This window comes from Petromyzon marinus, chromosome 36 (genome assembly GCF_048934315.1).
Source record: "Petromyzon marinus isolate PM22_M1 ecotype Great Lakes invasive population chromosome 36, UKy_Petmar_22M1.pri1.0, whole genome shotgun sequence".
In the NCBI taxonomy this organism is placed as follows: domain Eukaryota; kingdom Metazoa; phylum Chordata; class Hyperoartia; order Petromyzontiformes; family Petromyzontidae; genus Petromyzon; species Petromyzon marinus.
This window is the reverse complement of record NC_133702.1, coordinates 9,928,024-10,152,500: the sequence shown is the minus strand read 5'-3', so window position 1 is coordinate 10,152,500 and position 224,477 is coordinate 9,928,024. Positions and strand designations below refer to the sequence as shown.

At 51.7% G+C, this 224,477-nt stretch overlaps 4 protein-coding genes across 5 annotated transcripts in view; all 4 read left to right on the top strand.

Moving 5' to 3' along the window:
- Positions 1 to 19,966, top strand: part of LOC116949303 (laminin subunit beta-2-like) — a 71,676-nt gene extending 51,710 nt beyond the window's left edge. Inside the window, exons 22-36 of one of the 2 annotated variants that reach the window (XM_032966443.2) lie at positions 1,931 to 2,094; positions 3,169 to 3,393; positions 5,095 to 5,315; positions 5,694 to 5,790; positions 6,575 to 6,801; positions 7,164 to 7,300; positions 7,975 to 8,159; positions 8,458 to 8,714; positions 9,140 to 9,343; positions 10,360 to 10,504; positions 12,211 to 12,418; positions 12,962 to 13,103; positions 13,673 to 13,849; positions 14,141 to 14,297; positions 15,528 to 19,966. In XM_032966443.2, the coding sequence (XP_032822334.2) occupies positions 1,931 to 2,094; positions 3,169 to 3,393; positions 5,095 to 5,315; positions 5,694 to 5,790; positions 6,575 to 6,801; positions 7,164 to 7,300; positions 7,975 to 8,159; positions 8,458 to 8,714; positions 9,140 to 9,343; positions 10,360 to 10,504; positions 12,211 to 12,418; positions 12,962 to 13,103; positions 13,673 to 13,849; positions 14,141 to 14,297; positions 15,528 to 15,667 (2,686 nt within the window). In that variant the 3' untranslated portion in view covers positions 15,668 to 19,966. Of the gene's footprint in view, positions 1 to 1,930; positions 2,095 to 3,168; positions 3,394 to 5,094; positions 5,316 to 5,693; positions 5,791 to 6,574; positions 6,802 to 7,163; positions 7,301 to 7,974; positions 8,160 to 8,457; positions 8,715 to 9,139; positions 9,344 to 10,359; positions 10,505 to 12,210; positions 12,419 to 12,961; positions 13,104 to 13,672; positions 13,850 to 14,140; positions 14,298 to 15,527 lie in introns of those variants that run through there. The other variant, XM_076072106.1, reaches the window with a different exon arrangement.
- Positions 19,967 to 24,111: 4,145 nt separating this feature from the next.
- LOC116949304 (selenide, water dikinase 1) lies at positions 24,112 to 36,729 on the top strand. The gene is made up of 8 exons (XM_032966444.2): positions 24,112 to 24,863; positions 28,532 to 28,635; positions 29,789 to 29,896; positions 30,368 to 30,522; positions 30,903 to 30,993; positions 31,641 to 31,740; positions 33,220 to 33,432; positions 36,091 to 36,729. The coding sequence occupies exons 1-8, from the start codon at positions 24,665 to 24,667 to the stop codon at positions 36,318 to 36,320; spliced, it is 1,200 nt and encodes a 399-aa protein (XP_032822335.1). The 5' UTR covers positions 24,112 to 24,664; the 3' UTR covers positions 36,321 to 36,729.
- A 17,931-nt stretch (positions 36,730 to 54,660) lies between these two features.
- LOC116949305 (calcium-dependent secretion activator 1-like) lies at positions 54,661 to 175,466 on the top strand. The gene is made up of 29 exons (XM_076072105.1): positions 54,661 to 55,870; positions 78,340 to 78,453; positions 95,853 to 96,212; positions 105,905 to 105,985; positions 107,375 to 107,614; positions 110,828 to 110,949; positions 112,388 to 112,499; positions 112,982 to 113,121; positions 120,520 to 120,586; positions 121,862 to 121,970; positions 123,199 to 123,408; positions 127,983 to 128,119; positions 129,293 to 129,480; positions 132,871 to 132,972; positions 138,708 to 138,771; positions 139,269 to 139,392; positions 140,441 to 140,458; positions 142,320 to 142,420; positions 144,319 to 144,475; positions 145,258 to 145,399; positions 148,591 to 148,707; positions 149,102 to 149,257; positions 149,899 to 150,049; positions 154,784 to 154,852; positions 155,982 to 156,065; positions 157,457 to 157,489; positions 157,997 to 158,104; positions 167,389 to 167,493; positions 168,676 to 175,466. Exons 1-29 carry the CDS (start codon positions 55,247 to 55,249, stop codon positions 168,847 to 168,849), a joined length of 4,209 nt encoding a protein of 1,402 aa, XP_075928220.1. The 5' UTR covers positions 54,661 to 55,246; the 3' UTR covers positions 168,850 to 175,466.
- Positions 175,467 to 182,766: 7,300 nt separating this feature from the next.
- LOC116949468 (uncharacterized) lies at positions 182,767 to 209,964 on the top strand. The gene is made up of 7 exons (XM_076072103.1): positions 182,767 to 183,269; positions 194,906 to 196,043; positions 196,654 to 196,724; positions 199,910 to 200,041; positions 200,564 to 200,698; positions 202,333 to 202,465; positions 204,110 to 209,964. Exons 2-7 carry the CDS (start codon positions 195,503 to 195,505, stop codon positions 204,964 to 204,966), a joined length of 1,869 nt encoding a protein of 622 aa, XP_075928218.1. The 5' UTR covers positions 182,767 to 183,269; positions 194,906 to 195,502; the 3' UTR covers positions 204,967 to 209,964.
- Positions 209,965 to 224,477: the final 14,513 nt, after the last annotated feature.

Genomic DNA, 224,477 nt, shown 5'->3' with positions numbered 1-224,477 from the left:
CCGACGTGTTGAACTCCTTAGAACCCCACCCCCCGTCAGTCGATCACGCAGCATCTTGCCGCAGTGGCGAGACGTCATCCCCCTCGCTTGGTATGCAGGAGGTCGTGGGTGATGTTACCTGCCTCGCCTGGTATGCAGGAGGTCGTGGGAGATGTTACTTGCCTCGCCTGGTATGCAGGAGGTCGTGGGTTAGATCTCGACCCTGACGCTTGCATATTTGGATCTTGGGGTGACAGGATGGGGGTGTGATTTAAGCAGTACTTTGCCGTGCTGGTCAGTGCGTGTTGGTTAAGGTGGACACAAGTGTGGGGCCATAGAAGCGTGTGGATATTTCCGCGAGTTTTTTCCCTCCACGTTTATGAACGCGCGTTTAGAGTACTCGGCCGCGATAAATTTCCACGTGACGAGAAGCCATCTCGTTGAGCTGTCATTTGTGGCCAGGTCACTTCTGAAGAAGAGCTACGTAGCTCAGTGGGGCCCTGCCTGGTCAATAAAATGGGAACTTAAAAGAGAAGGACGCGGTGCGCATTCGTACGGCGGTGGCTAAACGCGACCGCAGGCCCAGACGCAGAACAGGAAAAAGTGGGAATATTTTTTTTTTTTACGGAGAAAGGAAGTTGGTGCTAGGCAGAGGAGAAGGTCGAAGGTCGTGAACAGAGGCAGAGAGTCGACAGCCCCGGACGGCTGGGGGAAATGAGTTCCGGACTGTGGGGGCAGCAGAGGAGAATGAGCGACCTCCCACTGAGCGTTGGAAAGGCTTCGTTGCTAGGGTGGAGAGTGCGCGGAGGCGAGTCGAGTGACATGAAATGAGAGAGAGGTGGGCATGGGGTGAGGGCAGCATAATTGTGAACCGACACGAGGCTTTGCACTGTGCGGTGTGAGAACTACAAATGGAAACGGCGTCATCTCATGGCAAGACATTGCAGTATTCTTCTTCTTTCGTATGGCTGATGTAGATGCAGAGCAAGAACTACAATTTCACATTCAGAATCAGAATATGTATTTATACTGCAGGAATCTGATTTGATATTAAGATCTTTTTGACAGCTGTCCAGTAGTTTTCACAGATGTCCAGATGGTCAAGCCGGACAAGCACGTCAGGTGCAGCAGAGTAGTTTATCGCTGTGATGTCTCGTTCCTATTTGTGTATTGGGGCATTGCCTCATTATATGTTATTCGGTCTGTTCTGGATGACCACAGTCACAGTCTCCTGGAGAGTTTTTAATATTCCATTTGTGCATCAGCTATCCGCATCTACTGCCACGGTTCATGCAGTGGATGCGATTTAGGGTGGACCATGAGCTTCGTGGAAGAACAAACCCATTGATCTTCTGTGTTGGGTCTTTCACAACGTGTTTGTTTGTGAGTTCTTTTCAACTCCATTCAGCTCTCTAAGCTCCACATTGTTTAAGGTTAAGCGCATGAGTCCAAAAGGGCTTGCATGACTTCAAGCGATGAAGAGGAATGTTATTGAGTTCCTGATGAATGGGAAGGCGACCGTTTCCCTCGATTCGCAAGGCTTCCCGGAGGGTTGCAGCGTTGCGGCGAATTGGTGGGAGAGAGAGATTCGTGACAGCACTGGCAGCCAGGGTGTTGGGATCGACTTGAGGGTTCCAGTAATACACCACATTGCGGTGTTCAATTGGACATCAACAAGTCGAGTGCGACTACTTCTTGGTCCACACTGGTGCACAGTACTCGGCTACAGGGTCCACAAGGGCCATCGTTGATGTCCGTAGCACTGGGTGTTGATGCCCCACTGACTGTGCTTGCCAGTTTTTGGACCATGTTGACTCTTGTTGGAAGGTTGTTCGCGAAGTGGAAAGCCAAAATCGTTAAAAGTGTGAAGGAAGGGAGCGCAATCGCAAGACGACACCTTGTCATCTTCCCCCTCCCCTCCCCTCCTCGCTACCCCCCCCCTCCGCCGCAGGTGCGAGCCCGGTTACTACGGCGACCCGCGCCTGGGCTCCGGCGGGCGTTGCCGGCCGTGCCAGTGCCCCGGCGAGCCGGGCAGTGGCCGCTTCTTCGCGACGACGTGCAGCACGGACCCCGCGACGCGCGGCGCGGTGTGCCAGTGCCTCCCGGGGTACACGGGTGAGCACGGCGCCATGGCGACGGCGGTCGTGACCCCCCCCTACCGGTGGTGGAGAGAAGCGAGATTGTAGTGACTCTACGCACTCCTGCTCTGCTCCTATGTTGCAATGGGCCCGGCTGTCCGGGTCGCACCCCTCCACTTCTGGTTGCGGGGGTCCTTCCCCCTGCGCCCCTCCCACCACTCTACACCTTCATGTCACCTCTTCGTGTTCCCCTTCCACCTCATCTTCGCTGCCTCTCCTCCCTCCACTCTCCGCGTTGAACACTCTGACCGTGATGCTTCCCTCCTCGCTGTGCACGACACGGACGCGCCGTGGTCGCACTTCCCTCGCTTGGTCGGCACGACCTCCTGCTAACTCCGCACACCGCTGTGACTGTATGCGTAGCGCCGTGTGTTCTCCCGAGGCGATGCGATTGATGCCAACGGAATGGGCAGGCCTTCATCCTGCAGGCGGATATTTCTGTTCCGTTCTTGATGAATGACCAATAGCGACGTCTGCTCGCCACGAGGAATATTTTGATGTTTTTTTCCTGGATTTTCTGTTTGCACAGTCACATAGTCACTTTTAAGATGTTTTCTTGTTCATGTTTTTGTTTTTTGTTTGTTGCGGTTGCACCCGATTCAAGAGCCGAATGGCTCACAGGGCTATACCAAATAAATGGAACTGAACTGAACTGAACTGGGAGGGCTTCAGGAGAGAGCTCGTGAAGTCTTGCTATCCCCTCCTCCGCTGAAGGAGCGCACGCTGCAATGGTTTACTGCTTGGTTCACAGTTCGGGTTGCGTGGCCACAATCGCGCTCCTGTTGCGTGCATCGGCCCATTGATGTTCTGATGCAATTGATGAGGAGGACTGCCGAAGCCCGGATGCGGGCGATGTTTGGGTCTCGCACGAGATGTTTATCCGGATAAATCGCAAGCGATGAAGGTGATGACGACGACGACGACGACGACGACAAATCTTTTGTTGCGCATAACCGACGAGGTCCTGTCGTCACCTCTGAGCTGTCGAGTGTGCTTGTGACGGCGGCCCGACGGTGGAGTAAACGGCCAGCGCTTGTTGCGGCGCGCACAGGGACGCGGTGCGAGGCCTGCGCCCCGGGCTTCAGCGGCGACCCGTCCGTGGCCGGGCGGCCGTGCTCGTCGTGCGACTGCAGTGGCAACGTGGACCCGCGCGACCCCAAGGCCTGCGACCCCGTGAGCGGCCGCTGCCAGCGCTGCCTGCACAACACGCACGGCGAGCGCTGCGAGAAGTGCCGCACCGGCTTCTACGGCGACGCCTTGCGGCAGGACTGCAAACGTGAGCGGCTCCCCCCACGCGTGCGCCCTCCCGGTTTGCCGCGCAACGCTGGGCCGATGTTGGCGATGTCGTCGGAACTGTTAGCCGCAACGTTGGCACCAACTTTAGCTCCGACGTTGGCCCTGACGTTGGCGCCAACGTTGCTCTGATGTTGGCTCAACGTTGCCCCAATGTTGGGTCCAACGTTGCTCCAATGTTGGCTCAACGTTGCTCCAATGTTGCCTCAATGTTGCCCCAATGTTGCCTCATCGTTGCCCCAATGTTGGGTCCAACTTTTCCCCAATGTTGGGTAACAACGTTGCCGCAATGTTGGGTCCAACGTTGACTCAATCTTGCCTCAACGTTGCCCCAATGTTGGCTCCGACGTTGGCTCCGACGTTGCCCCAACATTTGCCCAACGTTGCCACAAAATAGGCCCGACATTCCGTATATATTGGGCTCTTGCTCCTCCCGCCAGGCCTTGCAGTGTGCCCGATGGAGACCAGTTGTGTATTGTAGATGCGAATGATGAGTCGTAGGTGTACAGAAATTGCGTATTTTATTTCCGTGTGTAAATTTAATTTCTGCGCATCTTTGCGGTCGGGGTCGTCCCATCTGAATCGTGATGATAAACCGAGCGTGAGCGACGGCCGTAATCCCTAACCCAGATGCTAACACAGTATCCATTATACTGGGCAAGGTCACCGCATTCATGCCATCGGTAATTCTTATCCCAGACCCTAAAACAAGCGCAAAAAATAAAGGCAACGCTAACCGCGATGTGAACACCTTATAATATCTTTAATCATAATCTTAACTTTGAACCCACCAGCCATAACCAGAGCCTGAGCTCTAACATTGAGTGTATCCTTATTCCCAACCCTAGTCTAATCATATTCTCACCCTGAAAGCAAAATCCTAATCCTAATATGACTGAGAAAAATTACCTAAATTGTACAGCTCAGGCAAACAATATCTAAATATCCTCATAGATAATAATGTCCATAACCCGAATAATTATCCAAACACTATAACCCAAAGCTGTCTTTGCGGTGCAGCCTTGACCAGGTGCTCACTAATAGTGCATGCCCGCCAACCCTCCATTACGGTTGCTGTCTCTGAATTACAAAAGAAAAAAACCCCGGGACATGTCAGGGGAAGAGAAATATCTCACGCCCCGTGAGAGGGGGAGAACGACATGTCGTCTTGAGCGGTGTATCGTAGTTATTATTACGCACCTGAAAATAAATAATACGGAATTTTTGATGTCCGGGGAAAATCGACAGGTTTCTCAGGACGGCAGACGGGTTTGCCACCTGTCCTGGGAAAACCAGGGGCAGGTGGTAAGATGTTAACTACCTCGCCTGGTATACAGGAGGTCGTGGGTTCTATCCCGACCCTGACGTCTGTTTATTTTGAGTTTTGCGTGTCTCTCTCCCCGTGGACACGTGGATTTTTGTCCGGGTCTTCCAGGTTTTCCCATCCACACTTAGAATCAACATGCATTTAGAGTATTTGGCTGCTATAAATTTCCACATGATGATAAGCCACTTCGTTGAGCTATCATTTGTGGCCAGGTCGCTTCTGAAAAAAGATGTACATAGCTCCGTGGGCCTCACCTGCTAAAGCAATAGTTTAGTTCGTCTGTGCCGGACCCTACGCGTGCGTGACCGTTGCCGCTTGGCCCGTACCCTAACCCCGCGCACGTTTGACTCTGCTCAGCCTGCAGCTGTATTGAGGCCGGCACGGAGCCCGCCAGCTGCCCTGACGGTGCGCAGCCGTGCCGCTGCGACGCTCGCACCGGGCAGTGCCGGTGCCGGGCCGGCGTTGAGGGCAGCTCGTGTGACCGCTGCGCGCTGGGACACTGGGGCCTGGGGGGCAGCGGTGGCTGCCAACCGTGCGCCTGCAACCCGGCGAGGGCTCGCGGCCAGACCTGCGACCCGGTGAGGTGACCACGCCTGGGCCCACAGGACTCTTGAGCGCTGATCGGCATGCCACGGGAATGCCTATTTTCCGTCACTTGTTACGGGCCGTCTACAGAGACGAGCGTTTCCACATTGCTCGTTGAAGCAGGGAAACACAGCAGCCGTGAGGGAATGAACGAGCGATTGAGTGATTGCGTGAGTGATCGAGTGAGTGGTTGAATTGGTGAGTGATTGAGTAAGCGATTGCACGAGCGAATTCGTGAGCGAACGGGGTGAGTGACTGAATTTGAGCGAGCCATTGAACAAGTGAGTGAATGTCTGAGCGATTGAGCGAATGAGGTGCACGCGTAACTCACACCAAGTGGCCCCCCCATGTGTCCCTCCTCCCCGTCCCAGGTGACCGGGCAGTGTGAGTGTCGCCCAGGGTTTGGAGGTCGCACGTGCGACGATTGTGGCCCCAACCACTGGGGGTCTCCCGACAAGGGATGCAAGCGTGAGTATCGGGGCCGCACAACCGGCTCCTCCCTCCCTCCCCCCACCCCCCTATCCTCCTCCCTCCCTCTTCGTTCCCCTTGTCCGTAACCTGTTAAGGCCGTGACGCACTCGGGTAGTACTATCGTGTTTTTCTATATTTTGAAGAGCTAAAGTCACACTGGGAATTCACCAATGCCTCTTCGACTATTAAGCACTGAGCGATTTCAAATTTGCGGCACTGCAAATTATTTTAGAAAATTATTCGCAGTGCCGCCGTGGAATGTGTGAAAGGCTCTCTGCACCATTCATTCTATAACTTTATTCGAGAAAAAGAGGAAGCCATATATGCCAGCGTTATGGTCCGAATTTTTCATAATTACCAAAGCATTTAAGTGCCCTATGCATGCAAATGCATGATATAAGAAGGGGACTGAATGCCGGTGATCGAGCGAGAGTGACTGTAGTGAGTGCTGGTTCGTCGCTTCTATCAAGTATCCGTCCATGCGTTTGTGCAGGGTGTGACATTGGGGAGCGGTAGTCTAGCCGAGTTTGATTGCTGCTCATGGCCACCAACACCAGTGACGATTATCTGAACCGGTTCTGGGCCTCTCCTCGGAGGTCGACTTGGCCTCCAATGGGTGGTAGAGTGTGTAAACATCAGGAGACGAAGGCGGCCGAGTGTGGTGCTGGCCACACAGCCCCCCTCGTGTGCCGTCTCGGCCTTCATGCGCGCTCGCTTAACAGCACCTGCGCCGACAGTCCGTTAAAGGCTAGACGGGTGATCTTCATCTTTGCCTTTGCAGCGTGCGACTGCCACCCCCAGGGCGGCACGTGCGACGCCACGAGTGGGCGCTGCGTGTGCCGCGACGGCGTGACTGGCGCGCGCTGCGACGCGTGCTCCCGTGGCGCGGCCGGCGACTTCCCGGCCTGCAAGCCGTGCCACGCGTGCTTCTCGTGGTGGGCGCGCAAGATCGAGGCCCTCTGCGCCCGCGCCACCGCCCTGCGGGACCGCGCCGAGAAGCTCGCCGACGTGAGAGCTTCCCACCCCTGCCCTCCACACGTCAAAACCAACCACCGATAAAACGTCGCGTGGAGACGTATATTAAGAGACGGAATGGCAACAACAACAAGATTTCCGGCTGCAAGGAGAAATGAGACGGTGCTTAGCTCCCATTTACAATACTGAACAATTTGGGGAAATTCAACATTCCCATGACAGGGTCGGTTACGGGCATAGGACAACCACTGTTGACTTCCCCCACAAAATGGTTTTTCATTTTATTGACCCCGGAGAGGTGATGGGCTGAGTCAATTCTGAAGCCAAGATTTGAATTCGCGTCCATCGCGCGTCTCACCCTCCCCCCCCCACAACCCCCTCCTGCCATGGACCAGACGGGGATCTCCGGCGCCTACGACGGCCGATTTGAGGAGCTGGAGAAGAAGCTGAAGGAGGCGCAGGACATCATCGCCAAGGGCAACGAGCGGCCCAGCGACGTGGCGCGCCTCGAGATGTTGCGCGACAACATCAGGTCAGAGGTTGCGCATAAGAGGCGTGGCGCGCGGGGGAGCCGCTGGGCGAAAACCAGCGGCTCCTCCGAATTAGCACCGTTAGCTACGTACGGTCCAAAAGAAGTTTAACATACATACGTAGCTATCGAGTTTGCAGGTGGTGCAACTGCACCGGAGCACCATGGGGCCGGAAGAGGAGCCCAGGTTCCGCGGTGCGAAGAAGGGGGAAGGGAATTTGGACAGGAGGAGGGGTGGCTTAATTTAGTTACTTACGCCAGGGCCCATGCTACTGTGTTAATTGTGATTTACTCGGCTATTTAGGGCTCAGTGTTTATTAAAGAAGCTACAGAGTGGGCAGGCAGTGCACCTGTACTGGGGCACCATGGGGCCAAAGAGGACCAGGTGCTTGCCTGTGGCAAGTGGGGGAGACATTGGACCTGGGGGTATTGGGTTTGCACCTCACAGCCACCCCACCCACATGTCTCCTCTCCTCGTCTGTCTGTCTTCTCATGTCCTCCTCTCCTCCGCCTTCCCATCTCCTCTTCCGTCCTCCTCTCCCCATCTCCTCCTCCTCTCCTCGCCTTATCTCTCCCATCTCTTCCACTCCCCTGTTTTCTTATCTCTCCGCCTCCCTGCCTCCGTGTCTACTCCTCTGCGCATCTCCCCGTCTCATCTCAACCGTCCCCCTGCGCAGGCGGCAGCTGGATCGTCTAACGCAACTCGTCTCGGTGGCCGAGGCGACCGTGAAGTCTCTTCAGAGTCAGCGCGACCGCACCGACCTCGACCTGGACGCTCTGGAGCGCGACGCCCTGCGGCTGAACGCGTCGGCTGCCCTGGCCTACTCCAGGCTGCAGGGCATCCTCAACTCTGACTTCAGCGGTGCGCAAAGGGGCTCCTGCACCTCGCTCTGGCTCACACAAGCACACACGCACATACGCACACTTGCAAAGATAGAGATTCCCGCATCGTTAATCGAACACAAGGCTCGATATTTTAAACGAGCGACGAAATCCCAATACCTTTGGTGGGGGGGTGGGGAGATGGGGTGGGCACACCGGGACAGCCTTTCTCAAACTGCCCGGACTGTCCTGGCCAAACTGGGATGTTTGGTGGCTTTGCCCGCCACGCTGCGCAAGCCCCTCCGGTCCTTGCCTCCGCCCCGTCCGCCGTCGCGCAGGCGCCTTCGACAGCATCCAGCGCTCGTGGCAAGACTCGCGCAACGCCCAAAAGCAGGCGGAGACGGCGACCGGGGGACCGTCGGGGCCCGTGCGCGCCTCCCAGAAGGCCCGGCGGCGCGCGGAGGACCTGATGCGGCACGGCGGCGGCGCCCCTGGCGACCCGTCGCTGGCCGAGCGTCTCGCCAACAGCAAGAAGAGCCTGGACGAGCTGGACCGCGAGGTGGCGGCGCTGAGCGTCAAGCGCATCAACGAGAAGGTGTGGAGTGCCAGAGGGGACCTGCCGGCGTGGATAGCATTGTTGCTCTGTTATTGTTGCTACGACAGTGATTGATCATTCAAGTGCTTCCTTGCCACTCGATCTGTCAAGCTCTTGTCACTTTTATTGCTGCCACTGCTCTGATTCCCGTCTGCAGCAATGGATGTTGTTGCTCTGCCCTTTGCTACCCACTGTGTAGGCCCTCGGCCAATAATACCTCTCACGCAAAGTAGTATTCAGGCTCAACCTTGCTCATCTTCCCAGATGGGTGATTTTTATCAGAGGCCATGTACGGACTTTATGTGGTCCTCCACGTGCATAGTCACCGGTGCTTGTGCAGGTTGTGGGAGCTGTTTGATCATACTTCACCACGCTGGTCATGACGATCTCCCTCAACCGAATCGTCTCTCCCCGGCGCCCCACAGACGTGCGGCGCCCCCGGCGACCTGCCGTGCTCCGAGTCGCGCTGCGGGGGCGGTGGCTGCCGGGACAACGCTGGCCGGCCGGCGTGCGGTGGCCCCGGCTGTGGCGGGTCCCTGACGCTGGCGCAGGACTCGCTGGCGCGCGCCCGCAACGCCGAGCTCGAGGTCGAGAGGGCGTCGGCAGAGCTCGACAAGATGGCCGCTAAGGTGAGGCCCGTCAACTCCGGGGGGACCCTGGTGCCCTTGTGTTTCCGGCGAATGTTTCCGTTTCCAGTTATATTTTTTTCCGCATGTTTTTGTTTGTTTTGCTGTCGACGTCTCGCTGCATGACGAACAATCCATTCGGATCTGTCGCAGAGCGGCGCGGCCTTTCGTGTCGGGGAACGGCGGAAGGAGTTGCACTGCCCTGCGAGAGTTCCGAGTTGATAATTCGTGTCGTGACCTGCAGCTGACGGGCACGATCAGGAAGAAATTGGTGCGGGGAGGGGGTGTTACAGTCTTTTATTTTATTTTATTCTCAATCAGCCCTCAGAACTAAACACGAAGGGAATTTGGTCCTGGGGCGGCGTGGCCCCGCTGTTTGTGAGTGGCACACATGAGCAAACTAGACTCTTGCCCTAACCCTAACCTGGTGTAACCAGTCAACCAGCCTGCTACACTCTCCCTGACCTGAACGAAATGATCAACCAGCGCCGAGTATCAACCGTTGTTTACCTTCTTGCTGGGCACCGTACTCACTTGTATAAGTCACAGATGATAACACTTGGGACGGTCCGTGACAATGACAACTACTTGATAGAGAAACCCTGGAGGTACATCAACAACACAGCGCAGCCTTGTTGTCGTTCTCACCGCGACTCCGTGCCAAACATCGTCCCCAAAAACGCGGGAATGTACCTCCATGCTCCCGAACACGACTCGCGCCGTGTACGTGTTTCTACACACGAGTCACCAAGGCCTTTGCACTACCTCCTGGCAGGCATCCTGATCGCGTGGCGCTGGCCCCACCACACCTCCGTGTGCAGTGCTGGCCTCCAATAGTTGCCCCGCTAACAGCACTCGCCCGATCCCTGCGTCGGGGATGAAGGTGACCGTCTCCCTCTCTTGCTCTCTCTCCATCTCTGATTAGCACGGTGGGCTACGTACGGTGCAAAAGAAGTTCAACATACATCCAGTACATCTCTCTTTCTGCGCGTGTCTGTGCCCACCCGCGTGGGGGGCAGGTGGCCGAAGTGAAGCGCGCGGCGAGCGACATGCGCGACAAGGCGCAGCGCTCGCTCGACCGGGCGCAGCAGAGCAAAGCCGGGATGGAGCACGCCGTGGCCGAGCTGCGGGACCTCATCGCCCGGATCAAGGAGTTCCTCAACGGTGGGCATCGCCCACAATCCACCCCCACCCACCATCCCCAACTCTTCTCCCCCGCCCCCCGATGCACTGAGACTTGGCCCAGCTCACACCACTCTGCTACAGAGCCAATATTTATCACCAAATCACCTGAATTGCCTCCAATTTGTATATACTGTCTCTTGAACTATTTTCGCACCGCACGTAGCCAACCGTGCTAATTGGAGGTGCGGGGAAGGACAACAAATTAAACGCAAAATTCAGTTCTAAACAAATTAGTTTTCCATTTAGATTTAAAAGTGCATAGCTCCAGTGGCTTCCTAATATCGGAAGAAAGAGCATTCCAGATTGCTGCATTGCACGTGTAGTGGAGTAACGCACGCTGGAGTTTGCAAACTTTGTGCACGCATGTGTGAGCTGCGGCCAGTGAGGTCACGCCAGGGCGAACAGGTGCAGAGAGGGAGAGCAACCGGAGAGAGGCGACCAATTAAGATGCATAGCGGTGATTGGCTGGCTGCAAATGGAAACGCGGAGTAGGCGCCACGAAGGCGAGAGATAGTGGCGATGAGGGGGAGAACACGTCCGAGAGGCGTCGGGATGAGGCAGGCTTAATGAGGGCCATTTAATGAGGAGGATGATGAAAGGGGAACTTGTGAGGCAGAGGAGTTGAGTTAGTTGGAGTGAAGACAAGAGAGAGTTACAAGAGAATTCACGGGCCCCGCTCTCCACACCTCGTCCTCTCCAGCGGTGTTGGCTGTTCCCCCGCTGGAGGCACGGGCGAGGTTGGATGAGTGAGGGTAGTCAGGCTAGCAGTGGAGAGGCTAGTGGAATCTTAAGTGTGAGTGTGATAAGACTAGCAGTAGAGAAGCTAGTAGAGTGTACAGTAAGAGGCTAGCAGTTGAGAAGCTAGCAGAGGGTATAGTAAGATGCGAACAGTAGAGAAGCTAGCAGAGTGTATAGTAAGAGGCTAGCAGTGGAGAAGCTAGCAGAGTGCAACATAGCAGGCTAGTGGAGCGAGCGGAACGCAGAAGACGAGCAGGACAAGAGGAAGAGTTGCGACGGAGACGCGTGGTGTTGAACGCGGGGAGTTCTGTACGAATAAAGGCACACAGGAGAAAAAGAAGTCGTCGGTGTGAAATAACACCACTACACACGCATCTGAATGCGCGCAATGCGGTAACCGTCTTTGTTCGATGGCTAGTCAAAAGCCGCTGCTGCGAGGATGACTGGAGTTCCCGTGATGGTTTATGCTTCTTGACGAGATAGCAAGGTATTGTGGCTCATTTATGGCAAGCACTTTTGCGTGTAATGAGTGCGCGATGTTGCTTGGATGGGCGACCCGCGGCAAGTGGCATCGGCCCTGTCAGCCAGTGGAGCACACCCAGCTGAACGCTTTGGAGGGAACAGATCGTGTTGGGAGATAAAATGTATTGCATATAGAATACGTGTCGTTATGTCATATTAAATGAATGTAAACTGAAACAAACGTCATTAAGTATCAATCACTTGCTCCCAAATTAATTTCTGAAAGTCTCAAAAATGGTCCATGATGTTCTCCAGCCATGACAAAAAAAAGAATCCAAAGTGCCATGAATTAAATGGAACTTGCTGTCCCAATTTTCCACCCTCATCGCCAACGAATCGTGGGCCTCGGTCCAATTGCACCGCCTGCACACTGAATAGCAATGTCACTAACGGGGGTGGGGTGGCGGTGTTTTACGGTTGCGCAGAGGAGGGCGCGGACCCAGAGAGCATCATGTTGGTGGCAAACAACGTCCTCAAGCTAGGGCTGCCCGTGACGCCCGGGGAGGCCGAGGCGCTGGCTCAGCAGATTCGCGACAGCGTGGCACGCCTCTCCGACGTCGACGCCATCCTGGCGCAGACGGCCAAAAACATGACCCTTGCCCAGCGCCTGCTCGCCGACGCCAAAAAAGCCAAGTAAGACGCGTGATCTAACGTCGGTGGTGATTTTTTTTTTCAATCTAAATCAAGTCCTGGGCCACCCCCCCCCCCCCCAAGTCCACTCGAGCACCTAGTCCAGTGTGTAAACATCACTACTGGGGAGGCAAAGGCAGCTGGACGCGGTGTCTGGCGCCACCACCCCATCGAGCTCCATGGCAGCTTTAATGGCTGATCGCTAACAGCACTTGATTCGACAGCCTGCGGAGGCTATGAAGGGATCTTTGTATTTGGGGTGGGGGAGCGTAGTGGTTAGCGCACTGTGCTACGAAGCTGGGTGACCCCAGTTCCATTTCCTCCATCGGGCTAAGATCAGTGGCAATTATCTGAACAGGTCCTGGGCCTCCCCTATGTTGACTCAGCCCCAATAACGAGTAACTAATGCAAATAAATCTACATTGGGGAGTCAAAGACAGCTGGTTCTAGCCACATATCCACATCTTGCTTGCGCACAGCAATTACCCCAACAGCCTATAGAGGCTACACGGAGCGGGATCGTTCTTTGTCTCTGTGCTTGCACAGGGCGGATGCTGAGGCGGTGAAGCAGAAGACCGAGGAAGTCGTGCAAGCACTGCAGGAGGCCAACGACGCTCAGAGCGCGGCTCGCAAGGCCATCAACAACGCCCAACGCGATATTGACTCGGCAAAGGACCGCATCGATGAGGTAACGGGGGGGAGCGGAGAGGGGGAAGTGGGTGGGGGAGGGAGGCACGGCATAGCACGTGGTACTTGGCCACGATTGATTCAGCCTAGTGACCACCTTCAGCTGGTGTCGGCTGTTCCAAGGCCAAATGTCAGTGGCATAAAAATGTCTTGAGTGTAATGTAAGTTGGCGTGAAGTACAGGGATATTTCACTTCAGGAGTGTTATGCAACTGGCCTTTGACACTCACGGTAGACATTTAATTTGTGCAGTGTTCGGTTTATTTTAAACCCCGAATGTGATACTGCCGAAGGCTCATCCTCCCTACTAACTACTTCCAGTCTTTTCTATTATAGCTTCAAAAGTGCTGCTTGTTGCTGGCTGCTTGACAGTTTGGGCCTGTGCTCAGCAACCGTGACATTCAACAAAACCCTTCCACGGGCCGTTCTCTAGAGCGGGGTGATGCAGCGCTTTGCGAGAGTAGCGGCCACCTCCACGCGACTTGAACAGTCGCTTCCGACGTCGTCGTCGTCGTCGTCGTCATTGTTATTGCTGAACAACGATGACCGAGGGCGGCCATGTCCCTCGCAGGCAGGCAAGAAGGCTGGGGACGCGGGAGCGATATTGATGGATGCCATGGATCGTCTCACCAAGATGGCCGCCGACGTCCAAGCGCTCAAGGAGAAGGCCGCAGCCAATCAGCTGGCGGCCAAGGATGCCGCGACGCAGGCCGCCCGGGCGCGCGACAACGCCGACGTCGCCGCAGATGTACGTGACGAACGCGCAAACTGAGTTCCCACGGACGAAGTTAAAAAAAAAAGTGTTGGGACGGTGTATTGCATAATGACTGGTGTGAGAGCTGGAGCGAAATGCACGATAGGCAAACGCAGATCGTGTGTGGCTACTCGTTCTGTTCAGCGTTTCACTCGTGTTGCTCTGCTGCAGAGCAGCAACCTCGCCTCGTGATGAACCACAGCCATAGAACCGGTATCACCTCGCATCCCCGGTAATGCCCTGCTCATCGCCACTGTGCGTGCGTGCATGCGTGCGTGTGTGCAGGAGCTGCAAGAAGTGAAGGATAAATTTAAAGACATGCAAGGGCTGATGGATTCGCGGTACAATGGCAGCGACAAGGCCAGGGAGCGCGCCGAAAAGCTGCGCGACCAGGCATCTCAGCTGCTCCAGGACGTGCAGGACAAGATGAAGCGGCTTAATGGTAAACACACGAGTACAGTCACACAAAGGCAAAGATCCCTCGTATATCCTTTATAAAACTGTTGAGGCAAGTTGCACACGATGGGGTGGGTGGCCAGCACCATGCCCGGTGACCTTTGTTTCCCTCGTGGCAATGTTTTTCCACATCTTACAACGTGCTCAATTGAGGTTGAGTCGACCTAAATAAGGCACAGGACACTGGTGTTGGTCATGAGCGGGAATTGAAGTTGGTTCGCCGAGTTCGTCGCGGAGAGCGCTAACCATTACACTACCGCTCCCCACACCATCACCATGACAACCAATGTGACTACAACCACACCAACAACAACGACCGTCGTATGCCACTAAGTGGTGGTGGCATCACCACAACGCCAGTGCCAGGCCAGGTGTATTTTGAGGCCATGTGAAGTGTCAAAGGCTTCCTGACAGGTCATGGGACAGATCCAGATATCATGGGTTGACTGACTGAGATGACTGGCAGATGCACCACCGGTGCTCCCTTCCGCATTTTAGCCGCCTGGCGCTCCACTCGCTGTTGTGAGCGTCGCTCCTCTACCATCTATTGTTGTTAGAGGGCGACTGCTTCCAACTGCCCAGTAGCGTCCTTCACTTTCCTCTTCCATGGAGGCCGATTTTGACACCACTTGTACCAGTCTTTGGTAGCCTATGCAGCGCCCATTTAGCCCCCTCTGTCCAGTCAAACAGAAGCTGCTTGCATGGCTGGACATGCACGCTACATGACCCAGCCAACGCAGCTTTGCCTGCCAGAGGAGCTCGCCGATGGGACTGTGTCCAGATCTTTCCAGGATCTGTGAGCTCCTCTCACAATCCAGCCTGGCTAAACTCAGGATGGGTCATAGGTAAGCCAGCTTGATCGTGTCACAGATGTTCCATTACAGGGGTCGATGTTTCGCAAGTGTATAGAAGGAAGGGAATAATTTTGGCCAAGACCCAAGACGTCGTGTGGAGCGACAGGCCAGGTAGCTTCCACACCTCGGAGCTGAATAAAATATATTGCTGCTCGACTGATTCAGAGTGAAACCTCTTCTGCCAACCTGGATCTGGCCATAGTACACTGCGCAGGTATGGAAACATCTCCACTCTTTCCACAACTGCCCCATCTGCGTCATGGGATTTGGCCAGTGGATGCAATAGATGGCCTGTCCCCCCGAGAAGCAGCAAATGCACACTCATGCCCTCATCTCACTCCGTGCCCTCCCTCTCTCTGCAGACTTGGAGAAGCTGCTGGAATCGCAGGCAGACAAACTGGTGGATGCCACCGGCAAGCTGGATGGCCTGGAGGAAAGGGCCTCCAAACTGCAGATGGAAATCAGCAAAAGGGTGCAGCACTACTTTGCGTGCCAGAACTGAGTGCGCAAGTCCAATGACAACGACATCATCACCCCTGGCTCTCTCAAAGTAAGGGAGACAGGACAGAGGAACCGCCCCCCACCCCTCCTTCAGCTGTGCGTGTCACGCCATGAGGCCCGTGGGCTTGCAAAATTACATTCAGCACTTAGGTCGGAGTTTGGACTCTTCCATCCTTTCAACACCCAAAGAGAGTGGTGTAGTGTGGTTGGCATAGGCCGATTCAAGGAATGAAATGGACTCACTCCCGTCTGTAAAATTTTTACCCCCCTCTGTTCATAACCCGGCAACTGGGCCTCTCTGGCCCGTGAATCCTGGTGCTCTTGCACCATCTGCACACTCGATAGCTAGAACCGCTAGTCTCTGGGTCTCCACGTAAATATTTGGGTCTCTGTGTAATCTGTGGATTTATCTGTGAGTCGGTGATGGCTGAGCTGAGACCATTAACTCGCAATGCCTGAGAATATGGTTTAATCAGAACTCAAGCTATGCGTGTCTGTGGATGTCCGTACGAGTCTCTATGACAGTGCAATGAATTAAAAGGTGGGCGCTGCCCCACCTGGCAAATTGCCACCTGTCTCTTAACCTGGGCTCCATTTGGTCTGTTGGCATGACGCAGCTGCACCGCCTGTGCACTCTGTAGCTAAGCCATAGACCCACGATGTATATCTCCGCTACTGTTTGTTTAGTTTTGCCTTATCGCTGTGATACAGTTTCCAGGTTTCCAATTCCATTTTTTCTTCTTAGAATAAGTGTCAATTGTTATTCTCAGAAAGGTTGTTTGGAAAATCGATACGGTGAATACAAATGTACACGTCCTTCCCAAACATCTATCCTACTCACATACGGGGGGAATTATGTACACGTAACTGATATTTTTTTTCACAAACGCATTTAGGATGCATTCAATGAGTGTTGTGGTGCACTCCAGGTGATTTGGCCCACGGAATTCATAATATAATAATGGTAATACACACTGAGTAACCAATTTAACAAGAAAACAATTCACATTTTAAGCCACTTCATCATAAATGCATTTATTCAAATATGCTTTATTTTCATATATATCTGTGTTAATATATGTTTCAAACAACATGTAAAAACGTGTAAAAAAATAACTTGGCCCTAAGACAAGAGGACCACAATGCAGTCACTCAGGAACTGATGACGGATTTTGCATGATGCACAAAAGCGGAGTTCTTTTTCTAATCGTTGCTGTGCGTTGTTTGAAACTCATGATTTTCCATCCGATACTATTTTTATGTTATGATGGGTTTCTCATCATTTACAGATTTGGTTAATCTCTACGCTCATCTTCAGTGGGATATTTTTTTGAGGAGGACAATAATAATACCCAAGAAGTATTCATTGAGTATCAAGACTCTTTTCCGTAAGAGTCCTGCATGGGGATGTTTGACCGATACAATTGTTAATGTTTGGCCATTATCATGATTACAAAAAAGTATCTGACATGTGTGAGAAAACGTATCAATTTTCCTGACTATTTATACTGAAATAAAGAGCACTTATCTGAACAAGAAATTCAAATGAAGACCCAGTGATAGCCATGCTGTCGTCCGCTTTTGGATATCTTGCCACTTTTTCAATCGTGTTTGTTAACCTGACATTTGGAAGTACCTAAAGTTCACTCTCAATTATCCGTGGGCAGATTATCCAGGTTGAGGTTTTAAGCTTGCTATTTTCAATTACACTCTGGTTTAAGTATTAACTGCCCCCTCACTCATCCCAGGGTCAGTGACTAAGTGCCCAATTGTGACCGCAAAAATGTTGCCAAGTAAACTACTGACTTTAAGATGCAATAAAAACAGAGGACACTTAGCACTCCTTCACCCCTATCTTGCATATGGCCCAGCCATCGCGCGGTCGCCGTTTGTTGCAGAGGTTTAAGGTTCGAATCCAGCGGCCGCCCTGATTATTACTGCGTTGGGTAATGACGATAATAATACTACGCGCCGTCTGCTTCGCTCGCAGTGCATGTTAAAGATCACCCAACGTCATTAGCAAGAGTAGGCCATTGTGTAGACTGCTGTGTGCTGCCAAACATGGCATTTTAAACAAATGACAAGTTTCTTAAATCCCCCTCTTCCCACCTCGGTTCACCCAACAGTATAAATTGGTTCACGACAATTAGTTTATCGGCAGATCACATGCGGTGGGGCAAAGTGTGTGGGTACGTCCGCCTCTCCCAAAACATCTGGAGAGCATGGAAAAGTAGGCCAAGTACCACCTAGAGGGGCACTCTGGAGCTCTCTCTAGAGGAGGCCCTTCCGCCAGCTGTGGCATGAGCAAACAATTGCAGGGATACACCTTTTAAAATCCCTTCCTCCTATTACCCCGGATAATCGAGAGTTAACTCTACAGAACGTCAGAGTTAAGATGAAAGCTTTCCGCCAGACCCACTTTCCCAGGAACTTTGTGACCAGTGGTGCTGAATTTGTAATGGAGCTTACGATCTTCCTTGGTGCTCCCATAAACACGGTCCTCCCAATAAACATGCAACTTTGAGCCAACGTTTGCATGTTTACTGGGCTGTATGCTTAAGTACAGAAATGCATAGGAAGTTAGTACACTTTCCTAACATTGTTACTTCATTAGAGTTAAATATGCAATAAGGGCTATTTCAGGGGATATTTCCATCTTATGAGTGCGTTTTCTACCGGTAAGGCAATTTGTCATTCCCGCAATGGATCAGGCCTTGCTGTTAAGGCTGTATATGTGCACTAAACTTTGCAATTGTGTAAAATTCACTACGTGTCAGGAATATGACGTCAAAATCCACTGGGTCTCACTTTGAATTGTGGAATGTGAGGCCAAGACACGGCTTGCCCAGATGTTGCCCAATGTCAGGTCCTGTAATATTACTGTTTTGTAAGCAGTAATACAGAAGACCTGTAAAACCATGTATCCAATTTCTTATGATTGAAAACAAGTATTGGGAGACTAATTGGTCTAAAACTGAATTGTTACTTTTTCAAAATATTTAGCCGAGTCTTAACACCATTTTTCACAAGAGTCCTGCTACATTGGAGTGGTTGACCCATTATATTAAAAATGTTTGCCTTTGTGTGCGAGGAAACCAACGAAAACCCAGAGAAAACCCATGTATACTAGAGATTGACACGCAATGCTGCCTTTTTTTGCCACCTCGCAGCCCCATCTCTACAACAGCTGGCAAGCACTGATGTCACTCATCCATGCATCCAAAATCTGACATGAACTGGCACATTTAGGGTGATTTGGTCTTCGGCAACCACACTAGAGTACTTGGGCATAATCTGCAACTGCTGAGAAATGACCTTTGTTTTTAAATGACTGTACCCTACCGTGATAGAATAACTACGTCTATGGAGCCAAAACCATTTAAAAAGTGACCCTGTACCACCAAGTTTCCGAGATTCCACTGGACATCTGTGAAAAGGAGCTTTATAGCTCATCGGATTCTTCCAGTATAAATAAATATGATTCCTCCTGACCCACTACATTTGTTTAATCTTCTGCATTCAAATTAAGTCGTTACTCACTGCAAGCACCTGCTTGTTTGTAAACATGTTCCACATAACGTAGAGAGTGCTGATTAAAATCCAGATAATTTCTCATTAATAATTATTCACATCCTTTTATCAATCTTCGGCTGGATGAACGGTTCCCCATGCCATGTTGGTCATGGAGGTTTTTTGTTATTAAATACTAAACTCCACCAGGCTGGTCGTCGCGGGTTTGTGAAGGTGGGTGCCCAGTACCGATTTGAATAACAATGGCCAGCGCTGTTAGTCATGGCCAGAAATCAAACTCAGGTCGTCTGGTTCACAGCGCAGTGCGTTAAATTCTGAAATACCCCCCCCTCTCACCCAATGAAGATGGATGATATTAATTTGAATCGGTGGTTTCTACTCGTTTACCAGCGAAATGCGTTTCCCAATCATCAGGTACATGCAGCGTGAAACAGTTTGTGTTGAAGCAGAGCACATTGGATTTTGAGTTGGGGGGGGGGAAGCTGCCTTATTTTTAGCTCGTCAGAATGACTGCTTTTGAACGTTTCTGGTGATTCTGAAAATGACTGAAGTGCAGTAGTTGTTTTTGTTTGACCCGACGAGAAGTACACACAAGTATCTGCAATGCGCAGGTGGGTGTCCATGGTGACGGTACTAATGTATGTATGTATGCATCAACCCTCGCACTGTGTGGCGTTATTGGTGATATATAGCACTGGGATTACAGTCTGTTATAAAGGCTAAAGTTGAATAAATGTAATAAAACTTTTTTTTTATGTTTCATAAAAGACTTCATGTGCGGGTGATGCTTTTATATGTTTTGGAATTGTGTGCATCTTGGATGAGTTGAGGAAAATGTCAATTGTAGAGATTTTGTGCACCATAAACCTACCATCATATCACACACCCACGGTCAATCCACTGCTGGATGAAGTCCTTGCCAAACAAGCCACCATCTCTTGTGATCCTGCGATTTTTAATAATTGATATTCTGCTCATGAGCTGATTTCATCGCTCCATCTCTTCAGTGGACATTCTCTCGGATGAATTCCTCTCGTTCGCCAGCATCCGCTGGGTCATTAGTCTTGACCATCAGCCACCATCGATTCAAGCGATGCGTCCCACCCAAGCCCCCAACATACGTTTCTTTACAGTCAATAGAAGTTCTTAAATTGTATATATAATGTGCATGCCATTAGAACATCCTATTATCCATGCCCAGCCGCAAAAAAATATACTGATATCCATTCAGTTATTCCATGGATCGATGCGAATGATGAATTTGCCTGCCACGTCCGGGTCACTCATGATATTTTGGAGGGGGGAAAAACATAATAATCCATCGGTGTACCGAGTTTTTCGCAGATTAGGGCCATGGAAAATTTGAGACGTGGATAGGCACCCACGAACAATTCGAGTTTCACTCCCGATAACTACAGTACTCATGAAGCCAAGCCAGATGTTAACTTTTGGAATGACTGGATAAGTATCCCAGGAAGCATGCAACTTTGACCCAACGTTGGTCTAACGCTCAACCAACATTTGCCCCATGTCCAAACAAACATTGGCTCAACGACTGCATGTTTCCTGGAGTCTTGTCAACTCGGGACATGACAATGCACATTGTACTACTTCAAGTGTCTATGAAAAGAGGACTTTAATCCTAAACGGGTCCTCACATGTTCATCATCGTATCTATCATTCGTAGCCATATTCTATCTACTGATGGGTTAAAGTCTACTGTCACCATAACGATACGTATAACGGCATTGTCTGTAAACAATGTAAAACCCAAATGCCTGCGGGTGTTCTTTAAAATGTTTTAAAGCATAACAGGCACGTGGAGTACTGCATTATGAATTACGTAAAGATGCACTTCAGCTTTCGTACGGCTGAGGTAGACGCAGAGCAACACTTACAATATCACATTCAGGTGGTCAAGACAGAGTGCATCGCAGTGATGTCTCCTTCGTTTTTTGTGGATCAGCCAGTCGTTCTGGATGACCACCACAGTCGCACACTCCTGGAGAGTTCTTCTTTGGTTCTTTCGGTAAAGTCACATAGAATGAGAATAAAATAATAAAATAACACAATAAAATTCTCACGACGTTTCGGCCACAACGCAAGCGGCCGTCTTCAGGTGAAAGGAACAGACCTGCCGGGACGACAGAGCTTCAATGAACGATGTTAAGATTCGTAGCGACTTTTAAGCTGGTTGGGAGAAGTGAGGCACCTTGACAAAGGGGGTTTACATATCAAATAGCTGAGGGATTAGCTTGTGACTGGTCACAGAAATGGCTATGTTAAAGTCAAAACCTACACATCCACAGAGGCAACTAGTAATTTAGCATTGAAATAGCTAAGGGATTAGCTTGTGCAAATAGCTGAGTGATTAGCTTGTGACTGGTCACGGAAATGGCTATGTTAAAGTCAAAAACTACACATCCACAGAGGCAACTAGTAATTTAGCATTGAAATAGCTAAGGGATTAGCTTGTGACTGGTCACAGAAATAGATGTTAAAGTAAAGGCCTACACATTCACAGAGCTTCAATGAACGCTGTTAAGATTCGTAGCGACTTTAAGCTGGTTGGGAGAAGTGAGGCACCTTGACAAAGGGGTTTACATATCAAATAGCTGAGGGATTAGCTTGTGACTGGTCACAGAAATGGCTATGTTAAAGTCAAAACCTACACATCCACAGAGGCAACTAGTAATTTAGCATTATTGTGTTACTTTATTATTTTATTCTCATTCTACGTGACTTTACCGAAAGAACCAAAGAAGATGAATCCTTGCAGTCACGAAAGCTTTAAATCCTGGAGAGTTGTTGTTTAAAATTTTTCCATTTGGGACATCCGTCATGGGTTTTTTGCAGATGCGGTTTAAGGTGGACCATGATCTTCGTGAAAGATCAAAGATGCACTCATGTCCTGCAATACTTTCTTTCGTGTTTTAAAGTGGCTACGAATGTTGGGTTCATGGGTCACGCTTTTTTTTAAGTGGCGGTATATTTTTTGGGTGGTAATGTTTCATCTGTATAATCCCAAAGTCGACAATACATTTGGTTGTGTAAATTACAACTTTACCCATTGTTTTTTTTAATCGTCAGCCGCTATTTATCCACTGCTGGATGGCTGCCCCACATTCGCCTTTGCCAGTTTATAAATCCACCGCAATTGGTAACATTCCTATTAACCCATACTACGGTTTACCCCTATTCTTGTACAGGGAAATTGAGTTTTCAGGTCCATACGGCGTACAGCCGTTTCCATACGGGCATAAATATAAAAAATGTTTCTTCCTTGTGATGGGACTTTGTAGGATGAACGTCGAGGGTTATAAGGGGCACGGGGTGACCAATAAGGTCTGAATTGGTCTAATAAGGGCACTGATAAGGGGTTGACAGGAATGTTTTAAAATACGGTGACGTCGCGGGCGAATTATATGCTAGAGGACCAATACCCGAAACGTCGCCTTATATATTTTATGGTATAGTTGCTGGCGTTTTTCTTTAAAATTTGTGGTAAAATATTAAGGTGAATATTTTTTATCCACAAATATGGTGTCTTGGTTGCGCAATGTTATTTATTTTTTCGAGCACGTCATTTGGAGTAATGGGGAGTTTAGACGGCAGGATCTTTAACAATATAATTACTGTACGGCATTGCCGAGGAAGGGGGTGGGGGTGTGGTTGGTGGTGAAGAGGTGCAATTATAATGTAATTAATGTGCAAGGCGCGCGCGTGTGAACGGTGACTTTTTTCATATCGCGGGAAAATTTGTTGTCATTTTATTTCGCTTTATGAGTCGCGAATCTCGCTCGCACAGTGTGGCGGCGGGCGCCTTTAGAGCCCTGCAAAATGGCGGCCTCGCCCCCCCCCTCGCCCACACCCTCGCCCCCCCCTCGCCCACACCCCCCCCCTCGCCCACCCCCCTCGCCCCCGCCACGGCGCTCTGGCGGCAAAATCGCGCCTCGCGGTGCCCGCTAAAGCCACCGGGCCGCCGTCACTAGCGCCTCCACGGCGTGTGCCCCCACGTAATGCGAAAATGTTGCGGCGCGTTGTTCTGCATCGCTCGGAGGCGTCTCTCGCGGGGCGGATATTGGTGTTGTTTTTGTTTGTTTGTCGCACGGACAGCGCGAATCCGCGAGGTCGCCTTTGCGCGGCTTCTCAATTTGGCGGGAAAAGGCGCAAACGATGTGGAGGGGAGGGGTCCCCTTCGGGGGCTTACGGCACCAAAACAAATATATAGCTGGCCCGTGTTCTGCGCATTTAAATACGCCATCAAATTACAAGACGGCCTGCCGCGCCTCAGAAACGTCGGCAATTTATTTCGCATGCCCAACGCGCTCAAATTTGCGTCTCTCCGCCAACGTGACGTGATGAACCATTTAATCGCTTTCCTGCGCAGGCGGCAACGGACACCCCCCCCCCAGTCCCCCACCCCCCCCCAAGCCCCCCACCTCCCCAAGTGCCCCTCCCCCCAAGTCCGCCTCCCCCCAAGTCCCCCCCAAGCCCCCCCCAAGTCCCCCACCCCCCCCCCAAGTCCCCCTCCCCCCCCAGGCCCCCCACCTCCCCCCCAAGTCCCCCACCCCCCCCCAAGTCCCCCCCCCCAAGCCCCCCACCTCCCCCCCACCTCCCCCCCCACCTCCCCCCACCTCCCCCCCACTTCCCCCCCACCTCCCCTCCACTTCCCCCCACCTCCCCCCCACCTCCCCCCCACCTTCCCCCCAACCTCCCCCCCCAACGAAGCCGGGCGCTTTTTTTGCAAATCGTAGCGCCGATGCGCGGGCGCGGGCGCGCGGGCGGGGCCGCTCCCGCGCCTCCCATTGGCGCCCGAGTCGCCGGCGTCCCCGCCAACGGGCGGCCCGCGGAACCCCGAGCGCAAGCGCGCTGGGAAATGCAATCGCGTTTGGCGTCGCGCGCTGGTCGGCGCCGCCATTTTGCTCCTCCGTCTCTTAAGGGGCTCCCGCGTTAAAGACTCCCCTCGTCCTCTCTTCCCTCAGCACCCGGCGCGCCGTCTTTGTCTCGCCGCCCTCGACCTCATCACGCGAGCTCATTTCTCTCCCCCACCCTCACCCCTCGCGCCGCGCTTATTTATAATTTCGTTAAACGTCCAGCGGCGTTTCCGAGTTTGTCGCTCGGCTCGCCTTGCGCTAGAGCGTGGTTGCGAGCGCTCGCTCGTTTTTTCGGCCGGGGCCTTGGGGGTTGCAGACAGGCAAACTCGCTGGCTGCTCGCGGTTGTTGAGTGTTGCAGGGTTATTATAGAACGCCAGCTGTGAAAAGACGCGAATGGTAATTTCGTCGTCTCGAAATTTAAAGTGCGATTTTTTTTGTTAAATTAAAAACTGAGGCGTTGCGTCGCGTCGGCGCTGCTGTATAAAGTAGTTAAGGAGGCGAACCAGCGCGGCGCCGTAGCCTTTACAAGTTCGTCGAGGTGGAGGAGTTGAAGGAGGTGGAGGCGGCGGCGGCGGCGGCAGCAGCAGCCATGTCTGTGCACCGCTACTTCGACCCCGAGGATCATGACCTGGACAAGAGTTTCCGACTGACCAAGTTCTCCGAGCTCAAGGGATGAGGGTGCAAGGTCCCCCAGGAGACATTGCTCAAACTCCTGGAGGGACTGGAGCAGGACGGGCCGTACCAGGACGAACACCAACAGTTCATGGGGGCCGTCATGCCTCGTCTTGGTAAAATGAGCCGCTGATGGTTGAGACGTCAATCACCAATCGCGTTCATCATTCACCTGGCGCTAGCAATGAGAGAGACGGGCCCTCGGCAGGCATATCGCCGCGATCACAATCATCATGGGGAGCAACATCGGGCAACGCTATCACTAACCAGTCGTTGCTATTTCACCTGGTACCATAATTTCGATTACGATTACTTTTTTAAAAAAAATCTTTCATTGTGAAATGCGTTGGTGTCTGCCGGTCGAGTCGCCCTTGGAACAAGAGGTTCTTAGCTCAATGGGCTTTAGTCGGGAAATACACTTCTCATCTCTTGACCATGCATAATCACTAGCCACACTTCACTGTGACCCGGAATCCAGAAACCAGGGGTTATCCATTGAAATATAACTATAAATAGCCTGATAGGGCTCGTTCCGGGTGACGTACAGTATGTATTACAGACCCGCACAAACCGGCGTACAGCACATGCACACCACTCTTGCGAAGCAGGTTTGAATTTGGATAATGCTTGGATGTGCCTTACCTGGTATACCTTTGAAAATGTTTCATTTAATATGGGCGATCACCGTGTTTATAACAGGTATTAAGGGCAGCGAGCCTAAAATGTGGGCACTGCAGAAAAATAAATCAATTGCACTTATTGTGTGGTCACGTCCATGGTCACCGCGTGCACTTACCCGCATTAATCGGGGGTGGTGAAGTATGGACAAATAAATTCCACAAGCGCACGGCGTGGGAGGCCATCCAGCGGTTGACGAATTAAGAGGGCTGTACATGTAAATACGTATTACCAAAAACCACCACCAGTCGCGACAATCGCCAACATGTTCCATCACTATACGGTGTTTTTCGCTAGAATATATTACAGTACTACCAGGCGACTACCATCGCAAGGCACAATCGTCGCCAGATTATCGCGCCAAGAACCGTCAACCACGTGGCTGGCGCTTTCCAACGCTTGCATTCGCATCCTTAAATCGCTTGCCTTCGCTAGTTTGATGGGTTTTACACGTGTGGTGTGCGAGTATGAGCTGGTTTTTCGGTAGACGCTGCAACCAACTAATCGATATTGATTATGTAAGGGAATATATACGTGCGCCTTGCTTTGCATCTTGCTTCGTAGCTTCAGGGATAATACTGTAATGGACCGCGTGTGTTCGTTGTCGAGTGGTGGGAGACCACGTGCGTGGTGGCCGTTTTGTATTGTCATTGTGCGGTGCTACTGTACTCGGAAGGGCGGCCTAGACCTCCCCGTGGTTAATGTGTGCGCATGCACTTGAATTGAATTATACTGTTCGGCTTTTGAGTGGAGTTTAAATGGTGCCTTCGTGAACTGCTGGGTGTGTATACAGTAAATCCTTTTAAAAAAATAAAAGGGGTCACCAGGTAAAAAAAAAACCCCATTGATCCTAAATATCTTATGTAGCCATACCTAGATGCATACATTTGGGGGGGTACACGTATACTCTATATATGAGCGGTTCACGCGCACTCGTCCCCGCCTGTTATCAAGTCACCCGGGATAAAGCAAGTTGACCTATGATGGCACGAGAATGTGACCCACCGTGCACACACAGGTCGCAACAGTGCTTTGCCTGCTACGTGGTAGTGGGCTTTATAGGGCAATGGAGCATCCATTGTTTTCGCTGTACAGTACGTACGGTGTATATAATAATTTACATGTATCAGTAAGGCACCTTCCATGAACACACTGATTGAGTTGTGGTTAAATAGACCCCTCCCCACCACCCTCATCCTGCAGTCGTTCGACAAAATGGACTGTTCACATTGCCTCTGTTTTTGAGTGAATTCTCCCACTGACTGGTGCAAATGATGTGTGTGTGTGCTTTTATATTGTGTATGGTACGGTGTTTTAATGTCCACGAGCTCTATGGTGTTTTAAGGCCCGGACACGGTTTGGTGTACGTCGGTGTACTCTGTGTTTACTGTGTTGTGTGTGCTCCGGTATATTGTATGTTCAGTATACTGTACTGTTATTTATACCTTGGTGAATGTGTTCTGGGGATGGAATGGTGGCGCCTTGGATAGCACACTGTAAACTGAGTCCAATACCCCGCCACGGCTAATATCAGTGGCGATTGATACTAATCCTATGACCCTTTTTCTTGGAGTGGATTGAAAAGGGCTGTTTAGATGGATGTATTCTGGTATGTTAAGTTGTCTATCCCCAGTCTACTGTATTGTGTTTTGTATACGTTTGCGGTGCTGTATGCGCCGCTTGTGTGTGCTGGTTTATTGTATCTGGTTTATTACTGTGAAATATGCGTGCGAGCACATTATGTCTTGTCACCGTGTGATGGTCAAAGATTTTACGAAACGGGGCCATGGACTTCGTAACCTAATTCCAGCTTTATCAGCGCGTGGTGTGTGTGCGGAGTGTGTAACCCCTTGTGTTAGTGCTTTAAGAGGGCCTTTGCGGAGTGTGGGAGCTGCCAGAGCTGATGATGCATTGCAGATGCGGGCGCTATTGCTCTGGTGCTGCTCCGTGAGAGGCCCCTACATCTCAAAAGAACAAATGCTCCCAGGGCAAATAGCTTATTCCCCTAAGGCGCGCTTTAGCAAACAACATTACCCATTTACTGCGTAGAAGTCGCAATAAATTCGCCTAAGCGCATTGCAAAAAACGATTCGGCTATTAGTCGTACAGTTCTCGCACGAAGGATATATGCCAGCAGCCCCTTGGTAGCATATACAGACCTCATCTTGAAGAGGACGTTAAAGATGTAAGTTCATAAACATGAAAAGCTATATAATACTGGCCCTTGAGAGAGTAGCTTGTACAGTCCTCTTTTCAATTCGGTGCTGGATAATGGCCTACCCACATCATGAGGGTTGTTGGAAGTTATTTGACCATATTTCACTATGCTGGTCAGTCAATTTTTGTGATGGCAAAGGAGTAAGGGAGTGCTACAACAATGCATTCTGCTCTACAGCCGTGCTGACCACCACGTAGCAAAGCCTGCAGCCTGCTATATGACAACCTAGTGTGTAAGGTGGTTATGGTCATCGATGGTAGCAATATATAGGCTCGACAACGCTTAGCTTGTGGGATATGACCAGATCACGCACATTTTGTCTGTGATCTAAGGCTTTTGTAATATATATGAAAATATAATTATTCTGGTTGATTTGGTTATATTCAGCTCATATCAACACAATGAGTTCCATATAAACAAGTGCGTATCCTGACTTTTAAAACGCTATCAGTGCAGTTTTAAGCATTTTTTTTTTACCTTTAAATCAAACTGTCAAATTGCCAATGACTCAGCGTTGAGCAAATGTTGGATAAACCAGTAGGACCTGTTGCTGAACTGAGAGATGGCAATGACTTGGTGGAAGCCTTCAGTCAGTCCTGAATTCATCATGGCTGATCAAGAACTATTGACCTTTTTACCAACCACTTCACACAAATTGTTGCTTTTCTGATTTTCAAATCACGTCCTTTACCCACCAAACTTTTGCACTCGTCAAAGGAGCGAATACCTGTAGCTCGCTGTAGCCAAGTCCACCATTTAATATTTCACTTGTTCATCTTGTTTAGTCAGCTGTGCATGTGAGTGAATGTGGTTTTCTTCACAGGAGTGGATTTGGTGGCCGTAGTTACATCGCACTTATATTCCTGTCGTGTATGTGTGTATGGACAGGAATCGGCATGGATGCGTGTGTGATTCCATTGAGGCATGGCGGCCTCTCGCTCGTCCAGACGACGGACTTCTTCTACCCACTTGTGGACGACCCCTACATGATGGTACGACCCTCGCCCCAAGCGCCAGCGCGGTTATATTAACGTACAGTGTAATTATAGCGCTGGCGTAACGTTAATCGATCTTTCTCGCATTGCCCCTGGGGATTATTTTGGCCCCCTGAAAGAACACCACCTAACCTAAGAAAGCATTCAGTGGGGAGCTTTTAGTAATTGAGCGGTCTTGGTCGCTTATCCAGTTCCGTCTTAAACATTGCCACGCGATTGTGTTATCATTAAAATGCATTATTGCGGGGAAAGGTTTTACCCCTTGATGTCACGATTGCATGCGCTGATCTGAGCCATCTAATTTCTGTGTCCTCTTTTCATATGCAAATGTATTTCTATTTATGAGATGGGAACCAATGTTTAGTGCATATGTTGAATGGTTAAGGATTGATGTGTTATTCGATGGGTTTTTTTCTTAAAAAAGGAAGCATGGTGGCCAAGTAATGATTGATGATAATATATTGTCACATGCACTACACTTGCACCTAATGGTACGTGTAAAGTAATTGAAAATGTTAGCACATTGTGCAATGTTACCATGAGGTTAATGGAACGAACAAGACGGGACAAAACGTGAGATGTAATACTAAAAAACCTTGAATTGAATCATCAACCGGAATCGTTATAATCACAGGAATGAGAGTTGGTGACTTGTTGTATGCCTAATAGCTTGTATTATATTTAATGTGCAAGCTGAAACATGTGCAAACACAGAATAGAGGTGCATGCTTTGAAGCACATTGCGAGACAGCAAGGTAAACACATGGATCTGAGAACGTATGCAAAGTTTCCAAACAGCATGTTTGCTATTAAGCAAAACAAGTGGGCTTGGGCAAGACATTCCCAGAGGGGTGATGACCAGTAGTCAATACTAACGATAGTGGCAACCAAAGAAGGGAACATGGAGCAACGAAATCAGTTTGTATGTAGATGCAAGATGGATTGTTATATCTAGGACCATGAGGAATGGCAACAGCTTGGAAGGGTCATCATCCAGCATGGATTGATCATAGCTGATGATGATTGTACACAGTGATATGGTCTGCATATGTATGTTAAATCCTAGATTTTGAGCACTGCTTGCTCGTGATTTAATCAAGTGGTGGCAGAAAACTCATTAACATCATGTGTGTACGTGTGTTTGTGGTAGGGGAAGATCGCTTGCGCTAACGTGCTGAGTGACCTGTACGCCATGGGGGTGACGGAGTGTGACAACATGCTCATGCTGCTCGCCATCAGCCAGAAGTTATCCGAGAAGGTTTGTCCATCCATTACATCTTTTTCGCGTAGATTCAATAAAACTCGTATAACAGACGCACTGGCAGGAGTCTGTGCCAAATGTAAGTGGATGCACAGGGGCTCTGTGGCATAAGTGCAGACTTATTAAACAGGCTTCAAAGCTTAATAGTAATTCTAAATTCTGGGCAAGGCTGCAATTATATTTTCAGTTTCACGTACAAGCAAGAGAGTGTTTTTTATTGTGTTTAAGTCACCCTTATTCATAACTTGTGGATCTTGCCACGTTATTTAATACAAAAATATTCTCAATCTTGAACGTAATTTTCTGCATCTACTTGCAAGCAGTTATTTGCAATAGGCGGATAAAATGCAAAGGTAATGTGAAATATTCATTATCATCATTCAGTGCCAGCGTTGCCCAAGGTCGGTGGCGTTACGGCAGTCATTCCCCTTCAAAGATTTCTGTTGCATTGCGGTGTTCGTGTGTCAGGAGCGAGACAAAGTGATACCGCTCATGATTCGGGGGTTCAAAGACGCAGCGGAGGAGGCGGGAACCACGGTGACAGGAGGGCAGACAGTGGTCAACCCCTGGATCGTCATCGGGGGCGTCGCCACCACCGTGTGTCAACCCAACGAGTTCATCATGTGAGCCACCAGCCCTTGCGTGCGTGTTCGTTATTAGTTGTTTGTGCAAACGGGCGTTGGCTTAGAAGACAATGAGGAATTGATGGAATAGACCTGAGCCTTGGATACTTCTTTTGCTGTTATTGCTTTCGTTGGAAATGAAGTGTGCACAGCTTGTTTAAATTCCTCGGGCACGGCCGTTTTCTGTTTCGCTTCATCAACTTTGTAGTTATTCCTTGCGAAGGCTGTTGTAGGTGTCACTGCAAAGAAATTGGCCTATTCCAATTGATCAATATCTGCACCATATTCACATCGGGCAGAATGCTGTAGTTTTAAGTACGAAAGAGCAATCTGCTTTTGCATCGTGTCATTTGATTTTGTCTGCTGTGGGTGTGCTCAAGGCCCGATAACGCGGTGCCAGGAGATGTGCTCGTGCTGACAAAACCGCTGGGTACCCAGGTGGCCGTCAATGCACATCAATGGCTTGACATGGTAAGTGATGGAAGGCAGCGCTCAAGGGACAGCCCGAGTAACTGGTTGCCAAGTGCTGACCCCTCCTGAATGCTTCATGTTTTTAATGTTATAAGTGGTGTGGTGCCTTGCTGTCAATCATAATGGGGAGTTTCCTGGCTTAAATGTAGACAATCATCTCGGTTGGGAGGGGGAATGGCCAAAACAGGCTTGAATCTCAAATAAGTGGAGATTCACGCCTGTGAGTTGGTATAAATTTAGCATTCATCATTATTAATCCACTTTGGGATGATGGCCTCATTCATGGCTATACATTCCACAGTCTTGCCATGTAATAATCAACCTAGCATTTGCTGTTTCTTCACTCGGGTGTGTTTCTTCCCTTTGCTGTCACTTTGTTAGTCTCGCCCACTGGCCACCATCCCTTCTAGGGACATTTCCTACCCAATCCGCGCTGTGTATTTAACCTGTATATGTTCTCTAATCGTACATTAATATCTGGTGCACTGATAAGCATCAGCACTGGGGAGACAAAGGCAGATGGGTATATTTCTAGCCACACTTCCTCCACTTGTGCCTTGTTGCCCTTAATATGTGTTGGCTAAATTACTTTCCCTAATAGACTAGTAAAGGCGACATGGAGGATATTTTTCTTTCTGTGTGCACAGCCTGAGAAGTGGAATAAAATCAAGCTGGTGGTTACACAAGAGGATGTGGAGTTGGCTTACCAGGAGGCTATGTTCAACATGGCACGCCTCAACCGCACAGGTCAGTAGGAAAAATGCTGCATCTGCCTATGACAAGATTTATGGGTGTGCCTGCTGTGATGCATAAATAATCTGCACTTGTTATTATTTAACATTTGTATTATGTGCACAAGCAGGGCCATAGTTGTGATTTTTATGTCACAAACTTGTTAGCTTGATCATCTTTTAGAGAAATAAATATAACTGGGCGTGGTGGCCCATGCCTGTAATACAGAGGCAAGGATTTGTTCAACTGTAAGTTGAGCTACAATGTGGTTAAGAGCTGGTAGTACAGCAAATTCGTTTGTGAAATTAATGCTGGGATCTTTTTAAGTGTTAAACATGGGTTTTCTCTAAATATTCCAGTTGCCTCCCACATTCCTAAACACTCGCCATGGTGGCGAGATTTTAGCTTCCTCGCCTGGCATGCAGGAGGTCGTCGGTTCAATCTCGACCCTGACACCTGTATATTTGGAGTTTTGCGTGTTCTCCCCATGGTCGCATGGATTGTTCTCCGCGTCCTCCGGTTTTTCCTCTACATTTAGAATCAACATGCATTTAGAGTATTTGGCTGCTATAAATTTACATGTGATTAGCTACTTCATTGATTTATCATTTGAAGCCAGGTCAATTCTGAAAAATAGCTATAAAGCTCAGTGGGCCTTACCTGGTAAAATTTGAAATACATTTTGTTTTGGTTAGAATTGGTAAAATGTCTCAAAGCAGGGACCCTCCTAAAAAGTGGCTTGGGTTTTCTTTGCTTTTCTGGATAAAGAATTATGTTATTGCACTTTTAAGCTGGGATTGTGTATCACACACCGATCATTGTACCCTGTTGTGTTTATACTAACACATTGTTGTATTTCGACGAAACACAATTTGTTGTGTAACTGACAGCATGTGCGTTATAAGTGCCGTCGATTGTCAAGTTGAAATTATTAGACAACTTGAGGCAGGCTTATGTTGAGTGAAATGTAGGTGAAGAACTTTTAGGTCATCTTTAGTCATACTGGTAGTAGAGAAAAGCCTAACACGTAAAATTATATGATTCCAAAGTAATCGTTAAATGATATCACAGTAATCATTGTAATTGTGAATTTTTTTCGATTGCAAAAAATGATATTGCAGTAATGTTGGTAAAAATCATGGTGCCATGGTAACGCATGTGCCCGATAACATGTTTGTTGAACTTCTTTGGCACCGTACGTAGCCATCTGTGCTAACAAGGAGGGTCTAGGTTCAATTCCCTACTTGGATGCCTTTCTGTGTATTCTGGTTCTCACCTTTTTTCACATTGCTCAAAAAACATAGGATGTAACATCATATTGCTGCATAATTACGTGCACATTACTCAACTGGCATTACACATAGCAACATTGCTCGCTTCCTGTGAAATGTTGGCAGTACTCCTGAAAAAGAGTGGTACTTATTGAGGCTTTCCTGGCTAAACAAGCGTAATCAGAAATTAATAATACGCTGATGCCATCTCCAACCCCCACAGCCGCTGGACTGATGCACACGTTCAACGCACATGCGGCAACGGACATCACAGGCTTCGGCATCCTCGGTCACGCGCAGAACCTGGCCAAGCAGCAGCGCAATGAGGTGTCCTTTGTCATCCACAACCTCCCCGTCATCGCCAAGATGGCCGCCATCAGCAAGGCCTGCGGCAATCTCTTCGGCCTCCTACAGGGCACATCTGCCGAGACGTCAGGTAAGTGTCTAGACAGAGCGAGCGCCCAGATGCTGTTACTTTTGTATGTGTTTTTTTTTCTCCTTTACATTTTTGGTTTTTGGTCAGTCGTGATCGTCAGCAACCTGAACTTTAAACTCGGATCTCATCGGTTCAATTCGATCTCCCAGCACGGTAGTTGAACCCACGAACAAGTTACAATTGAAACTACTTCTGACCACCCAGCAGCATAAATGTGTACATCACAGTTTATCGGCAGGTCACTTTTTTGTGGTTAAAGTATCGGTACTCCCACCTCTTCTGAGATGTCTGGCCAGTGTGACAGTAGGCTACATGCGCTCTATCAGGTTTTCTAGCGTTTCCTCTGGTAGAAATCTTTCCATCAGCCACGGCGTGCGAAAGCAATTACAGGGCTACACATTTTACTTCTCATTTGGTGTTAAATGGTTCATACACTGCTATGAACCCGGAGACCTGCATTCCAATCCCAACCATTGGTAACATCACTGAAGAGTGATATCTGAACTGATTGTGGGCCCCTCTTCACCAACCTTGGACATCTATCAAAAAGAGCTTCATATATTCTTTGGTTCTTTCGGTAAAGTCACGTAGATAGAAAAATACTATTAAAAAAGAAAGTGAATAAAACAAATAAAAACAAAAAAACACTAATGTAGAATTTAAGCCTTGTTCTTAATCGGAATGAGTGTACTGGCAATCGATAATATGGACTGTAGCCTGGTTATTAAGTTTGGTTAGTGTACTGGCAGTCTAATATAGACTGTATAGCCTGGTTCTTAACCTCGGTGAGCGAACTTGCAGTCTATAATGTAGACTACATTATTGACTGCCAGTGCGCTCAGACTGGCAGTACGCTCGCTGAGGTTAAGAACCAGGCTACAGTCTACATTATAGACTGCCAGTACACTCACCCAGCTTAACCATTGCTGCAGTCTACATTATAGACTGCCAGTACACTCACCAAACTTAATAACCAGGCTACAGTCCACATTATAGATTGCCAGTACACTCACTCCGATTAAGGACCAGCGGACCGTCTACATTAGTGTTTTTTTTGTGTTTTTTTATTTTACTATTTTTATTCACTTTATTTTGTATAATTTTTCTATCTATATGACTTTACCGAAAGAACCTAAGAATATGAATTCCTGCAGTCACGAAAGTTTTAAGTCAAAATTTAAGAGCTTCATAGCTCATCGGATTCCTCCAATATAAATAAAATATTCGGAACCTTCACTCAACAGTGTGGTGAAGTATGGTCAACCATCCCTCATGACTAACATAGCTTGAGGGAGGCCTTCCTTCAGTAGTGGATTGACAAACTACATTTTTTGTTTGTGCTACTGGCATCATGTCATGAGATTAAATGTTTATTTTAGGCTCTCACAGCTTGTGCACCATCCTATGTTGGGAAAAGACCCCTGAAGGTGGCATCATAGATGCCTTTTGAATTCACTTCAATAAGCTTCCTTATCCAGACGGAACAGCACATGATTTATATTCCGTGCGCAGGGTTGTCCCGTGAAATGCCGATAAAACACATGTTTAATGCTTACGTGAAGCACCTGATTTAATGATTTTTGTGCACAGACAAGCAGGCTGAGTCCATCAGCTCTATGCAATTGAAAACTCGGTTTTATCGTGTATGCGTTTGTATGTTTAAATAAACGCAAGCATATTCTTGGTTCTTTCGGTGAAGTCACGTGACTTTACCGAAAGAACCAAGAATATGAATCCCTGCAGTCACGAAAGCTTTAAATACAAATTTAAGCGCAAGCAGTTTGTAACTTTTCATGAATCAATGAAAAATGTGGTCCAGTGGTAGCTTTGAATTTTTGCGGTCAATAAAATACTTCCAACAAGTATAGGCAATTTAATGAACAAGTGTACAACACATCTGTTCATTTATGTCAGCCAAAGACAATATAAACTACTGAAGATTAATTGAACTGCTTGAAAGAAAAGCACTTTAATCATCCTGAATACAACTGAGCATCCATAGGCCTTTTCTTAATTGCTTTTTGCTTCACAAATGACTTAAGCAGTTTTGAGCTATTTGGTGAAATGCCTATCCTTAGGCACAAGCCGTGAGCATCTTTGGAGGTCCCCTTGACTGACAGTTGATCGAATTTTCATTTAATATAAATGAATGTTGATAATTGTTCATTTTAGACTAAATGTTATTAATGTAGACTTGCTGTACATGGCTTGCTTTGACGTGGTTGCAACAATTTTTGCTTGGATATTGGCTTAAAGTAAAACTATAATTTTACGTCTGATGTGTAAAAATACATTTGGTTTTCAAACTTTAGGTAAATGTAGCAATATAAAAAGGAGACAATACTGAGAGGTGGTCTGAGTGTTCAGCAGAGACATCTAAGATGCAATAAGAAAGCCTTTGGAGATATTGGTCCAGGGCAGAAGCAGTAGAGGGAGACTGGGTGAGATGAAAGGATGTGGAGGACTGGTTGTGACCACAAAGAAGGGTCATAGAATACAAAGTACATCTATGGAAATAAAATGCGAGCTGCCGATCCCATGCAATAATGGAAATTTCCAGCTTAGAAGGAGATGCATAATGCACACATTTTACTTGGTTACATGCTGTGTGTACTTTAGATGCTGACATTGTTCGCTTCCTGTTTTATTGCTCGCCAGGTGGGCTGCTGATTTGCCTGCCACGCGAACAGGCCGCGCGATTCTGTGCCGAAATCAAATCGCCAAAGTACGGCGAGGGTCACCAGGCGTGGATCATCGGCATCGTGGAGAAGGGTGGCCGCACGGCCCGCATAATCGACAAGCCCCGCATCATTGAGGTGGCGCCGCGTGGGGCTAGCCCCACCGGCGTGGCCTCTCCCGACACGCCCACCGGCCCCCCACTCACATAGAGACGCGCGTACGCGGGGATGGGGTGGGGCACATCACCGCACACAGGCACCGCCAACTGACGCACAAGCATCACACGCACGCTCGGCCCTCCTGGGCTCCACGGAGATGGTTTTTCGTGTCTTCGTGGCACAAGCGCGGGGCTGGGTGTCTTGCACTGTCCCGGTTAACAAACAGCAGCTACAGACCCCTGAACGGATGCGTCTTGCTCCGCATGCACTCACGATCGACTGTGCACGCCATCGCACGCTGGGTGCACTCGACGCATCCCACGCTAGCCCGCAGCGCGCCTGGCGTTGTAGCCCGGTGCACGCCGCGCACGCACGCACATATACCTTCACCCCATGACTACCTTGCCGCCTCCCCGCGACACTTGACAGCAACCCCATTGCTGACAGTTCATTTCTCGGCGAAAAGCAAACACTAATGTTCTGCTAGGACAGCATCATTCTGCCGATTTAGGAACGGAGCCTTTGTGGCTGGGCGCAGACAGAAACCCCATCATGTGATTTGTCGGTGCACATAATCTACTTATCAGAATTAAGAATGAATTTTTTAGACGGCTACATCTCTGCCGCAGTGAAAGCGATCTGCCGAAAGATGTAATTGTCCATCAGTGTTGCAATTTGGCCCGTTTTTAACGTCGAGCTGCAGTCTCAAATTGAGGATTAGCCTCGACTATGACCGCGAGAGGTCATGTTTTGCAAAATACTTCCATGGCTTCAGTGGCGGCTTGCTCATCAGACATTATTTTTGTAAGGCACATGCCCTTTAACTGTACCTTAAATTGCCTTGATTTTTCATACGCAAACGTTAACGTTATGATCGATTGCATTGTCCTCGTACGCGTGTAGCTTCTTAACAATAGGGGCCACCAAGGCCACGGCGCGCTGGTGCCTGCCCCCTGCCCAACCTGTGCGCCCGTGAGATTTGAGCAGCTCATGGGAGTGCGGTTGGAGGGAGCAGACTTGAGCTGTCTAAATGTGAAAACCTATTTTCTTTTAGGTGTTTTAACATTTTTACAAGCTCGTCACCACTCGCTGCCGATTGTCCGTTAGCCGGTTTCGCATCCGCCCCCTGAATTTGATGCTCTTCCCTCAAAAGGCGCAAGAGGGTTCTCTGAAGCCCGAGGGAGGGGCGGAATCCTGCCACAGGGGACGGCGGTGCATAACGGGGCTCGGACAATGGGGCCTTATGATCCCTTCATTGGTTGTTTGTGTTCTCCTTGAATTTTTTTTTTTCAAACACTGGTGTTCTGTCTCACTTATGAAATGATACATTGGCGTAGATGTTAACAAATAACGATACTGTAACAGTGACCTTGGTGATTGATTTGGATACACCCTCCTTGTAGTACCGCATACAAACACCAATAAAGTGGAAACACACAACCATGGATTTCTTATACAAGATGTGTTGGGTCTGTTCTTTGCTGTATTTGTGTCCATTAAGTGGTATTTTTTGGGATTACGGTAATAATGGAAAGGGTATATGGAGTGTATCAAATCTAAGACCTACATTTCATTTAATGAACCACATTCAAACAGCATAAAATAGAGTAGTCCTCAGTTATGCCTTTTTGATGTTTGTTGGAGCTAAGTTGGAAGCTGGTCATATTTACTCTTGCCGAGGTCAGGTCTGCATGAGCATTACTGGTGTTTGTAAAATTTGCCGCATCTGGTGTGAATACAACTGCAATAGCAACATTACTTGCTGTGATTACAATTACTCAGCTGTCTCACGGAAGCTACAGTGCAGGTGATGTCTCCTGAATAATATACAATACAGGCGTTTTGCTTCAAGAGTGATGTACCATCTGCGAAAAAGCTGAGACGGTTCAGTCTCAACATTGTCCACTCTTGAACAACTTAAATTCACCACATGATGAACCACGGTGCTTGCAGGTGCCAAGCATGTTATTTTAAGGGTAGATGTTAGTGGGGGCAGCAGCGGTGCCCATGCAGGGGACCTCTGGTTCAAATATCACTTGCCACTGATGTTAGCCGTGGCTTGGAATCGAATCGGGGTTGCTGGGTTCATAGCCACGATGTGGGGATGTGAGATGGAACAAGACTTCCTGTCCTCGGCATCTGCAATTAATTAGCCCCCCACCCATTACAGTGCCACCATAAGGCCCCCTCCCCCACACGACGAAGCACGGCACAGCTGGTGAACAGCTTCCGGCCGCCGTGCACCCACTGCCCTCACGTCAGGACGCACGTTGAAGGATCGGTCTCTGCTCGCTAAGCGAACGTTTTGCTCGTTTTGGGAATAAACTTGTCTCCATTCAAATTGCTCGTTAGAGCGAATTCTTGAATAAAGAACGTTCGTTAATCGAGACTAGCCTGGATTCAGCCAATCATGGCGCGTGGAACATCTCCCAAGATGTGTGCACCTCATTGTAAATGAGCTAAAAACAAGGGGAAGTAACGTTCTATCATCAGGCTACGATACATTACTCCATTTTGGCTTCAAAGCAAGTTGAAGGCAGCATCGTAATTGGGCTGATGTCTTTGAAACAAGCTTTAGATATGCTTTATATATTTTGTGTGGGGAGCGATGGTGTAGCAGTTAGCGCGCTGCGCTATCAACCTGGCGACCCGGGTTTGATTCCCGCTCACGGCTAACACCAGTGACGATTATCTGAACTGGTCCCGGGCCTCCCCTAGGTCGACTCAGCCTCAAATGGGTACCTGGTGCGGTGTGTAAACATTGCCACTAGGGAGACAAAGGCGGTCGGGCGTGGTGCTGGCCACCCACCCCCTCGTGTACCGTTTCGGCCTTCATAGGTACTCGCTAACAGCACTTGCCCCTACAGTCTGTTAAGGTTATATGAGGGATCTTTATATATTTTGTGACCTTCAACATATCTGATGAGGAATGTCAAACTGCACACGTGTCACCCACCGATCCATTTCATTTATTCTTACAGAAAAATATTTTTAATTGCCATTTATTCGAGGGGAAAAATATATAATGTCCTTAATCCAGGAAAGCCTTGCTGAGTTTAAAGATTTTCAGGAGAGTCCTGCAAATGTGTTTTATCCAAATCCATGAACAAGCGTTGGGCATAAATAGCATGTGAAGATTTGCACAAAGGGGTTTATGAACCCGCCTGCTGCACTTCTGTCGCTTGGTTACCTTGTAGGTCAATGGGTTTGGGAGTTTCACCCGTCTGCGTGATTGGCCATCATCCCTTTGCCTCAAAAATGCTGGATCACAGGCGTGCGCTTCCACGCCTGGCTAGACAATGCACAACATTACATGACAGTGGTATCTGATATAGTAGCAACGGCCAAAGGGGAAATTAATAATTTTAACAATTTGTTGTAGTCTGGTGATTCCAAAATCTCATGGCCGGTTCTTTTAAATTGGTATCGTTATCTTCGGTGGAGCGGTGGTTAAGTTGGTTACTCTTTAAATCAATTCAGCAACATGACTTCGATTCCTGACCAACTTCAGTAGCGAGTGATGCCAAGGTCTGGGAAACCCTTCATCCGGGAGTGGATTGGAAAAGGCTGTCTGTACATGATGTTCCTTATCTGATCTAAATGGTCTTATATTAGTAGTCTGGCAGAAGTTCTGGACGAGAGACTTCAATTACTGAAATTATTCCGCTCTTGCACAGTTGCATAGCTATACGTTTATTGAACAAGACACGGGCCTACTGACGGCGTGTCGAATTCTCGGCGACAACCCACAACAGATCGGATGTGGTGATGTCGGTCTCGGGAAAACTGTCGTATTTTCCACTCCGGTGCAGCGAACGCCATCTGTTGAGCAACAACGCGACACGTGAAGTTGCAACAGTCGCTGCAACTTCTTCACACCAGCGGCCGTTGCGACACAGGCTTTCCCAAACTATCGTTCCTCGTGCTCCACCACGCTACGTTCTTCCGCGTTTACCAATTTTAGTCTCGTTCAAATGAACTCGTTGCGCGCTGCACGCGCCCGATGAGCGTTAAACATGTCCCACGTGACGCACTAAGCAATTAACGCGGGCTGCTTCACGTGGAACACGTGCGCACGCGCGCGATACAGATGTAGTGGATTAAATAGGCGCATGGGGGTAATTGGTGAGTTTGCGCGGGAGCAGGACTGTAGGGGGTCATATTGGGACGATTGGGCCAATTAAGCTGGGGAAGCCAAGGACGGCTGTGATTGGCTGGAGTTGTTGTCAGTGCTAGTGGCGTCTTGAAGTCTGGCGAGGTAATAGGCGCACGGGCACGCGGAGCGTCGTTGGGACTGCGGGTTAATTAATTGGGGTGTAATGAGAGCGGGGATAAATTGGGGAGACGTGAGGAGAAACGGGGAGGACGAGGCAAGACGTGGAGCAGCTGAAGCGAGAAGCAGTTAGCAGTGGAGAGAACAGTGATAGCGAAGAGCGGAAGACAGACGAAGCAGTTAGCAGTGGAGAGAGCATAGTGATAGCAGAGAACAGAGACGAAGCAGTTAGCAGTGGAGAGAGCACAGTGATAGCGGAGAGCGGAGAACGGAGACGAAGCAGTTAGCAGTGGAGAGAGCACAGTGATAGCAGAGCGGAGAACAGAGACGAAGCAGTTAGCAGTGGAGAGAGCACAGTGATAGCAGAGCGGAGAACAGAGACGAAGCAGTTAGCAGTGGTGAGAGCGGAGAGCAGAGACGAAGCAGTTAGCAGCGGAGAGTGCATGGTGAGAGCGGAGAGCAGAGACGAAGCAGTTAGCAGTGGAGAGAGCATGGTGAGAGCGGAGAGCAGAGACGAAGCAGTTAACAGTGGAGAGTGCATGGTGAGAGCGGAGAGCAGAGACGAAGCAGTTGGCAGTGGAGAGAGCACGGTGATAGCGGAGAGCGAAGAGCAGGGACGAAGCAGCCGGCAGTGGTGGAAGCACAGAGACATCGGAGCTTACGGAGATTGGAGAGACAAAGGCGGGCAACAAGGGAACTGTGGAGCATTGAGGACATGTGGAGAACTGTAAATAAAGTGGTGTTGGAAGAAAGACAAAAGTTGTCCGAGTGAAATCAACCACTACACAGATGTCATTTTAATCCGAGTCGGCCCCATTAACGCGGACAGCGTTAACTACTGAGCGCGTCACGTGGGACATTTAACAATCATCGGGCGCGTGCGCAGCGTCACACGCGTGAATTTGAATGGGAGCAAATTGGTAAAGACGTTAGCGTGGTGAGTCGCGAGGACTGGAGTTTGGAGAACCCTGCGTCACGGTATCGGCTTTGGGGTGGTGAGGTCGCATAGCGCAATGGGTTTTTGTTGTATAAAAGACGGAGGGAGAGCTGCCAGCTGCCAACCCAATGTGCGCGCAGTCATCGCGATGCCGAACATGATTACACGCGATAAGGGTTATACACACGGACATTGCCGAGCATAACGTTGCCGTAATGAATGTTCGTAATTAGAGCCTCGGTCCAAATTGGGGCTACCCTTTGTTGACACGCGAACCTTGGAAATATAAGGAAAAGGATTTAGCATTTATCTGGCGCTTAAATGCCCCAATATCTAAAAGCACATTACGGAACATCTCGTATTAGTCATTTCAACGGTCAGCTGTAGTATGTCTTTATAGCCTGAGCTGTGTAATTATGTTGGATATGGGAAACCGTTGACATTCTTCTCATGAATATATATGATCAAGATCAAAACTCGCTGTTAGCCAATTTAAAATTAATTATCGGGCCCCCGCGATGTATCGTGCAGTCTCAAACTCCCAATTACTTTCAATCTTTGGCCTCGTTCTTTGTGCGCGATGCAAGAAGGGCCATTGCCCCAAAACGTCGCCTGTTGTACACTCATTTGGAAGGCCACACTATTAATTGACAAACGCGTTGAGTTATTTTGTTTTTTTTGTGCTCGTACACCAATGCCAGCGCAGTGCAGTATCACCAAATAATTAGTTCGCCTCTGACCAAATCGGCCGAAAAGCACCCCGGTCTCGTCAGATCTCGCAACCTCAGCAGGGTTGACAGTAGAGGGCATTGCACACCATAGCGATTGCATGTTGACAACGTAAACAAGGTAACGTCCAAAACTTTAAATATCACTCGCATTTTAAGTTTAACACGTAGGCTTTCGCGACCAATATCCACAATCGTACTCAGATTGTAAATGTTGTGGCGTGGCTCTCCAACACACCGGTGTGCTGTACTCGTGACGAATTGGCCACGTTCTGTTTACGTGACAACCCTTACGAGCTGCCTGTTCGGGTGGTGGCAGGTTTTAACGACACGTGTGTATTTACGCGATCTAACTCCCCAAAAAACTCTAATCACTCGCATTGTCTTGAGCTGTTCAATAATCTCTTGAATCAGCAGTGTACTATTCCCCCACGTCGATCCGTGCTCCCCGCCTTCACCAACCTGCACCGATTTTCACGAAGTATGTTCACATTTTAAAACTTTTTTATTATACCAGGCAAAGTCCACTGAGCTATATAGCTCCTTTTCAGAAGCGATCTGGCCACAAATTATAGCTCTACGAAGTGGCTTATCACGTGGAACTTTACAGCGGCCAAATACTCTAAACGCGTGATGTTGATTCTAAATGTGGAGGGGAAAACCGGAGGACCCGGGGAAACATCGACGCGACCACAATGAGAACATGCAAACTCCAAATATCCAACAGGCGTCTGGGTTGGGATCGGACCCACGATCTCCTGCATACCAGGCGATGTAGTTAACATAGCACTTCCGCGGTGCTGCGAGTAACCCGCATAGCATGGGGAGACCTCCATCCAGTGGTGGAATTGACAAAAGGGGGCTGCGCATGCATGCATACACAATTCTGTGATACCTGTACAATTATTCATACACGTTTATAGACGCTAGCGCCAAATAAATAATTTCCCCCTGATAGCAAAACTTTCAAGAACGACCTGGGACGCCTTCAGCTGATGTGCTGTCCGCTGCCGCTCGTCACTCCAGCCTGGTCCGGCAGCAGCTCGTGCACAACACCTTTGGATGTGCACTTGAATGAATGCGATGTGCATCATAACCAAAATACTGAAACTGAATCCAACCCCCTGGCTCCCTCTTTCACTCTGGCGAACATTCTGGCACCAAATGTCCCCAGAGACGTGCTCACTGCAAATGGGATTTACAAGTTTTCTTGCCACAACAACAACGTACCCATCAAGCAACAATGTACCTCGCCGCTGAATCATCTCCCGATCCCCCTTTTGTCATCGCGCTGCTGTTGCCATCCTAGCATCCAATCCAGATCCGGGAGAAACGCTGGCGAACAGTGTGGAACAGTGCGGACGTCACAAATAATGACCTCGTTCGAGACCCACACACATCGCACCTCCTGGCTTTTTGACATCTCTCGAAGACACTGGCGTAGCCATCAACAAACATCAGAAGATGAGGCCGATGCGCACGTCCCCTTAACGAATGGTAAATTAAAGAAGCGGGCCAAAGTAGTGCGACTGGACGTGAAACCCAAACGTTGGACCACACTGGTCTGCGCTTCTTCATCGGAGGAATGGCAGGGCTACACGCGATCTATTTCTCCCGAAGCCCTCTCGTGGCTATCAGACCTCGACATTGGCATTCAGCTCCGCAACATATTGCCATCGCACGCAAGGAGGAGACACATACGGCTGGCAGGTGCGCGTGAGGCCCGCCTTGCGTTCGCACATCATTACGCCGTTGACAGCTGGGGATGACAAGATGTTTGGTCACACCGGCGTCTCTTTAATAAGCGAGGAATTTTTCCAACAGGCATGCGATGATTCACCGCCACCAAACCCCCTTGCCAGCAATTCCTTGAATTGTCACGATTCAAGGTTGCAATTTGCATGAATTAAATCATCAACTCCCACACGCACGATCTGTGGCAGGTATCGTGACCACAAGATGCAGGTTTTTTTTTCATCCGCGAATCAATTTGTTGTATTTTGGATAGACTCCTCGAGTCATAGCTGATGTGGAATTTCCACCACTGGCTCGCGCGACCGTGAACAAGCTATGATGAGCGCGCGCGCGAGGTCAAGCAAGATAGCGCAAGCAGCTTGAAGGTTCGGAGTACACCGTGGCAGGAGAGTACAGGATTATCGATGCTTTGTGACGTTTTTCACATGCATCGCTGCTCTTGGAATATTGAGAGTTCGTTTTTTTTTGTTTTTGTTTGACCAAATTCGAAGAAAATGGCTCTTCTTGTTATTTTGGTTTGCCTGACCCCTGGGATAGGGTCAGCGACTCCGCAGGGCTGGGAATAGAATGTAGCAGGAGCGTGTCGCGGATGTCATCGGCAATAAGAGAACAAGGAAGGGGGTTGTGATGGGGGGGGGGGCGTGTGCAGGATGGAGGAGGAGAGCAAGTTGTCGAGACGGGCATTGGAGTGCCGCCTTGGGGTCGGCGACCACGGGGAAACCTGGAGCCAGACGGTGATGAGACGAATATTGGTACTTGCAGGACGTCATCCGTGTAACATGATGCACACATGAAACCAGATAGCGGCGATTATCAGACTAACAGGGGTTCTGGGGAGGGCGAGGGTGTCGACTGTGCAACAGCTGCAAAAATCTAGCAGAGGGAAGGAAGCGATGGTTGAGGGGCGGCGGCTTCAGGAGGCATTCGTCACCGAAGTGGACGTTTATTTTGTTTAAATTCGGTGTCGATGCATAACAATTGCTCGAACGCCACCCTGGTTAATCGGCGGGTGTCGTAGCCCACGCATGCGATCCAGTGATTAAGAGGCAAGGGTCGGTTGATCATGAAGCGTTAAAGTATTTTTTTTGTTTCTTGATAACAGAGCCTCCGATTCAGTCGAGTGCGACAGACCGGGGACATACGGCCTTGGGGTACAGCTACAAAATGAGAGCCGATTATTATTATTAACATCATTATATGTTTGCATTATACACTAGCACTGGCCTCGCATTTGCGCCTGATACACGGCTGTGACGTCATTGAATACTCACCTGCCCGCGCGCCAGCCAGCCAGCCAGTAAAACTTTTTTTTAATACTATCCAGTATGATTTGGAACACCTTGGATGCCCGTGCATTTTCAGATTCCTTGACAATGCTCGTTTCGGTCCGCTCGTCAGTGTCTGTGCACGTGGGTCCGCGTCGCTACCGGCGGTGTCTCGTTGCTCCTAACCTCCACATTCCCGGTTTGTGCCCCCCCCCACTCCCCTCGGGATCGCGTGCCCGGTAACAAACTTAAATCCGTTCTTAAATGCGCATCGCACGGGCAATGCACTGTATGCTCTTAACATTCAGGCAACGTCAGAGCGCGCTATAAATCACCCCCTGTGCGCACCCAGCCTCGCGTTCCCTCTTCCGCGGCATTAATTCTGCCTCCACCCCTACATCCCTCAATCCCTACATCTTACAATCTCACTCCCTCTCCCCTTCCCTCTCACCGCCTCTCCCTCTCGGTATCCCTCCATTCCCCCATACATCTCTCCTTTCCTCTCTCTATTATTAATCCCTCCAACCCTTTCTTCGTCTACCCACCCATCATATCCGTCACTTATTAATAATTTTCCTCCTTCTCCACCCATCCCTCCATCCCAATATCCCTCTATCTGTAAGACCCATCACTCCCCATCCCTTCATTCCTCCCATTCTCCATCCCTCTCTCCTATTCATCCCACCTCTTGCCATTCCTCAATCCCTTCATCCATCACCGCTCTCTATCTCCCTCTCATTTCCTAAATTTCTTCCCCTTTCCATATCCAATTCTCTCTCTCTCCATCCGTCTATCCTCGCATCCCACCACAACCATCACGCTCTCTCACCCCTTTTCTGCATCTCTCCTTTCATCTCTCCGTGCCTTCGCCCCCTCGCTCCTCTCTTATTTCCTGCATGAATCCCCCTCTCCATACTCCATCCCTCCCTCGCTCGCCGTTCGTTCACCTCTCGCACTCTGTCATCATCATCCATTCGCGCGGCGAGCCGAGCGAGCGAGCGGGCGTCTGTGCGCCGCTGTGGGCGATGATGCTCTCTGCTGTCTCAGCGTTTCTTAATTTAGCCTCAAAAACAGGGACGGAAAATAGCTCCGTGCTGATCAGCCCCAAGTCCCCCCCCGTCTCCATTCACTTTCACAGCACCCCAACGCCACTCCCCACATCTTCGTATCTCGCCCTACCCTACACCCCACTCCCCTTGACCTCTTGACCCCCTATTATACACATTGCTCGTGGTGTTATGGCTCGCCTCTGACCAAATCACCTGGAATGCATCCGGCCTCGTCAGATCTCAGACGCGGAGCAGGGGCGAACCTGGAGAGTGCTTTCTTGGGACGAATGCCAGGGCTTAATTTCTTACTCGATAAGTTCTGCAACGCTGTTAGGCGGGATTTGAGTAAACATTAACGGCGTAAGGCGCTACCACTAGAGAAGAAGGTAGCCTATGCATAATAATCCTACATTATTGTGCCATATATTCCTGTGATCATATGACCACCGCACTTAAGGTGAGATGGATGGGGCTTGCTGAATTAATGTAACGGTGACCACTACGCGTGAAACATTCTCACAAGTTCCTATAACCTTGCTCAACTCAAGAGACATTAACTCTTCTCGAATGCAAACTTCAAAGGCGTTGTTTGTTGCCGGCCGCTTGGCGTTTTGGGACTGTGCTCAGGATTCGTGATGTTTAAAAAAAAAAAACTCATAAAACAAGTTTCATAGGTTGTTGCGCAACTACTATGGTGCCATGGTGGCGAGAAGTTAACAGTGTCTCCTGGTATACAGGAGGTCGTGGGTTTGAGCCCGACCCTGACGTCTTTATATTTGGAGTTTGCACGTTCGTCCCATGGTCGTGTGGATTTTTATCCTGGTCCTCCGGTTTTCCCCTCCACATTGAGAATCAACATCACGCGTTTAGAGCATTTGGCTGCTATAAGTGTCCACGTGATAAGCCACTTCGTTGAGCTGTCATTTGTGGCCAGGTCGCTTCTGAAAAAGAGCTACATAGCTCAGTGGACCTTACGTGGTAAAATAAAAAATAAAATAGTTTACAATTAGTTTACATATAGTGCTCTAGTTTGCATTGTCAGGAGAGAACAATGCTGCAAAATCAATTGCCTTGGCGTGCTGTGCTCCAACTTCTATGCTCCCCCGCCTTTACAAAACCTGTACGCACCAGCGTGGTGAAGTATGGTCAAATGATTCGTATGACTCGCACGCCACGCAAGACTCTAGTGCAGCAGTGGGTTGACAAAAGACTGCACCTGGACATGTAACGATTCATACCGTGACCTTGAAATCGATAATAATCCACGCAGTTACACCCGTACGTACAAATACAGACACGCGTGCATGCAGTGAATACACCTACAAATACACATTACGCACGTGTACATATACAAAGACAAAAGATCACCTGTATATGAGGCGAGTGCTGTTAGCGAGCACCTATTGAGGCCGGAACGGCACACGAGGGGCGGTGGTGTGGTCAGGATCCACACCTGGCCGCTTTAGTCTCCCCTTGTGGGTCGACACACATCGCTAGGTGCTCGTTCGAGGCTGAGAGGAGACCCAGAACCAGTTACGAGCTCGCTCACTCGCTCGCCACTGATGTTCGCCGTGGCCGGGACTCGTACTCGGGTTGACAGCGCACACACCATTCCCACCCTACACGTTGGTGCACAGCAGACGTGAGCACGAGGTACTGATATGCACGTGAGGCTCCACGTAGAGGCTCTTTAAAACGGGGGTACTGGGGAGGTGTGGGGCAACAGTCCGCGGGCCAAATCCAACCCGATACTTCATTTAATAGGGCCCGCGACCGCATGAGAAATGCGATTCGCAGGCGATATTCCATCATCGCTGCAAGCGTCCTAGCCGCACTAACCGGGCGCTCGAGGCAATAACTTTCGACCCGGTACACAACGCCTACGCCTCTTAAGTTTGGCCACGTGCGCGGTCACTTCTGTCACCGCAAGGGCATCTGGATTCCTCGGTCGGTGCCCGCGTTATTGATCGCGTTATCATTGGATGCCGCTCATGTTTGTGTTCACGTGCAAGTGGGCAGGCTCGCCAAAGGGTTGTTGGAGAGTCCTATTTGGCCCTCGGTAAGGAATACCTTCCACACCCCCTGCTATAAAGGCGCCGGCCTTCATAGACGTTCGCTAACAGCAATGTCCACACAATTCCGTTAAGGCTACACGGGGGTGAGATGTCAACTACCTCGCTTGGTATACAGGATTTCGTGGGTTCGATCTCGACCCTGACGCCTGCTGGATATTTCGAGTTTGTATGTTCTCCCCGTAGTCACCTGGATTTTTCTCTGGGTCTTTCGGTTTTTCACTTCACATTTAGAAACATGTATTTTATAATATTCGGCTGCTATAAATTTACACGTGATAAGCTGCTTCGTTGAGCTATAATTTGTGATCAGGTTTCTTCTGAAAAAGAGCTACATCGCTCAGTGGGCCTTACCTGTTAAAATAAAAACGAGTTTAATAGTTCTAGAAAGCAGAGGTCATTTACTTAAGCCACTGCTGGCAGAAGGGCCATCGTTAGAGGGAGCTCTAGATAGTATTTGGCCTACTCTTCCATGCTTGCCCACCGGACGTTTTGGAGGAGGTGGCAGTACCCGCACTTTACCCCACCACCACACGTGACCTGTCGATCGACTCACCTCAACTGCGGCTGTATCTATTCACGCTGCCGGATCGAGCAGAGGAAGGGGTGGGGAATGCCATTTAACACGCCCCATTGTTCTAACTGCAAACCAGGGATATCGAACCGGCGACACGTGGCTTGCAAGTGCCGACCATTACAAACATCACCGCAGCGTGCGCAGGATTATTACGCTCCAACAGATTGCTGCTGTGATCCCTGCTGTTTGCCTTGCTACGGTTCCGTTCTCGATGATGAACTCACTCACTCGTCCCTCTCCCGCGGGTGTCAGGACCTTGCAGCCTATGCTGGCTGCTCAGGGGAGCTTCCTTATACGTCGCTTCAGGTAAGGTGCGAAATTAATACAGCGATGGCAATGTCTCCTTATTGATGCTGTCTTGGGGGGGGGAGGCGAGGGGTGGTCGAGGGGGAGTTGTGAAGAATGGGGTGGTGAGGCGAGGAGGTATTGGGAGGGATAGGGTGGCGAGGACGGATGGTGTTTAGTGATGAGGTATCGGGAAGGATATGTTTGGTGAAGAGGCATGGGGGAGAGATAAGTGAGGGATGGGATGGCGATGGTGAATAATGCTGAGATATTGAAAGGGACGGTGAGAGATGAGCCGAAATGGGTGAGAAATTTCGACCAATTATAAGAAATGGTGAGAGGTGGGGAGGGATGGGGAGAGATGGGGAGGTGAGGTGGAGGGAGATTGTGGGCTGAGGGGTGAGAGGCGGAGATGAACGGCGAGAGATGGGGAGAAGTGGGTGAGATCTGGGTGAGACGCGGAGGTGGGAGGAGTGGGTGGGTGCGCGCAGCGGTCACGCGCCGGACGAAGCGGAGGAAATCGATGCTCCGTGCGAGAGATGGATCGCTGTGAGTTGCAAGTTCCATAAACACTTGCGTATATTTCCACTCTCTAATTAAAAACAAGCCGAGACGCAGGCGCGCCTCTCCTTCTCCATCGCGCGTGACTCTTCCGGGCATTAATCACCCGGCCTTCTCCAAACCTCGCTTGTTTGTTTTTGCAATGTTGCTATCTTGTGGATTTGCTCATAACGCGTGCACGTGTGCTGCAATTGTGTTTTTGTTGTTGTTGCGGACATCAATTATACACGTCATCCGTCAGCATGTGTGTTTGCACAGCCCAGAGATATTTTTTTATTTGTGTATCGGGCGTGGTGTTGGCCACCCACCCCCTCGTGCGCTCTGCCAGCCTTCATAGGTTTTCGCCAACAGCACTTGCCCCAACAGTCTAAAACAACTCAACTATGTTTTTTTCTCACCAAGTAAGGCTCATTTAGCTATATAGCTCTTGTTCAGAAGCGACCTGGCCACAAATGATAGCTCAACGAAGTGGCTTATTGTGTGGAAACGTATAGCAGCCAAATACTCAAAACGCATGATGTTGATTCTAAATGTAGAAGGAAAACCCGGAGGACCCAGAGAAAAATCCACGCGACCACGTGGAGAACACGCAAACTCCAAATATGCAGGCGTCAGAGTCGGGATCGAACCCACGACCTCCTGTATACCAGGCGAGGTAGTCAACATCTCGCCACTACGGGGAGTATACTCTTTGGTTCTATTCGGTTAAGTCACGTAGGTAAAAAATAAAACAACAAAAATCACGACGTTTCGGCCACAACACAAGCGGCCTTCATCAGGTGAAGGGACCAGGCTGTCTCGAGGACAGCGCTGGAGTGAAACAGAGCCACACTCAGACCACGACCTTTAAGCTGTGTGCGAGGAAACAAGGTGCTTTTACAAAGGAATTAGCATAAAAATTAGCATTTGATTGGCCGACTTAGCATGATGAACGGTGTAGAGGTGGTGTACATGCGGCTGCACATGCCAGTTGGCGCGGGGGGGGGGGGGAAGGGGGAGTTTACCTATTGATGGTGTGAAAAGGGAATTTTTAAGAGCTGCGAAAGTTTGGGGTACCACTACTTGAAAAATATACTGTACCATTGAAAATTAGTTTAATGTTTGGTTCGATTTAGAACATCTTTCCAATGGTTGCTTAATTTGAAACCATCTTCTCGGTTGAAATTGTGTCTGTGTTTGTAGATCTGAATTGCCTCGTGAACAAATCTCTGAAAAACCCGTGGGTTTGCAAAGAACCTTGGTATCGGAGAAAATTATATCGTGATCACCCACTGCTAGCTCCTAGCCACACTGTAGCTGAAATTACAGCTTAACTAATCCTTGCCTCTGTATTACATGCATTGGCCACCACGACCTCCTGTATACCAGGCGAGGTCATTAACCTCGCCACAGTGGCGAAGGGGGATCTTTGTGTGTGAATGTCGGTGTCACGTGTTCATGTACAGCATACGGATGAAGATTGTACCCATGTACATGTGACTTGGGAGAGATATCGCGGTGGTCAGGGTATGGGGCGACAAACCCGGCCACCCAAGTTCGATTTCCGCTCGTAGCCAACATCGGTGACGAAAATCTGAACCGGCCCTGGACCTCCCATAGGTCGATTCAGCCTCATAAGAGTACCTGGTGCAGTGTGTAAATATCGCCACTGGGGAGACAAAGGCGGTCGGGCGTGGTGCTGGCCACCCACCCCCTCGTGCGCCGTCCTGGCCTTCATAAGTGCTCGCTAACAGCACTCGCCCCAACAGTCTGTTAAGGCTATATGGGGGGGTCTGGACCTCCCATTGGTCGACTCAGCCTGAAAAGAATTAATATGCTAACCGTGTGTAAACGTAAACATTGGGGAGACAAAGGCATCCGGACGTGGTGTTGGATACCCAACCCATCGTGTGCCGATGCCGGTCGTAAGAGGTACTCGCTAACAAAGACAAAGATCCCCCGTATAGCCTTAACAGACTGTTGGGGCAAATGCTGTTAACGAGCACCGATGAAGGCCAAAACTGCAGACGAGGGAGTGGGTGGCAAGCACCACGCCCGGCCGCCTTTGTCTCCCTCGTGGAAATGTTTTTTGCACATCGCACTAGGTACTCAATTGAGGCCGAATCGACCTCGGGGAGACCCAGGACCGGTTCAGATAATCGTCACTGGTGTTGACCGTGAGCGGGAATCAAACTCGGGTGGCCGGGTTTGCAGCGCAGCGCTCTAAACCCCTGCACTACCGCTCCCCACCAACAGCACTTGCCTCACAGGCTACACGCGGAATCTTCCTTTGTGTATAAACATGGGTGCATGTGAAATGTGTGAATGAAATATCTTTGGCTTATCTGCGTGTCAGCGTGTGCGTGCGCGAAATACGAAAGGCGGTGCGAAGGCGAGAGGATAGCGGGTGGAGTCACTCACGGGTTGTTCAACGATTGCCGGTAAATCGGTAACCGGTTTTCAGAAAATGACTACCGGTTTCCGTGATCATCGCTCGTGGAAATTGCCTCGTTGCCGTGAATGAATTGATTGGGTTCATAATTATACGGGCAGATATTAACAGTAAAGGCGCGGCCCTGCAATTGCCTTTTTCACGTCACTGCTGGAGGAGGGGGTCTCTACGAGAGAGAACATACTATGAAGGGCATTTGGCCTACTCTTCCCTGCTGATCAACGGTGTTGTAAAGAGGTATATCCACACTTTACCCCACCACCCATCAACTGTGGTGAACCAATTCACGCTGCCGGGTGAACAAGAGGCGGTGTGTTGTGGGGGGGGGGCTCAAACATAAAACATCGCACCACTCTTTCGACTGCCACGCCCGGAGATTGAATCGTTGCCGGCGCTCTGTGGGTTGTGTGTCACGCGTGCTGCCAAACATAGCACCGCGCGGCAACTGCCTTGGTTTCTCAGTTTTTTATTGAAGTAAAAAAAAAGCTGCAATGTTAATTTCTCTTGACATTTCTGTATGTGCGGGAAAAAAAACGCTAAGCGGTCTTTCATGCGGTGACTGGTAACGCAAACGAGAAAACGTACAGTATTGTATGCGGAGTATATTTATGCCAGAAAAGGGTAAAGCTTTATTTATGTTTTTATATATGTATAATCTCGAAACAATGAGTTGCGAACAACCCGAATCCACTCCTTTTTTTATGGCTCTCCGTCCCAACCGTTACCAAAACATCCACTTCGTGCCGAGCTACACACGAGTGCCCATCAGTGGCGGCGATCGGCATAATACAATCACACACGGGCAAAGTAAAAGCGTGGGCCTCAAGTTGCTCAAGGGTCCCCCGGATGCATGGAAACGAGGAATGCACCAAATATTAGCTCCGATTCAAATCCCATGAAACATTGCAAGCATGTTAAAATAACGATCCAATTGACATCGCTCTCATCTCCGTCTTGTCCGCATCTCTATGATCTCACGACATCTCTTGTCGTCTGACGAGGTGTTTCTAGAACTAAGGGGGCCCCCAATGCGGCAGCATCTCCACGACTCCCCATACTTTACCCACCAACCATCTCCACTACCCACAGCGTGCCAGTCATAGTCACAGCCCTCACGGAACCCACCAACCATACATTACCCACCCATACCCACACCGCCACCAGTAAAATAAAATGTCCCCATCCATAGCCAATACATTTTCACTGCCCACACCCCCAATCGTGCCCATATAGCAACCCTCGTGTCTGTGTCACCCTCGTGTCTGTGTCACCCAGGTGTCTGTGTCACTCTGGTGTCTGTGTCACCCTGTGTCTGTGTCACCCTCGTGTCTGTGTCACTCTGGTGTCTGTGTCACTCTGGTGTCTGTGTCACTCTGGTGTCTGTGTCACCCTCGTGTCTGTGTCACCCTGTGTCTGTGTCACTCTGGTGTCTGTGTCACTCTGGTGTCTGTGTCACCCTGTGTCTGTGTCACTTTGGTGTCTGTCACCCTCGTGTCTGTGTCACCCTGTGTCTGTGTCACCCTGGTGTATGTGTCACTGGTGTCTGTGTCACTCTGGTGTCTGTGTCACTGGTGTCTGTGTCACTCTGGTGTCTGTGTCACCCTGTGTCTGTGTCACCCTGGTGTATGTGTCACTGGTGTCTGTGTCACCTTGTGTCTGTGTCACCCTGGTGTCTGTGTCACTCTGGTGTCTGTGTCACCCTGTGTCTGTGTCACCCTCGTGTCTGTGTCACCCTGTGTCTGTGTCACCCTGGTGTCTACGTCACCCTGTGTCTGTGTCACCCTCGTGTCTGTGTCACCCTGTGTCTGTGTCACCCTGGTGTCTGTGTCACTCTGGTGTCTGTGTCACCCTGTGTCTGTGTCACCCTAGTGTCTGTATCACCTTGTGTCTGTGTCACCCTGGTGTCTGTGTCACTCTGGTGTCTGTGTCACCCTCGTGTCTGTGTCACCCTGGTGTCTGTGTCACCTTGTGTCTGTGTCACTCTGGTGTCTGTGTCACCCTGTGTCTGTGTCACCCTAGTGTCTGTATCACCTTGTGTCTGTGTCACCCTGGTGTCTGTGTCACTCTGGTGTCTGTGTCACCCTCGTGTCTGTGTCACCCTGGTGTCTGTGTCACCTTGTGTCTGTGTCACTCTGGTGTCTGTGTCACCCTCGTGTCTGTGTCACCCTCGTCTCTGTGTCACCTTGGTGTCTGTGTCACCCTGGTGTCTGTGTCACCCTGTGTCTGTGTCACCCTGTTGTTTGTGTCACTCTGGTGTCTGTGTCACCCTGTGTCTGTGTCACCCTGTGTCTGTGTCACCCTCGTGTCTGTGTCACTCTGGTGTCTGTGTCACCCTGTGTCTGTGTCACCCTGGTGTCTACGTCACCCTCGTGTCTGTGTCACCCTGGTGTCTGTGTCACTCTAGTGTCTGTGTCACCCTCGTGTCTGTGTCACTCTGGTGTCTGTGTCACCCTCGTGTCTGTGTCACCCTGGTGTCTGTGTCACCTTGTGTCTGTGTCACCCTCGTGTCTGTGTCACCCTGGTGTTTGTGTCACCCTGTGTCTGTGTCACCCTGGTGTCTGTGTCACCCTGGTGTCTGTGTCACTCTGGTGTCTGTGTCACCCTGTGTCTGTGTTACCCTGTGTCTGTGTCACCCTGTGTCTGTGTCACCCTGGTGTCTGTGTCACTCTGGTGTCTGTGTCGAGACGCATCAGTGCGGCTCCCAAGTTGCTCCAACGCAAGGAGCGCACAGATCGAGTCTCGCCACGTGACGGCGCAAAACGTCAGCACCACTCCCTCCTTCCCCCAGCCAACACCCCGATCCTCATTTACAGAAACCACCCACCAGCCCGTCCCCTCCCGCCGTCCACTCCACACGGGGCTGAGCACAAAGCGAGCGGGCCGATCTCCGTCACTTGCGGACGGACGCACTCTCGCATACCCGCGCGCTCCGCTCCGCTCTCGCCGACGGAGGAGAGCAGCGCTTAGAGGAAGGAAGGAAGGGGCGTGCGGAGAGACGGGCAAAGAGCCATCGGGTCGGGCGGAGAGAGGAGAGGAGGCGAGCCATGCTAGACCCGTCTTCGAGCGAGGAAGAAGGGGATGATGTGTGCGAGGAGGAGCATCCAAGAGCCGGCATGCGCGGCGACTCCCGCATCGCCGAGAGCTCCGCGGCCGCTCTCATGCCGCCGGGCGCCTCTCCCGGCTCCGCCATGTCGCCGGGGCTCTCCAAGGCAGCCGTGGCGTCGGCGGCTTCAACAGCAGCGGCGGCGGCGGGAGCGTCGTCGGCAGGAGGAGGAGGAGGTGGTGGAGGTGCTGGTGGAGGTGGTGCTGGTGGTGGTGGTAGTGGGGGCGCCGCGGCGGCGGTCGGTGCGGGTGGCCCGACCGGCGCGGTGAGAGCGCAGGTGGGGCTGGGGTCCGCCTCTGGGTCCGCGTCCTCGGGATCGGTGGCCGGGGCGGGGGCCCTGAGCGCCAGCGTTAGCCTGGCGAGCGTCGGGGTGGGGGCCCCGGCCGCCGGGAGGCCCGGCAGCCCGAGCCCGTCGCTGGGAGGCGAGCGGGACGAGTTGGACCGGCTGCGGCGGGAGGACGACGAGCGCAAGCGGCGGCTGCAGATCTACGTGTTCGTGCTGCGCTGCGTGGCGTACCCGTTCAACGCGAGGCAGCCCACGGACATGGCGAGGAGGCAGGCCAAGGTGAGCGTCTCGTCGCCGCGCGGTCCGCGTGGTTGTGTGTGGGGAGCGGTGGTGCAGCGGTTAGCGTCCTGCGCCGCTTCACACGACGGCGAACCGGGTTCGATTCGCCGCTCACCGCCAACACCGGCGACGATTGTCTGAACCGCTCCTGGGCCTCCCCCAGGTCGACTCGGCCTCAAATTAGTACCCGGCGCGGTGTGTGGTAAACATCGCCACTGGGGAGACAAAGGCGGCCGGGCGTGGTGCTGGCCACCCACCCATCTCGTGTGCCGTGCTAGCCTTAATAGGTGCTCGCTGACAGCACTTGCCCCAGCAGTCTGTTGACGCTATACAGAAGATCTTTGTTTTGTCTGTGTGGTTGTGTATGGGGGGGGTGCAGTGGTTCGCGTCCTGCCCTACCAAACCTGACGGCGACCCAGGGGAAATTCCTGCTCACAACCAATGATAGTAGAGGTTCCAGTCCTCCTCTAAGGTTCGCTCGTCCTAAGTTGAATGCCTAGTGCGGTGTGTGTATACATCAAAGCCGGCGAGACAAAGGCGGTCGGGTGTGCTGCTGGTCATCTATGTACTGTGCTTGCCTTCATATGTGTTCCCTAACAGCACTTGTCCCAACAATCTACAACGCCTACACAGATGTTTGTCCTAAAATGTTTTACGTGTGCTTGTGTGTGCGTGTCTGTTCATCTGTACGTGTGTGTGTGTGTATCTCTATCATTCTGTATCTGTGTGCAAGTGTTGGTGTGTATCTGTGTCCGTGTATCTGGATCGAGTATTTCTGTTTGCAGTCTTGTGTAACTGTGCAGTCTATATCTGTGTGTGTGTGTGCAATGTGTGTATGTCCGCGTGGATCTCCGTATCAAAGTTTGCAGTGTGCCTGCGTATCTCTGTCGGTATACGTGTTTGTATTTCCTGTGTGTCTATGAGTGTGTTTGAGTGTTTGTGTGTGTGTACGTCTGTCTTGTATATGTGTGTATTCGCCAGTGTGCCTGTGTATCTGCATCTCTGTGTGTAGTCTGCTGTGCCAGTACGTCTGTGTACGTGTGTGTCTGTGTGTCCGTATAACCTCTTTGGGGAGCGGCGACCCGAGTTCGATTCCCGCTCACGGCCCAACACCAGTGACGACTATCTGAACCTGGGCCTCCCCTAGATAGACTCGGCCTCAAATAAGTACCTGGCACGGTGTGTAAACGCCGCTACTGGGGAGACAAAGGCGGTCGGGCGTGGTGCCGGTCACCCCACCCTCTCGTATACCATGCCTGCCTTCATAGGTGCTCGTTACCAGCGCTTGCCCCAAAAGTCTGTACAGGCTACACGGGGCATCTTTGTCTGTCTTGTGTAACCTCTACGCGCCTCTGTAGGTTACGGCAAATGCGCTTTGGCGCAGAAGCGGGGGGTCAGTCGCGGTCTTGCGCAGCTCATTGCAATGCGTCCAAGGTGAGCGTAGGGCTGCGAACGAACTCGGACATTCATTCGTTCATTGTGAATGAGTCGCGCCACTCGGTGAGAAGTGTCGTCCAATCATTGTGAGGACCACGGGGCTGTGACGTCAACGCCGCGTGGACATTTGATTTCAAATCGCGTCTCGGGAGAGGTCTACCGATGTTTCGAATCGTGGATTTTTACCGATTGTTGTCGGATCGGTGTACATGCGCGCGCTTCTGTGTGTGTGTATGCACACTTCGCGTGTGGAAGAGTGTACTTTTTATTTATTTATGAAAATTATATGCTGATGTAGCGTCGATGGCCATGGAGCGAACTGAACTTTGCACAAATATCACGATAAAAATTTACAAACGAAGCGATAAGAACGAGAAACATGTAAACAAAACTAAACTATATTTTTATTTGAGTCGCAGGCCTCCCGAAAAAAACGACATTTCGTCGGTTGGTGGAGGGACTTGCTACACATTAGTGTTTGTTTTGCACGTGCCTTTTTCACTTGAGCTCGTTCGCAATCGCTACTACCATATGACGGCTCAATGTGACCACATCTCGGAAAGCGAAGCGTGCTTTCAGCCAGGATATTGTATGGGTGACCACCACCGTGGCTTACCAGGTGTTGTACGCGCCGTGCTGCGAGGTGTGGCCAGCAGATGGCAGTGTGTAGAGTGGCACCCCCTCGCATACAGCGCGGGGCTGGGGTTATTCATTTTCTTGTCGACGTTCCAGTTTCCTCCCAAACACGAAGCCAAACTCCAATTAAAAAAAAAATTGGCCAAACATCCTCATGCAGCACTCTTCTCAAACAGTCTTGACACTCGGCGGAGATGTTTTTCTGCGTGTGTGTGCACCTGTGTCCTATGAACGTCTTTCGCACCGTACTTAGCCAACCGTGCCAATCGGGCGGTAGCGGAGGAAAGACGACAACAGCACCTAAGGACAAAAGGCAGTTCTGCGTGTTTGCTGGACAAGGAGCGTGAGCATCCATGGATTAACACAGCTGCTCAATTCGACCGAACCTCAAAGCGCCGCACCACGGCACTCCGGTGGGGTTGCAGAGGCTGCTGTGAGTGGCGTGTCTGTGATTGTCTTCTCTTCCTGCAAAGCTGATCCGTTGGCGATAATTAATTGTCAAAAGGGCCGTTGATATCGTTGACTTTTGTAATACGGCCCCGTGTACAGTAACGGCGAAGCAACGGGGGGAACACGGTAACACGTGTCGAGGATGTCCGAGGCATCCTCACGCACTCGCACCACACAGACGCGCACAATCTTCGCACTCAACATCGCACACACCAATCGCACGCACGGGAATACCACGAGACGGGGGTCAAGGGTTAAAGAGCACTGACGTCACACGCGCACGGCACGAGAGACGTCGGATTCGGAAGGGGTGCGGAGATCGAAGGCATTGGGAAGTGGCGGCGGAGATGGATTGTTTAAAGGGCGCGGTGAAACGCGTGTTCGAGGTTGGTTTGAGGAGCGAGTGTGGATAAAGGCAGTGCTTAACCAGTCTCCGACTCCTCTTCACACGTGCATCTCATCTGCCTCGGCCTAACGCCACCGCTCGCAATGGGCCCTTGGGCCAACCCCCCCCACAACCCCCCCACAACTCCACCCTCGACGATATCCCCAAGAGATGCGCGCAGGTTTCGGAGATTGCGGCTTCTGTTTTGCTAGGAAGGGCGAGACATTTAATGAGCAAACGCACACTCGCACACCGGGGCCCATTCACTGTGGGGGGTGTGAAACGACCCATCGATTAATCGATACGGATTGAATTGATAGCCGCACAATTTGCGTAATAAAATCGCGCGTGTTCAAGAGTTGATGTCTTTTTCGATCCGTATTTGTTGTGTTTGATGGGGCCACGTTATGGTTGAACAGATGCTCGTGCAACATAAGCCACACTTTGATTTTACATCCACGCTGCACCCACCGTTACCAACACGCACTGATCAGCATGGTGAAGTATTTTGAAATACCTACCCCCCCTCCCCTCCTCCATCACCCATACACGGCATTTGGGAGATGCCTCATCCAGCAGCGGATTGACCAAACGGGCTGTGCGCGTTACATAATGTGCGTGCAATGTCACATAATGAGTAAACATCACCGTTGCAGCCACCAGAGGCGCTACCATTCACCGCTTTGTCATTCAAATGAATGTAATGGAATCTCGAACCCCTCCCCCACCCCGTGTGGCATATAATGGGACGCGATCGAATCGTCGGAGTGGCCGGAGGTCTTTCCCACACCCACGGGTTCGCTCGCTGTATTGCGAAATCAGCACCATGGACAGCTCCGCCCCACAATGCTGTAGCAATGGGACTAGCGGTAGGCAGGGTGGGTAGGGTTTGTCGCAGCGCATGGCTTTGCAATTGGTTCGTACGGTCAAAACACGTGCAATGAGACGTGCCTCTAAGAACCGGTTTACTTTTATGCAAACGATGGGGGGGGGGGGGGGGGCACACTCGGGGGCAAATCTAACAAACGAGGACATTGAAACGTGTGACAGCGCAAACGAGACGGACAGCACAAACGAGACGGACGGCACACACTAGACGCAACATTTGAAACGCCGAATGAGAACGCAAATAACGATCGAGGCAATTAGAAGGATACGAAGAAAGAATGGGATTATTGAATCGAATCTCGATTATTTATCGAATCGCTGAGGGACGGGGCGGGGGGGGGTCTTGCTTGACACCCCTGCTGGGAAGGCAGGGATTCAGGACCACGGACAGCGCCAATGAGACATTGAAGGGGTTCTCGTCCGGCTCGCGGTTCAGTGATTAATCACGATTCAGTGATTGATCACGATTCAATTTTCGAATCTATTGGCCTATTTGTACTTTCTCGCCTGTACTGTGCTTTGTGCACTCCGCATGTGTCTGTGACCTATCTTCTTTTTTCGTACGGCTGATGTTCATGTAGAGCAATGACTATAATTTACCATTGATCTGGCCTCTATACCTGTCTGTTGATGTCGAAGTCGGTCGTGAAAAGTCTTAAGCCGCTGATGAGCTGCAAGCTTTATCGGTCAGAATTCGATCAATACGTAGGCGCGTGTAAATAATAAAGACATCTGTATCAACGTGACAATCTTGTCGGGTGGTGGAGAGTTAATGGCAATGATTCATATTATTTTAAATACATTTGAATAATTATTCATGAATTTTTCAGTACATTTGAATACATTTTAATAATGGATATCTTTGCCATAAAATGACGGCGTGGCCTAACCCAAAATTATATATGGATCAATGTTTTCTCTTTCTGTATCCTGTGTACTCTGTCCCGTTTGTACCGTCTGTTTAGTCTGTACTATACGACACGGCTGTAGTGTCTGTACTTTGTGTACTTTCTGCCTCGCTAGTTCTTACACCCATGTAATTAATATCGGCCCTTGCTACTCTATAATAAAGTCCATTGCCCGAGGCGATCGCCCTGCTGTATATGCTTCTGTAGTCTGTCAGTGATATTGATGAAATTGGGGAGTGTTTTTATGTATTATTTCAGCGATATGTGTTGTTTTGTCATCAAACTGTCTGTGTTTATATCGATGTGCCCATTGGCGTGTCCACATTTGTGCTACTTTTTCAAAGTCAAACTTTGTATTGTTGCCACCAATTATGCGTGCCCAAATTGCCATGTGATGCAATAATATTTTAGATTGGACTTGCATTCGCATACCACGCATCCCGATCGTACACACACACACACCTACCACGCGAATACGGAAGCACCTTATGAACGAAGTGCAATATTTGTTTTTTGTTGTGTGGCATGACAATCTCAGGTCGTGACACAGACTGCATTTTATTAATATGATTACTACCACCACATCCAACAAGTATATGATTGGATTTTCAAGACAATGTTCTGAAGCATGCCATTGTCTGTTATGTCGTGTGTTTGTGTGTGTGTAAGTATAAGGGGAGCGATAGTGTAGTGGTTAGGGCGCTGCGAACCCGAGTTACATTTGTGCTCACGGTCAATAACGATGGCAAATATTTGAACAGGTCCTGGGCCTCTCCTTCGTCGACTCAGCCTTAAATGTGTACCTGGTATTGTGTATAAACATATGCTTTGGGGAGACAAACCCGTTCAGGTGTGGTGTTGGCCATCCACCCACCCCATCGTGAAGATCAGAACAATGACACTCGCTTGCACTTCTATGTATACAAAATATAAAGGTCAACGATCACCCGTAAGGACCTTTAACAGACTGTTGGGGCAAGTGCCCTTAGCGAGCACCGATGACGGCCAGCACCGCAAACGTGCGGAGTGGGTGGTAGTCAACACCGCGCCCGGCGGCCTTTGTCTCCCTGGTGGCGATGTTTACTACACACCGCACCGGCTACACGTACTTATTTACAAGCCCAGTCGACCTTTAGGGAGATCCAGGACGGGTCCAAATATTCACCTCTGTTATTGGTCGTGATTGGGCATTGAACATGGGACGCCGCGTTTGTAGTGCAGTGCGCTAACCGCAATTTCGCAGACGTACACATGCATGCATAATACATGTCCACACATGCATACAAAAACACAAATGTGCACGGTCACATACATGAAAACGCATCGCACGCACAAGCATGTTCACGTACGCGAGTACACAATCTGTCGACATCATCGATGTTAAGGGTGATGTCACCGCGACGGTTGTGCCAGGTTCGGTGCACTTTGAGGCCATCAAGTGAAGTGTAGAATACTCGCTGCTGCCAGGAGGTCACAGGGACAGCCAGAGGTGATCATAAGTTACCTCGGCCGAGATGATGCACCCTTCAATCTGCACACCTGCTCGATGTGGTGAGGCTTGGTGATAACAATCCCTCGATGAATGACACGTCATCGAAGGAGGCCTTTATCTAGCAGTGGATCGAGCTAGGAAGGTTGGGGGCGGGGTGGGGTGGGGGGAGGGGGGCTGCGGGGGAGAGCAGGGCTACGTGATTACTGTGCAATGTGCACACACAATGGGCCACCAAGGAGCGGGCATTGAGCTGCGATGCTGCGGCGCTCGTGAGATAAGCGGAGTGACGCACGGAGAGAGCGAGCGGCCGAGAAAAGACGAACCGAAAAAAGCAACCAATCAGAAAACGAGGTCTCTGGAGATGTGCACCCCAGGCGTAGCAGCAATCACGTGTGCGGGCGCGAGAGAGGGGGGGGGGGAGGAAAGAAGGGACAGGGATACATCGAGGAGTGTGTGTGTGTGTGTGTTTTAAGGGGTGCGGTAGTGTAGTGGCTTAGTATCGCCACGGCGCTACAAACCGGCTGACCCCGGTTCGATTGTCGCTCATGGCCCAACATTGGTGATGAAAATCTGAGCCGGTGCTGGCCATCCTATCGGTTAGCTCCGCTTTAAATGAATATCTGGCGGGGTGTGTAAAACATCAGCACTGGGGAGACAAAGACGGTCGGGCGTGGTCCTGGCCACGCCACAGGATTGGTGTGCCATGTCGACCTCAATAGCTGCTCTCTTCCAGCACTTGCCACCACTAATTCATGTCGGCTGCACGGGGGACCTTTGACTTTGCTGGAGGATGCAATGTTCCGATTCTGCCCGTTCGTGCTGTTGACTCTTGGCACGGGAGTCATGCTTGAGAGCTCCCACCAGTCGCAGCGTGCCAAAAAGTGTGTGCTCACGATAATTACTGGGGGTGTAATGGTGCATCAATTTCATAGATTAATTTCGATTCTCTCAAAGCCCATGATGACAATACGTTAATTTACAGCACCTTTGTCAATCGTCTGCTGGATGAGGGCCACCCAACCACGCCATAGCGGTCACGGTAGGGGGGGGGCGATGGTTTGTTTGGTCACAGGCGACGGTGGCTATACAAGTGGCCTGCAATCCAGCAGTGGAGGCCGCAAGGGTTGATGGACAGGACTAATGTTGTGCAACTCCCTTCCCCGTGGGTGGTGAGAGTGCCATATCCTGGCTCTCCAGCAGAAGGCGATACAGCAAGTGGACTAATTGCCATCACTTTCCATTTTTATGGGGATATAGCGTTGTTGCCTCATCGGGCAAGGCGTGCGTTTTCTCCAGAGGCTCTGATTTCCTCCTCCCACATGGTATAATAAACACAACTCATCATTAATTCGCTGAAAGCATCTTGAAATAAAAGCCAAGGAGTGGCAGGACCCTCCGGAAAAAAGGTCCCATGACTGGATGTGGCTTCCCTGGATAAAATAATGAAATAAGACATCAAATTAAGACAGTAAGAACATACTGGGCAATGTGGGCTGGTGAAGGTGGTTCCGTTAATCTCTTGCTACGGGTGTTAGCCCTAGCTAGGAGTCGAACTCTAATTTACTTGGTTTATAGGGGGCTGCGTTGTTGCCACTGAGCCACCGCTGCACCCCAAGCTCGACGATATGCTCAATAAATCACGCGTGTCATAGTTGACGGTGTTTTCGATTTTTATACAGTATATGTTATTAGGTCATGGAATAAGGGGATAATAATGCCAGTTATTTACACATCAAAGCTTCCCTTGAGTCTCAGATGGGCCCTCAATTTGGGATGTTTTGGCTAATTATGAGTGTTTGACACGTGGGAGGAAACCGGAATACTCGGCGGAAAAAAAATCTCACTACACACGCGAGAGAAAGGCACCCCGAGCTCCTGCTCAGATGGCTTCAATCCACGGGGCCGTCTGTAAATCCAGTGAGTGGACCAAACCGAATTGTGGAATGTGTCCGCGTGCTGGACTGCCATCTGGCGCCTTGAAGCCCTCTCTTGTGACCACAGCATTTGCTAGAGGCCGCATTGTAAAACCAAAAAAAACTGATTCTTGAACTGAATCACGACCCTGAAGCGCGACGGTGAATTGGATCACCTTGCGGAGGTGAATCATTCCACTCCTAATAATAACTTTGGCATCGGGGGAGTTGCAGAGCTGACTCCGCCGAGATCCTGGGATCGAATCCAGGCGGCGGGGGCCACCCTCTGATTAAATTGGGTTCTCAAGTGTCGTGAGGTTGATGGGCTCAGCCCAGTCACCGATGACTGCCACGAAAAAAAACCCCATCAAGTAAACTAGTACCTGCACTTCGTTTGGCTATAAACTCCAGCTCTGAGAATTGAACATATCAGTTCGATTCTCATGCGACGAGCGTTCGCTCTCTGTGGCAGAGTGGCTGGCAAAGTGCTGCCCCTCCCCTCACCACTCCCCCCCCCCCCCCGTGTGGTCCCAGAGGTCACTTGAAGGGAGCTGAGAAGTAGTTCTGGTTTGTCCGCTTCCCTGGGCGCGTTTCGTAACACAGACCGTTGCGCTGCTCTGTGAAATAAAGAAAATAGATTATTCATCTCATGACAAAATCAGAATATTTATTAATTACTGGAGAAATCCGATGAGCTATAAAGCTCTTTTTTCACAGATATCTAGTAGAGGCGGGTCACATATAACCCCGATAGTCCAATCGAGGTAAAACAATGGGGGGGAATAACAAAGCTATATATAAATAATAATCACAGGAAAGACAATTATTCTTGGAAATACTGTGCATAACTTTGCAGTATTGGCCTTAATAAGTGCTCGCTAATAGAACTTACCTCAAAATGCATAAAGTGTGGTCTCTATCTATGGGATCTTTTTGCCAGTATCCAAAAGGATGAAAAACACGAAGATGTTTTTTTCCCTTTCTGGCACGTAGAATCTGCGTGAGCACAAATGCATGACGGGCACGCGGTTGGATTCCACGTCCCCCAAATAAGATGTTCCGAGAATCGTCCTCGTTGTTTGTGTTCAATCCATTTAATTAGTTTTTTTGTGGGGAGCAGCTGTTCGGTCCATTCTGGACAAGGGTTGTGGGTGGTGGGGGTGAGATGGCTTAAGTTCTTGTGTATGGATTTAAGTGTGCGCGTACACATCCCATTACTATTGATTTATGGAGAGACGTCAGTAATTCTGCTTACAACTCGAGAAAACAAAAGTAGAACGGGTGGGGGTGGGGGGTGGGGGTGGGGGGTTGGCAATGGACCAGCGTCCTACGACGTCAACAACAGAAATCCCTTCTCCAAAACGGAGCGGGCGCATATGGTTTTTGTGGAGCAAGGCCTGATGTGCTACAAAGTAGGGCCATTGCCCGAAACGTTGCCTCCTATATAGTTTTTTTTCCTTTTAAGCTGCGCAGTGTTGTTGAAGAATCTATCGGGTTGTATGCTGATGGTGTTGCTTGTGAATGCTAATCGGAGATGCCTAATGGTGATGGATGAGTTACAATAATTTTAAAATAATAATCATCATCATCATGCTGATATTAATTGAAATCGTTTTTCATTATAACCATCGTCATAGTAGTATTCTTCAATCGAAATGTTTGCTTCCGTCATCGTCAGCAGCAGCATTCTCCCGGTCTACAGAAAGATGTCTATTGTTCCGTTTTTTTAACTCGGGAAGACAAAGTAGCGCGAGGATAGTCTGGCTTTACGATTGCCTTTCCGCACTTTGCCCCGTGTAGACCTTAGGAAGCTGCTGCCCTCCAGCCTAACGCTCATCGCACCGGGCCTGCAGTCAAGCTCACCGCCTCGTTCTCCCAGCACGGCAGTTTCCCAAATCCTTCGCGCCGCCTCTGTCCACCCGGCGGTGCAAACGGGCGCAGTCTCGGTCCGACCGGCAGGTTTCTCGCGGTGGGGTAGAGTGCGGGTAACTCCCCCACCTCTTCCCAAGACGTCTCAAAGTAGTAGCTCAAATATCCGCTCGAGCCAGGAGTCTGTGGAGCCCCCCTAGTTGGAGAGGCCCCCTTCTGCCCAGCAGCCGCCGTGAGCCGGGCAAGCCGGCAGGGCTGCGCCTTTTACCTCCCCTTTTTTTATACTCCTGAGACGGGAAGACGAGGTCTGGAGGAAGCGCGGCATTAGCTCCTCGGCAAGGGCACGCTCTGGCACGGCTCGCTCACTCGCTCGCTCGCCCCATCGATCGAGTCGGGGAAGGGGGGGACGTCTCGTTTGAGATGGGGGTCGTCCCAAACACCGTGTGTGTCCTTGAGGTGGGAGTGGGGGAGGCGTGGGGTGCTGGAGATGCCCCTTTGCTGCTGGAATCCCACGCGTTGAACGCCGCTCGGTGCAAAGCCCAGAGGCGTTCCCGAGTGTTCGGGCCCGACCCGCGTCCGACATTAATTCATTCGCGTCCTTTGTTTGACCGTGCGATAGCCCATTAAGATTGATCACCGTCGCCGTCGCCGTCGTCATCACCCCGTTTCGCGCCGCTGATCTGGGCGGCCGTGCGCAGTCACGCGGCGATGATGTCCAACCACGCGAAGGGGGTGGTGGTGAGTTTTGACGTGGGGTCATAATGGTCATTTTTGGTCGTTACTCGGGAGGCAGGTGAGGCTCCGAGTCATCACGCCGAATGTTATCGCACGAGTCTTGATGGCTGCTTTATGGCTGCGGTCACAGTCGACGACAAAGCTGACGAGCAACCAATAAGCTACGGGCGTGGGGGGGGGGGCTGGCAATTTGCAGAGGTAGGGTTAGAAGGTTAGGGGTAGAGTTAGTTCTAGTAACTGGTTAGCTAGTTGGTTAGGATTCATGTTAGTTCTCATACCACTGGGTCGTTCGCTGGTAGGTTAGAGTTACTGGTAGGGTTAATACTCGTGGCTTTCACGACCAATATGAGTACTAATAAAGGTTTTTTTTAGGTTAGATTGCGTGAGTATAAATGTGTCATACGTATACATGTGATGGGTTCAATGATGACGTCATCTTGCTCTATTTAATACCGGAAGCAGGTGCCTTGCTTCACTATTCTGGCAAATCGCCTGATGATGCTAGATGAAATTACCAGCAAAACGTCGTATTCAAATTGTTAATGTTGTGGATTTACTCTCCAATACACTGGTGGGCTGTTGTCGTAACTAATTGGCGGGTTGTTTATGTGACAAACCTTACTGGCTGTGTCGGGTGGTGGAGGGTTACGACACATTTATTTTTTTGCGATCTAAGCCAAAAACCTTTATTAGTGGGTGATAGGGTTCGTATTAGCCGTCGTCTGGCTGGCTCGTTTTATAGGGTTGTGCGTGGACTTGAATAACGCTGGCAGGTCGGCTGGTTTGTGCGGGCGAGGGGTAAGGCTATGTGCTAGTTCCTGGTGGGCTGATTGATCATGGTCGGTGGGAGAGCACATGTGGGAGCATAGAAAGTGCAGTTTAACGGCGGATTTTTGCTCTATCGCCATCACCTGCCCACCGCGTAGCCAGGCCACTGTCCGTGACAGCCTGACGTGCGCGCCACGACACCAGTCGCCCGTCCCCAGCAGCACTATCCAAGCTCCAAAACATGCTTAGCTTCCTAAATTTGGTTAGATCTTTGGGGAGGTGGTGGAGTGGGGGCATTGTGGGTGATTTGGTTATCATTTGTAATTAAGTGCATCGATGCATTGTGGGCTCAGTGCCGCATGGGGTATTAGCTGTGGAGGATGTTTTGGGGGGGGGGCTTTGTGTATGGGGATTAGGGTCGCTGTGTTGCGTTCTGCTGAAGTTGCTCTTTCAAGCGCTGATCGATGTCTGTGCATGCGTTTGTGCGTATGTGTGCATTAACCCCACCCCTCAGTCCTCATTCGTCTGCTGGTGAGCATAATGCAAATTGCCTCTGACCAAATCGCCCTGAATGCACCCGATCTTGTCGCATCAAGGAAGCCGAGTTAGGACTTGGATGAATGGGAGACTGCCCCGAGAATACCAGGCTTGGCTCGCGAAGTGATCTGGTAGGGTCCAGCGCAGAAGTGGGTTCTGGAATCTATCCGAGTGAAGTTTTGTGAGCCTGTCCGGTTTTCTTCCGTGGGGGTGAATACACGTTAATGGGCCCTCCTATGGAAGAATCTTAAGATCCGCAGAGGCTTTTCCACGTAATAAAAAGCCACACGGAGCGGGGCGAGTCTTTGTCCGCATCACCCACAATGCACCTGATCTCGTCACATTTCAGAAGCTAAGCCGGATTCCCACAGGGCGTGCGGGAGTGCCACTGCACGGGTCTTGGACTGTGATGAACTATAAACACACTTTTTTCTATTAAACTATAAAAAAAAAAATATTTTACCAGGTAAGGCCCACTTAGCTAAAAAGCTCTTTTTTTTAAGAATCGACCTGGCCACAAATAATAGCTCATTCAAGTGGCTTATGTGGAAATGTATTGCGGCCAAATACTCTGAACGCATGTTTCTAAATGTGGAGGAAAAAAACCGGAAGACCAAGAGAAAAATCTCCACAATTCTATGCCCCCACTTGTCTGGGTTCACCAGCAAGCACTGAGCAGCGACGTGAAAAACAGCTCAAATGACCCCCCCCCCCACACCAAGATCCGCATGGCGTGAGGAGAAGCCCCCATCATCCAGAGCAGTATATTGCCTCCAGGGTCGTGTGTGTTTATTTTTACCTATAAACGTCATTTTTTGTCTGTCTGTCTGTCTGCGTGTGGACGAAACTTGCGAAGGATTTGGCTCGCGAACCGTGGGGTATACGTTTAAAAACAGTACCCAGGTACCACGCCATAAGCCCCGTGGTGAGCCAGCGCTATTCGAATTTCGCATCCGTCATCTTTAAAGTAGTCAAATGACCAATTTAGTGCTATTATTTCTTATATTACGCCGCTCAGCACGCGCCAAAGCACGCATCTGCGCATGCGCGACGAAGCCGAGCCGTGGTTGCCCCTGGCAACGCGCATGCGTTCGGTGGGAGGGGTCGGGGGGAATTCTCATTTGCGTAAAAAATGCAACAAAAAATACACAACGCTGAGGTAAATTATTCAAAGTGTAATGTCCTCTTCTCTCCCCCCCCCACCACAATGTGTGCACTTACTACTATAGGGTCGGTAGATACTAATATTATAGCGCTTAGATACTATTATTTTAGAGCGGGCGGGGGGATGGTGGGGGGGGGGGGGTAGCAGCCCAGCCCCCAGCCTACCAAGGTGCCACCTGGGCCGGCTGGGCAATCTAGGCAAGGCCGGGGGCCTTTGCACGGGACTAGGCCTCACGACGGCACTCTGTAAAGTTAGTAGTTTGTGCTATGGAGTTGATATATACTGCTATACAGTCAGCATGTACTACTGTAGTGATAGCAGGTACCACCACAGTCAGTATGCACTGCTGTAGTCAAAGCAGGTATCACCACAGTCGGTATGCACTGCTGTAGTGATAGCAGGTACCACCAGAGTCGGTATGCACTGCTACAGTGATAGCAGGTTCCACCACAGTCGGTATGCACCGCTGTAGTGATGATAGATACTGCTATCGAGTTGGTAGATACAAACTATAGCGTTAGTAGATACTAAAGCAGTCATTTTCTTACTGTAGTGATAGTAGATACTGCTATCGAGTTGGCAGATACTACTATAGAGTCAGGAGATAGTACTCCAATCAGTAGATACCATTATGGTCAGTAGATACATGCTACAGTCAGTAGATACATGCTACAGTCAGTAGATACTACTATACAGTCAGTAGATACTGCTATCGAGTCAGTAGATACTGCTATCGAGTCAGTAGATACTACTGTATAGTTAGTAGATACTACTACTCACAGTAGATACTACTATGGTCAGTAAATACTACTAGTCCGTAGAAACTACTATAGCTTCAGTAGTTACTACTGCAGAGTTAGTAACTATAGTCAGTGGATACTACTGTAGAGTCAGTATTTACTAAAATAGAGTCGGTAGATACTACTGCAGTCAGTAGATGCCACTACGGTCAGTAAATACTGCTAAAGTCAGTAGATACTACTATGCAGTCCGTAGATACTACTACTGTCAGTAGAAACTACTGATTGATACTACTATAGCCAGTGGATGCTACTATACTTATTAGATACTCCTATAGAGTCGGTAGATACTTCTATAGAGTCGGTAGATACTCCTATAGAGTCGGTAGATTCCACTACAGTCAGTATTTTCTGCTGCAGAGTCAGTAGATACAACTCACTCTGTTGTATGTAGGGTGTGTAGGTATCTATACCTACGCGGGGGTAAAAATATTTTTTGAGTTGGGGGGTCGATATTTTTGGGAAACCTTTTAGATCAACTATTTACCACCTCACTTTCTATAACTTTTTGGACTTCTGCAAGCCTCTTTTAATTTTGTTGGTAGAGAAATGAATAAACGGCCCACCGGGCTTTCACAATAGCTTAGTATTTGTGTTTTGAATTATATTTTTCGCCCGGGCAATGCCGGGTACTTCCCACTAGTATGTATATTTGTTGAACGTCTTTCGCCCCTTACGTAGCCAACCGTGCGGGTGAAGGATAACGGAACTCAATGGGACTCTGCCACCTGGGTCTGTCCCGTAACCTCCTGGCAGTAAGCCTTCGACACTTCACGGTGGCCTTGAAGTGCACACAGCCTGGCACATGCTGCCGTGGTGACATCACCGCCACTTGGCGGCGAATGGCGGCGGTTTCCGTCATCGTCCTGCCCTGGCACGAACGCCACGTTTGCAAGCGCATGTTCATCTTGCGCTGGGCGCGTTGCGCGCGAATGAGCGTAGCGCGCCGCCTGCCTCCGCAGTTCGGAGTCGCGAGTCCCGGAGCTCGTCTCCCGTGCCGCTCCCGCGCGGCCGCCGCCGATGTCAATGCCGCCCCGTTTGCGATGCGGACGTCTTAATTAATAACCCGCTCCTTATTTTCGAGCCAGTGCCACGTAATTAACTCGAGCAGCCCCCCCCCCCCTCCCTGAACGAAGACACCCGGGCGGCGGGCGCGTGGAGAGACGCAAGACAAAATGAGACGATGACGGTAATTAAAACGGAGGCGGATACCACGGCGCGGTGGAACGCGCTCACGACACGGCACAAGGGTGGGCGCCGCAGCCAAGAAACATGGAGCGAGAGAGGGTGGTGGCGGCGGTGGCGGTGCAGCGGTTAGCGTGCGGCACTGCAAACCCGGCAACCCCTTGTCGATTCCCGCTTGTGACCAATAATAGCGGAAAATATTTCAACTGGCCCTGGGCCTCGCCGAGGTTGGCTCCACCTCAAATGAGTACTTGGTGAAATGTTTAATCATCGCCACTTGGGGATAGAGGCTGGGCGTGGTGCTGGCGACCCACCCACGCGTAAGCCGTGGCAGCCTTCGTAGGTGCTCGCGAACATCACTTTCCCCAACAGTCCATTAAGGCTATACGGGAGGGATATTTGTCTTTGGCGGCGGCAGCAGTGGTGATCCCCGTGGCCCGGCGGAGAGACGCTGAGAAGGCGTGCGGCACGAAGAACAAACGCATGCCACTGGCTCCTGCGCGCTGCTCCTGCTCCCTGTGGGGATTCCTGTGATGTGCTGCAGAAGGGCGTCTTGTTATCCCGAGACCCCCACGGAGCCAGAAGTGTTGGATTAAACGCGATTTAAGATTTCTAAACGACATTTTATTATTTTAGGAGGCGGCCGAGTGCTGATGAAGTCAGGTCGTCGAGCCGGCTGATCACAGACCTCGGGTTTACATCTGGGTTGTGTCTAAACTGGGTTCTCAAGAGCCACAGAGGCTTTCCAGGGTAAATAAGAGCGGTACGTAGAGGCGAGCCTTTGTCTGCCTCGCCCAGAATGGACCCGATCTCATCAGATTTCGGAAGCTAAGCTGGGGTAAGCTTGGATGGTGCTGGAAGGGCACCACGAAGCTCATCGGGTTGGCACGGAGCCTGCGGGACTGGGTTACAACAGCATGGGCTTTGCGGACTGTTGATTTATATTCCTCCACCGCCGAGTGAGTTGAAGGTCTCAGCCTGATAGGCAAAAATCAATTGTATATATAAAAAAAAATCTTGCAGAATTTGCGTTTTCAGCCAAATTTGGGTAAAGAGGATTTAAATGTTTGGTTTTGTTGACTTGCGGCGGACGCTACTTTGCGGGGGCATTAAGATCCGCGGCCTGAGTGTGGGTAAAGAGATCATGAAAGGCAACAAGAGCAGCATACGAATAACCCCAAGAAAGAATGTTTTAATCGGTGTGCATATTTCCGGCACATGACATATGGATATGTACCATGGCAGAAAAAGACATGCAGATAAATATCTGAACAATACATGGAGAGGTCTCATTATCCAAAGTCCCGCTGCCACAGTGCGAGCAGTTTTTTTTGGTAATGTGTTGAGATTTGAAAGCTGCATTCGTTTTTCTTCACGGTATTTAGGAAGGCAGAGCGTTGAGCCAGAACCGTTAACGTCCTGGGTTTGAATTTGGGTTTCGGCCACCTGCGATTAAACGGGGTCCTCAAGTCTGGTCGAGTTCCAGGTCCCAGGCTGGCATAAGGATAGTTGCGCAAAAAAAAAACCCGTCGCATTATCTGCACCCGAATTCGACTCAAGTCCAGGAGATGAGAATTTTAAGTTTTGGTTGTTGTTGATTGGTCACGAGAACTGTTTGCATAGCGACAGAAGGTCGCATGTGTGTACGCGCGCACGTGCACGCGCGCATATAACGATGCCGCGGGAAGCGACTTCAGAAATCATCCTCTGTCGCCGTCGTCTTCCGAGGCCGTTCTCTAAGACGGGGTGATGCACTGCTTACCACGGAGTTCCAAATGGGATATTTCATCTCTTTTTACACGAAAACCAATCGCACAGTTGGAAGAGTGAACAATAGAAATGTTAAGATTTTTGTGTCCGTTGCAATCGTGTATTTTTTTTGTCACCTTAAATAGGGACGTTAACCTTTTGCAATAGTTCGGCGACTTGGCGATCTGAGCGGCGTTTGGAGGACGCCAACGCTCGTCCTCTGAGTTCACTCGGCGTTTATTTTATTTTTTTATGAAAAAAGTTTTTTATTATTACATTTTCATGTCACTCCTTAAATATTCCGCTTAATCATCCGGCGCTGTAACGCGGCCAAGAGCCCGCGGGGGAGTTAATTTTTATTCCGTACGACGTGACAAATGCAGTTAAACAGAACCAGCCATCCACGTTACATTTTTTGTCATTTTTAAAAATAAATTTGTCATTGCACTGCTACAGTAAGGGAAATAAGTATTTGATCCCCTGCTGATCTTGTACGTTTGCCCACTGACAAAGAAATGATCAGTCTATAATTTTAATGGTAGGTTTATTTGAACAGCGAGAGACAGAATAACAACAACAAAATCCAGAAAAACGCATGTCAAAAATGGTATAAATTGATTTGCATTTTAATGAGGGAAATAAGTATTTGATCCCCTCTCAATCAGAAAGATTTCTGGCTCCCAGGTGTCTTTTATACAGGTAACGAGCTGAGATTAGGAGCACACTCTTAAAGGGAGTGCTCCTAATCTCAGCTCGTTACCTGTATAAAAGACACCTGTCCACAGAAGCAATCAATCAATCAGATTCCAAACTCTCCACCATGGCCAAGACCAAAGAGCTCTCCAAGGATGTCAGGGACAAGATTGTAGACCTACACAAGGCTGGATTGGGCTACAAGACCATTGCCAAGCAGCTTGGTGAGAAGGTGACAACAGTTGGTGCGATTATTCGCAAATGGAAGAAACACAAAAGAACTGTCAATCTCCCTCGGCCTGAGGCTCCATGCAAGATCTCACCTCGTGGAGTTGCAATGATCATGAGAACGGTGAGGAATCAGCCCAGAACAACACGGGAGGATCTTGTCAATGATCTCAAGGCAGCTGGGACCATAGTCATCAAGAAACAATTGGTAACACACTACGCCGTGAAAGACTGAAATCCTGCAGCGCCCGCAAGGTCCCCCTGCTCAAGAAAGCACATATACATGCCCGTCTGAAGTTTGCCAATGAACATCTGAATGATTCGGAGGACAACTGGGTGAAAGTGTTGTGGTCAGATGAGACCAAAATGGAGCTCTTTGGCATCAACTCAACTCGCCGTGTTTGGAGGAGGAGGAATGCTGCCTATGACTCCAAAAACACCATCCCCACCGTCAAACATGGAGGTGGAAACATTATGCTTTGGTGGTGTTTTTCTGCTAAGGGGACAGGACAACTTCACCGCATCAAAGGGACGATGGACGGGGACATGTACCGTCAAATCTTGGGTGAGAACCTCCTTCCCTCAGCCAGGGCATTGAAAATGGGTCGTGGATGGATATTCCAGCATGACAATGACCCAAAACACACGGCCAAGGCAACAAAGGAGTGGCTCAAGAAGAAGCACATTAAGGTCCTGGAGTGGCCTAGCCAGTCTCCAGACCTTAATCCCATAGAAAATCTGTGGAGGGAGCTGAAGGTTCGAGTTGGCAAACGTCAGCCTCGAAACCTTAATGACTTGGAGAAGATCTGCAAAGAGGAGTGGGACAAAATACCTCCTGAGATGTGTGCAAACCTGGTGGCCAACTACAAGAAACGTCTGACCTCTGTGATTGCCAACAAGGGTTTTGCCACCAAGTACTAAGTCATGTTTTGCAGAGGGGTCAAGTACTTATTTCTCTCATTAAAATGCAAATCATTTTATAACATTTTTGACATGCATTTTTCTGGATTTTTTTGTTATCCTGTCTCTCACTGTTCAAATAAATCTACCATTAAAATTATAGACTGATAATTTCTTTGTCAGTGGGCAAATGTACAAAATCAACAGGGTATCAAATACTTTTTTCCCTCACTGTAGTTCTTTTCTTTGTTACCATACTCAGCCACGCTCGCCAGTGAGGGTTTGTGAATGGACAACCCCAATGTCCCGTTGAGATAACACTTCACTTCCTAGGGTGGCCGGGACCTGGAATCAGACGAGATTGTGAATCACAATTGTAATTGTAGGAGTCGTAATACATTGCAATTTCGATGTAATTGTAATCTCCGCTACCAATGCTGTTGCAATTGTAACCATGATTGACCCCAGGTCTGCCGATTTAATCCAACTCTGTCCGCCTGGTTCAGGGTTCAGTCCCGCTGATCACCACACCACCACTCCTTTGCAATTTATTGATAGTCATTTTAAAACATTGCAAATATTTGCTGTAATAAACGATTTCCTTACCTGGCACACCGCATCCAGGACACGTCTTGCTATGGGCTGTGGCTACTACAAGTCACAGGCCACATAATCCCGGCTACCGGCAACCCGGAAAACATATCTGCATCTGCACACCACATCCAGTATTCCTCTCGCTATGGACCAAGGCTACAGCTACTACTGCTGCTCCTCGTCCTGCAGTCTACCAGCAACTCGGAAAATATTCGCTGAGAAATTAATCCCTGGCGGCGGCCTCACAAATGACGCCACGTGCTGTTCGGCATCCACTGGGGCGCAACGCGCTTGTTAAAAGGTAACGGCAGTCGCTGAAGCCGGTTGTAGGCGAACGGCGGAGAAGAGATGGGTCCCGGGAGGAGCAGAGTGGCTGGCAATCAGAGAGATGACCTCACCGTCTCTGCAGAGCAAGCGCCTCCAGATATAGCCTCCTCCTGCCCTGGCAAACGTTGTTGCTGTTGTCGTTGTCGGCGTTGTTAGTGGGGATAAGGGTGAAAATTGGCATCGCGGGCGGTGAGAAAGAAGCTCCTGAATTAGCCGCCGCCGCCGCCGCTGTGGCGTGTTTACGCGTCGCGAACGCGCAGCGCGCACCGCTCTTTATTTCTCGCCGGCTCGGAGGTTCTTGGGGAAGATGCCCTTCTTGAAGGCCGAGGGCAGGGCTTAATTTCAGCCTCGCAGCAGCGGCTTTTGGCTTAGCCATCGAACAAAGATGCTCGCCGCATCGCTCCCTTTCAGACACCCTTCGGCGGAGGTCTGAAACGCTCTTCCTTCCAATGATATTAGGAAGCCACTGGATCTATGCACTTTTAATTCGGGTAGATTTGAAAACTCATTCCTTCACAACTGCTTTATCGTATTTAGTTTATTTCCCTTACCCCGCAACTCCAATTAGCGCTGTTGGCTACGTACGGTGAGAAAATACGTTCTTCATGCACACGTACAGCCGGGGATCCGGAAAACTGCCATCGCTGCCGGCACACCACATCCAGTAGGAGTGCCATGTGACTTGTAAGTAGGCAGGCTAGTCCGCCAGCGACCAAGAACATATTTACGCCCCCTGCACACCGCATCCAGGATACCTCTAACAATGGCTGTGGTCACTGCCACAGCTAGTGCATGTCACCAACCCTCGTCTACCAACGACCTGGAAAATATCCAAGTGATGCGTTACAAAAACTCTGCATGTTCATCAACAACGCAGCCCCAAAGAGTGCGGGGATATGGGGGACCGTTTGTAAATCTCCTACAGGCAACGTTTTGGCCAACGGCTTTTCTTTATATAATTGTTCTCTCTCTCTCTCTGTGCCTTTGCGCCACTGCCTACGCGGCCATGACGAACGTGTGTTAGTCGCGCGAGAAACGAAGCCGCGCCGGGAGGGGTCTCTGCACTTTCCGTGCACGCAGCGTGTGCTGGCAGCGCTCGCCCACCCCCCCCCCGCCCCCCCAAGAGTCGTCTGGAGGCTATACAGGGCGGGGGGTTATCCGTCTGTGTGGTGGGGTGGTTTAGGGTCTTGTTGGCTCTATTTTAGTTCTCTGATCCCGGGTGGCCACGATGTCCCCCTGGTTGAGGGCGCGGAGATGACGTCCGGCCGTTGGCGCCTCCGTGCCCTCGGGTCACGCGCCACCGCCGCCACCGCCGCCACCGCCGCCAGTTGCTCCATCCGTCGTCGGTCCCTGTTTTGACGCGGTGTCGACCTTCTCGGTGTCGCGATCTCTCTCGCTCACCTCCCCCCCTCTCCCCCCTCTCTGAGTGCCCCCCGATCCCGCGTTGCAGATGATCTCTCGCGGGAAATCTCTCTCTCTCTCTCCCTTCCAGACGCACCACCAGAGAGGAAACTTTATTTTTGACCGCGGCTCGGATGTCGTGATTGAGCGTCGCGCGCAGCCGTAAATTACCAATCAAATCAATCCGTGCCGCATCTGGACTTCCGGCGCTTAAGAGAGGGGGGCCTGGCAAGGATGACGACGACGACGATGACGATGATGCTGATGATTTGTCGGAGCGAGAGACGCTGGCGATAGACGAGGGAGGTGGGGGCACAATGTGAAACGTTAAGGTGAAACTAAATATATCAACAAAAACAACGTTAAACAAATGCTAATTAACCGGAGTAACGATGTGACCCACTTTCGTTCGCCATGCGTGGTGCTGTGGCTCTCGCCCCAGAGGCCCCACAGCTTGTATATCTTTGTACTAATTACGGTACGGTTTAGCATAGCCCATCAGAGTTCACCATGAGGCCTGAGCCAGGAGGTGAATCACAACCTGTGCCGGCTGGAAGACCTACCGTTTTTGTTTGTTGCGGTTGCACCCGATTCAAGAGCCGAATGGCTCACAGGGCTATACCTAATAAATGAACTGAAACTGAAAGAAAAAAAACTGAAATAAGGAGGCTGGGTGGCTCAGAGTTCAGAGCACTGCTGAGAGCCTAGGTTCGAATCCAGATTTTAGGCGCTGCGTGTGATTTAACCGGGTTCTCCAGTGCAGTGAGTTGGTCGTCTCAGCCCAGTCAATAATGACTGCACACAAAAAAGCACGTTAAAAATGTTGGATCTAAAATGAATTTGAGAATTTAAAATATTTATCCTGACTGTAATGCTATGATGATGATTATTACAAGGATGACGATGACTGCGATGATACTGGTGATGATAATAATAGTGGTGATACAGTATGATTCATATTGTGACTAAGTACAACTGCATCTGGGGAACACTGAACAGAGCTTGATGTGTAGAGGGAAAAAATAATTAACTAAATAACTCGTATCCACATGCGCATGAAAATAGACGATTGTTAAGTTCACCCCGATGATGATGGTGGTGGTGGGAACGTCAGGTACAATGTTGATGTATGCAGCTAAGTTGAATTTCTTTTGCACCATACATAGCCAGCGGTGCTAATCGGAGGTGATGTTGACTGATGCATTAGTGAGGATCGGTGCCTGAAGGCCAGCGATGATGGCGAACACAATGTTGGTGATGTTGGCGATGTTGATGATCGTGGGTGTGTCCGGGACAGTGTTGACGGTGGCTCGTGCATTGATAATGGGTGGTGGTGATGATGATGATGATGACGGATGCGACTGCGTGTGTGTGTGTGTGCGTGTGTGTGTGCGTGTGTGCGCGTGTAGGTGACCAAGCAGCAGCTGCAGCAGGTGAAGGAGCGCTTCATGGCCTTCCTCAATGGGGAGCTGCAGATCGCGTCGGACGAGGCCTTCTGCAACGCCGTGCAAACCTACCTGGAGGTCAGAGGTGGCACTCCGTGGGGGAGGGGGGAGGGTGGTTATAGTCCGTTCGTCCCACTCTGCCGATAAAGCGCGGTTAAAAGGAATAGGTGATGTACGGATCATAGCATTTTTTGCTGATTGATTTGGGGCCATTGATAATCGTATGAGCAGACAATTGGGACATAGATGAGAGGAGTTTAAACTCGATATGAGCAGCCAGTATTTTAAATGAAACCAATGACCGAGGCGTTCGCTAGCAAAGTGTTTTGTAGTCTTGGTCAACGATGGCTGTGAGCGGAGGAGAATCGTTGAGCGCGGCGATGATTACCACTGCTGCCCATGATCACCACCACCACCACCATCATCACCATCATCACCACCATCATCACCATCATCACCATCATCACCATCATCACCATCATCACCATCATCACCATCATCACCACCACAGACCTCGGCATGACTGACCGTGACGAGAAGAGTTGAACCGAGTTTGAAGACTAAACGAAACTTTTTTTATTTTACCAGGTAAGGACCACTGAGCTACGCATCTCATTTTCAGAAGCGCCCTGGCCACAGACGAAGTGGCTTGTCACGTGGAAAATGTATCGCAGCCAAACACTCTTAAACGCACGTTTCTAAATGTGGAGAGAAAAAACGGAGGACCCGGAGAAAAATCCACGCGACCACGAAGAGAACATGCAAACTCCAAATATACAGTGGTCAGGGTTGGGATCACAGTGCACCAACTAAGGCCAACATTGGTTACTGGCTCTCTACTGTGCTGTTTTTGTATGTATTATTATTTTTTACCAAGTTCACTGATTGGCTGAACCTAATAATATGGGGGGGGGAGGGGGGTTGGGGTGAAGATTGTACACCCCCTTCCACCAATATTTTAACGACTAAGCGTATCTGACCCGGTGTTTCGCAGCTTTAGGCGACTTTACTAACGTTCCACAGCTTGCCGTCGACTGGGCTTTAAGACCGTCGGAAATAATCACCGCTGACTGCACCTTCCGCTGGTGGAGCCTCGCTCGTTGGACTGGCAGGTCTGGTCGTAGCGCCGTGTGTTTCGAGCACAGATCCACCGAGGATCCCGATTTGGCGGGTCGACTCTGACGATTATTCCTCGAGTGTCAAATATGAATGAGTGTCACATGCGATATGACAGATGATGAGCACGGGCTCACAAACGGCCTGTGATGCAAAGCAGTCGGCAGCAGAGAGCACGAGTGATTTGGCAGGCAGGACAGGTCGCTCCTGATCCATTGTCTGGAATAGCCTTCTTCTTCGCCCAGCCATCGGTGCTGTCGACACCCTGAGCCCGGTTAAAGTCCGGGCTCGATGCTTTCCTCTTCTCCTCTGCCCCGTGACGCAGCAACGCGCTCGTGAATAACACGCGCGTACGTACGTTGAACTTCTTTCGCACCGTACGTAGCCAACCGTGCTAATCGGAGGTGCGGGGGGAAGACCACAAACTGAACACCAAGAGGAGTTATATAGAAATTAGTTTTCCGTCTAGACGATTTAAAAGTGCTTAGCTCCAGTGGCCTCCTAATATCATAAGAGCATTCCAGACGGCCGCAGAATAGCATCTGAAAGTGCGCGATGCGGTGACCGCCTATTGTTCGATGGTCAGCCAAAAAGCCGCTGCTGCGCGGATGACCAGAGATCGCGTGATCGGTTTATGCCCCTTTACGAGATCAGCGAGGTATTGTGGATCATTTGTGTGCAAGCACTTTGAGTGTAATGGGCCCGACCTTAACGTATTCATTCAGCAACCGGAAGCCAATAACAGCTCGGCGAGCACTGGACCAGACACGGTCGTGGCGATGAGAGGAAAAAATATATCGTCGAGGCGACGTTGGGCCAACGTGGGTCCGATGGGCTCCAACCAAATTGCCAAGGTTGGGCCAACATTGGCATGTTTACTGGGGAACTTGTTTGTTCCACTCTTGTGTGTGAGGCTAAATTAAATCTTCTGCGTTGATCAGGCGCGTCTCGCGCGTGCGTGCACACGTATGCACACATTGCGGCTGGAAAAACCCAATGTGTTAACCCATTGTGTCATTCCATTGTGTTAATCCATTGTGTTAACCCATTGTGATTACCCATTGTGTTAACCCATTGTGTTAAACCATCGTGTCATTCCATTGTGTTAACCCATTTTCTTATTCCATTGTGTTGTTCCATTGTGTTGTTCCATTGTGTTGTTCCATTGTGTTGCTCCATTGTGTTGCTCCATTGTGTTAACCCATTGTGTTAACCCATTGTGTTAACCCATTGTGTTAACGAACCTGACTGTGCGGTCGCCGTTCTACAATACCGGCCTGCAGAAGCCCTGTGAATTGTAATTCTCGGTGGTGTTGAGTCTGCGGTGTAGGTTATTTCTGTTTCGTCTCTCTGCATGAGCGGGATGTGATGTAACCGTGTTTGGCTGCGAAACAGAGAATGAGGGCGTAAGAGAGCGGGGGGGGGAGAGCATGGAAAGGGAGAGTATCGTGTGGTGGGGAGTTAGGGGGGAGAGAGCGGGGAGAGACAAATAGGGAGAGCGAGAGAGAGATGGTTTTGCGACGGGGCTGGAGAGGGAAGCGGAGGACAAGACAAGATTAACGAGATACAAATTGGAACGTAAAGGAATGAGCGTTGGATGAAAAATAGCAGGAGTGAAAGTGTCATCCCATGCATGAGTGCGCAGTAACGGTGGTGGTGGTGGTGAGGGTGGTGGTGAGGGTGGTGGTGAGGGTGGTGGTGAGGGTGGTGGTGAGGGTGGTGGTGAGGGTGGTGGTGAGGGTGGTGGTGGTGAGGGTGGAGGTGGTGAGGGTGGAGGTGGTGAGGGTGGAGGTGGAGGTGGTGGAGGTGGTGGTGGTGGTGGTGGTGAGGGTGGTGGTGGTGAGGGTGGTGGTGGTGAGGGTGGTGGTGGTGAGGGTGGTGGTGGTGAGGGTGGTGGTGAGGGTGGTGGTGAGGGTGGTGGTGAGGGTGGTGGTGAGGGTGGTGGTGAGGGTGGTGGTGGTAAGGGTGGAGGTGGTGAGGGTGGAGGTGGTGAGGGTGGAGGTGGAGGTGGTGGAGGTGGTGGTGGTGGTGGTGAGGGTGGTGGTGGTGGTGGTGAGGGTGACGGTGGTGGTGGTGGTGGTGAGGGTGACGATGGTGGTGGAGGTGAGGTTGTTGGTGGAGGTGAGGTTGTTGGTGGAGGTGAGGTTGTTGGTGGAGGTGAGGTTGGTGGTGGAGGTGAGGTTGGTGGTGAAGGTGGTGGTGACGGTGAAGGTGGTGAGAGTGGTGGTGATTGAGATGATGTGGTGGTATTGTCCCTGGTGGTGATTGTTGGGGTTCTGTATGGAGCTGTGTGCACACGTGTGTGTGCCTGCGTATGCGCGAGCATGCATCATACATTTAAAATTACACCATAATTTAAAAATGTGAAGTGTAATCAAATGAAACCTTAAAACTGGGAGAATAATTTAAAATGATTTTGATTTGAAGCTTTCGTGACTGCAGGAATACACACTCTTTGGTTCTTTCGGTAAATTCGTCACGTGGTAGGTAGAAAATAAAATAAATCACGACGTTTCGGGCGCAACACAAGTGTCCGTCATCAGGTTTTTCGCACCTGATGACGGACGCTTGTGCTGCGCCCGAAACGTCGCGCTTTGTTTTCCTTTATACCTACGTGATTTTGCCCGAAAGAACCAAATAGCAATTTGAAACAACTGAAGCTGAATGGATGGGGCAAATGGACAAAATGGGCTTTAGCGGCAAGGCACGGCGGTGCCAGGGTGGCATTGAGTGGTGAGAGTGGCTGTGCGCGTCCCAACACCGGCGATGAATATCTGGGCCGATGCCTGCGACTCTCCCAGGTCGAGACAAAAGCGGCCAGACGACGCCGTTGAACACCCATCACCCCCCCCCCCCCCGCGTTCCGTGCCGGCGGCAATAGGCGCTCGCTGACCGCACTTGCCCCGGCCGTCTGTTGAAGGCTATGCTGGGGATCTTTGCTTTTGCTTTGCGAGAGCCGTTTGTGCAGCTCACTGTTTGCGCAATGCAATTCGGATTGACATCGCGTCTTGGACTAAATGGGACCGCACCTCTCAAGACGCCGTGGGGCAGCAGAATAGAAGGTTGACTGGGGGCTTTTAAGACGGGGAGGGGGTGGGGGAGAGGGGGTTGGGGGGGGGAACTTGGTTGTTGGAGGGGGGTAGAGTGGGATGAGAGGGGAGAGGTTGGAGAGTGCATGGAGGGGAGTAGAGTGAGATGAAAGGGGAGGGGTAGGAGAGTGTGGAGGAGAGTCGAGCGAGATGAGAGAGGAGAGGTTGGAGAGTGCGTGGTGGTGAGCAGAGTGAGACGAGAGGGGGGGAGAGGTCGGAGAGTGCGTGTGTGTGGAGGGGGTGTGGTAAACAGTGGTGAGGTCTATGGACGATCTTGAAGTCTGTGAGTGATCATGAAATTGATCTGGAATTGGATTTGGAGCCAGTCGACCGGTTCCCGTATGTTACGCTTGATTTTCTTGTAGTGCAATTTTCTTTATTTTCTCATGGTTGTTTTTGAAGCGCAGGTCTCTCTCACGATTTGGATTATACGATGTTGCCCTTTGTCAATCCACTGCTAGAAGGACTTCCCATGCGCTTTTGCCACGGTGTTTGCTTGACCATACTTCACCACGCTGGTCAGTTCGGGTTTGTAAACAGTTTTCCCGGGACTGGTTAACATGTCGATGCTGGCCATGGCTGGGAATCAAATTCGGGTCGCTGGGGTCATAGCACAGTGCCCTAACCACTGTGCCACTACTCCCCCGCTGTGCCTGTTCACAGACCCAGACCTCCCTTGATGAAGAAACTTGCGGTCTCGGTGTGCCCTCACTTGGACGAAACACATTCCGTCCGTCTGTCCATCACTCCGTCCGTCTGTGTGACCATCCATCTGTTCACCAGTCTGTCCGTCCAACCATATCTGTCCGTCTGTACGTATGCCTGTTCATCTATCCATCCGTCTCTCTGCCCGTCCATTCCTCTCGATGTCCGTCTCCTCGTTCTCTACGTCCATCCGCCCATCTGTGTATGTCTCTGTCCATCCATTCGATCGTGTCTGTTGGTCTGCACGCAAACACCTCGCACCCTGCCGGTTTCAGTTTTCAGTTTTATTTATTTGGTATAGCCCTGTGAGCCATTCGGCTCTTGAATCGGGTGCACCCGCAACAAACAAAAAACAAAAATATGAACAAGAAAACATCTTAAAGTGACTGTGACTTTGTGCAAACAGAAAATCCAGGAAAAAAACAGCAAAATATTCCAGAAAAAGCACCGTACACCAACGCTGTGTGCAAAAATCCCAGTGGGATGCAAGTCAAACAACAACAACCACAACACAACTTAGATTAAGGCCATCAGTCTAACTCCGTACTACAACAAACAAACATGGATAAACCAAAAAACGTTTTCGAAATCACGGTTGGGCTCAGCTCGCTCGGCGCGCGCCACCACAGCCACCACCATCACCACCGCCACAGCCACCACCACCTCCACAGCCACCACCACCTCCACAGCCGCCACCACCTCCACAGCCACCACCACCGCCACAGCCACCACCACCTCCACAGCCATCACCACCTCCACAGCCATCACCACCTCCACAGCCACCACCACTTCCACAGCCACCACCGCCACCTCCACAGCCACCACCACAGCCACAGCCACCTCCACAGCCACCACCGCCACCACTGCGTCGCTCTCCCTCGCGCGTGCCCTCGTGTTGCCGCGCCGCGCGCTCCCCGTAATGGAAGTTTAACGGACGTTTTTGCCGCTGTCGAATTCGCACAGAAGCAATTACCGAGGCCCGGCTGCAGCCCGGTCATAAATTAGGCCGAAATGCCAGGCTGCCTGAGGCGGCGCTATGATGGAGCAGGGTCCTTATGTGTTTGGCCGCATTGCACTGTGGGCACATCCAGTGAGGTGAGGGGGGTGTGGGGGGGGCAGCAGTGGTTGGTGGTTCCCTAAGACTCAGGAGGTCAGAGCACTGAGCTGGCACCGCTAAGATCTTGGGTTTGAGTCCAGGTTTTAGTCGGCTGTGGTTTAAACTGGGCTGTCAAGTGCAGTGGATTGATGGTCTCGTGGTCTCAGCCCGGTCACTGATGACTCGCATCGAGACTCAAAGACTCGCATAGACGCCCATAATACAGTCACTGTACATAGAGGCACCATAGACTCACAACGACGGAGTTGTGATTAAACCGCGCTCTCACGGAGTGTAGTGAGCTGATGGTCTCAATGACTGCACAAGAATACAAAATTTAATTTAGTTTTTGCACTGAACTTGGCGCTCAATTCCAGCTCTGAGAATTTAAGGTTTGTCGCACGTGACGAACGTCACGCTCGCGTGGTTAGAGCGGGTGGGATAACGCCGACTTCTGCTTGCATCAGCGGTCGCTTGACGGGATCTCCGAGGTAGCTCTGTGGCATCCGCTTCCTGGGCCCATTCGCCAACACGGATGATTTTGCACAGCTCTGCGAGAGCATTTCCAAATGGACCCTTCGGTTCGTGACGTTGACACCGGTGGCACTTAGCAGAATTTCAAAAGGACCCACTCCCGAGGGTGCCTGGCCCTTGATCGATAGGGCCACGCATGGGTCTGCCATACGACTTCCCAGATGAGTTCTCTTGCAAGTCGCACCGAGCCCAAGACACCCCTCTCGGCGCGACGCTGAGAATCGGCCAAGCGGTGACGCGGGCCCGGCGGTGGCGCGCTGTTGCAGAGGTTCACTGTTCTAATACAGCCGCCGCCCTGATTATTAGCTGCGGGTGTAATAACCAGAACAGTACTTCGGCAAAGCTCCCGTGACGTAATTCGCAAGGGCTAGACAATTGATTGTCGGCGACATTGTCCGACTTTGCTAAATTCGAAAATTATCCGTAAATTACTCAATCGCGATTACAGTCTACACAAATCAGCGGTCATCGCCCCCCCCCCCCTACTGGGCAGACTAATGCCGCAGGGCATTCTTGCCGGTGAGACACTCCTGGTCTTGAACTCAACGTAAGTTTCGACCTCCAACGTATTTCGTGTATGGTTGGAGCGGTGGGCACACCTGGCGACCTGAGTTCTTCAATTCCCAGTTCGAGATTAGAAAAGGTACTGCACCCCCTTCTCCCTTCAACGACCCACGTTGGCCATCGTGGTAAAAAACGAATAATCCCATGACCGACATGGAGAGTGGGGGAGGCCTTCAGAAGCAATCCACAAGATTTAACAATCACTCTCAAACACCACCAGTGATGCTGCTGAAGCAGAAATAGATTGGCACGTTTGTTCATCACGTGACAGCTTTATTATTTGGCCTTGACGGGTGGAGGAGGGGTGTATGGCACACATTGTACTTGTGCGATCTAACGCAAGAAAATCAATGCTGAATCCGAATCTTGGTCACGAAAGCCCACGTGTTAAATAATAACGTTTAAAAATCGATTGGTCATCATTTCACACGAAGACAAAGATCTTCCAAAACATCAACAGGGTGTTGGGGCACGTGCTGTTAGCGAGCACCTATGAAGGCCGGCACGGCACACGAGGGGGTGGGTGGCCAGCACCATGCCCGGCTGCCTTTGTCTCCCCAGTGGCGATGTTTACACACCAGCAGGTACTCATTTGAGGCTGAGTCGACCTAGGGGAGGCCCGGAATCGTTTCAGATAATCGTCACTGATATTGGCCGTGAGTGGGAATCGAACCCGGCTCGCCAGGCTCATAGCGCAGCGTAGCGCTAACCGCCTCACTACCTCTCCCGACACAGCCCCAGTGACACACACACACACACAACGAGAATGGAGGACACTCTCACTGTGCCGGTCTTTTGATTTCAAATGACGACGGGATTCACAGGCACCCTTCTGCTAATGAAGCAGTCACATCAGGCCAACCATTACCCCCTCCCCCACCAACACCCCCCCCCCCCCCCATGGCTTTTCACGCAAAGAGGAAACTCGTGACACTTCAGTTGCACAATCTGCTTATTAACTCCTGGAACGCATAAAAAAAATTGTTCTAGTGCCTGTGAATCATTGCACCCCAGTGAGTCAAACGGGCTGACATCGCCCATTAGCCAATCTCACCTACCCAGAAAACTCCGCGCGCGTTTGTCGATAACGCCGTGACCTTAAAGTAACAAATGCAACATCGCACGCGACGTCTTGGGGCAAAGAGGAAACTCGCAATGGCCCTCCTTGGTGGCACCTATCGCAAGGCTCTTTGTGACTCTCGGTAGAAGCTAAAGGCACACGCCTGCAATCGCCTGCTCAGGGCATTGCTGGCAGAAGGGCCTCTGCAAAGCTCGCCAGTTCGATGTTCTGGCATTGCCGTCGCATTTCTTGCCGCGAGTTTCTTAAATCCTTCCGTTCTGTGTCTCGACCCCCGGGCGGTACAATCGGGTTCACCACCGTCAAGTCGATCACCAGGTTGCATCGTTGGTGGGGTAAAGTGTGGGTACTCCCACCTCTTCTGAGACGTCTTGCCGGCGTGGAAGAGTAGGCCAAACTACAGATGTAGAGGTGCGTGCGCTCTCTCTCTCTCTGTCTCTTTCTCTCGTGGGCGAGGCAGTGGCCTTAGCAAGCAATAGCAGGGCTGCGCCTTTGACGGAGGCAAGGTTTGAGTGGGTCGGGTTTCTTCATCGCACGATGGAGGAGAATCGCTCGTGACGCCGCAGCGTGTGCAGACACGAGCCACCCTCGTTAGGGATGACCGGGCGATGAGATTCGTTCGTTCGTTTGTTTTCGCCGTGCAGATTTAACCGTTTGACATTTTGGCCGTAATAGAACGAGCCTCTTTAAAGGCGTTTATTCCGTGACTTTTTACATATATATATTTTTTAAAGGACAGTTCCACAGATGTAATTAATGAAATTAGGTCGTAAATAAGGGGCAGGCTTGTTTGGTGGCGGCGTTATTTATTTATTTATCCACCCAATTTATTATCTCTCTGCTCGTGGGTCGGGCTGCATGTTCGGAGGTGACCGCGCTGCCACGGAATTAATGCGCGCATTAAAATACAATTACATCCATCACCCTTCTCTTGCGCTGCCACGGTGGTGGTGGTGGCGGCGGCGTGTGTGTGTGTGTGCGTGGGGGTCATGATTCAGCGGCATACTATACTGGTGCTTGGAATCCAGAAGTCGCCAGTTCGATTTGACCTCCCGGCGCGGCAGCCCCGATGAAACACTGGGGAAAGTTTCTTAATTTGGCCGGTGCCCCCCACCACCTCCCCCCCGTCCAGCATCTGGGCGTCACGATGGGAAGATGTTGACTCCCTCGCCTGCTGTGCAGGAGGTCGTGGGTTCGATCCCGACCCTGGCGCCCTCCTGTACACAGCATTTGCCGTTTTCGTGTTCTCCCCGTGGATTTTTCTCCGGGTCCTCCTGGTTTTTTTCCTTCCACATTTAGAGACACGCGTTTATAACATTTGTCTGCTGTACATTTTCACGTGATAAGCCACTTCGTTGGGATATCATTTGCGGAAAAGTTGCTTCTTTAAACGGGCGATATAGCTCAGTGGTGGCACGATCCTCGCATTCGTGCATGACACACACGTGCATCACACACACACACACACGTGCATCACACACACGTGCATCACACAAACGTGCATCACACACACGTGTATCACACACACGTGCATCACACACACGTGCAGCACACATCCACACACGTGCATGACACACACCCACACACGTGCATGACACACACACACGTGCATGACACATACACACACGTGCATCACACACACACACGTGCATCACACACACACGTGCATCACACACACACGTGCAGCACACACACACACACACGTGCATCACACACACACACACGTGCATCACACACACACACACGTGCATCACACACGCACACGTGCATCACACACACACACGCACACGTGCATCACACACACGCACACGTGCATCACACACACACACACGTGCAGCACACACACACGTGCAGCACACACACACACACGTGCAGCACACACACAGCCATCTCACACCTGGACACAACTCGCACGCACACACACAGCAGGTATCTTCTGACACAAATACCTCTCTCATACACACGCAAACACACGTGCATCACAACTACAAAAACAACCGCTATTCGCCACTAAGTGGCAGTGACGTCACCACGACGCTTGTGCCAGGCTATGTGCACCTTGAGGCCACGTGACGTGTCGAACGCCCACTTGCAGGAGGTCACGGGGCAGACCCAGATGCCACAGGTCGACTGACTGAGACGAATGGCTGATGCATCACCTGTGCCCCCCACTGTGCCAACCCGCTGCACCTTAGCCACCCGGCGCTCCACTCGTTGTTGTGAGCGTCGCTCCTCTGCCCTCCGTTGTTGTTGGAGGGCGACTGCCTCCAACTGCCTAGTAGCGTCCTTCACGAGCCAACTCCACAGAGGCCGGATCTTGACACCGCTGGTACCAATCATCGGCAAGTCCACTCAGCTCCACGTCCTCCTGTACCACATCACTCCATCTCTTCTCTAGCAGTGCCGCGCCCGTTTAGCCCCCTCGATCCGGCCGAGTAAAAGCTGTTTAGGCATGCGGTGGCTGGGCATGCGGGCTATATGGCCCAGCCAACACAGCCATGCCTGCCGGAGGACCTCACCGATGGGACTTTGTCCAGATCTTTCAAGGATTTGTGAGCTCCTCACAGAATCCAGCCTGGTTAAACCCAGGATGGATCGTAGGCAGGCCAGCCTAAATGTTTCTAACCGGCAGGCAAGGCTGCTCTACGCAAGCGAAGAGAAGGGAGGGAATGACTGTGGCCGAGAAGACCTGAAGCTTCGTGCGGAGCGACAGACCAGGTAGCTTCCACACAGCGTTACGCAACCGATGAAAAGATAATGCCGCTTGACTGATTCGGAGTGAGACCTCTGCGGGTAAACCGGAGCCGGTGCATCACACACATACACGTGCATCACTCACACACACACACGTGCATCACTCACACACACGTGAATCACTCACACACACACACACACGTGCATCACATACACATATACGTGCATCACTCACACACACACGTGCATCACTCACACACACACACGTGCATCACTCACACACACACGTGCATCACACACACACGTGCATCACTCTCACACACACACACGTGCATCACTCACACATACACGTGCATCACTCAGTAACACACACGTGCTTCACTCACACACACACACGTGCATCACACACACACGTGCAACACACACACACGTGCATCACTCAGACACACATACACGTGCATCACACACACATACACGTGCATCACTCACACGTACACGTGCATCACTCACACGTACACGTGCATCACTCACACGTACACGTGCATCACTCACACACACACGTGCAACACACACACACACTTGCATCACTCGCACACACACACACGTGCATCACACACACATACACGTGCATCACACACACACATACACGTGCATCACTCACACACACACGTGCATCACTCACACACACACGTGCATCACTCACACACACACGTGCATCACACACACACACACGTGCATCACACACACACACGTGCATCATTCACACACACATACACGTGCATCACACACACACATACACGTGTATAACTCACACACACACGTGCATCACTCACACACACACGTGCATCACACACACACACACGTGCATCACTCACACACACACACACACGTGCATCACTCACACACACACGTGCATCACACACACACACACACGTGCATCACACACACACACACGTGCATCACACACACACATACACGTGCATCACTCACACACACACGTGCATCACACACACACACGTGCATCACACACACACACGTGCATCACACACACACACACGTGCATCACACACACACATACACGTGCATCACTCACACACACACGTGCATCACTCACACACACACGTGCATCACTCACACACACACGTGCATCACACACACACACACGTGCATCACACACACACACGTGCATCATTCACACACACATACACGTGCATCACACACACACATACACGTGTATAACTCACACACACACGTGCATCACTCACACACACACGTGCATCACACACACACACACGTGCATCACTCACACACACACGTGCATCACTCACACACACACGTGCATCACACACACACACACACGTGCATCACACACACACACACGTGCATCACACACACACATACACGTGCATCACTCACACACACACGTGCATCACACACACACACGTGCATCACACACACACACACGTGCATCACACACACACGTGCATCACTCTCACACACACACACGTGCATCACTCACACATACCCGTGCATCACTCAGTAACACACACGTGCATCACTCACACACACACACGTGCATCACACACACACGTGCAACACACACACACGTGCATCACTCAGACACACATACACGTGCATCACATACACATACACGTGCATCACTCACACGTACACGTGCATCACTCACACGTACACGTGCATCACTCACACACACACGTGCAACACACACACACACACTTGCATCACTCGCACACACACACACGTGCATCACACACACATACACGTGCATCACACACACACATACACGTGCATCACTCACACACACACGTGCATCACTCACACACACACGTGCATCACTCACACACACACGTGCATCACACACACACACACGTGCATCACACACACACACACGTGCATCATTCACACACACATACACGTGCATCACACACACACATACACGTGTATAACTCACACACACACGTGCATCACTCACACACACACGTGCATCACACACACACACGTGCATCACTCACACACACACACACGTGCATCACTCACACACACACACACGTGCATCACTCACACACACACGTGCATCACACTTACACACACACGTGCATCATTCACACACACACACGTGCATCACACACACACACATACACGTGCATCACTCACACACACACGTGCATCACACACACACACACGTGCATCACACACACACACACGTGCATCACTCACACACACACACACACGTGCATCACATACACGTGCATCACTCACACACACACATACACGTGCATCACTCACACACACATGTGCATCACTCACACACACACGTGCATCACACACACACACGTGCATCACACACACACACACACGTGCATCATTCACACACACACACACACGTGCATCACACACACACACGTGCATCACTCACACACACATACACGTGCATCACTCACACACACATGTGCATCACACACACACACACATGTGCATCACACACACACACACACACGTGCATCACACACACACACGTGCATCACACACACACACACACGTGCATCACACACACACACGTGCATCACACACACGTGCATCATTCACACACACACGTGCATCACACATACACACAATGATACGAAGCCATCTCACATGCGCACACCCACATACACAGAGAGCACAGACGTACACAGCCCACAACCTCACCCCGCGGGGCTCCGACCACACTTTTGCTTGGCTTGACTTGTTTCACTATTACACTCTCGAATTTTAAACATTGCTCGGAGAGTGAGGAGGAGAAGGCATGAGATGGAGGAGCAGTGCGAAAAGTAAAATGGAACAGCAATGGAGCTAACGACACTCTTCCGCCACGTGAAACGCCGTCTCTTATTATTTTACCAGGTGAGGCCCACTGAGCTATGAAACTCTTTTTCCAGAAGCGACCTGGCCCCAAATGATAGCTCAACGAGAAGTGGCTTATCATGTGGACATTTATCACGGCCAAACGCTCTAAGACGCACGATCCTAAATGCGGAGGAGACAACCTGAGGACTTGGAGAAAAATCCACGCGACTATAGGGAAAGAGACACGCAAACTCCAAATATACAGCAGGCGCCAGGGTCTGGATCTAACCCACGACCTGTATACCAAGCGAGGGAGTTAACATCTCGTAGCCACCGTAATGATGATGATGAGAGAGAGAGACACACACACGCAAACTCCAAATATACCGCAGGCGCCAGGGTCTGGATCTAACCCACGACCTTCTGTATACCAAGCGAGGGAGTTAACATCTCGTAGCCACCGTAATGATGATGAGAGAGAGAGAGACACACGCAAACTCCAAATATACAGCAGGCGTCAGGGTCTGGATCTAACCCACGACCTTCTGTATACCAAGTGAGGGAGTTAACATCTCGTAGCCACCGTAATGATGATGAGAGAGAGAGACACGCAAACTCCAAATAAACAGCAGGCGCCAGGGTCTGGATCTAACCCACGACCTTCTGTATACCAGGCGAGGTAGTTAACATCTCGCCAACCTTGACACCACGTTCCCCTAGCCACGGCTGCGTGCGCCGCACACCCATTCCCCCCGATGTGCCCGGGGGGGGCGGGGGGGGGAGGGCTTTCTGCCCTGCTCAGGCACGTGCCTCCTCGCGCGCGGCTTACGTAAGAGGCCATGAAACATTCACGGCGCCAGAGATGAGCGCTGTGCCGCTTGTCAGCCCCGCGTCCCCGCACAGCCATCACCGCCGGCCCAACCCACACCCCCCCACTCCCTGCTCCGATTTAATTCGGCTGCCAGCAACCGTCCTTCGTGTGTCCCAGTTGTTTACGCTCTGATTTATGTTGCTTCATTGCTGTTGTGTTTTTTTATTTGTTATGCTTATTTTAATTTTAGTGACCCTCACCACCGAGGGATGACTCGGTTGCGAGATGTTAACTCCTTCGCCTGGTGTGCAGGAAGTCGTGGGTTCGATCCCAACCCCCTAACGCCTGTATATTTGGAGTTTGCGTGTCTTTCTCTCTCTCCTCGGGGTCGGGTTAATTTTTTTCCGGGTCCTCTGTTTTTTTTCCCTTCCACATTTTATAATCAACGTGAGTTTTTGGCTGCTCTAAGCCACTTTGTTCAACCATTATTTTTTGGCCAGATAGCTTATGAAAAATAACTTTTAGGCTCAGTAAGCCTCACCTGGTAAAATAAAACAGTTTAAATAATTCTTTCAAATCAGTCTCATTCGGTCTCTTTTGGTTCTCGCCTCGTTATACAAAATCTACTTAAAACCTGAACTTATCATGTCACTCAATAATGTATCCACTCGTTTATTCATCCACTCATGCATTCACCCACTGATTAATTCACTCACCCACTCACCCATTCATCCACTCATGCATTCACCCACTGATTCATTCACTCGCCCACTCACCCATTCATTCACTCATGCGCTCACTCATTCGCCCATTTACCGACTCAAGTAAATGTCTCGTCCCGATCTCTTTTGATTTCCCGCCTCGTTAGCAAAGTAAACTTGAAACGCGAACCCTCGAGATCGTAAACCGCTCGCTCTCTTGCCAGAACCTGCAGCCAATGCTCAGTTCCTTGGATGTTCTCTTATCCGTTGTGATGTGGGAGGTGGACGCACTGATAAGGGCAGATTCTAATGTCCGGGCTTATCCAGACATTGACCAAGAAACTGGGATGAACGCTTCAACGTTTGGTACAATGAATAGGTGCATGCTCTGAATAAAGCTGAGAGATAGAATGGGAAAGACCTCGATCGTAGGTGATACACAAGCTCGAGATATGACTTTGAATGCGAATAAACGGTAAGTGTGCTGCTGCTGCTGCGATTATCGCTGCTGCTGCTGCTACACTCGTATCCGCCCGCGTGCTGTTGCTGGTAAATATGTCGCTACGTAATTTGTCACTGCTGATTCTGCTGCTATCGCCTCTGCTCAACTCTTATCACTCTCGTGCTGCTGCTGCAGGTGCTGCTGCTGCAGGTGCTGCTGCTGCTGGTGCTGCTGCTGCTGGTGCTGCTGCTGCTGCAGCTGCTGCAGCTGCTGCAGCTGCTGCAGGTGCTGCTGCTGCAGCTGCTGCAGGTGCTGCTGCTGCAGCTGCTGCAGGTGCTGCTGCTGCAGCTGCTGCTGCAGCTGCTGCTGCAGCTGCTGCAGGTGCTGCAGCTGCTGCTGCAGCTGCTGCAGGTGCTGCTGCTGCAGCTGCAGCTGCTGCAGGTGCTGCTGCTGCAGCTGCTGCAGGTGCTGCTGCTGCAGCTGCTGCAGGTGCTGCTGCTGCAGCTGCTGCAGGTGCTGCTGCTGCAGCTGCTGCAGGTGCTGCTGCTGCTGCAGGTGCTGCAGGTGCTGCAGGTGCTGCTGCTGCAGCTGCTGGTTTGACGCAGCCCGGCAGTGGCGCGTTTGCCCGCTCGTTGCAGAGGTGTTCACGGTTCGAACCATTGCGGCCGTCCCGATGAGCACGAGCAGTACGAATAACTACGCATCCCGTCTTTTTCAACCTCGCAGTGGAGGTTGAAGGATCTCGTGGCGTAATTTCTGCAAGAATCGGCCTCTGCGTGCTGGTGTCAGGGTCCAGATTTTGTCAAATTCTAAAACTTTACACCGTGCGTTGCTCAATTTTGATTACACACAGCAGTAGCAGCAATCGTGGCCACTTACTGGCAGACTAATCCCCCCAGGCAAATGATCCCTTGAGGTCTCGCCTAGTTAAAGAAAACAACCTGAAAACGCAGTTGAGTTGGTTGTTGTTCTTCCACTGCTGCCCTGGTCCCTGCTACTGGGTGTTCATCTTCTTTGTTTCCGTGCGGCGCTGATAAGCAACTGATTTGTGGAACGGCAACACAAGTTAGAGGTTGATGTTGCGGTTTCGTTTTCCCGTTCGACGGTCCTGGTTGTCAGCTGGTGAAATCGCCTTGGTGCTGTTATTTATTGGCCGCCATTAGGGTGACTAAAATTGTTTAATTTTGTATTCCCGGGGAAAAAACGGTGAGAACGCAGTTACCAGTTTGCTACCCATACAGATATGCCCAGCAAGAAATATCAGTTCTTTTACTGACAAATTTAAGGAAGCTGCCACAGCGGTGATGGTACCGGTTTGCACACCGGACTTGTCACCCAGAAGTCGCTGGTTAGATTCCATCTCCCGGCAGGGAAGTTTCAAGCCACGACGCGAGACCCCAATCCGTGTGCTCATTGCCAACATCCCACGGCATTCGCTAACCCGTTTCCTACATTCTGGAACCGGGAAGCCATTCTGACAGCGGTCGCCGGTTACCGTTCAATGAGCCTCATCTCTTCACGGGCAGGCAGCAGCGGTCGACCGTGCGCCCCATCGTTTGCGTCCCGCTCCACGGCCGCCGGTGGAACCGTCGTCTTTTACTTTCAGCTCATGCGCGCGAGACGGCCGCGTCGGCCACGACGGCCACGACGGCCACGACGGCCGTGTCGGCCGTGCGGCGATTTGGTGGGGGGGGGGTCACCCGATGAGGTCTTCTTCGGGCCCAATTGACGTTGGCTAAACGCTCGTTACCCTCGTGCTGCCCGCCCCCTCCCCGCCCGTGGGGGTCCCCACCGCCGCAGGGCTTCCTGAAGGACGAGCGCGTGGCCCGCATGGTGAGCGCCGGCGGCCTGGCGCAGGGCGAGCTGCGCGACGCGTTCCGCCGCCACGTGCAGCGCCGCATCCGCGGCCTCCCCGAGATCGACGGCGTCTCCAAGGAGACGGTGCTCAACTCGTGGCTCGGCAAGTACGACTCGATGGTGTCCGTGGCCACGGGGCCCGGTGGCGGACCCGGCGGCCCCCCGACGCGGGGCCACGGCGCCGTCGCGATGATGGTGCCGGCCACGGAGATGCTCATGTCCAAGGAGCAGCTGTACGACATGTTCCAGCAGATCCTCGGGGTCAAGAGATTCGAGCACCAGCTGCTGTACAACGCCTGCCAGGTACGCTGCTTGCGTCGACGTCGTCATTTTGAAACGCGATTGACAAACGGATTTTCGTTAGAATTCGCTTTTTGCGTTTAGCGCGGTGTCCTTCCCCGCACCTACGGTTAACGCGGTTGACAACGTACGGTGTGAAAGAAGTTCTACATACATACGTTGTCATTGTCATCATAATCATCGTCGTCATCCGCATCAATTATCATCAGAATTATTTCGAGGTGATCTTAATCGTCAGGGCTCCTACCACCACCAGCACCACCAGCAACCACCACCAACCACCACCATGATCATCATTACCAACTCCCGCTCGCTCTACGTCTCCTGCTTCGTTGCACCTTTCTCACCCTCGTCATCGCTTTGAGAGAGAGGTGAGAGAGATGAGAGGGGCAATGTCCACGTCTCTCCCGCCGTGCCGTGCTCCCACCCCCGTTCGCTCGTCTCACAAACGAGCGTCGGTCCCCACCCCGCCCAAGCGCTCCGTGCACCGCGCTAATGAGCCGCCTATTTGTGCATCGCCTTAAACGAGTGGCCACCGACGCAGCCTGCTGGACAACATTAAAAAAAACACACCCCACCCACCTACCGGCGAATAAGCGAAGTACGCAGCCGATTGGCTGCCAATTTCGCTGATCGCATTTTGAACGCCGGAGCAATGGGGCAGACCAAAGGTCGCGCTAAACTAGGACGGCTTTTTAGGCAATCATCATCAGCAGCAATCATCGGCCCCGTTTACCATGCGCAGCCATGGCGACCTCCTACAGCAGTGGCGTGGCGTGGTGGAGTTCTGTCCAGGCCCACGGGAACAGAGGTTCGTGAAGCAATTGAGTTTGACGAGCAAGCGATTGGCCTCGAGCGGGCTTCTTCACCTGGCAGCGCACGGGGGGAGGAGGAGAGGGGGGGGGGGTGGCTAATCTGGCCCGCAAAGACTCTTGAAGGTGGGCCGCCGAGAGAAAAAAGGGACAGATTGGAGAGATGATAGTGAGCTGAGAGAGAGAGAGAGAGGGGGAGATGGTACACCCGGGGACGAGGGGTATCGATGAGTGATCGCGCGTGTACAGACGTCGTGACGCCACAACGCCGTGTGGCCTCGTAACCTATGACGGCAACGTGGCACATCAGCATACGCTGATATGTTTTCTCGATTGAAAACGGATTACTTTCGATTTGTGTGGTTAGTTTGTTGGCCTTGACTCGCACCTCCGCGACAAGCACGGTGGGCCATGTACGGGGCAAACGAAGTCCAACGAACGTAGATATAGTTTGAAGTTCCGCGGCCGAGAGAGTGCAACATCCTCTGGTGGTCATCTGACGTCTGTATGCGTCTGCTTGGACGTTGCCATCCCAGTTGCCCATCATGGGTGGCAGCAGTCAGATCTGCTCCACATCGGAGCAGCTTCCGTGTTTGCAACAGAAAACGGAGCAGAGAGGTAAATAAGGGGCCGTCCATAAATGACGTCACGCACCTGGGGGGGGGGTCAGACATTTGTTACGATGTGTGACGAGGGGGGGGGGGTTGAGAAATGTGACGTCACATCAAAATGCACAACTTTAAATAAACATAGACAACACGTTCTACTTAATAATAGACTTTTTAATACATTTTTCTCCTACAACATCAGAGTGCAGCGCCACATTAAATACGCACTGCAATGACAATAGTTTAAAGCATGTTTTATTTTTGGGGGGGGGGCAGAGCTTTGTGACGTCATATTTGGGGGGGGTCTGACTTTTTGTGACGTCGTGTGACGAAGGGGGGAAGGGGGGGGGGGTCAAAAATCGTCCAAAATCGCGTGACGTCATCTATGGACGGCCCCTAAGTGTGACCAAGGTCCGAACGTTGGGCTCTAGACGGCAGTCAGTAACACACGTGTGTGTGCACCGTGGACACGAGGATGATGATGAGATGGAGCCGTGGGATCGCAGGAATGGATGGGGTCAGCAGTTGAGCGAAGAGGAAGCGGGCAAGAGTGGTGGTGTACATCTCAGACACGCCAGAAGAAAGTCGACTCTGATCGCGAAGGAGAGAGGGGGAAACCACGGAGGAAGTCGTCAAGGAATCGACATGGGCAGAGGGCGAGAGAACAGGCCTAGAGAGAGGGGTGAGTCTAAGTTGGCCGAAGCCAGATGTGAAGAAGTGGACGCAGAGATGGTGGCCCACGACAGGAGCGAGTGGAGAGAGAGGGACCGGTCAAGCGGACGGGGAACCCACGCGAGTGGTAAAAACACCAGGGAGAAGAAGAGGAGGAGAAGGAGGAGGAAGTCGAGACGGAGGAGAAGGAAGTCGAGGAGAAGGAAGTCGAGGAGGAGGAGGAGGTCGAGGAGGAGGAAGAATTCGAGGAGGAGGTCGAGGAGGAAGTCGACGAGGAGGAGGAGGAAGTCGACGAGGAGGAGGAGGAAGTCGACGAGGAGGAGGAAGTCGACGAGGAGGAGGAGGAAGTCGACGAGGGGGAGGAAGTCGAGGAGGAGGAGGAGGAAGTCGACGAGGGAGTTGACGAGGAGGAGGAGTCGACAAGTCGAGGAGGAGTCGAGGAGGCGAATGTGGCGCGACAATAATTAATTTATGCCGACGATCGCTCTGACATTGCTCCAGCGCACTCCCAGTGTTTACGAGCAGCGCTGAGCGGCATTTGGGCTGCGAGGGGCGGGGGGTGGGGGGGGGTGCACCCCCTCCCCCCCCCTCCCCCCCCCACAACGCCGCGGCTGCGTCGGCAGCTCGGCCCGCAGGCCACCTTGAGGCGTCAGAGCGGAGAGCGGCGACGCGTGGAGGTGAGGGAAGGGGGGCAGGGGGAGGGGCGCCGTTGATCAGCCGCGCCAGGTCACGTCCACGAGATCCCCACAGACTGTGACGTCATTGGCACCACCATCGCCGCCATTATTGTGTTGATTTATCATCGAAATGCACACAATCACCATTATCCATCACCTCTGCAATTATCATCATCATCACGAATCGGTAATGGAAGTCTCGCCCCCCCCCCCCCCCCCCGCCCGAGGCCATTGCCGTCTCCTCAAGGTTCTTCGATGTAACAACCCGGCTCTCGCTCGCACGCTCGCCTATTTCATAGCTCCGTCTCCTCGGTGAACGTCCCACCCCAGGCGTGTCCCCTCATCGACAAGCTGCCGCTCGGAGCGTCAGTCGCCCCCACCACCAACACCACCGTCACCACGTTACGACGACGACGACGACGATGACGATGATGATGATGGTGGTCGCCTTCATAACCACGCCGTGGTGGGATCGTAGCCGCGACGCACAGGGTGATGCACTCCTCGCGGGGAAATCTCTTCACCTCTTGACTTGACGCCGAGAGCCCAATTGTAACATCATTTTGAGGTGGGGTGCAGGTTGGGGAGAGTCCATCATCTAAATGGGTTTTATCCACCCGTGAATCACTTGGGTGTGGCCACCGGCACTCCGAATCCATCCCCACTCCCAGCAGCCCCGGTGAAGACAGACGACACTCATCCTTTCCTGCTCCTTTTTCCAGTTTACCCTTCCTTTTCCATCTTTTTCCTCGTTATTTTCCATGACTTCCCTTCTGCTCTCTTCCCTCCTACTTGTTTTTATCCATATTCTTAGTTCTTTCGGTAAAGTCACGTTGAAGGGAAACAACAAGATAATAAAATATATATAAAACAATAAAAATTCTCACGACGTTTCGACCATAACACAAACGGTCGTCTTTTATCTTTTCCCACTCATTACAGTTTTTACCCCCCCCCACCTTGCCGGCCGTGGTGTGTGCCACGGGCACGACCGTTTTCTAAAAAAAAACAAGGAAGAAAAAGCACGCAAATGCATGAATCCAGTCACCCCTTTTTTAACATGCCAGTGATCTCCCAAGCATCTCAGCACAGACGATAATGTTACGCTCCTAGCAGCACAACGAGATGTCGCACGCTACTTGCCGTGGGACAACGCGTTGTTGGGCAAAGACTCTAACGATTCTCGTGGGAAGCTCCCTAATAACGACACCAATTAACGACACTAAATTTGTGCTCCCGTTGCATCTTGGTTTACGAGCGTAAACGTCTGCTCTTCCGGTCGTGCCGTCTACCTAAGTTGAAAAGCGTTCTGAGGGCCACGTGGCGGGATCTCCTCGCCGCGCTGTAGCCATTGCTCTAGGGCAGAGGTCATCGCGTGCCTTCGAACGGGGTCGTAATGGCTGGATGGCAGCGGGGGTGGGCGGCAGTCGTGGCTGAAGCCAGAGCTTGTCACGGATGAATGTTGTTGTTGGGGGGGGGGGCGTGCGTGTACGTGCGCGGTGGTGCAGCGGTGTTAGCGCGCTGCGCTACGAACCCGGTGACCCGAGTTCGATTCCCCGCTCATGGCCAACGCGAGTGACGATCATCTGAACCGGTGCTGGGCCTCCCCGAGGTCGACTCGGCTTCAAATTGACGACCTGGTGTGCCGTGTAAACATCGCCACTGGGGAGACAAAGGTGCTTGGCCGTGGTGCTGGCCACCCCGTCCGCTCGCTTGCCGTGCCGGCCTTCGTAGTTGCCCGTTAAACACCACTTGCCCCCCAAAAAGTCTGTTATGGTTATGCGGGGAGGGGGGACCCTCTGTCTTTGCGCGTTAGTGAGTGAGAGATGCCGAGCCATTCCGTGTGAAAGACCTGCGAGCTGTAATTGCTTCCTAACGACCTCGTGAGCAGCGATCTCGCCATCCCAGCTCACGGCCTCTTCACGTCAGGCGATTCATCTCCCCCTCCTACGCCTGCTGTATCGCAGCTCTCTCCGTTCACCCACTTACCTCCTCACCGCCATTCTCCGAGTTTATCGGTTTGACGTCTCTTTCTGTCCATCTGGCTCTCTGTGTCCATCTGGCTCTCTCTGTGTGTCCATCTGGCTCTCTCTGTGTGTCCATCTGGCTCTCTGTGTCCATCTGGCTCTCTGTGTCCATCTGGCTCTCTCTGTGTGTCCATCTGGCTCTGTCTGTGTGTGTTCATCTGGCTCTCTCTCTGTGTGTCCATCTGGCTCTCTCTCTGTGTGTCCATCTGGCTCTCTCTGTGTGTGTGTCTTTCTGGCTCTCTCTCTGTGTGTGTCCATCTGGCTCTCCATGTCCATCCATCTGTCTGTCTCTCTTTCCATCTGTCTGTCTCTCTATCCATCTGGCGCTCTCTGTCCATCTGTCTGTCTGCTTGCATGTCCATCTGCTTGTGTGTGTGTGTGGTCTTCATAGGTGTTCGCTAACCGCACTCGCCCCGGCTGTCTCTGAAGGCTACACTGGGAATCTTTGTATTTGTGCGAGCATGTCTGTCCGTTCCACCAAATGACACATTATTAAGAAATACTCCCGCCTCGGTGACACGGGCAATAATAAATACGGCAACTTAATCTGTTGCACGTGCACACAGCTGTCTGTCAATCCACTGCTGGATGAGACCCCCCCCCACATCTAGCATGATGGGTTGCACGACAGCGCGAGAGATCCGAGTGGATGCTCGGTCATCTCAAGGATCGGATTCGGGAAGATAATATTCAATAGTATGTAATAACATTCAGCTAAATTGGTCAATGTGTAAAAAACAAACGCGCGTTTATTTAATTTTTACCGTGAAAAAGTGGAAGCTGTTTACACACACAGATGTGTTTGTCAACATAGATGTGTTTGTCTACACACACAGATGTGTTTGTCAACACACACAGATGCGTTTGTCAACACACACAGATGCGTTTGTCTACACACACAGATGCGTTTGTCTACACACACAGATGTGTTTGTCAACACACACAGATGTGTTTGTCTACACACACAGATGTGTGTGTCAACACACACAGATGTGTTTGTCTACACACAGATGTGTTTGTCACAATTCGCTCATGACGCCCGCCCACGCGGTTCCACTCTCTGCCAATCCTCGGTTAAACCCAAATCTCTCTGGGCCTTAATTGACGCTGCTACCAATTCTCACGATGTTGTTTATCTAAGGACAGCTTAAATTACCCCCCCCCCCCGCGTGTGTCGGGGGGGGGGCGTTACCTCCTACCCCCCCCCCCCCCCCCCAGATCAAACGTCTCTTCTGATCAAAGCCCAAATCATCACAGCATCCTAAATCAGTCGCAGGCGCAGAGAGCTCCCCACGTACTCACAGCTCATATATGTCCACACCTACAAACTGTTGGGGCAAGGGCTGCGGCTACACTTGCCCCACTCCCCCAACCCCCGTTATAGGAATGTGGAATTTCCACCACTGGCTCGATAGGGGCTGTAAACGGGGAGGGTGAGCGCCCACTGCCTCATCTGGCGAGATGTGATTTGGTGTGCCCCGAGGTGTTATCCTCCTCACCCGGTATGCAGGAGGTTGTGGGTTTTATCCCGACCCTTTCACCTGTATACAGTGTTTAGAGTTTGCATGACTCTCTAGCTCTCTCTCGCCACGTGGTCACGTGGATTTTTATTCGACTCGTCCGGTTGTTACCCCTCCACATTTGTAATCGACATCACGCCTTCAGAATATTTGGCCGCTATCAATTTCCACGCGATAAGCCACTTCATTGAGCTGCCATTTGTGGCCAGGTCGCATCTGAAAAAGATTTATGTAGCTCAGTGGGGCCTTACCTGGTAAAATAAAAAAAAATAGTTTACAACACCTTCGATTAGCACGGCTGGCAGTGTACGGTGTGAAAGAAGTTCTACATACATATTTTTATTGTTTCATGAAGACCGTGGCTAGGAATTGAACTCAGGTCGGGGTTCTGCAGGGCACGGGCCATTGTATCGCCACTCTCTACGCACACCTGCCCATACACACACATCCATTGAAAGCAAAGACAAAGATTCCCCGTATAGCCTTAACATTCTTTCGGGGCAAGTGCTGTTAGCGAGCACCTTTGAAGGCCGGTACGGCACACGAGGGGGTGGGTGGCCAGCACCACGCCCGACCACCTTTGTTTCCCGAGTGGCGATGTTTACTACACATCGCACCGGGTAGTCATTTGAGGCCGAGTCGACCTAGAAGAGGTCAAGGAACGGGTCGGATAATCGTCACTGGGGTTTGTGGCCGTGAGCGGGAATCGAACTCGGGTCGCCGGGTTTGTGGCATAGCAGGCGCTAAACCACCACACTACCACAAATTGTACAAACGCACACGCACGCACACACACGCACGCACACACACACGCGCACACGCACGCACACACACGCACGCACACACGCACGCAAACCCAATGGCGCACTCTCACTCGCGTAGAGTCACACCGGCTGGTGGCAGCCTCCCTCTCGCCTGTAGTCATCATGAGCCTGTTTCCGTGGCAATGCTGTTTCTGTGGCAACCCCCACCCCCTTTCTTTCTCTATGTACCCCTTGCCCATGTACACCCACCACCACTATCCCCACTACCCCCACCACCATTCCCACCACCACTACCCCATCAACGTTACGCCCATCGCTGCCCCCATCGCTACCCCCACAACCTACGACACCACCACCACCACTATCCCCACCACCACCGTTATGTCCATCACTACCCCCCACCACCACTTCCACCATCACCACTGCCACTGTTATCCCCATCGCTACTACCCCCACCACCACTCCCACCATCACCACCGTTACCGCAACCACCACCATTACCTCCACCACCATTACCACCATCACCCTCCGCAAACCACCTACCCCCATCACAACCCCCACCACTGCTGCCACCACCACGATCACCCCCACCACCGCTACCCCCCACCGCCATTGCCAGTCGCGGGGGGTGATGGTTGGCAAATTTAACCGGAGCTGACAGAATTCGCTGCCCAAAGCAGCAGTGCGAGAATAAGGCCGCACACACCGCAAGCGCGTGGTCATCATCATCATCGGCATAAGGGCCATCGTCATCACCATTGGCAAAAGCGGAGTCATCGACAGCATCGTCATCATCATCGTCATAAGCCAGAGTGTCATCGTCATGAGAATGGCATCATCATGGTTGTCAATATTGCGTCCTCATTCATTTTACAGGTGTTTTGGGTTAGATCGTGTGAGTATATTAATGTGTCGTTAAGCCCGCCGCCACCCGACACAGCCAATTGGTAAGGTTTGTTACGTAAATAGAACATGCCAATTCCTTACCAGTACAGCACACCGGTCTGTTGGAGAGCACATTTATATATTTACGCGATCTAACCAAAAAACACCTGCATTTTGGATGATATTGGCCACGAAAGCCTACGTGTTAAACTGGATCCTAATTGTTATCGTCATTGTCGATGTAAACATCATCATCATCATCATTAACAGCATCTCCAACAGCATAATAATCATGAAAATAATTGCTTTCGTCACAATTAGAATCATCATTGTATGTATTTACATTTGAATAATCGTCATCACCTTCATCAAAACAGCTTTCTCATCATTGTCACACGATAGGTGTAAACATCATCATGGTCTTTAGCAAAGTCATGAATAGAAGAAGTTTAATTACATCATCATTAGCATATTTTTATATAGGCATAAGTATCAACAACATCGTCGCTGTCGCCAACATGAGATTCATTATCATCATTGCATTAGCATGGTTGCGGAAGCAGCAACACCATTGATTATTTATCATGTATGCTAATTGTATGGTAATGATGCACTTATGCTGATGTCGATAACAAACCCAGATAGAAAAACACTTCAGAAATTCCAGGAACTGGAAGGTAATCGCTTGGCAAAAATATAAATAGAATCGAAGACTCCTCATTGTGACACTTGGTTACATGGCTGGGGCGCCGGGAGATAGATCGTGCATTTGAAGGCTCTTCTGAAATACTTTTGAATCGGAATCAATTTCAATCAGAAGTACAAATATCGTCCCTCTGAAGTGGGCCCTGTATAACCGGGGCGAGGAAATAATCCACATGGTCAATGTTTCACGATTAGTTTCTCGGCATTATCATCGGCCATGATCAATCCACTGCTGGTTGAAGGCCTCCCCCACTAAGCCGTCGCTACTTCTCATGATGGTGGGATGGAGCAAATCCATCTCGACCCCCTGCAATCGAGTGCTGCAAATTGTAAAAAGTTATGCTCCTTTAATACCTGCTTTTGTGAGCCACTGTAATCCGCACCTTTAATGTAAATAGTACAATAATAATTTGTAAAAATAATGATAATACCAATTATTTACCCACGAGCATCGCACCGAGTCTCAAGACACTGCTTCAGGAGGCTCCTGCTGTATTGGGATGTTTTGCCAATTCTATCATCGGTGCTCGGTACTTTGCCACGCGCCATCTGCCGACCGACTCAACTGCTGGGTGGACGGAGGCGGTCGGGCTTCTATAAATTCCCACCCATTGCTACAAACGCCGCGCCGGCAGACCGAACCGAGCCTGGATTGCAAGTCCAGCGTGTGCCGCCTGTTACTTCACCCCACCGCACGCGAACCCCCACCGATCGACTGACACCTCCGTGGCTCGCCCGTCTGTACAGCTGGACGGACAGAGGGCGGGGAGATTGAAAATGAACGTGGCCATTCTTTGTTTCAACTGCCGTGCCTGGAGATCGAACAAGGCGACCTGCTAGGTCTCGGCCGGTCTCTATGGCTTCACTGTTCCTGGCAACAAAAATGATTTGGTGACAAATGAATGAATCCCTCGCTGCTCGTTTCTCCGTCTCTTTTTCCACTCCTCCCCGCTCCCGTGCATCCGCTCCCTCCCCCTCCCCCCGCCGCCCCCCCCGTCTCTGTGGCACTCACGCAATGACCCCAGTTGGACAACGCAGATGAGCAAGCAGCACAGATCCGCAGGGAGTTGGATGGGCGACTGCAGATGGCCGAGCAGATGGTGAAGGTGAGAGGATAAGAGGGAGCGGGGGGTGGTGTGGAGCCTTTGGGGGCCAGGGGCAAGGCTGGGAGCAGCTGGCAAGGGCATTCAGTAAGGGCTCTCCATGGGCTCCTGTAAACATTAAAGAGGATACCCCGGGCAGTAGAATCAAACACACGCGTGTGTGAATTATAATCACCGACCGCCCTCGTGTATTATGAACGGCTGTGCACTCTCCCCGCTTCGTCTAAGACGCGGTGCGCATCTGTTTATTGATTTATCGAGGGCGCAGTTATTTATTCATTTCGTCGAGTTATTTTCATAAGGGGTTGGGCCGATGCTCGTACACCTGCCGTGCGAGACCCGGGTTGGTTCTCAGAGGATTGAGATTCCCCGGGACAGTTGTTGTGTGTGTATGTGGATATGTATTGTTGTGTGTGTACGGATGTGTATGGATGTGTGTGTGTGGGGAGGGATAGTGCAGCGGTCAGCGCGCTGTGCTATGAATCTGGTGACCCGAGTTAGATTCCTGCTCTTGGCCAATACCAGTGATGAGTATCTGAATCAGTCCTGCCCCCCCCCTAGGTTCACTCAGCCTTAAATTATTACTTTGTGCGGTGTATAAACACATCACTACTGGGGAGGTGAAGGCAGCTGGGCGTGGTGCTGGCCAACCACCCCCTCATGTGCCATGCCGGACTTCATCGGTGCTACTCACTAATATTGTTGTTGATAGTGCCCTGTTGATAGAATTGCATCTCACATCTCATTTCAAACATTTGAAAGGACACCCCCAGTGGCATCTATCTCCTGTCCAGCACAAGGTGACTCAGCAGCTGGCCTGCAAGTGGGCATTAATTTGCCAGTATGGGGGGGGGGGGCGATCATTAATATGTTTAATCCAAATTAAGTAGTTTGCGGATCATTTTCTAATTTGGCAAATTTGAACCCTGACGCCGGGCACACAATGGCCTTCTCGTTTTGAACGATGCCACTTTGAAGTAGTAATAACTAGGGCGGCCTGCCGGCTTCGAACCACGAACATCTGCAACGAGCAGGGGAATACTAAAGTAACTAAACTAAATGAAACTATTTTTTTTTTCAGGTAAGGCTCGCTGAGCGATCTGGCCACAAATGATAGCTCAACGAAGTGGTTTATAAGGTGGAAATGTATAGCAGGTAAATACTCTCGACGCATGCTTTTTACATGTGGAGGGAAAAACTGGAGGACTTGGAGAAAAATCCACATGGCCACGGGAAGAGAGACATGCCAACTCTAAATATACAGCCGGCGTCAGGGTCGGGATAGAACCCATGACCTCCTCCATACTAGGCGAGGGAGATAACACCTCGCCCCAATTCCAGCTGGGCCGCATCACCGCCCCGTCTTATCCATGTGCGTGCATGCGTGCGCAGGAGCGCCGGTTCCCGCGGCTGGTGCAGCGCGAGATGGAGGCCATGTACGTGGAGGAGCTGCGCGCGGCCGTCAACCAGCTGATGGCGAACCTGGAGAGCCAGCCAGTGGCGCGCGGCGGGCCTGACCCCAAGATGCAGAAGATGAAACGCTCGCAGAACTCGGCCTTCCTGGAGCTGGGCGGCGACGAGGCTGAGAACACGCTGTCCAAGTCCGACGTTGTCCTCACCTTTAACCTCGAGGTCAGAGGTCATATGCGCTCACTGTTGGCACGTGCTGGCGTCTTGATGACGGTTTAATGACAATTTCTTCATTAACCGGGAGAGCCGTGCGGAGTCTGAAGACTCTCGATCAGAAGGGTGCTATTTGGCCAACACCAGGTGACGTATGTTTATTTTAGCTATGGGGAGGAAATGTTTGAATTGCCTGGAGAACAGGGGGAGAACATACACAATCCACGCAGAAAGGTGCCAGTGTTACCACTGCACCAGCCTACTGCACGAACCGTCATCAGTGTTACCAACTTCGTCACTTGTTGTCGCGAGATCCCGAGTGAACAATTTATCTCTCAAAGCGACAGGCGACAAATCCAGTGGCTTTCCGGGACGAGGGCTTTACGCAGATTCTGTGAGCGGATTCTGGGTGTGTGTGAAGGAGCCTGTGTGAGTTCATCACGTGCCATATGGGGTATTGTATATCACGCCGCAACATTTTTTGGCAACTTGAGATGGTCCCATTTCGATTTAAAGCTTTCGTGACTGCAAGGATTCATCTTCTTTGGTTCTTTCGGTAAAGTCACGTAGAATGAGAATAAAATAATAAATTGATAAAATAAAATAACACAATAAAATTCCCACGACGTTTCGGCCACAACACAAGCGGCCTTCATCAAGTGAAGGGACGAGACTGTCTAGGTGAGAGACTCGATTAGTTTAGCCTTCTTATCCCGGAGTCTGTTGAATGATCTTAAGGTTGTGTGGAATCCCTCCCCGTAGAGGCGGTTAAGTTTCGATTTAAAGCTTTCGTGACTGCAAGGATTCATCTTCTTTGGTTCTTTCGGTAAAGTCACGTAGAATGAGAATAAAATAATAAATTGATAAAATAAAATAACACAATAAAATTCTCACGTCGTAAGAATTTTATTGTGTTCTCACGTCATGAGAATTTTATTGTGTTATTTTATTTTACGTCGTGAGAATTTTATTGAGTTATTTTATTTTATCAATTTATTATTTTATTCTCATTCTACTTGACTTTACCGAAAGAACCAAAGAAGTTGAGATGGTCCATCAAGCAGGAATGTTGAGCTTCTTTTCTGGCGGCTTGACGCTCTCAGGAGTCCCCAACAACTGAGATCGGGAAACATTTTTGAGAAAATGTGAACTATTATCTTCGTTCACTAATCGGAATGTATTATTGGAAGGACATTTTTTTCCCTGCCTGTCGGTCTTTGCAAAGTTGGCAACTCCTGCAAAAAGAACGGAATTGGACAGCCAGTATGTGATGCACCTTAGTGGCTTAGCTCTCGGGTGTGCAGGCGGTGTAACTGCACCGGTGCCGCATGGGGCGGAAGGGGCCCAGTGGAGGCAGTGGGGGCATTGCAATCCTTGCACCAGGCCTCGTGCCAGCCACGCTAAACCACCGCTGCCCATGGTTTCGCCGTGGGGTGATTGGAGATGAGATAATCTGTCGGATAATCTGGGACGGCGTAATTGATAAGTGGGTTGGGCAGACTGCGGCATGCGTGGGAGCAGCCAGGGAAGGTGATCTCGGTAAATACGAGACCCGGCTAATCGCAGCATGCGTAAAATCGGGGGTCCACATAATTTGGAATTTGTATTTACGTCATGAGGGTTTGGAAGCAGCGGGAATTAGACCTGCAGCTTGGGAGGGAGGAGCCGGATCGAGTCCAGTGAGGAAGTGCGACGTGGTGCATGGAGTTGTGCGGTGGTCGAACAATCGAGTGTGCAGGCGTTGCAACAACTCGCTGTCCTCCCACGGGCCGGAGGAGCCCAGGTGCCGGGCTACGAGGAGGAGACGGGGGTGGCAGAGGGCACCACGGTGGCTAGGATATTTTAACTACCTCGCCTGGTATACAGAAGGTCGTGGGTTCCATCCCGACCCTTACGTCTGCTGTATATTTGCAGTTTGTGTGTCTCAACATCTCACCGCCGTGATGATGGTGATGATGAGAAACTACCTCGCCTGGTATATAGGAAGGAGGTCGTGGGTTCGATCCCGAACCAGACGCCTGTATATTTGTGTTTTGCATGTCTCTCTCCCCTTGGTTGTGTGGATTTTTCTCCAGGTCCTCCAGTTTATCCCTCCACATTTAGACATGCGCTTTGACTATTTAGATGCTATAAATGTCCACGTGATAAGCCACTCGTTGAGCTGTCATTTGTAGACAGGTCATGTCTGAAAAAGAGCTATATAGCTCAGTGGGCTTCACTGTATGAAATAAAAAATAGTTTAGTTTGAATAGCTATTGTTTAATAAAGAGGTGGGTTGGAGAGGAGGGGAATGTGCATTTAATACATTATTTGTCGATCACGCTACACCACTGTCGTAGACTCGGATAGTGATCCACACTCCGATAGAAATCCAAAGCCTTACATAGGCCAAGTTGCGATTTCCAGGTTTCTGAAGTGTGGCGAGTTTATGGCCCATAACATGGTCACCATTGACATGCATAGAGATCCATAGATTACACAGACGCCCACGGATTTGCATACAGGACCATAGATCCATTGTTGTAGCTCTCTAGGTTGCAGGTGCTGGAATTGAACCGGTGCCCAGCGCAGGCATTGGGCTACGAAGAGACGGGGGAATTTGACAGGGGCAGGGGGGTCGGGGCTGGGGGTGGGTGGCATAGCAACCATACTGCACCACTCGCGTTCGTCTGAAGTGTTGTGTTGTGCAATGTGGTTTGGAATCTTGCATTGTGTGTATTATAATTTCTTGTCATTTCGTGGTTGTGAAGTGTTTTCACGTTTGTGACCTTCTGTTTTGTTCCTTGTTGCCAAGTGGTGTGACGTGTGTGGGTGTGTTGTAGCATGCTGTGTAGTTGCGCGGTCTGGTTTGACAGAGTGTGTGTGTGTGTTGTGGCAGCCGCTAGTGCGGTGTGTAGTAGCATTTTGTGCTGTCGCTTGGGCACTTTTACTCTCCTCTGCGGTTGTGCAGCCATGTGTTTTTTGTGGTTCTGCGATTCTGGGATTGTGCTGGGTTTTTTTCAGTAACATGGTCTTGCAGTTGTGTGGTTTTGCAGTTATTGTTCTTTTTTTACATGCATTTGTGCAGATATTTGGTTGTGTCAATGTTCAGTTGTGTGACCGTGCGATCGCTTGGTGGCATGGATGCGTGGCTTTGCGCAGTTATTTGGTTGCCGGGTTCGTGCGGATGCTTGGTCGCGTGGATCTATAGCCGTTTGGCTGTTCGTCGTTGTGCGGCTGTAGATTGTCATCCATGAGGTGGCCGGGCTGAAGGCGCTGGCTCCGAACCGTATTGTCTACTGCACCATGGAGGTGGAGGGCGGCGCCAAACTTCAGACCGACCAGGCCGAAGCGTCCAAGCCACGGTGCGCAATCACCGAAGCAGAGACGCGCCGACACGAGGCTGAGACGCTCCGACACGAGGCTGAGACGCTCCGACACGAAGCTGAGACGCTCCGACACGAAGCTGAGACGCTCCGACACGAGGCTGAGACGCTCCGACACGAGGCTGAGACGCTCCGACACGAGGCTGAGACGCTCCGACACGAGGCTGAGACGCTCCGACACGAGGCTGAGACGCTCCGACACGAGGCTGAGACGCTCCGACACGAGGCTCAGACGCTCCGTCTGTGGCCATTGGCGCCACCCGTGTGTGCGTTCGCTTAGCAGCACTCGCCCCGAAACAGCCTGTGAGGTTAATATAGAATTAAAGCTTTCGTGACTGCGTAAATTACTCATCGGTGTTTTCGGTAAAATCACGTATATAGAAATACAATCAAATTATATTAAAATAAATCACGACGTTTCGACCGCAACACAAGCGATCATCATCAGGTGTAAAAAACAAATAGCGAAGGAGCACATAGGGTGACATCAACGCAACACATAGAGAGCACGCAGTTTAATGCTCTCTATGTGTTGCGTTGATGTCACCCTATGTGCTCCCTCGCTATTTGTTTTTTTACACCTGATGATGATCGCTTGTGTTGCGGTCGAAACGTCGTGATTTATTTTAATATAATTTGATTGTATTTCTACATACGTGACTTTACCGAAAAAAACAATGAGTAGCCTGTGAGGTGTAGGCTATTCGGGGGACGAGGGGGGGGATGGGGGGTTTCGTTGTCTCTATCTTTGTACTTGTGCTGCTGGGGCAGTGTGAGGGTCAGGGTGAGGATGAGGGACTGCGTGACGTGTGTGGGTGACATGGGACAGAAGCATTGACTACAAACTCCTGTAATCCAGCGCTGTGGAGGCAGCGAGGGTTAGGAGACAGCACGAATGTTGCACAACGAAACTTTTATTTTATTTTACCACGTGCAAGGCCCACTGAGCATGCGTAGCTCTTTTTCAGACGCCACCTGGCCACAAACGAAGTGGCTCATCACAAAAGTCAAATACTCTGAACGTTCTTCCCATGGGCGTCGAGGTGCCATACCCTGGCTTGCCAGGAGGAGGCAGTACAGCAAGTGGATTTCCATCTATCCGGGGATCAAGTGTTGCATCGCCCCTGCCCGGCACATGTCGGTTTCCTCCGGGTGCTCTGGTGTTCTGCCACACGTATGAACACTCATTGATGGGCTAAAAGCATCTTAATATGTAGCGAACTGCAGAGCTTGAGCAGTTGCTGGCACCAGCTCATGGCCCAGCTCGCCTTCCAGCTTCGCCGGCAGTTTCCCGCGCGCCGTCGTCGTAGCGAAACGCACGACAAGCGCGTTTTCACATTTTATTTCATTTTATTTCATTTTCGCTCTCCCCGTCGCATTGTCCCCCCACCCCATTCCCTGTCCTTCCTCGCCACAGCTGGGGCACTCAGGGGGACTTCACGACAACGCACCCGCTGCCCGTTGTCAAGGTGAAGCTCTTCACCGAGAGCACCAAGGTGCTGGCGCTCGAGGACAAGGAGCTCGGCAAGGTATCGGTCTCGAAACGACGCTCGCCACTCCACCCTCGCAACACCGAGCTCGTCGATAACCAACAGACGGTGCCGTAAGCAAGCGCCTGACACGGCGCAAGAGGCGGCAGGTGGGCGGGTGGCCAGCATCATGCCCGGCCGCCTTTATACACCAAATACACCAGGTACTTATTCAAGGCTGAGTCGACCTAGTTGAGGCCCATAACCGGTTCAAATATTCGGCACTTTGGTCATGAGTGGGAATCGAACTCGGGCCGCCGGGTTCGTAGCGCAGAGCGCTAACCACTGCGCTACTGCTTCACACCACAGCTTGCCACACAGCTCACCGCTTGCCACACATCACACACACACACGATGCTCCACAGGCTACACTCTCCACACCGTACGCCACGTGGTGAGTTTGGGGAGCGTAGTTGTACATGGTGAGCCGTCTGGTGCGTGGTGGTGAGTTTGGTGAGCTCTGTGATCCCATCTGCTCACAGGTCCTGCTCACCCCGACGCCTACCAGCCCCAAGTCAGCTGACTGGCACAAGATGGCCGTCCCCAAAAACAGCCCTGACCAGGACATCAAGATCAGGCTTGCGGCCCGTATGGACAAGCCTCAGAACATGAAGCATTGTGGGTAAGTCCCGTGATAAATCACCCCCTAATACTGCTACACAGGTAGGTAACCTGTCACCTTGCTTATCGCAAAGCACAATGGGTAAATAATTGTCGACTCCCAACGTGGTCTTCTTCTTCTTCCTCGAATCGTGCCACTCGTGTGGGGTCTGCTGCCATCTTGGTCCTCTTCCTGCCCTGGGGCATCATCTCCACATCCACTCCACAGTCCTTCACATTCTGCTTCATCACTTGGAACCGCACCTATGACCAATCCTGCCTGCCAGTCTTCGCCCTGCTGTTTCCACGTTCATGACCTCTGCTGCCAATGTGGTTCCCCTCTTTTGTTACACTGGGGTCAACTTTCTCTAGTTACCACTCCTGCATCCTGCATGGTGGGGGGGGGGGGGGAGATTGGACAAGAGAATATACGCAAGTGAGAGGCAATATACGCAAGTGAGAGGCAATATTCACTGGTTACAAAGAATCAACGGACTTGGAAAGAACACAAGGTGGGATGATGGCCTAAGATCGAGTCCAATGAAGAAGAGGCAACCAAAGGAGTGAAACACGTCAGATTAGGGCGGTGGAGCAGTGAAATCGGCGGGCGATGTTCTTTTTCGTATGGCCAATGTTGCTGTAGACCAACAACTATAATTTTTACATTGAGGTGGTTGAGTCAGATGACCGTCAGGAGCTAATGATTATGAGCTCGATGGATTGTTACATCCATCGCAAGAGCGTGGGAGATGGTGACGGCTTGGGGTCGGCCTTCATCCATCAGTGGATTGATTATGGATGATGATGACGAACGTCATTAGCGTCGGCACCCACCAGACAAAGGTGAAGGAGTGCGGCTTCTCCGGCGATGGCAGCGCCCACGCGATGGAGGAGCTACCCGGGGATGTGTTGCTTTCACTGTTGACCATTAAAGTGAGTTTGAGATCTGGGAGGGGTGGAGGGGGCAGAGGGTGGTGGGGGGGGGGGAATTCCTCCCAAAGGGTTTACTGCGGCGGTGGGTGGACAAACCCTGGCTGATGACGACGACGATGATTGATGATGATGAAAATTGATAATATCGCTGGACACGATATTAGTCGTTTTCCCGCTACGGGAGAATCGAACAAATATGAGCTGCAACAAGTCCAGCAGCTTTCCCCGTGCCGGGGCCGCGCCTCCGTAAACCAGTCGCAGCTGGTGCAGGTGGTTGAGGGGCGTGGGTTTGGACAACCTCACCTCTCTCCCGACTCGCCGCACCGGCTCTGCAATGTCACCGTGGGTGTTTAGTTACCAGACAAAGTATTCCATTAATAATTCAGCGGCTCCCGAGCTGCCCGAAGACGCCTCGTGCCGAGGTTCGCGGAAATTTATTATATATATATTTTTAAACGAATTAGAAAGCAGTGATTTGAAATCCGGGAAGACGGTTGTCTGGAGAAGAGGGGCACACGGCGTGAGCTCGCTCTTGCAGATGCGCACAATCTGACGAGTGCGTCCACGACTGCCGGGAAAGTGGACTTGTGCTGATCCCAGAATTGAGCGAGGAATGGATCGGGAATGGATCGGCATATGACTGGAATGGCTCGGGAATGGATCAGGAATGGATAAGGAATGTCTCAGGAATGTCTCATGAATGTCTCAGAAATAGTCCGAACGTGGCTGAACAATTAAACAAAGGAAATTACTTCACGGCATTATACTGACCCGAGTCAACGGCCGAATCAGAATCTCTATTTATCCTGGAGAAATCCGTTGAGCTATGAAGCTCGTTTTCGCAGATGCTCAGTCGGGGTGGGTCGTAAACGTAACGTAGTGGGGGAGCATCGGTATGGACTGCATGGGAGTATACATATAATTTGCTCTTGTAAGGCCCCTTTCACAATGTCTCAAGGTGCCATGTGGGAAAAGGACAAATATAATTTTAAAAGAAACCGCGTGGTAAAATGAAAGCCAGAGATGAACAAAGCTCATGAGAAGGCTTTTTTTTTAAAGGTTTGTGTTTTAGTCGAGGCATAAGACATGTCAGCACTTGCAGAGAGCCTGATCGCCAACAGTAGGAAGTTCCACCAGCGGGGAGCGGGGGCACCAGTAGGGAGTTCCACAATCAGTGGAGGGGGGCAGCAGTAGGGAGTAACACAAGCAGTGGAGGGGGGGGGCACCAGGGAGTTTCACAAGCGAGGGAGGGGGGCACCAGCAGGGAGTTCAGTAAGCGAGAAAGGCACCACAGATATTAAATGATGATGCTGGGTGCCTGCTGCCTTGTGGAAGTTGGTGGGGGTGGCGGGAGGCGGCTGTGGCGAGGTTGTCGGTTCCCACCCCCCCGTGATGGAACGAGCCCCGGGCGGCAGCAGCAGCAGCGGGTCCGAAATAGATGGGGTGATTTTGGTTTTTGTTTTCTGAGAGCACATGGCTCGGTTTCTAATGGAATTTTAACAAAATAACAAAACCGTAGACCGCGGCAGAGCCGCAAGGAAACCCGCGGGGGAATATTGAGAGGCCCTCCGTATATATTTCTGACGGTCCTATTAGGTGCGTGACAGCTAATATCGAAACGTCCGTGTTTTACCGTCTTAATTTTTGGCTTTTCAAATGGCGTTGGTACGGCCTGCGTCACGCGTCCTCGGCTTACGTTGCTTGTGTCCGGATATACAGCAGTGCGGATTTACACAGCCGTGTCTAAATCTCAAGACGCTGAACAGGAACGGTGGGAATATTTATTTTACAGAGAGAGGGGGAGTTGATCACAGGTAGAGAGGAGAAAGAGAGGGGGGGGGGGGTCTTGAGGTGGTGGGCAGGGAGTTGATTGCATGGATGGCTGGGGAGGAAATGAGTTCAAGACTGTTTTGGGGCAACAGAGTAAAATATTCGGACCTCCCAATTGACAGAAAGCCTTGGTCGCTGGAGCAGAGTGTAGCGAGACGATATTGGAGAGGTAGGAGAGTGTGCGGAGGGGAGTGATATGTAGGCTGGGGCGAATCAGTGGGGGGGGGGGGGTAATCTTGATGGGTCAGTGCAATCTCAACATTGATGTGGGACTGTGAGCTACACACCGTGGTGTGGTTATCTGTCGGTTGACATCACTTATTCATGTGCACCCTCACTCTCGGATGTGGTGAATCCCATCACCACCACCCCCACTTTCTCACCTCGCCGTTCAATGAATTGTAGCGATTCGGGTTCGCGATTCCATTCAAGGACCAATGCTGTTTGCACTCGCGGCCTCCAGTGGAGGAGAACGACGAAGATCTAAGCGCCTAACGGGGCACGCGGGAGTGGCGTGGCCGCTGCGGGGGGCCGCCTTTACACACCGCACCAGGCTTGCTCGTTTAAGGCCGAGTCGACCTAGGGGAGGCCCAGCACCGGTTCAGATCATCGTCACCAGTGTTGGTGGCCGTGAGCGGGAATCGAACTCGGGTCGCCGCGTTCGTAGCGCAGTGTCACTGACCACTCACCCGATACCGTCCGCCTTGTCTTCCCACCCGCGTCACTTGTCGGACGTTCGCATGGTGGTGGGAGGCTCGTGTCGTCCCCACTACTGGGGGAATGGGTCCAGCCTTGTGCTGCCCTCTAGTGGAGCAGATGGGAACTGCAGGGCCGGCGTTTTACGCTGGGGGTGTGTGGGTGGGTGGGGAGCGCTGGCGCCGTGCTGAGCGCACGCACTGCGCTGCGAACCCCGGCGGGCGGACTGGATTTCAATTAACTGCCACTCATAGCCTAGCATCGGTGCCAAACATCACAACTGGCCCTGGGTCTCTCCCCTAGGTCAATTCGGCCTTCAAAGAGAACATGCTTGCGGGTGTGCAAGAAAATCGGCACAAAAGCTTTGGGCATACCACGCCTCTGAGTGTTGCTGTGGCCTCTTATTAGGTGCTCGCTAACAGCAGCAATTGCCCCAACGGCCCTGTGTGCTCTATACCGGGCGATCTTTGTCATCATCCCATCGATGGTCCAATAACTTTATCTAGGTACATCCCCGTGCGTGTGATGTGTTATTGCGAATGTGCTGCGTGGACGACGTTACATCGGCTATCCGAGCGTCGCATATCCGACCTGAACGACTGCCAGGATGTTCACAAACCAGACCTGTACTCAGTATTATATTCCGAACCTCGCTTCCAAAGCACCGCAAAGCCTTGGCCCAGGCGATTAAAGTAGCTTACGATCGATGAGTGTCCAGTGACCTTATTGGTGCACGGTGGTGGATTTGACATTTTCTACCGGTGGTTGCGTACACCTTAGTCCCCCAGTGAGTCGGATGTTGCAGTGTTTGTAATCCACTTTGCAAAGGCGGATCGAGAAACTTCCCAATAAGCAATGGGGAGGGTGGGGGGGCAGGGCGGAGGGGGCAGAGTGGTGGTGGTGGGGGGCGGGGCATTCCCAAAATGCCAATCTTTTAAAATAGGGCCCTACGTCTTCTTTGGTTCTTTCGGTAAAGTCACGTAGAATGAGAATAAAATAATAAGACAACAAAATTCTCACGACGTTTCGGCCACAACACAAGTAGCCCTCTTCAAGTGAAGTAACAAAACTGTCGGCCGAAACGTCGTGAGAATTTTATTGTCTTAGTTTATTTTATTATTTTATTATCATTCTACGTGACTTTACCGAAAGAACCAAAGAAGATTCATCCTTGCAGTCACGAAAGCTTTAAATCGAAATTTAGGGCCCTACATTCAATAACAAAAAACAAAAATCTATGTATTGTATCCGTTACGTATCGATAAAATACCAATTTTGTGGTCTCAAGGTTGGGGAGGGTTGGAGATTGCCCCAATTCCCCCCCCCCATCCCCGCTCCTCGGGTGCCCACAGAAAGGGAAACGCTCGAACCAATGGCATGGGTCTGCCCCGTTGCTTCCCCCACTCTACGTGATGTAAGAACAGAATATCGCCCGGTGTTGCTGGTCACAAGATATGCGACCGCGGAGTTGGCGTAGATCAAACAATGTGCCCCATGGCTTGGAGTTCTGGAGTCGAGTTTCTCATTGACGCCGCCCGTTAGACGCAGAGCCATCTCAGATTTCTGAATTCTTGGGCCAAATGCGGGCCCTGGAATTCCTATCCTGTGCTAAAGCCTGCCAACTCGCGGCGGCTTTCCTTGGCAGAGTGGTGTTAGGAGTTGTGGAAGGGAGGATATTTATTTTTGTTATCGTGGTTTTGTACTTGGATGCATTTTTATTTCCGCTCCGGTCAGAGCCTGTTGCATTTTCCACTGAGACAGCGAAAAACATCGATCGGGGTTAAAAATCGGAGACATCACTCGAAAGACTGTGCAGGATGGTGAGAGAGAGGGGGATTGCAGACAGTGGGAGCAGCAGCCAAAAGGGGAGCAAATCTGCCACTGAGCAAAGATTGCCTGAGCCAGCGACCCACTGTGACGAACATCGGTAATGTATGACGATACGGTGTTAACGCTACGGAGAAGCGGATCATGTCTCCACATTTACGCAATAAAACTCGTTCTTACACAACCCGTCAACCCTGCGGTCTGCTGCCGTGCTGGAAATAAAACATTCGGCAGCATTGATTCAGTACGAGCAAAGCTCAGGACCGGTTTTGACATGGTGGTGGGGGGCGGGCGGTGGGCAGTCGGGAAGAGCCGTCTTGCATCGTTGACGCTGGTGGGATGAGGACGGGCCTCTGCCGCTGTAATTGTCGAAGCAGCAGGGGGCAGTGGTGAATTGTGGGAGGGAGCCATTGCCTCGAGGATGTGGAAGCCACACAGCTCTCCTGCTGGGTGTGCCTGGTGGTGGGGTAAGTGGGTGGGGTGGGTGAGAATGAATTTTTAAGTGGGATTAGTGGAACCATTTTGATCGGAGAATTGTGTAAGTAACGGCCTCGTGAGTGACTTATTAGGAACCTGACTGTTCACTGCTCGCCCTCTCTCCACCGCAGTGCGACGATTTGATACTTTTTGTGGGTCACGGCTTAATTCAAGAATTAGCTCTGGACACTTTAACGTTCAGGTTTCAATCTTGCGCCATGACCTTTTATTTAAAGCATTTTTCAGTTCACCGGTGGACTGGAGCAGGGTAGCACGTGGTTAGTAGCAGTAGCCATGGTCCATAGGAAAAGCAATACTGGATGTGGTGTCCCGAGTGCGGAATTATGCTCCACATTGCCGACCGGGACGAGGCCTGATCCAGACGCGTTGTTCATGGCATCTCGATTTATGGTTTTATGTTTAAAGATATTTTTTTCTGTATTTAGTGTGGTTTTTTTTGTTCCAAGTGTTGCCGTAGGCACCACGTCAGGAAAGGAAGGAGTTTCCAGTTTCGACTCTTGAACAGTGAGCGGTACACAACCTTGTCAGAAACTAGAACCCCGAAGTGACGTCTCAGAATTCCTGCTGAAATCGCTTCATCAACGGGGGGCTCCCTGTCTCCACAAGTGGTGGGGGGGCACCTTGTGTGCGTCATTGGGACCATGTTCGTCGCACGACGGTCGAACTCAATTTTTATTCCACGCAATAGACAACGGCCCTGAGAAGGTGACGCTACAGAGCTACTACCGAGCTTCCTTTAGTTGCCTCCCAATCCACACCAGGCGCAGTGCCTTGCTACGGATATGTTTGTTGCATGGCAATGTAAACCAACATTGCTGCGATTTTATCCAAATGAATTGAACAACCACATTTGGTGTCATTTTATTTGCACCGCCAGAGTTTACTGGGCTGAGATCGACTGACTCCACATGAGATCTGCCAGGTGGCTCCAGCGGTGGAGCGAACAGCTCGCAATCGGAAGGTTGCCAGTTCGAATCAGGGTTGGGGGTTGAATCAGCCCATCGTGCTTTTTGGGGTTGTGAAAATAGGTACCACTTGGTGGGGAATTCAACAGTCGTCTTAGGGATAGACTCACCTCCCACCATGGGAATGCGAAAATCTATCTATGGCTCAGGGTGCCACGATGGCGAGATGTTAACTACCTCGCCTAGTAGACAGGAGGTTGTGGGTTCGATCCCGACCCTGACACCTTTGCATGTTCTCCCCGTGATCGTGTGGATTTTTCTCCGGGTCCTCCGGTTTTTCCCTCGACATTGAGAATCAACATCACGCGTTTAGAGCATTTGGCTGCTATACATTGCCACGCGATAAGCCATTTCTTTGGGTTGTCATTTGTGGCCAGGTTCTTTCTGAAAACGAGCTATATAGCTCAGTGGGCCCTTACCAAGTAAAATAATAAGTTTGGTTGTATAGTTAGTTAGTTGTCATGGAGCAGAAAATCATTTCGACTTGGAACCCTTGAGAATATCCAGCAGCTGACACCTGGATTCGAACCCAGGATTTCAGCAGTGCCGACTTTGCGTCTCTAAACCATGTCGAGCACCTCCCGGACCTCTCGGCCACCTCCCGGCTCGCTGTGTTTTTAACATCGCCGTTAAATGCCGTGCTATGTCCCCCCCCCCCCACCCCTTCCCAGGTACCTGTGGGCCGTCGGCAAGAACGTTTGGAAACGCTGGAAGAAGCGGTACTTTGTGCTCGTGCAGGTAACACACGGCACCTGGAGAACATCGCTCTCTCGCACGTTACTCCAAGTAGCACGGTTGGCTACGTACGGTGCGAAAGAAGTTCAACATACACACATACATTTCCTCCTTCTCCCTGGTCCCTCCTGCCTCCTACTCCACCTACCTCCCTCCTTCTCTTCCTCCCCTCCCTCCACCCCCCACTCCTCCCTCCTCTAACTCCTCATCTTGGATCTATTTCAATGCTTCCCAACCGGTGGTCCACTTAGCCCTCGGGGTGCCCGTGACATCTTTATGGGGGTACATGATACAGTTGACGAATAGAGGTTAATTGGTTTTAATCTTTTGAAGCGTCGGCTAAACGTCTTCGGTGTTAATCACGTGCAAATGTAATTGCAATGTCATGTGTCAATTATGTCATTATTTTGAGGACTGTATGTGCTGGTAGGCGTACAGAGACAGTTGTATGTATGTTGAACTTCTTTCGCACCATACGCAGACAAGCGTGCTAATCGGAGGTGCGTTGATGGGGCTAATAGGGGAGGTGGTACACGACAGGCAGAAGGATGGCCACACGTGGTCTTAATTTTAATAGATCAAATCTTAACTTCACTGTTACAGGACTACACTCTACTGTATTTCTACGCTAAAATATCTATGCTGCCCGCCTTGACCAATCTGCACTGACCAGCATGGCGTCGTATAGGTCGAATAACCGCCCCCCCCCCACCACGATCCACACAGCGTCAGGAGGAGGCCCTCATCCAGCAGTGGATTGGACACGAGGGCCATACGTGTAGCGTCACGACGCTTTTCACCTAAATGTTTTTGGGCGTCGTCACCGTCTTCGCCATCATGGGCTGTGTTCGGAGAGCAGGGCCGGCAGGAATTTGGCTCGCAGAATTGTTATATATATTTTTTTCTAACCATGTAAGGCCCACTGAGCTATATACCTCTTTTTCAGAAGCGACCTGGCCACAAATGATAGCTCAACCCAGTGGCTTATGGCGTGGAAATTTATCGCAGCCAAATACTCTGAAGGGATATTGATTGTAAATGTGGAGGGCAAAACTGGGAGGACCCAGAGAAAAATCTGCGCGACCGCGTGGAGAACATGCAAACTCCAAATATACAAAGGAGTCGGGGTCGAGATCGATCCCACGACCTCCTGCATACCAGGCGAGGGATTTAACATCTCGTGGAGGGAGTAGGGGGTTTGTTTGGGGGGTGGCCTTCATCCAGCAGCGGTTAGAGCATGTGCATCCCCCCCTCCCGCCCGTCCCCATGCCCACGCAGGTGAGCCAGTACACGTTTGCGATGTGCAGCTACCGCGAGAAGAAGACTGAACCGCAGGAGCTACTGCAGCTGGACGGCTACACGGTGGACTACACGGACCCGCACCCCGGTAAGGACCGCGGTGCCGCGGATTTCCCCGCACACGCACCGGTCACCCCCCCCCCTCCTGGCACCGGGGCCTGGTAGCAACCGGTAGAAATAGACAAATGGCAAAGGTGGAGCCCTGAAATAGTTTGCTCAGGCCATGACTGGCGGGAGGGCCCTCCAATCGAGGGGGATCTGTCTCGCGGTCTACGCTTCCACGGTGAGCAGTTGTTGGGAGTGGGGGGCATACCAACACTTTACCCCAACACACAGGACCACCGTACGCGAGCCGCCGATCCACTAACTGTGGTGAACCCATTTATACTGCTGGGTGGACAGAGGCGGTGGAGAGATTTAAGAAACGTGCTCCCATTGTTTTGCAAGTCCAGTATGCTGGCCATTTGACCACGTGGCAGAATTCCCCCTAGGCCTACTGCCACCTGTCAATAACTCGTGCCTCAAACCACAAAGCCACGATTCAAATATTACAAAGTGGAACAGATGCTCAGGAATATTGGTTACTCTGGGAAAACACATTATTTCCTCTAGAAAAATATGCGTGGGATACTTATTCTGTGACACTGACAACTGAACTATTGGTTTAACACTGGTGTCTGAATTATATTAGCTCATCACTCAACCCTAATTCCCTGCCCCATCCCCCATAAGTCAGGGCTTAATTTATCACTGAATGTTTTGCGGGTGGATTGTGGATGGCAGTAGGTGGCACGTGAGTTGTAGCCACAGCCAGAGCGAGAGGCATACTGGATGTGGTGAGCCAGATGTAGAAATATTTTACCGGCTCACCGACCTGGTTAAGCCTAGCCGGAATGAAGCCCTGGTTCCAAGGGGGAATGCATGTTCTCTGACACGGCCGAAGTAAGCTCGCCGTAGATCTTCCCTAAGCCCTGGTGCTGCCGAATAGCATTAACTCATCGCTCAACGCTAAGCCCTGGTCACAACCCCGACCGTTATTTCCTCCCGTGATCACTGAGCCCCGACATTTGACACTGCTGTTCTGCTGCTGTGCACTGCTGTTCTGCTGTGTTGTTGTTTTTTTGTTGCTGCGTTGCTGCTTCTTTGCTGCTGTGCTGCTTCTCTGCTGCTTCTCTGCTGCTGCTGCTTTTGTTGCTGTGCTCTTGTTATTCTGGTGTGCTGCGCTTGTGCTGTGCTGCTTGTGCACTTCCGCTGCGCTGCTACTGCGGCGCTGCTACTGCGCTGATATCTGTTGCTGCTGCGTGCGCGGCGAGCAGGTCTGGAGGGCGGGCGCGCCTTCTTCAACGCGGTGAAGGAGGGCGACCTGGTGACGTTTGCGAGCGCCGACGAGCAGGACCGCATCCTGTGGGTGCAGGCCATGTACCGCGCCACGGGGCAGACGCACAAACCCGTGCCGCCCACGCAGGTGCAGAAGCTCAACGCCAAGGGCGGGGGCCCCCAGATCGACGCGCCCATCTCCCAGTTCTGTGAGTAGAGAACGACGACGCGGTGACTGGATGCAGCGCCGGCCTCCTGTAAACCCGCTCCTTGTACGCGATCAGCGACTTGCGTCAAAAACTTTTGAAGGGGCAGCACCCCCGTCCCCCCCTCCCCAGCTCTCCCCCACTGGCAGCTGTCCCTGTGCGTCGCAAGGTGACTCGGCACCTGTGCCTGCCAGCTTACGTTTGTCCTCATCGTGTGTGGAGAAATTAATTGGTGAAGTGCACGGGAACTGTAACCTTCGTGGCAGCGATGGAAGAGAAATAATGAGGGGAACTGACCTCTAGTTGAGCGAGTGACCAGAGTGAATTAGTGAGTGCTGGATCTGTGGGATTGTGTGCTTACTACGCTCGCTCGCACATTCTCACACGCACCAAACACACACGCATTCAACCTCGCACACATGCTCACTTATTCAAAAGCACAAAAAAGGATGAAGATTCCATTTGTATAACCTTCAACGGACTTTTGGGACAAGTGCTATTAGTGAGCACCTATTCATACTGCCGAAGTGCACAAAGGGGTAGTGCAGCTAGGACCACGCCCGGCCGCCTTTGTCTCCCTCGTGGCGATGTTTACACACCAGGTACTCATTTGAGGCTGAGTCGACCTAGGGGAGGCCCAGGACCGGTTCAAATAATCGTCGCCGGTGTTGGCCGAGAGCCGGGTTCATAGCGCAGCGCGCTAACCACGACACGGCCGCTCCCCACACACGCGCGTGTACACACACACACACACGCGCGTGTACACACACACACACGCGTGTACACACACACACACGCGCGCGTGTACACACACACACACGCGCGTGTACACACACACGCACACGCGCGTGTGCACACACACACACACGCGCGTGTACACACACACACACGCGCGTGTACACACACACGCGCGCGTGTACACACACGCACGCGCACGTGTACACACACGCACGCGCGCGTGTACACACACGCACGCGCGCGTGTACACACACACGCACGCGCGCGTGTACACACACGCGCGCGTGTACACACACGCGCGTGTGTACACACACGCACGCGTGTACACACACACGTGCGCACGTAGGTCCTCGCAAGCCCCCACCGTCCCCATGCCTCTCACGCCGCGGCCACAGGGGCGCTCTCGTTTTCTCCCCACTGCTCCAGAAAACGAACAAACAAAATCAAACCGCGCTACTCCCGACCCGCGAGAGAAAGGCGAACTACTCCACGAAACAATTACCGCCGGGAAGAGAGAGAGCGGGAGAGAGAGAGAGCGAGAGAGAGAGAGAAAAACTGACGTGAGCTGAATGATGAAGGCCATTTAGCGGCGTTCGCCGAGTTTGTGGGGGCGGAGGATGAGTGGTGTGAGGGGGGGAGAGGTACGAGGCCCACGAGTCCCGTGCGCGGCTGTCACGTTAAATGTCGGAGGACGCAGGCAACCCGCGCTGACACGGACACACACACACGCACCTCTCGTAAAAGCCCTTTACCCTGGAATCTGCCCCCTAAGGGCGTTTAACAAAAAAAAAGACACCCCCCCCCCCGTCGCGACAGCTCCAGCCGCCACTGCCCGCGTATGAGCCCTGGCCAGCCGGCATCGCGCGTCGGTAATAATAATTATCGATTTGAGGGTACAAAAGGCGAAGCCGCTCGCAACCCCCTCGCCGCCTCGCGGCCATTCCGCGATTCCTTTTTATTTATTTTGTTGTTGTTGTTGTCAGGGGCGTCGTTGTTTGTCTGGATATTTATTTATTTATTCCTTCGTCCAGATATGTCTTCTATATATATTATAAATAAATAACGCGCCCCTGCAACATTAGGCCAGAGCAGATAAAGGGAGTAAAATCGATACATTTCTCGCTGTCAAAAGAAGTAGGGAAAGTCATCACCCTTTATCTGCGCTTTGTTGTTATAGATTTTATTTTTATTTGTGTGTGGTGTTTTTTAAAATATATATTCTTTGCTGTACATTGTGACGCGAAGTGCTGAGAGGCCGTAAAGTTTAGCGGGAAATAAAAGAGTGGGGTGGGGGGGGGTGGTGGTGGTGGGAGAAAAGAGACATTGAAAGTGCCGCGGCTCACGCCGCCGCACTTAGGCGGAAGGCATCCACCGTGGGTTTCAATGCGAACGGGGAGATGGGGAGAGACGAGCAGGAGAGAGATGAGGAGGAGGAGGAGAGGCACAATGGGAGCGCGTGGGAGAAGGGCGGGTGACATAGACCGAGGGAGACGCGTAAAGAAGAGGCGGCCGAGGAGACCGGAAAAAAAATGGGGCGGGGAGAGGGAAGAGCGCGAGAGGGAATTAGGGGAGCGAGATGGTGAGATGGGGGACAGAGAGATGGTGAGGAATGGGAGGGATAGACAAAGGGGATGAAGCGAGGAGGAGATGAAGGGTGACACACAGGTGCTTGAAGGCATTCCATTTCAGTCTCTACTGTCGAGTGGATCTGGGTTTAGGTCTCTGGGGTGTATCTGTGTACGTGTGTGTATCTGTACGTTTATAACTCTGTGTGTGTGTGCACGTGTGTGTATCTGTACGTTTATAACTCTGTGTGTGTGTATGTGTGTGTCTGTACGTTTATAACTGTGTGTGTGTGTGTCGGGCATGGTGCTGGCCACCCACCCCCTCGTGTGCCGTGCCGGCCTTGATAGGTGCTCGCTAACAGCACTTGCCCCAACAGTCTGTTAAGGTTATACAGGGGAGGGGTCTTTGTGTGTATATATGCGAATTGGTGTGCGTTTGGGCTGTGTAGCAGTAGCATAGTGGTGTATGCATCGCGATGAGCTACGTTAGCTTCTACGCCATGTAAAGGTTGTGACAGATGGTAGATGGACCCAGCCTAAGCAGACCCCTTCACTGTAGCCGAGTTTGGAAATTACTTCAGGCGCACGGTTCAGATGGTCCTGCTGAGATCCTGGCTTCATATCTGGACGTCCACCAGTCCTTAAACTGTGCGTGCGTGCACATGCGCGGGGAGCGGTGGCGCCGTGATTAGCACACCTCGCTGCGAACCTGGTGACCCGAGTTCCATTCCCGCACTCACAGCCGACATTGTCGCTAACATCGGTGATGAATACTTTGAACGGTTCCTCCACCCTGGGACGATTTGACCTCAAATAAGTACCTTGTGCAATGTGTAACCATTGACACTGGGGAGACAAAGGCGGCCGGGGCGTGGCGTCGACCGCCACCTCGTGTGCCACCCCGGCCTTCACCACAGGCGCCACTCGCTGACCGCTCTTGGCCCCGACGGTCTGTTAAATCGTGATTTGAAGCTTTCGTGACTGCAGGAATCCACTCTTTGGTTCTATCGGTAAAGTCACGTGGTAGGTATAAAATTAAATAAATCTCGACGTTTCGGGCGCAAACACAAGCGTCCGTCATCAGGTGGGAAAGCTATGGTCCTGCTGCTGAGGCAGCCTGTTTTAAAAAGGTTTGAAATGGGTGTAGCCCAAGGGTCATAAAGAAGTGGGCGGGTCTAGTGATGTTAATGTGAGAAATTAGCATGTAACTGTAAGATAGGAGGAGAGCGGCCTCCTCGACAAGGGCACGCAAGTGGCTATGTTAATGTGAGAGATTAATATGTTAATGTGAGAGAATAGCATGTTGTAAATGTGAGAGATTAGCATGTTACTGTGAGAGAATAGCATATAAATATGAGAGATTAGCATGTTGTTAATGTGAAAGATTGGCATGCTAATGTGAGAGATTAGCATTATGCTAATGTGAGAGATTAGCATGATGCTAATGTGAGAGATTAGCATGATCCTAATGTGAGACATTAGCATGTTAATGTGAGAGATTAACATGGCAATGTGAGAGATCAACATGTTAATGTGAGATGTTTGCATGTTGTTAATGTGAAATATTAGCATGTTAATGTGAAAGATTAGCATGTTAATGTGAGAGATTCGAATTTTAATGTGAGAGATTAGCATGTTGTTTATGCGAGAGCCTAGCATGTTGATGTGATAAATTAGCATGGTGTTAATGTGAGAGATTAGCATGTTAATGGGAGAGATTAGCACGATGATAATGTGATAGATTAGTATGTTGATGTGAGAGATTAGCATGTTAATGTGAAAGATTAGCATGATGTTAATGTGAGAGATTAGCATGTTGTTTATGCGAGAGCCTAGCATGTTGATGTGAGAAATTAGCATGATGTTAATGTGAGAGATTAGCGTGTTAATGGGTGAGATTAGCAAGATGTTAATGTGATAGATTTAGTATGTTGATGTGAGAGATTAGTATGTTGATGTGAGAGATTAGCATGTTGATGTGAAAGATTAGCATGTTGATGTGAAAGATTAGCATGATGTTAATGTGAGAGATTACCATGATGTTCATGTGAGAGATTAGCATGGTGTTAATGTGAGAGATTAGCATGATGTTAATGTGAGATCGAAGAGTGGCCTCCACGAGGCAAGAGCGTCAACGCAAGAGAACCACCGCAACAGTGGCCATGCCAGTCAGACACACAGCCCGGTCTGTTCAAGGCTGTACACGGGGTGGTTGTGGTGGAGGGGTGGGGGAGATCTGTGTTTGTGTGTGTTTCGTGTCCGTTCACGCTGCAGACGCGGACCGCGCCCAGAAGCACGGCATGGACGACTTCATCGCGGCGAACCCGTGCACCTTCCCGCACGCCGAGCTGTTCGACACCCTCCAGCGCCTCACCCTGCTGCACCGCACGGGCGACACCACCGCCTCCCTGGTGAGCGGGCACAGGAGCAGCGCCGTGCGTGGCGCGTCTGCCGTTGATGATCGTCAGTGCTCGACATCTGCGTCGAAAGAGCTTTGCCGTGCATCGGATTCCTCCAGTATGAATAAATATGATTTAATTCTGATCGTCTCATCGCCTTCGTGCATCGTCAGCCGCGACCTGTCCCCCACCGCTCTACGTGTATAGATTGAGTGTGTGCGTTTGTGCCATTCTGGCCTTAATGTATGCTCGCGAACAGCACTTATCCCACCATTCCGTACTTCTAAGTTGGCAGTCTTTATTTTCGTCTTTGTGTGTGTCAGTGACGTAGCTATCGAGTGTGCAGGCGGTGCAACTACACAGAGGCTCACGGGTAGAAATGGTGCAGGCATCAAGCTACGGGGGGGGGGTATGAGGCGGGCGGGAGGGATGGAGTGGGGGGGAAGCGGGAGGGAGGGGTAATTTCCGTCCTAGCACCAGAGCCCATGCCAACCGTGCTATGCCGCTGACATGTGGCTGTCTGCGTGCGATGAGCGGTGGTGCAGTGGCTTCGTGCGCTGCACCTCGAAGCCCGGCGACCCGAGTTTGATTCCTGCTCACGGCCAATATCGGTAAAAAAAATATCTGAACCGGTCCCGAGCCTCCACTGGGTCGGCTGAGCCTTAAATGAGTATCTCCCCGTGGTGCGTAAACGTCCCCGCTGGGGAGATAAAGACGTCCGGCGTGGTGATGGCCACACAGTCTCACCCCCTTGTGCGTTGTGCCGGCCTTCAATAGTTGCTCACTTGCTGCCCCAACACTTCAACTCCACTGCTGAGCACAGACGCAAAGGGGCGAAAACATGAAGCGGCCAGCAAAACACAGCACTGTAAAAGTTGTAAGAGGCGTTCTAAGTGTTTTGTCTTGACTCGAGCAAGGTTATTTATAATAAGAGTTTTGGGCGAATAGAGACGATGATGGGAGGGAATTGCAAAATGGAGCAGCGTGAGGGTATAAGCAGAAAGATAAGTATTGTGACCTGTCGTGGGGTGGGTGAGTGGTTGAGTGGATGGATGAGTGAGTGGATGAGCAAGTTTTTGAGTGATTGGTTAAGTGGTTAAGAGAGCGGTTGAGCGGGCGGATGAGCATGAGAGCGAGTGGTTGGGTAGGCGACACGGGGGATGACTTTTGTGTTGGCCTGTGCAGGGCTGGTTCAGTCCCGGGCAGGTGTTTGCACTGGACGAGTACTGCGCGCGGTACGGCGTGCGGGGCTGCCACCGCCACCTGGGATACCTCAACGAGCTGCTGAGTCGCGCCGAGAGCGGCGCCATCATCGACCCCACGCTGCTGCACTACTCCTTCGCCTTCTGCGCCTCGCACGTCCATGGGAACAGGTTCGGCTCCCTGGCGCGCCGGGCGCGACAACGGCACGCTCAAACGTCGCCGGTCGCCAAGCGCCGGCCCAAAGGCCCCCTCCAAATAACTAAACGGTCCGCAAAACAAGTATTGAATTTGGTTCTGCATTGGATTTGGCAAAGTTCCAGTTGGTGTGACTGTCATGCGACGAATACAGCGGGTGGACCAGAGGTCACCTTAAGGCATCTCAGAGGTTGCCCTGCAATAGCCTCTTCTGTGAGCCGTTGTCTTAACACGAAGGACCCGCACGGCTGTGTGTGAGATGCGAACAGACACCTGACCTCATGAGCCACCACCGATAGCACAGTCGTGATGACAGTGACACAAAAACCCATTGCTTCTGGCATCATGTGCCGTCATCATCATATTTGTGAAAAAAAAATGAAGAGAGATCTTTATTCCCATGGGATTCTCAACATGGCTCGATTTTCCAATGGATATTTTCCGGTTTGCTGGATAACGGAGTTGGTGGCACATGACTAGTGTACAATCGTAGCCACAGCCATAGCGGGAGGTAGACTGGGCTGTGGTGCGCTCCGGTGCAATAATATTTATCCGGGTAACCGACACGGACGGATCCGGATTGATTGAAACCCCCACGCTTTATTTTGTCTCCGTTAGGGCCGCCGTTTTCGTCTTCGTCGGCCGTAAATTTCGTGCAAAACTTTTTTTCGTTAGCGGTCCGCAAACTTAACGAGCGTCGACGTTGTGTCAGGGTCTCGTCAGCAAACGTGACGCGACGCCCTCGTAGCGGTGGTGACGGGACCGATAAGAACGCTAAAAGAAAGTAACATCATGGCGATAAAGTCAGCCGATAGAAGGGGGAAAAACTGCACAGTCAAAATAAAAGACCCAATGGTTTTTTTTTCTTCTCCAGGTTGTCGTATTCGAGAGGCCGGTGCTGTCCCTAGACTCCAGAATACAAACTACACGAAAAAAGTAATCTTAAAAACGAGTTGACAGCCACTTGAGCCGGACACCCATGATCAGTTTGACAGAACCCGTGGTTATGTCAACAGGAAGTGACATCACTCACGGCGCATCGGTCAGAGCTGGATGGACGGGAGGGGGGGGGGCGCCCGTTGATTGACTTTGACAGGCAACGAATACGGACAGGCCTCATCAGCCTGACAAGGTCCCCGCGATTGTCAAAGGAAGTGACATCAGAGTGAAGGGTCGTTGTCTGGAGCCCCACGGACTGCCACGAGCTCACTTGCCTTCTGCGCCTCGCATGTCCACGGGAACAGGTTCGACTCCCCGGTGCAGGCCCAAAGGCCCCCTCCAAATAACCAAACGGCCCGCAAAACACGCATTGAATTTGGCAAAGTTCCAGTTGGTGTGACTGTCATTCGACGAATAGAGCGGGTGGGAAAGCAATGTGGACCAGAGGTCACCGAATACGGACAGGCCTCATCAGCCTGACAAGGTCCCCGCGATTGTCAAAGGAAGTGACATCAGAGTGATGGGTCGTTGTCTGGAGCCCCACGGACGGTCACGAGCTCACACTTGCAGCTTCAGCCCAGCGCTGCCAGTCTCACTTATTAGCCTGCATGCTCACTTTAGTGAACCTCCGTGCGCCTGTCCGCATTCGATAGGCACAGCAAGGCGGTGTGGATTTACGAAGCATCTTCACGGCTACTGCAGTTCCGACCGCTGTGCGCATAGGGAGGGCGAGCGCATTAAATATGGCTTAGCAAAGAGTGTTTCTTTAATGACACGTGAGCTATTAGTCATTGTCTATCAAATATTTATGATCCTTCATGGCCCGTGTAAATTCTAATGATGTTCTAGAAGGGCGAGGACAATTGGAAACAAATCCGGACATGCCAATCCCCTCCAAAATTTGGGGTCAAGAATGTAAAACTTGTATTATTTTTAAACCGTGTTCTGTAAAAGATGACGATAAAAAAAGCAGGCAGTATCCACCACCGATGTTATTAGCCGTTGTAGTAATCTCTGTTCAATCCACTGCTGGATGAAGGCGCCCTACGACGCAAACGAATCCATCTAGCTTATTTTACGCCAACTGACTCCATCACTCTATCTCCGCGGGGGACGTGCTCCTGGACTGTAACAGTCCAGCTTCTGAGAAGTTATTTTTCCTTTTACAGGAGTAGTTTTAAGCGGCCAGTGTTGCAATTCAGAAATAGGCTTTTGTGTTCGGCCACCTAACGATTTGGGCATACTAATGTCTCGAGACCCCCTCCATCACCTGAAATGGCCTAACAATTTAATTTGTCGCGTGTACGAGTGTTTAACGACACAAAAATCATGATTGTTTTGGCTCGCTCACCGATTTAGCAGCGATTCGATCCATGGAATTTCGCTTGAAACTGCGTCAAGCATCTTCAGAACAGAATCCAGGAACACAGAATCGTATATCTGAATGCTGATAAATTTGGCTCTGGGAATTGCTCTTAACCTCATCCGGGTGAGTGAGCTGGACCGAGAGCAATTTGTACCTCGTTAAAACGTGACGATTTTAATTCGATTGACAATTAAAATTTAATTTTGGGCATAACTCACAGATCAATTAATTCTAAGTCTCCACTCTTCCTTAGTGGAGCTGGTGTGGGCGGGCGGGCGAGCTGCTTTCTAGATGTCGCAGCCATCATCATCCAAGTCAAGAACGACGCGACTGTTGACCGCGAGTGACAGCTCTCAGGGCCGCGCACACCACGCGTGTGCGTGCGCGTTTGTGCGTGCGGGGAGGAAACCTGCCGCGCCAGGTCGCACGGTTTTGGCCGTCACGATGCGCACGGGGAAAATCTGACGGACACGTCCGATGTTTGAGCGCGAGGTCGGATTTGATACAGGTGGACAGATTACATCCCAACAGGACGAGCGAGCGCGAGTGTTCCTCTGTGCTCGCGTGCGTGTACGTGCGTGCGTGCATGTTTGTGTTTGTGCACCGCAGACAGGGAGCGGTAGTGCTGCGGTAAGCTTCACTGTGCGATGAAGCCGGCGACCCGAGCTCGATTCTTAGCCATGGCTACCGTCAGCGGCACATTGTATCAAAACCTGTCCCGTGCCTTAATAGGTGCTTGCTAACAGCACTCGTGTCTCGCCAGTCCGTACAGTTAAGTGGGACATTTTGGTCTTCACGTGTGTGTCAGTTGGCATGGCTATCGAGTGTGCAGGCGGTGCACCTGCACTGGGGGTCATGGCCGCGGGGGCCCAGGCACCAGGGCGACAAAGAGGAGGGGGCGGAGAATTGGACAGAGCAGGAGGATCCGTTTCATTCCTTGCACCAGCGCCCAGGCCAACCGTGCCCAGCCACTAACGTGTGTGGCTGGGTGAGTGTGGAGGGTGGTGGCATAGCGAGTTGGCGCACTGCGCTACAAACCCCGTGTGTGTGTGTGTGGCAGGCCCGATGGGCTGGGCTCTGTGACGGTGGAGGAGAGGGACCGGTTTGAGGAGGTGAAGGAGAGACTCCGCATGCTCCTTGAGCATCAGATCACCAACTTCAGGTGAGTGGCCATCCCCTCCACACATGCAGCCCTGCCTCTCTCCTCTCATCTCACTCTACACCCCTCCATGCACTCTCCTACCTCTCCCTCTCATCTCACTCTACTCCCCTCCACGCACTCTCCTACCTCTCCCCTCTCATCTCACTCTACTCCCCTCCACGCACTCTCCTACCTCCCCCTCTCATCTCACTCTACACCCCTCCACGCACTCTCCTACCTCTCCCGTCTCATCACACGCTACTCCCCTCCACACTCACCACACACACTCCACACACACTCGTGCCCATGCGCATACGACAGCTCTCTCCCACGGGAAGCGCGTGAGACGACTGACCGAGCTGCACGAGCCAGCGAGCTCCTCCGTGAAACGAAGAGCAAAACCACGCCCGGGCCGCGCAGCGTCTAAACGGGAAGCAGCCGCATCGCACAGCCGTGCAGCGGGGATGTTCACGTCGGAATGGCCGCAGAGACGAGAGCGAGGGAGAGGGAAAAATCATATTCACAAAATGAGCAAGTGAGACGTTATCGTTTTTTTTTTCATTTCGTGTTGTCGTCCGGGCCGTGACCTTTTGGTAGTGGCACATTAATTACGACGGCGCCGCAGGGTGGGCGCGCGTACGGAGAGATCGGAGGAGAGGGAGAGAGAGGCAGAGGGAGAGAGGCGACGGGAGGAGAAAAATGAACGATGAAATGAGACTGGACAAGCTCCTCGTTGGTTGCCATGGAAATGCGGCGGTGGCGGCGGACATTAGCGGTTGGCACGGGCTCGCGGATAGAACGCCCAGGCATGCGGGCGAACACACGCACCCACGCACGCACATGCAGGAGTGTGCGTGGAGGATAGCAGAGTGAGATGAGAGGGGAGAGACTGGAGGGTGCGTGGAGGGGAGTAGAGTGAGATGAGAAGGGAGAGGTAGGCATGAGCGAGGCCTTGGACAATCTTGTTGAAGACTGTGATTGAAGGTCAGGCGCCGGGGGAAACGAACGCCTGTTGATGGCATCGTTCAAACTGTTGCTGAAAGCGGGCATGGGCAGGAGACATCGTGGCTGCATGAAGGGATGATGGAAGGTGGTGAAGAATACGAGCGGAGCGGCAGGCGAGGGAATGGAGCGCGGCTGGAATGACGTCCACCGGTGAAGCCGGAGCGATGAAATCATCTCGAGTGTGCCGGCGTTGGATCGCGGGATCGCGAGAGATGCTGGCGGCCACTTTAGGAGGCCATCATCATCCAACAGGTGGAATGACCACGATTTACGATGATGATGATGATGGTGGTGGGAAGATTCTCTCAGAATACGAGACCTACTCGTCACTGCAATTTATTGAGCGGTGCATAATCATTATTATTGTTACGCAACTGAGAAACACAGGGAAGCTTTAACGTCCCGGGGAAGACGTCGATTTCTAGGGAAGGCAGGATGCCTCCTAGACAATCCTGGAAATGCTTGACAGGTGGTGGAAACCCGAACACCTACGCATGCACGCACACACACACGTGGGCAAGTGCTGTTAGCGAGTGCCTATTAAAACAGGCAAGGTGCACACAAAGGAACGGGAACGGGGCGGGGGAGACCATGGCCCAGCCGCCATGGTCTCCCCGAGTGCAGATTATGAAACGCCACAAAAAGGTACTCGTGTTAAAGCTGAGTCGACCTAAGGGGGGACCACGAGGTGTACTTTGTGATTCAAGTACCAGACACACACGTGCTCACTGGCCACGTGCGAGTCGAGTGTACGTGCAACATGGACGTGTGGGCTCGCTCACGAGCACACACTGACCAGATGCGCGTTCGGTGTACATGACTCTGATACGCACACACACACACACGCACGGGCACTCGCATATACACGCACGGGCAGACTGTAGACCAACTCACAAAAAGACAAACATCCCCGTATAGCTGCAGCAGAATGTCGGGACAAGTTCTGCTTGCGGTAAAGGCTGGCACGGCATGGCAGACGAGGGGATGGGTGACTCGCACCACAACCTTTGCCTTCCGAGTGACGATGTCTACACATTACTCTTTATAGTCATTTGAGGCCGAGTCGACCTTGGAGAGGCCCAGGACTGGTTCAGAAAATCGTCACTGGTGTTGGCCATGAGTGGGAATCGAACTGGGGGTAATAATTCAGTGCGCTAAGGCTTCCCACAAAACCCACACGCAAACAGAGAAAAAGATCCCCCGTGTAGCCTTAACAGGCTGTTGGGGCAAGTGGCGTTAGCGAGCACCTATGAAGGCCGGCACGGCACACGAGGGGGTGGGTTGGCAGCACCACGCCCGGCCGCCTTTGTCTCCCTAGTGGCAATATTTACACATCGCACCAGGTACTCATTTCAGGCTGAGCCGACTTCAGGGAGGCTCAGGACCAGTTTAGATAATCGTCACTCAATGGCGAAAAATGATAGAGGAGTTATTAGTAAGTAAGAACTTGTTCCTTGTTAGTAAGTAAGGACTTGTTCCTTGTTAGTGAGTAAGGACTTGTCCCTTGTTAGTGAGTAAGGACTTGTCCCTTGTTAGTGAGTAAGGACTTGTCCCTTGTTAGTGAGTAAGGACTTGTCCCTTGTTAGTGAGTAAGGACTTGTCCCTTGTTAGTGAGTAAGGACTTGTTAGTGAGTAAGGACTTGTCCCTTGTTAGTGAGTAAGCACTTGTCCCTTGTTAGTGAGTAAGGACTTGTCCCTTGTTAGTGAGTAAGGACTTGTCCCTTGTTAGTGAGTAAGGACTTGTCCCTTGTTAGTGAGTAAGGACTTGTCCCTTGCTAGTGAGTAAGGAGTTGTTAGTAAGGACTTGTCCCTTGCTTTTTAATTGACGCGTGTGCGGCGATAGCGCAGCCATCGATCCAGGGTCGAATTTGAACCGCGTTGTGTGATCGGCATCGCGCTCGCTGAAGGTGTTGATGCCTTCAGGGAAGTCGTGGACTCTGTATACACAACTGCGCACAATTCTGAGAGTCACTTATAACCGCTTTGCCGTTACTAATTGCCAATTGTGGACTCAGACAATTGTCCTATCGTCTCATAGAGTCCCTGGCACGTAATAATATGCTACACAGTGGCAGTGGGGGTCGCAAAATGCCGATTTATTACTAATAAACCCCAATGATCCGATCGAAATTAGGGATTTCGATCGGATTATTGGGGGGGCACGTGCCACCCCACCCACCCCCCCCCCCCCCCGGCTCCGCCAGCGTCGTCACTGGTGTTTGCCGTGACCGAGAATCCAACCCGGGTCGCCAGGTTCGTAGCATAACGCGCTTTACCGCTCCACTACCGCTCCCCACGCACACACGCACACGCGCACACGCGCACACACACACCCTTGCCTACACACACACACCCTTGCCTACACACACACACACCCTTGTCTACACACACACACACACCCTTGTCTACACACACACACACACCCTTGCCTACACACACACACCCTTGTCTACACACACACACACCCTTGTCTACACACACACACACACCCTTGCCTACACACACACACCCTTGTCTACACACACACACACCCTTGTCTACACACACACACCCTTGCCTTCACACACACACACCCTTGTCTACACACACACACACACCCTCGCCTACACACACACACACCCTTGCCTACACACACACACACACCCTTGCCTACACACACACACACACCCTTGCCTACACACACACACACCCTTACCTACACACACACACCCTTGCCTACACACACACACACACACCCTCGCCTACACACACACACACCCTTGCCTACACACACACACACCCTTGCCTACACACACACACACACCCTTGCCTACACACACACCCTTACCTACACACACACACACCCCCTTGCCTACACACACACACACACCCTTACCTACACACACACACACACCCTCGCCTACACACACACACACCCTCGCCTACACACACACACCCTTACCTACACACACACACCCTTACCTACACACACACACCCTTGCCTACACACACACACACACCCTCGCCTACACACACACACACACACCCTCGCCTACACACACACACACACACACACCCTACACACACACCCTTACCTACACACACACACACACCCTTGCCTACACACACACACACACCCTTACCTACACACACACACACCCTCGCCTACACACACACACACCCTCGCCTACACACACACACACACACCCTTACCTACACACACACACCCTTACCTACACACACACACACACCCTCGCCTACACACACACACACACACCCTCGCCTACACACACACACACACACCCTCGCCTACACACACACACACACCCTTGCCTACACACACACACACACCCTCGCCTACACACACACACACACACCCTCGCCTACACACACACACACACACCCTCGCCTACACACACCCTACACACACACCCTACACACCCTACACACCATCGACCTCGCACGCGCCCACGGACGGCCACTCCCAGGCGGCCGGTGCAGACGAGACGGACGCACGCACGGACGCCCACAACGCCCCAATTTGTGCCGTGAGATTTTGCGCCTCACGCTTCATTAGTGGCACTTTAACTCGGAGCCGCTCGCCCGCCGAGCTGCGCCGACTTAAAATTCACAAAAAAAGGTGAAAGGAAACGTGGAACCGGGGGGTGGGGGGAGGGGGGGGAGGGGGGGTAGGGGGGAGGGGGGGAGGGTGGGGCCCTTCTTTTTTGTCCGCCAAGTTATTTTGCGAGAGCCGTGCGTCGTCGTTCCTTCATCATTTTGTCAAAAGCAGGATTGAGTCCTGGGGGGGGGAGGGAGTAAGGGGGGGGGGGGTGGAGGGAGATAGGGGGGGGTGGAGGGAGTAAGGGGGGGGTGGAGGGAGTAAGGGGGGGGTGGAGGGAGTAAGGGGGGGGTGGAGGGAGTAAGGGGGGGGTGGAGGGAGTAAGGGGGGGTGGGGGGGAGGGGGTGGGCCCTGGGTGGCGCACAGGGGAATCGTAACGACCCGGGTTGGAGTGCTGAACCGGCTACGCTGAGAATCCTGGGTTTGGACCGGAGTTTCACTGCCCCCCGAACTCTCAGAACCCCCCTTCTCGTAGCCCATGCAAGGATCCACGTTCGTTTTTATATCGGGCCAACGTGGTGGCGGTTCTATGCCAAGCTCCACGTCATTAACCCTCCACCGCATGGAGGTATCGTCACTTTCACGCCTACGATATATATTTTTATTATTGACACGCGTGGCAATGTATTGAAAACAATTCTGACCAATGAAGCTGCTTCTCCAGCGGAGGCTCGCGACTTCTCCGCAATGTTAAGTTCGGAACGCCGTGTTCATATAATAACGTAAAATATTACGACGAAAAATTATTTGCAGGCCGTTGTCAATCCCGCAGGGAAGACCTCTCCACACCATGTAAATTATGGGGGTTGTTTGACCGTACTTCACTCGCGCTTGTTAAAGAAACGGTTGCCGTTCATTGCTGCGTGTGTGTGTGCCCTGCGCTACTAATCCGGCGACCCGGGTTTTAATCCCCCTCACGGTCGACACCAGTCACGATAATCTGAGCCGGTCCTGTGCCTCTCCTAGGTCGACTGGGCCTCAAATGAGTACCCGGTGCGGTGTGTAAACATTGCCACTTGGGAGACAAAGGCAGTCGGGAAGTGGTGTTTGGCCACCCACCGCCTCGGGCACCGTTCCGGCCTTCAGAGGTGCTCGTGACCAGCACTTTCCCCACCACTCTGTTAAGGCTATACGGGGGATCTTTGTCTTGCAGGTACTGCTTCCCTTTTGGGCGGCCGGAGGGAGGACTGAAGGCGTCTCTGTCTCTCCTGGAACGTGTGAGTGCCGCTCGGAGACACCGGCTCCATCACCTCCTCCACGCTCCACAATTCACAATCTGCACTCCAGAATCCACAATCCGCGCTCCAGAATCTACAATCCGCGCTCCAGAATCCGTAATCAACTCTGCCCTTTTGGCCTCTTGGGCAGGGAGAGTGCCCGGTGAACACTTTTTTCAAGTGATGATGAAGATTAATGTGTGTCCGTGTGTCTGCCTAGGTGATGTGTGAGACCTCAATCTATGTATCTGTGCAGGTGGTGATAAATTATTGTTCACGTACCCTGGGTGACGTGGCTGTCGAGGTGATGTGTCTCTCTTAGGTGTCCTTGAAGATCTCTGTGTCTGCGTCCATGCAGGTTTCTGTCTGTGTCCGTCTGTCTGTGAGTGATTTTTTAAGAAAATTGTCTGTGTCTCTGTGCAAGTGTCTATAAGATCTGGCTGTTACGTGTCTGTCTCGGTTAACGTGAAGTTACCCGTGTCTGTGCCTCTGCGCAGGTGATGATGAAGGACATCTCAACCCCCGTTGTCCAGGACGATGTGCAGATGCTTCTGTGTAAATGTCTGCAGAAGGCTGCCCACCTCAACTTCTCCAACGTCTGTGCCATCGCCAGGCACGAAGGTGCCCACGCACGCACGCACCCACATACACACACGTGCACGAATGTACGTACATACACACGCACGTACACGCGTACGCACGCACGCACGCACCCACATACACACACGTGCACGAATGTACGTTCGTACACACGCACGAATGTACGTATGTACTCGCGCACGTACACGCGTACGCACACACGCGACCCGGGTTCGCATCCACGACCGTGGTCCCCACGCAGGCCGTCCCGGTGCCAGGAGCGGGTGGAATTTGTCACTTTTTCGCCCCTCCGATTAGCACGGTTGGTTACGTACAGTGCGAAGGAAGTTCAACACGCATGACGTCTTTTTAAAATCAACGTCAAGATCAAGAGACAATCGTGGCCACAGCCAGCCGTGGATGGCCCCCACCACCACACCTCACTAAAATGTTCTTCCCTCTGCCAGAACTCCGCAGCTGCTGCTGCACAGGAGATGTGCAGGGACCTCCACGATCTGCCCTGACAAGTCTCCCGCCGCCGCCACCATCTGGCCTTAGGTCTTATCGTCCCCTGGTCATTGGATTCGCGGAGAACCACTCCGATATCTCATTCGGAAATCGGGCCTCCCCAAAAAGCGTGTTGTGGCGCGTTGGAGACATCCTGTGTGGCGCTGCGTTGGCACGAGATACGGATTTTTGTGCGTGTCTTTTAACTTGCCGTGTATATGCTTTGGCCCGGTTGCTGAGCATAGGCCCAAAGTCCCAAAATCCATCGAGCGGCCAGCAACAATCGGCACTGTTGAAGAGTTTATGCGTTACTTGAAGTGAGCAAGGTAATAAGAACTGGGGGAAAGAGACGATGGGAGGCAGTTTTGACTTGGAGCGGTGAGAGCAAAGAAACAGAAGCGTTTTGATGGTAATTGATGACGGCAATGATGATGATGATGAAGGCGAATGATGTTGATGAATGACAATGATGATGTTAATGGTGACGACGACGATGACGATGATGTTAACGATGTTGTCTGCGTCCCATAACTCTCCTCTCTAACCTCGACTTTCGTTTTCTGTCCGTGTGTGTCGAGAGCAGCCAATCAGAAGGCTGCAGGTGAGGGGCATTGTGGGTCCTTGTCTGCTCCCTGATGGAGTGAGTCACTGCATGAAATTATAATTAAAAAATCGCAGACAAAGATGCGTTTTTCTTGAGGGAGAAAAGCAGGACCAGAGCAATTGATGATGTGGCACTTACGTGATATTCCTCGTCGAAGAGTTTGTATCTATTTTATTTTACCAGGTAAGGCCCACTGCGATATGTAGCTCGTTTTTAGAAGTGACCGGGCCACAAATGATATCCCAAATAAGTGCATATCGTGTGGAAATTCATAGCAGCCAAATACCCTAAACGCATGTTTCTAAAATTTGGAGGGAAAAACGTGAGGACCCGGAGAAATATCCACACAACCACGGGGAGAGAGACACGCGAACTCCAAATATACAGCAGGCGTCAGGGTCGGGATCGAACCCACGACCTCCTGTATACCAGGCGAGGTAGTTAACATATCCCCACCGTAACTGTCAACCTCATCAATGGGCTGATGCGCACATCTCCATCATGAATGGAAAATTAATGACACCAGCCACAGTAGTGTGATCGTGGCCATGCTACAAGACTATGGGCTGTACATTAAAGCACCGTAGTCTGTGCTCCTTAAGTCGAGGAATCGCAAAACTACGCAAACTCTCTCTGCTGAAGCCCTCTCCTTGTGGTCAGCATACCTCGAAATTGGCGTCTATCTGCTGAACATATTGCTGCCACCATGCGGCAACAACGGAATATAATGGTGTTGTTAGTTTGTCAGGTTATTTGATTCTGTCCCGTGTAAACCGTGTCGGCGCGTGGATTATAATCGGTAGAGATTGTTAAAGGTGCGACGATTTGGAGGCTCGCGGTCAAAACGTGTCTCGCTGGGAGGGTTCAACGCCGATGGTACAATTGGAATAGGTTTTGTCTCATTTACATTTTAAAATACAATTGCATTGAGCGGTCATATTATTTGATACATGTAGCACAATGTCGCAAATGCAACGCGCTGGGAGCTGAGATATTGGCGGACATGTGAAAACGTCGAATAAAGTGAACGTGTATATAAAATGACAGTCGTGCAGCTATGCGTAAATAAAGCACCGGTGTGGGCCGCTTAATTAGGTCAGGGCGGAACTGTGACAGTCGGATACGTGGCCGTTGTACTGTTCAGACGTTTGGCTGCATGACCCTCCGCGTGCCGGGTGGGTGAAACGGCGGCGCCGTGGGCGTCACGGGCGCTCCGCTGGAGTGGAGAACTAACGAGCGTCACCCCCCCCCACCCCCACTACACCTCCAAACGTCTCGCTCTCCCCATTTCTCGTCTCCCTTTGCTTCTCCACCACCACCTCCTGGCATTCCATGTCTCTTGCATCCCCGTGTTTCCCACGCATCTCCTCCATGTCTCCTGCACGTCTCCTTCGTGGTTTCCCCCGTATTCCCCCGTGTCTTCTCCATCTCACCCCTCCCCCCGTGTCTCCCCCATGTCTCCCACATGTCTCCCCCATGTCTCCCCCCATGGCTTCCCCATGTCTCCCCCATGTCTCCCCCCATGGCTTCCCATTGTCTCCCCCATGTCTCCCCCATGTCTCCCCCGTGTCTCCCCCCCGTGTCTCCCCCCGTGCCTCCCCCCATGGCTTCCCTCTTGTCTCCCCCGTGCCTCCCCCTGTGCCTCCCCCCGTGCCTCCCCCCGTGCCTCCCCCTGTGTCTCCCCCATGTCTCCCCCATGTCTCCCCCATGTCTCATCCGTGTCTCCCCCATGTCTCCCCCATGTCTCCCCCATGTCTCCCCCATGTCTCCCCCCGCGTTCCCCACACGCATCTCCCCCCACGACTCCCTCCGCGTCAACCCCCCCCCCCCTTTGTGGTGCGGCCGGCACGGGGAGTAGAGGCCGGCGTGCCGCCGCCAGTGCGGCGTCTGGAGGAGACGCTGCGTCTCGCGGAGCACTGCATCGACGTGCTGCAGCAGAACCACGACTACCACTGGGAGGCACGCACACACACACGCACGCCTGTGTGTTCGTCTTCCTCTCTGATGCTCTGTCACTCTGCATGTCTGCTACGTTGCTTGCCTGTCCGTTTCTCACGTCACCTGTTTGCTACTTTCTCTCTGTTCACTTCTCTGTCGATTTTTCGGTCTACTTTTTTTTTAGTCTCCCCATCTGCTACGTTCTTTTATTCATTTGTCTATTTGTCAACTTGTCTGTTGGTTTCTATCGGTCCACCCGTCAGTATATCTGGCCATTTGTCTTAAAGTAATTTGGCTGTCTTCCTGTCTGTTTCTCTACTGTTATGTCAGGCAACCTCTGTCCACCTGCTATGTCTGCTCTGTCTGCCTCTTGCGGTCCATATTCATCTGATGTTCACCTACTTGTCCACGCTTTGGCACAGACACCTGTCACGCAAGCGGTAAGCCGCTTGACAATGTGAGTTGCCCACTGACCTCTGACCTCTCTTCCTCCTCCTCTCTCGTCCTCCACTCCTCTCTCCTCATTCCTCCTCTCTCCTCATTCCTCTCCTCTCCTCTCTCCTTCCCCTCCTCTCTCCTCTCCTCCTGCTCTCTCATCCTCTCTCCTCCCTCTCCTCCTCTGCACTGCTCCCCCGCCGGCAGGGAAGAGAGGTGAGCCATCGCTCGACCACACCGCACACGTCTCCTCTCAATGTCACGGGCCGAACACAATCCCATCGCTATCACTCCAGCTGCTCGCCCCCTCCCAGAACCTTGCCAACGGCGATGACGCGGCCCAGCGGTAACGCATTCACCGCTTGTTGTTGCAGAGGTTCGCGGTTCGAATCCAGCGGCCGCCCTGGTTATTATTAACCGTAGTAGTAATAATAGTGGCACTACGCGGAGTCTGCTTCACTCGCACAGGACGTCAAAGATCCCCTGACGTCGTTCACAAGAGCAGGCCGTCGTGTGCCGGCGTCGGGGGGGGGTCCACATTTGTAAAAGTTCAAAACCAACCCGCGAATGATTAAGTTCGGGATTACACAGAGCAATCATCGCCCCCTACTGACAGACTCGTGCCCCAGGTCACTCGCACAAACGAGACTCTATCCTGGTGTCTTGAGTTCTCGCCTGCTAAGTCAACTTGAAACCTGACAACTCAATTCACTTTGCAGGAATGGCTTGGGATGTTTTACAAAGAACAAAATACTTTAGTCGCTGGCAAGGTCACTTCACTGTGTGGGGAGTACTTGCGCGTGTGTGTGTGTGATCACCGGTACTAATAGTGGGGGCGGTAGTGCAGTGGTTCGCGCCCCTGCGCTACGATCCCGGTGACCCGAGCTAACTTCCTGCTCACGACCACTAATGGTGACGGCTAATATCTGAACAGGTCCTGGGACTCCCCTAGGTCGACTCAGCATTAAATGAGTACCTGCTGCGATGTGTGTAAAACATAACCACCTGGTGTTGGCCACCCACCTACCCCCACTTGTGCCATGTAGGCCTTCATATATGCTTTTTTGCCCCAATACTCTGTTAAAGGCTAAACTAAACGCAGCTATTTTTTTTTGTTTTACCCGATAATGCCCACTGAGATATATAGCTCTTTTTCAGAAGCGATCTGGCTATCACAAATTATAGCTCAACGAAGTAGCTTATCACGTGAACATTTACAGCAGCCAAATACTCTAAACGCGTGATGTTGATTCTAAATGTGGAGGGGAAAAACTGGTGGACCCGGAGAAAAATCCACACGACCACGGGGAGAGAGACGCACAAACTTCAAATATACAGCAGCAGGCGTCAGGGTCTGGATCGAACCCACGGCCTCCTGTTTACCAGGCGAGGTAGTTAACATCTCACAACCGTGGGGCACCACGGTGTAAGGGGGTCAAGGCTACACGGGGGACCTTTGTCTCTGTAACACTCGTCCACCGCAGGCGTTCGCCTTCTGGTCGGAGCTGATGGGCGAGCACGCCGAGACGTTCCTGTCGCTCTACGTGGACGACTTCGACGCGGCCATCGCGATGCAGCCTGCCGAGTCGTGGGACAGCTTCCCGCTCTTCCAGCTGCTCAACGACTACCTGCGCGCCGACCGTGAGCGTCACCGACACCGCCTCCGGGTGCCGGTTGGAGGGGTTAGGGCGGCAGGCAGCGGCCGCCCGGCATCGCTAGAGACGCAGAGAGGGGAAATGACAAAATAGTTTGAGCAACGCTTGCGCTCATCACAGCGTTTCCAAGCAGGGTATTTTTGTTTCGACGTTTTACACCGAATGATGAAGTGCAATTTCGCAAGGCTGCTGCTTGCTGGCTGGCTGCTCGTAATTGGAATCAAACAAGCCTGTACGCTGCTGTGCCCGGCCGTAGACGTGAGTGAGAGCGATTGCGCAAGATTTGCTGCAATGGGGCCGGCCCCTACCCCCTGCTGTGCCGAGACGACACCGCGAGTTACATTCACTCGGCACATAATGGGGGGCACTCGTCACACGTGGTTTATTTGTGGGTTTTTTTTCTGGCCAATTTAGGGAAGCACCAGCCTTTGGGCCCCTTGCCTGCTGCACGCTCGGGGTCATGAAGGAGATACTCTGGCCTTAAGAACCTGGGGAAAGAGCGGGGGTTTGGCATGCCTCAATGTTTGGAAGAAGTAGCCGAACTCTACAGAGTGACTGACGGGTGCACTCCGCCACGGAGGTTGCGGGCGGCGATCCAGAGCCTGAGACTGGGCAAAGCGACTGGCGGGGGGCGATCTTCCCGATCGAATGTGCCGAGGGAGGGTAGTGAATCGGTCGCGGGCAGTGCGCGTGGGGGAACCGGGTCGCGTTGCGCAGGACGTGCGGGGAAGGAGGCCGTTGTTCGTGTGTGTGCGCGCGTGTGTGTAGCTTACCTGTGCAACGGGAGATTTCACCGGCACCTGCAGGACATCTTCGGGCCCATGGTGGTGCGTTACGTGGACCTCATGGAGACTTCCATCGCCCAGTCCATCAGCAAGGGCATCGAGCGCGAGTCCTGGGAGCCCGTCAAGTACGTTGGGTGCGTGCACGCGGGCAGCATGTGGCCGGAGTGGCTCGGGGGGTGTTCAGATGGCTGAGCTGGAACAGCGGAGATCCTGGTTACAATGCGACCTCGGACGTCTGCCGTCCTCACGTGCGGTCGATGGTCTCGTCACGGGCGATAATCACTGCTAAAATGATCATCACGTTAAATTTGGTTCGACAACGTAATGTTTTGCTCCATTCCAGCTCGAAGATCTAAAATATCTTCTTGACTGCCGTGCGTCGAATATTGCTCAGTGGCAGAGTGGATGAGGAAATGCTGCCCACCTACTGTGCCAAACAGAGAGGTCCCTTGAAGGGATCTCGGTGGTAGCTCTGTGCTATCTGCTTCCGTGGGCAGTTCGTTAACAATCAATGGCCCACACTGCTCTGTGAGAGTTCTGAATGGATTCTGCGTGGCTTAACGTTAGGTTCCGGTACTACGTTAAGGATTAAATGAGGGTCAAAATTTTACAAAATGAAAAAAAAGTGGAAGGATGTGAGCATGGGAGAAGTGGATGGTGCGGTCGAGCCTGGGGAGCTGGCGAGTGGCGACAGTGGCTCCCGGGAATCGGGTGGCATCAGCGAGCAAAGCTCTTCATGAATGACTTATTTCATTGTGTCGTTTTTATTGACTCCTTTGTATTGTTTTTTTGGGAGGGTGGGGGGGGTGGAGGAGATTGTGAATTGTAACAATTAGAGGTTAAATTCGAGTCAAAAGTGTATTTTAACAATGTGTTCCTTTTATTATCGGAATTGGAGGATTCCGATGAGCTGTAAAGCTCTTTTTCACAAATGTCCAGTGGGGGCGGGTCAGAACGTTACAACAACAAACAGTACAAAAACATGATGGGAGTGCAAAGTAGAGGAAAGGTGAGCAAATCACACAAAATATACAAATAAAACTAAACTATTTTTTTTCCAAGTAAAGCTGACTGAGCTATTAGCTTCTTTTTCAAAAGTGACCTGGCCACAAATGATAGCTCTACGAAGTGCCTTATCATGTTGAAAGTTTATAGCCGCCAAATAATCTAAATGCATGTTTCTATACAGTGCTTCTTTTGCCATCATTTTTATCAACTTGTGTTTAATAATAATTTGTATTTTTTTCTTTTGCGCGAATTGTACCAATCTACTGCTGCCTAGGGGCATTCGTTTTAACCGTACTCGCCAATGCTAGTCAGTACGAGTTGGTGGAGTGGGTGTGGGGGGTGATAGGCCAGGAGCAATTCAGATACCACTCGCCACTGATGATGTTGGCCGTGGCCCGACATTCACATCTGGGTCGTCGAATTCACAGCGTGGTGTGCTAACCACTGTGCCACCACTCACTCCCCGCAACACAAACAACTTGCAAGCATGAACGTACACACAACCTTGCGTACACGGACACGCAAACGCACAAATGCAAACATCCCCCGTATCTAGCCTTAAGAGACTAACAGGCCAAGTGCCGTGAGTTTGCGAGCACCTATGAAAGCTGGCAATGGCGCACGATGGATGGCATGGCCAGTACCATCCCCGGCCGCCTTTGTCACCCCAATGCTGAAGTTTACACACTGCACCAGGTACTCATTCAAACCGAGTTAACCTAGGGTGGGTGAGTGGGAGAGGGCGGGGCATACGTACACACAGACACACGAGCACACACAGACGCATGTGCGCTCGCACGCTCGCACGTGTCGCCCCTGATGTCATTATCGCCCGCACACCTGCCCGCGACGGACACCTGTCCTACGCGCGGTGGCGATGGCGGCGGAGCCCGCGCGTCCGATTGGCTCGCGGTAACGAACACTGTGGCGTTGTCCCGCTAATTAAACTCCCAGGGAGCCGTCCGAAATTACACATTGCGCGCCACTCCCGGCGGTGGGATTCGTTGTGCCCCATTAACTCTTTAGTGACCTCGCGGCGCTGACACCCGCACCTCCCACCACCGCAACCCCCCCCCACCCCACCGCACGGGGGGGCGGGGGCGGAATTCCCCACAGAAACGATGGGGGGGGGGGTGTGAAGCCCCCGCTCGCCCGACCCCCCACCCCGCCCCTGCCCAGATCTCAAACTCACTTTAATGATCGACAGTGAAAGCAAAACATCCCGGAGTGGCTCCTCAATCGCGTGGGCGCTGCCATCGCCGCCGGAGAAGCCGCACTCCGTCACCTTCGTCTCGTGCGTGCCGATGCCGTTCGTCATCGTCGTCATGATCATCGGCCATGATCGATCCACTGCTGGATGAAAAGGCCCTCCCCAAGCCGTCAACATCTCTCATGGTCCTGCAATGGATGTGACGATCCATCCAGCTCCAAATCGGCTGATTCTATCGATCAGTCTCCGCGCTGGACACCCTCTTGGGCTGCCACTTTGTCTCTTGTTTGTTGTTTCTTTCCCCGTACCTCTGATGAGCACGGTTGGCTACGTACAGTGCGAAAGAAGTTCAACATACATACATACAAACGTGACAATCGTGTCGGGTGGTGGAGAGTGAATGACAGATAATTACCACGTGTGGCCCAACCCAAAAAACGAATATCGATCAATGCATTGGCTATGAACACATTCTCCCCTTCAATAAAAATCCGCGATAGACGGCTTTGACGGTTCTGCAGCGGCGTTTGTTGTCCGCGCTCCACAGAAGGCGAATTGCTCGCTCGACGGGTGATCGGGATCATACGTTCGTTAGCGGCGCTTGATTTCTCGTTGGATTTGTTGTAGGCACGTGACTCGCAGCCACCAGCCATCGCGAGGGGTACACTGAATGGGGTGTGCCGGGTGTGGAAATATTTTGTGGGTCCCAAAATCCAGCTGAAGTTAAAACCCTTGTTTGTAAGTGTTCAGCAGGAGGCTTAGAACAGCTGACCCTGCCCCGTGATGGGAACCAAGCAACCTCCACGCTGTGACTGTGCATCCTCGTGTCTCCCTCCCCCCACCCCACCTCACCTTCCTCCCTACTGTGTCTCGCCTCTTCCTTCTGTCTCCCTCCTCCTACGCCTCACTTCTCCCCGCGTCTTCCTATTCCTCCCTGTTTCCCTCCTCCTCTTCCCCATGTCTCCTCCTCTCTGAATCTCTTTCCTCCTCCCCATGTCTCCTTTCTCCTCCCCCCCCCCCCGGCCCCCGTGTCTCCCTCCTCCCCCTCTGTGTCTCGCTTCTTCCTTCCCGTGTCCCCCCCTCCCCCCATCGGTGCAGGAGCCTCACGGGGAACCTGCCCAAGGTGCCCGTGACCCTGCCCCCCGTGACGCTGCCCCCCGTCAACCTACCCAGCTTCTCGGCCCCCTCGTGGGTCTCCTCCATCTACAACTCGGAGTGAGCGTCCGTGGCGTTACTCTCCCCCCCCCCCCACCCCCCCACCATGTCGTGTGGGGCGAGGGGCGAACTTCTTTCGCACCATACATAACCAACCGTGATAATCGGAGTGTGTATTAAACTTCAGCACCGGGGAGACAGAGGCGGGCCGGCCATCGCGTTGGCCGCCCGCGACCTCGTATGCCGCGCGGGCCTTCGTCTGTGCTCGCTAACACCCCAACAGTCTGTGTCACGACTGCACGCGTGCCATCGCGACGCGTGACGCATTGACCCCCGCGCGCACCGGGTCGTGCGATGTTACGCGATTCCCGCTTGTTGCCATGCCCCCTCCCCTGATGTCGTGCGATTTCCCCACCCCCCCCCCCCCTCCCGCCCACACGTTATCGCCCGCCAGTAACGAGTCGGCCGAGTCCATCGACCTCTTCTGGAAGCTGGACACGCTGCAGAGCTTCGTGTCGGGGCTCCACTGGCCCGACCCCGAGTTTGGCGAGCAGCTGGAGGGTCGGCTTAAGCAGATGGCGAGCGACATGATCCAGACATGCGTCAAGCGGTGAGGCCTCGCTTTCGCTCCCGCTCGCAGTCTTCAACGGGGGATGCCCCCCCTCCCCCCCCCCCCCCCCCCCGGGCGTGGAGCCGGTGTTGCCAAGTCAGTGCTTTTATCGCTCGATTCTAGCGACCTTTGTGGCTGTCTCTAGCGGCCGACAATTTGGCATTGTGCAGATTTCGGAGCGACCCCATGGGCATGTTGAGAATCCGACATCGGTTCACTTCGAGTAACACGCAGTAACTTGGCCTCTCGCACAATTCCAGGTTTGCATCAAGGTTCCTGTAGCAGTTGTCTATCGGTAACGCTCGGTGAAATGCCGAGTGACGTTTTTGACGACAGAAGGAATCTCTCTCGCAAGACGTGTGGCCTTTGTGGAAGAGTAGGCCAAAATACTCTCAACTGAGAGCCTCTCTGGAGCTCCTCCCACGAGTGGAGGCCCTTATCCTAGCAGTTCCATGAGCAAGCAATTGCAGGGCTGATCCTAAGGCCTATTGATCTTCCTTTGGCGACTTTTTCACTCTCAGGATTTGGCAACAACGATGGGGTGACATCTCCATTCATGACTTCGATACCCCGCCGCCATCCATGTGATCTCGTGACCCCTGGTGACCCCGTGCATGTGACCCCCCCCCCACCCCCGCCAGCACGCGGATTGCGTTTGAAGCGAAGCTGGCGAAGACGAGCCGCTCGACGGACTTCCGCACGCCACAGTCGGTGTGCACGATGCTCAACGTGCTGGTGGAGGCCAAGGGCCAGACGGCCAAGCTAGGAGGGGCGCTGGAGAGCTCCAAGGAGGTGCGCGGCCCTTCACGGGAATCGTCAGCGTGGCCGGCGTCACGAGCGTCATCGACGCGAGCGGTGTCATCGGCATCTTCAGCGTCATCAGTGTCGTCGGCTTGATCGGTGTCATCAGCGTCCTCGCTATCATCAGTTTCATCAGTTTCATCAGTGTCATCAGCATCATCAGTGTTGTCAGCATTACCAGTGTCACCAGTGTCTCATCAGTGTCATCAGCATAAAACCCCATCATCAATTGCATCGCAATAACCAGTGTCACCAGTGTTACTGGCGCTTCTGGCGTTTTTGTCAACACTACCACCGCCATCATCATCATCGTCGTTGATCTCATGATCACTGTCAATTGTCATTATCACAACCGGTATATTCATCGCCACCATCATGATCATCATCACCGTCATCCGCATCATCATCACCATCCATGCTCACCGCTTACTCAATACCTCACCACGTGTTCATCATCATCATCATTATTGTCATCATTGTCACCATTACCGTAATCATTACATTCCATCATCACCCTTGTCCAGTGCCATCTTCGTCACCGCGCATATCCAAAAAATTGCCATCGTGTGTACTCACGTGTGCCACGCGCAGACTTAAGAAACCCATCAGCGCCGAACGATCTGCGATTATACACGCTGCTGCTGCTACTGAAACGAAGTTGGTTTCTAGACAGGACGCCGTGGTGGAGGGGGGGGCGAAGGGGAGAGGGGAGGAGGAGGCGTGCCGACTTGCGGCCTTGTAACCCTGCTGTGAAAATAAAGAGCTCTCTTTCTCAGGAGACGATGAGGCAATTGCAGATATTGTTGGAGAATGTTTGTATGTTTCGCACCGTACGTAGCCAACCGTGCTAATCAGAGGTCTGGGGGAAGCACAAAAAACGAAACACAAAAAGCAGTTCTAGAGTTTTCAATTTTTCAATTTCTATTTAAAAGTGCATGGCTCCATTGGCAACGTGTGGACCTGTGCAAGGCGGCAGCAGCGTGTGGCGTCAGCGCCCAGTCTACGGCCACGTGGCCTTTTTCATCCATCTGGATTGTCCCTCTTTGTACCTCCCCCCCCCTCCCACATCTCTCAATGCCCTCTTGTTTCATGCCCACCCTGGCAAGTCAGTGGAGCCACGGTGCCCGTGGGGGTACCCATCCGTGCCCTCCACGCCGCCCAGGGCTTAACTTCAGCCGGTTCTGGCCGGCGGAAAAGAATCCGGAAAAGATTGACGCACCGGGCACACTACATCCATAATTATTTATACTGCAGGAGGAATCTGATGAGCTATAAAGCTCTTTTTCACAGATGTCCAGTAGGGGCGGGTCAGAACGTTGCAACAACAACAAACAGTACAAAAACACGCGAGGGGAGTGCAAAGTAAACAAATGACTTTTTAAAATATGCAAATAAAACTCGACAATTGTTTTTTATCTTACCAGGTAACTTATTTTTCAGCATTGACCTGGCGACACACAACAGCTCAACAAAAGTGGTTTGTTACGTGGAAATTTACAGCGGCAAAATAATCCAGAATACCTCTCTCCGTGGCTGGAGCTCTACCACTCACGTGCTCTAACCCAGTCGTGTGCGTATGTAGGCTCACGTTGCACGTATCCGCGTGAACGAGTGCGTGCGTGTCCGCCTGTGTGCGCTCGCGCGACATTACACCCGCGTCCCCGTGCATGCATCCTGAGAGTCGTCCTTGGCTGTGCGCGCGTCTCTTTGTCGCGTGTAATTACACATTCCGTATCGGAATGGGTCCGTGTCTCACTGAGCTACCTGAAAGCGCCTCTTTAAAATTCCTAATTTGTTTCAATGTCACCGTTTCATCATCCCCCCCGCCCAATCTTCCAAAACCCCTCCCCGAAACTGGGGGGGGGGGGGGGGGTGCGGGGGGTTTATCCCCTCTCGGGAAAGCCATCAGCCTTTCACATATTTAACAGAATCGGGAGGCCTTTGCCCTCTCCATATACGATGGCATTTCGCAGTGTTTGCGAATATGAAACACGTGCCCCAAACAATATGTTAAGGCTGCACTGAGATCTTGGTATTGGTATATGAGAAGTTCGGGGAGTTGTCGTGTAGAGGTTAGCGCACTACGCGATGATCTCGTAGCGATTAGCGCACTACGCGATAATCTTGTAGCGGTTAGCCCACTACGCAATGATCTTGTAGCGGTTAGCGCACTACGCTATGATCTCGTAGCGATTAGCGCACTACGCTATGATCTTGTAGCGATTAGCGCACTACGCTATGATCTTGTAGCGGTTAGCCCACTACGCAATGATCTTGTAGCGGTTAGCGCACTACGCTATGATCTCGTAGCGATTAGCGCACTACGCTATGATCTCGTAGTGATTAGCGCACTACGCTATGATCTTGTAGCGATTAGCGCACTACGCTATGGTGTCGTAGCGGTTAGCGCACTACGCTATGATCTTGTAGCGATTAGCACACTACGCTATGATCTCGTAGCGGTTAGTGCACTACGCGATGATCTTGTAGCATTTAGCGCACTACGCTATGATCTTGTAGTGGTTAGCGCACCATGCTATGATCTTGTAGCGGTTAGCGCACCACGCTGATCTTGTAGCGGTTAGCGCACTACGCTATGATCTTGTAACGGTTAGCGCACCACGCGATGATCTTGTAGCGGTTAGCGCACTACGCTATGATCTTGTAGCGGTTAGCGCAGTACGCTATGATCTCGTAGCGGTTATCGCACAACGCGATGATCTTGTAGCGGTTAGCGCACTACGCTATGATCTTGTAGTGGTTAGTGCACTACGCTATGATCTTGTAGCGCTTAGCGCACTACGCTATGATCTTGTAGTGGTTAGCGAACTATGCTATGATCTTGTAGCGGTTAGCGCACTACGCTATGATCTCGTAGCGGTTAGTGCACTACGCTATGATCTTGTAGCGGTTAGCGCACTACGCTATGATCTCGTAGTGGTTAGTGCACTACGCTATGATCTTGTAGCGGTTAGCGCACTACGCGATGATCTCGTAGTGGTTAGCGCACTACGCAATGATCTCGTAGCGGTTAGCGCACTACGCTATGATCTTGTAGCGGTTAGCGCACTACGCTATGATCTTGTAGAGGTTAGCGCACTACGCTATGATCTTGTAGTGGTTAGCGCACTACGCTATGATCTTGTAGTGGTTAGCGCACTATGCTATGATCTTGTAGCGGTTAGCGCACTACGCTATGATCTTATAGCGGTTAGCACACTACGCTATGATCTTGTAGTGGTTAGCGCACTACGCTATGATCTTGTAGTGGTTAGCGCACTACGCTATGATCTTATAGCGGTTAGCACACTACGCTATGATCTTGTAGTGGTTAGCGCACTACGCTATGATCTTGTAGTGGTTAGCGCACTATGCTATGATCTTGTAGCGGTTAGCGCACTACGCTATGATCTCGTAGCGGTTAGTGCACTACGCTATGATGTCGTAGCGGTTAGCGCACTACGCTATGATCTCGTAGCGGTTAGCACACTACGCGATGATCTTGTAGTAGTTAGCGCACTACGCGATGATCTCATAGCAATTAGCGCACTACGCTATGATCTTGTAGTGGTTAGCGCACTATGCTATGATCTTGTAGCGGTTAGCGCACTACGCTATGATCTCGTAGCGGTTAGTGCACTACGCTATGATCTTGTAGCGGTTAGTGCACTACGCTATGATCTCGTAGCGGTTAGTGCACTACGCTATGATGTCGTAGCGGTTAGCGCACTACGCTATGATCTCGTAGCGGTTAGCACACTACGCGATGATCTTGTAGTAGTTAGCGCACTACGCGATGATCTCATAGCAATTAGCGCACTACGCTATGATCTTGTAGTGGTTAGCGCACTATGCTATGATCTTGTAGCGGTTAGCGCACTACGCTATGATCTCGTAGCGGTTAGTGCACTACGCTATGATCTTGTAGCGGTTAGTGCACTACGCTATGATCTCGTAGTGGTTAGCGCACTACGCGATGATCTCGTAGCGGTTAGCGCACTACGCTATGATCTCGTAGCGGTTAGCGCACTAAGCTATGATCTCGTAGTGGTTAGTGCACTACGCTATGATCTTGTAGCGGTTATCGCACTACGCGATGATCTCGTAGTGGTTAGCGCACTACGCAATGATCTCGTAGTGGTTATCGCACTACTCTATGATCTCGTAGCGGTTAGCGCACTACGCGATGATCTCGGCGGCAATATTGGCTCAGTCGACCTAGAGGCCTCCCCTAGGTTGACTGAGCCTTAAATGAGTACCCGGTGCCATGTGCAGAAAACATCGGCGCTCGGGAGACTAAGGCGGCTGGGCGTGATCCTGGCAGCACCACCACCTTCATGTATCATGCCGGCCTTTGTAGACACTCGCTAACACCTTCATGTGCCATGCCGGCCTTTGTAGACACTCGCTAACAGCATTCATCCCACCAGCCTATACGGCTATACCAGCTGGGGGGGACCATCCTGTTTATTTCCTCATGCACGTTCCAACGTGTATGTGTGTGCGTGCGTTTGTGAGCCATCCCATGGCACCTGGGTCTGTCAGGTTTGACACTTCACGTAGCCTCAAAGTGCACCTGGCCTGGCACAGGCGCCGTGGTGACGTCACCGTCACTTATTGTTTTGTGAGCACGCGTGTGTGCGCGAGTGTACGTGGATGTGTTCGTAAGTGCATATTTGTTCCTTGCATGTATGTGTGTGTCCATGTGTGTACGTGTGCGAGCAGCAACAGAAGAAGATCGAGCAGCTAATTGAAGACACATTCAAGGACATGATCGGCATCATGGTGGCCAAGGTTCGTCCACAAATAAAAACCGGCATCCTTTGAGTTGCGTGGTACACAAACCGGGAACCATGACCCTGAGAGTGGGGGGAGCCCCCCCCCTCCACCCAACACTGCCCCATCTTTCCATTCCCACGAAATGGAGTTATTAGCATTGTTCGTGCCAGTAATTGTTGTAAAGCTGGCACCGAAAACGGAAGCTTCCCAGAGTTAATATCAAACGGGGAGCCAGCTTCCTCATTCACAGTTGCTATTACCATCTTCAGTTTGATCACCACTGTTGGATACTTTCGTTTGAAATTGTCTTTTTTTTAAATCCTGGCTGGGAGAGGTGTGCGTGTATGTGTGCATTTGCTTTTGTAAGGGGGGGGGGGCACAGGTGGTGCATCGGCCAGCCATCTCAGTCAACCTACGGTACCGAGGTACCCAGTCCGCTTCAGAAAGCGGGACTGGTTACAGTCTTGAGCAAGGTTTTAGATTTTCAATTGTTTTTAATTCAAGTGTGGTGTGTACAGTCAATACACCGTCTAAACCGGGGAGTGGCGGCATTACCTCCCTCGCGCGGTATTGCACGAGTCGTGGGTTCGATCCTGGACCCTGACGATGCCTGCTGTTGTATATTTGGAGTTCGTGTGTGCTCTCTCCTCGTGCTGGTCGTGTTGGTTTTTCTATGGGTTCCTCCGGTTTTGCTCCCCCCCCCCCTTACTCCCTGCACATGTGATAAGTCACTCGATGCGCTATCATGTGTGGTCAGGTCGCCTAAAAAAAAAGCACTCATAGCTCAGTGGGCTTTAGCTGAAAAATAAAATAGTTTATAGAATGTAAATATTCCGTTGTTTTTGAAGGTCGAATTTTGGTATTTGATCACTTCCTCTGCTGATTAATTATTTCAGGTGCCACCTTTGTTCCGGCTCCTCGAGATTGTAACTGCATGGGGAGGCTTCTTGTTATCAATAAAAACGACGACGATGACGACGAGAGTGAGAGCACAAGTCCACCTGGCCAATTCGCCGCGCGATTGCCACTTCCAGCTGGCCAGGCCACCTTGATTCCTGCCGGGTCTACGTGACCCGGCGGGTTCGTCGTCCTGTGTTTGTGGAGCGCGCACGCGCTGACGCGATTGCTGTGCATGGGTGTGCAGCTGGTGGTGGTGCTGGAGGGAATCCTGGCCAAGCTGTCTCGTTACGACGAGGGCACCTTGTTCTCCTCTTTCCTGTCCTTCACGGTAAGACGTCACCCCCCCACACTCTCCCTCCAGTACCCCTGCCTCCCGCACCCCATTGCTCACCGATGGGTGAGCATTGGATTTACATAAGGTGGTGTTTGTGTAAGCTGTATCCACAGCACCGGCCTACTTAAGTGTTGGCGTTACCCCTGTTATACGGGGGTAACATGTTACACACTACTTGACATTTGTGAAAAAGAGCTTCATAGCTAATTGTTATTCCTCCAGTCTAAATTAAGACTTTGATTCTGATATCCACTCCGTTAACAAAACCATGTTATCTCCATAATGGGCAAAATTAGCCCGTTTCCAGCCTGTAATGTTGCTGCATGGCTTCCTTAATTAATAATATTTATACGTAAATAAGTGTATGGCAGGTGCAGAAAAACCGCAGCAGAAAATGACTAATTCTGGAATGCACCATCCATTGCTGTAGAGTGTGGTGCTAAGCTGGGACTGGCTGGAGCCTCGTGACGATTCCGCGCTGTTGCTTTGCTGCGCGATGTTCAGTTTGCGAGCTCGGGTTATTCGACTTGTATATATTTTTTAATACTCTTTTTTTTCAGCATTTAAAAGTAACCCCCCCTCCCCCTTCTCCTTCCTCAAAAAATAAAATCCCAACTATACACTGGACAATCCGCTCGCGTGATTTCAAAAACACAGCGCACCTGGGCATGAGAACAAAATGAATATCAAAATTAAAATCTATATCGCGAAAGTGATCGCGAGCGAGCCAAGGTCACGGCTGCCGACATCGCTGTGCCGGCGTAACCAGGCACATGGAACAATTCATCATGGAGCCGTCACTGTTTGATAATTTATTTTGCAGACTCGTTTTGCCTGCAGAATGTCCACTATGAAGCACTTGTGTAATACGGCGAATTAACTTAAATTTTAAACGTTGAATTTTCGACTGAGGCGCCGCAGGGACTCGCCAGCATTCAGCGTGCCGCTTACAGCGAGCGGCCCAGAGTGGATTCCGCCGGGATGAGAAATAAAAGGACGCGATTGTTCGGCGAGGTGTTTCTGAGAGCCGGTCCGCTATCGAATGGATTCGTACGCACGTGCGAGGAAAGGACCCACTTAGCCCGCCGCTCTCTGCCCGTCGCCTGTTTACAAAGAGCAGAGGGGCCCGGGCGAGATTCCGGAGAGAGATTCTCCGCACGCACCTCTCCCGATTTGGTACCCCCCCCCCACGCCTCGCACAATGGAGGGCCACCTTGAGCTGAGCATTAGCGGCGGCCGGGCCGGCCATAGGCACTCGCGACGCCGTCAGAAATTCGTTAATGGCGCTCGACGGTGAAGGTTGGTGAGAGATGTTGACGGCGTCTGTCTTGTCTGTTTTTTTGTTGGTCGCCCACCACCCCCCCCCCCCTCTCGACCCCACACAGGTTAAAGCTGCTTCTAAATACGTGGACGTGCCTGTGAGTGCCTCCTCGCCAAGCCGTAACGTATTCTCACCCGCAAAGCGTCGCGCACGAGAGAGCCAGAGAGAGCCGCGTCGGCACGAATACGCCACGCGTCCCCTCGCGATTCCGGCGGTTTTGGATCGTGCCGGCCTCGTGCGTTCACTGCGCGCCATAGTAATGCGTGCTCTCTGTGTCCCCCCCCCCCCCACCATTAACACCTTTTGTTGGTTTTATTTTATCATTGTTGCGATTATCACCCCTCTGCCCTTTTTTTTCTCTCTCTCATTCCCGCTCTTTCTCTCTCTCCTTTCTGCCACAAAACATCACCTTCCCCGTTCCTATGAATATATCCCCGGAAACTACAAATTCCCCTCGATCTCTCTCTCCCTATTCTCTCTCTCTTCTCATGATCTCGACCCTCCCCGTTCCCTTCCACCCTCTGCCTCCCTCCATTACATCCGCCACCCCCACCCCCTCACCCCCAAAACCCTGACTCTCCTCTCTGTCCCTCTCGGGGGGCAGAAGCCGGGCGCGGACCTGGCTGACTCGTACATCACGTTTGTGCGAGCCAACCAGGACATTTTGCGCGAGCGCGTCACTGAGGAAATGTACATTGAGAGGCTGTTCGACGTAAGTCACCATGGCAACCAGGGAACGGTGGCACAGGAAGTGACATCACGGGGGAGTTCAGGGGGGCAATTTTTTTCCTTTCTTAAAGATGCCATTTACATTTTTGATAAGCTATCACAAAAAGAAATAAACAATATGGCAGTGTATCTAGTTTTAAAGTTGTTTGTAATTACATGTCAAATTTATTTTTAGAATCCGATTTTGGCCTGCTGTGACTAGTCAGAAGGACACTCAATTCAGAATAAAGTCCCAGCCAATTTCAGAAAAGGACCTAGCCCTTTCCATGTGTTTTTTTCTGAATACCACACCAAGTCACAGACAATGCCTGGCCCGAGTGGTCTGCAAAGCACGGTTAAGGCGTTCCAGACTGGATTGCTCTTTCCTGTTCCATTTTTAAATGGGCAGAACAAGGGTTATCAATTTACAGTCCTCACCGTGAACTCAGATCCACCAGATCTCATTTGGCCTCCTCATGCTGCGTTGGTGGGCATTTAGGTTTGATTCATGGTGCTTAGATCCAGATGAAGGTGTTTATGGTGTTTAAGCGAGTTTATGGTCTGTATATCTATTACGGCCAGCTTTCAGGTGTTTAGGTAGGTTCAACATAACGAAGGTGAGTTTAGGATCTGCTTATTGGTTTTAAATTTTAATATATTGTGAATAACTTTGCCCAAGCCCACTTTATCAAGACCAAGTCCCGTGTTACGGTATACCACAAATGTGATGTCACTTTCTCTGCCGCAATTCCCCCCAAGCAAATCTTGTAGCGCCTGACCAGTGAAAGGCATACTTCACAAAGCCACCACAAATACCAACAACAATAACAACACAACAACTGCAACAATACCAGGCCCACTTTCAACACGAGTTTCCCCCCCCCCCCCGCCGTTCCCCGTCTCCGTGTGTCCTGTCCACGTGCCGCCGTCCTTGCGTTTTACTCGGTTCCCAGCCAAAACTCTTTCCCGTAATATTTCGGGACCTGCCATTCCTCGGGGCATGCCACAAGTGCTGTGCCCTCCAGAGCCCCCGGCACGTGGGACCACGTGCAGGGGGCTCTGGAGGGCACACCGTCTTGCAGGCCACCAACTCTGAACCGCTTCTTTCTCGGCAGGTCCCTTAATATCACATGCGTGTTGTCCGTGGGATTAGAATTAGGCCTCTAAGACACTAGCTGTGTAGTGCGTGTGCGCGCACTGCAAGTTCAGAATCGGAATCTTTATTTGTCCTGGAGAAATACGATGAGCTTTCATATGAAGGTATTTTTCACAGATGTCCAGTAGGGGCGGGTCAGAAAGTTACAACAGCAAAACAATAAAACAAATGCTAGCTAGCAGTTTCAAAGTATAGGAAAGGTAAGCAAATCACGGAGTGTGAGGAGGATCTGATCAATTTAAGCCCTTCATCATCGCACGGCAAATGCAGAGAAAGTTGGGAGCCCCTCCTGCTGTGATGATTTCCACCCTCGCGTTTGTAGACGAAAGAAAGACCTTGATGACGAGGCCGTGCTTCTAAGGAACCAGGCCTCTGCGCCCAGCCCAGGGGAAGGGAGTGCAGTCACTGGTGCCAGAGCCAGCCCGTGTCTGCAGCAGCACTTGGCAAGGGGTCTTTCACCAAAACGTGGCTACAACGAGACAGGCTCCGCAGCATCACCTCTCACTTCATTTTTTTGCTCAATTTTATTCAATCTGTGCTGTCGGCGTCCCATCGTCTGATGAAGCGTCCCTTCGGTTCTCGCGCAGAGAAATGCGTCGCCTTGTTTATTGGTGAATGGCTCTCGCGGAAGCAGATATGGCAGAACTACTTGTGAGATTCCTTTCTCATCACCTATTTTATCTGCACACCACCAAGGCGACCTGCCCAGCTGTATAGAGATGTTTGTCGTGCGGAAGTCAAATCGATATATTCTTTTTACTGTCAGGGATTAAATTGAGGCAAATTAAGTGCAAAGCTAAACTTTTTTTACGTGCAATAATTGCAGACTGGGTGGTTGAAACGATCAGCTCACCACATTTGAAAATCCAGTTCAATCACTAGTGGCTGATGCCCAAATTTGAACCTAGTAGTATCTCAGCATCACTAGCTGAATGTGTCTGATCCCAGGAGCCACACGGCCTCCTGCTTCCTCTCACTCTAGAAGCCGATCATTGCCTTGTCATTCCAGGCCTCGCTAGGCCAGCATTAGGCCTTGCCGCCACAGGGAGGGGCAACCGTTACATATCGGTAGCATTTCATTTAATCATTCATTCGCAAGAACGTTTTTTCCCTGTCATTCGTAATTGAATTCTGGGCGCATCGTTATCTGCTTTGACGAGCGATGATAACGGGGGGTGGGGGGGGATGTCACTGGTTTCGCTACCACGGAGCGAGCAGTTTCCCCGATTCCACCTGCTGTGTGGGTCGTGTGCTGTCCTGTCCTGTGGCCCTCTCCTGTTGTCCTCCCACCGCCCTCCCTGTCGCGCACGCGTTCCTTGCCTCTCCCCCTCTCTCCCCCCTCCGCTGGCGATCAGACACCGCGCCGTAGCTCGAACGGTGGAACGCATTTAGGACCCTTGCCGTTTGAAAGTGCAGGGTTGATCCATTTACGACTGTCAACAACAACAAAAAGGTCGAAGTGATTTCTTGCTCAACTTGGCACTGAGGCTGTTGCTCTTCTGTTTCTCGCAGTGAGCCAACAACGGTGGACTTGCACAGAGTAGCCATAAAGGGGTACTCATTTTATTGACTCTTGAGGGATTATGGGCCGAGTCAACCCACCCCCAATCAGGTACTGAACTCGAAATCTTCTACCGTTGGGTTACATGGCGCAAGTTTATGAGCAGTCGTGCGGTTCTCGGAACGTTAGGTCGAGGAACCTGTTTATTTTGTCGCTGCTGCCAAAAAAAAAGATTAATGGAGATGTCTTTAGCGCCTGTCTCAAAAAATAATGGCTTTAATTCCCGTTGTGGTGGTTATTGGATAAGCACAATGCCACCCGTGTGAATTGATGGGATTTGTATTCTCGATTCAGCGCATGTTTATTGTACACACCCCTCACTGGCCTTCAGCGCCACAATCAAAGCAGAGGTCTCTCATTGTAAACCAGTTGGGAAGCCCATTGAGAGGCAATGGCAGATGCCCATCCATTGTATGATCATGAAACAGGGCTCCCGTCGAATTCTCACGGCTCTTGTAAATCGTAGAGCGGATAAGCAGAGGTTGGGGGAGGGGGGGGCGATTTAAGCCAGGTTATTGAATTTAAACGTATCGGGAAAAAAAAGATGAACGTTAATTTTTTACTTAGTTCAGATAACCTGCGTGTCTTGTAAACTTTCCAAATGACTTTAAATTCGTCGGCATTGGTGGGGGCGGTCGAGGAGGGGTTCTCCAGACAGGGATGCGTGCACAACGATTAACCGCTTGTGGTATCGACAGAAGAGCACAGCTTTGTGACAGATGCGATGAATGAACATCCACTTTTTGTAAGCAGTTTAAAACCCATATGGATCAATTACCCTCGCGTTTTCACGCAGCTATGGGCTTCCATAGATTTTTACATTAACAGCAGTTATTGTCAATTTTCTCTTCCAGTTATGGAAATTCCCACTTTGGCCCTTTTTAAGGAATAATCATTCTCAGCGTCTTAAATTCAGAGTGGGAGGAGGGGAGGAGGGGTGGGGCTGCAGCCCCCCCGCCCCCCCCACCACGTGTGTTCCCCTTTTGTGTGTGTGTGTCTGCATGTGTCACTCCCCATGCCGAGCCCCAGCACCCCCGTCCCCCAGATTCCAATGCCCCGCATCGTCGCACCTCCCTCACCACGCACCATCGCCACTTAGCCAGCGCACACCCACACACGCTGGCGTCTGTCACGGGCGGAATGAGGCGGGGGGGGGGGGTGTTGCCGCTGAGTGGACGAGGGTTTTTTACGAACTGCCGTGTTGCGTCGGCTGCCGTGTCCGTCACAGGTCCAGACGCGGCGTGGTGGAGGCATTCCATCCAGCAGTGGATTGACAGACCGCTGTGAATCAGGACCGTTGTTATTATTGTGTGTATTGGGCGTGTTAATGATAATTTCTGTCTCTCGCGCCACTACTCACCCGCCGCGCCCCTGCCAGCCAACGGGTCTGTGAATTGTCAATATTCAGAGCTGCGATTTGAAGAGGCTCGTTTGTGCCGTCTCGAAAAAAAATGAGTGCCACTTCGTGAGGAAGTCGATGGTGTTTGGCCCTACGCGGTAGAAGAACGACCCCAGCACATAGGATCGTCGAATTTCCACCACTGGCTCTGGGCTGTAAACAGGCCCTGCGTGTACTCCACGCCACAAGCGGGACACGGCACACGAACGGAGAGATTACAAACGAAACAGGAGACAATAATCGATCTGTTGAACTTGAATCACGACCCTGAATCGAGACAATTCCTGGGAATGATTCGGCGTCTACTGGCAACGCGGCAAGACATCGAGTCTTAGAGGACCAACTCTAGATCCGATCGTGTATGTATGTAATTTATCCCGTTACATGGATCTCGGCTCTCCTAACACTCAGTGGGGCAGTGGGCTGCCAGGTAGCCGAGAGAGACGTCAGCAATGCATTGGGCTCGGTCTGCACACAGATGAAATGTGTTTTGAGCTCTCTGGATTGAATCCATCTATGCGTGGAGCTTTTTGAGTATTTTCGCCATCCTATAATGTCTAATTGGGGGCTTTACCCCAGTTTCCTACCGCACGAGAGGGCAAACGCTCAACAATGCAGTGTTTGGCCAATGACGACTGGCTCGTTGTTAAACGCTCGTACACGTGACCATTAAATGTATTTGGCTATGTCGTATGGTGAAAGGTTCTCGGGCAGATATATGGCCAAGCGTATTGATACGCAGCTCAATGCAAAACTCAGTTGTGCATCACAATATAATGGTCTGCGAAAAAACCTACTATGTTTTAAGCTAAGCCGCCTCTTCCTCCTGTCATCGGTGGGCTAGTTTCTCACGAGTTTGTTCCTCTACTGTGACGCGGTGAAGAGAGCGCTGCTGTGTGTACCGTGTGAGACGTGAGACTGGGAGTGTGGGGCTGGCCTATCCAGTCCAGACCCCCCAGTCTCACCACAGGGGAGGATCTTTAGTCATGGTTTCCCAAACCTCCAGACCTCGCAAGCCCACCACAGTCGACCGGCCATCTTCGTTCGAAAGTAAAATCGAGGCGTCGTTAAACACCCCACACGCCTGATGATTGTTTAATAGGCGTCGTGTGATGCACACATGTGCACGACAAAGACAAAGATCCCCCGTATAGTATTAACAGACTTTTGGGGCAAGTGCTTTGCATACACACGCGATCCCCGTCTCAATTCCAATCATTAGTTCTCCACGTTAAGGGGACAAGCGTCCACCTCCCCCTCCCTCCAGACCCCTGAGACCCCTGAAAAGTGGTACTCTATTAATATTTACCAGAGAAAATACATGCAATGTGTTTATTGTTTTATTGTAGGGCCCCAAGTAAAACGTTACATTTCACGACCACGCCCTTGCCCTTCCCTTGGGAAGTTTCTAGATCCGCCTCTGTCTGGCAGTAATTTGAATCCGAATTAAAGTGTTCGCTCCTTCAACGGAGGAAGAATAGCAAAATTACACAAATATCTCTCCTCTGAAGCCCCCTCGTGGCTAGCAAGCCTCGACATTGCCATTCAGCTCATGGACACATTGCTGCCAAATATTAATTGAATCCGCACCACGCGTGACATTGGGCGTGTTTAGCAATCATCAGGTGCGTGCAGCACGTGCCGAATTTGATTTGTATGTCTGATCTGAACGTAACAGATTGGCACGCACGGAATGGGTCCACCGTGGTGGTGGTGGCGGCAGTGGCGTTGCGGCCACAGCTGGAGTTTGGGAAACCGTGGATAGGAAGCGCGGTCCGGTTCACAGCGGTCGTTTAGCATTGAATGACAGACAGCGGCAACCCCCCTGCAGTTCTGAAGATGCCACGTGAACCGATAGCATCCCCGACTCCCCGCCCCCTCCCCCGCCACAGGGACTGCTACCCACTGCCTCTCCATGCACATGTCCTAGCGGTGGTGCTGCTCTTCACAATCCCTCTCCCCACCAACCACAACCTCCCATCCAACCCCCAACCCATCCCCACCTGACTTCCCCCCCCCCCACAGCTGCCCCCCCCCTCACCTCTTCACTCCACTGCCTCCCCACCTCCCTCCGCAGCCCCAAGGAATCATGGGGAAACGTGCACACGTGGTTCATGTGACCGCTGACCAGTGCGGGAGGTCACGGAGGGGGGGTCGCGCCTCGTGCGCGCAAGTGTTTTGCCGGGCAGTGAACAATCGTCGTCATCGTCGTTGGCCATGATTTTATCCACTGCCGGATGCACGAGGACCTCTCGTCCCCAAGCTGCCGCCATCTCTCATGATCCGGCAACAATGCCGCGCTTCGCCCATTGCCACGCACCGCGAGCTGAATTCGTCGCTCCGTCGCTCCGTCTCCTTCGGGCCCGGTCCCTCTTACTGTGGCTGGCCGCTCGCTAGTCGTTGGTCTCGACCGCCGCCCACCGTCGCCTCCCAAGCGACGGTGGGCGGCGTTAATTGTCGCGCTGCTCGCGAGGCTAACGACTCGGTGCGCTGATGATGGGCATCGAGTATTTGACGTTGTTTGGCACGAGATGAAAGTGATGCGGATCTTTAGGCGGACTCTGCTCCACGAGTGACACCAATCGACATCTGCGCCATAATTCGTTTTGTAGCCATAAGCATCGGTTCCATGGTAATTGTGCCAAATTAAAAGCGTTTCAGACCACCTAGAGCAATTGTTAGAAATTACACGAGTCGCTCACTCAGTCACGGCTGCCTATGTCTGTAAGATGATATCATCAGCTTTGGTCAGTCCGCTGCTGGATGAAGGCCTCCCCCAATCCACCGGCTCTCATCCCAATCCGACAATGTAACAATCCAGCAGGCACCTACACACGAGTTGGTGTCATCGCTCCATCTCCTTCAGTGGAAGTCCTCCCGGACGTGTTCCATTCCATAGTTAATTCCCATTTAAATAGACGGCATGTTACGTCGTCGTGCAGTGATGCAGAGAATTACCGCGAGGTTCAACCGAGCTGCAGTGGACCTCATTCCTTGACAACGCGCTGGTATTCTTAACGAGCGCTCATTAGCGGGACAGGGCCGTTTTTCCACAACTCTCGGGCAGCTTATTAACCAGAGGCTGAGGCCTGAGATGCAAGCCACTCAGCTGCACCCCCCCTCCCCCCCCCCCAACACACACACACACATGTATAAACACGTACACACATGTCCTCCCTGTGCAGACATGAGCTCTGAGATTTGCACTGAGAGCGTCTGAGAGCGCGTGTGTGTGTATGATGCGGTGTGTGTGTGTAAACATCAGTATTGGGGAGACAAAGGCGGTCGGGTGTGGCGCTGGCCACCCACCCCCTCATGTGCCGTGCCCACCTTAACAGGTGCTCACTAACAGCACTTGTCCCAACAGCCTGTTAAGGCTATACGCAGGATCTATGTGCATATATGTTCATGAAAAAGAGAGTTTGGGTGGAGTGAGTGTGCGTGTAAGGAGCGTGTGTGCGCGTGTGTGGGTGTGCGTGTATTCATTTGTGTGAATGTCCAAGTGTCCATGTACCTCTGGTGCCTATGTACGGGTGCACAGGTGTGTGTGTGTGTGCACACTTGTACACGCGAGTGTGCGTGTTGTTGCCGGTGGTGGGGAGCGATAGTGCAGTGGTTGGGGCGCTGCACTACGGACCCAGAAAGCCTAGTTCGAGTCCCTCTTATGACCAGCCACAAATGAGCATCCCAGTTCACACATCGCCACTGGGGAGACAAAGGCGGCCTGGTGTGATTCTTGCCACTCACCCCCTCGCGAGCCGGTCCGGCCTTAATAGGCGCTCGCTAACAGCACTTGCCCCAACAGTCTGTTAAGGCTATACGGGAGATATTTGTCCTTGAGTGGGGTTGCGTAAGTGTCAGTGTTTCTAAGTGTGGCGAGTGGTGGCGTAGTGGTTAGTGCACTGCTTCACCAACTTGACAACGACGAGTTGCGTTCCCAGCCACAAACCAAGATCCGTGGCGAACGATACTAGAACCTGCCCTCTAGAGCCTCCTGTAGGTTCACTCGGCCGTAGATGATTAGCAGCTGCGGTGTGTATAAACATGGGGGAGACAGAGGGAGCCGGGCGTGTTGCTGGCCACGCAGTCCCGTCGTGCGATGTGACGACGGCTTTCATAGATGCTCACTCGCAGCACTTGCCAGAAGAAGTGTACGTGCGTGCGAGGTGTTTGTGTACTTCCGTTTGTGCGCACGTGCGTATAAGGGCGCCAGGGTGGCGAGATGTTAACTAACCTCGTCTGCTGTACGGGAGGTCGTGGGTTCGATCCCAACGCTGACAGCTTTATATTTGGAGTTTGCACGGTCTCCCCATTTTCGCGTGGATTTTTCTCCAGTTTTTACCCCAACATTTAGGAACATGCGTTTTTAATGTATTTGGGAGCGATAAATTACCACTTGATGAGCCACTTTTTTGAGCTTTCATCTGTGTCCAGGTCGCTTCTGAAAAGAGCTGTATAGCACAGTGGGACTTACCTGGTAAAATTTTAAAAAAAGTTTCGTTTTAGTTTATATATATAGTTGCCGGCGATGTGCGTGGTAGGCTGCAGGGTTTCACATCTGTGTGAATAACCTTGATCTAATGCAGCGAGGGGGTTTAAAATTGGCAATTGGCAAAATACGATATACATATGTACGTGCGCGTCTTTGGGTGTCGACTATGTTGCGGAGTCAGTTGAAGCGTGCGTGTGTGAGCTTTTACAAGTGTGTGCGTGTGAGCGTGTGTGCATGCGTGTGTGCGTGCGAGCGTGTGTGCGTTCGTGTATGCGTGCGCGTGTATATGCTGGAGCATCCACTGTGCAGGGTGGACAATACCCCCACCTCTCCCAGGGCTTTCCTCCATTCTCTTCCTCCACTCCACCATCCTCCCTCTCAACTGCTCCGTTTCTCCAGACTCCTCTTATTTCCTTTCCCCTACTTCCACGCCACTTCCACACGTCCGCAGATTCTGTCACTCTCCACCCCACATCCTCTTCCTCATCCCTGCATTTGCTGCCGTCCTTCTGCGGCCTTCACTCCCTCCTCCTCTATCCTCAAACTCCCATCCTTCCAACTCCCTCTAACTACCCCCACCACCACCACCACCTTCCTCCGGCCTTCTCTTCCCCCCACCTCCATCCTTGCGCTCGTGTTCCTCACACGCCCTCTAACCCCCCAACCGCCCCCCACCACAGCAATGGTACACGAGCTGCATGACCACAGTGTCCTCGTGGCTCACCGACCGCCTCGACATTCAGCTCCACGTCATGCAGCTCAAGACGCTCATCCGCGTCGTCAAGGTGAGGGCGCCGCGGTTGGCTAGGAGACGTCAACTACCTCGCCTGGAATGCAGGAGGTTGTCAGTTCGATACCGACCCTGACGCCTGCTGTATATTTTGAGGTTGCGGTGTCTCTCTCTCTCTCTTCATCATCACGGTGGCTAGGAGATGTTAACTACCTCGCCTGGTATGCAGGACGTCGTGGGCTCGATCCCGACCCTGACGCCTGCTGCTGTATATTTGGAGGTTGCGTGTCTCTCTCTCTCTCTCCCTGCGGTTGTGTGGATTTTTCTCCGGGTCCTCTGGTTTTTTTCCCCTCTACATTTAGAATCAACGTGCATTTCAGAGTATGTGGCTGCTATAAATTCCCACATAAGCCACTTCGTTGAGCTTTCATTTGTGGCCAGGTCACTTCTGAAAAAAAATCTATATAGCTCAGTGGGCCTTACCTGGTAAAATAAATAAAAAAACACAATAGTGTTAGTTTTAGTAGTAAGGAATGGGCGGGTGGGTCTAAAGAGACACGGGAGGCAGAGGAGATGCTTCTGAGGCAGTGAGGGATCGTTAGGAAAAGTAAAGGGACCTTCTATGTTGCTAGTAACGAATTGGCAGGTTTTGTTTACGTGATAACCCTTACTAATTGGCTGTGTCGGTTGGTGGAGGGTTTAACGACATTAATATTGACGCGATCTAACTCAACAAAAACTTATAAAGGACCTTCATAAGCTGTGACACATATTGGGAACAAGGGGCTTTGAGCAGTGAGGTGAAGCCATGAGGGGCCTTGGTGAGAAGGTGGCCACCTCCAGAAGCCATTCCCTCACAAGCAGCGAGGGACTTCACAGAACATTTAATTGTCAATTGCAAGAAAAAAAGTGAAATGGTCCCACACTGATGCTGAAGTCCTCCCGCTGCTCGTGATGATGGATTTAAGTGGCTGCTGGAGATCTCTGACGTTCTACACGAGTCGCGATGTCTCTGAATGTATTATGTATGTTGAACTCGGGTCGCACCGTAAGTAGCCAATCGTGCTAACCGGAGGTGCGGGTGAAGGACAACAAACTAGACACAAAACTCATTTATAAAGAAAATGAGTTTTCAATCTTGAGGCAGTGCAAGGCGAGCTACACTAACCACCACACGTCTCTCATCTCCTACCCCCCTCCATGTGCCAAACCTCCCACCCCCGACTCGCCGGCGCAGAAAATGTACCGCGACTTCAGGCTGCAGGGCGTGCTGGACTCGACGCTGCACGGCAAGGCGTACGAGACGGTGCGCAAGCGGCTCACAGTGGAGGAGGCCACGGCCAGCGTCAACGAGAGCGGCGGCCTCGGCGGGGTGTCCATGCGGGACAGCGACGAGGAGGACGACGAATGAGCCCGCCCGCCCGTCGTCCGTCCGTCCGTTCGTTTCCTCCGTTCGTTTCCTCCGTTCGTCTCGCTCGTCCCATCCCACACGCACTTGTCCTCCCGCTCTCCCCCCCCCCACTGCGCAAACCGAACCGTGCCGGGGGGCCGTGCCAGTCGGGGACACCTCTTTGGTGTACCGAGGAGGCGCCGGGTCGTTTTTTTTCTTCTTTCCCCACCCCCCCAACCCGCCACCGAGCCCGTGCCTCTGTCGTGTGACTCGCGACGGAGCACGTGGAGGCGAGCGTAGGCGGCGCGCGCGAAGGCGTGCGCCGACTGACCGTCGCGTGCAACGAAGGCGTCGTTTGGCCCTGCACCCGGCCCCCTTGCTTGGGCCCCTGAGCCGCATCGGGGACACCTTGTGGGGCGAGCGTCATCGCAGGATTTATTCGTAAGCCGTACCGTGCTGGCTCGGCTCGGATGTGCCAGTGGAAAAGGGATTGTCGTGTACTCCACTGCAGCCCCTTCATCCCAACCCTTGTCTCATGTAGTCTGTCAGCCGGGGTAGTTCAGTAATGGGGTGCGGAGCTGTTGGGGGGGGGGGGGGGGAAGTGGGGCTCTTGTCTTGCGAGGGGGGCAGTCTCACCACCAGCAAAGACCTGCACCTGAGAGTGGGGGGGGGGGGGGGGGTGGGTCCCTAGGGCCTTATGAGGATCCCGGTGAATGCACAGAGTGGGGGGGTGGGGAGTGATGTCTAGGACACATTTGGCACAGCTTTTGACCGCGGGGGTGGCGGTGGGGGAGGGGGTTTGCGTCAGCAATGCGACGATGCTGCGTTGTGTCGTCGATGTAAAAACTCGTTCCTCGCGATCACGCCACGCGGCAACCGGTTGTCCATCACGTGCGATTTATGCAAACGCTGTGCCCGACGTGACACGCGGGCCGACGTGGAGAGCGAGCGGTGTGCGCGCGAACGAGGCGATGGAAAATCGAATTGCACCCCTTTCCCCGTTCCCCCTCGCCTCACCGTGACGCGTAGCGCGGTCAATGTTGCTGGTCATGCATCGCCATCGGCGGGGAATGATGATGTCGCCTGGAGGTAATCGGCACCCGTGCTCAGACCGCCCCTGCTGGTTGCAAGTGAGAGGGCCTGGCCTAGGAAATGTGGCCTTGACTGTGAAAGGGACTGGAGATGACCTGGACGGTTTTTGTGCGCGCGTGTGTCCATCTCCGTGCGTTTTTCCACCTCCCTCCCCTCCCCACCCCATCTCTGTGGGCCAGGGCAGAAATCGGTACCACCAAAGGGTAGGCGGCAACACTTTAGCGGTGCCGATTTATTTACCTGGTGAACGAGTGGTGAATTTTTTTGTTCTTTAATTTTTGTTTTTATAGCCCCGCTCATTTCAAGTGGTTATCACTTAATTCGCCGTTAGTGGGCCACCTTAGAGGAATTGTAAGCACTCGAATGATGCCACCCCAGGTGCGACCGACGAGTGAAATGTCTGGTCAGGGCTCATGGACTAAGTCCGTTGGAGCCAGCAGCCAGGTCCTCTGGGGGGAGCTCAGCGCGCGGTGGAGGAGGAGGTGGTGGATGCGAGGGCATTGACGGTGAATGGCAATAATGGTGACATCACTGGTGTAGGTGTGAGTGGACGATGTCGTGGTCGGGCTCACGGTGGTGGAGGCATCGGCGGTGTTGGTAACGCCGGGTGATGGTGGTAACGGTGGTGGCGGCGGTAGTCATAGCGACTTTGGTAGTGGAAGGTGGTGGCTTTTGGTGGTGGCCAGTTGCATTGGTAAGGGACATAGCCGGAGATCGCGGTGGTGGATGTGATGATGACAGCGACTGTTGTAGTGACGATTACCTTGGCGTTGGTTATAGTCCTGATGATGATGATGCTGCTGCTGCTCCACATGTTTAATCTGTTCCTAAATCCACGCCCATCGCTCCACCGTCACCACCCACGAATGAATATCGCACATGTCCATCCGGGCTCTTCTCACCACATCCCCCAAGGTTTCTCGTCCCATGTACATTGGTTGTCACTGTGAACGTTGTTTCTGTGGAGTCCATAGGTAGAGGCCGCCCCCCGTCCTTGTCCCTAAGCCTACTGCCCCCACGCCTCACATTCATCTCAAGTCGAACATTGGGATCGTCGAACTGCATTTGTGACCGGAATTGTGATTCCCTTCCACGCGGTGAATAAGTTGCGTGTCCTAATATTCCACCCAAGTTCCTGTTTGCTTGCCTCTTGGTTCGGACTTGCATCCCTGTTGTTGCCGCACGGGAAGGGGTAACTCTTCTGGCCGCAAAATCGCAGGCACCTCTGCGTGCCCAGTGTTCGGGGGCAAAGTTAGGCGCGACCGTGTCTCCCGTACCAGCTGACCCGGCTGACCCGACCGGTACTTGATGATTGTGCATGGTCGTTTTGCCCCCTCCCTCCCCCCATTAGCTATCCCACCACTTGCCCCCTCCATCTCTGCCCTGTCCCCGCAACCCTTCTTCCTCCTCCCCACCCCCGTGCTATAGAATTATCGCAAATGAAAAACTTGCACTCTGCTGTTTTTGTTCTCAATGACGACAGGCATTATAGCCCCCTGTACATGTATAATATTATTATTATTACCGAGTATATAGCTGCTGCTCCGAGTTGTGGGGGTTCAATGTTGATGCCAGTGGCGAACGTCGCCGCAAGTACCCAGCACTCGCACACCACGTGGCATGATGTAGGGATTGGTTGGACACTCAACACTGTACATTGAGATACCTTTGTTTGGCAGAACACGCAAGCATATATTTCAGGTCCTATCGGACGTTTTTGTGTGGGGGGTTCTTTTTTTGAAGAAAGGACATCTTCCAATATTTTAAGAAACTTTTTTTATATAATTTTAACAATAATTGCGCCCTTATACCAAAACACTTGCATGCGTCCTTTCGTCCAAGGTTTCTGTTCGTCGTTTATTCTAGCCAGTCTCGTGCACCTATCTCTGTTGTAAATATTCACCAAGCCAGGGCTTCTTTTCTCGCTCGACATTTCTCCCGGAGGTCGCGACTGGTAGACTGGAGTAGTTGGCACGTGACAACAAGTCGCAGTCGTAGCAGCAGCCACAGCCCCGTTAGCGAGACGTGTTATCATGGATGTGTTGAGCCGAGTATATTTATTTTTCTTTCTCTCTCGCTGAACTTAAGCCCTGTTCGTCATCTTAGCGCGTGTCGTGGGGTCCCCGTGCCCCTGCTTAAAACAACAATAGTAATAAAACAGAATCCCAAAACCTTAATAAAGGGCAAGCCCTCTCCTCTGACGCCTGTGGATACGCAAACGCTCACGTGGGGAAGGCACACTTAGCACATGCGTAGACTGTAGAGAGCCAACGCGATCATGACCGTGGTAGGTAAGGGGGTGGTGAAAGTCCGGCCCGACCCGACTCGCACTTCCGTGTGAAACGTAAGCGTGCAAGTGCCACTTTAATCACCTAGTTACACAGAAATACATTTGGCTTGCACATCGCGGGCCGCGTGTGGCTCACGCTCCGCGGGAATCTTTCGCCCGCGAACTACTTTGCTCCATACTATTTGGTTCTTTTGGTAAATACTCTTTGGTTCTATTGGGTAAAGTCATGTAGGTGAAAATAAAATAACAAAAAAAATCACGACGTTTCGGCCACAACACAAGCGGCCTTCATCAGGTGAAGGGACGAGACTGTCTGGAGGACAGCGCTGGTAAAGTCACGTAGGTATAAATAAATTACATTTAAATTAAAGTCATGTAGGGATAAAATAATTTAAATTAAATTTAATGTATTTTATACCTACGTGACTTTAAATTAAATTTAAATTTAATGTATTATATACCTAGAAAACTTCAAATCTAGAATTACTTTTCTCTCTGGTTGGACAAAAGGTGGCTGCTGTTGCGGCGCGGTCCGGGTTTGGTCGTGGTGGGTGGAGGATGATTGTGGTGGGGGGGGGGGGTCAAAGGTCGGCGGGTCCAACGGATCGGTGATGTGGTTGATGTGAATCGGCGGGGTTCCCTCGCTCGCCGAAGAGTGACAACGCGCGACTGTGCCCGTGAGGCCCGGTCCCACTGGGGCACGCTTTGCCAATTGCACGTCGCGGTCGTCGCCACGAGGCCGTGCTCATCGACCAGCAAGCTCGACGAAGAGCCGCACGATTGTGCCTACGTTATTCCAGCGGCAACAGGACAATGCGGCGACCGTACACCGGCGTCATTCTTGTTGAGTCATTCGTTGCAGTATAGTTCAATTCACTCGGCTGTGTCCTTGGGCCAAATCGCCGACAATGCGAGAATTAACGCGCACGTGCACCAAAGCGACCACCCTTGGCTAGTTTGAGGTTGCAGTCGCAGACATTTCGCCCGATGTCAGAAAAATGACATTTGGGACTCCTCGCGTTTTCAAAAAGCTCTGGTATTAGTGTCAATGATGGAAAGTCCTCGTTCGTATGGCGGGACCGAGCCCCTTGTTAAACGATCTCACCAGATCCACCCACCCACCCCCAGCCACCCACCCTACCAGCCAATCGCGTAAACGGTGTCTGGCAACTCGCGCGGTGTGCCAGGCGGGGTCGATGGACACACCTGCGTATGCCAGGGATATTCTGGTCGTCGAGCTCCAGAGGGAAGAGGCTAGGAGCGAGGATGCGCCATCCATGCAATGTCTTGGGTGTCTTTGTCGTAAACGTGAGTTGTTGTCTTCGTGTTCTAGCCGGGTCTCCGTTTGCGTTCGTCATCCCGGTCCCGTCTTTCTGGCGGCAACTTTCTCGAGAGAGAGAGGACAGTGGCGCACACTTCAGCAGAGAACGCTGGGGAAGAAAGGGGTAGGCATGTGGTGGTGGTGGAAATCAGGAGGATGAAAATAGAGGAGGATCAGCGGGGGGTGGGGGGGGGACTGCCGACTGGGTCCAGAATCGTACCGTGAATTGCGAAGATCTTTAGTGAGCCACCTGCTAGCTTTGTAGTGCGTCACGTCCACTAAAAGGGCTGAATTTTGTTGTGGCTTTCGTGGGAGAGTCGCGGCCACATGGGGACACCGGGGGGCTGGCTCCGTGCGCGCGTCTTTTTCTTTGTATGTGTATCTGTGTGCACTTGCCCGAAAAGTCTGTTAATACTATACGGGGGATCTTTGTCTTTTGTGTGCGTGAACATCAGCATTGGGTAGACAAATGCGGCCGGGCGTGGTACTGGCCACTCCACCGCTGTCTTGTTCCGTGTCCGCCTTTATAGGTGGTGCTGTGCTCCCAACAGCCTCCGTTTTTGGTGTTTGCGCGAGGAGCGGTGGCACGGTGGTTAAGCACACTTACGCTACGATGTTCACTTCTCGGCCACGGCTAACGTCATCGTGGCAAGTGATTGCTGAGCCGGCCCTGGGCATCACCTCGGTGGGAATCGGCCTCAAATGAGCACGTGATGCGGTGCGGAGAAATCATAATTTGGAGAGACAAAGGCAACCGGATGTCATTATAGACACGCCCCTTGGCACGACGTGATGGCCTCAATAGGTACTCGCTAACACCACTTGTCCCAACAGTCTGTTGAAGATACACGGGGAATCTTTGTGTTGTTTGTGGGTGTGCGTATGCCTTTTGTGCACTATATATATGCGTGTGTGCGTGCGCCTATTTGCGTGTGACGGTGTGCGCCTTTGTGTCTACGTGTGTGTGTCTAGGGCAATGCAAGTGTACATCTTTGTCTCGAAGTGTGTCCATCAGTGTGTGTTTCTGGTGTGGAGCGGTAGTGTAGCGGTTAGCGCGCTGCGCTACGAACCGGGCCACCCAAGTTAGATTCCCACTTACGGCCAACACCAGTGACGATAATCTGAACCAGTTGAGGGCCTCCCCTAGGTCGACTCGGCCTCAAATGAGTACCTGGTGCGGTGTGTAAACATCGCCACTGGGGAGACAAAAGCGGCCGGGCGTGGTGCTGGCCACCCACACCCTCGTGTGCCGTGCCGGCCTTAATAGGTGCTCGCTAACAGCACTTTTCCCAACAGTGGTTCAGGCTATACGGGGGATCTTTGTCTTGTTTATGTCTATAAACGTATCTCTCTGAATGTCCGTAAGATCTGCTTGTGTGTAAATCCCATCTCCACGCACGGAGCTCCCCCCTCCCCTCCACCCCCCGCCCCTTCCACATTGCCAGCCCCCCCCCACACCGCTACCAGACCCCTCCTCTCCCCCCACAACCTCCCCGTGCCCCCCCCCCCTCTCCGCGTTTAAACTGTCATTAACCTCAACAGCGCACTTCACCAATTAGTCGTGTGTACACTGTGAGAATGTGAGTCGCGCTGTTAGCTAGGCGTAATCGAGGGACAGCAGAGTCCCTCTCTCCGTCTCCCTCTCTTTCTCTGTGCATCCCCCTCCGTGTCCCTCTCTACGTGTCCCCTCCTCCCACTCTCTGCGTATCCTTTTCCGTGTCCCTCTCCCCGTGCCCCCCCTCCAATCCCTCCCCCTCTCTGCGTATCCTTCTCCGTGTCCCTCTCTCCGTATCCCTCTCCCCGTGTCCCCCTCTGTCTCTCTTCTCTGTCCTCGCCCCTTGCGCGTGGCTGGTCTTTGCCTCTGTGTGTGCGCGCGCGCGCGTGTGAGAGTGAATAATACAAAAATAAAAATCTGGAATCTGCAAAAATTACAAATTTCGCGTATCCCCTTATTCCTTGCGTCCTTGTCGCGCGCACCTCCTGAGATTTTGAGCTCACTTCGCATTCACTCCACTTCATGGTCACTTCAGATTCTTCCAACGGACATCAATATAAAAAATATATATAAGGCATAAGCTTGATCCGTGATAAGTTGTGGCTTCTGTTTACGTGCGATCCATTTGTGTTGTCTGTGTGTGTATATATACGTTGTTGATTGTCACCGGACAATTAAACCATTGCAGATTGTATCGATGGGCTAAACTATAAGCCAAAGCCTCGCCGAGTCCTCAGGACTCGTCATTAATCACGACTTTTTATTCCGTGCTGCAAGCGTTCATGTAGTAGCGCTCAATAGCTATCCTGTGTATCATCCAATATGAGCGAAACTTGACAAGACAGTCGTGTTGCGAATATGGACTCTCCCTATACAAATCCGGCCAAATTAATGAAAGGATTGTGCCCAAAACGTGAAAACAACAGAAACAGATCCATTCAACTGCTGTATTAGCAAATGTCCGAAGGCATTTATTGATATCTTTCTACCCCAGACAGCCGTCCGTCGGTCTCCACAGACCGCCGATGAAATACTTCCGAAGACAAACGCGTCGTGATCCGACACGTAAACACGACTTGTTTTTTTTATCTTTTCCCGACAGTTAAATCGCCTCTTGTTGGCTTTCGGGCAGACAACTGCAAGAGCGAGACGGAACCTCATGCTTCGAGTGGAATGCCACTCAAACTGCGCAGAAATTCAACTTGCAATACCGCTTGCCTTGTGACCATCTCATGGTGACTGTGGTATTGTCTGAAATGTCTGCGTGATCCACCAACCCACACATCAAACCAGCACGCACAGCATCTCTCTCGCCCCCTCTCTCTCTCACTCGCCACCCTCCCCAGTCTCCTTCCATCTCTCCCTCCTCTCTCCTTCCCTCCGCCTCCTCGTCCTTAATTAGCAATTACCTCTCTCGCGGAGCCCCCGAGTCCTGCTATACAGGGGCCCGGCCATTCAGTCAACCCGGGCAGCTCCATAAAGGAGTCCCGTCTCTCAATTGTGAAGGCGCCACGGGAGAGTGGGGAGGGAGTGCGTGGGGTGGGAGTGGGGGGTGACGGGTGGGGGTGGAGAGGAAGAGGAGGATAAGAGGGGGGGGGGGGGTTGGCGATGGTTGTTCAACGATGGGAGATTCCTTTTTTAATCGCGACCAGACGTGGGGTTATACACACACACAGGCTCGCAAAACAAAAGTGGCTGGCAAAACGTAATAGGAATCGCAGCACGCTGTTCATGTCAAGATGACGGCATCCTTGCACAACGTTCATCATACAGCCAGTGACGCGGCTATTGCATGCGCAGGCGGTGGAACTGCACCAGGGCACCACTGCCCTTTGTGGGGGGTGGGGGGGGGGGGCAAGCGGCCGGGGCGACGAAGTCGTCGGTGGCAAATTCCGTGCCCCGGAGCGAGTGCCAACCACGCGCCCCGCCACTGCGCACCGCTTCAACGAGCCGAGATCGTGGTGGCGTTGCTTTCAACGTACCCGTCGGAAGAAGAAGAAGAGGAGGAGGAGACGAGACGCGGCACCACTTACACCAGCAATTCTGACGCTCGTCGGCACAGAAGAGCCATCGCCGCCAACTGCTGCCGCTGCCATCTGTGGCTGAGATGCCTGTGTTGAACCAAGCCCCGCTCCTACAATTAGCGGGGGTCAAATTCAGCACCGCATAAGGTCCAACAACAAAGATATGCGGTGGTTGGGAGACCGGGTGGGGGGGGGTGAGGGGAAGGGGGTTACCAGGGTGGGGGTGCGGGAGGAGGGGTGGGGGGGGACTTTCGCTTGGCACGGGGGGTGATGAGGGTCCCCTTCTTGCCACAATGCGCCAGGTGTGGGTAGCTCTCCGCTTCCCGGGGGGGGGGGGGGGGTAGGCTACAGAGGGAGCGAGGGGGTAGGCTACAGAGGGAGCGAGGGGGTAGGCTACAGAGGGAGCGAGGGGGTAGGCTACAGAGGGAGCGAGGGGGTAGGCTACAGAGGGAGCGAGGGGGTAGGCTACAGAGGGAGCGAGGGGGTAGGCTACAGAGGGAGCGAGGGGGTAGGCTACAGAGGGAGCGAGGGGGTAGGCTAGAGGGAGCGAGGGGGTAGGCTACAGACGGAGCGAGGGGGTAGGCTACAGAGGGAGCGAGGGGGTAGGCTTCAGAGGGAGTGAGGGGGTAGGATAGAGGGAGCGAGGGGGTAGGCTAGAGGGAGCGAGGGGGTAGGCTACAGAGGGAGCGAGGGGGTAGGCTACAGAGGGAGCGAGGGGGTAGGCTACAGAGGGAGCGAGGGGGTAGGCTTCAGAGGGAGCGAGGGGGTAGGCTACAGAGGGAGCGAGGGGGTAGGCTACAGAGGGAGCGAGGGGGTAGGCTAGAGGGAGCGAGGGGGTAGGCTAGAGGGAGCGAGGGGGTAGGCTACAGAGGGAGCGAGGGGGTAGGCTAGAGGGAGCGAGGGGGTAGGCTAGAGGGAGCGGGGGGGTAGGCTACAGAGGGAGCGAGGGGGTAGGCTACAGAGGGAGCGAGGGGGTAGGCTACAGAGGGAGCGAGGGGGTAGGCTAGAGGGAGTGAGGGGGTAGGCTACAGACGGAGCGGCTAAGTCTGCATCGGCCGTAGACGAAACCTCCGGCGCACGAGCCAGACCCGGCCCGCGACTTAATTTAACCCACCGTGCGCCCATTCGAGGCCTCTACTATTTAGAGACACCCAGCAAACAACGTAGAAATATGTAGTCACTCTAAAGCATCTTCGCCGCACTCATGGGATACCGGAGGATGATAGTTTCGACCTGACAACACTTTTGATTTTCAGAAACAGACGAGGTCCTGCTCGTATATGTCTCATTCGCGAAGCCTCCATAAGGGTGAGCCGGTCATTTACTCGGAATAGCCCCGGGCAAATAAGCGAGCATCGAGGCTATTTCCAGGCGAGTCCTGCTCCATTGGAATGGTTGACCAACGCCACAACATTGATGGCTTGGCTTCGCGTGGGGAGCAAACCAGAGAACCCCGAGACGACCCAGCAACACGCGTGCACACGAGGGGGTGACACTCAACCACTGCCGCTGTCCTGGCCGCGCCTCGCAGCCGCACGCTCACACCGCCTGGTAAGTCCTGGTTGGTGGTAGTCACCCATCCAATGTACGCCTCCGTGGGACCCACTACAGAAATAATGCTCCCCGTGGAGTCACTAACGTGGGGGCAGGGGCTGCCTTGCCCCCCCCCACTACCCCTGGTGGCCAAAGCTACGAGTAGGGGCCCCCTTGATAACCACCACGAGGATATATTTTCAACAGTATTGAGACCCCCCCCCCCCCGAGCCAATACTGTAGTTACTCATGTAGTTACTCATATAGTTACTAATGTAGTTACTACGCCACTGACTGCTGCTACCCAGGGTCAACCACGCTTAGCTTCCGAGATCGGAAAAACGGCAATTGTGTGAGCGCAAACTCGGGCCATTGCAAATTCGCTAAATCTCAATCAACGGCTATTAATGATGGTCTTCGACGTGAGCCTATAATGAGGGACACCCAGACCACACGCCAACCAGGCCCCGAAGCACCCAAGGTCCGTTGGCTGGAACCCCCTCAATTAGGGGATATCGATCCCATCGTCCCCAGCGAATTCTAGACCCCCACCCACCTCCCCCCACCCCTTGTTCTCTTGGGCCCTTGCATGTGTGGGTGAGCGTGTGAATCAGCCGTGTGTATGTGTGTAGGTCGAGTTGGCCTCAAATGAGTACCTGGTGCGGTGTGTAAACATCGCCGCTAGGGAGACAACGGCGAATGCGGCGTGGTGCTGGCCACCCACCCCCTCGTGTGCCGTTCCGGCCTTCATTAGGTGCTCGCTAACGGCACTTGCTCCTGCAGTCTTTAAAAAAAGATAAAGGCGCGGTCCTGCAATTGCCCGCTAAACGCCACTGCCGGTGGAAGGGGCTCCGCCACAGAGAACTTTCAAGAGGGCATTTGGCCGACTCTTCAACACTGATACAGACGTCGTGGGCTGCATCTCCAGTTAAATATACCCTGCAAAAAATAAAAAAGAGTGTTCGACACATTCAATGGAAGGGAAATGTTTCATGGATGCAGTGAAATAGACGCGGCACTGATGGGGGCAAAAGTCGCACACGAATTGTCGCCAGCTTTCCTATGCTATCAGTCGGCGATGTGGCCGAACAGTAGGGTGGGGATTAGCGGTTCGGACCCCACTCCCGCCCTGGTTAATACTGCGAGTGTATTAAACTTCGCAGTGGACCTTAACTATCCCGTTGGCGTTATTGGCAAAGTAGTCGATCGCCGTGCGTGCTGACGTCATCTTTCAAATGTCGGAAATTAGCCGCAAATCACCGATTTTGAGAAAACAAACTGCAGTACACATAGCAATATCGCCGGCTACTACGGAGAGCCTACTGCAGACTATCCATTTGTTTTACTATGAAGAAGGGACATTGCCCGAAACGTCGCATATAATATGTTTTGCTTTTAAGGCCACTGTTATTGACAACTGTGTTCAGCTGTTAATGCGTGCTAACTGCAAGCTATGTCTGTGAAACACTGCAGCGTCTTCCGTAGCGATATCCGATAGCGTTGTAAAAATGACAGCGCGAATACCAAACGCACTAATAATTTGGAACCTATCTGAATAGAATGACAGATATCTGAATGGATGATAGGTGTTTGATTAGCATGGCCTGGATGCCAAGGGTCTAAACAGCAGGGGGTGGATCGTACATCCCTCTTTACGGAATAGCTGTGCTCATTAATTGTGAAAGGAACGCTGGTTAATTTCAGCATCGCTGTTTACGTATGAAAGTGAGTAGATTGTCTATCTATAACGTTATTTATAAAATATTGGTGCTTCAATTTAACATTATAATGTGCGATTTATGTCACAAGCTAACATGACGGGGGTTTGTGTGTCGGTGGATATTGGGAACTGGGATTAGAACCCATACCGCCCGTGCCCTTGGGAAATGCCTTGTCTACACGGTCACCTACCTCCTGTATGTATGGGGGGCGTGGGGAGCGGTGGTGCAGTGGTTAGCGCTCTGCGCTTTGAACCCAAATACAGCAAGCCGAGTTAGATTCCCAGCCACGGCTTACATCGGTGACAGGGTAGTGTCCGACCTTGTTCCGGGCCTCTGCTAGGTCGACTCAGCCGTAAAACACTTACGTGGACCCCACTGTGAAGCTGGCCACGCCAGGCCCTCGTGCGCGGTCTCGGCCTTCATCGGTGCTGTCTTACAGGAACTTTCCCCAACAGTCTGCCGAGGCTGAACGGGGGGATCTTTGTCTTTGTGTGCGTGCATTGGTGCGGAGCGGCGACGCAGTGGATGGCAGCCACCCGGGTTCACTTCCCGCTCACGACGAATATCAGGGGCAAATATTTGAACCGGTTCTGGGCTTCCCCTAGGGCCGACTCGGCCTCAAATGAGTACATGGTGTGAGGCGTAAACATCAGCACTGGGGAGGCAAAGGCGGCCGGGCGTGGTGTAGATCACCTATCGTGTGCCGTGCCGACCTTTATAGGTGCTTGTTAACAGCACTTTGCCCAACAGTCTATTCAGCATATATATGGGGGGGGGTCTTTGTCTTTGCAAGTGCAATTGCGCAAATTGATGTGCCTATTGACTATGACGGTGAGAGGTGGTGACTTGAAGCCTTCATACAGCAGTGGATAGAGCATGACTGATAAAGATGATAATTCCGATCATTAAAACATACAACTTAATCATATTTAGACTACAACCTTGCGCTCGATTCCAGCTCATGATCAATATCACGTGACAAATATCTGAGCCGGTCCTGGGCTGCCTCTAGGTCGACTCTGCCTTAAATGAGCACCTGGATGTGGTTCAGGCCACCCGCCCCATCGTGTGCCGTGCCGGTCTTCATTCGGTGCTCGCAAACAGGCAACGTTCTCCAGCCGTATGTTAAAGGAGGGTCCTTTGTCTGTACAATACCTGCAAATGTATGCATATCTATATCCTTTTCCTACGAGCGACGGTTTATGTGACATCATTATTATCATCATCACGTGTGTTTACACGGGGAATCGTCACTGAGCCTCATGACTCTTTTTTTTTTCAGGAACGTCCTGCCAAGCTTTTGTGGTTTGGAGCGATAATCGCTGTTACGTTAGGTATCATCCCAATCAACTATTGGATGATTCGGCAAATTTTGACCGTGACAACTGCAGCCGCAGTGTATTACTCTTGCGAATGATCGCACGGAATCGTTAACGTAAACTGTGAAGCAGACGGCGCGCATTGTTACGGTTAACCCACACCGCGATATTAACCAGGGCGGCCGCTTGAATCGAGCCGTGAATCTCTTGCAACAAACGGCGAACGCGCTACTGCTACTACGCCATGTTCACCTACCTTGTCTGCACGCAGACGTATATCTCTATACGTGCACCCAGGCGTCTGTCTGTGTCCACGAGTCTGTGTGTGTCAACAACGTGTGTGTGTGTCCACGTGTCTGTGTGTGTGTGTCCACGTGTCTGTGTGTGTGTCCATGTGTCTGTGTGTCCACACGTCTATGTGTGTGTCCACGCGTCTGTGTGTGTGTCCACGCGTCTGTGTGTGTGTCCACACGTCTGTGTGTGTGTCCACGCGTCTGTGTGTGTGTCCACGCGTCTGTGTGTGTGTCCACGCGTCTGTGTGTGTGTCCACGCGTCTGTGTGTGTGTCCACGTGTCTGTGTGTGTGTCCACGTGTCTGTGTGTGTGTGTCCACGTGTATGTGTGTCCACGCGTCTATGTGTGTCAACAACGTGTGTGTGTCCACGTGTCTGTGTGTGTCCACGTGTCTGTGTGTCCACGCGTCTGTGTGTCCACGCGTCTGTGTGTGTGTCCACGCGTCTGTGTGTGTGTCCACGCGTCTGTGTGTGTCCACGCGTCTGTGTGTGTGTCCACGCGTCTGTGTGTGTGTGTCCACGTGTCTGTGTGTCCACGTGTCTGTGTGTCCACGCGTCTATGTGTGTCCACGCGTCTGTGTGTGTCAACAACGTGTGTGTGTCCACGCGTCTGTGTGTGTGTCCGCGCGTCTGTGTGTCCACGTGCGCGCGCTGGGCACAGTCCCTCGCCTCGCTTCCCCTGGGTGAAACTGACTAGGGAGTAGCGAGCAGAGAGTGAGAGAGCGAGAGCGAGAGGGGTGAGGGGGGGTGTGAGTGGCTCTGGGTGGGAGAACAGGGGGGTGGGTGGGGGGTAGATGGAGGCATTGAAGGGTGGTGGAGTCGGTGGGTGTGTGGGGGCACCGAAGTGGGATCCGGAGAGACCCTTCGATTGGAAACATTAATTGGACAAGACGATCCCTCGTGACTCGTCAGCGCGTGAGTGCGAGCGAGCGAGCGAGCGGAGGGGTGAGTGCGGCGAGCGAGTGGTGCGCCACGCCGCCTCCACGCCACGCGTCTTCCTCCTCCTTCAACATTCGCCGAGACTCCGGCACGCGTAAATAAAGTTAACATCGCAAAGGCGAACAACGTCTCGACGTCTCGACTCCACGACTTGACTTTATTGAACCAATTCAATATTTGAAACAAGTACGCAAAGTGATTAGAACAACACGAGTGGCGGATCAACAACAACAACACGATGAGATGATTAATTTCTGGCTTCATGGTTAACGCGAAGATTCGGATCGTTTCTTTGGCCGTGGGGAAAAACGCGACGCGATCCGGCAAGAGACAGAGAGTGAGAGATTGGATTCTGAAAATTCGGAAGCCATCGCCGCTTCATCGCCACTTCTGGATGCGCCGCACCGCCCCCCACGTAAGCGACAATGCATTTAATCTCTTGACTTAAAGCTTTCGTGACTGCAGGAATTCATAATCTTTGGGTCTTTCGGTGAAGTCACGTAGATAGGTTCAAAGAAAAATCACCAAAAACTACGACGTTTCGATCGCAACACAAGCGGGCGTCATCAGCTTCTCCTGATGACGCCCGCTTATGTTGCGATCGAAACGTCGTAGTTTTTGGTGATTTTTCTTTGAACCTATCTACGTAACTTCACCGAAAGACCCAAAGAATATATATTTCATCGCTCCCACAACATCCCCTACCACGGGCACGTTCCATTTAAATCAGATTTGCAATTGATCTCGGACCGCGTTTCATAGCTCTCTCTCTCGCCCGGTGTTTTGGCGGTTGTGTACCGCGTGGTGTTCGGCATGATGTTCGACGTTTCGCTCTGCGTTCCGTGGGCGGTGGGGGGGGGGAGTTAAAGGTTTCGCGCACGTGGAGCGAAACGTTGGACATCACACCAAACAACGCGCAGTGTAACCAGGAGAGAGAATCATTATTGCGTCGCAGGGCCGTAAGGGATACCCAGAACCGGTTCAAACATCCAACAGTGGATAGATCGCGGCTAATGATGTTGGCTGTTAAGTGGGATTCGTCTTTACCGGTAAATACTTGTTATTTATTTACGCAAGTAGAAGGGTGTAGTTTAAGTATTATTATTAAAGGCCCCTCCCCCACGTGGAGCGAAACGTCGGACACCATGCCAAACAACACGCGGTACAACCAGAGAGCACATTTGGAGAAGGCGAACGGCAGCAACACATCCGCGCAAAGCACCTCCCGCAGTTGACCGTGAGACCATACTTCACCACGCTGGTGAGTGCGGGTTAGCGCGGATGCCCACTGCTAGGCGAAGTTACCCGATGCAGGCAGGCGGGCAACAAAGGCATTTGACATCGATTCGCCTTTTCCAGATATCTGATTCAATAATAGCGCGCTCTCGCTCGCGTGTGTGTGGTGATGGTGGTGATGATGAATGGATGATCGAGAATCCTTTGCTAAACAAAACAAAAAAAACTCTCAGCGTGCTGCATTGGTTGATTTGGCGACACCGCGAGTAATTGTCAAAACAACAAATAATGATTGCTGCACGAACACGACGCCGATTACTTGATAAGGCATGAGTGTCACTCCGCGTGTATTAATAATATAAATAATAGATTTAAAAAATAGGTCCATCAGTCGATGTCTTCCGGTGCCAGCGGTATCCATTGAACTCAACTATGGAGCGCTTTCGACTTTCCTGGGTCTCATCAGCAGCCAGATCACAATGCATATTACACAACAATACGAGTTGCGGAGTGAGCTTCGAGGCGGAGCCGTCCGACTCGCAGACAATCGTGAGCGCGCCGCTCGCACGCACGCGGAAGGGGTTTTGTTTGTCGGGATTTCACTCATTTTAGCACGTAGGCTTTATTTTACGCGTCGGGTGGTGGTGGGTTTATCGACACATTTATATTTACGCGATCTAGCCCTCCCCCCCCCCCCCAAAAAAAAACTCTTAAGATGTCACTCATATTTGCATACCCGTGGCACGCCTCTGAGTTCAGGTGCATATGAGTTCAGATTATACAAGCAGGCTGGAGCCTCGTTTTAGTCCTTGTATGGGTGACCACCATCGGGCTTTGCCAGGCATTGTAGGCGTGCGGCTGCGAGGTGGTTAAGAGACTTGCAGCGCTGAGTGTCAACCCCCTCGTGTGCGCGGTGAGTTTGCTCCGGGGTTTTTTTTTTGGGGGGGGGGGGGGCGGGGGGGGGTTTGCCTTCCCACACGCGCAGCCACATTCCTCGTGAAATGGCATTGGCCAAACATCGTCTCATTTTGGCTGGACCGTCCTGAAGCAGAGCCCTGAGAGTTGAGACTCGGCGAGGCTTTGGTGGGGGGGGGGGGGGGGTGCCGAGGGGGGCGGCTGGGGGGGGGGGTAAATAATTGGTGTAATTACCGTAATTACTTACCACTACGCTATTAAAAAGGAGGAAAGAGCCAAACGAATGAGGGTTGCACGGAGCCGATGTGCTTTTCAACATTTGCGCCTTGCCACCCCGGAGTCGACTTTCTCTGGGCTCGTCTGAGATTCAGAAACGTTTAGAAACGTTTAGAAACGCGCGTTTCAGAGTATTCGTCTGTTTATAAATTTCCACGCGATGAGTAGCCACTTCGTCCAGCTATCATTTGTGGCCATGTCGCTTCTGAAAAAGAGCGACATAGCTCAGTGGGGGGGGGGGGGGGGCTTGCCAATGTAGAATAAAAAAACAATTACGGGTAGGTGGAAGAGAGAGAGAGAGAGGGAGAGAGATTGCACGCCGACAATGTACACCGAGGGACAGCAAGAGGAACACGTGGATTAGAGAACACAGGCGAGTTAAAGACATCGCATCGGGACCGTTAGGTCACGTCAAGTGCGCGTGGGGCGAAGGGAACGCGTCGCTGCTCGGTGGAGACCAACGGCGGAGTGGCAGCCAAAGGCTGGGAAAACACAGGCCGAGAGCATCGTTCGAGGCGGATGTGAATCCGTGAAACCGGCTCGCGTTTTAGGAGAGAGATTCATGATTGCGTCGCAGGACCGGCTTGGTGAGAAAGGCCTTCATCCAACAGTGGATAGATCACGGCTAATGATATTGGCTGTGAAGGGGGGGGGAGGACTCGTTACATTACCTTTTTCACGCAGGTAGTAGGGTGTAGTTTAAACGTTATTATGATTCAGTTGTATTTTTTAACAGCGGTAGTTCAATCATGATCGGAATGATCATCTTTATCAGCCATGCTCCATCCACTGCTGCCTGAATGCCTCCCCAAGTCGTCACCATCACTCACCGTCAATTCGAGCAAATACACAGGCAAAGACAAAGATCCACCACATAGCACGCACAGACTGTTGGGGCAAGTGCTGTTCGCGAGCAACTATAAAGGCCGGTACGGCACACGATGGGTCATCTACACCACGCCCCACCGCCTTTGTCTCCCCAGTGCTGATGTTTACGCATCGCACCAGGCACGAATTTGAGGCCGAGTCGACCTAGGAGAAGCCCAGAACCGGTTCAAATATTCGCCCCTGATATTCATTGTGAGCGGGAATTGAACTCACATCGTCGCTAACCACTGCGCCGCCGCTCCCCACAATGCACGCACACAAAGACAAAGATCCCCCGTTTAGCCTCAACAGACTGTTGGGGAAAGTGATGTTAGCGAGTACCTATGAAGGCCGGAACGACACACCAGGGGGTGGGTGGCCAGCACCAGGTACTTATTTAAGCCCGAGTTGACCTAGGGGAGGCCCAGGACCGATACAGATCATCGTCACTGGTGTTGGCCGTGAGCGGGAATCGAACTCGGGTCGCCGGCTTCATAGCGCACCTGCGAACGCCTACACAAGACAAACACACACACAGGTATACACACGTATGCACAAAGCACAAATAGTACATCTGAATACAATTACACAAATATCACACAGGCATAAAACAAACACACACAAGTACATGTAACTAGACACATAAACTAAGTAAAATACAAACGCAAAAATACAAAAACATACACACACGCTTACACACTACAGCGTACAAACATACATACACACGCAGACTCTCATACAGTACGTACACTCACACACATGCACACAAAAACACAGACACACACACATGCAGTATGTACAAGCGTTTACACGCAAACGTATGTGTGCTGAACTTCTTTCGCACCGTACGTAGCCAACCGTGATAACCGGAGGTGCGGGCACATAAACAACTCCTTACACACAGACATATATACGTACAATAAAAAGACAATTCCAAAGAAGCCCAATGTAGACATACAGGTTGTTGGGGCAAGTGCTGTTAGCGAGCACCTGTGAAGGCCGGCACGGCACACGACGGGTGGGTGGCCAGCACCACGCCCGACCGTCTTTGTCTCCCTCCTTTATTGGCAATGTTTAGACACCAGGTGCTCATGAGATGCCTAGGAACCGGTTCAGACGGTCGTCACTGATGTTGACCGTGAGCGGGAATCGAACTCGGGTCGCCGAGTTCGTAGTGCGGCGCGCTAATCGCTACACTGCCGCTCCCCATAAAAAACCCCGCACAGATGGAAACACAAATTATAGACGCGCACACACACACATGAAACCGAAATGCACAAATACATACACCCGATAAATACACACGTAAACCGACACATACGTCCGTACAGAGACACACACACAGAAACACACACGCACGCGCGCGCGCACATACAAACACACACGCACGCGCGCGCACATACAAACACACACACACGCAGACAGAGACGTCCCCGTCACGAAACTGTGGGGCAAAGTGCCGTTTTAGCGAGTTCGGATAATCGTCACCGATGTTGGACGTGAGCGAGATTCGAACTCGGCGCTAACCACGACACCTACAGCTCCCTACCCCACCTACCCAACACAAAGACAAGTACACAACGCGCACACACCAAAATAAACAGGTTCCCCTTATAGCCTTAAGCAGCCTGTGGGGAGGGGGGGATCTTGCGAGCGAAGGCCGGTACGGCACACGTGGAGAGTCGGTGGCAAACCACCACGCCCGGCCGTCTTTGTCTCTCCAATTCTGATGCTTACAGCACCAGACGCTTTATTTAAAGGCTCAGTCGACCTCGAGGAGGACCCAGCATCGGCTCAGATAATTGCCACTGCTATTGGCGGCGAGCGCGAATAGAAACTCGGGCCGCCGGCTCCGTAGCTTGCACTTACCGATCGCCCCCGACTCCACAACCACCAACATACACCAGGCACACACAGACAAACCTAAATACACAAAGCTGAATAGGCACACACAGACAGACCGAAATACCGACGCACAAACACACACACACACGTGTTCCCAACGTACACACATCGCCTGCCATTACGCGTGTGAGTTGAGTGATTTACAACGTTCGAGATGCTGCTCTTTTCAAGATTTCGCATCGCGCGACGCAGATGATAATGCGCGCGCGGCGCACAGCCGTTTTGGGAACTGTGCATAAGAACCCCCCAATCAGCAGTTCCTCAATGACAAGCGTATTGTAGTCCCGTTGGAACCTTTTTAGCCAGTATCAAGGTGTTGGTGAAATATAAAGAGTAGGCTTCACTCCTTTCCGGGAAGAATGGAGGAGGCGTTTGGATGTTGAAACACCAAATCGACACAATGCATAACGTCTGCATTAACCACACGCGCGTGTGGTAAAACACGCAAACAAAGGTGCTTTGATAATGTATGGGCACCGTCCTTGAAACTGATTGGCCTACACCAGAGACAGCCTACTTTTTTGCCCCTTTTCTCAACAGCGTTAGACCAGAGAACGCCGAAAGGCGCACAGGACGAAGACAAAGCAAATATCAGAGCATTAATAGCTCGGGTCGAGCAGTTATAGCTGTTGGGACCCCTTTGCCAGTAGCAAGATGATGAAAAGAATGAATTGGCTGGAAAGGGACAAGCCCATTTCCTTTTTCACGATTGCCAGCCTCTTGTCGAGGGTCACCAATCAACGTACATTCGAGTGGATGTTGTGGACCGAGTGGTCTCTTCCAGAGTTCTACGAATGCTCCACGCCACTTGCTTGTTCTCACGTCCCTTCATTAAAGATACTTCAATTCGGAACTCTTGCACGCAACGTTGGGCGAACGTTGGGCGAACGTTGGGCCAACGGTTTAGCGGGTCGCTGGCTGGCTAGCTAGCTCACAGTCCACCCAGTAAGCAATGAACGTTGAGCGAACGTTGGCCCAACGGTTTACCGGGTCGCCGAGTAGCTAGCTCACATTCCACCACTGCTATTCAGTAAGCACGGAACGTTGAGCGAACGTTGGTCCAACGGCTTACCGAGTCGCTGGCTGGCTAGCTAGCTCGGTCCACCACTCTGCTCTGTAAGCGATGGCCCCGAAAGGTGACCCAACAGAAGAACTCCTATCCTGGAGTCGCTTCAATAGACCTCTTGAACTACTTCACTTAGGGGCATAACGTTGACATGCCCTGAATGTTAATATGACCGATTTGTCTTGGTACGTTTCGGGAATGTTGGTTACGCTCAACAGGCAGTTTAATGGGGTGGCGGCGGCGTGGGGAGCGGGGGGGGAGATGCACTGTTGGTGCAGTCATTGGGAGACCAGGCTGAGACCATCAACCCGCACACACCTCCACGTTTAATCAACACTCGGCCCACGTTGTACAAGTCACGGCTCTCCACTGTGCGAGTCTTATACGAGCCGGGCGGAGACCATTAGCGCTGTATCCACGAAACCCCAGATTCACCACAGATGGCCACGGGTGAAACCCGGATTCGAACCGAGGTTTCCCTCCTATGATCACTTTTTCTCGTCATTTACAGATTGGATACATTTTCTGATAGTCTTTATTTATTGAGTATTTTCAGCAACTGTCACACTTCCCCTGGTTTGTCACATTATATACATTTTATAACAAAGGTATTCAGACCACCCGTATTTAATTCTGGTGGCGCCGTGGTATACATTACTGTGCGCAACGCGAGTCGAACCCGGTTATGCCTGGGTGCCCCCCCCCCCCGCCCTCCTACTCGACCTGACCAGCGTGGTGAAGTATGGTCATATCCCCTCCGCTCACCCACCCACAAGCACGCGCGGCATATGCAGGTCCTAATCCAGCAGTGGATCGACACAAGAGCTGTCCATGTGTAGAATAGTATCCACGCTGTGACCTGTATCCAATAGACGGTGGTTGATGCATCTGATATTATTATTATTATGTTCTAGAAAGGGCTAGATAGCTGAAAATTGGCACAAATATAATCAGTCATACATATATAACAACTAGGAGGGACGGGGGAATCTGAAAACGTATTACTAAAATATTATTAAAAGTGGGTTTCTGAATGTGGGCTCTCAAAGAATTGGGTCAAATTTTTTGGAAGAAATATTTGTGACTTTTTTGTTTACATATACCCACATTTTCCTCGTGTGGAGCTCGTGAACGATTCTGAACTAACATTTTAAAAGCATGCTTTTGTTTATTGACGACTCGAACACACCGCAAAACTATTGTAGGCCTCTCGTAAATACTGGCATAAGGGTTTCGACTTCAGTTGTTTTGGAAACTAGGCTAACGATAGTTTGTATCTGGACATTTAAAACTGTACTGAATAAAAAAAACACGGTATTTCTAAATTTTTTAAATCTCATTTCCCGATACTTTTACTTCTGAACGACTGTGACGCTAAAGCCTGTGGAAAGCGGGTTTAAGGCTGCTATTGTTTCCGATAGCATGGATGGCGCCGATCTATAAACCTGCGTCCGTAACACTTAAGATACAATCCTCACCGAAAATCCACATTCACCAGCGTGGCGAAGTATGGTCGAACACCCCCCCCCCCCCCCCGCCGCCCCCACGACTCGCACGGACGTGGGGAGAAAGGGCATCGTATCCATCCAGCAGTGGATCGACACGAGGTGTTTACGCGCACGTTTGCTTGTGAATCTACGCGTGGGACTGTCCAGATGATCAACTCTGCACCGCCCTTCACTCCGCGCGATCAGCGTCGCCGACATCAGCGCGAGCGATCACAACGCGCACTTTTACGCATAAATATTCAGTCGTTCTATCACCATCATCAACAACAACAACATCATCATCACGTCACCATCGTCGTCGTCCGCGTCGCGACCGCAGACTGCGCGTCTCTATCGCGCCGCTTTCGCGATAGCTGAGGGAGATTCTCTTCGCGTCTGTGTTCGTGCAGCGGAATCCTCCGCGACTCGCTCGACCATGCCCCACACCCCCCCCCAGGTGCACATGCAAGTTAACGCAGCTGCCTCAATTAGTCATTTCAACTTAAACAATTATTCGTAATTAGGCGGCAAAATAATCGACGAGCGGCGTGCTCGCGCGCACAAGCAACACACAGAGAAGGGAGTCCTGTTACAACGCGGGATGACGCTACCCGTGGTGAATCCGAGCTCATCAACGGGGATAGGAATGATGGTAGTGAGTCGCAATGTTAACGAAATCATGGTCAACGTCATCATGGAATTCCAGCTCTTTGTCGTAAGCGCCTTTTTATTGTACCCGTGATCACACCATCAATATATGTACGAACGGTATTTTTAGATGATGATAGCGATGATGAGTATGTAACTACAGTGAGGGAAAAAAAGTATTTGATCCCCTGCTGATTTTGTACGTTTGCCCACTGACAAAGAAATTATCAGTCTATAATTTTAATGGTAGGTTTATTTGAACAGTGAGAGACAGAATAACAACACAAAATCCAGAAAAACGCATGTCAAAAATGTTATAAATTGATTTGCATTTTAATGAGGGAAATAAGTATTTGATCCCTCTGCAAAACATGACTTTAATATGCTTCTTCTTGAGCCGTGTGTTTTGGGTCATTATCATGCTGGAATACCCATCCACGACCCATTTTCAATGCCCTGGCTGAGGGAAGAGGTTCTCACCCAAGATTTGACAGTGCATGGCCCCGTCCATCGTCCCTTTGATGCGGTGAAGTTGTCCTGTCTCCTTAGCAGAAAAACACCCCTAAAAGGATCATGTTTCCACCTCCATGTTTGACGGTGGGGATGGTGTTCTTGGGGTCATAGGCAGCATTCCTCCTCCAAACACGGCAAGTTGAGTTGATGCCAAAGAGCTCCATTTTGGTCTCATCTGACCACAACACTTTCACCCAGTTGTCCTCTGAATCATTCAGATGTTCATTGGCAAACTTCAGACGGGCATGTATATGTGCTTTCTTGAGCAGGGGGACCTTGCGGGCGCTGCAGGATTTCAGTCCTTCACGGCCAAGTGCGTTACCAATTGTTTTCTTGGTGACTATGGTCCCAGCTGCCTTGAGATCATTCACAAGATCCTCCCGTGTAGTTCTGGGCTGATTCCTCACCGTTCTCATGATCATTGCAACTCCACGAGGTGAGATCTTGCATGGAGCCCCAGGCCGTGGGAGATTGACAGTTATTTTGTGTTTCTTCCATTTGCGAATAATCGCACCAACTGTTGTCACCTTCTCACCAAGCTGCTTGGCAATAGTGTTGTAGCCCATTCCAGCCTTGTGTAGGTCTACAATCTTGTTCCTGACATCCTTGGAGAGCTCTTTGGTCTTGGCCATGGTGGAGAGTTTGGAATCTGATTGATTAATTGCTTCCGTGGACAGGTGTCTTTTATACAGGTAACAAGCTGAGATTAGGAGCACTTCCTTTAAGAGTGTGCTCCTAATCTCAGCTCGTTACCTGTATAAAAAACACCTGGGAGCCAGAAATCTTTCTGATTGAGAGGGGGTCAAATACGTATTTCCCTCATTAAAATGCAAATCAATGTATACAATTTTTGATATGCGTTTTTCTGGATTTTCTCGTTGTTATTGTCTCTCACTGTTCAAATAAACCTACCATTAAAATTATAGACTGATCATTTCTTTGTAAGTGGGCAAACGTACAAAATCAGCAGGGGATCAAATACTTTTTTCCCCTCACTGTATGTATGTTGAACTTCTTTCGCACCGTACATAGCCAACCGTGCTAATTGGAGGTGCGGATGATGACTACGATGGTGGTGATGTTGATCAATTCCAGTTTGTGGGTGGATGAGTATTTCTTACGCTCTATATAATGGTGATGATGATATTGATGATAATGGTTTTACAAATTATCTCCGTCGTGGCATGCGCGTTCTATATCCACCCTGAGAACTTTACCGTAAAGCCACCTACACTCTTTAGGTTGATAGTGATGACGATGATAAATGACATTGTTTTCGCCTTAAGAGTTTGTTGGTCGTAAGATTGAATACCATCATGCTCGTGCTGAACACTTTATCGTAAAACCATCGTCATGATGAGTCTCGAAGTTGATGTTTGTGGTGATGGTGACGATGATGATGGGGGTGATTCTGAGGATGATTTTTGAATTTCGATTCTTTGTCGTGAACGCGTTGTTATCCCCGTCCCAATAGTTTTAATGTAAAATCTCCACGTCATCATGATCATCGTCGGTGAAGATGGCGGTGATTGAGATGATTATGATAATTATTATTCCTCATGTCATTTCTAGGCTGTAATCGCTTTCCGATTAGCATCCTAAACTCGTCACCGTGAAACGATTCCGTCGTGGCGTTTAGTCCATGGTGATTATGACGACAACGACGATGACGGTGATGTTAATGACGATGGTTAGGAGTTGAGAATTTGAAGCAACTTTCAAAGCAAATCGAGTCAGCGAAACTTCGTCTCTGACATCAAAGACGTCGCTCGGCTCCGCGTCTTGCAAGCGCAGTGATGGAAGGTAGCCGGGGGGTTGTTCTCAGCCGGGCCCCGCCGGAGAACCACAGTTCGACTCCGCGTGTCAGCCACTCAACCCTGACGGAAGACGGGCTCTCAAGTGTAGCCACTCAATGGCCTCAAGCCCGGTTAACTGTGATTTCACGAACACTTATTTATGAGTATTTTTGTTAAATTTGCCAATGTGATCATTAAAAAGGTCGGTGTCCTGTGATCTGACCATTACCAAGTGTCTTGGCTTGTGTGGGGAAAATGCGCCTCTTAGTTTGGAGATGACAGAGATCGCTTCGAGAGACGTCACGTGACACACGGGGCCGCATTTCTCACCGAGATTTCCGAATGGATTCTTAATCTCTCCATTATAATAATTATAATAGTAACAGTAACGATGTGAACTGGTAACGCGGCGTCGCGCAGCATTCACCCCTCGCTCGTAGACAGAGAACGACTCAGAGGAGGAACCACGGCGAAGCGGGAAGGCAGCAGCAGCCATGCAGTGAGCCGCTGCCAACAATTTCCGAAGCTCTGCGGTCCTCTACATATTACTAGGATGGTTTTTATTCAATCAATTAGTGTTTATACACCCCACGCGTGCTCGTGGCCAACACTCTATCCCGTACACGTGGAACAGATGGGCAACTCTCTCTCCTATACAGGTAGTGGAGCAGACGGAGTCCACATTTGCTGTGCCGCCTTCTCCTGGCTAGCCAGGGTGTTATATAGCTCCTCCTCGACGTCCACAGGAATGGAGTTTCACAACTTGTGCACAATCCACCAACCCTCGCTGGCTCCACAGTGCTGGATTACAGGCCACGTGCATAGCCACCATCACTGCCACCCGGCTAGACGGGATGCCGGTAGACCGCTCTGAGCTAAGCACACAGCAGACCGTGTGGAGTTCTGGGTAAATAACTGACAGCCCCCCCCCAGGTCTCCCTCGCAAAAGAGAGGCTGTCTCGGTGGTTCCTCGTCTGGTTATAGATATAGGTGACTTGACTGGACTCTGGCATTGACACTGAGATGCGATCATTTTTTTTGTACCAGGCAAGGCCCACTGAGCTATATATATATTTAGAAGCGACCATGCCACAATTGGAAGCTCAACAAAGTGGCTTATCATGCGGAAATGTACAGAAACCAGGTACTCGTGTTTCTAAAACCGGACGGCCCGGATAAAATCCACGTGACCACGGGGAGAACCGCAAACTCCAAATAAACAGGCGTCAGGGTCGAGATCGAACCCACGACCTCCTGCATACCAGCCGAGGGAGTTAACATCTCCTAGCCACCGTGGCGCCCCTCTGCTGAAGGTTCTGACCATCCTTGTGTCTTCTTGCAGGTTCCGAGTTCTGCGATGGAGAAATTCGCTCCATTGCCCGCGGACTCAAAATAATTACAGCGCCCCTCCTCCTCCAGAGCCGGCTAATTAATTACAAATTACTCTCACTTAATTAGCGCGCGCGCCTATTTATTTAACGTAATTATTTATTGATACGGTTATTTATCCATTAGATTATTTATTTCCTATTTACGGTGCTTAACGATAACGGGAACAGTCCGGAACGCTGTGCCCGCGAACTTATTTTGGCACCCTGTCGTATTCATCACGCTTTATCTTGTCCTCATGATACATTATCGTCATCGTAGGATTATGGGAAAAATAGGGTAGAATTATTTAGGATTATTGTGGATAGGCGTAGATTGTGTTGTAGTGTTAGTGCCTTACACAGATAATCTCTACGACCCCATACCAAGCCTCGCAGCCAGCGTTCCGGCAAATATCGAGTGGGTTCGGAAAAAAACTAACTAACCCCTGACGAATTGCCACCATTAGTATAATCATAATTATTATTGACAACTATTTTTTTGTTTTTTAATGTGTGGAGCTATCTAATTAAGTAAAACAAAGAGCGAGAGCGAGCGAGTTGAGTTCACAATGGCCAGTCACTCGAAGGCCCTGACCTTCTCCATTGAACGCATCATGGCCGAGGCTCCCAGGAGATCGGACATTCTGGCCAGAGCTCGCGGCGTCGCCGGCCTCGCCACCGCGAGCTTCACGGAGCGCTCTCCAGCCTACGCCATTCCGCTGCTGCCGTGCGCCACGGTGAGTGGAAGCGATGGGCAGCAGCAGGCGCGCTGCGGGTGGCTGCCCTTCAAGAACTCCGGCCACGCCATCGTGTTCCAGCAACAACAACAACAGCAGCATCAGCAGCAGCAGAGCCAGCAAGAGGGTGTGGATGGACCGGAGCCACCTGCGAGTCTTTGCGAGTCCAAGGCCGCTCTCGGCTGGACCGGGTCTGCAGCCGGAGCTGGTCGCTGTTTTCCCCAAGCGGGGGTGCAGACGGGACCCCCGGCGCTCAGGGTGGTGAGGCCGCGCGCACTGAGCGCGCAGCCACTCACCAGGGCCCCCGCGCCCCCCATCAGCTGGTGCCTGCTGGGAGGAGGGGCGCTCAGCGGCGGGGTGGCGCCGAACAAAGGTGAGGGAGGGGGGGGGGTGCTGGGTGTCGTGGAGAGAGGTTGCTCGCTAACAGAACTTGCCCCGACAGTCTGTTAAGGCTATACTGGGGGGGATCTTTGTCCTTGGAGGGTGGTGATGTTCGTGGTGGTGATGGAAAGTCGATGGTGGTGGTGTTGGTATGAATATTTGATGGCGATGTTGATTGATGGTGATGACGTGACAATGTTAATGATGATGGTGGTGACGATATAGGTGATGGTCATGATGGTGGTGGTTGTGTTGGTGGTGGTGATGATGGCGGTGATGATGGCGGTGGTGGAGAGCCACAATGATTGTGACGATGATACTTTTGCTGCTGCTAGTGGTGGCGCTGTTGGTGATGACATTACAAACCATCACCATCGTCGTCGTCTTCATCATCCTAACGCACTTAATGCAGCAGCATCGTCACAATCAGCAAAATCATCACCACCACCATCAGCAGGAGCAGCCAGCAACATCGTCACCATCAACAGGAACGTCCCTTCACGACCTTCAGTGCACCCGGGCTCACGCGGCTCACGAGGTTTGAGCCGCTCGCGCCGCCCGCTGCCCTTCCCAGCCAATGCCGCCCCGGTCTCTCGTTGCAGCGCTGGTGGGTGGAGCGTCAGGGGAAGCTACGGCCCCTTCCCAAAGGAACCCTGCCCCCTCGTACCCACAGGTGCTGCCCCCCCTCCACCACCACCACGACCACCACCACGACACCCCCCCCCACCTCCTCCCCCCACACCACCACGACATCCCCCCCACCTCCTCCTCCCCCCACACCACCACGACATCCCCCCCACCCCAAACCACCACGACATCCCCCCCACCCCCCACCCCACACCACCACGACCCCCCCCACCTTGCCCCCCCACCCCACCCCCTCCACCCCCCCCACCCCCCCGTGTGTTTCGCCTCCCCCTCTTATGGCCACTCCCTCGCCTCCCTCCCTCTACGACTCCGGCGCTCAGGCTTACACCAAAGAAGTGTTACGTGAGGCGGAAAGTAACGAACAACGGCAACAACAACAACAACAGCAACAAAAAAACGAGAAGACAAAACAACCGCGAGATACGGCGTGGATTCCGGAACGCGTTCACAACCTGCGATTATTTTCGTGTCCAATCGGCAATGCTGAACGCCTTCGTACTGTAAGCAGAGTCACCAGCGGTACCGAAGTCGTGGGGGTAGCTGTCAGGGAAAAATTCGTTTGCGAATTGGCAAGTGGTCGGTGAAATATTTTTTTTGGTCAGGGTTGTGCCTCCGAGTTTTTTTAGGCAGCGTCTTTCATCGATGTGGCTGGTTGTCGGTGGGGCAAGCCCCTAATTGAAAGGCAATTCTACACGGAAGTTTGGTTTGTATCGGACCATCCTTACGGGAGCATTAGCCCCTCCCATTACGGACAGACGGGGGGAGCTACTGCAGTACAAGTCTTTCAAATGTAGTGGCATAGCCTTGTTGCCGAAATGAAAATGAGAAAATACTCAGCTAGAATAAGCACGCGTGTTACACGTAGAGCCCCGGTTGTCAACCCACTGCTGGACGAGGGCCTCCCAACGCAGTCCCGGTTGAGGAGGCAACTTGATGATACTTCACCACGCTGGTTCAGTAACGGGTTCACGAAGCAGGAGGGGAGGATGTGAATGTTCCCAGACTTACACTGGCAGCAGGAGGAGGGTGTGAATGTTCCCAGACTTACACTGACAGTAGCAGGAGGAGGATGTGAATGTTCCCAGACTTACACTGGCAGTAGTAGCAGGAGGAGGATGTGAATTCTGCCAGACTTACACTGGCAGCAGGAGGATGTGAATGCTCCCAGACTTACACTGGCAGTAGCAGCAGGAGGATGTGAATGCTCCCAAACTTACACTGCATGGCAACAGGAAGCTGCGAATTCTCTGGACGATCTAGCGCCCTCATCATCATAGGGCAGGCGTGGGGCTCATTAGGCTGGCGGTGGCGATGAGTGGGCCATTAAGTGCCGTATGCGACAACACGCGTGTCAACACTGAACACCAACGCGGCGAAGCCAACGGAATAGTGCATGAGGGGGGTTCGTGGTGAAACGCCAGAGTCTGAGAGGATATGTAGATCCTCAAACGCTCGTTCCTGCAGTAACGACCATTTGTTCCCCCATTGTCCATAACAGGCACAGATAATTGTAATAATAAAACTGACTGAATTTATCGTCATCATTTGAAAAAAGCTAATTTAATTATTTATTCTTATTTAACATAAAATTAGAACCACTTTTGGGGGGGGGGAGTCAACCCGGCGGGCCTGGAGAAAAAACCACGCGAAGAACATGCAAACTCCAAATATACAGGTGTCAGGGTCGGGATCGAACCCACGACCTCCTGTATACCAGGCGAGGTAGTTAACATCTCGCCACCATGGCGCCCTGATGACAAACCCTGCATGGGGAGGCCTTCATCAAACCGCTAATTGACGGAGGGCTGCTCTACGTCGTTATCGGTGACCATCACTGAGCGAGATATTGACTGATTGATGTACATTCTGATGAAGTTCCAGAAGGGCTAGAATGACTCAAATTCGCACAAATCTGCGTATACAATACAGCCCTGGGATTGACACATTACACGCATAGGGCTGACCCAGCCGAAAGTTCAACGTTGTCTCGTGCTTAACACCTGCACAAAGACAGTAGATGGTCGCCACGGTCAGCGGACCGAGTAATTTGCCTCCTGCGGAATGTGCCGCTGAAGCTTACGGGAAGTGGGCAAACACCCACCACCGGTTCGGCGAAGCGAGGGTGAGCGCGCCCCCCCCCCGCCCCCCTGGTGCAGTGCCCAAAGGTGTGCGGATCCAGAGTTTGGACTTCTCAGCCACCTCGAGAGCCACCACCAAACCTGATGGATGACGAATCACGGCGATGGTGTGGGGCACCCTCTCCCTCCACCTTCCACACCGCACCGCTTCGTAGCCCCGTGCCTGGGCTCCCTCTGTCTATACAGAGTGCTTCAATATTCTTTTTGACACTTATATGGGACTATCGTTTTTAATGTAAAAACAACGGATAATACATCGTAACATGAAAACAAATGTACGTAAAATAGCTACAAAAAGTCAAAGAGTCTCCCACTTGCTCGCCATCGTTGTCAATGCACAGCCTTGTCTCCAGAGCGCGGAGGCACATTTCTCGTGGTATCGTTGCAAATCCTCCGAAGTGTTAACATTTTTTTTCAAAGGAAGCGCAGTCGCACCGCCTGCACACCCGCTCGCTAAGCCATTGCCCGTTGCTGGCACGAGGGAGACGTGAACATGAGCGGGGTGCTGCAGGGGGGGGCGGAGGGGTTTGAGCTGTAAATGGGGCGGAAGGCATGGATGTGGCGGTGAGAGGATGGGTGTTGTGGCTTGACCCCGGAGGTTAGGGGTTAGAGGGCCCAGGGTTTAGGCTCTAAGCCTGAGCTTATGGTCTTTAACTGACGCGTGTTGAAGTGGCTGGCTGGTTCAGGAGCGCTCGTGGCTGTGTCGGAGCACTGAGCCTGCATGGGTTTGAGTCACGGTTTCTGCCCTCCGTGTTTAAACGGGGACCTCCCCCCCCCCCCCCAGGTGCTGAAAATAACACAACAGCACTAATGTGCACGTGCATCTCTTCTGTCAGTCAACTGATGGGTGAGGGCCTCCCTGTAAAATAGATGGATCGCTACAGAGCGTGACTGTGAGAGATGCCGACGGCTTGGGGAGACCTTCATCCAGCAGTGGATAGATCATGGCCTCTGCTGGTGATGTTGATGCGGCGTTTAAGAGACCAAAGGCATGACGTGTGTTGGTTCACGATGATTCCGCGTGACATATTCGTGACCCCTCCTCCCCCTTGTGACCCCCTCGTGCCCCAAGCGCTCGGCGGAGAAGCGTCGGTCGGAGCAAGGAGTTCACGTGGGGGTCACAGCGAGGTCGCAGGCCTCCAGGACCGCCGGCCACGCAGCGGCACTCAAACCCAAGCACTTCACGTGCGAGGTGTGCGGCAAGGTGAGGCGCTCACTGCGGTTGCGATCATTCCACTTTGTTATCAGTGCAGCTGCGTGGAGGAGCTGTAGCTGTGGGGACACGTGGAGGCTGAGTGTAGCTGTGTGGAGGAGCTGTAGCTGAGGGGACACGGGCAGGCTGAGTGTAGCTGTGTGGAGGAGCTGTAGCTGAGGGGACACGGGGAGGCTGAGTGTAGCTGTGTGGAGGAGCTGTAGCTGAGGGGCACGTGGAGGCTGAGTGTAGCTGTGTGGAGGAGCTGTAGCCCAGGGAACACAGGGAGGCTGAGTGTAGCTGTGTGGAGGAGCTGTAGCCGTGGGGACACGGGGAGGCTGAGTGTAGCTGTGTGGAGGAGCTGTAGCTGAGGGGCACGTGGAGGCTGAGTGTAGCTGTGTGGAGGAGCTGTAGCCCAGGGAACACAGGGAGGCTGAGTGTAGCTGTGTGGAGGAGCTGTAGCTGTGGGGACACGGGGAGGCTCACATCTCGATATCCCTTCTCTCCCTCCCCCACTCCCCCCACCTGGGCCAGGTGTTCAACGCACACTACAACCTGACGAGACACATGCCCGTGCACACCGGCGCGCGTCCCTTCGTGTGCAAGGTGTGCGGGAAGGGGTTTCGCCAGGCTAGCACGCTGTGCCGACACAAGATCATCCACACGCAGGTGCGCGAGCGGGGTTCACCCTCAAGGGGTTCACCCTGTCGGGGGAAGGGGTTCACCCTTTCGGGGGAAGGGGTTCACCCTTTCGGGGGAAGGGGTTCACCCTTTCGGGGGAAGGGGTTCACCCTTTCGGGGGAAGGGGTTCACCCTTTCGAGGGAAGGGGTTCACCCTTTCGGGGTTCACCCTGTCGGGGGAAGGGGTTCACCCTTTCGGGGTTCACACTTTCGGTGTTCAGGAAGTGGCATCGCGAACGTTCGGGGTCGGACTGGCACCGTGTTGCTTCACGTGGGGTGCACGCGAAGATGCCCTTTGTGGGAGGGGGAGGGGTGCGAGACATGGCCAGATTTGTGTCGACGGTAAATCATCGGTAACACAAATGAATCACGGGCACGTAAGAAACAACTACTTTACTTCATCAAACCCCAATGCTCTTAGGTCTTTCGGTAAAGTTGAAGGGAAACAATAAATTGTTAATATATATAAAACAATAAAAATTCTCACGACGTTTCGACCATAACACAAAATTCTCACGACGTTTCGACCATAACACAAACGGTGTTATGGTCGAAACGTCGTGAGAATTTTTTATTGTTTTATATATATTTTATTATTTTGTTGTTTCCCTTCAACGTGACTTTACCGAAAGAGCTAAGAATATGAATTACTGCAGTCACAAAAGCTTTCAATCAAAATGTAAACCCCAATGTATTAACAATATACATGTTTGTTTTTTTTACGATTGAGAACCAAAGGGGTGCATGGCTGCAGTCACGGTTAAGAAGCACTTGGCTATGAGATGGGGGTAGAGTCAGGGCTAGGGTTCGCGCAAAGGAGAACGCAAACGGTTGTCATCACCTCCTGCAGTCAGACGCACGTCGCCAAGCTGAACTGTGCTGATGAGTCCTAGTGAGGAGTAAACCGGTCCGCGTGCGTCTCTTATCACTGCACCAATGGTTGCTGCTGTCAGTCGGCACCACATTTGCCCAAATTGTATTTTTCATGGGGAACCGAGGCAAAAGACGCCGTCCACAGTGCAGTTCTACAGGAACTTGCTGACGGTTTTCGCCTAACGCGCACATAGGCGCGAGTGCTTTGTGCACAGTTGTTCAAGAGGTTGATTTAAACTCGCTGCGAGTAAGGGTTGCCACCTGTCCTGATTGTTTGACACGATGCCCGACGTTTCGCTGCATGGATTTTCGGGGGGGGGGGGAGGGGGGACTTTTTTGAGATTCCCAGCCCGTCGGATATCGTTCCGAACGGCACGCGGCGACATTTGAAAGCACCTCGGAGAGGCGTGCGGCACAACTGTGCAAACTGGCGCAGCAAGTGACTGTGATTGCAGTGGGCCCCCCTCTCTCTGCGTGTGTGTGTCGCAGTAGCGGGGAGCGGTAGAGTAGCGGGTTAGCGCGCTGCGCTAAGAACCCGGCAACGCGAATTTGATTCCCGCTCACGGCCAAAATGAGTATCCGGTGCGGTGTGTAAACGTACTGGAGAGACAAAGGCGGCCGGGCGTGGTGCTGGCCACCCACCCCCTTTGTGTGCCGTGCCGACATACATAGGTGCTCGCTGACAGCACTTGCCCCAACTGTCTGTTTAAGGCTACACGGGGGGGATCTGTCTTTTTTTGTTGTCGTAGGAGCGACCCCACAAATGCTCGCAGTGCGGGAAGGCGTTTAACCGCAGCTCTACGCTCAACACCCACGTGCGAATCCACGCCGGCTTCAAGCCCTTCGTGTGCGAGTTCTGTGGCAAGGGGTTCCACCAGAAAGGTGAGCTCGCGAGACGGGGACGACACGCCCTTGACACGGCCACGTTCACACCCCCAAAACCCCCCCACCCACCCCCCACCCCCACAACCCCCCCACCGCCCCAACTCCCCCCACAACCCCCCCACCCCCCTACCGCCCCCACCTCCACAACCTCCCCAACCGCTCCAATCCCCCTTTACCCCACCCCCCACAACCACGACACCCCCCAAAACACCCCCCCCCAACCGCCCCAACGCCCCCCACCCCCACAACCCCCCTCCCTCCCAACCGCCTCCCCCCCCCAACGCTGTAGCATCATTGAAGAATGTATAATAGGTGACGTTTTGGGCACTGGCCCTTCTTCATAGCACATAGAGAGGCCAGAGAGGTAGAATGGACAAGTGTTGGAGACTGCACTTCATAAATCTTACGTCCAATTTCTGGCCTCTCTATTTACGTGCGATGACGAAGGGCCATTGCCTGAAACGTCGCATTGCAAATGCTCCTTTTAAGGCCACAGAAAGTGTTAATGACGAACGTGTGACGTTTTCCTTCGTGAACTGCGCTTGTGCACTCCCGTCAGTGCAGCAGGGGCAACACTGCCAGATTCTGGTGTCACTATAAACCGCATAAGGACATCACCAGCAGGCTGATATGTGCACGTCGCTGTGATGAATGGAAAAGTAAAGACAGCGCCACAGGGGTGCGATCGTGGCCAAGCCACCGAATGCCCTATGGACCGTATCGTAAACCACCGTCGCCTGCACTCCTTTAACGAACACGAACACGCACGAGGAGCGGCAAAACGACACGAACTCTCTCTCTCTCTGCTGAAGCCCTCTCGTCGTGGCCAGCAGCAGACCTCGACATTGGCATTTAGCCTCCTGAACATGCTGCCACGTGGCAAGAATGGAATGGTCTGTAGGCAATGTCTGTTGACAATGTTAGTATATGGGCAGTGTTCGTCTTTGGGCAATGTTAGTGTACGGGCATTGTCATGGCCAACGTGTCTATGGGGAAGTGCGAGTCTATGGGAACTGTTAATCTATGGGCAATGTGCAAGTATGGTGTTAGTAAATGGGCAGTGTTAGTAAATGGGCAGTGTTAGTATATGGGCAATGTTAGTATATGGGCAATGTTATTCTATGGGGACTGTTATGGGCAATGTAAATCTTTAAGGAATGTAAGTCTATGAGCAATGTGCAACGATAGGAAATGTTAGTATATGGGCAGTGTTTTATTCTTTGGGCATTGTTGTGGGCAATGTAAATCTATGTGCAATGTTAGTCTATGAGCAATATGCAACGATGGGAAATGTTGGCAAATGGGCAGTGTTCGTATGTGTGCAATGTTATTCTGTGGGCAGTGTTACGGGCAATGCCTGTCTACGGGCAATGTAAATCGATGATGGACCGTATAACAGACGAGCCTGTGCATTCTGCAACGGAGGAGAAGGAACAGCAACACCACTCGACTCTCCACTGAAGCCCTCTCGTCGTGGCGAGCGGTCCTCCCAACCTTTACCATCCAGCTTCCCGAACAATATCGCCCTCCGTACGCAGGAATGGAACGGAACGATGCATTGATTCATTTGCGTGTATGCATTCGACCGTCGTACCCCGCCCCCGCCCCCCCCCTCATCTTTACGTAATGCCCACCCCGCAGGCAACTACAAGAACCACAAGTTGACGCACAGCGGGGACAAGCAGTACAAGTGCGGCGTGTGCAGCAAGGCGTTCCACCAGGTGTACAACCTGGCCTTCCACATGCACACGCACACGGAGCGCAAGCCGTACACGTGCGTCGCGTGCGGCCGCGGCTTCTGCCGCAACTTCGACCTCAAGAAGCACGTGCGCAAGCTGCACGAGGCGGCGGCGGCGGCGGCGGGCGGCGCGGACGGAGCCGTGGCTGCTGCTGCTGCTGCTGGTAGAGCTGCTGTTGGTGGTTGTGTTGCTACTGCTGCTGCTGCTGCCGATAGAGCTGTGGCTGGTGGTGGTGGTTGTGTTGCTGCTGCTGCTGCTTCTACCGATAGAGCTGCGGCTGATGCTGGTGGTGGTTGTGTTGCTGGTGGTAGAGCTGCTGTTGGTGGTTGTGTTGCTGGTGACTCTGCTGCTGATAGAGCTGTGGCTGGTGGTGGTGGTGGTGGTGATGGTGGTGGTTGTGTTGCTGGTGATAGAGCTGTGGCTGGTGGTGGTGGTTCTGTTGCAGCTGCTAGTGCCGCTGCTGCTTGTGGTGGTGTTGGTACTGATGGTGGTTGTGTTGCAGCTGATGGTTGTGTTGCAGCTGGTGCTGGTGGTAGATCTGCTGCTGCTGCTGCTGGTGGTGGTGGCGCTGCTCGTGATGGTGGTGTGGTGAGAACAGCCACAAGCGAGCGAGAAGTTTGTGGGCCCACGTGGCGAGATTCATCATCACCATCTTCATTACGATCATCCTCATCATTATCATCAACAGCATCAGCAGCACCATCAGCAGCACCGTCATCTTCGGCCAATTATCGTCTTGAATCCAAGACGGCGCACTGAAGCCACGTGCTGCTCACGGCTTACTCTCAGCCTGTGACGAGGGAAATATTCCTGGCACCCGGCACACCACATCCTTCTGTACCTATCGCTGCTATGGCTGTGGTGGTTTACCAACAGTCCCGTGTCGCCTACTCCAGTCTCACCGGCGTCCCGGTAAACGTGTTCCGTGTCTGCGCACTCTGTCTGTATGGATCCCTGTCTGCGTGTGCCCTTGCCTCGGTGTTTTCCTCTTGTCCAACGACGCGGGTCGGAATGATTCAACGTCCCGGCGGCGATCGATCGATTGCCACGGTTATTTAGATTCAAGGATCGATTCTTTATCGTCTCGTATCTCCCACTCCCAGAACACGTTTGTATTTTAACTAAATCTTGACTTAAAGCTTTCGTGACTGCAGGAATTCATATTCTTTGGGTTTTTCGGTAACGCCACGTAGATAGAAAATAATTAATTAAGACACGTAGATAGAAACATATATTTTTAAATTTTTCTATCTAAGTGGCTTTACCGAAAGACCCATGGAATATGTATTTCACCTGTTTTATTTAACTGCTGCATCTTCATTTGAGCAACTTTATCATAATATTTGCATACAGCGCTATCATCATCAGCCATGCTCCATCCGCTGCTGGATGCAGGCCTCCCCTAGGCCTAGGCTGCCGCAGCCTCTCAAGATCCCGCGATGTTACGAATCCACCTCCTGTAGCAGCTGCACGTGTACTGATTTCGTCGCTCCATCTCCTTCGGTGGATGCCTTCAATTCACTGACTGTGCCCACTCCATTATCGTCCGTGACCACGTGCCCCCTTCTAAGCCGTAACGCGTCCTGCCCCAGCACACTCACTTTTCATTGCGAGCGTCAACGATGCCATTATGAACCTGCTCATGTGTCCGCTGCTCCTCGTGTGTGTTCGTGTCTCTCTCTCTCTATGTAAATTCCAATCGTGAATCTCTCTGCGCTTACGACTCGCGCACGCATTCGTGTCGTCTTCACGACAGTCGATGATTTCCCTGGTCGTATGCGCCGTGTTCCATTGTTACACGGGGTCATTGTTCCACTGGGCCATTGTTCCACGGGACCATTGTTCCACCGGCCATTGTGCCACGGGACCATTGTTGTACGGTACAAGAGACGTCGATTCGTTTTCTGCAATGTTACATTTTTTTATGATTGGCACTCCATTGAATCACGAGAGGTGGAGCATCATTACAGGTCTACCTGCCTGTCTCCGTATTCTCCGTTTTACGGTATTTCTCCGAATTATAAGACACTCTGTAAAGTAAGACGCACCCCAAACTTCTGCCCGGTGTCAATATCGTTTTACAAATCTGGTCACACGCGCACCTACCGGATTAAAAGACGCACCTCTAACTATTGCTTTAAAACGCAAGGAGGAGATGGGGGCGGGGGGGGCAGTGCGTCTTATAATCAGGAGAATACCGTGATGACGGTTGCATAAGATGTTTCAATGGATGCTCGAAACTTGAGGTTCACGCCCTTTCATTGCCGAGCCGTTGGTGACAACTCCACGTTACTCTGGCGTATTTTTTTTATGGGCGGTCAACGATCTTTGAGAACGAGGTGTCGAGTGAAACGAGGTGGTGGCTGTGCTGCACGCGCCCAGCAATCCCGCACCGCGGAGTGCCGCAGCGAGGATTGGTGAATCACCCACAGGTGTTGTGAAACTCCCCTCCCCGTGGGGCGTCGAGGAATCTGCCGCACCCTGGCTCGCCACGGTATGGCGGTAGACCAACACGTGGACTCCGCCTGTTCCATCTGCATGGGATAGAGCGTTGTCCCCTCGCACGCGTGCGTTTTCTCCGGGGGTTCCGGTTTCCTCTCACACTCGTTAATTGGCCAATTAACACCTTAAATCAAAGAGGACCGCAAAACTTAGGGGAGGGGAATTTGGAACTCGGCTCACTGCGTGGCTGCTGCTTTACTGCTCGTTTGTGGTTCCTCCTCGCGCCTCTGAGACGTTCTCTCTCATCGAGAGCTAGGAGCGGATACTGTGGTGCGGCGTTACAAGTTGACATCATTATAAACGTTGCAAGTTGACATCATTTTAAACGTTACAAGTTGACCTAATTATAAACTTTGATTTAAAGCTTTTGTGATTGCAGGGATGCATATTATTGGTTCTTTCGGTAAGGTCACGTAGAAGGGAAGCAATAAAATAATAAAACTATAAAACAATACAATTCTCACGACGTTTCGACTGCAACACAAGCAATCATCATCAGGTGTGAAAACCACAGCAATATTTTTATTTTATTTTATTCTATGGGCATAATGGGAGTTTGGATTCCTGTGTGAGGAACTAAACGAAATACATTTTTTTAAATCTCACCAGGTAAGGCCCCACTGAGCTATACGGCTCTTTTTCAGAATCGACCTGGTCACAAATGATAGTTCAACGAAGTGGCACATCATGTGGAAATGAACAGCAGCCAAATGCATGTGGAGGGAAGAAACCAGATGACCCGGAGAAAACCCCCACGCTATCATGGGGAGAAAACGAAAACTATTACGGTGTCGGGGTTGGGATCGAACCCACGACCAGTCCAGAGATTCAACGTCTCGATGTGTACGAGAGGATGTCACTGCCCGTTTCCGCTATGAGATCGGATGTGTGGCTTCACAGGACCATGAGGGGATGATGGCGTGAGGCGGCCATCATCTAGCAGTGGATAGACCACGGTTCACAATGATGCATGATGTGGAGGAGGCTGACCATGGTGTCCATGATTACATGTGTATGCCACCGAAATGATACTGCATCAAAAGATACATGACACAGCAGTTGTAACGTGCATGTGCTGCTGGTGACGATGATTATGACGGTGATGGTGATTACATCGAGTGTGGATATCTCATTAAGTCACTTATCTTGTTCTCAAACAGGTGTCGACTGCTCTCCGTTGTCATGTTTGCGTGCACCTATGTGTTATCTGGTACGGTGTGTAAACATCGCAAGCACTGGGAAGACAAAAGCGGCCGGGCGTGGTGCTGGCCCACCCACCCCCTCGTGTGCCGTTCCGGCCTTCATAGGTGCTCGCTAACGGCATTTGCCCCAAAAAGTTTGTTATGGCTATACGTGGGATATATGTCTGTGTGTGCCCGCGTGTATGTATAAATATTTGTGTGTCTATGTATTCGAAGGTGTGTCCGCCCATGTATGTGTCGCTCTCATTACATGCGCGTGTCTGTGTATGATACACACGCGTGTCTGCGTGTATGTATTTTTACGCACGTTGTGTGCCCCCGTGGATGTCTAAACCAAATGAAAAGGTACGCGGTTGAAATTATCGGCGTCAAGGTGTGGCTGGAATCTCCTGGCCAGCCGGGTGCTTTCTCCGAGTCGTTTTGACGTCTCGTGGATTTAAAACTGACCAGGGAGCAGCGCAGAGACAGTGCCCCTAGATATTTGCACAATGTGAGAATTCACCTTCCCAGCCTGTAGTTGTATGTACTTATATACGGCACGTACACACACACACATTATATATACACGCGCCTGCGTGCGTCCATGTACATATAATAACTGATGTCAATGTTAATAATCATAATTATTACTGTTAAAATTATTTTGTTGCTGTTGATATCACGTTTTCCGATGTAATCCTTTGTACAGCGACTTCTATATTCCGCTGTGTTCACGACTATTATTACTATTATAATGATGGGGTGTGATCCATCCAGCAGTGGATAGGCGGTTGATGGGATTAAGGATGTTGATGATGATGGATATTACCAACCGCTTCAGCCAAAAATTAAGACCTTTTTTTGGTACAAAGAAAATATTAAGTCTTCATCTTCCGACGCGGACTCCATATGTTACACCGATACCACTGGAGCTGACAGACCGAGTTGCAGTGTCGATACATAGCGATGTCGGTGGCTGGTATAAAACCGCGACATGGTGATTCTCGGCCACGGCTAGCATTAGTGGCGATTTATGCCTGAATCGGTGCTGCCTCCTCTCCAAAATAAAAATAAAAAATCCCCCAGAGGGCCTTGTCAGACTTGGGGCAGGTGCTGCTACCGAGCACCGACGAAGGCCTTACGAGGCAGTGGGTGGCCAACACCACGGCCGTAGGCCGTTTGTATCCCAAGTGCTGATGTTTTAACCCACAGCACCAGGTGCTCGTTTACGGCTGAGTCTGCCTAGGGGAGGCCCAGCACCGGTTAAGATATTCGTCACTGATGTTGGGCGTGAGCGGGAATGGAACTTGAGTCGCCGGGTTCGTAGCGCAGTGTTGCTAGCCACTGCGCCACCGCTCCCTGCCTACTACCGCCGAAACGCGCTCACTAACCAGAGTGGTTTAAAGTGCGGTCAGCACCCCGTGATCATAACGGCGTGGGGAGGCCTTCATCCAGCAGTGGATGGACAAAGGGGTTGTAAGTTAAAGGTGGATGGGACATGTGTAGCAATGTCAATTACACCGATTAAAATCAGGTTCCTACGCTCACGATATCTCCGTTGCGTGTGTGGAGTTTTCACGAAGGCTCCGTTGCTTCTGCGTGAAGAGGTCACTTTGTGAATGGCAATGGCCAAACACGACAGTGCAGCAGGAGCACCCTCTTGCTCAACGAGTCTTGAGACTCCGTCGTGAGGCTAAACACAGGGCATTTACTAATATTTGGCCAACCACTGCAAATGCCATCGCGGTGCGGCCTTCACTGTCGATTGGCCCTGTGGACGTACAATGAACGTGCGGCTGGCATGGGCAAAACATGTTAAAATTACAACTTACCAGAGCAAATCAATTACTGTATATGGAAAGGTTACAATGTTACAATTTGGGCTGTGTGTGATTTAAATATCAAATTACAAATTAAATTACGTGCCCATGTCCTCTGCTCCTGTCCATGGACTAACCCAGTGTAACTCGGCAAATGTGCAGTGCGTGATATTTGAACCAGCGGTTTTGTTCTTACCACGGTCCGCCCGTCCGTATGTACCAGTCTTCATCTTTCAAAATACAAGTTGAGTAGTTACGTGCTGCACGTGCCTGATGATTGCTAAACACGGAGAGGAACACGTCTGAGTGTAAACAAACACTCTCTACGTCACGTGCGATATACACGTACACACAAATACACTTAATCAATTGGGATTATACGGCAGCAATCGTTGAACCTTAATTGGCAGACTTAGGCCCCAGGTCACTTACACATTACACCATCCTGGTCTCTTGAGTTCTCAACCGGTCAAAGAAAATAAACTTGAAACTTAAAAGACAAAATCCCTACATTGTCACGTGCAACACAGGTATAAATACACGACGTGTATCTTACATTTTCAATTAGCTCTCTCAACGTCACACGTACTCGCATCTCTCTGTATAAATTTAGCTCGACCCTCCCGTAAATCACGTGACTTCTGTGTGGCCACCCCCACTCTGAACCCCTCCTCCTCCATCGCCGCCCCCTGTGAAAACAGACGCTGCCCCTCCACGCAGAAGCGTCGAGTGCCTGATGCAGCCTCTTCCTCCCAATCCTCATCTCTCCTGACCCCCCCCCCCCCCACCCCCCTGCTCCCGTTTCTCCGTTCATCTTCCATCCTTTTGCTCTTATTTACCATTATTGTTCTTCCCTTTCCCGTCCCGTGTCCCTTTATCATACATCACACCCTTGAATCTAACTCGCTTTACCGTGGCGTGCCACGGGTTTAAATAAAATTAGTTCGAAGGTACATACAGCACACACATTACCTCCAACTTAATTTTAATCAGCCACTCCCTACGCCACCTAAGACGTGTTTAGCTATCATCGGGCGCGTGAGGCGTGTACCCAATGCATCTGCACGTATTTGAACGGGGGATTGGCACAGACTGGAAGGGCATGCCGCTGTGGGTCTCGACGACTGGAGTGTGTGAAGGTCACGCTTCCAATTGAACTGCTGGACGGGTCTAATGCAACGCTTCCTGTGTTCATACGTACGGTCAGACCCGTCGGCGTTCTGCTTGAACGCAATGCTTGCACATGACGCCGTGGACACGCACGCGCCTATGGTCAAATCACCAGGAATGTGACTCATCTCGTCAAATCTCGGAAGCTAAGCGGACGTTTAGCCTGGTTCGCGTTATGGAAGGCGGCACCCACCATACATAACGGGGGTTTTAGGCTTCAAGTTTACGTGGTGGGCAACAAGGAGCACAGGACTGCATTGCAAAGTAATGGGAATACAATTCAATGTTGTGCTATACTTACATATTCCCACGTTTATGCTTCCCACCTTCATCAACCAGCGTGGTGAAGTATGGCCATATAACATCCCCCCCCCCGCCCCTCCCCAGGGAATTGGCATGAGAGGCTCTCAATGTATGTAAGCGTGTACACGTGTAACACCACGCCTGTCGTCAATGATCTGTGGTCTGCAGAGATTATAAATTGCACGCCGTGGGTCTCTTGCGGACGGGAAAGTCGCTAAACGCCGCGGTCTCAAGCCAAATGTCATTTCTGAGACTTTCCAATAAATTAGCAGGATGACATTGGAACCCGCCACCTGCAACACGCGACAAACATTTGTCCTTTACCCACCCCCACCACCACCACTCGCTCTCTCCACTTGCTTCCTCAACGCATTGTTTGAAAACGATTAAAACGGGGGACGAGTTCAGAGGCTGCGCGTGGTGGCGGGGAGGAAGGAGAATGTTGGGTTGTTTGTTTTAACGGTCGCGAAAGTTTGGTTGACATCCCGCCCCCTGCTGAGTGAAAACCATTCAGCATCAGAATATTAATGTAATTACTGGAGGAATCTGATGAGCTATAAAGCTCTTTTTGTTCGTTACAGATGTCCAGTAGGGGCGGGTAATTGAACGTTACAACAACAAACAATATAAAAACATGAAAGCCCAGATGCCGTCAATGCTTGTTAACTGAATATCGCCCGGACTGCAACCACGATGTACAGGCCGTGTGTGGTAGGCAGCAAGCGACGTGCTTATGGTAATGATGATGTGATGATGTTTACAGTTGATTCGAACAATAATATTTTTTATGATGATATGACGGTGGTGATGATCATTTCAGATAGTTGATGACATTGATGATATGACGATAGGGATTATGATGTGGCATAGGTGATTATAACAATAATCAAAATTAATGACGTGTTGGTTGATAATGATATCACGGTGGAGATGATGACGAAGTGAAATAGTTGATTAATTTGTTGACGATATGGCAGTAAAGATGATGCTATGACAGAGTTGATTAAGACGATGCTTATGAAAATGATATGTTGATAACGATGATATGATGGTGGTGATAATGACGATGTGAAATAGTTGATAACATTGATGATGACAATAATGATATGACAATGGGGGTTATGGTGTAACGTAGTTGATGGTGGCGATGATGATGATGAATATGTTGACAATTGTTATGATGCTGATACTATTGACGATGATGGTCACGACCAAGGTGCGACCGTGGTGGTTGTGTTCCTTGTAAGACACACACACACGAATACGTGAATACGCATTGTGAATTCTGCTACAAAATTATACATTTCCATCTCCAATTTGGGCTCAATTTCAAAATCCTAAGTAACCTTAGCCCAGCTATGATTTGGCAGCCGAATCTAACTATAGTGTGTTACTTCCACATTGTGTAAAATAATGCCACTTTCTCTTGTCCAATGTTCATAGGATCATCGGAGCTGCATGGCTATAGGCTCGGTGTGTAAAGTGTCCGATTGGCTGGTACCAACTACATCATTACGATCATTAATCATAATACAGTAATGATCATTATTATTATTTTCAAATAATAATAATTCGTAATAATAATCAACAGCAACAATATAATCAATACTGTCATATCATCATTGTGACACATTCATGATTATCGTCATCATTACAGTTTTCGAATTATAATTGTCAAATCTTGCTGTGGTTTTCTCACCTGATGATAATTGCCTGTGTTGCGGTCGAAACGTCGTGAGAATTGTATTGTTTTATATTTTTATTATTTTATTGTTTCCCTTCTACGTGGTGACTTTACCGAAAGAACCAAGAATATGTCAAATCATCGTCAACTCTCTCACACCATCAGCATCATCGCTGCGTTTCGATCGATTACGAAAGGGCTTCCCAATTGACCTCCGATTATCACGGTTGGACACGTACGGTGCGAAATAAGTTCAACATACACACGACGCAAGTATATGAGTGCGGCGTGTGTGTGTGTGGTTTTTTTTACGGGGGGAGCGGTAGTGTAGCGGTGGGCGCACGGCGCTGCGAACCCGTCCACCCGAGTTCGAGTCCCTTTATTTGGTTGACTCGGCACTGCTGGCGGAAGGTCCTCCACACGAAGGGAGCTCGAGAGGTCGCCGCTCAGAGGGCATTTGGTCTACTCTTCCACGCCGGCCAGGACGTCTTCGAAACGATTGGAGTTACGTACACTTTATCCCTGCCGATTGACTAGCACGTGGCGTTCAAAAACTGCTGGGTTTTGGACAGAGGCGGGCGGTGGTGATTTAAGAAACTCGCCGCATTGTTACAGCTACCACGCCGGGAGATGGAATCGAACCAGCGACCATCTGGATTGCAATTGCAGTGTGCTAACCATTACACCACACGGCATCGCCCCTTAATTATCATGGTTAATCCACTGCTGGCTGAAGATATCCCCGAAATCCACCACCACCTCTCACGTTCCTGCGATGTAATACTACTCCAGCCAACGGCGAGCACACAAACGGATTCCATCGCTCCATCTCCTCGGTGCGACGTACACTCTCGAACGCGTTCCCTTAATTTATCTGTCCCATCGTTATCTATAAAACAAGCAACAACAAAAAAAACACGAGTTATTTTTTGGGGGGGAGGGAGGGGGTTGCGTGTGCGGTGGGGGGGGGGCAGTGGATGGGAGGGGGTGCTGAGATGATGAGTAGGTGAAATGAGAGAGCCGTGGAAAATCATTTTGTAAGCGACGGTCTCGATCAAGCGGCGGGGTTAAACGGGACGCCGCTCCGTGCTGCCCGCGCGAGCTTCGTCCCCTTCTCCCCACATGGTCTCCCTCCTCCTCGCTCCGCGATCTATCGCATTTGGGACTCGCTCACTCAGTTAATGAGTGCGCTCACATTCCCTTCACGGACGGAGCGGCGGGAGGCGCGCGGGGACGGAAGGTTTCAGGGTGCGGGTGGGTGAGAGGGTGGGTGGGTGGGAGACGACAGCGAGGGATCAGGGTGTGGGTGGGTGGGTGGGAGACGGACGTTGGTGGGTTGGAGACTGCATTGAGGGATCAGGGTGTGGGTGGGTGGGAGATGAAGGGATTAGAGTGTGGGTGGGAGACAGGGGTGGAGAGCTCAGGGTGTGGGTGGGTGAAGTGCCTGCAAGCAGCACTTGCCCCAAGAGTCTGTTTAAGGCTATACGGCGGATCTTTGGGCGCATGGGAGACGGGCGTGGAGGTTGTCAGGGTGTGGTTGGGTGAGTGCGTGGAAGACTGAGTGGGAGACGGTTATAGAGGGATCAGGATTCGCGGGTAGGTGGAAGACGAATGGATACCAGGATGAGAGATGGGGAGGGAGACAAGGGGAGTGGGATACCGGAGTGGGATATAAGTAAATCGTTCCCACGCATCTGCCTCTTCTCTCCAAGATGTGACCATTTGGACCGCGTTCGTGAACACAAGGCAGATCTGAAACACGGTAGGACCAATACCTCTGCTGTTGCTGATCATTGTTTTAACGGTGTGGGCTCACACGAAAATGATTTTTCCAAGACGGAGGCACTCTGCAAACCTACCAGCTACCATCAGAGATTTGTTCATGAAGGCATCCAGATATATAAACACAGATACAACTTCAACCGAGAGGATGGGTACAAACTGAGCAATCATTGGAAGGACATTAAGTCTTAACTGACTGTGATATTTCCATCCTACCTGCCGATGTCAGCTGTTATTTCCGACTCTCTGTGGGTCTCTCTCAATGCCTCTCTCTTAGATATATCGTGCTCACATGTCCTTTGGATTGCACTCTCATGCCTTTGGATTGCACTCTCATGCTCACATGTCCTTTGGATTGCACTCTCATGCCTTTAGATTGCACTCTCATGCTCACCTGCCCTATGGATTGCACCCGTTGGGTTGCACTCTCATGCCTTTGGATTGCACCACTCTTCAATTTTACATTAACATGCTAATCTCTCACATTAACATAGCCACTTCCGTGCCCTCTTCGAGGAGGCCGCTCTCCTATCTTACATTAACACGCTAATTTCTCACATTAACATCACTAGCCCCGCCCACTTCTTTATGACCCTTGAGCTACACCCATTTCAAACCTTTTAAAACAGTCTGCCTCAGCAGCAGACCAGGCTTTCCCACCTGATAATGGACGCTTGTGTTGCGCCCGAAACGTCGTGATTTATTTTATTTATTGCCTACGTGACTTTACCGAAAGAACCAAAGAGTATGGATTCCTGCAGTCACGAAAGCTTCAAATCAAGACATTCATTGGCCGTCATTCATCCTACTTACTGCACTGTCGTGCTGCCAGCTCGTTGCCCTGCAGGGTGGCTCTAATCCCTGCCTGATCCACCAACCGTCACATCCAAGTTATTTGGTTCTTTCGGTAAAGTCACGTAGATAAAAAATAATGATGAAAAACAAAGTGAATAACACATCCAAGTTGCTGGATTTCACGTGCACTCCACCTCGCCCCGGGAGATCGTTCTATGAGAAGAACAACACAAATGAATGGAATCATGTGCGCAGACATCACCAGCTCCCTCCACTGGATCGTAACCCGAACCGTGATCGACTACGAGATGGCACTAGCCGGCTTCCACATCCTCCATGGACTCACACCCTGTCTATGTCTGTCATCTCCACGTCTCTCTCTCTCTCGCTGTCCTTCTGTCCCTTCGTCCGTGTGTGCGTTTCTTCATTTAGCCACGTTGTGCTACGACCCCGGCGATCCAAGTTCGATTCCCGCTCAATGCCACCAAATTCGGTGACGATTATCTGAACTGGTCCTGGGCATCCCCAGGCACGCCTAGAGGCATGCCCGGGCACGTCCAGTGGGGCATACTTAGGCATGCCCATGCATGCCCACAGCGGCATACCCAGGCACACCCAGTGGAGCACGCTTGGGCACATCCAGAGGCATACCTGGGCACGCCCAGAGGCATACCTGGGCACGCCCAGAGGCATACCTGGGCACGCCCAGAGGCATACCTGGGCACGCCCAGAGGCATACCTGGGCACGCCCAGAGGCATACCTGGGCACGCCCAGAGGCATACCTGGGCACGCCCAGAGGCATACCTGGGCACGCCCAGAGGCATGCCCATGGGCACGCCCAGTGGGGCATACCCAGGCACGCCCAGAGGTATTACTGGGAACAACCAGTGGGGTCATACATGGGCACGCCCAATGGCATGCCTCAGGGAGTGAGGCATGCCCAGGCACGACAAGAGGCATGCCTGGCCACGCCCAGAGGCATGCCTGGCCACGCCCAGAGGCATGCCCGGGCACGATCCGTGGGGCACGCACATGCGCGCACAGTGGAGCATGCTTGAGCACACCCAGAGGCATGCCTGGGCACACCTAGAGGGGCATACCTGGGCATCACTGGATGTACCAGACAGGACCCACAATTGTGACCTCTACTTAAAACCCAATCTCACATCACTGAATGTACCGTACAGGACCCACCAATGTGACCTCTACTTAAAATCCAATCTCACATCATTGGATATACCGTACAAGACCCTTCACTGTGACCTCTACTTAAAATAAAATCTCGCATCACTGGATGTACCTTACAGGACCCACAATTGTGACCTCTACTTAAAATCCAATCTCACATCACTGGATGTACCGTACATGACCCACCAATGTGACCTCTACTTAAAATCCAATCCCACATCACAGGATGTACCGTACAGGACCCTTCACTGTGACCTCTACTTAAAATCCAATCTCACATCATTGGATGTACTGTACCGGACCCTTCACTGTGACCTCTACTGAAAAGCCAATCTCACATCACTGGATGTGTAAAAACCGACAGCAGACCACTAACCTGACAGGGTGCGCGTGCAAACGGACAGTCAGAAAGTGTGTCCAGTCTTAAAAATGAGTACCTGGTGCCGTGTATGGAAACACCAGCACTGGGGAGACAAAGGCGGCCAGGTGTAGTGATGTCCACCCACCCTTGTGTGCCGTGTCGGCCTTCATACGTGTTCGCTAACAGCCCTTGCCCCAACAGTCTGGTACGGCTATACGGGTGGATCTTTGTCTTTCTCGGTCTCGGTGGTGTAGCGGTTGGCGTGCTGAGCTACGACCCCGATGACCCAAGTTCGATTCCCCTGGTGCCCTGCGTGTCAACGTCAGCACTGGGGAGACAATGGTGACCGGACGTGGGGTGCTGACCACACCACCCCCTCCTGTGTCGTGGACTTGCCCCAACAGTATATTAGAGGCTATACGGGGAACTTGTCTTTGTGTATGTGTATGTCAATACGAGATTACTTAAAGCAGTGGGGAGGGGGGAGCGGTGCCTGCAAAGTCCCTATTCGATTTACCATTCCATTGTGTCAATAACGCGTTGCTTGAAAGGACTTCCGCCGGTAGAACATATTGCATGTGTGTACCATGTTGAATTTCTTTCGTGCCGTACGTAGCCAACCGTGCTTATCGCAGGTGCAGGGAAGGACAGCTTACTAAACGCCATATTCTCGCGTGCATGGTGGCGAGCTAAATTAATTCTTACATCGCAGGACCGTGAGAGATGGCAATTTCTTGGGGAGGGGGGAGGCTTCATCCAGCAGTGGATAAGATCAATGATCACGAGCAACACATCCAAAGACATCAGCGTCAGCGCCGTCATAGTAAAATGTCATTGCACCGCGGTTACGTCACTCAAGCGCTATGGTAATGCGCCTGGACGTCACTGGGTGGTTCGGGTGATGATGGTTTGTGTGCACATCACTCCGGCGAATTTCTCTCGATTCCAAATCAACCACGGCAGATGTTTTCACCGGAAAAGGCTCAATAAACGTATACGACGGCAAAGATTCCCCCATGCAGCCTTTAACAGACTGTTGGGGCCAGAGTGCAGTTCGCGAACATCTATGAAGGCACGCGCGTCACGTGATGTGGTGGTGGGTGGCCAGCGCAACGCACGGCCGCCTTTGTCTCTCCAATGCTGATGTTTACGCACACGGTACTAAAGTATGGTGCTCAATTAAGGCTTCAGGACAGGTCACCGATGTTGGCTGCGAGCAGGAATTGAAATAAACACACACACGCACGCGCAATACAATATATTTAAAGAGAGGCGGAACACGACGCAAACACGTCTGAACATATAAAGATGAATCTTTAGGCTGTGCTTTTACAAAGAGGATAATGGGAGGCAGACTGCGGGGGAGGCGAGGCTATGGAAAGAGGGACGAGGGGAGGGAGGATGAGGAGGGGATTTTTGGTGGGGAGGGAACAAGCGTGGGGGGCAATAGGGCAGTTGTCCTAAATGTAAGTGGCTCGATGTGAATGGGCCGTCAATTGGGGAGTGAATGTGCGGGGAGCACCCGACGGATTAGGGATAGACCCAACCGTCACCCTACCCCCCTACCCTGCACCATCCACCACATCCACCGCACCCCCACCCACCCAATCCACACGAGCGCGCGCGCACACACAGAGAGAGATTGAGGCATGTGCGCGCGCTTACAAAGATAGAGACAAAGATCCCCCGTGTAGAGCCTTTAACAGGCTGCTGGGGCGAGTGGTGTTTTGCGAGCATCCTTGCAGCGAATAGGAATCGGTGCCAAAAAAGCAGCAGCGGTGTTGTCGCTGTGAGTAATCGAAAATATTGCTATAAACATAAATCAGTGTTAAAGAGTGCATTCCCCGTAGCGTACGTTGGCTCGGGCAGATTGTTTTTTAGACTAATTGCACACGTAACGATATGCACACGATCATGTTTATCGTACATTAAAAAGAGAGACGCGCAAACACATGCGTAAACCGTCTACACGCGTACGCACACACTTGCAAATACAAAGATCGCCCGTGTAGCCTTAACAGACTGTAAGGGCAAGTGCTGTTAGCGAGCACCTATAAAGGCCGGTACGGCACACGAGGGGGTGGGTGGCCAGCACCACGCCCGGCCGCCTTTGTATCCCCATAGTCGACCTAAGGGAGTCCCAGGACCGGTTCAGGTGATAATCGTCAGCGGTGTTGGTGGCCGTGAGCGGGAATCGAACTCGGATCGCAGGGGTCGTAGCGCAACGTGGCTAACCTCTCCGCCACCAAATCGAGAAAGAAACGCACACACGGACGAAGGGACAGAAGGACAGCGAGAGAGACGTGGAGGTGACAGACGCAGGCATGGTTTGAGTCCATGGTGGATGTGGAAGCCGGTGAGTCCCATCTCGTAGTCGATCCGGGATCGGGTTAGGATCCAGTGGAGGGAGTGGTGCCCCGGTTCGTAGCGCATCGAGCTAACTGCTGCGCCACCGCTGCCCACGAACACACACAACACACTGCCTCCTCTCGGTGGCCTGGGGGTTGTTTAACAAGCATCGGGCGCGTGCAGCGCGTGACGAATTAATCTGGTAGATGCGGAATAACGTTGCTTCGAGTCGAAGAGACGGTGGTGACTATGGGATGAGGAATGAACGAGTGACTTTAATAGGAGCTGTAAACCATTGTAGTATAAATTGATGAACGATAAGGAGGTGGACTGGTTGATTCCAAGCTGAATAGATGTACAATTGAGGCAAATGCTCCGACATGCAATTCTGGCGCTGGTGAATATTCCTTAGCATCTAATTGTTTCGGGGGAAATTTTGCTGATGTCTCCAACACCAAGAATGGGGGGCGGGGGTGGGGGGAATGCCAAGCTGATGTATTTTAGCTGCTCCTGCAAGATAATCATCATTGGCCGTGATCTATCTACTGCTGGATGAAGGCCTATCCAGGCTCGTTTCCGTCTCTCTCTCGCTCTCTGACACACAGAGTCTAAAGGAGACCTCGCATGTTTGGTAGACGGGGCTCGTTAGTGAGTTTATCTGCTTGGGTTGCTGCTGCTGCTGCTGCACCACGATCGATCCGCTGAGTGAACGAGCGAGCGACGGCGGGCCCAGTTGGGGACGTGGGTATAATTAGTATCGGTCCCATTGAGGCTTCTCCCAAAACTGCAGCGCTCTCGGCCGCTGCTGCGAAACTCTGATCAATCTTAATCTTCCGCTCGCAGTTTTCGGTGCTCCCCTTCATTCTATACAATGGGCACATTATATAGAAATATTATATAGAAATATTCTCTCACTCTCGTGGAGAGTGCGGGAAAGCAAGCAGCGGCGGAAGCAGCCACGCGATGATCCGGCGTCAACAATTGTCCAAGCTCTGCGCTCCTCTAGACGTGAATGTGTTCTCGGAACAATGGATGAGCGTTAACGTGCGAGAGGAAATGTGGAGTCGACAGCAGCGTGCCGCCGCCGCCGCCACGGTAACGTCCCAAACAAGAGCCGCATCATCACCCTGGGGTGGACCTCACAATCAGAATCTGTATTTAGATTGGAGGAATCCGATGAGCTATGAAGCTCTTTTCTTCACAGGCGTCCAAGTAGGGACGGGTCAAGGGCGAGGCGCACTGCTGCTGTGAGTCCGCGTCCGAGCATCGCACGGGAGGTGCCGCTGCGGCAGCCACCTGGGCGTGAACCTCCACCCCCTCCACCCCCCACCTCCACCCCCTCCACCCTCCACCTCCACCCCCTCCACCCCCTCCACCTCCCACCTCCACCCCCTCCACCACCCCCTCCACCCCCTCCACCACCCCCTCCACCACCCCCTCCACCCCCCACCTCCACCCCCTCCACCCCCTCCACCCCCTCCACCCCCCACCTCCACCCCTCCACCCCCTCCACCCCCTCCACCCCCCACCTCCACCCTCCACCTCCACCCCCTCCACCCCCCACCTCCACCCCCTCCACCCTCCACCTCCACCCCCTCCACCCCCCACCTCCCACCCCCTCCACCCCCTCCACCCCCTCCACCCCCCACCCCCCACCTCCACCCTCCACCTCCACCCCCTCCACCCCCCACCACCACCCCCTCCACCCCCTCCACCCCCCACCTCCACCCCCTCCACCCCCCACCACCACCCCCTCCACCCACCACCCCCCACCACCACCCCTCCACCCCCCACCACCCCCCACCACCACCCTCCACCCCCTCCACCCCCTCCACCCCCCTGCACCACGCCCCAACTCCCCCGCCCCCCTTCACCCCCCACCACCCCCTCCGCCCCCCCTCCACACCCCCCCCGCCCCCCTCCACTACCCCCCACCTCCCCCGCCCCCCTCCACCCCCCGCCCCCCTCCACCCCCTCGTCCCCCCCTACACCCCTTCGCCCCCCCCCCCGGCCCCACCTCGCATTACAATCGCGGCTATCACAGCCAAACCGTGGAACAACAACAACAACAAACAACAAACAACAACAACAAACAACAACAAACAACAACAACAAACATCGCCCACAGCAACGACCCAACGCTGCTTCGCTCATTCGCCGGCAAAACATCGTCCGAGGCTTTCTCAACGCCCCTCCCGTAGCCCTTTCTCGACTGACGGAGCGAACCTCGACAACGTCGAAACAAAGACGCGAGCGAGAGGAGCGAAACGGCAGCCCACCAGCGAGCCAGCGCGGCATGCCCCAGAAAGCCGAGCCGTCATCCACCACCTTCACGCCCTCCAACCACCGCTGCCACCAACCCCCCCCCCCCAGCCACTTCTCCATCTCGCCGGCTCCCCCCGACCCACCCCGCCTCTGAGCCCTTGTCCCGCGAGCAGTTGGTCCTCTTAATTGGGCTCTCGGTTTAAACAAAAAAAAAGCCCAACTTTTTTTTCCCTAGCTCTCTCTCTCTCTCTTCTCTTCTTCCTCCTCCTCCTCCCTCCTCCTCCAACGAATCGATATTGTTTGACAAACAAAATAGGAGGTTCAGAAAAAAAAGCATTGCGTTTGTGTGTGTGTGTGTGGCGGGAGAGAGGGGGAGGGAGGAGAGGGGAGAAGCGGGGAGGAGGAGGGAAGAGAGGGGGGAGAGAGGGGAAGGGTGGTGGAGGAGAGTGGAGAGGAAAGGGGGAGAGGATGGGGAAGAGTTTGGGAAGTAAAGCCACAGGGCTCGAGGAGAGTGGAGGTGAGCGACGGCGAGAGAGGAGGCGGTGGAAGACGCGGCCGTGAAGCGGCGTCTCAACCCAAGACGCCATCACACCGAGACGACTCAGCTTGCTTCGCATTGCCATCATCATGACCGCGAGCTGTTGCGCGCGTGTGCGCGGCGGTGGTGTAGCGGTGAGCGCTGCGCTGCGCTACGAACCCGGAGACCCGAGTTCAATTCCAGCTCACGGCCAACAGCAGTGACGATTATCTGAACCGGTCCTGGGCCTCCCTTAAGTCGACTCAGCCCCAAATGAGTACCTGGTGCGGTGTGTGAACATCGCCACTGGGGGGACAAAGGCAGCCGGGCGTGGTGCTGGCCACATGCAGCCCATACGACGCACAACCTACGCGAACCCACACCACGGGGCCTCCTTCTCCTCCACCCTCCGCCTCTCTCTCCCATCCGTGGCCCCCCATCCCCGTGTCCCCTCCACGGCCGCCCCCAACGCCGTCACCTCTCGACACCTCCACCCCCCCCACCCCACCCCTGTCCCCCACCACCCCCCAGGCAATCAGGCTTCGTGTCCTAACGAGAGAGTGGCGCAATTAGCGCGTGCCTGTCCGCGCGCGCGGGTTGCTTGGAGGTGCGCGCGTGCGCGCGCGTGCGTGGTGGGAGTGTGCGCGCGCGCGTGTGGGTGCGTGAGTGTGCGTTGTGTGAGCGCGCGCGTGTGTGTGTGTGCACGTGAGTGGGCGCGCGTGTGTGTGTGTGCACGTTAGTGTACGTGAGTGTGCGTGTGTGTGCACGTTAGTGTACGTGAGTGTGCGCGCGTGTGTGTGCACGTTAGTGTGCGTGAGTGTGTGTGCGTGTGTGTGCACGTTAGTGTACGTGAGTATGCGCGCGTGTGTGTGTGCACGTTAGTGTGCGTGAGTGTGCGCGTGTGACTGTGTGCATGTTAGTGTGCGCGTGTGCGTGCGTGAGTGTGCGTTGTGTGAGTGCTTGTCTGCGTGTGTGTGCACGTTAGTGTGCGTGTGTGTGTGCGTGAGTGTGCGCGCGTGTGTGTGTGTGCACGTCAGCGTGCGTGTGTGTGTGCGTGAGTGTACGTGTGTGTGTGCGTGAGTGTGCGTTATGTGAGCGCGTGTGTGTTTGTGTGTGTGCGTGAGTGTGCGTGCGTGTGTGTGTGCGTAAGTGTGCGCCGGCCTTCATAGGTGCTCGCGATCAGCACTTGCCCCAACAGTCGGTTAAGGCTACACGGGGGATGTTGTCTTTCTGTGAGTGTGCGCGCGTGTGTGTGTGAACGTGTGTCTCTGTGTGTGTGTGTACGTGTGTCTTTGTGTGTGTGTGTAATGTAGCGGTTAGCGCGCTGTGCTACGATCCCTGCGACCTGAGTTCGATTCCCGCTCACGGTCAACAACAGTGACAATTATCTGAACTGGTTCTGGGCCTCCCTTAGGTCGACTCAACCTAAACATGAGTACCTCGTGCGATGTAAAAACACCGCGTGTACCGTTTCGGCCTTCGCAGGTGCTCGCTAACAGCACTTGCCCCAATAGTCTGTTAAGGCTATACGGGGGATCTTTGTCTTTTGTTGCGTGTGTGTGCGTGTGTGAGTGGCTATGGCAGCGGTTGTCACCTAGGTGAGACGCTCACACACGCACACACACATGCGTATTTGCAATATAGACGCATACATACACAGAGTCGATATACACGCATGTTAATAAATACAAAGACCCACCGTATAAGTTAAACAGACTGTTGGGGCAGGTGATGTTAGCGAGCACCTATGAAGGTTGGCACGGGGCATGAACGGGGTGCGTGGCCAGCTCCACGCCTTCTTGTCAATACTGTTTCTTTAATCGCATGTAAAAAAAACAATTACCGAGTAGCCACACATTCATTGGCCTTGCGAAACACATTGACTTGTTTCCACTATTTTCCACCGAGAAACTAAAGATAACCGCGACAGCGGTGTCATGGCTCGCGCACTGTACTTGCAAATCCAGACGTCTACGGTTCGATTCCATCTCCTAGCGGGGCAGTTGAAAAAAAAAATGTGGCGAGTGTTCGTAGATCCCTCCCATGGCCTCTGTGCACCCAGCAGTCGAGATCACGGGGCCGGCAACTTGCGGCTCCTGAGCCGCGTGCGGTGGCTCTTTAAGGGCTGCAGTGCTGCTCTTGAAATTAGAAGAAGAAAAAATGGCCCTTCTTGTTATTTTGGTTGCCGACCCCTGACCGTGGAAGGCCAGTTCACCATGGAAGTCCAGTTCACCATGGAAGTCCAGTTCACCGTGGAAGTCCAGTTCACCATGGAAGTCCAGTTCACCATGGATGTCCAGGTCACCATGGAAGTCCAGTTCACCATGGAAGTCCAGTTCACTGTGAAAGTCC

Coding starts and splice junctions, on each gene's coding strand:
- LOC116949305 (XM_076072105.1), top strand. CDS start 55,247: ATGCTAGACCCGTCTTCGAGCGAGGAAGAAGGGGATGATGTGTGCGAG. Junction 142,421..144,318: donor ACCACGACTACCACTGGGAG/GCACGCACACAC, acceptor CGTCCACCGCAG/GCGTTCGCCTTCTGGTCGGA. Junction 156,066..157,456: donor CCTCTTTCCTGTCCTTCACG/GTAAGACGTCAC, acceptor GACCCCACACAG/GTTAAAGCTGCTTCTAAATA.
- LOC116949468 (XM_076072103.1), top strand. CDS start 195,503: ATGGCCAGTCACTCGAAGGCCCTGACCTTCTCCATTGAACGCATCATG. Junction 196,725..199,909: donor CTGCCCCCTCGTACCCACAG/GTGCTGCCCCCC, acceptor TCGTGCCCCAAG/CGCTCGGCGGAGAAGCGTCG. Junction 202,466..204,109: donor CAAGGGGTTCCACCAGAAAG/GTGAGCTCGCGA, acceptor CCCACCCCGCAG/GCAACTACAAGAACCACAAG.